The sequence below is a fragment of the Triplophysa rosa genome, linkage group LG4, assembly GCF_024868665.1.
Source record: "Triplophysa rosa linkage group LG4, Trosa_1v2, whole genome shotgun sequence".
In the NCBI taxonomy this organism is placed as follows: Eukaryota; Metazoa; Chordata; class Actinopteri; order Cypriniformes; family Nemacheilidae; genus Triplophysa; species Triplophysa rosa.
In genome coordinates, this window is record NC_079893.1 from 16043033 (window position 1) to 16246279 (window position 203247).

Here is a 203247-nt window from a genome sequence, read left to right on the forward strand (position 1 = left end):
AATAAAGCAACACGGAGTTAGCTTTCACTGTTATGCTGATGATACTCAACTTTATATTTCCTCGAAGCCTCATGAAACACAGCAGTTCCATCGAATAATGAAATGCATAGTCGATATAAAAAACTGGATGAGTAACAACTTTTTATTACTGAACTCGGACAAAACGAAGTGTTACTTATTGGACCGAAAACTGCTATAAGTAACAACCAAGAATACTGTTAACTATTGACGGATGTTCCATAAAACCCTCGTCGTCAGCAAAGAATCTTGGCGTTCTATTCGATAGTAATCTGTCATTTGAGAGCCACGTCGCCAACACCTGTAAAATTGCGTTTTTCCATCTTAAGAATATATCTAAACTACGTCATATGCTGTCAATCTCAGATGCAGAGAAGTTAATTCATGCATTCATGACATCAAGACTAGATTACTGTAATGCACTGTTAGGTGGTTGCCCTGCAGGCTTATTACAAAAACTCCAATTGGTCCAAAACGCGGCAGCTCGAGTTCTTACACGTACAAAAAAGTATGAACATATTAGCCCGGTTCTGTCAACCTTGCACTGGTTACCTATAAAGCATCGCGTTAACTTTAAAATCTTGCTTATTACCTATAAAGCCTTACATGGTTTAGCTCCTCAGTACTTGAATGAACTCCTTTTGTATTACAGTCCTTCACGTGCATTACGCTCTCAGGCGTCCTGTCAGTTGGTAATACCTAGAATTTCAAAATCAAGTGCAGGTGGTAGATCCTTTTCCTATCTAGCGCCTAAACTTTGGAATAGTCTTCCCTGCACTGTCCGGGAGGCAGACACACTCTGTCAGTTTAAATCTAGACTAAAGACGCATCTTTTTAATCTTGCATACACTACCTTCCATAATATAAATCTCTGAGGGTTTAGGCTGCATTATTTAGATCAACCGGAACCAAAAACACAACTGATGTACTTGTTGCATCAAAGAGTACAGAACAGTACTCTACTCTCAGCCAGTCTTGTCTCATTGTTCCAAGGTTACCACAGCGAGCAGGATGCAGTTCATGGCCTGACCTGATGGTAGAGCGGAGAATGGGAAGTGGGGACCTGACAAGAGCTGAGATGATAGAGCTGGATAAAGAAGGACGCGGTCTCTTGACATGTCTTCACCACAAAACTTCAAATGCTATTAGATTATTAATGATAATCTTAAACTATAATTTATTTTATTATTAAGTTTATTTATTTTATTTAGCCTTGTTGTGCAAGTTCTCTGGAGCTTGTGCAGAGGCAGCAGCTTTTGCCAGAGGGGAACTGGAATCCCCTGGTTGGGCCTGGGTTCTCCTGAGGTTTTTTTTCTCGATTAGAGTTTTGGGTTCCTCGCCACCGTTTGCATACTGTTTTTGCACTATCTGCCTGACCGGGGGGGCTGCTTTAGAATCTTAAAGTTTTACTTAATTAATATTGCATATAGGAATTTATTATCTGTTATATTGACCTGTGCTTCTCTCTCCTTTATCCTAAATGTGTGCTCTCACTGAGCGTGTGTGTGTGTGCGTACTTGTCTGTGTACGTACGTGTGTGTGTGTGTCTCTGTGTCTGTGTGTGTTGGTGCTGTGCGTGTTGTGTGTGTGGAGTGTTTTGTGTGTGGGTGTGTCTGTCTTCTGTGTTTTCAACCTTTTCTTGTTTTTGCAGGTACAACTTTGATTGTTTTGCTTGTAGTCAATGTGTCTCATGTACAGCTGCTTTGTAACAATGAAAATTGTAAAAGCGCTATATAAATAAAGTTGAGTTGAGAGTTGAGTTGAGTAATTGCAGTATGACGCATACTCTCAACGCAGAACCATAAATGTTCACGACGGCGTCGTCTACGTACGTAGGCTACGCCGTCCTACGCAGAACCATAAACTGACCTTTAGACACCCCGCAAGGCAGAGGACCAGACTGAGACCCACATAGAATATGTTAGGAGGACCCGAGTTGATGTCGAGGCTACATGAATGATGTTTTATTAAAGTAGCATCTGCTGCTTTGCATGGGAGTAAATGATGATAGTTAATGTAGAAATAAAGTGTTATTTTCTGAATTTTCATCAATTCCAGAACAGCATGAGACTTAAGGATATTTAATATTCTGTTCTCTTGGCATATAAAGAGGTTGGTTATGTTAGTGGTTTTCAGAGGTTATCATTGTCCTAAAGGTTAGAGCGTTTGCTTAGGTTAGGCTCAAAAACATAAATGCTGTTTCTCTATAAAAAGATTTCATTGGAGATGCTAAGATCTGCTCTTGCTTTGAATATGCATTGAGAATTGTTTATCCAGAGAATTTTGTTTAACCAGTGTCTATGATTAATTCAGTATTAAAGAAAAAACTAGTTGGAACAACTTAATAATTTTAGTAATTGACAGGGTTTTGTTAGGTTGATGTTACATAAAAATATATTTTAATTAAGAGAAAAAAGGTGATCTGTCTAACTCAAAAATAGTTTGTTGGATGAACTTCATTATGTTAGAAGCTGTCAAAACTCAGAAATATTGATGCAAACTGTTGCGTAAATTTTTTGTTGGGCCTTTTATGTGCATTGAGGTGAAGGGTAATTGGTCATCTACTTTTATTACACAAATTTGTAATTATTGCAAATTCACCATTGAATCTTTTGGGCAGAGATCTCATGCATAACATTGGCATTGAGATTGTATTTTCAAATGGCTTTCAGATGTCTCAAACGCAGCTGTTGTTTTGATGCCACATGAAGCAAAAGGATTTAAAAACAACATTGTTAAGGTAGGACTAACATTGTGGTCTCAAAACAAAGACAAATCTGGCCTAAACCCTCTACAAGGCAAAGTTGAAAATATGAATTCCAGTGTGCTTGAAGCAATACCCATTGTCACATGAGAAGGTTGAAGGTTTTCAATCTATTCTTGACAATTTTCTGGAACAAGGGGTCATGGGCCAATTCACTCATCACATGATACATCAATCTAATCTGTTAGGAAAACTGATGGAACAAGTTGGCATTTAACAGAAGACTTGAGGGCAATTAACTCATTAATAATTCCTCTGGCCCTGATTGTGCCTGATGTGCCAAATTCTATACCGCATAACCACAAATGTTTTACTGTTGTGGATTTATGTGCTGCATTTGTCATGATTCTGCCTCATCATGTCATGTCTGTCTTGGTCTTGTGGCAGGATCATGGCAGAAGCTTCATGTTTTGTGTGGAGAGGTGTAACAGGTTGTGTGTAGTGAGTTTCGAACCCAGGTCTCTGGTGTACTAAATGTGAGAGATAACACAGTGAGCTATTTACAAAGGTAAGTAACCCCAATTGCAGAAGGTCAGAGATACAGGAGACTTGAATTATCCAGCATGAATCTTTACTTAAAGTTAACACAAAATACAAAACAATATGGAAAGCCGTGCTTCCAAAAACAGTGTAACAAAGAGTAGACACGAGGGTCTAAAAACCATAACATAAACTAGACTTAGCTTGAGAAGACCAACATCTTGGATCACAGGAGTAATGGCTCAAGACTGAACACAGAGTCCAGGAACAAACAGAGTAATAAAGGGTGTGACACAGGTGTGGGCGATCAGCACGTAATCAAGTGAAGAGATGTGACAGCAGCGACCCCTGCAGTCACGGAGCGACCAGAACTGAAATGAGTGTCCCTTTGGTGACGCCTGATGGGAGGCTCCCGAAGGCGCCCCCTGCTGGCCAGGGTGAGACAAAAGTCCTGGGAAGAAACAGGATCATTATAAGATGGACATGTTATTGTTGGTTTTGACATAGCATGCGCTCTCTCCGGTCTCGTCTTTGGCCCCGCCCCTCTCGTTTCCCAATTTAGCCTTCCATTAGTGTTTCATCCCCGACACCTGTCCCTTGTTAATTATCATTTGTTAGTCTCCCTATTTAATGCCTGTGTTTGCTGTCCTATGCTCGTTTGTTTTGCTTCCATGCCTTGTTATCTTGCCTTGCGCGTTACCTGTAAACTACTCCTAGCCTTGTCCGTATTACCCGGTCTTGTTGCTGTGTGTATTTAGTTTAGTCCCAGTCGTGTTAAATTTATTTAGGTCCCTGTTCGGTCCCACTTTATATTAAGTGGCCCTAATACCTGTGAACTTGCATAGTAACTAGATGTGTACTTAGTATGTAACCACAGAGTAAGTACACATTGGTACATAGTATCTACAGCTGTACTATTTGTGTAAATATACATATGTAACAACTCACTGAATAGCTGGTCTAAGTACAAATGTGTAACAGGACATTGGTAACAACACTTCAGTAAGTGCACATGTGTAACAGGAGTTATGTAACTACATTTTGTAACAGCAATATATTCACAGAAGTTTGTCCACTTCCTCAGTCTTCAATGTTGCAGTTACTAGTTTGGAATACAACAACACTTTATGGAAATCATGATGATTGCTACGTGCATGCCATGTATTTAGCACATGACTAAACGGCAACTGTCCACTCAATATAAAGTGTAAAACAGTCACAACTAACTGTGTAATATGCAAAACCTTAACCTCTGTTTAACACTTTATATTGAGTGGACAGTTCCCGAGGAGTTACCATGTCATTACACTGGTGTTAAAGTGTTAAACGGAGGTTAAGGGGTTATTACACAGTAAGTTGTTTTGCACATGTTTTGCATATTACACAGTAAGTTGTGACTGTTTTATACTTTATATTCAGTTCCCGAGGAGATACCATGTAAGTACACTGGTATAACAAGGTGAAACCTTATTATTGATTCAACATTATTCACGCCTTTAGTCCTGTCTTAAATACATGGCATGCACGTAGGAATCATCATGATTTCCATAATGTGTTGTTGTAATCTCAGGCTCTCCTCTCCGCTTGTTCAAATCCTACCTCTCCGGCAGATCCTTCAGGGTGTCATGGAGGGTCTCACTGTCCACTGCTCACCGCATGATCACTGGGGTCCCTCAGGGATCGGCGCTTGGACCGCTGCTTTTTTCCATTTACACGACATCCTTGGGACCCATCATTTGGGCACACGACTTCTCCTATCACTGTTATGCTGACGATACCCAGATTTACATCTCATTTCACCCAGACAATACCACTGTAGCAGCTCGCATTACAGCCTGCCTAGAAGACATCTCAGCTTGGATGAAAGATTATCACCTCCAGCTGAACCCTGCCAAGACATAACTAATCCTATTTCCGGCACACCCCACGGTGCAACACAATCTCTCCATCCAACTTGGCAATACCACAACCACTCCTTCCAAAACAGCCAGGAACATCAGAGTAGAAATTTGATTTTGGCGCATTTGATGAACAGATGTCCTTCACTGATCACATTGCCAAGACAACGAGGTCATGCCGATATGCCTTATTCAACATTGGAAAGGTTAGACCCTATCTCACTGAGCATGCGGCACAACTCCTTGTCCAGGCCCTGGTAATCTCAAGGTTGGACTACTGCAATGCTCTCCTTGCTGGTCTTCCTGCAAAGGCTATCAAACCACTCCAGCTGGTTCAGAATGCAGCAGCATGCCTCGTCTTCCAACAGCTCAAAAGGGCTCATGTGACACCCCTTTTCATCTCTCTCCACTGGCTACCGGTTAAAGCCTGTATCAAATTCAAGTTACTAATGCTTGCCTTCTGGACTATCACTGGATCTGCACACTGCATACTTTCACACCCTCCTACACCCCATCAAGAACCCTGCGTTCAACAAACAAGCGGTGTCTTGTAATGCTTTCTCAAAAGGGCAGTAAATCGCTTTCCCACTGACTCTCATTCACAACTCCTTTCTGGTGGAACATTGTTCCTAACTCAGTCCGGTCAACCACATCTCTCACAACATTCAAAAAACTACTTAAAACCCATCACTTCTGTGAATACTTGACAGACAAATTAGAAAAAAAGAAAGAAAAAAAATAACTCTCTCTTTCTCTCAACAGGTATTGGTCTGCCTTTTGTTGAAACTAGTAACTTTGTATTAGCACATATTGTATTATTGCTCCTGTATGACAGGATCAATAATACAGGATGATCGCTTATTGCTCCCTGAACCCTCTGTAAGTCGCTTTGGTTAAAAGCGTCTGCTAAATGACTAAATGTAAATGTAAATGTATTCCAAACTGGTAACTGCAACATTGAAGACTAAGGAAGTGGACACACTTCTGTGAATATATTGTTGTTACAAAATGTAGTTACATAATTCCTGTTACACATGTGCACTTACTGAAGTGTTGTTNCAACGCGTCAACTCAACGCGGACCCTACGCGGACCGCAAGCGCTGTGATTGGTCGGTTTGGCAGCATCGTACTTCCTTCTACGCATTTCCGGCATCTTGTTCTCTGGTGTCTTCTTCCGGCAAGTTCAGAGTCCACAAAAGAACAACATGGTGAGCATCGACATCGACCAAGTTACTGAGCGTCTGATTGAAGAGGTTCGGAAATACACGCATCTGTATGACTCCTCTTCGGCGGACTATAAAGACTGTCAGATGGCGGCGAATTCTTGGAGAGAGATTTCCTCTAACATCGGTTTAGCTTCCATTGTCGTTTGCAAACACTAGCATACACACACACAAAACATCGGCGAAGAAGAGCAAACCCATGAAAACACAAAGAGCCAACTAGCGTTTCGGCGGTGTAATTGCAGTATGACGCATACTCTCAACGCAGAACCATAAATGTTCACGACGGCGTCGTCTACGTACGTAGGCTACGCCGTCCTACGCAGAACCATAAACTGACCTTTAGACACCCCGCAAGGCAGAGGACCAGACTGAGACCCACATAGAATATGTTAGGAGGACCCGAGTTGATGTCGAGGCTACATGAATGATGTTTTATTAAAGTAGCATCTGCTGCTTTGCATGGGAGTAAATGATGATAGTTAATGTAGAAATAAAGTGTTATTTTCTGAATTTTCATCAATTCCAGAACAGCATGAGACTTAAGGATATTTAATATTCTGTTCTCTTGGCATATAAAGAGGTTGGTTATGTTAGTGGTTTTCAGAGGTTATCATTGTCCTAAAGGTTAGAGCGTTTGCTTAGGTTAGGCTCAAAAACATAAATGCTGTTTCTCTATAAAAAGATTTCATTGGAGATGCTAAGATCTGCTCTTGCTTTGAATATGCATTGAGAATTGTTTATCCAGAGAATTTTGTTTAACCAGTGTCTATGATTAATTCAGTATTAAAGAAAAAACTAGTTGGAACAACTTAATAATTTTAGTAATTGACAGGGTTTTGTTAGGTTGATGTTACATAAAAATATATTTTAATTAAGAGAAAAAAGGTGATCTGTCTAACTCAAAAATAGTTTGTTGGATGAACTTCATTATGTTAGAAGCTGTCAAAACTCAGAAATATTGATGCAAACTGTTGCGTAAATTTTTTGTTGGGCCTTTTATGTGCATTGAGGTGAAGGGTAATTGGTCATCTACTTTTATTACACAAATTTGTAATTATTGCAAATTCACCATTGAATCTTTTGGGCAGAGATCTCATGCATAACATTGGCATTGAGATTGTATTTTCAAATGGCTTTCAGATGTCTCAAACGCAGCTGTTGTTTTGATGCCACATGAAGCAAAAGGATTTAAAAACAACATTGTTAAGGTAGGACTAACATTGTGGTCTCAAAACAAAGACAAATCTGGCCTAAACCCTCTACAAGGCAAAGTTGAAAATATGAATTCCAGTGTGCTTGAAGCAATACCCATTGTCACATGAGAAGGTTGAAGGTTTTCAATCTATTCTTGACAATTTTCTGGAACAAGGGGTCATGGGCCAATTCACTCATCACATGATACATCAATCTAATCTGTTAGGAAAACTGATGGAACAAGTTGGCATTTAACAGAAGACTTGAGGGCAATTAACTCATTAATAATTCCTCTGGCCCTGATTGTGCCTGATGTGCCAAATTCTATACCGCATAACCACAAATGTTTTACTGTTGTGGATTTATGTGCTGCATTTGTCATGATTCTGCCTCATCATGTCATGTCTGTCTTGGTCTTGTGGCAGGATCATGGCAGAAGCTTCATGTTTTGTGTGGAGAGGTGTAACAGGTTGTGTGTAGTGAGTTTCGAACCCAGGTCTCTGGTGTACTAAATGTGAGAGATAACACAGTGAGCTATTTACAAAGGTAAGTAACCCCAATTGCAGAAGGTCAGAGATACAGGAGACTTGAATTATCCAGCATGAATCTTTACTTAAAGTTAACACAAAATACAAAACAATATGGAAAGCCGTGCTTCCAAAAACAGTGTAACAAAGAGTAGACACGAGGGTCTAAAAACCATAACATAAACTAGACTTAGCTTGAGAAGACCAACATCTTGGATCACAGGAGTAATGGCTCAAGACTGAACACAGAGTCCAGGAACAAACAGAGTAATAAAGGGTGTGACACAGGTGTGGGCGATCAGCACGTAATCAAGTGAAGAGATGTGACAGCAGCGACCCCTGCAGTCACGGAGCGACCAGAACTGAAATGAGTGTCCCTTTGGTGACGCCTGATGGGAGGCTCCCGAAGGCGCCCCCTGCTGGCCAGGGTGAGACAAAAGTCCTGGGAAGAAACAGGATCATTATAAGATGGACATGTTATTGTTGGTTTTGACATAGCATGCGCTCTCTCCGGTCTCGTCTTTGGCCCCGCCCCTCTCGTTTCCCAATTTAGCCTTCCATTAGTGTTTCATCCCCGACACCTGTCCCTTGTTAATTATCATTTGTTAGTCTCCCTATTTAATGCCTGTGTTTGCTGTCCTATGCTCGTTTGTTTTGCTTCCATGCCTTGTTATCTTGCCTTGCGCGTTACCTGTAAACTACTCCTAGCCTTGTCCGTATTACCCGGTCTTGTTGCTGTGTGTATTTAGTTTAGTCCCAGTCGTGTTAAATTTATTTAGGTCCCTGTTCGGTCCCACTTTATATTAAGTGGCCCTAATACCTGTGAACTTGCATAGTAACTAGATGTGTACTTAGTATGTAACCACAGAGTAAGTACACATTGGTACATAGTATCTACAGCTGTACTATTTGTGTAAATATACATATGTAACAACTCACTGAATAGCTGGTCTAAGTACAAATGTGTAACAGGACATTGGTAACAACACTTCAGTAAGTGCACATGTGTAACAGGAGTTATGTAACTACATTTTGTAACAGCAATATATTCACAGAAGTTTGTCCACTTCCTCAGTCTTCAATGTTGCAGTTACTAGTTTGGAATACAACAACACTTTATGGAAATCATGATGATTGCTACGTGCATGCCATGTATTTAGCACATGACTAAACGGCAACTGTCCACTCAATATAAAGTGTAAAACAGTCACAACTAACTGTGTAATATGCAAAACCTTAACCTCTGTTTAACACTTTATATTGAGTGGACAGTTCCCGAGGAGTTACCATGTCATTACACTGGTGTTAAAGTGTTAAACGGAGGTTAAGGGGTTATTACACAGTAAGTTGTTTTGCACATGTTTTGCATATTACACAGTAAGTTGTGACTGTTTTATACTTTATATTCAGTTCCCGAGGAGATACCATGTAAGTACACTGGTATAACAAGGTGAAACCTTATTATTGATTCAACATTATTCACGCCTTTAGTCCTGTCTTAAATACATGGCATGCACGTAGGAATCATCATGATTTCCATAATGTGTTGTTGTAATCTCAGGCTCTCCTCTCCGCTTGTTCAAATCCTACCTCTCCGGCAGATCCTTCAGGGTGTCATGGAGGGTCTCACTGTCCACTGCTCACCGCATGATCACTGGGGTCCCTCAGGGATCGGCGCTTGGACCGCTGCTTTTTTCCATTTACACGACATCCTTGGGACCCATCATTTGGGCACACGACTTCTCCTATCACTGTTATGCTGACGATACCCAGATTTACATCTCATTTCACCCAGACAATACCACTGTAGCAGCTCGCATTACAGCCTGCCTAGAAGACATCTCAGCTTGGATGAAAGATTATCACCTCCAGCTGAACCCTGCCAAGACATAACTAATCCTATTTCCGGCACACCCCACGGTGCAACACAATCTCTCCATCCAACTTGGCAATACCACAACCACTCCTTCCAAAACAGCCAGGAACATCAGAGTAGAAATTTGATTTTGGCGCATTTGATGAACAGATGTCCTTCACTGATCACATTGCCAAGACAACGAGGTCATGCCGATATGCCTTATTCAACATTGGAAAGGTTAGACCCTATCTCACTGAGCATGCGGCACAACTCCTTGTCCAGGCCCTGGTAATCTCAAGGTTGGACTACTGCAATGCTCTCCTTGCTGGTCTTCCTGCAAAGGCTATCAAACCACTCCAGCTGGTTCAGAATGCAGCAGCATGCCTCGTCTTCCAACAGCTCAAAAGGGCTCATGTGACACCCCTTTTCATCTCTCTCCACTGGCTACCGGTTAAAGCCTGTATCAAATTCAAGTTACTAATGCTTGCCTTCTGGACTATCACTGGATCTGCACACTGCATACTTTCACACCCTCCTACACCCCATCAAGAACCCTGCGTTCAACAAACAAGCGGTGTCTTGTAATGCTTTCTCAAAAGGGCAGTAAATCGCTTTCCCACTGACTCTCATTCACAACTCCTTTCTGGTGGAACATTGTTCCTAACTCAGTCCGGTCAACCACATCTCTCACAACATTCAAAAAACTACTTAAAACCCATCACTTCTGTGAATACTTGACAGACAAATTAGAAAAAAAGAAAGAAAAAAAATAACTCTCTCTTTCTCTCAACAGGTATTGGTCTGCCTTTTGTTGAAACTAGTAACTTTGTATTAGCACATATTGTATTATTGCTCCTGTATGACAGGATCAATAATACAGGATGATCGCTTATTGCTCCCTGAACCCTCTGTAAGTCGCTTTGGTTAAAAGCGTCTGCTAAATGACTAAATGTAAATGTAAATGTATTCCAAACTGGTAACTGCAACATTGAAGACTAAGGAAGTGGACACACTTCTGTGAATATATTGTTGTTACAAAATGTAGTTACATAATTCCTGTTACACATGTGCACTTACTGAAGTGTTGTTACCAATGTCCTGTGACACATTTGTACTTAGACCAGCTATTCAGTGGGTTGTTACATGTCTGGGTTTTGAGGGAGGAATAACCCAATTGACGGGCCCAAAAGGCCATAGATTTTTACTATTTAAATCTGCACGTACATATAGATCAAGTTCAGTGATCTTAAATATACAAACAAGTTTTGGGAGACTCCATTACTTCATTCAATTGAGGGTGTCACGGCTGGTGTGTAAAGAACCCAATTGCAGGCAGGCAATGAAGGGGTTAACAGAAACAAGACTTTATTTACAAGAAACACAAAACAAAAACCCACGATGGGGGAAAACACAATACAATAAGATAATGACAGGACGACTACTAACTAACACTAAACTGAAAATAAACAACACTAGATAAACCAAACTAAACACTTACTCCAAACGGACCACGAGCACGGGAGAAACAGGAAATCACAGGATACAATAAACAAGGACCGCCACCAAAGACACCATATACAATGCACGAGCACAGGACAAAGAAACAAGAGGGTATTTAAAGGAAAGACAAACAAGGGATAACGAACGAGGACAGGTGTGGAACATAAGACACAAGAGGGAGACAATACAGGAAACGAGAGGGGCGGGGACAATGACGAGACACGAGAAAACACATGAGAAGTAAAAAACAAACATCTCATGGCTTCTCGCATAAAACAAGGGATCCTGCCGTGATTCTGCTAGAAGATCAAAAAAGACATGACAAGATGGGCAGAATCACGACAGAGGGAACAAGTTTACTCATTCAACAGTGTAGTCAACTTATAGTATTTGTGTTTTCAGTGTAGTACAAGTCACTAGTCAGTTATTATCTATACTCAAATCTGTAGGGCAACAATGATTTGTGACACATACTAATAGTGGACACTGTTGCACATGCATGCAAGCTACCTCACACCACCCACAATAATGATTGCGATATTTAAAATAACATAATAGCTTCTGGACTAAGGCAGTGAATATTTCCTCAAAAAAATATATTTTCTAAAACTATGGAAATTACTACTTAGATATACAACCAAAATTATACACTTTTTTCTGGTAACTTTATTGAAAAAGGTTAACTACATAAAGGCAAACAATTGTAGTTCCCAGAATGTTATGGACGTAAGTAGAACCCCTGGGAATCAAAAACTGAAAACATTCTGGAAAGCAAAATTTGGTAACCAAAAACTATTTACGTTCCCCTACCCTTCCAGGAACATTATCCTAACTTATTTTATTCGGATCGTTTCGGTACCAATGTACATCAATAGTTAGTCTAATCAAATTAAAATACCTCAAAGTTAAATTAATATATTCTGTTAAAAATAAAAGTAATCTTCAATTTCAATTTAAATAATTTGCAATACAACTGCACTGTATACCCCAGCATCATCAGACATATATAGTAATTAGGTAAATTGTTTAAATAATCAGAGACTACAACATAATATAAATGTATTAATCATCTGTTTGACAAATGAATACATGTTTAGGGTACTTGACGTGGTGCTGTAGTCCTCGGACTCGAGTCCGGACTCGAGACGTTTTTTTATCGTCTCGGACTTGTCTTGGACTCGTTGGTATTTGAACTCGGACTTGTCTGTTGTTCTAGTCGGACTCGTCCGAGTCCAGCGATATATGTTTTATTTTCTCCTTCAAAACAAAACATTGATAGAGCAATATTCTTGTGATCCGAAAACTAATTATCCGAAAACTGTTGCCGACTCTCGACTCTAGAACGAGAGCTGCACGTGCTCATAAATTCTCTTTTCACACAGCAGTTCAGTTCAGTGTGTGCTGTTGTTGTAATTAAATAACTCCGGTATATTGGTTCAAGTCCACGGGACTGTCATGCACGCCAGAAAGTGAATAACTGAATTAATTTGTGGATGATATTAAGTGTTTACGGGAGACGCTAAACGGGAACGATTCAGCTGAACTGGTTCGACCGGTTCACTAAAAATAAAGAACCGGTTCGAATGAATGAATTGTCCGCGGCGTAGTGATGGGAATTATGATTCATTTGAGTGATTCGTTCTTTTTCAGTTCGTTCACCAAAATGATTTGTTCAGATTTGTTCACTGATTCGTTCAGTGACCATTTCTATAATACGCCAGCAGGTGGCGAAAAAGAGTTGTGTTATGTCAACGTACGTATTAATGGACGTATAAACTGATTACAGGCTTTATTAAAATGTGTGTCTCTGATCTACTCATTAAATAAATAAAATAAGTCTAAATAAGTGGTTCAGATGACCAACGCACAAGGTTTTTCTGCATAATTAAAAAGTTAATTGTTTGGTCATTTACACATTCATAAATCTGGGATTATGTTAAACGTAAAGTTTATGTATTTTAAATAAACAAGCATGCAAAGTATCTGTTGTGTTCTTCTGTGCATGTTGACCAGTAGGTGGCAGTAGAGGTTGCTGTTATGTGTGTGTTATGTGTGTGTATCCTCCTGTTTCCTGCATCGCTGCCGGCAGCTTGTTTGTATCAGTGCGCTTACCACTTCGCTCTAATATTAGTGTATTTTATTATCGTTAATTATTATTGTCGTTGCTAAAGTTCATTTCGTTCATGAACGACAGGTACCAGTTCGTTCAATTCGTTCACGAGCGAGATCTCTCACTCTCGTTCAGACTCAACGGCGACTTGGTCAGTGTGGGCGTATTCATTCAGTGGAAGATCTAACCAATTACATGTCCCTTCACAGCCGGAACTGGAATGCTATTTGCTGACGTGACGCGAATGAGAGCTAACCAATACTTTTTTGTTTTACAGTTTTTAGAGAAGTGCATGACATGAATTAAACGTAATGAAGTCGTTTTTATTTGAAAAAAACAACAACAATAAATGATACAAAATGCACACAAAACACCTGTGCTTGCAGTAAAATAACTGAGTAAACAGGGCTTGGCATTTTCCATGCAATAAAAATGACAATGTTAATTTGTCTTTGTTACATTTAACCATCAGCTTGCATTATTTTATTATTTTCCTAAGGATCTTTACATTGTGTCCGTTTCTGTACTTGTTGAACAAGGGACCTTTCATTTCGTTTACGAGGCAGAAGTAAGGGTCCTTTCGTTCACTTACGAACGAGATGAACGAGATCACTGATCGTTCATTTCGTTCACGAACGAGTATCAGCGGGTCCTTTCGTTCACTTACGAACGAGATGACTGATCGTTCATATCGTTCATGAACGAGAATCAGCGGGTCTCGTTCAGACTCAAACACAGGCTCGTTCGTTCAGTGAACGGCGTATTCGTTCAGTACATTCAACCAATCATATGCTCTGTCAAAGCTCACTCTCGAACGCCATTGGCTCGTGCTTTAGACACACGTTTAAGCCAAGACGCTCTGTGCTCGAGGGAGAGATTTCAGTGAACGAGAAATATGAGTCATTGCATTTCGTGAACGAGAACGATTCGTTCACTTTAAAGAAAGAACGATTCGTTCACTAACGAAACATCACTAGAACACACCTACTGTCTGCAGAAACAGCGGACACGTGTTTCATCAGCCAAACCTTGCTAAACAGCAACTGGCATTACTCACGAATAAAGACCATCTTATAAAGGTATGCTGTAGTAACTGTTACTAATTGTCATATTATATATATATATATATAAATATATTTATTTTATATTTAATATATATATATATAATATTGTGTAGATTACCGTGATGATTTTCCATATGATAAACCACAACAGCTTGTATTTAGTGCCATCACTGAATTACTTGAAAATGTCATTGTACCTTATGCTGAAGTTACATCAGCCAAAGCTGTAAGGTTACTTTCTGTTTTGTGAACTATGCCGTTCCTTCAGTGGAGTTTCATAAGGGTGTACAAGTCTTACCAGTTTGATATATGGCTGGTATTTACAGGCTAGATGCAGATAACTACAATACAGTATGATGTGATCTTTGATGATCCTTGGTAAAATGTAGCCATCTTGGACTGAAGTCACCCTGTGATCAGAATGCATGCTTCTTAGCAAGGTTGCAGTTTTATTTTGTGTAATTATGCGTGATAAAGTTTGTACATGTAAGATTTGTTAAAAGATATAAACATTTACAATTTAAATGGTTTCTGTGATGGAGTGTATTCCTTCAAAATATCTGTAGAAGAAAGTTGTGCATTTTATTGGTGTTCTTTGGAATAGTGTAATTTGGAATAATTTATTACCAATATGTATGCACCATAATGTCATATTATAGTATTATTGGAACATTATATTTGCCATTTGTGTTACAACTGTATATTGGCAACTACTTTGAAAATATGCAAACTGAACAGTAAAATAACATGATGTTATATTTAGACAATATTAATAATCTTGCTCCCTTCTTTTTTCTCATTAACATTTATTTTATTCATCTCCAGCAGCAGTATGTGTGGTATATGGGCATTGTTTGGCAGTGATGAGTGTCTCGCAGTTCAGATCATTAATGCCATGAAGATTGCGCATCGCGGTCCTGACGCTTTCCGCTTTGAGAATGTCAATGATTTTACCAACTGCTGCTTTGGATTTCACCGCCTGGCCATTGTGGACAAGCTGTATGGCATGCAGCCTCTACGTGTCAAGAAGTTTCCCCACCTCTGGTTGTGTTACAACGGTGAGATCTACAACCACATCAGGGTAAGTAGCCAAACTTGTTTCTTGTGTTTCAATAATGATTTTTGTTATTATTTTACCTACTAATATCAATAGCTCATAACTTACACAGTATCCGTTCCTCATGTGCTTTCATTTGTTGGTCAAAGTTTCACCTTCTTCGCCATCTTGGTGCTATTTATATATTTAATGTTGTATTAGAAAAACACTAAGGTTCAAATTGTTCGACTTATTATTAGCAGTTTTAACAGTATCATCCCTTAACGGATCTTCTCTTATAGCTAAAGGATCACTTTGAGTTTGATTATCAGACCAAAGTTGATGGAGAGATTCTTCTGCACCTGTATGATCGCTTTGGGATTGAGAAGATGGCGTCTCTGCTAGATGGTGTATTTGCCTTTATCTTGTTAGACACTACTAAGAGAAAGGTTTTCCTGGGCAGAGATACCTATGGTGTAAGGCCTTTGTTCAAGATGATTACCGATGATGGCTTTCTAGCTGTTTGCTCTGAGGCCAAAGGTAAAATCCAAACTGTTATTCTCCTACATTTCCGGCCGTATTTTGCTTCACAGTTACATAGTCTAAATGTGATTCTGACAGCATTAAGTCATTTAAATGTTATCCACACAGGTTTAACAGAGATCAAACACTCCATGTCCACTCCTGCAAAGATCACCCCCTTTCCACCGGGACACTTTGAAGAATTTAACCTCAAGCGTTCGGGAAAAGTAGAGCATGTTCAGCTGTATCGTTTCCACAACTTCACAGACGAACCCAAACACGCCACCTACGACATCGTGGAGGGACTTGGCACAGGTAGATGTGTAATGTAGACACATGCTAGAAACTTAATGGCGTCAACAGCCGCAATGACTTTGTACTTGGCAAGGTAGCGATGGCATTTCACAAAATTATTCAGTAATGTACTTATTTTTTTAGAAAGTTGTTATACTATTGTTGACTAGTTTGTGTTGCCCTTCCTTGACGTGTGGGTGTTTCCTCAATTAGGGGAACTTACCAAACCGGTTTGTACTGGAACTTTTTAATGATGTATTTTAAAAAAAATGAAATAAAATGCATTATTACTCCAATCAAAATGGGCACCTAAAAATCAAAATCTGTTGTTTAGCAAGTACAAAAAAAATGTAAACGTAAGCTTGATGTCATTTGACTTTAACCCAGATGAGAAACATAAGTATGTAAATCAAATATGGCGAGATGAAAACAAACATTATAGATTCCTGGTTCAAAGGTGGCTCTAATATGTTTGAATATGATTCAGGCTTTGAACTGGAGATTGTCAAGAGCAACATTAGGATCCTGTTTGAAAATGCTGTAAGGAAGCGATTGATGGGTCAAAGAAGAATTGGCTGTCTCCTCTCAGGTACCTGTGCTTATTGTAGTGTATTTCGGGGAAACAATGAGTTTAACCACAGTAACATACGTATAATTAATTGTGATTAACCATTAATTATTTTATACACTTTAACCTGATGCAGCAGAGCTAATAACAGCAACAAACTAAAATGTACTCGTCCAGCGAGTGATCAGCAGGTCGTATATTAACTCTAAGAAATATTACTCCCCTGGCCTGGAAAAACAATATTCTTACTGTAGTACAGTACCACTTCAGAAATCTTAACGAAATCAAGCAGTTTAAGTGACCTTGATATGTGATAAATAAACACAGAAACAATTCGAGCGTGGATACACATGCGGATTATTTATCTACGCTACGGGGGAACTAAAACCAACTACTAACAAAGACCAAACATTAACAAACAAACATAAAAACGTAAAACAGTAGAGAATGAAAGAAATAGATAAAGCAAAGAAAAAGGCAGTATTAAATCAGCTATTCACATCTGCACGAACCATCAAGGACAAATCTCCTTATTTAAAAGGGGCAAAGCTTATTAGCAACTGGTTAGCAATAGTTCAGATACTTGCATTGGCTTCTTTGTTTCTCGGGACACGTGCTGGCGCGCGTATCAAAGGGTCCTGATGCGTTCAGAGCAGGCCGTGAGTCCGTTGATTTAGCTTGAAGCAAAACTGCCTGAAGAATGCTGTCTCTGAGGAGAGGCAGGTCTCGAGAGGTTGACAGAAGACGAGTGAGCGAAAGCGCAGGAGCGCGAACGCACCCAAGCGAACGAACATACACAAAAGAGCAAACTTTCCTGCGTGTTCAGATGTTTTAACACAGAGGGCGTCATACCCCTCCAAGGTGGGCGATCCAATGAGATGAGTTTTGGGTGCGAAAACATGTTTCTTTGTCCGGCACACTAACTCATTTGCATTTATGGTCACCTGGTAGTTTGGAGCAGGAATCGACTTAGAATAGAATAAAATGAGTATGGTATAAAATACATTACTGTGCTATACACCATATTCTAATACATGAAAAGGGAAACACGTAGATATGAAACATGAAGGGCTTACAATTACATTGACCTGTAGTTTGGACAAGAATGTAAATATACACAGAATACCACTAAGCACATATGCCTTTGAGGTTATAGGTGAAGGAGAATAACATAGAGGCAAGCATACAATGTGGAGATTCATGTGTATACACTTTAAACCAGTCTTTTGTGGCTAAGGAAAGAGAAAGAGACATTCTTTTGGAAGAATTTGAGGCTCTCAGTCCCTGGGGCCCACATGGCTTTTCTCACTTTGGTGAACAGTCCTGTCCTCCCCCCAAGAACCTCCTTTGAAGTCTAGGGGAGAGTATCCGAATCTGTCCTGGTTTAGATGAAGGTGTTGAGAATAGGACATTTGGCCAGACTTGTTGGTGCCTGGTCGTAGTCCTGCTGAGAGGTTACTGTGTTTTATGATCACAGATGGTAAACTTTGATCCGACCATACCCTACATTATTTACTTATTTGCTTTTAATATACTATTTTTAACTCTTCCTTAATGCTTACTGTATATGTTCAGGCGGTCTTGATTCCAGTCTGGTTACTGCAACAGTTGTGAAACTGGCAAAAGAAGAGAACCTCGATTATAAGATTCAAACCTTTGCCATCGGCACTGAGGACAGCACAGATATAATAGCTGCTCGCAAGGCAAGCGACATGTCGAAGATGCTTGATATTTTTGAACATACACATGTATGTAGGGTCAGATCAGTTGGGTTTTAACTGGTTTTGTGTCTCAGGTGGCAGCTCACATAGGCAGTGAGCACCATGAGGTGAGCTTCACTCCTGAGGAAGGTATCCGTGCCATACAGGAAGTCATCTTTCACTTGGAAAGTTATGACATCACAACTGTGCGTGCATCTGTTGGTAAATGTGCAAGAACAAAGCAGACTAAGAATTAATAAATGTATTGACGGAAATAGTTTTAAAGAGTTTTACATCAAAAAGTCTGATCCATAAGTTAGTATAATATTGCTGTCACTAAATATAGCTCGATGAACATTATTGTACACCAACTAAAATGATAATTCCAATATAAAAACACACCCTCATGTCAAGTTCATGTCAACTTTCTAAATACTGTACATTTCTACACTCAATATGCAGTGTGATTTCATAACCACTAGATGACAGCAGTGCTCAGCATTTACATTCAGGCACACATCTGTTTTGTATTTGTCTTGAGGTATGTACCTGATCTCAAAGTTTATCCGTGAGAAGACAGACAGGGTTGTGATTTTCTCAGGTGAAGGTTCTGATGAACTGACACAAGGATACATCTACTTTCATAAGGTACATGTCATTGCATGCTCATTTATTCCTTGATTCATTTACATTTAAGCATTTGGCAGAAGCTTTTATCCAAAACGACTTACATTGCATTATACTATACATTTGATTCTGACTATGTGCAATCCCTGGGATCGAATCCATGACCTTGGCGTTGCTAGCACCATGCTCTAACCACTGAGCTACAGGAAAGCATTTAATAATCCATATACTGCCAATATGATATCTATAATGTCTAGGGCTGCAACTAACGATTATTTTGATAATCGATTAGTTTGAAGATTATTTTTTCGATTAATCGATTAATCGGATAAAAATGTAATTACATATTTTGCTTATAATAAGTAAATCAGATATGGGAAAAGTATACACAACTGAACTCATTAGCCTTCTCCCAAAATGTTGTGAATGTCTCCATAATTAACACACCTGGTGAGTTGATTCATGTGTGTCATATTAGAAGCAACTGACAATAGTCTCTCCCAAACGTGGGAGCGAGGGGAGGGTCGGCCAAGGACATTTTTTTTTTGTGCCATGAAAAGTGAGACATTTGTCATTCAAATGTAAGTACAGTATAAAGTAAACAGAAAAAGTAATGCCTAAGTACAAATACTCAAAAAGTGTACTTAAGTACAGTACTCAAGTAAATGCACTTCGTTACCCACCTCTGAACTAAATAAACCACCAAATCAGGGTATTTAGCCTATTATGTACTTTGCAAAGTGCAAACGCCACAAATTGGGTTTTACTAATATAATCTTTAATTTTGTCATTTAAAACACCTCTCCCCTTTAAACTTTAAAACTGCACAGCTTGAAGAGATGCATGCAGAACACGTCGGACTTTAAAACTGCGCACCTCGCGCTGCACGGAGAGACGCACGCACCGAGAGACACGTCTGAATTTAAAACTGCGCAACATGTGCCGCACGGAGAGACACATCTGACTTTAAAACTGCTTACCTCGTGCTGCACGGAGAGACACGTGTGACTTTCAAACTGCGCACCTCGCGCTGCACGGAGAGACGCATGCACCGAGAGACACGTCTGACTTTAAAACTGCGCAACATGTGCCGCACGGAGAGACGCATCCACGGAGAGACACGTCTGACTTTAAAACTGCGTACCTCGTGCAGCATGGAGAGACAAGTGTGACTTTAAAACTGTGCATCTCCTGCAGCACGGAGAGACAAGTGTGACTTTAAAACTGCGCATCTCATGCAGCACGGAGAGACAAGTGTGACTTTAAAACTGCGCATCTCGCGCTGCACGAAGAGACGCATCCACGGAGAACCACATCTGCATTTAAAACTGCGCAGCTCATGCTGCACGGAGAGACATATCTAAAACGGTCATTTTAAAAGGGAAGAAGACGCGCTTGATTTATAACTGCGCAGCTCGCAAGTGACGTCACAGACCAACTAATCAATAATGAAATTCGTTGACAATGAATTTCATTATCGATTATTATCGATTTTATCGATTAGTTGTTGCAGCCCTAATAATGTCTACGGTGCTCAATGTTGTATTTACATCGATTTTGAAAGAGAATTGTGATTTTATTTATTTTTGGCCTAAGCATCAAGATTTAAAGAAAAATTATTCTGAGACTGAGGCCTCGTCTAAAAATATTAGAGACCCATTGAATTTAATAGCTAAATATACATTTATTTTTATTAGAGTGTAGTGTAGTGTATCATAAAATGATGCAGTTAAAGAAATATGTTGTTTCTACATCAATTTGAAGATTAAATGTGAAATTATTCAAATGTAAAAGTATATTTTAAAATATAATTGTTATGTGCGATTAATCGTGATTAATCACAGAAAAATGTGTGATTAATCCGATTAATTTTTTTAATCGATTGACAGCACTAATTCATATTTATCTTCTGGCTATTAGGGCTGTGACGGTGGCCGTGACAACCGCACCACTGCGGTGGTAAAGTGCCATGACGGTGGTGAGCTGCCACCGGCGGTAGTTATATTTGTCACGGTGACAAATATAAGTGTAATAAAAATTATAGTTGCGATCAGGATTGCTATTTGTACCCTTTCAGTTGTAGATGGTTTCATTTAAAATATTTTACAATAACAGAAATTATTGGCATATGTTTCCGTTGGCGTATTCGAGCGCGGGCCTGCCCGACAAAACCCAGGTTGTTCTGCGGGTTCTGCAATGGATCTTGTTGTAAAATTAACAGTTACATAAAATCAAAACCGGCTATGACCCGCTTGCTTAGTGTCGGAGCGCGCGCAGGTTTTGCCGCGGTTGCGGAGAGACATCAATTCGTTTGCGCTCTTCTGAACGTGCATTTATTGCTGCTGTAAACATTTTAATCTGGACAATGTCAACATGTTAGTTTTCCACCAACGAGTAGGAAAAAGTAACGTTTTTATGGCAATCTGAATAGGAAAGCCAAGGTAGGTTTAAACAGTTTGTTTCAAATGGAATTGTCAAGGACTGTAAGGGTTAATACGCGACTGACTGAAGTTGTCACTGCAACAAGAGCTTTTTTATTTGATATTTAACTTTCTTATATCATTTAAGTTTTCATTATTTACTGATGTTTATTTAAATGTTTTATGTGCTGTAGTGTGCCGTTTCAACAGCAAAATCACCAGTGTTAAAAAAGGTCAAATTAACACTCACAGCGTTTATATAATCCACACTTTGAGAGTGTGGATTATATAAACACTGTGCGTGTTAATTTGACCTTTTATAACACTGGCGATTTTACTGTGTGGATTTGCGCATTAAACATGGACGGATGTTTCATCCTCATTTATTTCAGATATCATATTTCAATTTCAAGTATTTAACTATTTAACAATTTCAAGTATTTAAATAAGGTCTATATTTCTCTTCCACTCGTCATGTGGTTGCTACACGCAAATATAATCATATAAATATTATTTATATAAATAATATATATTTCCCAACCACCGCGGTTGATTTGTCCATTACCATCGCGGTGTAAAAACTGCCACCGTCACAGCCCTATTGGCTATATCATATGTATACAGTAGGAAGATAGACAACATATATAACAATAAAGTATGAATATGCACAAACAGTGAGAGTACAGTATATGACTAGTGTTACAAACTGGTGTTCATGGGGTCTGTACTGTAGGTCTTTATCGCTCTTCACTCTGTATTAGATGAGCAATTTTAGTGTGTTGCGACTCTGTCTTTAGGTTTGTTTATTCTCGGGTTTGTTTTTGCACTGCAAGTCTCTGGTGACTCCTCACGCGTCTCCCAAAACTGGAGGTAGAAGCGCGTCACATCAAAGCGCTCACGCGCTCGCGAGCATCATCGCGCATTTCAGCGCAAGTTTCACCTTGGCTCGCCTGAAGTTAAACTTTATAAAACTATTAACAGCTTTTCAAAACAACCTGACTTCTGAAATACGTTTTGAGAATGAGTTTTTTTAAACGCTGGCGCAGATCCCTGCACGAGCGCTGCGGGTGAGAGAAGCGCCGGTGTTGTGCCGAAAACACACTCCCTGCCAGAATCGCACTGCCTTCGCGTGCGCGCGCGTGACGTCACTCGATGCCACCGCTGGTTTACAAAGGCGATTCTGGTCTGTAACTCGCGTTTTCCAGTATTCGTTACGAAAATGTCACATTCTTAGACAATGTAAGCAATACAGCTATTTTTATGTGATTGATTTAAACTTCGTTTGAATAAATGTCTTATATTTACATACGGAGAATAAGCATTTAGTGGATCGAAATAAAGTTGGATTAAACTAAATCGACTTTCTTGTTGTTCCAAATGACTGTAAACAGTACTGCATTACTGACTGAATCAACTCTTTTCATTACACCTAAATGTGTGTTTTACACCTAGGCCTTACACAAGGCAGAAAATTACATGTAGTTGAGGACACACACTGTAAAGAAAGCAGACACATCTGACGATATAAAATAATGTATAAATGATCAAATTGAAAAAAAAAAGGTTTTAAATGGCGAACGCTGACATTTTTAAATAGGTAAAGACGAATGATGATCCTGCAGAAAGATTTATTGATTTAAGTTGAAAAGGTAATGTAACATGGGGGGGGGTTATAATGCTCTCTATAATGCTTTATAATAATGATAAACACTTGTATTTTTCAGGAGACAGACTGCAGATCGAGAGATGTCACCAGCATCCGTTTTCATGTGTCTCTGACATTGCAAACCTGAGATTTGGGGGGGGTATGATTTCGGCAAGCCTTGCCAAAATCACACTCCCCTCTTTATAATGCTTTATAATAATGATGGACACTTGTCTTTTTCAGGAGATATATATTATAGGCATGGTCAAAACATTATCATAACGTGAATAAATCTGATAGGATTGCAGAATTTAGCAAAAAAAAACTGAACTCAGTCCAAGGTCCCTAAAAAACATATAAAAACAAAACACAGTCCACGGGAGAGGCTCGACCCGGCAAAATCTGAGAACTACCCAAATAGGGAGATCGTTTCCCGCCGGGGAAGAGATGCCTGGATGCCGTGGTAACTGGGAGGTCCTGGGTGCCAGCGGTTGCTGCGGGGCACAGAGGAGATAATTAGAGAGAGGCAAAGGCTCTGGAGTTGAAGGAAGATAAAACAAGACTAAGGCTTAGGTAAGCTGTGGCTAAGACTTTACAGTACCAAGACTCGCTAGACTATGGCAGTCAGAACAGGCTAAACATGCAATGGTTCAAAACTGATAATTACTGCGGGAATGTCTGCTTCAATTTTTACAAACTGGGCACATGTAGCTTGTCACTTTCCGCGACGTATTGGCACAGTCACAGTGATACCACCGAGGGCACACGTCACAGCCAATCTTAGCATAGGGACAAAGTGAAAATTAGCATGCTTCACCATTACTCCTGAAATCAATCAATTCTAATACAAATATTTAGAGTACTACAGTAAACCAGTTTTGTCTATCAATATTAAACTGATTAGTAATTACCCAATCAGTCCCACTTTTAGGGCTGTCTTTTTCCCCACATAGAAAACACAAGTCCTTTAGATCATCTATGAAAATGCCAGGGGAAAATAAGGAAGATTACAATGTGACACAAGCACAAATCTCACAATTAAAGACTCGTAAATAATCTTCAATAGACTTCTACTTTACACTTAATAATCTGAATTATTTGTGGTGTGGTATTCTTCATCTACCTGTGGTCTGCAGTAGGCGAGTAGCTATAGCCTTCCTGACAGACTCCAGACCACTTGTGCTTATTGAAAAATGTATTTGCTGATTGTTCAGGATACATTCAGCAAACTACAATAAAATATAATTAAGGGAGAGTAATGAAATCCTAGAACAGGGGTGTCAAACTAAATTCCTGGAGGGCCGCAGCTCTGCACAGTTTAGCTCCAACCACATCCAACCCCCACCTGTTTGGATGTTTCAAGTAACCCTTAAGAGCTTGATTAGTTGAATCGGGTGTGTTAAAGTAGGGTTGGAGTTAAAGGGCATTTTCCAAACGGCATTTATGCGCACTTGAAGGATTCTTTGTGTAGTGGCATTCTAAACTAAAGTGTTCACCTAAAGTGAGTTCCGTTTGTGATAACGTGATCTTAGATTACGAATTCTTGCCGCAGATTTTGCAGAAAATATGCCGCGGAATTTTGACGTTACCTAATTGTAAGTACAATAATTTAGTTTGTTCTTGTTTTACACTTTTTTGTGAGTGATATATAGCCTATGATTTAAGATGGTTAAAATAAACAAGTCCAACAAACAAGCGCTAGATTTAGAGAGCGCGTGCGGCGTTGTCAAGGTAACATTTGGCCAGTCATTCTCATTGTGAATGGAGCTCCAAACGCATACACGAGAGACAGTTCACACTTCAAAGAGTTCACTTCAAGCACTCAGCACTTGAAATGAGTAGGGCCTAAGGATGTGTCTATCATTATTATAAAGCATTATAAAGAGGGGAGTGTGATTTTGGCAAGGCTTGCCGAAATCATACCCCCCCCAAATCTCAGGTTTGCAATGTCAGAGACACATGAAAACGGATGCTGGTGACATCTCTCGAACTGTAGTCTGTCTCCTGAAAAAGACAAGTGTCCATCATTATTATAAAGCATTATAGAGAGGGGAGTGTGATTTTGGCAAGGCTTGCCGTAATCATACCCCCCCAAATCTCAGGTTTGCAATGTCAGAGACACATGAAAACGGATGCTGGTGACATCTCTCGATCTGCAGTCTGTCTCCTGAAAAATACAAGTGTTTATCATTATTATAAAGCATTATAGAGAGCATTATAACCCCCCCCCATGTTACATTACCTTTTCAACTTAAATCAATAAATCTTTCTGCAGGATCATCATTCGTCTTTACCTATTTAAAAATGTCAGCGTTCGCCATTTAAAACCTTTTTTTTTTCAATTTGATCATTTATACATTATTTTATATCGTCAGATGTGTCTGCTTTCTTTACAGTGTGTGTCCTCAACTACATGTAATTTTCTGCCTTGTGTAAGGCCTAGGTGTAAAACACACATTTAGGTGTAATGAAAAGAGTTGATTCAGTCAGTAATGCAGTACTGTTTACAGTCATTTGGAACAACAAGAAAGTCGATTTAGTTTAATCCAACTTTATTTCGATCCACTAAATGCTTATTCTCCGTATGTAAATATAAGACATTTATTCAAACGAAGTTTAAATCAATCACATAAATATACCTGTATTGCTTACATTGTTTAAGAATGTGACATTTTCGTAACGAATACTGAAAAACGCGAGTTACAGACCAGAATCGCCTTTGTAAACCAGCGGTGGCATCGAGTGACGTCACGCGCGCGCACGCGAAGGCAGTGCGATTCTGGCAGGGAGTGTGTTTTCGGCACCGTTCGTGGCAGTCACAAATAGCCTATGTGATGATAAAACTGAAGTGGTCAAGAAAACATCTCGTGTGATTTGACATACATCCTCTGTAGGTTGCAAATAATGCTACACTGTAATAAAGTATCCACGATCATTTTGTGGGAAAATGAACGACTATGCAAGAGTGCGTGAGCAAGAGTAAACTTTCCTTTGTATTTGTCATCTGCTCCGCAGTCTGACAGGCTTCGGACAGACGAGAGATTAATGACCGCGGGCAGTGTTTTCTGTGATGTTGTGCCGGTAAATGTAGATAAACTCTCTGGATTGCGTTTACATTACATTGAGATCCGATCACAATGCGTCCTCGACTACCTCTTGATCAGGACACGCTGATCGGATAACGTTCCGATCAGAAGCGCGTTTACACTTGTCTTTTCAATGTGTATGTGGACAACATCCAGATACAGGTCGCATGTTAATGCCAAATATAAACGCACCCTCTGAACATCACACAACAAAATTCACAAAGTCACAACAAGTTGCACAGTTTATGCCCCAAATGCTGTACATTTTTAATCTCGCCCCAGCATTAATTTTGGCATTAATAAATTGAAGCTCTTTTACTTAATTGTAACGATTGTTCATAATTTGCTGATGTGCTTGATTCCATATGTCTAAATGATATACAGCAGTTAAATTTTTTTGTCGATAATGTTTTTTTATTATTTGCCCTATCTTATTGTCATAATACTGTTGAATTTCACTCGGTAGTATCATAAGATTGGTAGGACAAAATGAACATGATGATTGTCACCAGTAAACATCAGCAGGGGCCCTATTGTACACCCGCAGTTCTTATTTTACCGTCCTGCGCGTTGTTTAAATAGAAAATGCATTTGCGCCATTTGTGCGCCCGTGGGCGTGTTGGTCTAAAAAAGCGGTGTGTTCAGGTGCATTATTGCGGGTTGCTATTTTGAGGAACTGAAAATAGACTGCGCCAGACTAACTCAAACCTTGCCTAAAGTCAATGGCGCAATATGTTTTTGGTTATTTAAAGAGCGCGTTAGTAATATGCGCCTATAGGCGGGTGCACATCGCTCGTATATTCTGCTTATTACACACAGAGGGACGCGCAGCAGCACAAAAACATGCCAAGTATTAAACATAAATGGACTACACTGTAAAAAAAATATTATTTTTGTGCAAATAAAGATAAAAAATCCGACTTGTCCTGTAGATAGTCTGCTCGTGCTATTTAACCTCGTCCACGAGCAGATGCGTTTCCTCCCTGGAGAAGCGCGCGGTCTTTGCTCTGGCAAACTCCGCCGTGTAAATAGCGGATCCGTTATGGCGCGAACAAAAACCGGCTCTTATGGAATGGGAGATGATCCTCTGATTGGTTTACTGCACGTTTTGCCCCAAACACATCCATAATTATTTAAGAAAATAGAGAAAACCCTTAGACCATGCGCCTGTCGCGATAACATTTTACCCGTCCTTAGCAAAAGTGGATTCGGAAACGCCCACTTGCGCTCTTATCCCAGATCTACTGTTACCCTATTTTACCCAGACAAAAGATTAAATCTCTGAACATTACATCACATTCTTCAGCATTTGACTCTTTGTAAGGCTTTTTATGTTTAATGGTGATTTCTTTTATATCTGTCTTTCATAATTCTATCAACTAAAATTGGTCATATATACACATTTGTTCTTTAGATGACAGCAGAGATATTCCAATTAAGAAAACTAAAATATTAAAACCTGTTCCACCCAAATGTAAGTTGTTGTATGAGTCACGTCAATAATCTATTCAATTATCTGTTTTGTCTTTCAAAAGTGTTAAAAATCCAAAGCAACTGGATGTGTTTTAAATGTCTGTTTTATGTCTACTTTCAGATCAGCCATTGCCCAAAACATTCCCACGAGACAAAGGTTAGCAAAATATAGATATTTACGTATATATGTGCATTTACTGTGTGTATCAAAATGCAAGATATCTTTTAAAATAGATTTGGGGTGATATATTTTTCTGTCTCATCCACAGAGCAACAACAAATGACAAGATCACCAGATTTATTCTATAAGAAGACGTCTTTCAATATTTTCAATGTTTATCCATATACCAGCTCTTTCTAAAATAACATATTTCCTAAAGCAGATGAATCATTAGAGTGCTCACTGACAAATGTGTCACCTCTCCACCAAGGTGTGTAACACATTTTCATTGAGTTACAATTATTACTATTATTATTAGAAACATATATGTGCCTGTGAAAACCCATTAAAGTCTTTTTAGATGTTTTTTACATAAAACAATTCTACATAATATAAATAACATTCTGTGAAAACATTAACTTTATATCGTTTATATTGACGGTTTAATGCCATATTAAAGATTGAAATCGGAGTAAAATAAAATGTTGAAATCAAACTTTGATGCCTGTTAATTCACAATTGTAGCTTGAAACTTAGGCCTGCTTTTGACAGATCGTATCACATATAACATTTTGTCTTCATTCCACAACAGTATCAGATCTACTCTTGAATGAGCCACAAAACCCAACTGAGGAGGCCACAAAAAGTAAGCTTAAGTAGTTGTTTGAGGCAAACATCCATACGGCTTCACACAGGATTTTATTAGATTATAGTTAGGGAGTGGACCTCTGACCCTCAGGTGGGTCCATTGGCATGTTGTATCTGAAACTTCTTCATATTGCTTTACTTGGACGAATCTCTTGTTGTTTTTTTCTCAATATTAGTCAGTTTGGATCAAAGCATCTGCCAAATGAATAAATGTAAATGTCCCCAGCCTCCCTTGGTGAAAATGTGTATATTTAATAGTTAAATGAATCAAACATGTACTTTCAGAATTTGAAAGAAAGTCATCTAATCAAATTTAAATTTTCAAATGCAAAATAGCTCAACTTTAAAAGCTACAGTATTTTCTAATATAATTTGTCCACAGACTATCGCACAAAAGTCCTGCGGAAATTACAGGAGCTGGTTGAAAACCATGCAGGACATCCTTGCAATGCAACGCACAATATTGGCTGCTCTGGCTCCTAGTAACATGGCAGATGAGGATATTCTTGATAGACCCTGCAAAACATTAGAGGAGTTCACACAGTTGGACAAAATGCTGTAAAACAGCGACAAAAGGACAAAGATGGTAATAAATACAGCAATTTAAACTAGGCATGCCTATTTGAGCATTAAAGATATTCACTTTACAATTTGAAATTTGACAGACTTCTAAATATGTACAGTATTCTAGTATGTAAGATACTGTGATTTCAGAGCAATGTAAACAATTCTACTATACTGTTCAGTATTTTAAATAGTTATACTGTGCAAATTAATTATCACAGCATACAAGTCTGCCAAATGCACTGTAAAATAAATGTACTGTAAATATATATAGCATTTAAACAGTCGAAATTTGTTTACAATTACTTAATTATCGGATAGTCGTCACATTGGAATGATAAAGTTCTGTCTGGCATTTCTGTCAAAATTGAGTTATTCACATATTATTTGATTTTATATAGCCCAAGTTGTGTACATTTTGCGACTGTTCTCAAATATTATCTTTAGAATATCTTTCTCGTAAGAAGACAATGACAAATGGCATACAAACATGCCAAATATAAAAAATGAAAGGATTGCATTGTAAAAGATTAACCACGCCCTAAATGCACCTGCGCCATGGACTTCAGACTATGCGTGGTGATCGATAAAATAGAGCCCAATGGCGCAGATTTAGCAGTCTGCATATTATTACACACACAGTGATGCACAGCAGCAAACAAACATGCCAAATAATAAAAGGAAAGTATTACACTGTAAAAGATTATTATTGTGTAAATAAAGATGAAAGTGACCACATGTCATAATGGATAGTCAATTGCATCGTTCACCTCGCGTACGGGCAGATGCGTTTTCTCGAGAAGCGTTCAGTCTTTGCTCTTGCAAACTGGTGCAAGCACAACTGGCTTTTAAAGGGAATGGGAGATAAAACTTTGAGACCATGCGCCTGGCGCGTAGACCGTTTTTCCATCGTCTATATCATCAAAAGTGGATTCGGAAATGCGCCTGCGCCATGCAGACCATATAGATCGTTAAAATAGTGCCTAAATTCTGATCTGTTATGTGTACATTCATTTAGATTAATTGTTGGTGAAAAATCTAATGTCTAACATTATATTAGATCCTTGCATACAGTAGATCTTAAAGCTGCCTGTCTCAATGTCAGTCAATTAAAGAAATAAAAAGTTATACATATATTTACAGGTATTGGTTTTGACTTGGTGTGTGCCAAATCTATTGGTATTAGCCTACAATTGATTTTAATTCGACTCAGTTTTGCTAGGACATTTGCTATAAATGATAAAACTGTGCTGTTTTCTTGGAACACTTAAATCACCTAAATAACTTTCTTAAAAGAAATCATTTTAAAAGCACATGGTATTAAAATTATTCAAAATCAAATGTTTTTTTTAAATTATTTATCACTATGACACATGTCTGAAGTACTGTGTCTACACATTACAATGCAGAAATTATTTGGAGATTAACTGTGATTTATTTATTCTATTTCTAGAGGCAACACAAAAGAACTTCAAGACGTTGAAGGCGATTGATGTGGAAGACCTGATCGCATTAGTCCTGAAATTTGCCCCACACAGGAATTTAAAATGGTAATCACACCTTTTTACAATATACTTTGATATTGTTAAGTATTAACTACAGGTTAAAATATAAAAATATTTTGTCCAGTGAAAGGAATGCATTTATGTTTTATTTAAAGTTCTACAAACCCTTGTTCCGAACCACCATAATACCCCATCCCACAGCGACATCTAGTGGTAAATATAAATATTATTAGAATCTGTTTAAAAACTACACTAATTACTAACAACTGTTATTCTTATTCTAAATTATTAAATCAGTTGATGTGTAAAACGAAACGGCATGTTTCGAAGAAAAGTGGAGTTATTAACATTTACACTTGCTTATGCAAACGATACTTTAAATATTCTTTAGATATTTTAAAGTATACTTTAAAAAGGTAATATATAATGTTGTACTTTTTGTGCACTTTAATATACGTATTTGATTTCCCCGCTTATTAAACAATCCAAATCTGTTGCATACATTTTTAAACTCCAATGTCAAATCAGTCCTTATCAACATCACTTAATATCGTGACGCTGCACTTGAACTGTATTCAATATGCTTGTTTTTTTCAGTAATGAAAATACACAGAAATACACAAAACACGTTTAATCTGCAATTAATGTCTGCTTTTTACATAGGCTAAAAGGAAATATTTAGGCTATATTTTTAATCAAACCATTTGATGCGACCGTGCACAAACATTCTTGCTAGTAAATTTTACATTTACATTTAGTCATTTTTCATTCATTTGTTCTTCTAATTGTTTATTCTAATTTGTCCATAGAACTTACCTTGCCTTTTTCTTTGTTACTTTTGCAGATAACGGTGACGGCAGACATTAGATTTCCAGAGTTCACACCGACGAAGAGTTCAAGTTAATCCGAGGATCGTTTTTGTAGTTCTATAGTTAAATAGACTTATTTTTTTGGTGTACAGTATTTTTGCACGTATTGACTAAATTATTTTGTTTATTTAGATTTTAATCATATTATATTGTGTATTATATTATATTATAAATGTGATATACCTCGTTTCTATAACTTGTGAAAAAAATTCTGATTCTGTTTTAAGAAATATTTTTGTCTAACATTAAAGAATGGATTAAAACATGGATTATGTGATTATTTTTACGTAGACCTTATATAGATTTAATTATGATGAATTTTCGTGGTATTAATGCTGCTTATATATGGGGAATAAATAGAAGTTGTACAATGTTTCCAGAACGTTCCGGCAACCTTCCCAGAACGTCATTTTTAGGTTCCCGGAACGTACTGGGAACCTTCCCAGAACATTATTTCTAGGTTCCCGGAACGTTCCGCGAACGTTCTATTGCCGTTAAGAAAACTTTCCTGGAGAACCAAAAACGAACCTTAAAAAGTAACGTTCTGGGAACCAAAAACGAACGTTCCGGTAACCAAAAATTGTTAGCTGGGGTGGTCGACTTCACGCGGCGCTGCGCAGATTGATCAGCGTATGACAACAAAGAATTGTGATCGATGTTCCCTTGTTCCCTACGCCTTTCGCAGTGCACTTCGAACTGAATTTGAGATGGCGGACTACCCTGTGAAGTCCACTCCACAGTCCACTTACGGTGAAATGGCACGCAGCTACGGCTCTTTGACTATGTCAAATGGCCAGCCAGAACCTTTCGGAGCGTTTAGAAATGTAACATCTTTGTAATTTTATGTGCACATTCTTTTTAAAGCCTTTCGGTACTCAGACAGCTTAAAACACTGTTCTGCATTTTACTGAATTGTTGAATATTATGTACTCATAAAGACTGAACCTTTGTTGCAAGTGTTTTAACTCCGGAATAATACTTAGTTGGCCTTGCTAATACGCACGTGCGTTAACTGTGTGCTGCGTCTTGGTGAGGCAACAATCTTCTCATTTCATTACATTAGATATGTACTGTAGAGAATCTGGATCATGTTGAAATCGAAAACGTTTGTTAAGAAGACACGCTCTGGTGGTGTGTTGAAAATAGTGCGTGAACATTACCTACGTGATGACATCTGGTGTGGAAGTGAAGTTTGTAAAGAGTGCAAAGATGAAGCCCCAGTGCTGCAGGAGGACGCATGCATAGAGAGTACCCTATGCGTTTATCCTCACTATTTACTCCCAGACACCAACGTAGTTTTACATCAGGTATGTGATTTTCTGTATTTTTAACGGACACAAGAGCACAAGAAAACAATCCATAATTAGGGGCCCACCCTTACGAAAACAGATCGTTTTTTTGCCTGTGTGTGTGTAGTAACTATGGTTTTTGGTGTATTGATTACTATTGGCAAAACCACGGTTACACTGCATTGTTTAACTATGGTATTTGAAAACCATGGTTATATCGGAATCAGAAAGAGCTTTATTGCCAAGTGTGCTTGGACACACAAGGAATTTGTCTTGGTGACAGAAGCTTCCAGTGCACATACAGGTTAAAAAAGTGACAAGGCACAGGTAACAAAATAAATGTCAGAGACAATACACATTTGACAAAAAGGACAATATTAGACAAAAGGACAATAAGGCAGTATATTGTATGTGTACAGATGTGCTATATACAAATTATACTGTCTTATATACAAGTTATGCAGGGGAATGTGGATAGCTGAATATTATATCAATAACATATGTATAATAATGGCGCAAATACGTGTTTTTCTGTGTCTTTGGTGTGTTATAAGTTGCCCATGCATGTATTAGAGACGTCAAATTGCAAAAATTAAAGTATAGGAACAAAAGATGCATTCTATCTAATGCCGCATTTACACCGCATGTATCAAGTGACCCAATTCCAGTTTCTCCTCCAATGTGGCACAGATCGGATATGACCCATGACCGTGTAAGCAGGAAAAAAAGCACATGGATTCTGATAGTTTCAGATCGGTTTCAGGCCTCAATCATATGTGGAAATAAATCTGATATGAATCGGATACGTGCAGTTGCCAGACGGATCGGATATTCACCCGTCATTGTGAGTTGTACATCATTAATTCCTTTCAAACAGAGCGATGATCCCGGAAATTGTTATACAATTGCCAGGAAACAAGAGCTAAGAGTTTGTCAATTATTCAAAAACTAAAAAAAACTATTGGTAGGCTCTATTTAGCTTAATCATGCATGAATGCATGTACAGTTGTGCTCAAAAGTTTACACACCCCTTGCAGAATCTGGAAAAAGCTGAAACTTTTGGAAAAATAAGAGGATTTTTGAAAATTAAGGTTTATTTTTAATTTAGTCCTGCCCTGAGCAAGTTATTTTACTAAAGAAATGTTAACATATAGCTCACACTAAAGAATAACAACAGAATTTCTAAAAATAGCCCAGGGCAAAAGTTTACACGCCCCGATTCTTAATACTGTATGATGTTACCTAAACCAGTGTTTCCCAACCCTGGTCCTCGGGGCACACCTTCCCGAATGTTTTAGTTCTCTCCCTGTAAGAAACACCTGATTGATGAGTTGAATCAGGTGTTTTATATAGGGAGAGATCTAAAACATTCTGGAAGGTGTGCCCCGAGGACCAGGGTTGGGAAACACTGACCTAAACAATCAATGACAGTTTTTATGTTTAGTCATAGTTGTTTAAGAGTTTCTTGTTTGTCATGAGTCATTAGACTCTCCACTGATCTTCAAAACAATCACCCAGGTCCTCCACAATCTTTGCTTTTTCAGCATTTCTGGATATTTTACTCATGTCCAGCAGTAACTGTATGATGTTGAGATTCCTCTTTTTACATTGAGGACAATCAAGAGACTCATACACAACTATTACAGCTCATTTTTACTTTAAGACTCCACTGCGTTCGTTATAATTTGTATTGAGGCTCTGTAAAATTTCATTTGACAGTTCATATGTAACTTCGTAAACTGGCTGAGCTTAATCCTTCTCTCAGAACCTTTCATTCTTTTCGTTCTTATTGTCATTGTTCTGCATTTACCAATAAATATATAAGTAAAAGGTATGTAAGTAAAATTAAAAAACAATATATGCTACATAATAATAACCCAAACAATATAGCTTATTTAGCCCTATTTGGCTAAATATAAAAGGAAGTGGCAATAAAAGCAAACCGTGCTATTGAGCCACACTGTTAAAAAAAATGTAAAAAAAACGGTAAAAAGTCTGGCAGCAGAGTTTCCAGACATTTCCTGTAAAATTACGGGAAATAAACTGTAAAAATACAGAGCCAATTTTACGGTCAAAATTGGTTAAATTACAGTATAGCAGTGTTGATAATTGCTCATTAAACTGTGTAAAAACAGATAAATTATATCAAAATACATTAAAAAGCAACTTCTTTTCAGGGTAATCTCTGTAAATTTAGGAATTTTTAAGTAATTTTATTAAACTTCTCTGTCAATCTACAAAGGAATTTACTTTAAAAAAACAAACATTTTAAATGTATAATAACTAAGAAACTACTATTAAAAACCAAATGTCTGTACATTTATCAGTTAATTAAAGATATATATTATTAAAATACACCAAAAGTAGCTACATTTAAAACCTACAATACTGTTAATTAAAAGTAATTAGCAGTTAATTGAATCTATAATGAAACTCAGGTCACAGGCCTACAATAATTTCCTGTTAAATTCTTTACATGTAAAATAAATACGCAATATTAAAAAACAGTACTTTATTTTGTACCTTCAATGAAACAGAAATAGACATTCTGGGGAAATGCAAAAATGAAAGTAAAACATACATCTTAGATGGCATCAGGTAAACCTATTTTTTCAAATATCAACGGTCGCAGCAAAATACTTAGACTGACTGCAAATCTCTATGTACATTATACACTATATTCAGTTTACTTTCTTATAGCAAAACCTCCCAAGAGTTACTTTTGCACTTGCACAGTCACAGTGGACCCACAAGGACAACACAAATTATTAATAATGGATATTATAGGAAAATGATACAGTGTAGATCAAATTTAATTTATTGCCACTGTCAAAGCAATCCTATGGAATCAAATTACTTGTCCGTTTTTGGCAATGTAGATTTTAGATTATAAACAGTCCAATCTTTTCCATACCTGGATTGTTATGGTCACCTGTGGTAGATTAGAACAAGCAGTCGATCCACAGAACCTGAAAGTATTTAAATAAATTGTATTAAGTTCACACGTACAAAGTAGATTTTAGATAATAAACAGTCCAGTTTTTTCCATACCTGGATTGTCATGGTCATTTGCGGTAGATTAGCAAAAGCAGTAGTTCACAGAACCTGAAAATAAAATATTTAAAATAAGTTGTATTACATTCACACGTACAAGGTAGATTTTAGATTATAAACAGTCCAATTGTTTCCATACCTGGATTGTCATGGTCATCTGCTGTAGATTATCACAAGCATTAGATCCCCAGAACCTGAAAATAAAATATTAAAAATAAATTTTGTATTAACATTTACACATACAAAGCACAAGTTCCACAGATAGACATACAAAACATCAACAAGAAAATTAAGATTTTCACTTTTCCTTAGGTCAGTAATTGTATATCGATTTAAGAAGTTTTAGATATTTTTAATAAAAACAAGACAAAACTGCTGCTTAGTAAGAATGGCACTTTTTGCAGTGTAGGTAAAAATTATCTAATGTTTTCCCTATACATTTTGTTTTAATTTCATAGCAATACTCTAATGTTATATCAGTGACCTAAGGTATTTAGGCCCGGTTTCACAGACAAGGTTTAAGACTAGTCCCAGACTAAAATGAATTTTGAGCGGTCTTAACTGAAAATGTTTAAATATATCAGTGCCATTGTTTTGTTTTAAGATGCACATCAGTAATGTTTTTTCTATTGCATTTTAATAAAAGCAACTTAAATAGCCTAATTTAACTAAGGCATAATGAAACCGGGCCTTAGTCTTGTTTTGTGTAAAATTATATAAGAATTAAGTACGTTTATGGTAAAAACAGGCAAAAAAATCTGCCAATGGGGTGAGATTTGTTGTCACTTAGCAAGAATGTCATTTTTTGCAGTGTAACTTTACCTACAGGTGTAATAATCATCTATCTGGATCGGAAACACATTTCTATAACCAAAAACGTTCATAAAAACGTCTCTGAAAACAAACTTATCTTGAGAACACTAATTACTCTATTATATGTGCTAACGTTAACGTTACTCCTTAGCTAACCATAGCTAACATTACAGTAACGTTAGGCCTCCAGGTTTATCAGAAGAGTGCTAACAATTAGCTTTAAGACAAAAAGTGCAGCACACGACATGAAATAATAAAATAATCGTTTAAATGTGTTATAAAACGCTTGCCTCATCCGGTGGTCGGTTGCTCTGACTGACATGGTGACGACGAGTATAGTGGAGCAGGCGCTAAAGGCGCGTTGTTTTCCTCACAGTTTCAAAAGCATTGGCGCTTTAAATGTAGCCTACATGTCATATATTTACCTCGGAGCGGAAGAAATTTCTTCACTGTCACTCGCACGCTACTGCTCACGGCTGTTCTCAGGGATGTTTCCCGCGGTGCCTGCCTGGCTACCATAGTAATCCACTGGAGTTTGAAAACTCCCGCTCTGGCTCTGCTGATCGCACTAGTATCGCCACTCACAGCCGTTACGACGCAAGTGCGCCAAATTTAAATTTGCAGCCACTGATTGGATGATGGGAGTCTTACGCAACTAAAATACATATGCCCAAAAGGAGAGTTATAAATTTGAATGCAGATTAATTACAATATTGTTGTTTAAATAAAAAATACTGCTGTACTGTAATATATTACAGAAATTATTACGAATTGTTAAAATACTGTATGTTGAATTCACTATAGTGAATTGATAACCGTTGCACACGTAAATACTTTATTTTAATATTTAATATGTTAGGCAAAGTTTCAAAAAACGTAAAAGGATCTACAAAAGTTGTTTTACTACAGTTTACTATATTTAAGTTGTCAAAATGCAAAGTTGTATGTTGTTTAGGTGAGAACAAAAATAAATGTCAAAATAAATTACATTGGTGTCTGTAGAATTACCAGTTGACCTGGTAATGACCTTCAACTGCATTTAATGACAAAGCAGTTGCAATTTTACATATTTTTTTACAGAGAAAATCCGTAAATTGTTACTTCATTACATTTCGGGAACTGTAAAAATACTATAAATTGCTTTAAAAAAAACATAATATTTCTGTAATTTAAAATGACAAGAAATTAACCGTAATTTAATTAGTATTATTAGTACAGCAAAAATCCGTAAAATAACAGGCATTAACTTTTTAATGGAAAAAAGGAAAAATTCTGTAAAATAATACAGACCATTACCTGTAAAATTACATTTTTTTTAACAGTGCACCTAAAAACACAGCAAGGGAAATTCCGTCACCTCTTGACAGCCATTCACGATTAAAAAATCTGCACAAGACATTACATTACAGTACATTATCAAGTGTCTTTATGTGTGAAGGTGCACTGGGGGACATATCCTGGGACACATTATGCTTTTATTTTCCGAGATCTCTGTATGAAAAGGCTATTAAATAAGCAGTGGTGGCGAATGATGTTTTTACTTTTTCTTGGTCAGTACGTCTACCTCGGGTTGTTTCGCCATGTACAGTGTAAATGCAGATATCGGATATGTGTCACTTTTAAAAGATGTAAGCGGGTTGTCAAAAAAATCGGATATAGTCACAAAAACGGAATTGAGCATCAAGAACTGCAGTGTAAATGCGGCCTAAAAGCGAATGCTCACCCAGGCCTGCCTGACACGCCTTGTGTAACCACACCCCCACAAATGTACGTCATTTCGTGGTATGACTTGACTAAGACCGCCCAAATGTAAACGCAAGTAAGGTGGGTGTACCTGTCAGTGCGATTGCTTTGGAACCTGATGTTCCAAATATGGTAAGAGGCATTACATTTCCGTCACATGCTTGCAGTATTCGACCAATCACTACGCACTGGTTAACTAACCAATCATAGCACACCTTGCTTTTCAGAGCGATCAGAGCCATTGAGAGAGAGAGTCGCGTCTTCTCTGTTGACTCCAATGGAACAGTTTTTTCACAGTTTCAATAGTTCCCGGAAGTTACTAGTAACGCATGGAGCTGGCAGTGTTAATTTCGTTAACGAAAACTATGACGAAAAGTATTCGTTAACGACATGTTTTCACTGACGAAAACGAGACGATAACTAAATAAAAATGAATGCATTATAACGAAAACTGTAATAAAAATACTGACATTTTCGTCAACTAATAAAAACGAGACGAAAATATTCTTGTCCCACCTGGCGGACATCAGTTTGCGCGCACGTGCTGCTGATCTCATATAAGCGGTAGAGAGAAGTCTCTGGGAGAAGGGGAAGCACACACATGTATTCTGTGTCTCCACGCGGGTTACAAAGCGTCTTATTTTCCTTCACGATCGCCGGTAAAACGCCGCAAACTTGAAGCGCGACTGCAGGCGAGTCACCCCGAAACACATTACGAAGGCAAGCTCAAGTGTTTTTATATGCCTATGTTAACTTAACACGAGCTGCTGCATAACGTGAAATGCAACATAGAGTCAGCCAAAAGAAACCAGCGCTGTCCTCTACTGATTATAGAAGTGATGAAGTGAGTCAAACTGTACATTCCAACCAAGTATGTAACATGTTTGCATGACTAAAGAAATGTAATACAATTTATATAATATGTCTTTTTGAAAGCTATTCTCATTCAGAGCTGTCTCAAGCAGAGACAGTGCAGCGCTTACTTCAAAGAAGCATGCCATGAGCCAATAGCCTTTGAGTGTGAGCCCTGTCAGAGCGTTCCATTGGTTGAATGAACACGCCCAACTTAACGAGTCAATTGAGTCAAATGGGACAGAATGAACTGGAACATGTCGTTCATGGTCTAATACTCTGCGTTCCAACAATGCATATCTAGTTACTGAACTTTTCTGAAAAATAAAGGTAATGACCTGGTTTAATTTTATTCTAAGGTGAAGTAAATTATGTCAAAACAGTTGAATCTTTGTATGGAACATTTAATTACACCAAGTAAATGATTTAAACCATTTAGATTTTAGTAGACTAAATATAATGTATATTTATTAGACTAAAATGTTTTTCATATTTCGTCGACTAAAACTAGACTAAAACTAAAATGATGGGGTTGACTAAAATGTGACTAAAACTACATTGCATTTTCGTCAAAAGACTATGACTAAAACTAAATCAAAATTTGCTGTCAAAATTAACACTGGGAGCTGCGACTAAACAGACCAACTGAGGTAAACTTCTAACCCATTTAAAGACGAAAGCCATTTAATGAATAAAAAAATGAAAGAAATAAAGCATTTAAAGAGAAAACATAACTTCCTGGAACTATCTGAAGGCTCCATGAATCACGTGACACGGGCTCTCAAACAAATGATAATATTCGTTTTAGCAGTGTCATATGACTCCTTTAACGATGGTTTTATTAGTCTAACCATGTTTTTTTAATTGTAGTAAAACCATGGTTCATTTTCGTAAGGTAAGGTGAGCAGATACAGTGTTTCCCATAGGATTTTGACAGACTTGTGGCGCTGGTGACGTCACAAACTAATTAGCATATTTGTGATGTCATCGCGTCGTTTTAGTGTTAGCACTTAGCTGTTTTTCTTCTACTCTCTTGTCCGTCACATTATACTGTATTTTACAATGGGATGCCACCAACAGTCACTTTAACTGCTGCTAAAATCCTGATTTATAAACGCAACATCATCGGACAAAATCTCAATACAGTACATCTACATTAAAGAGCGGCTATATGCTGTTTGCCCTTTCTCGACAATGTGTTGCTTTATTACGAACGCTTCTTTGATTTTAAATGCAAGTGACAGTTAAATACGAGAGGCTGAGGGCTCGCGCACACACATGGAGCTCATCGGAAGAGAGTGCATGCGAACACGCAAGAGGAGGACGCGCACGCGGCCACGCTCCACTCACACCAGAGCATGTGAGCTAAGCGGAGCGGTGTGTGTCTGTCTCAATATTTCGCTCAATGACTGTGCGCTTCGCTCAGTCGCTCACGGACCAAACAAACGCTCTGCTCACATTACGCTCACGTTCACCGGTAAACCAAATCCCGCTCAGATACCGCTCTGACATAAAATGTGTCTAGTAAGCCTAATTGTTTTCAGTTTATAATAAACTTCTTGAATAAATGTCAGTTTAAGTGGTAAGCTGAAAAAGAGCAGTTATGTTTTAGTCCGACATTCTGTGACATTACAGACGATATTTTTAGTCATTTTTTATTTAACGAGTGCCTAAAATAACTGTATAATAACTGATAAAGTATATTTAGTGATACTTTGAAAAAGCATAACTATTGTTATTAGTGATGCTTTGAAAAAGCATAACTATTGTTATTCGAACATACATACTTATAATTATTCTTGTTCCGCCAAAAGTTTGGCACGCTACTTGTCCCGCAGCTTTTGACGTAGACCCCTGAATGAATACATCACATCACATCGACGGGCCTATTCGGGAATGTTGTGTTATGACTTTTATAAGCGATCGGGTGGGGGGTGCGATAGGGGGGTGAAAAACCACCCGAAAAATCCCATTGACTTAACATTGCGCCCAACTTTGACGGGTCATAGCTCCGAGCTCCGAGATCGAAGAAAAAAATGGATAATACATGATTTGAAGAAGTTATCAGGCTCTATAAGAATATAAATCACAATGGGGTGTAAGTTGCACCACTGGGGTGTGAGAGCCTCCCAAAATTTCCGTATACCTATAATGGGGCCCATAGACTCCCATTCAAAACCTAGATACCTATATATTCACGCGTTATTTTTTCGCATTCAACCCATGAATGAATACATCAAATCGAGCGGCCCATTGAGGAATGGTGTGTGATGACTTTTGGAAGTGATCGGGGGAGAGGGGGGCGATAGGGGGGCGAATAAAAACCCGAAAAATCCCATTGACTTAACGTTGCGCCCAACTTTGATGGGTCGTAGCTCCTAGTGAGGATATCATAGAAACATGATAATAATACACGATTTGAAGAGGCTATCAGGCTCTGTAAGAACACCACTCACAATGGGGTGTAAGTTGTACCCCTGGGGTGTAAGAGCCTCCCAAAATTTCCCAATCACAGGAAGCATGCCCATATAAGGCGTAAAACGTCCCGCGTTGAATATCTTAGCAGTACAAACAAGGGGGTGGGCTCATTTGACTCAGACAACCAATCAGTGTCACATGATCATTATGAAGATATTAAGCCATGCCCATAGCAACCATTTACAGCAACCTAGCAACTAGGGCTGCACGATTTGAGGAAAATGTCACATTGTGATTATTGAGGTAAAAATTGCGATGTGCGATTGCGATACGATAAACTGGGTGTAATGAGTCAACTTGGTTGTTATCAAGGAAAATGCACACACAGATAACTGAAAATGCTGAAATTTGTATTTCTCAACTGAGATATACAGTACAAACTAGCAACAACAACTAGAAATGCACAGTTTTCAAATTAAAATAAAATGTTATCAAATTAAATAACAGTAACATCTTTGCATTACTAAATTAAATTAACTTAAAAATATATTTTCTCAACAGTACAGGTAAATAAAACAAATAGAACATAAATACAGATATACACATTTTTAGGAAAATAATCCCAACAAACGGACATTTAAGCAGGATGTAACACATACTTGTATAAACTCTTTTGAAAAAGAAACTGGATATAAAAGTGTGGTTCAAAACTTAAACCTCTATAATCTTTGTTGTTACTTTAAATGACCAACTGGTTGTACATTCAAATCCTCTTTCTAAAACATTCTATTTAGTACTTGATAGGTTCTTTGCCAAAAAAACAAGCATATCTACCTTGTCTGGTTTCAGACAGGAGCGATGATTCAATACAACATTACCACTAGTGCTAAAAGCTCTCTCTGATGCAGAGCTTGTTGCTTGTATGCACAGATATTTCTGTGCTAGTTTGCATAGCCTAGGGAAGTTTATTTTGTAACTCTTCCACCATTTCAGTGGATCTTCTTCATGGTCTACAACACATGGCATGTAAATGTAAGCATAAAGTTCAGCAGCTACTGCTTCTCTAAACAGCACCATGGGATCAAATGATGCTGTTGATGTTGTGCTTGTGGTTTTCTTGAAGAAACTGGCCAGGTTTTTTTTCCTGGATTTAGCAGCAGGAGGACTTTCTACATCCAGTTCCAGGCTATCCTCCATCGCTGCAGTACTTTGGGCTACAGGCTGCTGCTGGTGAATGTCCTGAAATAAAAAAAACGCATGTTATAAATCTGTTACATGGAATTCTTACCGGTTAACAATGTGATTTCACTCACTATCAACTCCGAGATTACTCGTTCCTTTAAGGTCTGGGTCTCCTCTGCAGCGATGTATTGTGTTCGAAACCTTGGGTCTAGGAACGAGGACATGTTTAGCAGGTCCTGTGTGTCACTGTCTTCATATTTCTTGTTGAGGTAGGCCAGAATTTTTGATTTCAGTGATTTGGTCAGGTTAGTGTCCTCTTCCTCTTCAGCTAGCACTGAGGTGTTCAGAAGATGCAGAGTAGGTTTCACACAAGATATGCTTAAATATCGTTCACCTGACAGGGCATCCGTGAAGTCCTGGAGTGGGCTGAGTGCCTTGTTCACAGATTCCAGGACCTCCAGGACCTGCCATGTGGGCAGTAGGTGTCGCACTTTGCGGTCTGCAGAGAGAACCTTGGACAAGGCATTTTGCTGCTCCAGGACTCTAGCTATCATCTTCTGAGTGGAACCCCATCGCGTTGAGCAGTCTGTCACCATGGCATGCTCTGGGAGGTTGAGTTCTCTTTGGGCTTCCTTCAAGGCCACTCTTTTCTTCCAGCTATGGGAGAAGTGGCCCACAATCTTTCTACATATCCCAGTAGCCCTGCTAATGCATTGTGCATTATCTTTCAGCTTATTTTCTGTGAATGAGAAGAATTTGTGAAAAAGACAAACTTACTAAAGTGACATTTGCAAAACATTTAATATTCACAGTTTCACACTCTGACAACATGCTCAGTTCCATACTAATGCATAAAACAGTAACACAAAATTATAACAAACACAGTTATTAATATTCATATCAAGTCACCAATCTCAATCTAACGAAAGATGAAAGGAAATAAAATAAAAAGTGCAGTAATTGGCATAGCTGCGGCAGATGTATCCGTTACACAATCATTTTTAAGAGTTATGTGTCTTGCTAATAATCATGAAAAATAAAAATAAATTAAATGGGCCATTTCTAGTTAACTTTGACACTCCTATTTCTATACTGTATATTTAGATTTATTCTTAAATCGACGCTAATCGCTGTCCTCTCGAACATACAGTAGCATCAAATATGAAAATAAGAAATTAATTTAACTTACCGATGGCCAGATGAAGTCTATGCCCAAAGCACTGGAACCTAATCCAGTGATTAAGCGCCATTTCTAGTTGAACCTCGCTACGGCACTTATTGTAAAGCTCAGGTATTGCAACTTGAGAGAAATAGTTTCGCGAGGGCAGCTGGTATCTCGTCCAATGTGCGAATCATCTTCTGAAATCCCTCTTTGCTAACGGTGTATATGGGCATCATGTCTTTTGCCAAGCAGTGCGTGATGGAGTCAGTGATTTCTTTATATCTTTGCGATGTCTTGTCATATGGCGTGACACTCGCAAACACATCTGTAATTATGTGTTGTTTTGTTCTGCTAGCAGGTTGTGCTTTGTTTTGTTCGGTCTCTTTACTACTCTTGGCTTTTACCGTAATGCATTCATCATACTTTTCTCTGTGTTGTTTCAACTCAACTCAACTTTATTTATATAGCGCTTTTTACAATTTTCATTGTTACAAAGCAGCTGTACAGAAGACATATTGACTATAAGCAAAACAATTAAAGTTGTACCTGCAAAAACAAGAAAAAGTTGAAAACACAGAAGACAGACATACCCACATACAAGACACTCCACACACACAATATGCACACGTACTAACACACATGGACATAGACACACACACACGGACGCACACGCACACGTACACAGACAAGTACGCACACACACACAGACACGCACGCACGCACGCACACACACACGCTCAGTGAGAGCACACATTTAAGATAAAGGAGAGAGAAGCACAGGTCAAATATAACAGACTATAAATTCCTATATGCAATATTAATTAAGTAAAACTTTAAAATTCTAAAGCAGCCCCCCCGGTCAGGCAATAGTGCAAAAACAGTATGCAAACGGTGGCGAGGAACCCAAAACTCTAATCGAGAAAAAAAACCTCAGGAGAACCCAGGCCCAACCAGGGGATTCCAGTTCCCCTCTGGCAAAAGCTGCTGCCTCTGCACAAGCTCCAGAGAGCTTGCACAACAAGGCTAAATAAAATAAATAAACTTACTAATAAGGTAAATTATAGTTTAAGATTATCATTAGTAATCTAATAGCATTTGAAATTTTGTGGTGAAGACGTGTCAGGTGACCGCGTCCTTCTTTATCCAGCTCTATCATCTCAGCTCTTGTCAGGTCGCCGCTTCCCATTCTCCGCTCTACCATCAGGTCAGGCTAGGGCTGAACGATTAATCGAAATCGAATCGCAATCGCGATGTGAGATGTTGTGATTTGCTAATCGCAAGAGGCTGCGATGTGGAAGCGATGTGAAAAATAGAAACGCGTCTGTTCCAAGCCCGCTTTGAGTGGCATTCTTGCTAACCAACTGAGTGAGCGCACCTCCGTTATGCCTATCAGCACTGCCCTAGCCAACTGCGTAAACGTCCTTCATTAAAAAAACAAACAAAGAAGGCAGGAGAGAGACAGTGTGTGTTATTATGGCATCTGCAGAGTCAGATCGATCATATTAGGCAAATAAATACTAAAGAACCGTCCAATTCAGAAGACCGCACACAGCCTGTGTCATACTCGCGGGACTCTTCCCCGCGTTGTGCGTCTCGCGGACGAGCCGTTTAAACTTGACCGCACACACAGCCTGTTTCGTAATGACGTTAATAGTACTTGAGTCCGGCTCCACACGGGCATCTGGCAATATGGACGAGGCTTGACGCACGCGCGCACCCTTTGTAAACTCACGCCTAGCTCCGCGTTTCAAACAAATGTAAATTCTATCTAACTGTTTTGCTAATTTCACTTGGATGAAATTAAAATTCAGCACATTTTCTAATGGTTTTAAAAGATCCCACATACTTAAACAATAATAAATCAGCCTATGTAACCTATGAACTATTTTAATAATTCACTAACACAATAGAAAATGTTATGGATTTAAGGGTTACAATGGGAGTTGTATTTGTTTTAATGGAAACTATAATAGTGTACACTGGTATTTGGATTCTATTGGTGTGATGTAATCTGGAAGTTGGGAACCAATTGAACAACAGTAAGCCCTATTTGAATAATGCCCAAAGCACACTACAAAAAATAATTTTGTAATGGTTTTAATGGAAACAATTAAATGTTTTTATTTTTGTTGGTTTCTTTCAGGGTAACTATACCCATACTGTGCTCCACACAACAATATTGAATTGAAGCTTGAATTAGAAAAGTTAAAATCGCAAATCAAATCGCAATCGCAATGTCTGTCAAAAATATCGCAATTAGATATTTTCCCCAAATCGCACAGCCCTAGGTCAGGCCATGAAGACGTGTCAGGTGACCGCGTCCTTCTTTATCCAGCTCTATCATCTCAGCTCTTGTCAGGTCGCCGCTTCCCATTCTCCGCTCTACCATCAGGTCAGGCCATGAACTGCATCCTGCTCGCTGTGGTAACCTTGGAACAATGAGACAAGACTGGCTGAGAGTAGAGTACTGTTCTGCACTCTTTGATGCAACAAGTACATCATACATGGGGCTGCCATTTTTGATATCTCTTTAAACGTAGAGGAGCAACTGTGTCTAGCGTTACCGAGAAGGTGGAATTAAAATTTTCAGTGGTAATGTCAAGATCTTCAACGTTATTTCTCATGGTAGCGATTTGAGACAATTCGGGCAGATTATCGAGAAACGCATCTTTGGTAGTTGAAGTTATTGTTCTACCATATTTGTAACAATGAGTTTTATTTGCAGCCGTAGGCCAGTGAAGCAAACATAATACCAGATAATGATCCGAAATGTCTTCACTCTGCTGAAGGATTTTAACGTCGTCCACATTTATACCGTAAGACAGTATTAAATCTAAAGTATGATTACGAAGGTGAGTGGGTCCTGACACATGTTGACTAATGCCCATGGAGTTAAGAGTGTCTTTGAAAGCCAGTTCCTAAGGCATCTGTAACGTTATCTACGTGGATGTTAAAGTCACCAACGACAAGGAGTCTATCTGCGGCCAGTACTAGTTCTGATAAGAACCCACCAAATTCTTTAATAAAATCTGTGTGGTGCCCTGGAGGCCTATATACAATAGCTAGAATACATTTTAAAAGTGTTTTATCCTTAGTATTAGGTGTTGAAACATGAAGAACCATGACTTCAAAAGAATTATATTTACAGTTGACTTCTGGGAAATGCTAAAAGAGTTATTGTAAAGTGCTGCGACACCTCCCCCTCTGCCTTTTAGACGAGGCTCATGTTTATAATAATAATCTTGGGGGACAGATTCATTTAAAGTAATATAATCATCTGGTTTTAGCCATGTTTCTGTCAAACAGAGCATGTCTATTTTATGATCTGTTATCATATCTTAACAAAAAGTGCTTTATTAGAGAGAGATCTAATATTTAACAATCCAAGTCGTAACAGTTGATGATCTGTATTTTGTTCATGTTTAGTTTGTTTAACGTTTATTAAATTACTTTCAAGAGGTTTACGCATTATTTTATGTTTGCTAATCCGGGGGACAGACACAGGCTCTATTTTGTGATGTTTGGGAGAATCGGATTACTACATGTTGTACATTTTGTGTATTCTGCGACGTGAGACAGGCAAGCAGACAGTTGGTTAAGCCATCTGTCTGCTCCCTGACCTGGGCCCCAGCGAGTCAAGTTTAGCATTAGCATTATTAAGACTTTTTGCCATATTTCTAGACAGGATGGAAGCCCCAGCCCAGGAGGGATGGAGACCATCTCTTTCAACAGGTCAGGTCTGCCCTCAAAACTCTTCCAGTTATTTATAAAAACTATATAATTCTGCAGGCACCACTCAGACAACCAGCCATTTAGTGATGATAATCTGCTATAAATCTCATCACCACGATAAGCAGTGAGGGTGCTGATATAAATTTGTCGTGTTGCCACGAGATGTAGCAACTTTAGTTTTGCAAATTCTGCACAGTACCTCTCTCTGCTCAGTGTCTGATATCCTGAAGCCAAAATATTGCCAAATAACAGAGGTAGCATTTTTTCTGGGCACTAGTTCAGTGTCGGCCTGCTCCGTATCCATTTTCTCCCGTCTCCACACGGCGCCCCGCAAGTCACGTGACCAAGCACACGCGCCACCGCCACACAAGACAACTCGTTTTTTTTCTCGCATAGAAAATGGGCATACATCACTTCGAATGGATGTATTGTCACGTCCACGAATGCACTTGTTTCTTTAATATAATCGCAATTTTTGCCGTCATGTAATCGCATAGGCTGACATCGCGATTGCGATTAGACATGTGCGATATTCGGTAATGCGATTAACCGCGGTGATGGATTCGCGCGATGTTGTTATCGCGGGCACTTTCAAATACCGCGAAAATATATAGATCAGCATTTTGATTTTTAGAACGCGTATTTGTTTATTTTTCATCAACCGGATAAAAGTACAATGCGTGCATGCTGCGTAGGAATGCGCACTCTGATCTAAACAATCCCATTCCCCATGTGGAGATGCCTACGCATGTGTGTGTGTGTGCGCTGCTGAGAAAAAGATGTGCACTCTGATGTAAACAGTACCACACGGAGAGGAAGCATGGCGGAAGGAGGAACGCTGCCGACGATTTATCCCCATTCTAAAAGGGTGAAGTCTGAGGTTTGGAAATATTTTGGGTTAAAAGTAAGCCGAGTAATGAAATTTGACAGTGTGGCAGAATAATTATTTTAATTATACGTTGATGGAACGCAATAAAGTCATACACTGTCACAAAGTGCGAGTGAATTTGCTGTTTATAAATATTTAGCTTGCTATAATAGTTAACACTCTGGCTTGGCTTGTTATTCAAACAATAATAATAATAATAATATGAATTGTAGTACTAGCGTTGTACAGACATAAGTATATTTAAAAGCAGTTAACAAAAGTTGTTCTTTTGCAGTTTGCACTTTATTCTGTTTGAATAAACTCACTTTATACATCATTACTGTGTGTTGTTTTTGTCAGGGTCCTGTCCTTCCTATTCGGAGTTATCGTGTCTTGTGGACAGGGTCGTGACAGTACCATGTCTTGTGTGTGTGTTTCGTCTTGTGTGGAGACACGTGGTGGTTTGTTTTGACATTTCGCCGCGTGTCCTCCTGTCTTTCGTTTAGCTCCGCCCCCTTGTTTCTCCGTTAGTGTTTCATCCCTCTCACCTGTCCCATCATCTTCCCGCCAGTTTCCATTAGTGTTAAGTCTTGTCACCTGTCCTTCACCGTCCCTGTGTAGTTTTCCCTCGTCAGTGTTTCCCCTTTATAAGTCCTGTCTTTATTCCCAGTCCTTGTCGGTTCATTGTGTTATTGTATGCGTGTTCCTTGTACCTCACCTCACCTCACCTTACCTTGCCTTCGTGTTCCGGATTCCTTGTTCCTGTGGACTTATTATTTATTATTCAAAGGACCTTGTTTTGTTTTGTCCCCTTGTGGGAAAGTTTTTAGTTTTGATTCTTGTTTTAGTTTCTGTGAGTTTTCCCCATCGTGGGTGTTTTGTTTCTGTTTATTAAAGTCTTCTTTGTTTAAACCCTTCACCTGCCTGCATTTGGGTTCTGTCCTCTCGTTCCGTGACAGTTTTATTTATATTTATTTGTATTTAAATGTTTGAGGTTCTCTTTATTATTTAAAATAAAGTTGATATCAAGAGGAAAACACTGAAGTTGGTTTATATTTTCAACCTGCATTTCTCATAGAATTGAATACTGCGATAATACCGCTTACCGCGACGAAACCTTAATCAATTAATCGCAGCATGGAAATTTGATACCGGCACATGCGATATGATTAATCGTGCAGCACTAGCAACCGATCCCATAGACTACCATTATCAAAAGTTCATATGGATATCTTTGCAGTACAGTGTCGTAGAGACGAGGGGGTGGGCACGTATTACTCAGGCAACCAATCAGTGGCCCAGGAAGTTCATTAAGCCACGAAGCCACGCCCATAGCAACAAAACATCTTAACTTAGCAACTGTTTAACAACACCTACATCTCTTCATCAGAACATCATAGAGAGATGGGGGTTGGTTTGTTTCACTTGTGGGTTGAAGCATCATCAGTTGGCATATGCTAAGCGACGCCCATAGCAACCAAACACATTAGCCTAGCAACCATTTAGCAAGACCTGTATCTCTGTATCAGAACATCTTAGGGTAATGGGGGTTGGTTAGATTCATTAGTACTTAGTGTCATCACCCTAGTGCCGAGTTCCTCGGTTTGCCACGAAAGCATCACTCACAGTTTCTTTAGAAAATGTACTATCTTTGGTTTTTGTTACTTTATTTCCGTGAACGTATAGCTGCCATAGTACAACATTCAAAATAAAGCACAAAAGATTAAATGCACTATGAACACCTTTATTATTACCGGAGTTAATAAAAGAAACAGGTTGAAAGAAAAATAGACCAAAACAAAGGGAAATGCGGTCTTAAAACGTCAAACCTCAATCGTAACAGCATTTTAGAATGTAATTTTAGAAACTTGGACAAAGTAGCTGCATCTTCGAAAGCTGCAAGCGTCCTCCAGAGATCACATTTGTCGGCCGAGGCCGGAGGTTTATTCATGTTTTATTTCAGAAAAGCAACTATTACATTGGGTAAGTGACACAATATCTTATTAAGAGAAATAAATATAAATGTTATAATGTTTTTTAACTGAAATGAGCCTGTATCAAACCTCTTGTCGCTCGTGCACCTCTGCAAATGAATGAGGCTTTTGTAGTTGTTGTGCATGCTGTTGCCGTTGTGCTATTATTCAGGCTCATGCGGTGTTCATAGGACAATAATCCAGCAGCAAAAAAAGTAAATTACCAAGAGGGCTGAGCGAGCGACTGAGCGTATATATTGAGGGAGCGGAATTTTCAGAAAGGCGCTCTCCATGAGAAATATTAATGCTTTGCTCACATGCTCTGACTCACACCAAACAAATCAGGAAGGAGAAAAGACGCATAAGCGTTGTTTATCCACTAGTTATTCGATCACAGATACAGTCATTAGCACCGATGGAAATAATTTTTTTTTGATGCCAAATATACTTGGGCGGTCATAAATATACCTGGGCGGACTGCCCAAATAAATGCATTGTATGGGAAATGCTGAGATGAAAAAAGAAAAGATAATCGGGGACATTTCCTAGCAGTGTTGCCAACTATTTCCAATGGAATGTAGTTAAAGCTGAAGTGGCAGGTTGATCTTTGTAGTTCAAAATATCTCTCAAACAAAACTGGTCCAGGTGTCAAAGAGTTAAAGGAGAGGTTGTTCGAGTGGTTTTACTAGATGAGAAATAAGTCTCTGGTGTCCCCAGAGTGTGTATGTGAAGTTTTAGCTCAAAATACCCAGCGGATCATTTATTATAGCATGTTGAAGTTGCCCGTTTTTGAGTGTGTGTAAAAACGCACCGATTTTGCTTATATCTCTTTAAATGTTAATGAGCTTTTCGTCCCAGCCCCCTCTCCAGAGGAGGGCGGAGTTTCAGGAACTCGTGCTGATGCGTACCGGCCAAAACAAAACATCAAAATGTCAGGAATTGTTAGTGGTGTTCAGCCCTATATGTACGAACCGGAGTCTGACACTGATGGAGAGACACAAGAAGTGACAACCTTAAGAATGGAACAGGACGTTTCCGAATGGTTAGTTGTAATTTTGCAGTTATTGTGAAATGAACGTTCTTCAAGTGATCGATAAGCATTAGCATGGTCCGTCATGATAATGTATAAATCGCTGTGCAGGTGCTCGTGTGGGAATTGCAGTAAAATGACTACAGAGCCAGAGAATAAATGCTGCATGGAGGTCGAGCAGGTATCGTTTGTGTTACTACAGTTATACTACGCTTTCAACGTTGTTCTATCACGTACTGTCACACTTACTTTACGTATTGTTTACGATAAGCCCGACAGCATGTGAGGGCAGCGTCAATAAATACAGTTAGATGCTGTACTTCTATTGTTAGCAACATTACCAATATAGCGCGATAACAAGCACACTAAGAGTGGCAATTTTGAAAGACTAATCAGCAACTATATGAGGTGTGATACTTAACGTTACTGCTTCTGCTGGATATGAGGACTGGGCACGAAGTTTTGGTATTGCTCCCGGTTTCATTACCAACCTCGTTGAAAGTCCAGCGTTGTACTGGCCCTCATTGAAGCAGTCCGGCGTGAAATGATTGGCGGAAACGTGAAATACTTTACCGATTCTCAGCGGGACATTGTCTTCATAAATGAAATTTAACCATGCTGTTCTCTGTAACTCAGCTTGCGGGAGTCTATGGAGACAGTTATGCTGGTCGGTACATCCTAATACAGAACAACTGTAGTGCCCTCCGTGGTGCAGACATTGTTTAGCTCCAGTGACGATCTACAGTTAGGGCCATAAATATTTGGACGGAGGCACATTTTTTGTTATTTTAGCTGTGTATCAATATGTTTTCGAGTTACAGTTTTATAATAGATATTGTCTTAAAGTGCACACTCTCAGCTTTATTTAGAGTGTATTCACATCCAGATTAGCTGAAGGATTTAGGAATTACAGCTCTTTAATATGAAGCGCCCCCCTTTTTCAAGGGACCAAAAGTAATTGGACAGTTGAATAAAAAGCTGTTTTATTCACATGTATGGGCTTTTCCTTAAATAATTTTGTCATTAATGAAGCATGTTAAAGGTCTAGAGTTGATTCTACATGTGGTGTTTGCATTTGGAAGCTGTTGCTGTGAACCCACATCATGGGGTTCAGGGAGATCGCCATGCAAGTGAAACAGACCATAGTTAGATTTTAAAAACACTACACATCCGTCAGAAAGATGCCAGGAACATTAAGAGCGGCCAAATCAACAATTTGGGACATTCTGGGGGAAAAAAACACACAGCTGAGCTCAGTAACAAAACAATCCTAGGTGTCCATATGAGATAAAAGTGGTGGATGATGACATTATCCTCTCCATGATAAAGAAAAACATTTAAGTTTTAACTTTAAGACAATATCTATTATAAAACTGTAACTCGAAAACATATTGATACACAGCTAAAATAACAAAAAATGTGCCTCTGTCCAAATATTTATGGCCCTAATTGTAACGATGGCGACTGTTGTACTTCCCACATGGGACTGTGTCTAAGCAAATAGGGCAGATCGTCGTCACCACTGCTGGGCGGGCTTTGCCGTTGAGTGACGACATTAACGGCAGAATTCAAATCTTTGCTTTTACCAGCAAGGTTTTTGAAATACGCAAATTATTAAAAAAGGAGTGAGCACATTTTTAACTGTTTAGACTGCTTGTTTACAGACACTGTGGACACGTATTAATGTTTTAACACATTATAAAAGTGAATTTTGCTAAATATGTGCCCTTTAACTTTATTTGCTCGAGCCAAACAAAGTGAGATGTTCCAAGTCATCTGAAGATACAGCATTTTGCATCAACAGTTATACACAAACCAATCAGGTAAAGTTCTGTTTAGGGCTGCAGCTATCGATTATTTTAGTAATCGAGTATTCTACTGATTTTCCATCAATCAATCGGGTATTCGGATAATAAATCATTTTTCTTTATTAAAGAGCAATACTAAATATACAAGAGAAAATAAGACAGGTCTCTTAAAATGAACAACTAATTTGTTTCCTTTTTAGAACAAAAATATTATTTTTTTGCTGAAATTGCATACATTAATATCTGTGAAAAGTTAACCCATTTAATACATTACATTGCCATATTACATTCAAAATGCAATATAATACAAATGTATAAATAAGAAACATTAATAAAATATAGAAAGAATAATTTCAAAGGTAAACAATTAACTTCAGCTTATGCATGATGCATTTAGTTTATCTAAATTAGTTTTAGTTTCTTTCTTTTTTTACTATTAGATAGTAATATATTTGTCTACATAAAATACAGAGTTAACCGGATTTTATTTTGGCAGGTTGTCGGAAGACGCTTATTTTTTAGCATTTCTGTTTCTTCACTCAAACAATAAAATGTTTGTGAAATAAACTCTCAGAGCAACTCTGGAGATGACTTTTGTGTGTTCATGTCCTCATAAAGCGCAGACAAATTCATGAGCATCACGCGTGTAGCATGTTAAACTGTGCAGTTCATTCACTCAGACACGCAGAACAGACAGATGGCATGTGTAAATAATAGGGATGGGCATTTTTCAATAATTTCATATTAGAATATTTGAGCTCATAAAAAATTAATATTCAAATATTGGTTTATTTATTTAAATAAGGTTAATAATGACGTAATTTGTTACGTTTTTATTTAGTCACAATTTCACATCAAGCTTATAATTATCATTAAATATTCATAATGCATTAATATTATATCCTGTATATCGTTTTTTATGTTGAAAAAATAGAAAAATACATAAAAACTGCATTTAAACCTGCGCGGAACGGTATAATACAAAAAGAAAACAAACAAAACAAAACGAACAAAACGCAACGTATATTGACAGTCTGTGATATATGGTTATCTTGTTTATTTTGTTTTACATGTTCTTGATAAGAAAAACAAGCATATAGGTCTATTTTACTCTGCTGTCGGGTTGTTGAACAGACTTTCACCATAGAAAACGCGCTGGCATAACTTGAAGGCGATGACCCTATTTGAACTTCTAGAAGGAAAATTCTTGCTTTTAGGTATGGAAAAATGTGCCAGTCTTATCTTAAGGCCAAATTCATTAACATTTGTTGCAGTGAAATGTACATTTTCATGTTTCAAGTTGTTGAAATTAGCATTACTTAATATATTTTTAACGAACGAATATGAATTTACTAAGAACAACCGCTGCAAACAAGTAATGTTAATAAATGAATTATTGTTGTTAATCATTTAATATTACGTTGATATTTTTATACCTAATGTAAGTAATGTTAACGAATTCTGTGGCTCACCAGTTTTGAAACATTTTAATTAGGGCTGTCAACGTTAACGCGTTAACGCGTGCGATTAATTTTTTCAAATTAACGCGTGAAAAATATTTAACGCAATTAACGCAGCATCCGTTTGTTTTGACATTCTTTGTCTAGCGTTACATTATGTAATCACCCTCTTATTCGTGTACAGGCTTTTAAACCACTTAAGCGTGATTTTAAACAGTTGCTTTGAACAAAGATTTAGGAACACATACAAATGATTTTTTATATTTTCTGTATATTATAAATTCATTACAGATGAAGTGAAGAAGCGTTAAATAAGACGTGACAAATCTAGGGTCTTCTGTAGAGGTAACTTAACCCTGTGGTGACGCATTTTTTATTCTTATGAAAAATATGAATATTCGAATAGCATTTTTAATTTTCGAATAGTTATTGCGGATCCAATGTTTGAACATTCGTGCACATCCCTAGTTAAGAGCCTCGCTAAAACCAGACAAAGTGAACATGTTGGTTTTCCTTGCATGAAACACTAAGACCTTGCCGATTCACTAAAGCGACCCAGTAGTTGTACAACAGCCGAACACTTGTACTACAGGCTAGCCCGATATTCCCTTTTTATGTTGCCCTTTGAAAAAGGTTGTTTTTATAAATGTAGCCTAATTAATAATGATATAATATTAATGATAATTTTCTGTTAAAAATGATAAATTATTCAAAGTTTCAAGTGCGTTTATATTGTTACCCTGTTGTTCTTTCTGCAGCTTCTGCAGAGAAAAAGCCTCTTTTATGTTGCACTCTGAAAAAAAAATATTGAGGTGGGCGGAATGGCCAAAAATCTGTTTCACGGAATGAGTAATTTTATTTCACGGTAACGATATATTTCATGAAACAATCTCCCATTATAATTCTATATTTTATACCTCATTTTTCTTAGATTGATTTAACCAATTTATTTATTACAGTTCATTTAAATGCTCACCATAGTTAAAATGTAGGCAAGATATGAAAATGTACTAAAGATATCAAATTAAGTTCTGATAATCAGATGTATTATTTATTCATATTTATCTTCTGGCTATATCATATGTGACCCTGGACAACAAAACCAGTCTTATGGGTCAATTTTTCGAAATTGCGATTTTTACATAATCTGAAAGCTGAATAAATAAACGTTCTATAGATATATGAGTTGTTAGAATAGGACAATATCTGGCTGAGATACAACCGTTTAAAACTCTGGAATCTGAGAGCGCAAAAAAATCGAAATATTGAGAAAATTGCCTTTGAAGTTGTTAATCAGGGGCACTGTGGCAGACCATCCACTCACAAAAATAAAGTTTTTATATATTTAAGGTAGGAAATTTACAAAATATCTTCATGGAACATGATCTTTACTTAATATCCTAATGATTTTTGGCATAAAAGAAAAATCGATAAATTTGACCCACACAATGTATTTTTGTCTTTTACTAAAAATGTTCCCGTGCTACTTAAGACTGGTTTTGTGATCCAGGGTCACATATGTATACAGTAGGAAGATAGACAACATATATAACAATAAAGTATGAATATGCACAAACAGTGAGAGTACAGTATATGACTAGTGTTACAAACTGGTGTTCATGGGGTCTGTACTGTAGGTCTTTATCGCTCTTCACTCTGTATTAGATGAGCAATTTTAGTGTGTTGCGACTCTGTCTTTAGGTTTGTTTATTCTCGGGTTTGTTTTTGCACTGCAAGTCTCTGGTGACTCCTCACGCGTCTCCCAAAACTGGAGGTAGAAGCGCGTCACATCAAAGCGCTCACGCGCTCGCGAGCATCATCGCGCATTTCACGCAAGTTTCACCTTGGCTCGCCTGAAGTTAAACTTTATAAAACTATTAACAGCTTTTCAAAACAACCTGACTTCTGAAATACGTTTTGAGAATGAGTTTTTTAAAGCTGGCGCAGATCCCTGCACGAGCCTGCGGGTGAGAGAGAACGCCGGACTGGAGCGGATCACTAAACTACAGACTGAAAAAGGTCAAAAGAATGTTTGATACGTTCATTTGTTACGGGTGGATTAATTCATTAGTTTTTTTTCAGAATAGCGCCTAATTTGCAGAGCGCCGAGTTAACCAGCCTACTTATTTACATTCCGCGGAATACATGGAATAGAAAAATCTCTTACGGTTGACATTTTATTCCGCGGTAACGAATATTCCGTCATTCCGCCCACCCTAATAAATTTTAGATTCTTCTATCACTTTGACAAAGCGTCAGCTTGCGACTTCGGTTTACAAGCTCATCTGTGCAGTTAAACCTTATTACATTTTGTGCTTTATGATTTTCACCAGTTGAACTGTAACACCACCATAGCACCCTCTGACTCGCACAGACTTTGAATGTGCTGCAAAGAGGCTAACAACTGAGGAAGAACTTTGTCATTTATCTCCCGTCAATCTGTAATAAAACATCAATAAACGCAACTAATCTAAATGACACACAGTCATTTGATGCATGGTTATCGACTTCATTGGCTAAATGCTGTAACTCTCTAGCTAATTGTGCGCCCGCCATAGTTACTTAACGTTATACACGAAGCAAACGATCAGTGAGTGACGTGACGTTAGTCCAAAACAAGTCAAGAGTAATCGATCAAACGCTTCAATCTACGCTGAACCAATAGTAGGCAAGACCAACCCATCTAATTATCATACAAGACACAGAAAAGTAAGAATAAATACAAGAATAAATAAATAAAAGTGGAAATAAATACATGCGATAATAAATAAATATAAAAATAAATAAACGTATAAATAAATAAATGTAAAAATAAAAGGAAATGATAAATAAAATAATCTAAAAATAAATAATAATAATAATTAAAAATAATTAAAAAATGGACACAAAAAATAATAAATCAATTTAAAAAATGAAAAGAAAAGTTAAAGCTAAGATCAATAATAGCTAAAACGAATTATTTTGTTTTATCAAACCATTCATTCCTTTATTTATTTTCATATTATTACATTTATTCATTTATATATTTATTTATTTATACATTTATTTATTTATAATTTTTGCAGGTTTAGTCCTCCATAAGCACCAGATGTGTTACTGAGACATCTTTTCTAACAGTAACACTTTTTAACTGCCGCAAACGAGTCAAGTCTGTGAGGGGAGGCGGGGCTCTGTTGTCACTGCGTTCACTTGCAGTGTGTGTCAACTCACTTTCAGAAAAAAGAGAGAGAGCGGGAACGCGCAGCTGGTACCGATACGTGGAACATGCGTATTGGAACAGTTTCAGATTTTTCAGTATCGATACGTATCGAAATATCGATATTTTTGACAAAACTAGTGGCGTAACTTTGTTTTCAAAAGTGGTGGGGACAAAGTCCGCCCCCACCCGCTGGGGTCGGTCAAATCAATGGAAAACAATACTTTTAATAACAAAAATATGTATATAATAACTAAATATAACTAAAATAATTAAAAATTTCACTTCTTTATTGGTTTACACATTTTTTGTGCTTGGACAATGGATGCGCAAGCATAGCGTGTTTGTTCCACAAGCTTAGTTTTATTCAAATAAGTGCTCGGGACTAGTGTTGTCACGGTACCAAAATTTCAGTAGTCGGTACCAATACCAGTAAAATTCCACGGTTCTCGGTACCAATTTCGGTACCAAAGCAAAACACCAGTACATGCTAATTGAAACACAATTTTATTAATAAAGCTCATTGTTAATATAAATGTATAGAAAGCAATGCCATTTTGTATACATGAAGTATACAAGTTAATTGTTGCTGAAATGGTGCTCACTGGGGTCTTTCGTGTTGATGAACATCCTCCTCAGTCTGCTGCTGTATAAGACAAATAGAATAAACTTCAGTAAGTCAACTGACTGAACAAACGTGCATATGCAATATTAAAACAAACCTCAGTTTTTATACTGCATTTACATAAGATTACTTACATTAAGGTAACTGTATATTAAAATAATAAATGCAACAGATATATTTTGCTTTAGTTTAAATGTGTTTTTTAAACCTAATAGAGTTATCTATCCAAGACATGCACATTGCTAGTCATACAGTTAGTATGATAGTTTTCTAGCACGTAGATTTCGGATAGGCCTATTTAAAATAGGTACTGTAAACCCCAGCATGTCCTCCCATTTATTTTGCCCCATTACAGTTATACAAGCATTAAATGGTTAATAAGTACACTTGACTGCATTAGCATTGGCGCTAACAAATTAACACGCAAACAGGGATGTTTATTTTAATGTAAACTTTAACTTAACATATGATACAACATTCATAATGCAAACGCTAGCAGAATTTGAAACTTACCGCTTGAACTTGTTCGAATAAATCTGGATGCTTTTACCACAAAACGTTTTCTTCTTCAAAACGTTCGTTTTCTTTGTGATATGACTTTAATCTGAAGTATTTCTGCGCGCATCTCTTGTGGAGATTAAGTTTATCACGTTTTATTGCATCTATAAAAACTTTCCGACTGACAACCTGTCAGACAGAGCATCAGTACCCGGTTGACCCGGTATGTCGGTGCTATCGGGTCTTATGAAGATTAGCTACCGCCAACTTTTTTATTTTTAGGTACCGACTAGCACCCGAAGTACCAGGACTTTTTTTTTAAATACTTTATTTAAAGTTTTCCAAATTTACAAAACAACCCCCCCACCCCATGCCAGCAAATAAACATCAAATAAATTGAGTATCAAAGATATGCAATCTACAACAATAATACACACCCATATACACGTGTGCGAGTAGTCATACGTACATAAAGAAACAATATGGATACATACATATGTGCATAGACAGATATAGGGCTGAATGATTAATTGAAATTGAATCGTGATGTGAGACGTTGCGATTTGCTAATATCAAGAGGAAGCGATGTGAAAAATAGGAAACGCGTCTGTTCCAAGCCCTCTTCGAGTGGCATTCTTGCTAACCAACTGAGTGAGCGCACCTGCGTTATGCCTAATCAACACTGCCCTAGCCAACTGCGTAAACGTCCGTCATTAAAAAACAAAACAAACAGAAGGAAGGAGAGAGAGAGTGTGTGTTATTATGGCATCTGCAGAGTCAGATCGATCATATTAGGGAAATATATACTAAAGAACCGTCCAATTCAGAAGACCGCACACACAGCCTGTGTCATACTCGCGCGACTCTTCCCCGCATTGTGCGTCTCGCGGGCGAGCCATTTAAACTTGATGCGCACACAGCCTGTTTCATACTCGCGCATCTCTGCCCCGCGTTGCGCGTCTTGTGGACGAGCCGTTTAAACTTGATGCGCACACACAGCCTGTTTCGTAATGACGTTTATAGTACTTGAGTCCGGCTCCACACGGGCATCTGGCAATATGGACGAGGCTTGACGCACGCGCGCACCCTGTGTCAACTCACGCCTATCTCCGCGTTTCAAACAAATGTAAATTCTATCTAACTGTTTTGCTAATTTCACTTGGATGAAATTAAACATTCAGCACATTTTCTACTTGTTTTAAAAAATCCCACTTAGGGCCTACATAAAAAAATATAAATCAGCCTATGTAACCTATGAACTATTTTAATAATTCACTAACACAATAGAAAATGTTATGGATTTAAGGGTTACAATGGGAGTTGTATTTGTTTTAATTGAAACTATAATAGTGTACACTGGTATTTGCATTCTATTGGTGTGATGTAATCTGGAAGTTGGGAACCAATTGAACAACAGCAAGCCCTATTTGAATAATGCCCAAAAACACTACAAAAATGAATTTTGTAATGGTTTTAATGGAAACAATTAGAATTTCTGTAATGTTTTTTTTGTTGTTTTCTTTCAGCAGGGTAACTATACCCATACTGTGCTCCACACAACAATATTGAGCTGAAGCTTGAATTAGAAAAGTTAAAATCGCAAATCAAATCGTAATCGCAATGTCTGTTAAAAATATCGCAATTAGATATTTTCCCCAAATCGCACAGCCCTAGACAGATATACATAACTTCAAAATAAACACCTATGTCAAAAATCATCCAAACATAAAGAGAGGAAAGACTAAATAATTGTACATTGCCCGATATATAATCCACAGTACCACCAGTCTTAAAGCATTTGACCAGACCGTTAAGTTCAATGATCAGTGATCACCCTCCAAATATTCAAAGAAGGAATTCCAAATCTGTAAGAATTTTCTCGGTTTACCAGCAATTTCATATCTGATCTTTTCCATGTGTAACACACTACTAAATTCTGTGAGCCACATCTCAAACTTGGGTACCATCTCTTTATTCCACATCAACAGAATTGCCGCCTTTGCAATTGTCATCCCATATTGTATCGTCTGAATTTGATTAAGGCTATAGGCTTCCAAGGTGGGGGCCCAACCTAGTATAGCGACCAGAGGGTCATAAGGAAGATCAGTCTTGAGTATCTTAGAGTAAAAACAGAAGATATCAGACCAGAATTTACATATTTTTGGACATGTCCAGAACAGATGTGCCAGTGTGCCCTCCTTGGACTTACATTTAATACATAGAGGTGATACCAAGGGATATATAGAATGTAATTTGGTATAGGAATAATGTAACCTATGTACACTTTGTATTGGATCAGTTGAAAGTTAGAACTAATAGAACAAGTCCTAATATCTTGGAGGGCCTCAGCCCAGGAATCATCTGGAATATCTATACCCAAGTCTTTCTCCCAGGACATCTTTAAGTGTTGTGTTGGAGGTTCTATGGAACAATTCAAACATTCGACACATCTGGAAACAATACCTTTTGTGTCGAGTTCGAGAGTCATGATGTTATATAGATGTTCAGGGGGTTTGTAGGTTTCAAAATTAGACATACTGGTTTTTACATAGTTCCGTATTTGTAGATATCTGAAAAAATGCGAGGGGGTATTCCAAATTTTTGTCTAAGCTGATTAAAAGTAGCAAATATGTTGTCAATGTTTAAATCCCCTATGGTTATAATCCCTTTTTCCTTCAAAGATAGAAAGGTCTTATGTGTTTGCAAGGGAGGGAATGCATGGTTACAAGCTATAGGGGTAAGAGAGCATATTTGAGGTAGTTTAAAGATCCTTCTTATCTGGTACCAAATCTTGAGAGAGTTTACAACAATGGGATTGCATTTCTTAAAATTTCTAATAGGTTTATTTTCTGCAAAGAGTAGAGCTGGTAATGAAAAACCCTGAATATCTCTTTCAATAGCGAGCCATGCAGGAATGTTAGTGGTCGACTCCCCAGGCCCTGCATTGTGCCAATACATTAAGGCCCGCACGTTGGCTGCCCAATAGTAATGCCGAAAGTAAGGGAGGCCTAGGCCTCCTACCTCTTTTGACTTACAAATATGAGTTTTAGATATGCGATGGGCTTTATATCCCCAAATAAATGGCATAATCACAGAGTCAAGTGTCTTAAAGAATAGCTGAGTTAAAAAAAAGGAATATTTTGAAACAAATAAAGAAATCTCGGTAGGGTGACCATTTTGATTGCATTAACACGGCCAATCATTGTTAACGGGAGTACCCGCCAGGTTTCCACATCACGCCTCAATCTGTCTACCATAACTTTGTAATTTGTTTCATGCAATTTCTTGTATTTTCTAGGCACAGTGACACCACTATATTTTAATTCACTCAAAGTTTTAAAAAGAAGATTATTGATAAAACCTGTGTCCATAGTGTCATATAATGGCATAAATTCACTTTTCTGCCAGTTAACGCTGTATCCTGAAAGGGCACCAAACTCCATGATAAGATCAAATAAAAAAGTCAGAGATCTCTCCGGTTCCGATAGGAAGAGAAGGACATCATCCGCATATAAGGAAATCTGATGTCCCATATCTCCCATCTTGACAGGGGATATCTGCGGATGACTCCTTATACTCACTGCTAAAGGTTCCATCGCCATGGTGAAAAGTAAAGGGCTCAATGGACAACCCTGGCGTGTACCCCGATGAAGAAGAAACGAGGGTGATTTATTGTTGTTTGTGAGAACTGAGGCAGAGGGGCAAAGGTACAGCATCTCAACCCATGAGGAGAAGTTTTGTCCCAGTCCAAATTCTTCTATGGTCCTCAATATGTAGAGCCACTCAACCACTATCAAATGCTTTGTAAGCATCCAGGGCTAAAACAGCTATTTTATCTTGCTTTCCATGCCCACTGTATACAATGTTCATGAGTCTGCGTACATTATGGAAAGAAAACCTTCCAGGTATAAAACCTGTTTGATCCTCATGTATAATTGAACTAAGACATTTGCTTAATCTATTAGCTAAAATTTTAGTAAATATTTTCAGATCGTTACCGAGGAGGGAAATGGGTCTGTAAGAGGAAGGGTCTGTACTATCTTTGTCAGTCTTTAGGATCAATGCAATATTAGCAGTGTAAAGTGTTTCAGGCAATTTTCCGAAAATGCTTTATAAAATTCTATACCAAAGCCATCTGGGCCAGCAGCGTTACCTTTGGGAAAGATGGCTGTAAGAACTTCTTCAAGTGTAATGTCGGAGTTCAAATTTTTCCTTGCATCCTCACTAATTTTAGGAAGTCCAAGAGAACGGAGAAATTTTGTAATATCTAATGGGTCTACCTTACTTTGAGATGAGTACAACTCCTGATAAAATTCCTGAAACACCTGTTCATGAATCACCTATTTATTTCTGCTGGATTAGTGGTCAAGGCACCGGTTTTTAATCTAATGGTATTTATAGCTCTATTGGCTTGTATAAATCTAAGTTGACGGGCTAACAGGTCGGTTGGGTTTGTCACCTAGCTCAAATTGTTTCTGTTTTATCTTTAATAACAGAGTGCTGATTTGTGCAGATAGAAGAGTATTATATTCATATTTGAGCTTCATAATATTAGCCAGTGTCACCCTAGATGATGTGCGTTTAAACTGATTTTCTAATACTGTTAACTCTGTCTCTATTTCTGATAGCCTTTTGCCCCTCTGTTTCTTCAGTTTTACCTGGTGAGCTATAACTTGACCTCTAGTGACTTTAAGAGCTTCCCATAAGGTTGAGTCTGATACATCTCCCTGATCATTTAACGAAAGAAATTCAGCAATATTGGTGGAACACATTTCTTTGAAATTGTCCTCATTCAGCAAAATAGGGTTAAAGCGCCACGCATAAGTGGGTCTTTCCATCCCAAAATCCACTGAAATCGACACCGGGGAGTGATCTGATATTAAAATATTGTGGTATTTGGAGGATAGGATCTTAGAGGTTAATTTGAAGTCCGTTAGAAAGAAGTCAATCCTTGTATACGAATTATGAACATTTGAGAAAAACGAGTAGTCCTTATAAGTAGGGTGGTGCAGTCTCCAAATATCAAGAATATTCAATGACTGCATGAGATTATTTAAAACCATAGTTGAGTTAGAGGTTTTGGGATGACTAGGAGAATGCCTATCCATAAAAGGGTCCAATATACAATTGAAATCCCCTCCAACAATCAAGTGAGTGGAGTCGATATCGGGAATAACATTAAAAACAGATTGAAAAAACTGAGGGTCATCAAAATTAGGGGCGCATAAATTCACAAATGTAACATGCTTCTCTAAAATGGTGCCCGTCACAATAAGATAGCAGCCATTATTATCTTCAGGGTTTTTCCTGTACAGTGTGGCAAAGCAGACACGAGACGAACACAGTTGCAGTGAAAAATGACCCGGAGGGTGATTTATTGACAGTGTTAACCAGGTAAGTTTCTGAGTGATCTTGGGTGACGTTGACTCGTGGGGTGTTCTTCCAAGTGCACGGAGAGGGCTGGTGGTGAGGGTTCGTGGCTGCTGGGGATTCCTCCACACCGGTCGTCAGGCACTGGCGTCTTTGGGGAGAGACGAGAGAACAAACAAAGACAAGAGTCAGTATGCACATCTCTATTGGAGTCGTAGCTCACCCATCTCTCTCTACCGTGTGCTTTTATCCCGGTTGGGAATGAGGTGCAGGTGCTGACGACCGGCAGGTGTGTGCGCTGATTGAGCCCGTTTCCATGGCGACGCTGATTGGGAGCTCGGCGCTTCGCCACAATAGAGAAATTGGAGGCGGCCGCCTCCATCTAATGTCGTGCCGCCTCAGGCTCTCGCCAAAATTGTTGCGAGTCTTCACAAGAAATGCTGCGTGCATTTAAGAGACTGTCATTTGTAACTGCAGTTGCGAAATTACGCCACAGTGGAGGCTCTGTTTCGTTATCAGCACACTGAGGCACTAAAAAGAGTTCCAGAACAAGAGCCAGCCTGAAAATGCAGTAACCATTAATATTAACTTCTCCATCGTTGTGTATGATAGTTGGTTAATGTAGTCAGAGAACATAACTTTGGACCACTCAGCAGCAGTCCAGTCCTTTTTGTCTTTAGCCCAGGCGAGACGCTTCTGATGCTTCCTGCTGCTGACCAACTTTATGGAGATGCAGATTTAATTTTCCAACAGGACTTGGCACCTGCACACAGTGCCAAAGCTACCAGTACCTGGTTTAAGGACCATGGTATCCCTGTTCTTAACTGGCCAGCAAAAACTCGCCTGACCTTAACCACATAGAAAATCTATGGGGTATTGTGAAGAGGAAGATGCGATATGCCAGACCCAACAATGCAGAAGAGCTGAAGGCCACTATCAGAGCAACCTGGGCTCACATAACACCTGAGCAGTGCCACAGACTGATCGACTCCATGCCATGCCGCATTGCTGCAGTAATTCAGGCAAAAGGAGCCCCAACTAAGTATTGAGTGCTGTACATGCTCATACTTTTCATGTTCATACTTTTCAGTTGGCCAAGATTTCTAAAAATCCTTTCTTTGTATTGGTCTTAAGTAATATTCTAATTTTCTGAGATACTGAATTTGGGATTAGTTGTCAGTTATAATCATCAAATTAAAAGAAATTAACATTTGAAATATATCAGTCTGTGTGTAATGAATGAATATAATATACAAGTTTCACTTTTTGAATGGAATTAGTGAAATAAATCAATTTTTTGATATTCTAATTATATGACCAGCACCTGTATGTCTAGTCAGTAACAATGACATGTGAAAACACGCACGTCCCTTTGCGAGCATGTCATGCTCTAATGAAGGGAAATGGGGAGTTACAAATTGCCTTCATTGTAATCTGTCAAAATGACGGACGGACGGCCTTCAGATTTTTCCGTCACTGGTAAAAATAAATCCATCAATGAGAGAGAATTTTCGTTTAACGCGACCTCTGGTACACACATACAGGAAAATCTGGACCACGGCCAATCAGAGGGTGGGTCCGCCCTTCACTATCTCTGATTGGTTTAGACCACGATATGGGCCTAATGTGTGTCTGTTGTTGAATCACAGGAAGACTTTCAGAGTCGCAGAGACTTTTTTTCTCCCTCGAACGGCTGGTCGCACCGGTGCGACCTCAGATTTTTTTTAGTCGCACCACTGAGAAATAAAGTCGCACTTGCGACTAAATTGGTCGCACTTCTAGAGCCCTGACCGGGGACCCGATTATAGCACTTAAACGCAGAAAAAGTGGGGTTTTCATCTGATGGGCTCTGTTACTGCGTACATTCGAATGCTATTGGCTAGTGTTGCACGATACACCGGTACTAGAAAAGTACCGCGATACCCTTCTGTTAAAACGATACCAATTTCTCATTTATTTGGTACCGGTACTTTAATGACGTGCGCGTTTAAGAGAACACGCATCCTGAAATGCGTCCATTTGCGGCAGCCGTATGCGTGCGCTCATGTGCTCTCAGTGCTCTCTTCACCATCTTAACTACCTATGATTATTAAACTTGCCATCCCGCGTTGCTACTTTCCCACTGTTTTTCTATGTAAACACGATCTAGACGGACAGGTTTCAACGTTCGCGCACATCTCTCTGCAGTGCCTAGTACTAGTGTTTATGGGAGTGCACAGCGCGTGGCTGAACAGCAGCTGAGCTAATGTACCACAAGTATAGCAATTGTAAGCTCTCATTACATTATTTTAAATACATTCACAAGCAAACCTCTTCAAAAACAGATCATCTGTCTCTTACATATGTGCAATGTAGGCATTGTCATATGCTTGTCCTTCGGAGTACAAATATTACTTGTCCGAAGATAAAAAATGATATTTAATTTGAAGTGTCAATATAATTGTTTTGTATCCTGATTAGTCAAGTTTACTTCTAAGTGTTTTACCTAGTGTCCGCGTGTGGCCAATACGCTCCATGATTGCTATAGAACAAAGGCAAGCAGTAATTATTATTAGTGTCAGGGCTAGGGTTGGGCGATGTCTACCAAATTGGCATCGGACGATGCCTACAGTGAAACATCGCGATGGACGATGACATCGGGGGGCGGGGCGAGGCGGGTGTTGGGGTATATCAGTTTGCTAGATTAAAAACATTAAAAACAATTATATCTCAGTGCTCCAGAATATGACCAAAACACTTTTTTTTCACAAGTACTCACACATGTACGACATGCAACTTTGGAATTTCTTCCAGTTGTTATTTCATGTGGAAAGATTTGCCATGGTGTCCTCCTAAAAGACTAATTGAATGTATTTCAGTTTCTGTGTCTTTCATGGTTCAATTCAGTTCAATGTCCTTACTTTAAAAAAACGATAAAAAAATACAAAATATGCAAAGCTCTTCTCGGAACTGACATTAAAATACGTTCAGAAGTGTAAAAACTATATTGTTGTTCCGCTTCAGTTCAATTTCTGTCACTTTTCCATTGCTTGTGACACTTCTGTGGCTTATTTTTTTATTATTTATATATTTATTTTAAGTTTGAAACATTGGTTATTACATGAGAGATGATAACATCGGTAGGCAGACAGACTTATTTTTGTTTATTTTTGTTTATTTTGCATAACTTGAAAGTTTTGCATAAATAAAGTTTATTTGTACACCGTTTTAGTCGATAAACATGCAAATTGAATGTTAATCAAAGAACAGGTTCTATGCCAAAAGACGAACAGCGTTTCCGATGTGCACAGTCTCGTACTGTTTAGATCAGTATACCACAGCATTGACAGTGTGCAACGCGTCGGGCTCCGCGAAAGAGAGAAAGCCGGTGCAGCACGAAATGTGAATATAAATTCTGGAATACAAACTGTTTCATGTAATGATTTCATTTTATGTGTGTGTCTCGTAATTTTATTTCCCTATTTTATCCAAGATTTCAAATACACAATTTCTTGCATTATCAAAGCTAGACCTGCGGGAATGGTTAAAATTATGCGCAATCCTGCATTAAAATTCTAGCCCTGAAATCACTAAACATTAGGCAGTACTTTCTTTTCGCTTCTGAGCCTTGTTGCACGTACACAATACAGCTCTTGCAATAAATGTACAGGAAGATGTACATTACTGCAATTGATACCGCTTTAGATAACAATTATTTATTAAATACAAGGAACTAACATGGTACTCCTTTATCACAGATCGACATCCTCGAGGACCCTCTGATTAAGAATGTGATCATCCTTCAGACAGTTTTACAAGAGGTTAAACACAGAAGTGCCCCAGTCTACAAAAGAATTAAGGATGTTGTTCATGACAAGGAAAAGCATTTCTACACCTTTACCAATGAACATCACAGGTAACATATGCTGCATACATTTTACCTTCAGCCGTCTTAACTAAGTTTTACCATTTGCCATTGTTTTAAAATTAATGTCAGGATGATGTATATGGTTCATATTTCTCTTTTAAGGTATACATTCATTGAGCGAGAACAAGGAGAGAGCGCTAACGATTGCAATGATCGAGCCATCCGTGTCGCTGCTAAATGGTACACGGATCACCTTGCCAAAGCTACCTGGGGCCGCCCACTAAAAGTGGTTCTGCTGACCAATGATCGGGCCAACAAAGAAAAGGCAGAGCAGCATGGTCTACTGGTGTACAAATGTACGAGACCAGCTGTGTTTTTTTATTAGTTCATTTAATTGAGTTAAAAGCAATTATTCTTAGTGAAAGAATATTGCTGAAGTCGTGATATGGATAGTAATTAACATGTGGTTTATGATCTTTGTTATATAGGTGATGAATACATCAAGAGCTTGATTGGCAACCCTGAGCTTGTGGACAGACTTGCATTAACATCTGATGATCAGGTACACAGCCTGTGATTATATATCATAAAGCAAGATTTGTATATTTGTGTTTGTATATAAGTTTTTATGGCAATCTGAATAGGAAAGCCAATGTAGGTTTAAACAGTTTGTTTCAAATGGAATTGTTAAGGACTGTAAGGGTTAATACGCCACTGACTGAAGTTACTGCAACAAGAGCTTTTTTATTTAGTAGGCTATTTAGCTTTCTTATATCATTTAAGTTTTCATTATTTACTGATGTTTATTTAAATGTTTTATATGCTGTAGTGTGCCGTTTCACTGATGGATTTGCGCGTTAAACATTGACGGATGTTTCATCCTGATTTATTTCAGATATCATATTGCAATTTCAAGTATTTAAATAAGGTCTATATTTCTCTTCCACTCGTCACGTGGTTGCTACACACAAATATAATAATATAAATATTATTTATATAAATAATATATATTTCCCAACCACCGCTGTCGATTTGTCTATTACCACCGCGTGGTAAAAAAACTGCCACCGTCACAGCCCTAGTTGCATGTGTGATATACAGTGGCAAGAAAAAGTATGTGAACCTTTTGGAATTTCATTGTTTTCTGAATAAATTTGTCATAAAATGTGATCTGATCTTCATCTAAGTCAAGGGTATTGACAAACATAATGTGTCTAAAAATTCTGATCTTTCATGTCTTTTTGAACACACTCATTCAACATTTAAAATGACAGTGGAAAAAGTAAGTGAACCCTTAGAATTAATAACTGGTTGACCCCCCCTTGGCAGCAATAACCTCAACCAGGCGCTTCCTGTAGCTGTGGATCAGACCTGCACATCGTTGAGGAGGAATTTTAGCCCATTCTTCCTGGCAGAACTGCTTTAGCTCTGTCATATTCTTTGGACGTCTCATGTGTATGGCCCTCTTCAAGTCAATCCATAGCATCTATATTGGGTTGAGGTCTGGGCTCTGACTTGGCCACTCCAAAAGGCGGATTTTGTTTTTCTGAAGCCATTCTGTTGTGGACTTGCTCCGGTGTTTTGGGTCGTTGTCCTGGTGCATCACCCACCTTCTACACCGTTTCAGCTGACGTACAGACATTCTCACATTATCCTGAAGAATTTTCTGATATACTTGGGAATTCATCTTCCCTTCAAGGATTCCAAGCTGGCAAGCCACTGGTGGTGTGCCACCCAAAAAAAGCTGGCAGACCGACAGCATTTTTACATTGGTCGGCTTGCCGACAGTGTCCCGACGGTGGTCCATCTGTGTCAAGCCGCTGAATCTGTGCCGCCCAAAAACCGCCTGTGGACCGCCAGGTCATTGTTTGCTGGGAAGTCATATCGCGAAAATGAACAGAGTTTTGTGGTGAAAGGATGAAACATCCGGATTTATTTGAACAAGTTCAAGCGGTAAGTTTCAAATTCTGTTAGCATTTCCATTATGAATGTTGTATTATATGTTAATTTGTTAGCGCCAATGCTAATCCAGTCAAGTGTCCTTATTAACCATTCAATGCTTTTATAACTGTAATGGGGTAGGCTAAAATACATGGGAGGACATGATGTGGTTTACAGTACATATTTTATATAGGCCTATCCGAAATCTATGTGCTAGAAAACAATAGATGTATGACTAGCAATGTGTACTGTATGTCTTGGATGGATAACTCTATTAGGTTTAAAAATCTAAATTTAAACTAAAGAAAAGTCTATCCGTTGCATTTATTATTTTAGTATACAGTAACCTTAATGTAATGAATCTTGTGTAAATGCAGTATAAAAACTGAGGTTTGTTTTAATATTTCATATCATGTTTGTTCAGTCTTACTGAAATTTATTCTATTTGTCTTATACAGCAGCAGACTGAGGAGGATGTTCATCAGTTTCAACAGTTTCAGCAACGTTTACCTTGTATACTTCATTTATACAAAATGGCATTACTTTTTATACATTTATATTAACAATTGTGTTTCAATTAGCATGTAGACCTACTGGTGTTTTGCTTTGGTACCGAAATTGGTACCGAGAACCGTGGAATTTTACTGGTATTGGTACAGACTACTGAAATTTTTGTATGTTTAAGTGGTGATATAGTATGAGAGCTGTAGGTTTTCTATTAGATATTTACTGTCAGATGTGTGTCTGCTATATGTGCTGGCTGCGTATGTGCAACAGTTAGTTACAGTATTTGTATTAACATAAAATGTTGAAAGTCTGATTCAGCTGTGCAAATTAAACATTGTGATCACTACCAAAACATTACCATCGCTACTGAAAATTTGTGTATCATGACTGAAACATGGGATGTGTTGTCAAAAATAAAGTATATTAAATTATCAACTAAAATGTTATGATAGTGTTTGGTTCAATGTGTATATATAAACTAATGAATCCTTAACTTTGAAATCTCATAAAATACACTTGAAATCTGAAAACATTTTTTAAAAATAGCTAAAATATATTTAAAAAGTAGATTTAAACAAAATCTTAATATGTAAATATAATACTACTTATTTAGTTTTATATTATTGTGTTTCGGTAGTGACAAAATTTGGGGAGAGGAAAAATATTTAAAAACTTTCTGAAATTACAATATGGAAATTAACTGCACAATTACTAGAAATGTGTACCTTTAATATCATACAATTTTCATCCATGAAAAAAAATCAATTCAAAAGATTTTTTTCAAGACGTTGCCAACTCTGATTTTGCACCAATTCTGTAGCATGGCCCATATATACAGTGTATATACAGTATCTCACAGAAGTGAGTACACCCCTCACATTTTTGTAAATATTTTATTATATCTTTTCATGTGACAACACTGAAGAAATGACACTTTGCTACAACATAAAGTAGTGAGTGTACAGCTTGTACAACAGTGTAAATTTGCTGTCCCCTCAAAATAACTCAACACACAGCCATTAATGTCTAATCCGCTGGCAACAAAAGTGAGTACACCCCTAAGTGAAAATGTCCAAATTGGGCCCAAAGTGTCAATATTTTGTGTGGCCACCATTATTTTCCAGCACTGCCTTAACCCTCGTGGGCATGGAGTTCACTAGAGCTTAACAGGTTGCCACTGGAGTCCCTTCCACTCCTCCATGATGACCTCACGGTGCTGGTGGATGTTAGAGACCTTGCACTCCTCCACCTACCGTTTGAGGATGCCCCACAGATGCTCAATAGGGTTTAAGTCACCTTTACCCTCAGCTTCTTTAGTAAGGCAGTGGTCGTCTTGGAGGTGTGTTTGGGGTCGTTATCATGTTGGAATACTGCCCTGCGGCCCAGTCTCCGAAGGGAGGGGATCATGCTCTGCTTCAGTGTGTCACAGTACATGTTGGCATTCATGGTTCCCTCAACGAAATGTAGCTCCCAAGTGCCTGCAGTACTCATGCAGCCCCAGACCATGACACTCCTACCACCATGATTGACTGTAGGCAAGACACACTTGTCTTTGTACTCCTCACCTGGTTGCCGCCACACACGCTTGACACCATCTGAACTAGGGCTGCAACAACTAATCGATAAAATCGATAATAATCGATAATGAAATTCGTTGTCAACGAATTTCATTATCGATTAGTTGGTCTGTGACGTCACTTGCGAGCTGCGCAGTTATAAATCAAGCGCATCTTCTTCCCTTTTAAAATTACCGTTTTAGATGTGTCTCTCCTTGCAGCATGAGCTGCGCAGTTTTAAAGTCAGACGTGTCTCTCCGTGGATGCGTCTCTTCGTGCAGCGCGAGGTGCGCAGTTTTAAAGTCAGACGTGTCTCTCCGTGGATGCGTCTCTTTGTGCAGCGCGAGGTGCGCAGTTTTAAAGTCAGATGTGGTTCTCCGTGGATGCGTCTCTTCGTGCAGCGCGAGATGCGCAGTTTAAAAGTCACACGTGTCTCTCCGTGCAGCGCGAGGTGCGCAGTTTTAAAGTCAGATGTGGTTCTCCGTGGATGCGTCTCTCCGTGCAGCGCGAGATGCGCAGTTTAAAAGTCACACGTGTTTCTCCGTGCTGCGCGAGGTGCGCAGTTTTAAAGTCACACGTGTCTCTCCGTGCTGCTCGAGGTGCGCAGTTTTGAAGTCACACGTGTCTCTCCGTGCTGCGCGAGGTGCGCAGTTTTAAAGTCACACGTGTCTCTCCGTGGATGCGTCTCTCCGTGCGGCACAGGTTGTGCTGTTTTAAAGTCAGACGTGTCTCTTGGTGCATGCGTCTCTCCGTGCAGCGCGAGGTGCGCAGTTTTAAAGTCAGATGTGTTTTGCATGCATCTCTTCAAGCTGCGCAGTTTTAAAGTTTAAAGGGGAGAGGTGTTTTAAATGACAAAATTAAAGATTATATTAGTAAAACCCAATTTGTGGCGTTTGCACTTTGCAAAGTACATAATAGGCTAAATAACCAGATTTGGTGGTTTATTTAGTTCAGAGGTGGGTAACGAAGTACATTTACTTGAGAACTGTACTTAAGTACACTTTTTGAGTATTTGTATTAAGTATTACTTTTTCTGTTTACTTTTTACTGTACTTCACTACATTTGAATGACAAATATCTCACTTTTCATGGCACAAAAAATGATTTCTTTGGCCGACCCTCCCCTCGCTCCCACGTTTGGGAGAGACTATTGTCAGTTGCTTCCAATATGACACACCTGAATCAACTCACCAGGTGTATTAATTATGGAGACATTCACAACATTTTGGGAGAAGGCTAATGAGTTCAGTTGTGTATACTTTTCCCATATCTGATTTACTTATTATAAGCAAAAGATGTAATCACATTTTATCCGATTAATCGATTAATCGAAGAAAAAATAATCGCCCAACTAATCGATTATCAAAATAATCGTTAGTTGCAGCCCTAATCTGAACCAAATAAGTTTATGTTGGTCTCATCAGACCACAGGACATGGTTCCAGTAATCCATGTCCTTAGTGTGCATGTCTTCAGCAAACTGTTTGTGGGCTTTCTTGTGCATCATCTTTAGTAGAGGCTTCCTTCTGGGACGACAGTCATGCAGACCAGTTTGATGCAGTGTGCGGCGTATGGTCTGAGCACTGACAGGCTGACCCCCCACCCCTTCAACCTCTGCAGCAATGCTCTCAGCACTCATACGTCTATTTCCAAAAGACAACCTCTGGATATGACGCTGAGCACGTGACCTCAACTTCTTTGGTCGACCATGGCGAGGCCTGTTCTAAGTGGAACCTGTCCTGTTAAACCGCTGTATGGTCTTGGCCACCGTGCTGCAGCTCAGTTTCAGGGTGTTGGCAATATTCTTATAACCTAGGCCATCTTTATGTAGAGCAATAATTAGTTTTTCAGATCCTCAGAGAGTTCTTTGCCATGAGGTGCCATGTAGTGTTGTTTTTGGCGGCCTGTTTTAATTTTAGTTTTAGTCTAGTCTTTGTGTCAAGCTGTCATTTTAGTTTTTATTAGTTTTAGTCATGTTCATACACTTTTTAGTCTAGTCAAGTTTCAGTCGACTAAAAGTCTGAGCATTTTAATCTTATTTTAGTCAGAATTATCCATGACTATTTTCGTCTAGTTTTAGTCGACGAAAACTGATGACATTTTAGTCTAGTTTTAGTCAATGAAAATTGTATTTTAGTCTCTTTTTAGTAATGCAATTCTATGTAACCCAGTCAGTATAAGTACCTAGTAGTATAGACGAAACCAAAATTTTATTTTAGCCAAACCCATTTCAAACAAGGTTATCTTATTCCAGACACGGAAGACGTCTGATTTGAATTTACAGCCATCGGTAGGGGTGGGAATCTCTAGGCACGTCACGATGCGATTCGATTACGATTCAGAGGGCGAATGTGATGATAAAACAATTCTCGATGCATCTTTTTCCTATACAAATTTTCTTTTTCTCGCTGTGTGTAGCATTTGTCATAACCCAGACCGATTTTACTTCCAATATCCTTTATTAATAAAACAAATGGAAGTGATTTGGCAAGTCAACTGGAAGGTTACATTTGCCAGCATTGCAAAGAACCAACAGGAGAAGAGTAAGTGCCCTCAGTGCCCTGTAGTAGCATACAGAATGCAGTAAATTAATGCAGACTTTTTTGCACATAGCACTGGAGCTAGAGAGGTTTAAAGTTATTATAGTTCACTAAAGTATTTTTTGTCGGAGTGTTCAATTTAACGGGACTTTTATTTTGACGGGTCTTTGGTTAGACGCTTGAGTTTTTGTGTTTGCCGATAGCTTCACTCAAACAGTAAACGCTCGTAAAATAAACTCAGAGCAACTCTGGAGATGAAGTTCTTGTGTTCATATCCTCATACAGTGCAGACGCAGATAAATCCTCGACCATCACTCATGTTGTATGTTAAACTGTGCACATAATTCATTCAGACACGCAGAACAGCCAGACGACATTTAACAGGATTCCGCATCAGACGAAATAACGTTATAACATTTCGTCTCGTCTCGTTTTGGTCAGCGACAATGAAGAGACATTTTAGCATAGTTTTTATTTTGTAAACCACATTTAGTCTCGTTTTTATTCGTCAACAATATTGCATTGTACATTTAATTATAGTCATCGTCACATGACCAGCATTTACGTTGCGTCTCGTCTCGTTTTCGTCACGTGACAAAGGTTCGTTGACGACCATATTTCGTCATAATTTTCGTTGCCGAAAGCAACACTGGTGCCATGTTGAACTTCCAGTGACCAGTATGATATCGATACGATAACACCAAATTTAACACACCTGCTCCCCATTCACACCTGAGACCTTGTAACACTAACGAATCACATGACACCGGGTAGGGAAATGGCTATTTGGGCCCAATTTGGACATTTTCACTTAGGGGTGTACTCACTTTTGTTGCCAGCAGTTTAGACATTAATGGCTGTGTGTTGAGTTATTTTGAGGGGACAGCAAATGTACACTGTTATACAAGCTGTACACTCAGGCCTTTACATTGTAGCAAAGTGTAATTTCTTCAGTGTTGTCACATGAAAAGATATAATAAAATATTTTCAAAAATGTGAGGGGTGTACTCACTTCTGTGAGATACTGTATATATATTATGTTGTTGCATTAAAATATTACTTCATTTCTTCTCTTTAGAATGACATCACTGGCAGTAAGTTACTGTTTTCAGAGCACCTGCCATTATCCAGGATCCAAGCTGGCATTAAGAACGGTGTACTCCTTCAGGGCACATTCCATGCCAATAGAGATAATTATCTGGAGGGAACAGTCTTTATACAGCAAGATGAGAAATATGTAACTGAGGTAAAAGGTCATCACAAATACAGTAAAATAAACTTTGATAATGCAGTGAAGTTTTACATATAATATATATTTTAATGGATTGGCATCATTATCTTTGAGATAAGATATCGCTGCTATCCTTCTGAAACCTTGTATCTCCATAATTGGTGATTTAATTTTTTTTATTTTGCCATAAATCATTGTTATTATTCAACCTTTATGTAATAATTATCAGTATTTAATCATTTAAAAAGTACAGTGTTTTGAAAAACAGCGTTACTTCCACGTTTAACAGGAAGAACCCTCGCTAGTTTCCGGTTGGGGAGACTTAAAACGGAGAGATAATAATATGGTAGTAAACCCATCATTTGTTTATTCATGTCACAGACACCCGATGGTAGTCCAAACCATTGTAGTCTATCTGTCCTTCTGGTTTTCTTCCCACCTCAGCCTCGTTTTTGATTTCAACATGGCAGCTGAGTGAAATCAGTCTATACCACTGCTGTGTGCTGCAGTATCTGCTAACAGCATCTGCTACATTGAACTATTTTCTCCATTTCCCATTTCTCTCTAGTTCACCCAAAAATATTCTGTCATCATTTACTCACCCTCAGATTGTTCCAAACCTGTATAAATTTATTTGTTCTGCTAAACACAAAGAAAGATATTTGGAAGAATGTCAGTAACCAAACAGATCTCACCCCGCATATTTATTTTTCCAACTATGGCAGTCAATGGGGGTTGAGATCTCAGTGTTGCCTATACATTTATTTATTCGTGGCGGACCACCACAATATCAACGCTGACCGCCACGAATAGATATTACATTATTTCCCTTTAAATTTGTATTTAAAAAAGCTTAATTCATTGTCGAGTTGCACGCAGCGTGTTGACGCTCAGCGCCTCTCTCTCTCATGTTGCGTTCAGTTCCTGAAATTAAAAGGTAGCGGTGTTTTCAATATGCGTTAACTCCGTGAACATCAACAGTCACAGACTTACTGACAGAGAAGATTGCTGACCAAATTTATCAGGACTTAACGGAAGGTTAGCAGTGTTTCCCACAAATTTACTTTACTTTGGCAGGTATATTAATGACCACCCAACCAAGTATATTTGGCATCTCATTTTGTATTTTTCCATCAGTGATAATGACTGTATCTGCGAATCGATTAAGCTTCTAAACAGCGCTTCTAAACAGCTTTTTTCTTGACTTGTTTGATGTGAGTGGTGTGTGCGCGTCCTCTCTCCCTCATTCACATGCTCTCTCTTTCTGGATGAGCTTGGTGTGTGTGTGTGTGCGAGCCCTCGCCCCAGAGTCCTGCACATGGCCGGGCACTGTCAGGTGAACCGCTAATATTAGATGTAACAGGAGGAATAATTATTCATCTGTGGGTCGGGAAATAATTTGCGTGGACAGAACGCTGATCCAGTAGCCAAGACTACTTTCGACTCACCTCAGCTGATAAAATGCTTTTACACAGTCCTGTGCTCATGTGTTCAAGCTCTGTTTGAAGAGCTGGTTTCTAATTGCAGCGCACTTTTCAGTATTGAGCATTGTAGCCAATCGCGTGCAACTGATGGACAGCTATAGTGAGGACTCGATGCTCTTATCACAATTAAAAAAAAAACATTTGCGCATCAACCCTGGTCCCTTCTCAGCAATAAAGTGGCTGTCACTCAAGACAGTTTCTGCATATCTTATGTTTATCATGTGTACTTAAAGAATAGTATCATACCCTTCAAATATCCGTAGAGTCTTTAGTTTGATCACATTTATAAAACACAGATACAGCTGTACGGTTATTTCCGAAAACATACGACGCGTGGGGGGGGGGTTGGGGGAACTAAAGCATGTGTGCACCCATTGCCAACAAAACAGACATATGACTCAGTTTCACTTACCGCGTGCGGTTCATGTCCGGCATCTTTTAGCGCTGGGACTGCTCCACCTATCAGTTTCAAACAATCTCCAAATCCAGCATTATATCCACCGTTTATATAACATTCATCACCCAATTGCAGTGAACAAATGAACACAGTTGAACTTCGCTAACGTAGTGCTCCCTATCTCCTGCACACAAGTGAAAGTGATGTGTGGGCGTGCTTTTCTGGGAGAATTGTCTGATAAGGGACTTAAGAAAAGTTGTAACAAAACAGATTTTCATGTTCGATAAAAAAAATTCAAAAACCTAAAAGAACGCTGAGGGGGTGTATCGAGCACAGAAATACTACGTCACACGTCCAACTCGTTTTTTGACAATTTGACCATGTCAAGCATGAGAAGACAGCACGTTTAACATTGTTAAGAAGTGAGAATGCATGAAACACTGTTGCATATCCCCTTTAAGCTTTATTTAGCCTTGACGGCAGCTTAGCCTTTTGTGGCTTTGGTATAATTTTACAGAATAAAGTGAAGGGAAACTATTATTAAAGGTCCCATTCCCCGCGACCCCATTTTCATCCTTTTGTTAGTGTGTAATGTTGCTGTTAGAGCATAAACAATACCTGCAAAATGATAAAGCTCAAAGTTCAGTGCCAAGCGAGATATTGTCTTTAACAGAATTTGCTTTTCAAGGACTACAGAGAACGGCTGGAATCTGACTACAGCCCTCTACTTCCCGGGTACATGATGTCATCATTCCGAGTGCTTTTATTAACCTCCGCCCAAAGGAATACGCCAAAAAATGGACAAGGCCTTCCTTAGAGAAGAGGAAGAGCCGCTGGAGTAGTGTTTGGTTATCAGAGATCGTAAACATTTGACTGAGCTACGTGCTAAACTACTTTCCCTTTCATCACAGTCCTACAGCTGGTAATAAGAATTCAGCTACACACATTCTAAGATAACCAACGGTCAAATAACAGCTTCCATGACTTTAACATCAGCTGTGAAAGCTGTTCTGTGTAATACACTGATATTGTGTGTGTGTGCGCATACCTCTATGAAACGTCCTGTGAAGTCCTGCTTGCAAATATCTCCTGGTCAATCTGCTTGTTTTATTATCCAACTCGGGTCCAATATAAAAAGGCAAAACTAACGCTTCTGTTATTAGTGTAAATTAATATAACCAGTCTGACGCCATTCGGTCCGGTGTCATTTCCCTCGTCATAGTAGGGAAAAAAATTGCGATCTCTTACAAAGATTGACGTTTGCACTAGCGGACCTCCGTTACACTTCGATCGATCCTCATGTTTTTAACTGATAAAGTGAAGTTGACGCCATTATTACTGTTTATTGCTAAAAGCCAAAGTTTATGAATACACGTGCACTGAGAGGGGCACCGACCAATCACAACAGCCTGAGAAGCGGAAGCTCGCTGATATGGTATGGGTGGGACATCTTCACACACACACTCTAAGCGGGGAACCAATCACGACACACCTGGTTAGCTTTACCAATCAGAGCGTTTCGGAAGGAGGGACTTTTTATAGACCGGAAGAAATCCAGTCGTTTTGATAGAAGAGGGACAGCGGCGAACAATAGACTTGAAATATGTGACATATAAAGCGTTTTTTAAATTAGAAACATGAACATCCATTGTTAAACACCCAAAAAACATAATCAAAGCCTCAAAAACAGCAAAAGACGGGCTTCTTTAATATCACATGAAAAATATAGGCTATTTTTAACAAATTTTGCATAAATCAAAACACATTTCATAAATCACTAATCAAATATAGTATAGCTACTATTAGCTTACAATATTTTAGTGGATTCACTATTGGTTGTCTCACCCGAAACGGCCATATTTAGTACTACATGTTTAAAAATGTGTTAACCAGGAATTCCTAATATTTCGTTGCTTGTTGCGTGAGAAAAGAAATGGTTTTGTCTACATCATGTAGATGTAATGCGGGTGCGGTTCGGGTCGCGGCATTTTTGTCAAAGGGTAGGGTCGGGTACGGAATTAAATGAGTGCTGCTGTCGGATGTCAGGTGTTCTTTTAATTACTGCGGGTGCGGGTTTATCAAACAGGACCCGTGCAGGACTCTGCCTCGCCATCTACCAATGAGTTTGGTGTGCGTGCGTGCGCACGTAGTTTGCGCCGTGCTAACAGTGTATTTTCACATATTTATGGATTTGTGCCGAATTGTCTGCACTATGCATAATAAAACTATAACTTTCATTTAAAATCAAAGAAGTGCTCATAATGCAGCAGCACAGTAACGGCCGTGCGCTCCATGAGACAAATAAGTGATAGCCAAAATCACTGCATATCTGCTCTTTAATGTAGATGTATGGTGATTTTGCCAAACGGTATCGAGTTTATAAATCAGGATTTTAGCAGCAGGTAAAGTGACTGCTGACTGTATTAAACATTATTGGGTCACGTTCAGTAACTTATTTTATAATCGTTTCATGTCTGACAACAGAACAGAAAATATGTGAGAATGGCATTGTTGTTTTAAAATGTAGCATAATGTGACAGATCAGAGAGTAAAATAGAAACCGATGTCAAGTCCAAATGCAAACACGGCGTGATGGCGTCATAAATATGCTAATTTGTTTGTGACGTCGTCAGCGCCACAAGTCTCTCAAAATCCTGTGGGAAACACTGGATCTGTTTGGTTACTGACATTCTTCCCAATATCTTTCTCTGTGTTCATCAGAGCAAAGAAAATTATACAGGTTTGGAACAACTAGAGAGTGAGTAATTCATGACACAATTTTCATTTTTGGATGAACTATAACTTTAAGTCCCCCCAACCGGAAACTGCTGAGGGTTCTTGCATTAAACACGGAAGTAATGCTTGCATAGAGCCCATTTGGACATCCGAGGTTTCGGAAGGACAGTGACTATATGCTAATCTGCTGCTCTTTCCATATTTATGACAGGTTCTACTTCAAGGCCTTCAGAACATAAACCGAGCTGTGCATCAGGATGTAGTGGCTGTTGAACTCTTTCCAAAAGAATGCTGGGTTGCTCCCTTATCTGTTGTGCTACAGGATGATGGTCCAAATGATGAAGATGCTGAGGAAGATGAGACTCCGAATAAGGTATAGTCCCTTTAGAATGTTGTGTCCAGAGGAACATGACTCATACTAGGGCCACAAGAAATCCACGTCCGCAGATCTCTGCAGAAACTTCTTTTGCAGAATTCTGTGGATTTTGGCGCTTATCATTGAGAAGTATACACACACCACTAAAACATTACTAGGATGCACTGTTTGCTGTGAAGGATTTTAATGAGACTGAGCATGAACAATTTGATATTTGAGAAATTTAAAATGAAATTAACGTTTAATTAGGGATGTAACGATACCGGCTTCAAGATTAACCACAATAAAACATTCAACTAGGCTTGTGCCGGTAATACATTTTTATGTGGCAGTAATTGATTAAGCTTTTATTACGGTAGTATCACGGTGATGAAGTGCATTACAAAAACATATGCAAATATCAATATCTGGTTATTGATAATTTGTCAGGTGTTTAATTAAATATGATAAAACATATTTTACTCCATACTAGATTTTAGCAAGTGAACACATGTAATGGTGATGATTAAGCTAAAGATACCCACTTCACTTGCTGTACAATAGTGTATTTAACATGCATAGTCAAATACATATTTAACATAACATTCATTGCTTAATATTTAGATGGTCATTTTACTGACACATCAGTTCATTATAAATAATTGCCTGTCAGTGTCAGTACAACAATAGTGCTAATTCATGTTTTTTTTCCTGATAGCAAGCAGTAGGATAGCTTACATAGCTTAATAGGCATTTAAAAGCAGCACTCTGTGGCAAGATACGATTGTTGCATTTCATCTTCAACTTCAAATCAAAATAATTGTTCTGCCACACTGACATGTGTAGCACAACTCAAGAGTCGTGGGTAAGGAAGAGGACGAGGTTGGCGAGACTGACACAGGTTTTTATTAAAGTTCCACACGAAAGTTAGATTCACTCAAACATAAAATACAGGTGGCGTCTTCACCAGTACACCATACCATTCTTTATCCCAGGTACAGAGTCCTTGATAGATTCCACTTCCCGATCAGGTTCTCCCGTCAACAGCCCGTGTCAGTCTGTGAGTCTCTCGTCTTCTGTGTGCTGCTTTCCTCCTTTTATCCGCTCTCTCCGCGCCCTTACTGGAATTAGATACAGGTGTTGATTGTTTGCACGTGTCCCCCTTACTCACCGCTCGTCTCCCGGCTCTCTCTCCTGTTGCGTCCCTCGCTAAACCACGCCCCCTCGCCACAACATTATTAACTATATAACTACGATTAGGAGATTACTGTATTTTATTTATTCAATTACGAGATGCAAGCTAGCGGACCAAGCTAACTCTTCAACTGTCAGGAATGCAAATAGCAATATAATCCATGCAATTTTGGCACTTTAGTTCGCTTATTTGTTTCTATGTGGTATTCAGAAACACGTAAATAAGAGTGGCGTGACATAACTCATATTTCACCTTAGGTCGGCAGAGCTCTGCCTTCCCCCATTCTTCTCAACGTGAGGCTTGTCCAGGCTGTTTACATCAGAGCACACAAATGCGTGTGCGTGTGACGCTTAAGCCACGGGTATACTTGACTTCCGCGTCCGTGTCCATATCACGCACAATCTCGCATACTCAATCGCGGATAAACGAGTTCGACACATGCGCAGTACGTCACCGAGTGGACTCAGCTGATTCAACATGTTGTCACGCATGCGCTGTTGTACGCATCCTGTCCGCGCACCCTCAAAAAATGGGCTGCACATGGACGGGCTGTGCGGACGACCGCTGACCCTCCTGATTACGAAAATAATGGCCGGTTGGACTATACTTTTGCCTTTACGCAGCATAAACGGAGTGTTATTTTATGCAGTCAAAGAAAAAGATAAGGCACATTTTTCTTCACAGCGGTTGGACGTGCCCGCAATAAATCTATAGTGCATTTTCACTACCGTGGTGTACCACATGGCCGTCACTAGCACAGTTTATTTGGGGCTCTAGCCCCGATTGTTTTTAAGCTAGCCCCGAATGTTTTGGCCTGGAAAATAATAATAGGAAATCATTAACTGGACGTTTAAAATTCGCTGCTGACGCTGTGCACACGATGTTGACTGCAGCCTCTCTCCCACACACCTATTCTTCAACCTATCCTATGCAGTTGAGCTGCTCGATAAAATAAGATCTAACAGTGTGAGGGTAGAGAAGACTACAGAACGGCAATAGCATGTGCCAAGAAACAAACAAATCTTCTTTCATTTTTGGAGAAGATGAAGAAATGTAACTTAAGTGTGTGAGTACACGGAGACGAAAATGTACAGCTATAACTAATGATATAAAAATCTGGATTATCACAACAAGCCTGCACAGTTTTTCGTGATACTGCTATTGCAGCATAATCTTAATCAAAATCAATGCAAAGATGGCAAAAATGAATTTTATCAATTTGTAATGGATTATTTTTGCGAGGATAATGCACAGATGTTGCCTGTCGCTCATGTGAGGCAAGTGAGTGGTCTGTGTGAACCTGGCTGCTGCCTCACATAAGTGCCAAGGACAGGGCGAAGCAATAATATCCTAATATATGACAGCATAGTGGAGCAATACTGTTTTTTATTCCTTGTAAAAAAACATAAGCCTTGAGCAAATGCTGAAAAATATGTCAAAATGTCCGTTGAGTTTTTTTAAACACAATCGGGTATGAAGTAAACAAACAGTTTTTGGGAGAAACTTTTTGGGACGTGTACGCGCTTTACCGCAAGTCTTAAAGTGCCAGCAGCTTAGTCACACCAGCAGCTTTTAGGCCACTGGCTGTTTGTGTTTACTAAAACATTTACTTCAAAACCTTTCATTTTTTATTTATATTAGGTTAAGCATTATTGTAATAAAGCTCAATAAAATGGAAGGAAGGAGGTGGGAACTGGCGAACATTCAAAACATTTAATCAAAAATAAATACACAAAAATACAAAAGTAACAAGCCGGCAGCCCCTCGCGGACGACTGCTGGCAACACAAACATAAACAAAACTTAGCATTTCCGGGCCCGGTCCTCTCTCGTCGGCAGTCCTGCCGCTCGTCCTCTTATGCTCCCAAGCTTCCCTATGTAGCCTTCCTCACTACATACCCCCATCGCCCTTCACAGGCCGGGGGATACTAGCGTGCCTGTGCCTACTCCCCCCCGGGGGGCCCCCCTTAAGAGCCCCAGCGCCCCCCCCTTGAGAGCCCCAGCGCCTGTGGGTATGCACCAACGAGACGAGAGAACGGAGCCGGGAGCACCCCGAGCGTCCAGTACCACCGCATGGCAGCACGAAGAAGAGCCTCTTGGCTGGTTTAGGACCGAGCGACAGCGTGTCGGGGAACCGGACTATTATTTTTTTCCTCTCTCCCCTCTCTCGTCCCTGTCACTCGGTCCTCAACCAGCCGAGAGGCTCTTCCTCGCGGTGCCATGCGGTGGTACTGGACGCTCCTCCTCCGCCCCCTGGCGGCCGGCGATGGCTCCTCCGGATAAGGGCGGCTGGCGATGGCTCCTCCGGACGAGGGCAGCCGGCAGCAGGCCCCCTGCTTCCTGCTCCTCCCCGATCCGGCGGACGGTAGCAGGCTCCGGCCCATGGCAAGCGGGGCTGACCTCTCCGTTCCCTCGCGGACGGCTGCCACTCCACCTCAGACCCAGGACACGGCGCGAGGTCTTTTCCCCGTCCGGGCACACGCGCCAACACCACCGCCTCGCGGACTTCTCTCATCCGTGCTGCCCGAACTCTTCGGCACCGCGATCCCCCTAAGCTGCGAGGACTCTTTAACAGCGTGTCCTTCCTCCCGGGTTTCGGCACCGCTGTAATAAAGCTCAATAAAACGGAAGGAAGGAAGCGGGAACCGGCGAACATTCGATCAAAAATAAATACACAGAAATACAAAAATACAAAAATATCAAGCCGGCAGCCCCTCGTGGACGACTGCCAGCAACACAAACATAAACAAAACTTAGCATTTCCGGGCCCGGTCCTCTCTCGTCGGCAGTCCTGCCGCTCGTCCTCTTATGCTCCCGAGCTCCCCCGTGAGGCATGCGGGACCCGCCCCGCCTTCCTGCCCCACGGCTCTCATCCCGCCTTCCTGCCCCACGGCTCTCATCCCGCCTTCCTGCCCCACGGCTCTCATCCCGCCTTCCTCGCTACAATTATCAATTATAGTTTTTAAGTATTTCTATTCATATAAATACTTTTAGTATTTAAGTAATTAAAGTTGTAAAAAAACATTACAAATATTTACACAATTTACAAATAAGGAAAAATCCTTGAATGAAATCCTTAAGGGACTGTCTGTTAATTTCATGCATTATTATGGCCCAGCTCATAAACGTGAAGGCACTAACGCATTACAAACATTACCATATGCTTTTTTTGCTCAAGTCAAGTCTCGAAGATACTCTGTGACGATTCCACCATCAAAAAACGAACAGGAAAAATACATGGATAAAAGAACCTTAAAAAACTTTGAAAAGTCCACAAGAGAATGAAGTACAGTAGACATAAGTAGCTAGACATAGATGACAATGGGTCAGATGTATAAAGTTACATATGATTGTTTTGTGATATTATATTGCATAAATGTGTTCATGCACAGCATATTTTCCTTGAGAAGAATACATTTAAATTTATGTGATTATTTTGTGTCTGCTAATAAACTATATTGCATAAAAAAGTTCATGCAAAGCATATTTTCCTTGAAAAAAATACCCCTTACAACCTAATACAAATTCCCTACATTAGGCCCTAATGTTTTAGGCTCAGCCCCTGATGGTTTTATATCCTAGATACGCCCCTGGTGTACCATATTACCGAACACCGGCACATGTCTACATCCAACAGTTAGTATTATCATGTCATATATTAATTATCATTAAACCGTACCAACATTTTAAGACTAATGGTAAATACTGTCCAGCGTCAGCCAAAGTTAGCAACAGTATAACAGAGGTGCATAATGAAATGCGGGTTTTGTTCATGTTATGTCAGGAGTGCAAAATAAACAAGCAAAATAATGTTACTGATATGAGACATGCATATCGTCACTGTCGGGCGGAATCCTCGCATCTCCAAAACCATTATTTTTCAGGAAATTAAAAAACTGCATATTTTTTGAGTTATTAAACATTGTATCGTTAAAGTTGGTATTATACCTTATATTTCTATCATATACTGTTGTGTACCAACATTAACCCAACATTTCCCCAAAACCATGTTTAATCGGAGATACAAGGTTTATGACTTGGGAGATACGAGATTATGCTGTCATTGATAAGAATGGTACGGATACAGACGTCGCTGCTGCCAGCAGTGTTCATCAAAGTCTGCGGTCGCGTTGAGCCTTTTGACAAGAGACGAGGCTTTAAGAGCCAATGAAAGCTAATGATTGTGGTTACATACATCTTCCTAAACTCTATTTTAAACGTTAGAGCTATGAGTGATGCAATACCAAAATAAATGTTAAACAGGCTGTCTAATAAGGCGGAAATTAATCTGCACGCAAATAAAGTTGGCGGTCGCGTTGAGCCTCTTGACAAGAGAAAAGGCTTCAATCGTTAACCAAAGCTAACGACTGTGGTTACATACATCTTCCTAAACTCCATTTTAAAGGTTTAAGAACTATAAGTGATGTAATACAAAAAACGATGAGCTGACTAGGCTCTCTAATAGGCGGAAATTAGCCGAATCTGCTCGCAAATTTACCTTCGTGGCTCACGGGCTTCCTTCTGCACCGAAGCATTACAGCTATCGATTTTTAACAAAACAGGCCAAATGTATCTAACCTAACTATTTTCACTCGTTATTGTCTAAAAAACTTTCAATCAGGAGACGTAATGCCGAGAAGCTCCCGCGGAGTGAAGAAGAGGTGGAGTTACGAAACTTATCAGACAGTTGAAGTGTTCAATGGAGTTAAGAGATTTGCTCTCAAGCTATTTTCAACACTTTAGATTGGTTAATCATTTGTAAAAATAACAGACCCACATGGGGACTGACCAATAGCATCGATTTGTGAAAAAATATGAAATTGACCAAATTTGGACATAGGAGGTTTCCGCCCGACAGCGACGATATTCATCCTCGTCTGCTCCCGTTTATTTATGATCACAGGGCTTTTAGTCCAAAAATGTGCATATTGGGGGAAATATAGATATACTGAAACACGTTTACTTCATATTTCTTTAGACAGACTGATGATTTGAAAGTTTCTTTGGAGATCACTCTTATGACTTCAGGTGTCTCCTGGGACCTAAACTACACCTCATTACTCGCGACACATGCAGACAGATGATTTACTGATTTGTGTTGCATTTAAATTAATGTCTTGTTTACTTAAGGTTGTGTTCAACCTGAACAAGATACTCCTTTACCTAATGGCCCCATTGTGTCATGATTAATGTTAATGTTGTGTATTTGATGTTTATGAAAACAAAAAGTGCTTTCACATCAGTATAAAACTTGGTATCAGTACTTTTTAACAAAATTATGATAATACTGATAATCGTGATAATTTTGTTCACTATAACAGTGATGTGAAATTTTCATAATGTTACATCTCTACATACATGTAATAAAACACTATAAACAATAAAATATTACATTTTTCATGCAAAATATACATTAAATAGTCTCGAAATGCACATAATCTGTTGGTTCATATTAATTTGTGACCCTGGACGACAAAACCAGTCTTAAGGGTCAATTTTTCGAAATTAAGATTTTTACATCATCTGAAAGCTGAAGAAATAAGCTTTCTATTGATATATGGTTTGTTAGGATAGGACACTATCTGGCAGAACAACAACTATTTACAAAGCTGGAATCTGCGGGTGCAAAAAAATCAAAATATTGAGAAAATCGCCTTTGAAGTTGTTAATCTGAGGCACTGTAGCAGGCCATCCACTCACAAAAATAAAGTTTTTATACATGTACAGTAGGAAATTTATAAAATATCTTCATGGAACATGATCTTTACTTAATATCCTAATGATTTTGGGCAAAAAGAAAAATCGTAAATTTTTACCCATACCATGTATTTTTGCCGATTACCAACAATGTTCCCGTGCTACTTAAGACTGGTTTTGTTGTCCAGGGTCACATTTAGAGTATGAATTCGGTTTGGTGTATTGAGAGTTTAGACAGTCTCTCTACTTAGCACCAATCAATAACAAAGCTTCTCTGCCTGTTAAAATTTGCTGTCATTTTCAGTTTAATTCGTTTTACAGAGACAGGTAGCTAGGCTTGTTGCGATAGTCGGTGTCACCTGTGAAACACTCTGTCCACCCGCCAACCGATTACATCACTTGTCCACCGTGGCACCAACCCCCACCGTCAATTAGAATTTTTATAGTAATAAATCGCAGCTGCTGCATTCAGTGCAAGCGGAACAAGTGTCGCAGCAAAGATCAGCAGCAAAAGTTAGATTTTATTCATCATGTGAGAAGAGTGAAGTGCTGGCTGACAAGATGATGGCGGAGGCTTTTCTGTCAAAGAACATTTAGAAAATATGTAGCCTATTGTCATCAAGAGCCGGTTTCATTTTAATTTTCTTTTTGTTCTAATTTTAAAAAGCCGGTGCTTTGCCATTTATTTAATAAACGTTTTTTGTTTCGTATTCCCTTTCTTATTTGTTTCTTTTTTATTTGTTTTTTGCACAGTGTGTGCCATGATTACTTGTTTTGTTAAAATAGGCAACTTATTTAACGTAAAGGTTTTTATATTCGATCCTTATATTTTTGCATAGTGTGTGCAGTGGTTATTCGTTTTGTAAGGTCTGTGTTTAATATAAGCAAATGTCATTGCAGTTTTTTGTAGTTTTTTGTGTTTTCATTAAGAAAGATATTAATTCAAGCAATTGCCGTTCCCGAATTGCCGCTATCAAAACTGAGAGTAAAATGTGTCATGCGCACTGCTGCATCTTCGACCACCCCACAGCAAACCCCACCCCCGGTGTCACCGGTACTACCGGTGTTTTTACACGTCTATTAACCGGTGGGAAAATTTAATCACCGCCACATCCCTACAGTTAGCATTTCAAGGGATTTATGGGGGCTTTATTTAGTAAATTATTTATTTAGTGAAGTATAATAGAATAGGACAAAAAGCTCAGGTAAAAAAAAAATAAGGAATGCAATTTTTGCGGCACTTGGTACTTATCAAACCAAAAAAATCTAAAAGTTGAAAAAAAAAAATATTTTAGATTGTCTAAATGTACATCTAAATCCATAAATCACCAGATACGGCTAGCAACCCTGTCATCACTAGGAATCTTAGGCACTATTCTCCGCTGGTTCAAATCCTACTTCTCTACCTATCGTGGAGGGGCTCGCTGTCCTCTGTTTACCACATGATCACTGGGGTCCCTCAGGGATCGGTGCTTGGACCATTCCTTTTCTCCATCTCCTCGACATCCTTGGGACCCATCATACGGGCACACAGCTTCTCCTATCACTGTTATGCTGATGACACCCAGATTTACATCTCATTTCACCCAGATGATACCACTGTAGCAGCTTGCATTTCAACCTGCCTTGAAAACATCACAGCTTGGATGAAAGCGCATCACCCCCAGCTGAACCCTGCCAAGACAGAACTAGTTGTATTTCCCACGGTGCAACACGATCTCACCATCCAACTTGGCAATACCTCAGTCACTCCTTCCAAAACAGCCATATTTGATGACCAGTAGGTGTGTAACGATACACTCAGCTCACGATTCGATACATATCTCGATGCTGGGTTCACGATACGATACACATCTCGATATTTTGAACAAAATTAAAAAATTCAAATAACATTTATTTTCAAAATATTAATAATTTCAGTAACTTATTTTGTTGCATATACAACTTAAAGAATTTTAACATTTTAAGGCTTAACTGAAATTAGAATTAAGATCAGTGTCAATTTTGACAGCAAATTTTGATTTAGTTTTAGTCATAGTCTTTTGACTAAAATGCAATTTAGTTTTAGTCATCCCTATTTATCATAGTTTTAGTCTATTTTTAGTCTACGAAATCTACATTATATTAGTCTACTAAAATCTATCTGGATTAACTCATTTAATTGGTGTAATTAAATGTTCCATACAAAGATTTAACTGTTTCGACATAATTTACTTTACCTTAGTTGGAATTAAATTAAACCTGGTCATTACCTTTATTTTTCAGAAAAGTTGAGTAACTACTGGATATGCATTGTTGTAACACAGAGAATATTAGACCATGAACGACATGTAGCAGTTCATTCAGTCTCATTTTGACTCAATTGACTCGTTTGTTCAGTGAAGGGCGTGTTCATTCAGTACATTCAACCAATGAAACGCTCTGACAGAACTCACTCTCAAGCGCTATTGACTCGTGTCTCTTTGAAGCTGCGCTGTCTTTGCTTGAGACAGTAATGAATGAGAAAAATCTCTCAAAAAGACATATTACATAAACTGCATTACATTTCTTCAATCATATGCAAACTATTACCACATTATATTTGGACATATTTCTGGTATAACATATTTATTTACTAAAGGAACCATTTGCCAACAGATTTAACAATGTTAAATACAAATTTGACCAAAAAAAATCTAATTTCAGTCATTTCTTTGCCCGTGATAATAGTTCTGCAGTCTATTTAAAAAATGAGTGATGTGGCAAATGACGTTTCTTCTTTTTACCGGTCAGTACTTCTAACTTGGGTTGTTTTGCTGAGTATAGTGTAAATGCAGATTTGAAAATAAGGTGTAAACGGGTCGTCAAAAAAATCTGATATAGTCACAAAAACAGAATTGGGCATCAAGAACTGCAGTGTAAACGGGGGGCCTAAGATTACGTTCACACTGCCATCAAAATCTGATTTTTTTGCTCATATGCGACCCAGATCTGTTTACTGCATGACGGTGTGAACAGGACAAACCACATGGAATACGATCTTTTTTAATCTGATCTGAGCCACTTTCATATGTGGTCCTAAATCAGATACAGGTCTGATGTTTCGCATTGCGACCTCAGTCTGAACGGTCATATCGGAATTCATGCGACTTTTGCGTTATTGTAGATCGACTTGCGTCATAATTCTGCGCTAATTTAAAGCTTCACACGCTATTCTTTTGACGGAAGTGCACTTTACAGCTCGGTTGCCAAACATTAAGCATCAGATTATAAACATAAACCCTTGCACTGTCTACCGCACGTGAGCCGCACGATGCGATGCAACAAATGACTATAGAATCCGTTATAATAAGAAATTTTGCCACTGGATACGGCTCGATGCAATATGACATAACAAACTCATTAATGGTGTCTATTGTCTTTTATCGTTTTGCATCCACCACTCGCGTGCGTGTTGACACGGTGGTAAAACATAAGCTATAGGTGTGTTCTACTCCATGCTAGGACGTGCAAACGGGCATGTGCACAGCCCGAGAGCGGACTGCTCCGGGAATGCTCTAAAATCACACCGCGAGAACAATCCGCTCAGCACCGCATAAAGTCAAATACACCCGCTGACTTGACCCTTGCTTAATTCTGTATGAAAGCGTGCTGCCTGATACGTGTTATTGTTGTTTTGTGCATGCGATTCAGTTTATAACCATCACCAGTTCACACTGGAATCTGATATTGGCCACATTTGAAAAATAGTGTGAACAGCCGAACAAAAAATCTGATCTGAGCAAAGAATCGGAATTGAGCATTTAGGCTTGCAGTGTGAACGTAGTCTAATGCTTGCCTACAGGACTATCGCTGGATCTGCACCGGCATACTTTCACACCCTCCTACACCCCATCGAGAACCCTGCGTTCAGCAAACGAGCGGCATCTTGTATTGCCTTCTCAAAAGGGCAGTAAATCGCTTTCCCGCTCATTCTCCTTCACATCTCCTTGGAACATTCTTCCTAACTCAGTGCAGTCAAACAATCTCTCACAACATTAAAAAAAAACTACTTAAAGGCGCAGTTCTTAATTAACAGCGGCCACTAGCGTTGTATTATAGATTTGCCACGAATCACTCAGTCCAAACACGCCGGTGGCCACCACAGTACAAAAAGATGTTCTCATGTTCAAGTCATGTTGAAGATGTAGTTCTCATGCAGAAGTCATGTTGAAGATGTCGTTCTCATGCAGGGAAGAGATTTTGCGGGCATTAGAAAGACTGTAGAAAGAGCGATGTCTTATGTATTACATAAAATAAACGGTTTGTGGATTTTAAGTTTAAAAAGAAGGATAAAAGTCAGACAGGAGCTAGGACCTGTGTTAATATTATAAAAACTTTCCAGCAGAGACGCGTTAAGACCCGCGGTACTAAGGCTTTTAGCAGAATATCTATGGAGATACTTTCCAGCAGAGAGAGACGTTGGAGAGAAAGATAGTCTAAAAATCAAAAATCAACCTCGAGGAGGTTGCTGTGACTCAGTATGTGAGTAACATACTAACATACCAAGATATGTTGTTGTAATATTAGCTGTGTGACGGAGCAGTTTTGAGCGTCATTGTTTATCTGGAACCGCTTTAATATTGTACTCGTCCAGATACTGGAGAGAGAGAGAGAGAGAGCGTGTTGGAGCTGAAACTGGAGAGCAAGCGAGAGCGCGTTTTACTTTTTTACTCGATGATGAATAAACTTTCAGTTAATCCACGGGTCACATGCGTTCCGAACCGGAGAGCACGATCCGTACGGATCACGCATCCTGCGATCTGTTTCACCACGATACCGCGGCAGAGAGGAAGAGGAAACGCGCGTTGTTGAGTTGTTTGTCCGTTTAGGGCTGCTGTACAAAACATGGCGGCGAATTCAATGTATATAGGGCCGCTCTGTATGTAGATATAAACAAACATAATGTTTCATTACATAAGGTCTTTATACACATTTGAATAAATAGTTTTGTATATTATATTGCATTTCCGTCAATAGATCCTCCTAAAAACGCTGTATTGTTCCTTTAAAATCTATCTCTTCTGTGAATACTTGACAGGCAAATGAAAAAGAAAACAAAATAACCCTCTGTCTCTTTCTCTCAACAGGTATTGTTATGGAAACTAGTAACTTAGTATTAGCACCTATTGTATTATTAAACCTTTATGACATATCGCTTTATTTCTCCCTGAACTCTCTGTAAGTCGCTTTGGATAAGAGTGTATGCTAAATGACTAAATGTACAGTGCATCCGGAAAGTATTCACAGCGCTTCACTTTTTCCACATTTTGTTATGTTACAGCCTTATTCCAAAATGGATTTAATTCATTATTTTCCTCAAAATTCTACAAACAATACCCCATAATGACAACATGAAAAAAGTTTGTTTGAAATCTTTGCAAATTTATTAAAAATAAAAAATGAAAAAAGCACATGTACATAAGTATTCACAGCCTTTGCCATGACACTCAAAATTGAGCTCAGGTGCATCCTGTTTCCACTGATCTTCCTTGAGATGTTTCTACAATTTGACTGGAGTCCACCTGTGGTAAATTCAGTTGATTGGACATGATTTGGAAAGGCAAACACCTGTCTATATAAGGTCCCACAGTTAACAGTGCATGTCAGAGCACAAACCAAGCCATGAAGTCCAAGGAATTGTCTGTAGACCTCCGAGACAGGATTGTATCGAGGTACAGATCTGGGGAAGGGTACAGAAAAAGAGCACAGTGGCCTCCATCATCCGTAAGTGGAAGAAGTTTGGAACCACCAGGACTCTTCCTAGAGCGATCAGGGGAGAAGGGCCTTAGTCAGGGAGGTGACCACGAACCCGATGGTCACTCTGACAGAGCTCCAGCATGTCTCTGTGGAGAGAGGAGAACCTTCCAGAAGAACAACCATCTCTGCAGCACTCCACCAATCAGGCCTGTATGGCAGAGTGGCCAGACGGAAGCCACTCCTCAGTAAAAGGCACATGACAGCCCGCCTGGAGTTTGCCAAAAGGCACCTGAAGGACTCTCAGAATCTGATGAAACAAAGATTGAACTCTTTGGCCTGAATGGCAAGCGTCTGGACGAAACCAGGCACCGCTCATCACCATCCCTACAGTGAAGCATGGTGGTGGCAGCATCATGCTGTGGGGATGTTTTTCAGCAGTAGGAACTTTGAGACTAGTCAGGATCGAGGGAAAGATGAATGCAGCAATGTACAGAGACATCCTCGATGAAAACCTGCTACAGAGCGCTCTGGACCTCAGACTGGGGTGAAGGTTCATCTTCCAACAGGACAATGACCCTAAGCACACAGCCAAGATAACAAAGGAGTGGCTACAGGACAACTCTGTGAATGTCCTTGAGTGGCCCAGCCAGAGCCCAGACTTGAACCCGATTGAACATCTCTGGAGAGATCTGAAAATGGCTGTGCACCGACGCTCCCCATCCAACCTGATGGAGCTTGAGAGGTCCTACAAAGAAGAATGGGAGAAACTGCCCAAAAATAGGTGTGACAAGCTTGTAGCGTCATACTCAAAAAGACTTGAGGCTGTAATTGGTGCCAAAGGTGCTTCAACAAAGTATTGAGCAAAGGCTTTGAATACTTATGTACATGTGCTTTATTCGTTTTTTATTGTTTTAAAAAAAAATGTTTTTTAAGATTTCAAACAAACTTCTTTCACATCGTCATTATGGGGTATTGTTTGTAGAATTTTTAGGAAAATAATGAATTTAATCCATTTTGGAATAAGGCTGTAACATAACAAAATGTGGAAAAAGTGAAGCTCTGTGAATACTTTCCGGATGCACTGTAAATGTAAGTCATATCTGAACAACTAGGGAATTCACAAACTACACTATAGAGGGCTATACTGGAACCTAGTGGTTACTTCATTACACATGCCACTACACGTTTTTGCTTTTTTTTTTTACAACCAGAAGACTAATAAAAAAAGGGATTTTAATAGCCTGGTAAATTTTCTTCTAAAATTAGAGGCTTTTGCATCTGAAGTTCGTATGTTCAAAACACAAGCCACAAATAGTTAAATTAATGCACATTTTCCGTAAAAATCGTGTAACCGTGCTGTGCTACTTACTAAACCATATCTCTGTTCAAAACTTTTAAAACTACGTTTTTTTTTTTTTAACGAATGGAAATACAGCACATTCAATATCAATAAACTACCAATGAAGTTGTTTTATTTAACTTCATGTAAAGAAGGAATGCAATAAAGCCTCTTACAACTTAAACGGTCAAAAAGCCCCTTTCACCTGGCATTTTTCTGCGCAAAGTCTTTCTTTGTCCTACTGGCTTTCAATGCATAGAATGACAGGTGCCAAAAGTCTGTGCTGTGCTTGCTATATGCAGTGATTTTGGTTATATTACTTAGTTTTTTTTTTGTGTCATGCTGCACAAAGCTCAGTTTAAGTAACAAACTATGTGCATTGACAGACAATGTTTTAATTCAATTTATATGCCCAAACTTTCAGTAATTGACAAATGGTTGGAAACAGTGTTTTGTACCCATTCATTTGCGAGTCATCTGTGGGTACGGTCAACAGAACATGCTGGTTCTCTTTACCGGGTTCACTGCACAGAAGACACGGAGAGATGCGATCCTGCACTGGGTAAGCCAGTCCTCAAGCTCATGCACCAGGTTGCTGTACCCAAACCTAAAACTGTCCAATTTCTTTAAATTACATCATAAATAATTTTCGGGGCCCCCCTGCAGTGCATGCCCTGCATGCCCGTCTGCTACGCTACCGCCCATATGACCAAAACATGGTTTTTTCCTGGCTCAAAATGAGGCGGTGGTGGTGCCATCCTGATCTTGTACACACACACACACACGTACTACCATACCTTTAAAGGTCCTGTCAGTGAAATCTAGCGGCATGGTTGAGAATTGCAAACAACCGCTCACTCCATCCCTCCCGTTCAAAACACTACGAAGGCTGACAGAACATGGCGAATTACATGCAAGGGGACCCGCGGTGTATGTAGATAGAAATAGCTCATTCTAAGGTAATAAAAACATAACGCTTCATTGTGTAAGCTCTTTATACACCTCTGAAGACATAGTTATGCATATTATATTGCATTTCTGTCAATAGATCCTCCAAAAAATTACACACTGGACCTTTAAGTGGCTTAACCAAAGTGACTTTGACATATTAAAAGTTCTAATAAAATTAGATGAAAATGACAATTATTAAGTTCTATAAAACCATTTAAAATATTACGTTTTATTCAACCAAACAGAAATGTTTTTTTATCAAAAGCTTTTCTATCATTTTCAACTACCTTTTCAGCCCACAATAGTCAACTGAATTAACCAGTCTTACTAAATAAGCAAAGCTCATTCACATCTTTCATTCTCTGTGGTTCACTTTAAATGATTCAGTGATCTCTTATATTCGCTAGTGACTGAAAAGTTCAAAAGTTTACATTAATCGGTTCAAATGAGTCATTCATGTGCGAGTCGTCCTGAACGCAATGTGCATTCATACTGGCAAACTAAGCCTAAGACTAAATTGTAAGCTTAAAGACATTACAATGATGGACATCATTTTAATTCAAGAAATTTCAAGAAATTATACATACTTGGATGCATAACAAACAGCCGTGAAACACAGCTAGCTCTTGATCTGCAACTCTTTTTAGCGCCTCAGTTTGCTGATAACGAAACAGCGCCTCCACTGTGGCGTAATGCCGCAACTTTACAAATGACAGTCTGTTAAATGCATGCAGCATTTCTTGTGAAGACACCAGACATAATTTTGGCGAGAGTCTGAGGCGGCATGACATTTGACAGAGGCGGCCACCTCAAATTTCTATATGCAGGAAAAACCCTGCAAAATGGCATAATCCCTATTTCATAACACCCCTGAGAAGATTAAATGCGATTATGCAAAGGTATCGATTATTTCCGCGAAGCACGGCTCTGTGATCAGTAGGAAATGCTGCTCGATCTAAAACCAGTGCGAGTTTGAGTCGCTTATAACGTTTGTTTGAAAAAGCAACACCGGTCAAACATCATCATTATAAATATACTTTATTATCATGACAATACCTGAAGAAGCTTGAGGAACAGTGATAAAACGATATCCATAGGCATTTCTTAGAACTACATGTGTTATTTTCTTCTTCTGAGGGTCATATCTGGAGTTTCTACATGAGAGCGCCCTCTGGCTTTCGGATGCAGCAGCATTTTCCCGTACTTCACTCACAAACTGTGCATAAATCATGTGTGATATATTTTCAGTTAATCGTTCCAGCCTTACTATTAGGGGTCACCCCTACTCTAAACAATGTAGTGTTTTGTTTTTGACAAAAGTATTGTAGTAGCATTATACTCTAATGTAGGTTGCACTTTATTTTACAGTACATGTACCTATATTGTGCTTGCAGTGTATTTACCTGAGAAAGTACTGGGTAGTATAGGGTAACTATTCAATTTATTTATTTATATAGCGCTTTTCACAATGTGCATTGTTTCAAAGCAGCTTTACAGGAGAAAATAAGAAAAACGGAAAAACACAGAAAGGTAAAACACAGCACAATGCATGGTGTTTATAGACCAAGCAAGATCATTCTAATATATAATATCTAATAAATAAATAAATGCAGTCTCCCAGTGAGCAAGCCAACACTGCCCTGCTGTGGCGAGGAACCCAAACTCCAATGATAAATAAATGGAGAAGAAAAAAACTCGGGTGAAACCAGGCTCAGCCGGAGGGCCAGATCTCCTCTGACGTGTCATAGCTGCACTCAGTGACCCCGACCAAAAGCCACCGAGCAAATGTCCACGAAGAACAGGGAGAAGCCTACCAGCCGCGACCCAGGAAGCCCCTCCCGCCGAAACCGTGCAGGCCAACCAGGTCCCATTCCGCGATCAACACCAGACAACAGAGGAACAACCAGGGAAAAATAGTAATGGCATAATGTAACTTTATTCCTCCGTTGTCTGACATCGACCACAAAACAAGACCCACACAGCCCCAACAAATGAAACCCCCCAAACCACAACCAACAAGCCCCCCCCTACTCCCCACAAACACCCACCTAGCAACCTCCAATCAAAGTCACTGAGTGCAGCTATAACTTCAAACTGCTGATGTGATGTAAGTTTAGCATTAAATACCAAGTATTGTAAATTTAGCAGTAGTAGTAGTCCGTCTTTGCTCTTGGTTGGGGATGGAATTGTCTGAGCTGGAATGGTCAGATGGTCGCTTTTCTCTTGGGTGGTGATGGAATTGCCTGAGATGGAGCTGGGATGGTCAGTCAGTCCACAGGAGGATGGCACAGGATTTTCAGATGTAGCTGACGTAATCTCTAGTTGGGGATGGGCATATGACCTTCATCTGGGCCTGGCGGAATCTCTCCCTACCCGGGGGCAGAAAGAGAATAATTAGCGTAGCTGCTGTTCATTAACTATGCATTAATTGAAATCTTGGCTAAAAATATGTGTCTTTAATCTAGATTTAAATTGGGAGAGTGTGTCTGACCCTCAAATAGTATCGGGAAGGCTATTCCAGAGTTTAGGTGTTACGTATGAGAAAGCTCTACCCCCTTTGGTGGATTTAGTCATTCTAGGTGTTATCAAAAGTCCGGAGTTTTGAGATCTTAGAGACCGTGATGGGTTGTAGTGTGGTAGAAGCTCTGTTATGTAGGTAGGGGCTAAACCGTTTAAGGCTTTATAAGTAATTAAAGAACTTTAAAGTCAATACGATACTTAATGGGTAACCAGTGAAGGGATGATAAAATTGGCGTTATGTGATCGTATTTTCTTGACCTGGTTAGAACTCTGGCAGCTGCGTTCTGAACTAACTGTAGTTTGTTTATAGATGATGCAGGACAACCACTAAGTAGTGCATTACAGTAGTCAAGTCTTGAGGTTACAAATGCATGAATAAGCTTCTCTGCGTCAGCAACACATAGAATATTTCGTAATTTGGCAACATTTCTAAGGTGGAAGAAGGCTGTTTTTGTGACATTTGAGATGTGATTTACATGAACTACATGGTATAAGTTTAGGTTTAGGGGTAGGTTCAGAGTTAGTACCCAGTTATTATATTTACTGTAATAAATACACAGAATATGTACATGGGAAACAGGAACTGTAAAATAAAGTGCTACCCTAATGAAGTATTATGTGGGAATACTTATGTGAGCTGCATGAAGCCCCTCTAACACGTATAGTGACTCATTGTTGTTTTGTTTTAGTATTTACAGATTTTGACATCAAAGTCTATTGTTCGAAAGCCCACTGGACGAGTGGTGGGTATTATTAAAAGGAATTGGAGGCCTTTCTGTGGGATGCTGTCTCAGTCACAGATCAAAGAGGTAACGTAATGTAATGTAGGCCAATGTACAGCCACAGGAAAAATTGAGACCACTCCAGTTTTGCCTTTAATTAGCACTTCTACATGTATTGTGACAATGGGGTATATGCATACGGGTCGATGAAGTACTTCTGCTAAAATCTCAGCCAGGCTGTTAAATCCGGCGCCATAGAGCAAAAATGGCGTTTCACTTCAGGATGCACATAGGATTGCGGTCAACAAAGTGAGTCTAATTATTCAAACACTTCGCCATACGTCGACAACCAAAAAGGAGAAGAACTTCAGGCTATCTTTTTCAAGGTACATCAACAAATATGGAAAAAAGCAAAATGAACTTTTGCACTTAATAGAGGCATGCTCACCCGTAGTTCTGTCAGTTTGCCGAAATTTGACATTTTCTTACTTAACACATCGTTATCACTTGAAGAGTCCCCTTATTGCTATGAGAGCGGAAGTGGCCTAGCTGTCTGAGATTTTAGCGGAAGTAAGTCTTCGTCCCGTGTGCATATAACCCATTCCAGTCCAGTGTTTGTTGAATGTCAACATACACAAACCTCAGGACAGACAAATTAACCCAATAGCAATATGAGAGACTAAAAGAGTGCAAAGACGCATATAAGTTTTGAAAAAAATCTGGCTTATTCCACTTTAGTATTTTGTTGTTTTCACATTATTCCACAGTAGTGTGTTGTCTAAACTATATATGCGGGCAATATTTTAAATTGGAATTTGGGAGAAATGTTGTCACTAGTTTACAGAATTAAACAAATATGATTATATTTATAGTTATAGTAAATTCAGAAAAACTAAATATTTATTTAAAACAAACTATTCTCTTAATATTTTTCTTATTTTGCTGTGATATGTCTAAGGCTAGTGCATTGTATGAATTGACTAATTAGATGTTTAAATCTAGGCAACAAGACACCTTTTCACCCCAGCAGACCGGCGAATCCCACGGATCCGTATTGAGACCAGACAAGCTGCTACTCTTGTGGGACAAAAAATTATGGTTGCTATAGATGGCTGGCCCAAGAGCTCTAGATACCCAAATGTAAGGTCAATTTTCTTGATTTTAACCAGTCGACCCGAAATGTCAGGATATACTCATTTTTGTTTCTCAGGGTCACTTTGTAAAAAGCTTGGGTACTGCTGGGGATAAAGACACAGAGACAGAGGTGCTGCTTTTAGAACATGATGTTCCTCACCAGCCTTTCTCCCAAGCTGTGCTCAGCTTTCTACCCAAAATGCCATGGAGCATAACTGAGGAGGTACAGAAAAGGTTTTGTGTTGTGTCTCTCATGTTAGTGTTACTGAAGGCAGTGTTAGCCTTAATAGTTGTTATCTGTTAGATTCATTGAGTGTTTATAATATTGCATGTTTCTATAGGACATGAAAGTCAGAGTAGATCTCAGACACCTCTGTGTGTGTAGCGTGGACCCTCCTGGCTGTACAGATATTGATGATGCTCTTCATAGCCGGGAACTGGAGAATGGAAACATAGAGGTTTGTGTGAACTATGACAACGGATACAAAGTCAGTTGTGGATATGTACTTGTCTCTTTGTGGTTTCATATTTAATAGTACATTTTGTTTCAGGTCGGTGTTCACATAGCAGATGTCAGCCATTTTATCCGACCAGGAAATGCATTAGACCAAGAGGCAGCCAAAAGAGGCACCACAGTTTACCTTTGTGGGAAGGTACATACATTAGGGATGCACTGTGATATTCCCCCGAAAATAGCAAAAACACTTTAGGTGTTCGGCTGAGTTATTGAATAAATTTGACAAAATTATTATTTTTTGATGATGTGATCAAGTACAAACCAATGTAGAGTGAGATGTGTGGACGCCTTATACTGTATATGCAGCATAAATAGGTAAGGTAAGGTAAACTTTATTGTCCCACATATGAAAACATGGGAAATTTGTCTTGGGACATCACCCATGCTGCAGTCAGCTCACAATTAACACACAATAATCAACAAACACCAACAATGAAAAATCTATGCAACAAAAATAACATGACAATAAATAACCGTAACACAATTACAGCTCCATACTGCCACTATATAACAACTTTATAGACACTGGAATGAATGAGTTTTTAAATCTATTCAGTCTACAACGAGGAACTCTAAACCTCCTCCCAGAGGAAAAATATATATAAAAAAAAACCCCTCTCTACGGCAAAGATTATCTACATGGATATTCCATGTCAGTGAATTATCAAAAAAGACACCAAGATATTTATATGATGGGACCTGGATAATGGTTTGATTGTTGATAATCACAGGCCTGTGATCACCAACTCCTCTAGGGTCAAACACCATTTCCTTTGTCTTATTGACATTCAGAGCTAGGTGGTTGTCCTCGCACCAATTCACAAACCTTCCAATCTCTGAAAAATATAAGTCCCCGTTCTTTTCCAATAAACCTAAAATTGCAGTATCATCTGAGAATTTGTTGATGTAATTATTAGAATAACACCTTCTGCACTCATCAATATACAAGGAAAACAAAACTGGTGAACTAACACAGCCCTGAGGGGCTCCTGTGCTCAAAATTCTGAATTCAGATAATGTTCCATTAACACTGACCTGCTGCCTACGATTGGTTAAAAATAGAATAGTACCATTTTAAAATAAAAGGGTGAACTTTAAAATCATTCAGCCTCTCAGTTAAAAGATGCGGCTGCAGCATATTAAAAACTGAGCTAAAATCTACAAATAAAAGACGTGCATACGAGCTAGAATCCTCTAAATGCCTATTTATGAAATGTGTCATAGCTATAACAGCATCATCTGTACTCCTATTGCTCCGATATGCAAATTGAAATGGGTCTGAAAGACAGCTAACCTCTGTTTTAACAAAGTTAATCATACATTTCTCAAAACACTTCATTACTACTGAAGTAAGTGCCACTGGACGATAGTCATTTTTCTCCTTACAGCTAGCCTTTTTCGGGACAGGGATACTGATAGAACTATTCCAACTATTCCAAAACTGTATGTGTGTCTATAGACTTCTGGTAAATGGGTCACCAGGCTTCTGCCAGCTCTTCACTGCAAGATTTCAATAGTCGCCCAGAGATGCCATCTGGCCCAGAAGCCTTGCTGGAGCAGACACGTGAAAACAATCTCTCCACCATATGCTGGTCTATGGTTATTCTAAAAGAATCAGATACAGATAAAGCATCCAGTTCAGTTTCGTGCTCCTGTGAGAAATCTCTTACTTCAAACCTGCAATAAAAGTCGTTCAACTCATTTGCCTTTGCCCCCTCATCTAACACATTGATAGATCTTTTAGCTGGAGCCATATTTGTCATATATTTCATAGTCCCATAGTTTTTTAGTGTCCATAGTTGAACAATTAATTTCAAATTTCTCCCTCTCCTTCCTCCTAGCTACAGGGTTCCTACACATTTTCCATTTCGAAATTCCATACTTTTCCAGACTCAAACATACAGACTTCCCTGAAGATTTTTCAGACCATATTTAACATCTGAAAAAAGTAGTGGTTTACTGTTCACACGTATATTATTATAATATTTTGCCAAATAATCAGTGGACTGTTGAAGCTATACCTTAACACCAAACCAAGACATGTTCAATGCACATTTTATTGGAATTTAGTGCAATGTTAATAATTTGTTAAATTAAATAACTGTAAACCTTCAACCCACACCAACAGAAGGATTGGTGAAATATAATTCATAAATGAACATGAAAAGAGAACTAAAGTCCATTAACTTGGCATCTTTCAAAATTTGACGACGTTCAATCTGGCACGTACGCAGGATTTTAGAAATGCCGAGGTCCAAAAACGGAGTTTGTCCCAACAATTGGAACAATTAGAACAATAGGAGTGCAAATTAGACAACAATAGCTAAAACCATGTCCGTCTTTTTATGTTTATCAGTGATGAGTAAACGTATGGCCAATTTATATTTTTGTACAAATTACCAGATTGAAATACAATCAATCATTCAAGAGCATTTGGGTTTGGAATGACAAATGTAATCGCTATTCCTTTGACTTTTTATTTTGTAGCTACAGACATAGACATCAAATTACAAAAGTTGCAGACACTTGTTTTTTTATTACAAATAGTTAAAATAATAGAACGAGAATTAAAGAACAAGAATTCATTGATGCGTTTGAAATATTTGTAAATAATATTGTTGTTTTAATAGGCTAACCACAACCTATAAATGCACCTGAGTCAAATCCATGCGGTTTAAGATGAACTAGTAATGATCTGGTCATGTTTTTGTCTCGTTTCAGCATTTTTTTGTTTGCATTATTGGATATTACAATCGGCCATTTAGTCCAGTTCATTTTTTAAATGCTGACATGCGTCAAGCATGCTCAAAATGGGAGCGCAAACTCCAAGAGCGACACAGCCATCGTTTTGCACATGTTTTTAGACGCGATGTGCACGGCCCCCTAACATTTCTATGATAAAACATTAAACATTTAGCTTGTTGAGCTTGAGCTTGGCTTCTGTCAATAGCAACTCCCGCCTTCTTTCATTTGATTGGACAGTAATCCCAGGCTTCCTTCATTTGATTGGCCAACGCATTTAGAGAGCGCTGTTAGACAGCTGAGGTAGACCAGATCCGAGATCAGTTATCTAGGGGTTTTGTAAAATATTGCAGCACTAAGTACAGTTTTGTCCTATTGGGCAATTTTTTTCACAACTTTTATTGCATACCATGGAAAAACTACCCGGACGTCAGGGACCTAAATGGTGGGTACAACCGTGTGTTCAACATGTTAAGTCGAACAGTAGGGGAAGCCTGACTTTCAAGGTTACTGCTGCCTAACTGCGTAACATCCAATCACAGCAAACAGTCATCCAGCAGATTTGATCTAGCGCCGATCTTTTGGCAGCACTTGAAACATGCTCCAAACTTCATAAAAATAACTTTATTGTAGTGTATTTCAGGGAAACTGAGTTTAACCACAGTAACATACAAATAATTAATGGTGATATTAACCATTACCTATTTTATACACTTTACCTGATGCAGCAGAATTAATAATAGCGACAGACTAAATGTACTCGTCCAGCGAGTGACCAGCAGATTGTATATCAACTCTAAGAAATATTACTTTCCTGGCCTTGGAAAAACAATATTCTTACTGTAGTACAGTACCACTTCAGAAATCTTAACGAAATCAAGCAGTTTAAGTGACGTTGATTTGTGATAAATAAACACAGAAATGATTCGAGCGTGGTTACAAATGCGGTTTTATTTAATACACTAAAGGAGAAATAAAACCAACAAAGACCAAACACTAACAAACACACATAAAACGTAAAAGCAGTAAAGAATGAAAGAAATAGACAAAGCAAAGAGTGGCAGTATTAAATCAGCTATTCGCATCTGCATAAACCATCAAGGACAATCTCCTTATTTAAAAGGGGCAAAGCTTAAGCGCAACTATTTAGAAATAGATCAGATACTTGCATTGGCTTCCTGGTTGTGCTGGGGCAAGGTTGCGTGCAAAAAGATTTCAGAGTCCTGATGAGTTCAAAGCGAGCGGGTGAGTCCGTCGGATTCTTTCTTAGAACCGGATTGGCTGACGAAGGTAGAACGGATTTAGCCGAAGCAAACTGCCGGAAGAAGCTGTCTCTGAGGAGAGAGACAGGTCTCGAGAGGGTGAACGAAACACGAGCGAGCGCGAACACACACAAGCAGCGAACACTAATACACACAAGCGAGCGCGGTTTCCTGCATGCCCAGATGTTTTAATCCCGGGGGCGTCACGCCCCTTCAAGGTGGGCGATCCAATGTGATGAGAATGTTTTGGGCGCAAAAACATGTTTCTTTGTCCGGCACACTAGCTCATTTGCATTTATGGTCGCCTGGGAGTTTGGAGCAGGAATAGTCATAGAATAAAATAAAATGAGTATGGTATAAAATACATTACTGTGCTATACCCCATATTCTAAGAAATGAAGAGGGGAACATTTAGATATGACCCATGAAAGGGTTATAATCACATTGACCTGTAGTTTGTACAAGAATGTAAATATACACAGAATACCACTAAGCACACATGCCTTTGAGGTTATAGGTGAAGGAGAATAACATGGGGACAAGCATACAATGTGGAGATACATGTATATTCACTTTAAACCAGTCTTTTGTGGCTAAGGAAAGAGAAAGAGAAATTCTTTTGGAAGAATTTGAGGCTCTCAGTCCCTGGGGGCCACATGGCTTTTCTCACTTTGGTGAACAGTCCTGTCCTCCCCCAAGAACCTCCTTTGAAGTCCAGGGGAGAGTATTGGAATCTGTCCTGGTCAGTGATGAATGTGTTGAGATAGGGCAGTTGGATCAGACTCGTTGGTGCCTGGTAGAAGCCCTGGTGAGAGGTTACTGTGTTTTATGATCTTATGATTCCATCTGGTAAACTTTAATCCGACCAGACCCAACATTATTATCAGAAATTCTTAATTTTATATTTTAGAAAACAGAATAGGGCAATAGTCTGGAAACTCGTAATTTTCTCCATACTCAATTTTCTTTTTTTCCATACTAATCCAGACCTGGAAAATAATCAAATAAAAATCCATATGTTTCCATAGTTTTCCAAAATGCGTAGGAGCCCTGTAAGCTACCCTTAATTTATAGTTCAATTCCTTCTGAGCATCCTTCATAGCTACAAGGTCCCCTCTCCCAAATTAGGGCTGTCAAAAATAATAGACTGTAAGGTGCATCGCGATGCAGATGTGAACGATTATGCATCAATGCATACAAACATATAATCGATTATTAAAACATGCAATTAAACATCATATGTGCCCGTTGTTACTGTTCTATTGTAAATAGAAAGTGTTGTTGTTATGTCTTATCTTGTATGAAAACATTGCTTTTGACAAAAAGCATATAAATACATCTTTCAGACTGCGCGACCAGTGTGAATGCACGCGTCTCTCTCTCTCTCTCTCTCTCTCTCTCTCTCTCTCTCTCTCTCTCTCTCTCTCTCTCTCTCTCTCTCTCTCTCCCATCTCTCCTCCCTCTCTCCGTGCTTCCTCATCTCTGCTTCGTCTCTCATTCTCTTCCTCCTAAAATCTTCTTTCCCTTTTCTGCTTCTCTCTCTCTCTCCTCCATCTCATCTCTCCTCTCTTACTCTCTCTCTCGCTCTCTCTCTCTCTCTCTCTCTCTCTCTCTCTCTCTCTCTCTCTCTCTCTCTCTGTTCAGATGAGTCTGTGCGCAGATGAAGCTGCGAGTAATGTAAATAAAGCGCATTTTCATATATTTTTGAACTTGGACTGCTGTTTAAAGTTGTTTAAGATGTAAAGCACTCAATTGACATGTTAAAGAGTGGTGCGACGTGACAAAAGAACCTATTAAATACAGAAATTCTGTCCCCACTGGATGCGGCGCGATAAACGCCTTGTTCTTAATGGTTACTTTTGTCGTGTCGCACAGCGCCGCTCGCGTGCAATGCAGACAGAGTGGTGCGCTTAGCTGAGTTCATCTCTGGGTCTGCTCTCTGCAACAGGCGATACATAGCCAGAGTTGTCAAAATCATTAACGACCCTGCAAATTCTTTTTTCTGTCTACTGCAGTCTGGTTTCCGCATTCGGTTGGCCAAAACAGAGAGGCTCAAGAAGAGCTTTTTCTCCCAGGCCATTAGACTCTTTAATACTGTCACATCCTGCACTTTAAGGACTCTGACAGTGTAATGTCATTCATCAGCTCATTGCACTTGCACTTTACCATTAACTTATAGAACACAGTAACATAATTTGCACATCGCGATGCATCAGGATATCGAATCGAATCGTTGACAATAATCTAATCGAATCGTGAGACCAGTGACGATGCACACCCCTATCCCAAATGCTTCTTTTTCCGTACTATTTACTATTCCGCACTCTTTAATATCCTTACAGATATGCAATTTATTATTTGGATATATAGTTATTAATTTTTTGTTTAACACATTATCTTTACAGAAGTGAATGTAGTCCGTAATAGTCATATGTGAACAGCCATACAACAAGAATCAGCATCAGTCCTCTTAATAAAAACAGCATTGCGAAGCACGGATCAAGCACTGTAATAAAAAAGAAATACAATTTTAAAGAATTAAAACACTAAAAACAAACAAGCAAACACAGAGCAGCAGCACAAGGTAGCCCGGGTCGCAACAGAGCAGCGTCACAGGAAGTTGAACTTGAGGAGTTGCTGATTGTCCGCCATTCTCCCTACATTGACACAGCGGACATGAGCGCGCTGATGACGTATGATGTCTGCGTGAACGGGGTGCGCAGTTGTATGCAAAATACGTTGCCTGAAAATGTACACATGACCAGTCACAGCTTTTGGCCAGACCGTTTTGATTGGGCGAACGTTTTTTGATCCTACTTCTTTCAGAGATGATATATACTTATAAAATATTATTTGACCACTATACTTCTGGATTGCTATCAGGATGTAAAGAGATTTCCAACCAACATGACAAAAAAATCTGGACAGGATCACCCACCCTGCCTTTAAATATACATATTTTACAGTTTCTGATTAGCAGTAGTCATAACAATATCAACTTATGTATTAGTCCAGCAAATGCATCAATGATATTATACACTTTAACGTTATCTCATGGCCATAAGTAACGCGACTTTACCAAACAGAATTTAGAGCATATGTAGCATAGATCGAATACACAATTTAAGGGACCGAGTATGTGAGCGTTGAGCACAGAAGACCCATCATAAGTGAGTATATGGTTGTATATTAAAGCTACTCTACATGGTGAACATAATGGCGATTGCATAAACACAAACAATACATACACGAAACACAAACATGCTAGGGAAACGCGGAGAGAGAGAGAGAGAGAGAGAGAGAGAGACAGAGAGAGAGCATGGCAGCAAGGCAGGTAAAACATTTCTAATTATCTTTAACAAAGAGGCACAAACTTTAAACGCAGCTATTCTATGCATATAGAATCGGATACTTCCAAGCTCTGTGCTGAACAATGTCCCGTATGCGCTTGGAGAGAAATCTTCAATGGTTTTAGAATGCAGTCCTGCTGAAGCGCTAAGTTTAGGGTCTTGCCCAGGTGTCCGAAGTTTGCAGGGCCTAAGCGGCCTCCCCAGCGGGGAGCCATAAGCCCGGGTGTCTGTTGGATTCTCTACTGCCCAGAATGTATCTGTGATGGGGTTTTTAGGTGCATACCTGCCCTGCCCCCAGGTGGCCTGTGGGCCAATGCCACGAGGGCGATAAGTGCGCCAGAGAAAGTTCCTTTGTTTCCTAAATCAAAACTTGCATCATTACTGGTTACAGGTAACTTAAGATGGCAAGAGTGCCAACACACAAGAATATTTACATATCGTCGCTGTCGGGCGGAATCCTCGTATCTCCAAAACCATTATTTTTCAGGAAGTTAAAAAAACTTAATATTTTTTGAGTTATTAAACATTGTATCGTTAAAGTTGGTATTATACCTTATATTGCTATCATATACTGTTGTGTACCAACATTAACACAACATTTCCCCAAAACCATGTTTAATCGGAGATACAAGGTTTATAACTTGGGAGTAGGGAGATACGAGATTACGCTGTCATTGATAAGAATGGTACGGACACAGACGTCGCTGCTGCCAGCAGTGTTCATCAAAGTCTGCGGTCGTGTTGAGCCTTTTTGACAAGAGACGAGGCTAATGTTTGTGGTTACATACATCTTCCTAAACTCTATTTTAAACGTTAGAGCTATGAGTGATGCAATACCAAAATAAAACGTTAAACAGGCTGTCTAATAGGCGGAAATTAGCCGAATCTGCTCGCAAACTTACCTTCGTGGCTCATGGACTTACTTCTGCACCGAAGCATTACAGCTATCGATTTTTTACAAAACAGACCTACTCAAATGTATCTAACCTAACTATTTTCACTCGTTATTGTCTAAAAAACCTTCAATCAGGAGACGTAATGCCGAGAAGCTCCCGCGGAGTGAAGAAGAGGTGGAGTTACGAGACTTCTCAGACAGCTGAAGTGTCCAATGGAGTTAAGAGATTTGCTCTCAAGCTATTTTCAACACTTTAGAATGGTTAATAATTTGTAAAAATAACAGACCCACATGGGGACTGACCAATAGCATCGATTTGTAAAAAAATATGAAATTGACCAAATTTGGACATAGGAGGTTTCCGCCCGACAGCGACGATATATTTATAGAAAAGGACAGTTTAGTGGATTTTTGTCACAGAAGTTCCTCTGGCTAGCATCATGGGGGGAGAGGTGATATGGTCTTTTAACGGCTTACTGCTAAGAAAAGGGCCTCTGGAACCCCTGGAGAGATGATGATCATAAAACTTTGAAGAAGCACCAGGTATCAGGCTATTAGGCTCTGTGATCTAGGCGACCCCCGAGCGAGGTCTGCAAAACTGGTGAGGGGGAAGTTTTATGACATGACATGGTCCAACATTTGGTAATGCCAGACTCTACAAGAGAGTGATTGACCTGTGATGCGATTGTTTTTATCTTACATATACGCAATAGAAACATGTAACATGATGACTATGTACTTTTACATTGTCATTTAGCATAGTAGTTTATTTGTTGTTTAGAAGGATATGATGACAGAGGGGTTCAGAGAGTAGACTGACAGCGTAATGCGAACATTTTCCCCTCAGTAATATGCAATATAAGCATAACATTTAAAGGGATAGTTCATCCAAAAATGAAAAATTTGTCATCATTTACTCACCCTCTGGTTTTTCAAACGTGTATACATGTCTTTGTTGTAATAAACAGAGAGAAAGATATTTGGAAGAATGTTAGCAATTTTAGGTTCTGAGACATCATCCACTACCATAGTATGAAAAAAAATATTGTATTTTTTTGTTCTGTTGAACACATAGTGAGATATTTTGAAGAATTTAGGAAAACAAAGAGTTCTCGGGCGCATTTGACTACCATTTAATTCTTCCTACTATGGTAGTCAATGATGTCCTGGAACTGAAAATGACTAACATTCTTCCAAATATCTTTGTGTTCATCGGAAAAAAGTAATTTATACAGGTATGAAATTACATGAGAGTGAGTAAATGACAGAATTTTCATTTTTGGATGAACTATAGCTTTAAGATATACTTGACTACAACTACAACTTCTGTTGTAGTTATGGCCAAAAAACTCCTGACAAAAGCGTTTTTGGAAGACATATGGCGACAGTTAAAAACACATTAGACACCACTTACATGCTTTAAAGGTAAAAGTGTTACTTTTCCTGTCAATCCATCTGCATTTTGACCATAAATAGTGGACTGTCGCTGTAATTGAGCATGAGCAGCGCAGCAAAAATAGGCCGAAATGATCATGGCACTGCTGCTTCTGCTGCGTGACCACACACTGATTATGCGTGCAGTTTGAATGCCCTCAACTGTTAACGTAGGCGCCGAAAAAAATACATGCTTCTTACGCACTGTTTACGTGTGCATTGTGAAACGGTCGGAAGTCATTACATCACACCCAGTGATTAAAATACTGGCACTGCCACCAATAATAAATAAATAATATTAGGGATGCACCGAATATCTGGCAACCGAAAATAGCAAAAAAATCACATGGCATGGGATATGATCAAGAAGCAACCACCACAGAGAGAGAGAGTCGCGCTTTATTAATGCAGCAAACTTGTCGACAGTGTGTGGAGCATATAATAAGTGTCAGAGAAAGACACAGCACGGAACATGCTGTGCCTGAGTAAATTTCTGAATGAAAGCATCTTTACCGGTTGGTAACTTGTGTACTTCAGACTGGAGCGGGCGGTCTGACAGTAGCCCCGCCGCTCGCGACATCGTTTGACATCATACAGTGGTCGCATGCACACAGTTCCCTCTACCAAACAACTTGTCAAAGTATGTTCTGTGCATCCCGGCCACAAGTGCACCTTCTGAGAGAACAGTCAGCTTTTGTGGGCAGAGTTTGGAGGAGAGACGTGAACTGAAATGATTGTCAGTCAGAATTGCTTGCATGGATGTTTTTTTCTTTAAATCATTTTGCAGTGTAGCCTATAATAATCCAACAGTTTTCGGTTATTCATATTTTTAGCCTATAATGTTGAATGACACTTTTTAATGAAGTGTTTTGTTTTAGGGGTACAGAGTACAGTACATTCTTTCAGCAGTCAGTTATAGGCCTAATATAAGCTATTCAAGGAGGGAGAGGGCTCAATTTTTGTTTTAATTTAGCCTACTTGTTTTGCTCAATTTTATTTTACGTTATATTGTATTATATTGAAAAGCAAGACAAAATCTGAAAAGCACATTTTGACCATTCAGTTTATGCAATAGTGAAAAAATTGGCTAAATAAATAAATACGAAAAGCCATGTTCGGTATTCGGCCAAGTGTTTCATTTTTATTTGGCTTCGGCCAAGAATTTTCAATTCAATGCGTCCCTAAATAATATTGTCTAGCTATTCATATTTCAAATACTGTCAAAGACAACTAATCAGTCAGTAATAAATAAGAACAAATAATCAAATTACGAGGAATAGCACAAATTAATTTAATAAAGCAGACATACTGACGAAATAAACAGTGTTTTTCAGGTGTATCAGGTTGGCCTAACAGTAGTTATCAAGTACAGAAATCAGATAATCATATGTAAAATAACACTTTATACTCTTTACTGTACAAATAAATAGAGCCATGGCGATTTATCGTTTGGCCGATTTCATTGGTCAATATGAGCCTGTTGCAGATATATCTGCATTAGCATATAAGCAGCAGATATCCCACCGATATGAACATTACAGAACATAAAACGCAGATAAAATGCTGTAATTACTTGGTTTGTCCAGCAGAGCATGCTTCATTGTTTGCTAACCCTTTCACTTCAGTAAAGAGGCCTCCTATTCATGCAGCAGCAGTCAAGCAGTGTCTTCATGATTCAGAGCCTGTTTACACCATTTTGGTCGATCAGATCACACGTGGACAGTGTTGTGCAAGTTGCTTCCAAACTGTAATACATTACAGATTACTTGTTACTGTTATTAAAAAAGTAATCCCTTACCTTGCAATATTACTGTCTCAGAATTGTAATACGTTACATGACTCCTGTATTACTTTTGAGTTACTTTCACCAAAATAACTACAGAAGTAGAACTTAACATTCTAAAATGACAAAATGTCTTTGTATTTTCAAAATACAAAATACTTTTTGCCAATCAACCTCTTTATTAGACTGCTGATTTCTTGAATAAACTGGGCTTTACAAAAATAAATACAAAAAATACTAAGATTAAATGCATTTAAATACAAATACTATTACAAAACAATAGTATTTTGTATTTCAAATGGATGTATTTGAAACACTGCCCATCCATGCAGTCTAATAAGGAGGTTGATTGTTTGAAAATACAAAAATACTAAGATTAGGGTTAGGGTTATATTTATTGCTATATATACTTATCTGAATGGTTTCCTAGGTATTGTATATATTTTTTGTTCTGTTGAACTCATTTGAACAGATTTTGGGAGATTTTGGAAAGCAAACAATTCTGGGTCACCTTTGACTACCATTATAATTTTTTTCTGCTATGGTAGTCAATGATGCCAAAGAATTTTCAGTTGCTAACATTCTAGCAAATATCTTTGTGTTCAACCGAACAAAGACATTTATACAGGTTTGGAACAACTAGAGGGTGAGAAATCCATAACAGAATTTAAATTTTTGGGTGGAGTGTCCCTTTAAAAAAGATCCCATGTGTGCTCGAGGCCACGCACGGAAATGGACGAGAAATGAGTTTTCTCTTCCTAAGACATGCAAAAACTTGCTTATGCAATACATTTAACCATGGTTATTTCTTATGTATAATGTGTACAAGTACGTCAATGTTTTAGTTATTCTAGACTGCGTATAGCGCTGCTCAAACGTGATATAACTACACTCGTGATTTCTTTCATTGTGCAACGTGACATGCACCTTAGTACGAAACATTGGTAAAAACATAATTCAGATGCATTGTCTAATACCACCGCTATATTTTCCTCTTTGGTTGAGCTGTGCTCCCACGTCACTCCCTGTACTGTAGCCTGCCTTTCAGACGCTCGTTCCCCACACATCGGCGTATGAATACACATTAAGAATCTCATCAATTAACATTTATCCTTAGAATATAAATAAAAATTTTGGCGGCCGCAGTACATTAGGAAAGTAGCCCAAAAACCCGCAACCCGCGGCTCCATAATTTTTCCCGCAACTGCATTTTCAAAATAGCCCAATTGTGTGGGAAAAGCGACCCTGGCAACGCTAGGGCTTACAGCGAACCGGGCGGGGCCAATAGCCTCGGACCTCGAGCTCAGAGGCTGAAATCATGCCGTGTTACAATACAAAATACAAAGTTCCACCAGCCAGAGGGAGATGAATGACACCACACGCGTCTATTCACGAACATGAAATAGAACTTACTTGCGGGATTTTTGATTTGTTAAATGTCTCGCAGGCGAAAAGTTTGTTGTAACGCAAGCATTACTGAACATGTACAGAGTAAAATTGAAAATTAAAAAGTAATGCCTTACTCCCAACACTGCAAGTGGATGACGCTAAATACAGATGTAAACACGGTTTGAAACATTTTGAGCTTGTCCACTTTCTACCACTTCCAGAGATAGTCAAAAACACATTTGACTGCATGCAGTTTTCCTTCTTTTTTGTCCTTGGCTGATCACATGCCTGTTGACCGTTGCATGTAGTGAATTTCTAAATATTCCTCGTAGAGGGTTCTTGTGATTGCCACCAAACTTGGACAACATGATGCCAAGACATTGAAGATGCTAAATTGCGAACGGATCTTTGTATGTCGAATGGTGTTGCCACGGCAATCCATCAGACCTAAATGCAATATTTTTGTGTTTTGCCATTGCATTTAAGTGCTTAAAAATGTCTTAAAATGCTTGAAATTTCATGGAATTTAGACACATGATACTGCTGGTGCCTTTAGCCAGGTGCAATAAAAAAAAGCTTAGAAATGGGCGTCGCAGGGGGGCTCTGTAGCACCACCTTTCGACTAAAATGGCGGTGTTAGTTTTCCCTAGAGTTACCAAACTAGGTACATATATTGATATCACCAAACCGAACAACGTTCAAGATTACACGCATTAGCTCCGCCCATGGTTATTTTGGATTTAAGGTGGACATGTTTTTGACAATTGCATGTGGTGAACCAAACTATTCACTTTTAAATACTCCTTCTAGAAGATTCATCTTATTGTCACCAAATTTAGTAAACATGATGTCAAGACATTGAAGATACTAAATTGCGAACAAATTTTTGATATCTCAAACAGTGTTGCCATGGCAAGGCAATACATTTATGGCAAAGTCATGCAAAGAGGAAGTGCTTATATCTACTGCATACAATTTTTTTATTGACATTATTGATCAAATTTGGGTTGTATGTTAAGTAATGGGGTCTGATCATATTGATGTAGCTATGGTAATTTCTGGGTATAGTGCCACCAACTGGCAACAAAAATACTTTATTTCATATGTCATTCACAAAATACTTCAAAATCGTCCTTTCATATTTACCCAAGTCAGAATAATGTAGAGACATAGCTGATATAAAATTGTAAAATATTCTGTGATATGTTAAAAAGCGTCTTGTTATTCTTAGAATGTCATGAAATTTGTCACACGCAGTAGCTCTTTAGGTATAGACAACATCTTACACAGGAGGGGAAGATGCTAAATTGCAAAAAGATTTTTCAAATTCACCATCACTGCTTGCAGCTATATTATTATTTTGTCATTTTAAATATTTTACTGTTTCTGTGCTTGTTAAGCACTTGGAGTTACATTTCATGTCTGAAAAGTGCTATATAAATAAATGTTCATTAATATTATTTTTATTATTTTGTGTGAACTATTCCTTTAATGGTTTCCTTTGGCAGAGAATTGACATGGTCCCTGAACTGCTTAGTTCAAATCTGTGCTCCCTGCGGTCCAATGTCGAGAGGTAAAAGTATTTTTTTTAGTGTGCTTTCTGTGAAACTGTCAGCTGTAGAAATGTTCTACTCTATATTTACTTGAAAGTAAATACAGATCATCAACTGCTGTCTGATGATCACTTAAACCCCCAGGTTAGCATTTTCATGCATTTGGGAGATGAACCACAATGCTGAAGTCCTCAATATTCGCTTTACAAAGAGTGTCATCAACTCCAAGGTGTGCATCTAACTTCCAATTAGGTTTAAAAGAAAGCTGTATATAGGTTTGGAATTTAAAAGTGTTATTGTCAGTTTAGGCCTCCCTTACCTATGCAGAAGCTCAGATGAGAATTGATGACACCAACATAAATGATGACATCACAAAAAGTCTGCGATGCCTTAACAAATTGGCCAAGATTTTAAAAGGCCGGAGGACTGAAAAAGGGTATTTAATATCTGTTTTACTAACTACATCTGTAATTAAAAACACATTTATAAAAAGTTATAAATAACTAATGTAACATACTTATGCAGTTTGACCGTTCATTTAACCATTTTTTCAGAGCACTGACCCTCTCGTCTCCTGAAGTACGTTTTCACATGGACAGTGAAACCCATGATCCCATAGATCTGCAGACCAAAGAACTAATGTAAGTCCTGTATTTCTTTCTGTGCACATTTGTTTCACATTGTTTACATCATATATTAATAAAGCTTAATGCTTTTGTTTATCACAGAGTAGTTCTGTAGTGTCAATTGTTCTTTTCTGCATAGATTAATCTGATGGTTTGAAAAATCTTCACTGAGATCACCATATTAGAGCATTTATCACTCCCTGCCAACACAGTTTGCGAAACATCTGGTTTTATTGCTGCAGAGCTGATATAGCCACCGCCTTGCCAAATCCAACCTGATTCATGAGTTAATGTAGGCTTACTCTAGTGCTGTGGTTGGGAACCTATGGACTTGCATGCACGTGGCTCTTTTCAAAAATCATGTGGCTCGCCAGGTGTCTTACCCAGGGCCGGATTTAGGAGGATGGGGGCCCCTGGGCTTGAGTTGTTTTCGGGGCCCCCGTACTATTTAAAATCATATGTTTGTTAGCATTAGTAAATGTTTTGACCAACAATGACACTTGTTCATTGGTTTACACGTTTATAATGCTTGTTTTGACAGTGGGAGCCACAAGTGGTGCATTTATAGTGTGTAGGAAGTTTCAAACATACTTAAATGCAAAATCCAACATTAATAATCAACATTACAATATCAAGGGGACTACAGTTTTTGACATAATCATAAAGCCCTACCATTATGTATATTAAAATTAAATTTATTGATCCATAATAAGAAAACTACTAAAAAGGAACAAATGTGTGTGTTCTCCCTGTATTTCTGGAGGATCTTGAGAGATTATACGTCTCGGATCTAAAATTTGCGAACCCCTGCATTAACATGAAACCAACAATGAACAATACAGTCAGCATTTATTAATCTTGTTTATTGTTAGTTAATGCCTAATACAATTGTTCATGTTAGTTCATGGTGCATGTTCAATGTTTTTAAAAATATTAGTAAATACTGAAAATAAAGATTAACAAATGCAGACATGTAATCTAATGCTTAACTAATGTTAACAAATGCAACGGTGTAAGGTGTTAAAAGTATATTAGTATTCTATTGCAATTCCATCAGTAAAGCATATGACAGATGTATGAGTTTGAAATATACATTAAAATTGTATTCATATAATGAGATGAAACGTCTTATTATGGCTTAAATAGTTTCATAATAATGAGATGGGTCCATAGTTTTGTAAAGTCTAGTTAACTGAGGTTGTGCAGGGCAAATATGGCACCCCTCTGTTATAAATCGTTTTAAATCTTTTAATTACTTTATGACTAACATAACATCGTTTTAATGTCAAATTCTTAAATGTAAATCTAAAACACTGTTTAATGCAGCTCACAGGCCATGAATCCATGAATGGTATATCTGCAAGGTATCATCTTAATTTAGCATTTACATTTTGTCAGATATCTCAACGTCAGAAATGAAATAACTATCTAAACGCAGTTTGAAAAAGCACGAGCAGTTTGTCCCTTCACGCGTCCCGTAGTTCGGTTGTTTTAACTTTGTTTATTAGTTAGCAGAATGTTTTTATTTTTTATTTACATGGATGGATTTAACAGTGTTTGCATATTATTTACAAGAACCGTTTATGGTCACAGAACGGGAAATATTAGAAATAAACTCTATATTACCAGTTTTTATTCAGAGATGTCTGCAGAACACAACACTTTTCATAACACGTTTTTTGTAAAAGCAAAGAAAGTGTAACAACAACAACAGCTAGTAGACTCTACTGCATCTACCTGTGGATGAACCGATCTGTCGTGTTCAGTGAGCGGACACAGACTGTGAGGAGCGAGCGTCAAACGGATAATGCGGAGTGGAATCATATAGCGGTGTATTCAGAGACAGTTTTTCGCGCGAATGTGAATCCTCTCCACTCTACTTTGTCTACCAAAGGGCGCCAGCCTGTGAGGGCAAATGGGCAGCGGCTCAAGCCACAGAGCCACCCAGTGAACACGTTCCGGCTCCCGTCGGTCCGCGAGTTTCAAAGGAGAAATAACTGAAATAAAACCGGAGGGCTGGCGGGAGATGGGTGTTAAAAACGGGAGTGTTGACAGGTATGCTCTGGATTCTCTGCCTAAAGATCAAGGTGTGGTGCCATGGGTGTAAAGAATCATTATTTTCTAAATGCTGTTCTTTCGCGTTCTTGTCTCTCAGTTTTTGGTTTTCTTTAAGCGCGGCACTGTGATTGCGCTTGTCAGCCATTAGAACAAGCGTCTTAACGAGCACGGGCAGACAGGTTTCAACTGAGGAAAACATGATGGATAGAATCCACAAATAACCAATCAGGAAACGCCAACATGACTGACGGAACGTTTAGCCAATTAAACGACATCATTCCTTACATAAGGCAGTGCTATTGAACCTTCGTAGGCCAATGCACAAAGTTTAAATGAAAAATAAAATGATTGGCATATAACTGAACAAATCAAATGAACGAGAGCAGGCGGGGCCCCTGGGCTGGTGCCCAGTCAAGGCCAATTGTAAGTCCGGCCTTTGTCTTACCCTTCACCAACCTTTGATTGTTAAAAAACATAATATTTATCGGAAATATACTTCAGGTTGTTCAATCAATGGCAAACTACGTTTCTATGGTAACCTCTCGAGCTCAGATTCAAGCTACCCAGATCGCGAGGAGTTCAGAGGAGCGTTATGCTTTTATTGAAAGTTATGATGCTCTGCGGCATGATATAGAACTCATTGCCTCGCTAAATAATCAAATGTTAAAAGTTTTAAAAACCCACCAATCGTTCATGATGATTAGATTGGACCTAATTTTCCGTCATTTGCAATCAGTCCCATCGCCCCTTAAAGGCGCGAATACGTGTTTTTCTGTGTCTTTAGTCTGTTATAAGTTGTCCATGCATGAATTAGACACGTAAAATTGCAAAAATTAAAGTGTCGGAACAAAAGATGCTAAAGGCGAATGCTACTACTTAGGGCTGGGCGATATTGACCAAAATTCATATCTCTGTATTTTTTTGATGAAAGGCGATATCCGATATGTATATCAATATTTTCAACAAAGTGGAATAAATGTTTACTAGCAAGTCAAAGCCTCATGTGAGATGTCACAATCACCTTTATTAAAATGGCTTGTGAAAAGAAATTCAATGACAGGGTTTTTTTTCCCTATTTGAAAACATACACAGGGTTTTTCCTGGCTCAAAATGAGGCGGAGGTGGTGCCATCCTGATCTTGTACACACACACGTACGCCTACCTTACCTTTAAGTGGCTTAACCAAAGTGACTTTGAGTTTGACATATTAAAAGTTTTAACAAAATTAGATAAAAATGACAATTATTAAGTTATATAAAACATTACTTTTATTCAACCAAACAGAAATGTTTTTTTAATCAAATAAAGCATTTTTATCATTTTCAACTAACTTTTCAGCCCACAATAGCCAACTGAATTAACCAGTCTTTCAAAATGAGCAAAGCTCATTCACATCTTTCATTCTCTGTGGTTCACTTTAAATGATTCAATGATCTCTTATATTCGCTAGTGACTGAAAAGTTCAATAGTTTAAATTAATCGGTTCAAATGAGTCATTCGTGTGCGAGTCGTTCTGAACGCAATGTGCGTTCATACTGGCGAACTCGCTGTGTACAGTATATGCTGATTCAACGATCCAATTGCTCAGCTAAAGACATTACAATGATGTACGTCATGTTAATTTAAGAAATTTCAAGAAATTAAATGTACTTGGATGCAAAACAAACAGCCGTGAAACACAGGCTGGCTCTTGTTCTGCATCTCTTTTTAGCGCCTCAGTGCTAAAGTGCGTAATGTCGCAACTGCAGTTACAAATGACAGTCTGTTAAATGCACGCAGCATTTCTTGTGAAGACTCACAACATAATTTTGGCGAGAGCCTGAGGCGGCACGACATTTGACACGACAATTTCTCTATGCAGGAAAAACCCTGCATACAGCTGCACACCACAAGTTTAAAACATGTAAATTGCGGTGTCCGTCCAGTTCACGCGCAGAGCGCATGGGTACTGCGCACGTCAGACACCACAGAGCCGCTTCAAGTTGAACACACCCCATATCGATATTAACGATATTGTCTTATCCCGCATCACGTTGAAAAAATATATCGATATATCTTAAAAATCGATATATCGCCCAGCCCTACTACTACTACATTTTATTCATAGGCGCCTTACTGACACTCAAGGACACCGTACAGGAACAACAATCAATATTAACAATCATTGTTAAGAACAGTTAATACAGGCTACAACAGATATAAAATCACAGAAAAGCCTGCCTAAAAAAATATGTTTTAAGACGAGATTTAAAAAAAACAAAGACTTTTGCTACTCTTAATGTCCTGCGGTAACGAGTTCCAGAGGTGAGGAGCTACATAACTAAAAGCTTGAGAACCCATGGTAGTACGAGTTCGAGCAAGAACAAGGTTAAGTGCAGAGGATGATCTGAGAGTGCGAGTTGGAGTGTGGTTGTGTAGGAGTTCTGCTAGATACGGAGGAGCCAAGTTGTTTAATGCTTTATAGACAAGAAGTAGGATTTTGAAATTAATTCGATGTTTAACCGGAAGCCAATGTAGATGTTGTAATGAGGGAGTAATATGCTCAGTTATAGGGGTCCGACAGATGATTCGTGCGGCAGAGTTCTGGACCAACTAATTTGTGGAGGAGCTTTGACGGCAGACCGTACAGGAGAGTTACAGTAGTCGATACTCGAAGTGACTAATGCATGAACCAATGTCGCTGTACTCTCTGCTGTAAGAGCCGAGCGAAGGCGGTTATATTTCGTAGGTGGAAGTATGCAGAGCGAACTACCTTATTTATGTGTGGTCAAATGATAGGGTGCTATCAAAGATGACACCTAGGGTCTTGACCTGGTTGGAAACAGACACTGGTAAATCGTCAAAGATCATTGAAGGAGATTTCGGCTTAATCATAGTGGTTTTCGAACCAATAAGCTAAATTTACGTTTTGCTGCTATTCAGTTTAAGAAAATTGGATGTAAACCACCTTTTAATCTCAGCTACACATTCTGAGAGAATAGGTGGAGGGAAGTTTGAAGCGGGTTTAGCAGACCGATAAAGCTGAGTGTCATCAGCATAGCAGTGGAATTGAATTCCATGTTTTCTAAAAATACTACCTAGGGAAATTAAATAAGAGCGGAATGCTCACACAGACCTGCCTGAAATGCCTCGTGTAACTACACCCCCACAAATCCACGTCAGTTCGTTGTATGAGTTGACTAAGACCGGCCAAATGTATACGTAAGTAAGGTGGCCGTACCTGTCTGCACAATTGCTTTGGAACCTGATGTTCCAAATATGGTAAGAAGCGTTACATTTCCGTCACACGTTTGCAACATTCGACCAATCACTAAGCACTGGTTAACTGGCCAATCATAGCACACCTCGCTTTTCAGAGCGATGAGCTTTGTTAAAAATCTGCGCGTTTCGGAGAGGCGGGGCAAAGAGGAGATACAAACATGCATGGTATGTGGAAAATACAGCGTTTTTTAACCTTAAATCGTGTATACACATTGCATTACATCTAAAACAATCGATAATATTCGTTTTAGCCGTGTCATATGACTCCTTTAATGTGAAAGCAAAGTTCGTTGGTCATTTGCATCGCTTAATCGCATCGCGTGCTGTCTGAAAAGCCCTTAATTCATGACAGTTTTCATTTTTGGGTGAACTATCCCTTTAATAAATAATTAAAGTGAAAACGGATAAATATAAAGAATCCACTTTACACTTGAGGCTGAATCCGTACTGTAAATAGTCAAAAACAGTCCTGTTAAATGCCATGGAAAAAAAAAATTGTTTGTTTACATATGCTGATATTTCATTGATGACCACTAGCCATATAGAACCGAGATAGCTTTAAAGACGTCTTTTTTTTTTACATATGCTGATATTTCACTGATTAACAGGATCCATTAACAGGATAACAACACTAGGTGAATTTCAATCGAAGGTGATAATCCCTACGCCCTACTCACTTTGATATTCAGAGCTCTTGATGCGTGAACTGTTGGGGAAATAGCGTCTCAATAGTGTCTCAAAATGTGACATCGTATCATGTTCCCTTGTCTAGTGTTCCCTCTGTAGTGGGCAGAAATGCCATTTAAAATCCACCCACGAAAGCGCCATCATTCTTGTGTAACAGCTGTGTCAGAGGTTGTTTCGCTTGTGAATGGTCCAGTGAGCAATAAAAATTTAAAACCACACACATAAATAAACATCATGTACACCGTTGTAAGCGTCTTCTCACTGGCTACACGTTTTCTTTGTCAATATTTTGTCAAACATCATATTTGCCAAAATATGCACTTTATAGGCCGTTTCATCAGTATTCAATTAAAGTGTGACGAAATAGTGTATTGACCTGCGTTTAAATGACAAGCATTGTTTTTAATTTCATGTCAGTAGACTACAGGCTTTTAGGGCCTACTCACATTGTCCCAATCGAACCGCGCCTGGGCGTGTTTGACCCCTAAAGCCTGGTTCGATTGACTAGTGTGAGTGCTCGCAACCACGCTCAGGCGCGGTTCACTTACTGCTGGCCTGGTTGGAAGAGGTGGGCTGGAGCGTGGTTTGGTTTGCAAAAGGGGGCAGTATGAGCGCGGAACTGAAAGCATGATGTAAATTATGCGAGTGTCAGTTCCTCCCCGAGATTCAGCCGTAAAAAACATCTGATACACAGCACACTACACGTGCAGGCGTGTGTCGCCGCGGCAAAAACTACTCCAGATATTAGGTTTGTCAAACATAATGCAACGCTGTGTGTAATGATCGGCTTTATGATAATAAGTACGCGAGGGTGATTTAAAAGCATAATGAGCCGTTTACTCTCGTATCGCTCTCGTACGACAATGACATCATTTAAGAAAATCGGTCCGTGCAGCGTGTGCATGAAGTTAAACACCTCTAATAAGCCCCAAGCTGAACATTGCTATGGATTCCGTTGTGCTGAGAGGGATCGCTTTGTTTGTTTACTCGAAGCAGTCGCATCGATGAACGCGTGCCCTGGTGTGGATGGTAAAGAGCAATGTGAGCACAGGGGAGTGGGGAGGGGGGAATCGCGCTCGTGCACAGTTGAGAGCAACCGGGATATATGTGAGTACACCCTTAAAAACAGATTCCACTTCTCAGTTCACGGGGATGGGGAGAGGTGTAAATGTTTGGCCTTTAGAAAGAGCAGAGCTTACAATTAATGTCTTACCTGCAGGGTGACAATTAAACGTAAGATGCTGTAACACTGATAAACTAAACTCCAAACATAAACAAAACGGAACATCTTTGCCAAAATATGCATTTTATAATCATAATGCTCCTAATTTGCATAACATATTCAATTATTTTGCATATTAAAACACTAATGACCTCTCGTTTAAATGATAAACAACTAAATGTTTTCATATCTTCATTATCAATACATCACTTTATAAAGCAATTAAGGTTAAAATCCCTAGTTTACATTTCAATCTATTTTTAAATATGCAACTTCTCAATATAGACGCTTCTGTTCGGTGGGTTATTTCTTCCTGCAGCAGGAGGTGGGGGTTGTGTGAGCAGTAACAAAGAGCTGAATATCTCTTTTAAAGTGCAGGCTTCAGATAACTGGAAAGTATAAGCTGGCAACATTCATTTTTAAAATCGATGGCAAAATCACAATTAAACAGCATTTCTGATCATTAATTAAACCTGACATCCACTATAGCATACATTTAGTTTCCTAAGCTTAAACTGCGCTAGAAATCACCTTTTAAATGCTGCTTCTGCTCATGCCAATTGCAAGAGTCTCACATTGAGCCTTCCAATTCATTAGAGAGCTGAATTATTTTGTTTTAAAATGTATTCCAAATAAGATGTTTAACTTGTCAGAAGTTGAGCTACAAAACAAATAAACTGTTTCTGATATTTTGGCTGATGCGAAAAATATTCACACAGAGAGAAGAACCCGGCTAAAGTTGCAAGTTTCTTGCCTCGCACCGCACTGACCTCATTTTTGCTTGGTTGATTTAATATTATGATCTGTTTACTTTCTAATGGTAGAAAGGCTGTTTCTGAAACAAATGATATAAGAATCATGAGGCGTAAAACAAAGAAAGAAAGAAACAATGTTTCGTCAATGTTTATATAACCCGCTGTTTTGGTGGCTATCCACCGATCTCATCACGTCCTGTTTAATTCCATGGCATATATTTCACAACATGCTTTCATTTGGTAAACTGGATCAATAGTTTAATTTCTAATGTTTTTGTGTTTTGACAGACCACGCTTTCACGACAATACAATTCATGAACGGGGCTCTGAACGCGCACTTGCTGCGGCTGCCACATTTAAAAGAACTTTAAAAAGCCTACTGCAGAAACATTTCTTGATTTATGACAACATATCCCCAATGTATGTGAATGTAGCCTACCAATATGTATACGTGAATGTTTATAACTTAATAACATCGGAGAAACGCAGCTGTGTTTGCAGTGGTATTTATTCTATATGGGGGATATATGCTGATAATCCAACGATATTATAGAGCACATTCGGTTTTAAAGGAAATAAAGCTAAATCATGTTAGAGTTGGTTTTGCCTTTATGAATGACGGGCACGAGCAGAGTTTTGCACAGGCACCCTGATCTCACTCGCTGTACTGTATTTCTCAATTTGCACAAAACACAGAGCGAATAAAACATTAATGCGCTATATGCAACTCAGCAATAAATGAAAAAATCAACAACTGTCCCTACATTTCTTATAATATTGAAAATGATTCTAAAATAATATAATTCCAAAGCATAAAATAAACAGGCAAGAAAACAACTTAAAAGGCGAAGTTTATTTCTGTCAGAAAGTTTTTTCATCAAATAAAAATAGCAGGTCTACCTCAATCCAAAGCGTGGAGTTTTTATTTAATAAAATAACATGTTTACGTGTTGTGGGGACAATCTGGAGCCTGTTGACAATTAGACCCGTGGCAAAAAACACCCTTTCAGATGGCACGGATGTCCCGGGAATGCAGGAAGCGCGTTTCATTTGCTTTCCACCAGCCAGGATTAATATCCAAAGAGGGCATAAATGTGTTTAGCTAAACATATATATAAATTCGATCTGCTATACCCACCCAAAATACAAACATTATTTGTTACTTATTCATAGTTCACATTTGTAATTTTACGTCACGTCTAAAAGAAGGCAGGGAAACGACGGGTCGCCGTTTTCTTCTCCTTTTCCAAAGTGCACTGCCGATGCTTGCTTAGCATCCATGAGATCCATGAGTTTATGTAAAGGATAAATTGATGGCTAGCACCGAAATTTCCTTGCAGTAGCTCCGCTATTAGCTTTGCTGAGCTTCATTTCGCGTATAGACACGCCGGGAAGACAGAGAATGCCACAGCTCATTGTGAGCGCGATTGTCGCGTGTCTACATTTAAAACAACGAACCTGACCAAGGCTGACAGTGACGCACTCCGTTTGGAGGAGTAAAGCCCTGATAAATGTGGCCTCAACAATCAGATGAATTACACTTGTCCAGTTCCGTCAAGCGATTTGCGTGATTGGATTTTAATCTGTCTCGAAAACGTTTCGGAGGGCATTTACACCTGGTTTCACGCATCTGCAAGCTCCGTGAGTTAACACATGTTTAGCATATTTTTCTTTCACCATACAGAAAACTAAAAACATGTATGATTTAATAGTTATTTAAAAACATATTATTATTATTATAAAAAATATTATTTAACTTAAGTAATTTTTTTACTATCGGTTAATGGTTAAACGGTCAATATGAGCATCCCTACTTTCAAACGATGTGTAGTTTGTGGATTAATATTTTTAGACCGCAATCTATATGTAAGGAATAATTGACGACGGGCCGTTCAATTATCGAAAGTTAATGCACACCCCGAGGTGGTAATGCGGCCACGACGCGAAGCGGAGTGGCCGTTACACCTCGGGTGTGCATTAACTTTCGATAATTGAACGGCCGTTCCGTAATTTATCCGCTTATCCAGGTCATCACACCACAAGACGTTGTACCGAGTACCACAAGACGTTGTTCCATACCTGACAAGACGTTGTTAGATGTTTTTATGTCAAGATCATTTGTATGATGTATTTGATGGATTCCAGAATTGACTTAATTAAAAATAAATAAATACAAAAATAAATCCATGAAGAAATGTAAAAAAGCAAAAATAAATGAGTATTTATACTTTTATTTCCTTATTTATGGGTAATTATATATTTTTTCAGCTTATTTATTTTTTAATTTATTTATTTACACATTTATTTATTTCCACTTTATTTATTTCCACATTTATTCATGTATATATGTATTTATTCCTACATTTATTTATTTTTACATTTATTTATTTTACATTTATTTATTTATGTATTTCTTTGTCTGTATGCTAATGAGTGGGGGCGTGTTTCACCTCAGACATTAGCAATCGATCTCAGAGCAGCGGTGCTGAAGCTTTGAGGCCACAGTGGACACCTTGTGGTGTGACCAAACGAAACGAGGTTGACGAAGTTGCATAGAGAAGGCAATCTAGTCATTTAATATCACCCTAACTGTATGTAGATAGGGTTACCACACATAGCCTACATACTCTTTATTAGGGACATTGCCGTAAAACATTATCCGGTCGAGATTTCTAAAATGTCTTTGCACACATGAACAGAAACTGCACAACAACAGGTCTGCTATGAGACACTTGGAAGAATACACTTGGACATGGAAGCGCGTGAAATTATCCACTAGTGATCACATTTATTGTAAATGCGCTGGATGGAGCTGATAAGAGCTTGAGTTGTTTGTCGAGACTCGCACAAACCAGCTCAGAACGCCGAGAGAAACCAGCGCATTTCACTGAAGCTACGCAAGCATTATGATCAATGCGTTTGAAACGCGTCTGCAAATACAGTTTACATTCGCGTTTCCTAACTTTGCAATGCATAACACGTGGCATTTCGAATGCTTAAATTATAACGCATATTTCCATAGGTGTAATTTGCGGGTGGACGGGTGGGTCATGTCCCCACCACTTTTTGCCAAAGTCAATTTTGTCCCCACCACTTATTGGAAGAAATAAAAAATACGGAGTGTCTATTTACCGTTGCTTTGTAAGCAGAGGCAATTTCTAACAACTCCGCCCATCAGTTTCAGATTGGAATAGACAAAGTGTAAGAAAGGCACACAAACATCAACTTCTCCAGTGGCGTAGAGCGTAAAGCGTGTGTTACCTACTTCATGTCGTCGTGGGTTGGGACTGCTGTCCGCTGAGACTTTTTCCCTATCACATATCAGATTGTAAGGGTATTTATTTGTAATAAACTATGAAAATATTTGAAAATGGCTGTTCAAGTCACACATGTACCAAACATTTTGCGCTTAATTGCACTTTGATGCATATATATTGTCCTTATTGTTCTCGACATGCGCGTTGCTATCGATCATTGCAAGATTAATTACATTTTGATACTTGTTTAGAAAACTCCAATAAATGGAAAAAGTCACAACTTTGTAGTTTCATGAGTTCAAAACAAAATTTAGAAAGTTTGTTGTATATTTGTAGCCTATCTGCAATGCCCGTATAATAAGTGAAAATAAGATTTTTTAAAGATATTATTTTTCCATCTGTTTCCCCTGTATAACTACTTGAATGTTTGTCCTTATTAGCAGGGGGTTCCCAAACGATCTCAATCCTTGACCCAAACAACAGGTAATCTGTGTCAAACACAAATTTTTAACATGGGGAAAACACATTCGTTTCAGTAGTTTTTATTTTATCACAAATTAATACGTTTAATTTACGTACGGCAACAGCCATCCTTACATATAATAAAGCACAACATGCTTTAAATGATCTATTAATGAAAACATGATATAGTTTAAAAACAAATGGAAGCAGATCTGATATGTGGAAATTTAGAATAGTGAGTTTAGCGGATTCGTACGGTGGCGTATTGCTGCCACGTATTTTTCCACTCAATTATGTCGTTAAAACGAGATATGTGTTTAAACGAAATAAGATATTTTCTCGTTTTAACGACATATTATTTCGTTTAACAACATATTTGAGTGGAAAAAATAAAATGTAAGTGGCAGCAATACGCCACCGTAGTAAAGGGATAATATGACTCTCATAATAATTACACATTAACCTATTACGTGAAAGCGACATGTTTTCTAGTGGACATAGTAAAATGTCATGTTTTCGAACCACGGCCCGCTGTACAGTACACTCTAAAAAATCCGTAAAAATAGGGCACAATATACTGTATTAATATGAAGGAATTTTCTGTATTCATTTTTACAGTTGTTTTACCTGTATTTTACATTTTGCACTGCATTAAATTGCATTTTAGCATTAACGGAAATGTCCATAAAATAAAGGAAAATGTACTGGTAATTTTCTGCAACTACTTTATCCGTTTTTTACGGGATTTCTTTTTTACAGTGCCAAAATCAAGAGAGCGATTTCCCTTCTGAGTTGTGCTTACGGATACAGAATATTTAATAAATGTTTGACTGACAACAAATCCAGCCTGAATACATTTGAGATGTAGTAGTTTATATCCACGAAGCTTCCCATAACGGTCTAGTTCATCAACGAGGAATAATGCCACTTCAAATGGGTCCGCTCAGCTACCACAGTGACGACCGGACCATATTCGTTGCCACGACGTACCAAATAACGTTTATGGGACGTGACGAGTACATCCCAACAACCAAACAGTTAAAATCGTTTTTATAATTGTATTTAAACACATCGTCCCTCGCATGGAGGATTAAATTAATTTGTGATTTAATCTGTGCATTAAAGATTCAATTTTATGCATAATTTAAATAATTTTCTAGTTAAATATGTATTATACAAAATATGACGATTAATAAAACTTAACACAGCACTGTACATCAGCATCAGACACTTTATTCAGATAAGCTACTGATGTAAATGACATAAATAACCAAAGACTTCAACTCAATGTAGAGGATTCAAAGCAGATATTTATTGACAAAGATTAATAAATATTATCTTTAAGCTTAATATTACATTCTTGTTTTACCACAAGTTTAGCAGGATGTACGTTTTTTAGATACAACTATCAAAAGCTTCTTCAGTCACACTCGCAAACATCAGGGTCCGTTCATTTAAACACGCCAAATCGATCGAAAATGTGTTTACTCTCACATCTGTGAGGTATAAAGAAAAAAAGTTAAATAACCGTTAATGTTTTAATGATGCCAGAGTGTGGCTCTTTGCAGAACAGAGAACGCGTGTGCTGGACAAGCGCGCACATTAAATAAATAGGAACAGTTTTAATTGTTTTATCTTATTAAACTCCAGTTAATAGCACCAGTTCAGTTAATGAACCATCTCGTCAAAAAACTGAATTAATTTACCGAATTCATGCAATTCCGTTTGAATTGTCTATTAATGAAACCAGTGAGAAAAATATGTTGTTTAAAATGATATAATATCTCGTTAAAACGGGAAAAATATGAGGTTTACAGAAGAAAATTATTTCGTTTAAATGACATATTATCTCGTTTTAACAACATAGAGTGGAAAAATACGTGGCAGCAATACGCCACCGTACGAATCCGCTAAACTATTCTAAATTTCCACATATCAGATCTGCTTCCGTTTGTTTTTAAACTATATCATGTTTTCATTAATAGATCATTTAAAGCATGTTGTGCTTTATTATATGTAAGGATGGCTGTTGCCGTACGTAATTAAACGTATTAATTTGTGATAAAATAAAAACTACTGAAACGAATGTGTTTTCCCCATGTTAAAAATGTGTGTTTGACACAGATAACCTGTTGCTGGGTCAAGGATTGAGACATTTGGGAACCCCCTGCTAATAAGGACAAACATTCAAGTTATACAGGGGAAACAGATGGAAAAATAATATCTTTAAAAAAATCTTATTTTCACTTATTATACGGGCATTGCCAGATAGGCTTCAAATATACAGCAAACTTTCTAAATTTTGTTTTGAACTCATGAAACTCAAACTCAAGTTGTGACTTTTTCCATTTATTTGAGTTTTCTATCAAGTATCAAAATGTAATTAATCTTGCAATAGACGATAGCAACGGCATGTCGAGAACAATAAGGAAGAATATATAGCATCAAAGTGCAATTAAGCGCAAAATGTTTGGTACATGTATGACTTGAACAGCCATTTTCAAATATTTTCATCATTTATTACAAATAAATACCTTTACAATCTGATATGTGATAGGGAAAAAGTTCAGAGGACAGCAGTCCAGAACCCACAACGACATGAAGTAGGTAACACACGCTTTACGCTCTACGCCACTAGAGAGGTTGATGTTCGTGTGCCTTTCTTACACTTTGTCTGTTCCAATCTGAAACTGATGGGCGGAGTTGTTAGAAATTGCCTCTGCTTACAAAGCAACAAAACTGACTTTGGCAAAAAGTGGTGGGGACATGACCCACCCGTCCACCCGCAAATTACGCCTATGGAAATATGCGTTATAATTTAAGCATTCGAAATGCCACGTGTTATGCATTGCAAAGTTAGGAAACGCGAATGTAAACTGTATTTGCAGACGCGTTTCAAACGCATTGATCATAATGCTTGCGTAGACTTCAGTGAAATGCGCTGGTTTCTCTCGGCGTTCTGAGCTGGTTTGTGCGAGTCTCATCGACAAACAACTCAAGTTCTTATCAGCTCCATCCAGCGCATTTACAATAAATGTGATCACTAGTGGATAATTTCACGCGCTTCCATGTCCAAGTGTATTCTTCCAAGTGTCTCATAGCAGACCTGTTGTTGTGCAGTTTCTGTTCATGTGTGCAAAGACATTTTAGAAATCTCGACCGAATAATGTTTTACGGCAATGTCCCTAATAAAGAGTATGTAGGCTATGTGTGGTAACCCTATCTACATACAGTTAGGGTGATATTAAATGACTGATTGCCTTCTCTATGCAACTTCGTCAACCTCGTTTCGTTGTCACACCACAAGGTGTCCCTGTGGCCTCAAAGCTTCAGCACCGCCGCTCTGAGATCGATTGCTAATGTCTGAGGTGAAACACGCCCCCACTCATTAGCATACAGACAAAGAAATACATAAATAAATAAATGTAGAAATAATAAATGTAAAAATAAATAAATGTAGGAATAAATACATATATACATGAATAAATGTGGAAATAAATAAAAGTGGAAATAAATAAATGTATAAATAAATAAATGAAAAAATAAATAAGCGTGAAAAAATATATAATTACCCATAAATAAGGAAATAAAAGTATAAATACTCATTTATTTTTGCTTTTTTACATTTCTTCATGGTATTTATTTTTGTATTTATTTATTTTTTAATGTCACTTTTGGAATTCCATATATTTGTCCCGGAATGCACTTGCTGGTAGGACTAATTTCTTACGCATCTCATCTGAAAGCGTTGCTTGAGCCTGCATATGCAGTTTTCCGAGATTGAGAGGAAGACAGACAGTGCACATGCACAGCGTTTGCTTCACTGAGAGTGAAAAGACAAGTATTTACGTATATTTGATTTGTTTTGTCGTATTTAACACCCCTGTCGTATAAGAAAAGTATTAAGAGAAAAAAGTGACATGGAGGTTTCTGCGCCAGCTGCGGTTCTCGCAGTGGCATAGAAAGCTTCCTGCGTGTTTTAAGTCCCGTTTACCCATTCCACAGACGAATTTAAGATGTTGTTGTTATTTTTGTGCTTCGTGTTTTATCTTTAACCCGCTGATTGTGTCATGTAGTTTGCCGTTACCTTTGATACATGCTTTAGTTTTTCGTCTGAACAGTCCTGTACAGTGCTCTCGCCATTGTTGTTCAAATGTTCATGCTGTCCATAAATATTAATAGTTATTTCTTCTCAGACAATGGAATTTGCCTGTCACTTTGTCTGTTGTTAAATACATATTCACTGGTGGACAGTAGGCTAAACTTGGCGAAGTGATATGGAACTGTAATGCGGTCAGCAGACCTGGAACACCTTCATAGGTGTGCGTTTAACTGAAAAATAATGCACACCCGTCGAACGTTCGTCAGCCAATCAGAATGAAGCATTCAACAGCCCCGTGGTATAAAGTCATTGTAAACAACGTAAAGACGTCAATACCACCCACGAACTGGTGCGTCTCAAAAGGTTAAAAGCTTTTTGTATATGATCAAACATTTCTCATATAACAGGGTTTCCGCGGGGTCTTAGAAAGTCTTAAATTCCAAAATCTAAATTTTAGGCCTAATGTCTTAAATCATTTTAAACAGGTCTTAGTTTTCCTACGGCCATGTCTAATGCAGAGGTCGCGATAACCGAAAATTCTCTGTCATTGACAGATTTTTTTTACCAGTGACAGAAAAATCTGAAGACCGTCAGTCATTTTGACGGATTACAATAAGGGCAATTTGTCACTCCCTGTTTTGTCATTTCCCTTCATTAGAGCGTGATTGTAGGCTACTACCCCTGCCCTTAACATGATCGCGAAGGGGCGTGTGTTTCCCATTCATTGGCTTTCTTACAATGCCTGGTTCGTTTTGGAAAATGCGCGCACGGTCAGACGAGACTCGCGGTGCAGATGCATCTGTCACAGACCACACCACGTCTCGTGCACACATACACACAAAGGCGTGTAGTGGTGCTGTGTTTACAGAGTTTTTTCCTTCAGAAAAGCAAATAGCGTCTTTTTGGATAAACCTTAACTTTCAGTGAGTGGAAAAATGTCTCTCTTGGCGTCTTCTCTGTTCAGTGAGCGGCAGAAGCAGCACATTCATGACCAAACCGCAGCTTACTTGAGTGAGTACAAAACATAATTTACAAGCATGTCATAGTTACTGACTAGACCAGGGGTGGGCAACCCGTGGCTCTGGAGCCGCATGTGGCTCTTCTGCCACTCTGATGTGGCTCCCTGCTGTCTTTATAAGGCCCTGTTTATGCCTGGTAATAAGATGCGTTTTGGTCAATGGATCACAAGTGGACGAAAGAGACAGATACCCGTTTACACCTGCTGCTGTACCGTCTATTTTGTCCACTTTTGACCACTACTGTCCTGATTTCTTCAAGAAATATCTGAAAAAGCATTTCATTCGAATATTCGAAATAAGTCAATGCAATTAGGGATGGGGAGTCGACTCCAAAAGAGTCGATTCCTCGACTCTTAATGTCCCTAAAGTCGGAATCGACTCCAAGACAGGAATCGACTCTCGTTGACTCTGTCATTTTTAATGTTGTCATTGACTCAAATCGGTTAAATTGTCTTTGTGATTGGTGCAAAGCAACAAATAACATTTAAAAACAATCATGTTTAAAGTGAAAGTCATACCTCCACTCTCTCTTGACTGTACACGTTTACATGTGATCCAAAACACTGCGATAATCAGAGCATGAGAGACGCCTGGTATTCTCACAAAAGGGCATGCAATATTTCCCGTTCATTCTTCACCTTCAATCCGATCACATTCAATTCTCACATTCTTATTAAAAACTTTTAAAGAGCTAAAGAGCTTTTATTTCTCTAAACAGGTGTTAAGACTGTGAGTTGCTTTGAATGAAAGAGTCACGCTATGCTTAAATGTGAGTCTGTGCGCAGAACTGGACACAAATCAAAATCAAGTTTGTGGAAACAAATTAGCCTATAAAGCGTTTCATCCAGTTTAAAAACTTAAAAAATCAGCAACAGCCAGGAAGTCACAAATCATAAATTCAGTTCTTGTTGCTGGGTTATTATTATAACATGTTTGTTGGTGGCATGTCGATCTTTTAAAGCACTTTTTATTGTTAAATGCCCAACACAGAAAGACAATGAGTTACATTAAGAAAAGAACTAGGCCCCACGTCTTTTCTCATTTAAAAAAAACGTTGAACTTAGCCTAGGGTGAATATATAAATTCTTAAACGAAAATAAATAAATAAATGTGTTAGGCTTGTTTAGTGCGCATCTACGGAGCCTCAATTCAAAACAATGAAACGCGGTGTGCTACAAAACATATTCATTTGTGTAACTGTAACTCTCCAAAATCGATGCACTTTAAAAATAATAAAGGAAACTAAATGATTTTTTACCATAAGTCTATAGCTACGGTTTCGACCTGGGCTGTCATGTCCACGCACTGCGTGCGCATGGAAAACCACATCGGTTTAAGATCAGAAAGGATGAACTGGTCTGTCAGCACCATAAAACTCTCTGTGATGGTGTTCGTTGCACAAATGCATGTGTTTTTGCTAGAGATTGGTTGCCAGCCCAAAGTTCCCAAACTTGTGAAGTTACTTATTTTATTTTATATTCATATTCAGTGTCTTTCAAAGGCTTATAGTGTGTTTCAGTTAGCTATAAAAAACTACGAAATTTGCCATTCTGTCCTCGAAATTGACATTGAGAACTGTTTAAACTTGTTCGTGTTTATTTTCCGAAAGCAAGCATTAGTAAGTTGCAGATCGGTTTTGTAAATGAATATACGGACAAAAATTATCAATATTAAACTTAGCCCGTGTTTACACTTGACTTCTTTTTCGAAGCTGCTAGCGTCTGTTTTACATTGTAATCTTATGGAGTAAACTGTGTTTTCAAAAACGTCCTGAGCGCTTTTATAAACGCCAGCTCCGGCGTCTTTTTCTGCAGCTCAGAGCGTCTTTAGAGGTTGAAAAAAGTTCTGGATGAGTACATACTGTAGAATGATATTGAACAAACCTCTGAAGGCGGATAAGAGAAATGTATGAAATATATGAAAAAAAAGTGGTGGGGGCACGACGACCAGGATTGAGAACTGCTGGGTTAACCTAATAATTTTTTGCAGTGCAGCTACAACACATTCTTTTTGTTAGTCTTGGAAAATGATGCATCATTTATGATTAAATAATATTTGTATTTGGTTGGAAGTTTAACTGTGCACTCTTACCGTGTTTCCACAGGGAGACTAATTCTATGGTGGAGGAGTTCATGTTGTTAGCAAATATATCTGTAGCACAGAAGATCTATGATGAGTTCTCAGAGTGTGCTGTACTCAGGAAACATCCTTCACCACCACCATCCAGCTATGACATCCTAATCAAGGCTGCTAAATCAAGGGTGGGTACTTGGTGAGATTTTAATTTCAGTCAGTCAGCTGTGTACAGATGATGATACACAAATGTGGACATTTATACAATCTTAATCATCTCAGCTTTTAAAAGCAGAATAAATAACTGAAAACCATTTACAATGCTCAATAATAAAATTTGGCATCAGTAACTACATTTTCGCACCCTCTTTTGTGCACAAAACAACAAGGATGTTCTCATCTTTAGAGTCTGATATGAACAATTCATTGACTTTACTGTTTACCACTGATAGTCTCTATAACAGAGCTCCTCAGGACTTTTCTGTAGATTTTCATTAGCTGTCTTAACCAGCCTTAGTGATAGTTCACCCCAAAATAAAAATTCTATCATCAATTACTCACCCTCTTGCCATTTGAAACATGTATGACTTTCTTTCTTCCGCAGAAAATGAAATATATTTTGAAGAATGTTGTTAACAGCCCCCCATTCACTTGCATTGGTTTTGTGTCCATACAATAGAAGTGAAGGGGGGGACAGTGCTGTTAGGTTACCAACTGACAATCTGATGACAGAATTTTCATTTTTGGGTGAACTATCACTTTAAAGGATGGTTAAGGGGGGTTGATTTGGACATTATTTCAAGGTCTTTTTAACTTCATGAGTGCCTTTTTTTAACCCCTGTCACAGCCCTTTCTGAGCCTACACATGAAAAAGCACTGTTGGAACTAAAACGGCCGTAACTCATGAATTCTTTGGAATACAGACCTACGGTTGGTCTCGTTTGAAAGAAGACAATTAGCAAATTATTGCTAAAAAAGGAAATCACAAAATAAATTTTATTGTAAAAAAACTATAAAAGGTTTGTTTTTCTATTATAAAAAAATGTAGAAATTCCCAAGGGTCAACAAGTGTTGTATCAAGTTTGGTCTTGATACAGTCTTTTAGCTGCTCTATTACAAAAATCAATTTCCATTGGTTTTAACACTTGATTTGAAATTTGACAACAACAGACATTGAGATGATTTGAAATTTCACCACAACACACATTGAGATGCTTTTTTCATTTGTTTTACTTTTCCAATCAACAGACACAATGAAAAAATACAAAAGCACAGGAACATGTGAAGAAAACAATATCAAAACAAAGATTTGAATGAAACTATACTTTTGATTTATGAATCAAATATCATTTATGTATAAATTTCTCTTCCTACATAAATTATTCTTCTGAACACTGATCAAATGTGTATTCTAGAGTCTTACACCTTTCCAACAATATAATGTTTGTCATGATAAGATCAATACTTTTACTTTTCATGTAAATTCTTAAGTAAATGTAAGTGTTCCACAGGAGGTATTTATTTTTGATACTCTTGTCATTTATGAATCAATTACACTTCCTACATACTTTATTTTGTAAAACACTGATGAAATATGTATTCTAGAGTCTCAGACCTTTCCAACGATATAAAGTTTGTCATGATTTTTCACAAAATTATTGAAGTAAACATTTTAAAACTTTTTTTAATCATCCTCAAACACGTTATGCCCAAAACACACCCATGACTCTTTAAGAGAATTTCTTCCGTCGTTAAACTAGCAAAATGGATTCGGACACAACTTTAAGTACACTTGCACCGTGCACTTTAGACCATGTGCTTAGATCGTTGAAATAGGGCCCAATGAGATGATCCATTGCGCTTTGTCGTCTTGAGTCTATCACAACGCACACATCACAAAGAGCAAAACAGCTTTTAATGTATGAATCTTATTATTTTTTTAATTATATAATTTGGAACTCAAGATTTATTTTTCTTTACAAACAGTTCATTATAGCTTCAAAACGTTATTGCGCACAGGACGAAAAGCGCCGCGTCTACAATTCACAGTTATCACGCATCAGACACGTACATTTTACATGCACGAGCTCAAGTTCAAAGTCCACTTCTGATGCAGGATGGGTCAGTAATTAAGTTTATTTTTATTCTGTTTTAGTTGAAAAACGTGGCTTTTGAATGTTAATCAATGAATAGGCTGTATATCACTTTGGTAAATCCGTTATAGTTTTCTTGTACCTGATATTTGTGGTAAAATAGAGTAAAAATACTTTTTCTCCCTTACAAAAATGAACCATGGTAAAATGACAAAACGTCAAATCAATGGAAAATAATACTTTAATAACGAAAATATTTATATAATAACTCTGTGGGAATAGGCTATTTAGCATAGTGGGCCAGCACATACCCTTCAGGTCCGTTTTTTACAGATGCGCGACCATTTACAGCAGTCACAAATAACATGAGTTATTTCAGCGTTTTTTTTTATGATTTTCAATTCAATGTAAATTTAATCTATAATAATAAGTGCAATTACAATATCATAGGAAATAATATGAACAATAATTATTGCCATAATCGTGCAGCCCTACCATAAGGTAATTTAATATTGCAATAAAACGTATTAATTTATGATAAGAACGAAAACACTGAAAGTGTTAAAAATTGATGAGACAGATTACTTTTTATTACTTCGGTCATCTATTGCCGAAATAGTGTACTTTTTGTCCAAAAAAAGAACGAATATATAATAATATATTGCCTAATATTATTTGAGACAAGTTTAACATCATTTCGTTAGGCCTAATCCTGCAATACACTTGAGTGTTTGTTACATGTGACTTATATTTTAAAGAATAAGGATTTGTATATGCCGTTCGGGAACAGGGCTCAATGAAAAAAGACAAGGCGTTGATAGTGGAATTAAATTGTAAAATGAAGACACACTGTTTCGCGTGGTCATTTCATTTGATTCGTGTCTGTAGATTTACTTCATTTGACCCAAGATGAAGCAAATACACTTGTGCTAGAATTTCTTGCCTTATTAAAGCTACAATTGCTGGACTGATTTAAATTATGCGCCATCCCCGCAATCCTGCTGCGAACATTTCACGTGGCTCAAAAACGCTCACTCCCCATGGAGAAAATTTTCATTTTGCAGACTTTGGAGACGGTTATTCGAGGATTTGGTCTTGATCTTTGATCTTGGTTTTTTAGCCATAAATTGCATTTCATTTTCATTCATGTTGTCAGTTCCATAGGCAATGAAGAGTTCAGATGCAAAACCCTCCAAGTCCTTCAGATGACTTTTCGTTTAAACAAGCTTTTTTTATCAGGCTCCTCCATTTACTTCCAGCAAAACCAGATATTTCAGACCGGCAGAGTGGTATTTAGTGGGTTTTGAAGCTAAATTATTTGAGTAACGCATGTGTGGAGAATTCACTTAACATCATAATGCAATTTTTGACGGAGGTTGCTTTTAGAGGGTTTTACATCTGAACTCTTCATATGTGGCCGCCCGCCACGTGCACAGAATCACGGCAATCGAGGCTCGAGCAGAATGTTTTTAATGTGAACGGCAACCGCAATAGTTCACTTTTTTTTAGATAAAATAACTAAAAAGTTCCTATTGTCACGTACTAATTTCAAGCAGTCTCAAGCCCTTTATCCCAAATCCAAGCATTTTTTAAACCTTAAAAACATCGCATTAAAAATCAATCATTTTTCAGGATATCCAGCACCCGTACGAACCCTAAATATAGTGGCATTTTATGGTCCGTTTCATTTGCATTTTTGCCTTGGCTTCTTTCTGACCGTGACTTCTCCTTTCTTCAGAACCTTGTCATCCTCACAGATTCTGCGAAAGCTCTTGCCGATTCCCTGAACAATGCAACTATTGAGAGTTTTCCATACTTTAACACCCTTCTCAGGATTCTGGCCACCCGGTGTATGATGCAGGCTGTGTATTTCTGCTCTGGCATGGACAGTGATTTCCACCATTATGGCCTGGCCTCACCCATTTACACACACTTCACATCACCTATCAGAAGGTGAGGAACAATAGTTTATCTATACTCTATGTATTATCAGATTAATGTATAAAATACAAATATTGCAAAGTGCTGTAAACATTTTACTCAATGGAATGGCATGCATAGACATTCCTATTACCTGACAGAACCGCTCTGTCACAGCCCATATGGGTGAAATGTGTGAAAAAGGGCGCTGTGGTGAGATCAATTTTGAAGCTCAATGCTTTTTTTAATCTATTTTGTAGGTATGCGGATATCATAGTTCACCGTCTGTTAGCGGTGGCTATTAATGCAGACACCACATACCCTGATTTAATGGACAAACACAAGCAAGCTGCCCTGTGCAACAACCTCAACTACAGGCACAAAATGGCTCAGTATGCACAGAGAGCCTCAGTGGCTTTCCACACTCAGGTAGACCTCCAACACTGACTGCAACCCCAAGATGGTCTGAATTTATTTTTTATAATAGTTATGTTTCTTAACATCTTATCTATTTTGACCCCTTAGCTGTTTTTCAGGAATAAGGGAATCATAAATGAGGAAGGCTTCATTCTGTTTGTAAGAAAAAATGCTATCATAATCCTCATTCCCAAATTTGGATTGGAGGGCACGGTGTTCTTTGAGAACAAGGATAAACCCAGTCCTGATCACAGCTTTGACTCAGAGGTACTCATGACAATGACATTCATGCTGCAAAAATTGTCTAAATATAGACTAGAAATAAGTGAAATTAAGATAAATACACTTAAGATTTCTTAAAATAAGCAAACATATCAAAGCTTTAGAAAAGGTATAAATCTCTTGAAATAAGAGGTATAACACTGAAGTGCTGTGGTGAGTTTAAATAACTATCTTGTCATTTATTTTTTATGTTTGAATTTCTTTATTTGATTGAAAAGATATTTAACCAAGAGCTATTAAAAAGTTTCTTCATCAACACTATTTCCACTTAGCATGCAGACAGTGACATGAAATTGCAACCATTAGGTATGGTATAATTGTGGATAGTTTTGGAAAGTTATGTTGTTGTTTGTAAAACAATCATGGAACACATGATTGGAACTGTCCTAATATACCTTCAACTGTTAGGAATGAAAACAATAAATGAACAGTGTCACCACACAATGGGTCTCATTCATGAAACACGAGGAGAACAAATTTTTTTTGCACATTTTTAATACACCTAGGTATTAAACGGGCCCAGGGGGAAAATTATGAAAGACCAGAGCATCGATAAGCTCCGCCCTTATCGGTTCTGCTTTTGGTCATCAGGAAAAAAATGTGTATGTTATTGCTACATTAACGTTATCTTGCACATTTTATCTCAACAATAGTTTCTAATTTTCAATACGACCGAGAATTTAGTCTTTGGCGCATACATATTCGTTGTTCCCAGCAGAGCACGCGAGGTGGCACGTTATGTGTCTCTCGCACAGTTTTGTGTCTACACAGCACGCACACACACGAACAGCCACACACAAGAAAGACGCTATTAATTCGCGACGATGGCGGTCGAGAACTAAACGATCAAAAGTGCGGTTACACTTCACCAAAGTTGATGCTGACAGTGACAATGCTCGTTGCCACAAGTGCAACAAAACCTTTGCTTGTAAGGGTGGAAACACAAGTAACATTTAATCTGTCAAAGCTTAATATGTCAAAAATGTATCATGTACAGACAGAGAGATACACTGTTTTTGACTTTTTAGCAAGTATTGAGAGAAAATAAACAAACATATTTCACTGACATCAACCCTCATCATACAACCCTCAACAATGATGACAATCGTCAAAATAATTCAGATAAACAGATCACCCAGCATGCATTGCAGCATGAAGCTTTCTTTTGTTGATTGTCACCATTGTTGAGTTTCATATGCAGATTCTTGATGTCGTTGTGTGTTAAAGTGGTTTAACAGATTGTGAATATGTTAATTCCTAAAAAAACAGTATATCAAACTACAGATCCACAGAGCTGACACATTAATAAACCAAACCCAATTATTAACAGTGATCTAAACAATTTCAAAATGCATGCATTACCATTCAGAAGTAGTCATCTCTTTGCCACAACTAATTTATTTTAACACACAGTTATGGCTGAAGGAAACCTAATTTAACATTAAAATAGAAGAGCCAAGAGCTCAACTAAAGCTAAAAAAGATCACAATAATGGTGATTTTTGCAGGTACAAAAGTGATACTGATTCAATGCAATGAACATTGACAAATCATCAATTTTTAACCTTGATTCAATGGTTGCTTGCTATCTTACTGCACTCAAATCATTCAGCTCAGTTTATTTCAAAGAGTCTCACTTAATTTATTTCCATGTGTAAACTCAAAATTTCAACCAGTTTTTACTTTGTACAGACTGGACATCAATATTACACAATCAGGAGACGCCATGAAAAGCTATAGAAACAACTTTCATTTTTGGCCCATAAAGGGACGTCTTTTCAATGTATTTAATATTTTTGCTGGGCAGTGTTAATTTTGACAGCAAATTTTGATTTAGTTTTAGTCTAGTTTTAGTCGACGAAATATGAAAAACATTTTAGTCGAATAAATATACATTATATTTAGTCTACTAAAATCTAAATGGTTTAAATCATTTACTTGGTGTAATTAAATGTTCCATACAAAGATTCAACTGTTTTGACATAATTTACTTCACCTTAGAATGAAATTAAACCAGGTCATTACCTTTATTTTTCAGAAAAGTTCAGTAACTAGATTTGCATTGTTGGAACACAGAATATTAGACCATGAACGACATGTTCCAGTTCATTCAATCCCATTTGACTCAAATGACTCGTTAAGTAGGGCGTGCTCATTCAGTTCATTCAACCAATGAAACGCTCTGACAGGGCTCACACTCAAAGGCTATTGGCTCATGGCATGCCTCTTTGAAGAAAGAGCTGCCTGTCTTTGCTTGAGACAGCAATGAATGAGAAATAGCTTTCAAAAAGACATATTATATAAATTGCATTACATTTCTTTAGTCATGCAAACATGTTACATATTTGGTTGGAATGTACAGTTTGACTCACTTCATCACTTCTATAATCAGTAGAGGACAGCGCTGGTTTTCTTTTGGCTGACTTTATGTTGCATTTCACGTTATGCAGCAGCTCGTGTTAAGTTAACATAGGCATATAAAAACCTTTGAGCTTGCCTTTGTAATGTGTTTCGGGGTAACTCGCCTGCAGTCGCGCTTCAAGTTTGCGGCATTTTACTGGCGATCGTGAAGGAAAATAAGACGCTTTGTAAACCGCGTGGAGACACAGAATACAGTATATGTGTGTGCTTCCCCTTCTCCCAGAGACTTCTCTCTACCGCTTATATGAGATGAGCACATGCGCGCAAACTGATGTCCGCCAGGTAGGACAAGAATATTTTACTCTCGTTTTTATTAGTTGACGAAAATGTCAGTATATTTTTATTACAGTTTTCGTTATAATGCATTCATTTTTATTTAGTTATCGTCTCGTTTTCGTCAGTGAAAACATGTCGTTAACGAATACTTTTCGTCATAGTTTTCGTTAACGAAATTAACACTGTTGCTGGGACTCGAGTGGACTCGGGCATAAGTCCAATTCCGAACATGTTCGAGTACGAGTCGAGACCGAGTCAAAATGCACACAAGTCCATGACAAGACCAAGACCATTAAAATAGGGTCTCGAGACCGAGTTCAAGACCGAGTCTCGAGACTTCAACACTGGTTGTATACCTTATGCCTCTGAAGCAACCTACTGAATACACGGAGTAGCTCACAGTATCAGTTGTATTAAAGGAGTAGTTCACTTCAAATTTTGCCCCAGTTGACTTCCCGTAGTAATTTTTATTCCTACTATGGAAATTCAATGGGGGCTAATTTTGCAGTGAGCAACTCCTTTAAGAGCTTTGTATGTTTAGCACATATATGTTTAGTTTAGATATAATCCTGTATGATCATTTATCCTAATTATCCTCATTAGCTCCATAGGCCTATATGTATTTATGAGCAGTGTTTTTTTTTATTTTGTATATTCCCTTTACCAGTTTTTGCAGCAATTTACCAGTAAGTAGTAAGGTTCTTGTAAATAGTGAAGTGTAGAAGCCATGTGTTTGTTTGTTGGATTTATTACCATTTGTGTTATCATAATTTAACTACAAACATAAACTATAGCTAGTATAAGGAATTATGGTATTTTTAGTTGCTGTGGTTTTACTAAAGATTATTAAGTGGAGTATGGTTCCTATATATAGAAAATAGTAAATTTGTGGATACTGTGGTTTTACGGCAAATACCATCCGTGCTGAAAAAAACAATGAATTTTTTAATTAGAATGATATTTTTAAATTAAATTCCTCTTTGTAGTGTGTTTTGGGTTTAATTCCAATAGGATTTACCATCCCACCAATAGAATCCATCACATACAAGTAGACAACAAGTATCCATAGTACAATTCCCATTGTAACCATTAAATCCATTACATTTTATGTTGTATTTTGGGCAGGGTTCTATTGTTTTTATTTCAACAGGAATACTTCAACTGTAGTTACTTAAGTAAAAACATCATTAATTTTCCAAATCACTTGAAATGATATAGCAGTAGATCAGAAGTTAATATGCACACGTAGCTCAAGGTGTATGTGATGCTTATTTACTGTTTAGCCGTTATGCCGAACATTTTCATGACGATGTTTCTACAATCTTTGACTGATCGTAACCCACAGATGATTACACCACACTTTAACGTGCCTTTTTCGTCTTTTATTGCTTTATTTGCCTTTTTAGAGCGCTATCAACGGTGTAACAGCGCCTACGTTTACATTAGTTTAACGTAAACTAAGTTGCCAGATTTGCATAAAAAAATCTGCCAAATGGCCATTCAAAGCTTGCCGTAAAACCGCGAGCTTAGAAAAACTGAAATACTTTGCAACAGTAAAAGGTCCTGGCAGATCGCAAGCCAGATAAATTGTGCACACAGGAAAACCCGCTGCATAGAAACCATTTTCTACTTTTGGACATTATTATAAATGTAGTGGAGTAAAAAGTATGATATTTGTCTTTCAAATGTAGTGAAGTTAAAGTACTCAGAAAAAATAATACTCAAGTAAAGTACAGATACTCAAAAAGTGTACTTAAGTACAGTACTCGGGTAAATTTACTTCGTTACTGTCCACCTCTGGGAATAATGCACAGTGCCTCCAAAGCATTCCCAAGCACCACCAGCTGGTCGTTTTCAAAAGAGCACCAGGTGTTATTATTTTAACTGGCTAAAACGCTTTGGTGGACACAGTTTAGAGAGTCGGACTCGTGACCAGAAGGTTGCCGGTTCGATTCCCAGGGCCGGCGGGTAACAACTGAGGTGCCCTTGAGCAAGGCACCTAACCCCTACTTGCTCCCCGGGCCACTCCCACTGCTCCGGGGGTACGTGTGTTCACCACTTGCTGTGCGTGTGTTCACTACTCTCTGGATGGGTTAAATGCAGAGGTCACATTTCGTTGCCTTGTACTTGTACATGTGCAATGACAATAAAGTTGAATCTAATCTAATCTTAATTTATTGGTAAGCATATAGCCTATTAGTCCCTTATGCATTTATGCAATATAATGTAGCCAAACCAGAGAATGAAGTCCAGAGGATTCCAGCATTCCTAGATATGTAATTTACCTTGCTGTAATTCATAGGCGGGGATTATGCTAATTATGAATGCCCTGTTTACGAATGATTGGAATTCATTAACATACACACATTTTACTATGGATTCACAAATACTTCGTAAACGTCATATCTCAGAGGAAAGTTTTCAGGAATGTCTTCTTTATGTGCAAATTTCTCATATTACTCAAATTACATTTACGAATGTTTCATATACGAGTCAGCGATCTATCAAGTGTTTACGTTTCTTAATATTTCTGAAATGAGAATGTAGAGGGATCTTTCTTTTATGGTTGCCAGTCCATTTAATTCCAATTTTCTTGAATTCAGATTCATAGTGATGATCTTCAGTGAAAGATTTTTTTTACTAGAATTAAGATTTTTTTTACTTTTAGCCTTTAGGTTTTGCAGTGAATTTGCACAACCCAAAACCAGGCTACACCAGGTCATATTCACTAGACATCACATTTCTGTATAAATGTTCCACAATTAATTCTTGCCCTTCTTTTTCTCTCAGGGTCCGATGCTAACAGTGGAAAAACACACCTTCCACATGTTTGATAAAGTCAAAGTGACTATCAGCCTTGATGCTTCCAATATCCAGCACCAGAGGATCAGAATGGCACTCATTGAACCTGTGGTATGTTGTTTTAACTAAGGCCCAATCCCATTTCTACCCCTTACCCCTACCCTCTGTTTAGCGCGTTCACGTGAAGGGGTAGAAGTGTCTTGACTCTCTTTTGGTTGGAGGGGTAGGCGTAAGGGCCATATAGCCCTTCAAACAAAGATTTTTCGGGACCTTATTTCTAACGAAGGGGTATGGAATTTTCCAACATGGCTGCTCATGCGAGTATAATGTAAGCCTTTTTGGGGGGGATTTTATAAGGATTTAAATAACAAAAAAATCATATGTTAAATTTAATGTTGTGTTCAGTTTCTTGTCTTGAATACTTGAAACGTTTATAAAAAGTTGCAAAATTTTGCTAACGTAACGCATTACTGATTGCACGATAGAACTGCAACATATACAACTGCAAAAAAGTAATTGTAACCAGGGTGATCTCCAGAATGCAATCATGAACCGGGGGAAGTAGAACACGCTCAAGAGCCTATGACCAATGCGGTGAACAGATCGGGTTGTCTGTTCGCGATTGCCCTCCGATTCCCTGCCCAAACAGAGGGAGAGGTCCACGGGAATGCGATCACAAACACTGGGTTAATCAAAATGGGCTCCGCCTTCCCCGGCCCGTTTGCGACCGCACTCCAGAGACTTCGAACGGAGGGGTATACACAAGTATTGGGGATGCCCAAAATTAATAGGTTTGACTACTTTGGTCATTTCCACGGGTACAGATCTTAATGCTACAACGTATGATGATATTTTAGGAAATTGTGGGCTTGGGCAGGGTCGTTTCCTATTCCAACATGACAATGCCTCTGTGTATAAGGCAAGATTTAATAAGCAATAATTGATTCAGTCAATGTGTCTAGTCTTGTCGAGTCTGTATGAAGCCAAGTCTTGAACCCAGCTGAGAGCCCTTCCCAAACCAATAAACTACAAAATTGCACTCATGAAAATGACTAAAGTAGTCACTTTCAGTAAATGAAAAACCTGTTCATTAGAAGGGCCGTCTCAAATAAAAATGAATATGCCAAACTGTAAAGAAATAGTTAATCCAAAAATGAAAATTCTGTCATAATTTACTCACGATTATGTAATTTCATACCTTCATAAATTACCTTGTTCCGATCAACACAAAGAAAGATATTTTGGAAGAATGTTAGTCATTTTCAGTTCCGGAACATCATTGACTACCATAGTTGGAAGAATTAAATGGTAGTCAAAGGTGCCTGAGAACTCTGTTTTCCTACATTCTTCAAAATATCTCATTATGTGTTCAACATATGTTTTTCACAGAACTGAAAATTGTTAACATTCTTCCAAATATCTTTCTCTTTGTTCATTGGAACATAGAAATTTATACAGGTTTGAAACAACCTAAGGGTGAGTAAATAAGGACAGATTTTTCATTTTTGGAGAACTATCCCTTTAGCTAGTTAATGTTTTAATTAAAGCACCGTTTTGCTAGTTTAGAGGGGCTGCCACAGTTTGAATAGATGTGACATTGGTCATACTAAAATATTTGAATAAATAATTATGATAAAATGATAAAAAAACTCTATTCATTTCAAGTACCCGGTTAAAATTATTGATTACATTTGTTCATGTCGAGTACTCGCGTAAATGGCAGAAGTGCAGTTTTCTGCAACAAACGACAAAGAATGTCAGAACAAGCACATGTGCATTGGCTCTACTGTCATCTCACAGTCTCATAGCGCATATAAGGCCGCATTTACACTGCAGTTCTTGATGCTTAATTTGGATTTGTACCCCAGTGTGCCTTCACACATAAAGACACGTGATAATGTACTGCAATGTAATGTGCATATATTTTAATCGTGAATGTAGGGCTGTCAAGGTGATCAAGGCTGTCAATTTCCCTAGTTGGGTTTTTAGGTGGCTCAATAGCGTGGTTTGCTTTTGTTGCCGCTTTCCTTTTATATTTAGCCAAATAGGGCTAAATAAGCTATATTGTTTGGGTTGTTATTATGTAGCATATATTGTTGTTTTTTATTTTACTTAAATTCCTTTTACTTATATATTTATTGGTAAATGCAGAACGACAATAAGAATGAAAAGAATGAATAGTTCTGAGAGAAGGATTAAGCTCAGCCAGTTTACGAGATAAATATGAACGGTCAAATGAAAATAAAAGCAAATTGTTCAGGTGTGGCGTCTTTTTTACAGAGCGCAGTAGAGTCGTAAAGTAAAAATGAGCTGGTATTTTTGCAACTGCAATATAAAAGGCACAGGATATTACAGCAGCGCATTTTTCATTTATATGACGTACAAATAAATGTGAGCTCAAAAATTATTTAATCGTTAATGTTTTAATGTTAAGTCTGAGAAAGTTTTTTATCATTTAGATTTTTTGAACAAGCTTACGCAGGCCGCTTAAGCAGACTGCATATAATATTACAAAGACAATACAGTCGTGGCCAAAAGTTTTGAGAATGACACAAATATTAATTTTCACAAAGTCTGCTGCCTCAGTTTTTATGATGGAGAATTGCATATACTCCAGAATGTTATGAAGAGAATGTCAGATTAATTGAATTTTATTGTAAAGTATCTATTTGCCATGAAAATGAACTTTGTTAAAAAAAAACATGTACATTCCATTTCAACCCTGCCACAAAGACCAGCTGACATCATGTCAGTGATTCTCTGGTTAACACAGGTGAGAGTGTTGACGAGGACAAGGCTGGAGATCACTCTGTAATGCTGATTGAATTAGAATAACAGACTGGAAGCTTTAAAAGGAGGGTGGTGCTGGAAATCATTGTTCTTTCTTTGTTAACCATGGTTACCTGCAAGGAAACACATGCAGTCATCATTGCTATTGCTGCTAGCAAGATTGCACCTACATCAACCATTTATCGGATCATCAGAAACTTCAAGGAGAGCGGTTCAATTGTTGTGAAGAAGGCTTCAGGGTGCCCAAGAAAGTCCAGCAAGCGCCAGGATCGTCTTCTACAGTTGATTCAGCTGCGAGATCGGGGCACCACCAGTGCAGAGCTTGCTCAGGAATGGCAGCAGGCAGGTGTGAGTGCATCTGCACGCACAGTGAGGCGAAGACTTGGAGGATGGCCTGGTGTCAAGAAGGGCAGCAAAGAAGCCACTTCTCTCTAGGAAAAACATCAGGGACAGACTGATATTCTGCAAAAGGTACAGGGATTGGACTGGGGTAAAGTCATTTTCTCTGATCAATCCCCTCTGATGAAAAAAGATTGTCCGGAGGAGAAAAGGTGAGCGCTACAATCAGTCCTGTGTCATGCCAACAGTAAAGCATCCTGAGACCATTTAAGTGTGGGGTTGCTTCTCAGCCAAGGGAGTGGGTTCACTCACAATTTTGCCTAAGAACACAGCCATGAACAAAGAATGGCACAAAAAGATCCTCAGAGAGCAACTTCTCCCAACCATCCAAGAACAGTTTGGTGATGAACAATGCCTTTTCCAGCATGACGGAGCACCTTGCCATAAGGCAAAAGTAATAACTAAGTGGCTCGGGGACCAAAACATCAACATTTTGGGTCCATGGCCAGGAAACTCCCCAGACCTTAAGCCCATTGAGAATTTGTTGTCAATCCTCAAGATGCAGGTGGACAAACAAAAACCTACTAATTCTGGCAAACTCCAAGCATTGATTATGCAAGAATGGGCTGCCATCAGTGAGGATGTGGCCCAGAAGTTGATTGACAGCATGCTGAGCGAATTGCAGAGGTCTTGAAAAAGAAAGGTCAACACTGCAAATATTGAGTCTTTTCGTAAACTTAAGTGTGAAAGGCTTTTATTGACAATTACATTATGAAATGCTTGTAATTATACTTAAGTATACCATAGTAATATCTGACAAAAACATATACAGTGCATCCGGAAAGTATTCACAGCGCTTCACTTTTTCCACATTTTGTTATGTTCCAGCTAGTGTTGTCACGGTACCAAAATTTCAGTATTCGGTACCAATACCAGTAAAATTACATGGTTCTCGGTACCAAAGCAAAACACCAGTACATGCTAATTGAAACACAATTTATTAATAAAGCTCATTGTTATTATAAATGTATAAAAAGCAATGCCTAGTTAATCGTTGCTGAAACTGTTGTGTGCTCACTGCTGATGCTGATGAACATCCTCCTCAGTCTGCTGCTGTATAAGACAAATAGAATAAACTTCAGTAAGTCAACTGACTGAACAAACATGCATATGCAATATTAAAACAAACCTCCGTTTTTTACTGCATTTATACAAGATTTACTTACATTAAGGTAATAATAATTGCAACAGATAGATTTTTCTTTAGTTTAAATTAGTCTTTTTAAACCTTATAGAGTTATCTATCCAAGACATACACATTTCTTTTCAAACATATATTGTTTTCTAGCACATAGATTTTGGATAGGCCTATTTAAAATGGGTACTATAAACCCCATTATGTCCTCCCATTTATTTGACCCCATTACAGTTATAAAAGCATTAAATAGTTAATAAGGACATTTGACTGGATTAGCATTGGCACTAACAAATTAACACGCAAACAGGGACGTTTATTTTAACATATGATACAACATTCATAATGCAAACACTAACAGAATTTGAAACTTACCGCTTGAACTTGTTCAAATAAATCCGGATGTTTCCTCATTTCACCACAAAACTCTGTTAATTTTCTTTGTGATATGACTTTAATCTGAAGTATTTCTGCGCATCTCTTGTGGACGGAGCCTCGCTTATCCGCTCATCACCGCTCATGCATCTATAAAAAGTTTCCGACTGACAACATGTAAGACAAGAGCATCAGTACCCAGTTGACCCGGTACGTCGGTGCTACCGGTCTTATGAAAATTAGGTACCGCCAACTTTTTTATTTTTAGGTACCAACTTGGACCCGAAGTACCGGGACTTTTGACAACACTAGTTACAGCCTTATTCCAAAATGGATTAAATTAATTATTTTCCTCAAAATTCTACAAACAATACCCTATAATGACAACGTGAAAAACGTTTGTTTGAAATCTTTGCAAATTTATTACAAATAAAAACGAAAAAAGCACATGTACATAAGTTATCACAGCCTTTGCTCAATACTTTGTTGAAGCACCTTTGGCACCAATTACAGCCTCAAGTATTTTTGAGTATGATGCTACAAGCTTGCCACACCTATTTTTGGGCAGTTTCTCCTATTCTTCTTTGCAGGACCTCTCAAGCTCCATCAGGTTGGATGCGGAGCGTCGGTACACAGCCATTTTCAGATCTCTCCAGAGATGTTCAATCGGGTTCAAGTCTGGGCTCTGGCTGGGCCACTCAAGGACATTCACAGAGTTGTCCTGTAGCCACTCCTTTGTTATCTTGGCTGTGTGCTTAGGGTCATTGTCCTGTTGGAAGATGAACCTTCGCCCCAGTCTGAGGTCCAGAGCGCTCTGTAGCAGGTTTTCATCGAGGATGTCTCTGTACATTGCTGCATTCATCTTTTCCTCAATCCTGACTAGTCTCCCAGTTCCTGCCGCTGAAAAACATCCCCACAGCATGATGCTGCCACCACCATGCTTCACTGCAGGGATGGTATTGGCTAGGTGATGAGCGGTGCATGGTTTCCTCCAGACATGACGCTTGCCATTCAGGCCAAAAAGTTCAATATTTGTTTCATCAGACCAGAGAATTTTGTTTCTCATGGTCTGAGAGTCCTTCAAGTGCCTTTTGGCAAACTCCAGGCGGGCTGTCATGTACCTTTTACTGAGGAGTGGCTTCCGTCTGGCCACTCTGCCATACTGGCCTGATTGGTGGAGTGCTGCAGAGATGGTTGTTCTTCTGGAAGGTTCTCCTCTCTCCACAGAGACATGCTGGAGCTCTGTCAGAGTGACCATCGGGTTCTTGGTCACCTCCCTGACTAAGGCCCTTCTCCCCTGATCTTACATTTACAGATGATGGAGGCCACTGTGCTCATTGGGACCTTCAATGCTGCAGAAATTTTTCTGTACCCTTCCCCAGATCTGTGCCTCAATACAATCCTGTCTTGGAGGTCTACAGACAATTCCTTGGACTTCATGGCTTGGTTTGTGCTCTGACATGCACTGTTAACTGTGGGACCTTATATAGACAGGTGTGTGCCTTACCAAATCATGTCCAATCAACTGAATTTACCACAGGTGGACTCAATCAAGTTGTAGAAACATCTCAAGGAAGATCAGTGGAAACAGGATGCACCTGAGCTCAATTTTGAGTGTCATGGCAAAGGCTGTGAATACTTATGTACATGTGCTTTTTTCGTTTTTTATTTTTAATAAATTTGCAAAGATTTCAAACAAACTTCTTTAAAAATCACTGAAGCAGTAGACTTAGTGAAAATTAATATTTGTGTCATTCTCAAAACTTTTGGCCACGACTGTACATAGACACCTTGGTCGGTGTATGATCATAATGTTCATATTGTTTATAATGTTTTTGTTGAGGAAAAAATTAGTCGATGCTCGGTCAAGTGAAACCTGTTAAAAGTAAAGCGGGTACCTGCAGAGAAACTCGAGCTTCTCCGTTGCATGGAACAGATACTTGTTTTAAAGGTTGCTGAGCGATCAAGTTTATTAAAGCGATTTGTATTTTTGTGTTGATAATTTAGTTTCATTTCAAACTTTAAAACTGCATTCAAGCAGACAACGCTATTCTGTCATCTTGAGATTCAGTTTGATGATTAGGACGTACATGCATTCATGCATGATTTGGCTAAATAGAGCCTACCAATAGTTTTTTTTAGTTTTCGAATAATTGACAAACTCGCTTAACTCCTGTTTCCTGGCAATTGTATAACAATTTTCCGGGATCATCGCTCTGTTTGAAAGGAATTAATGATGTACAACTCACAATGATGCGTGAATATCCGATCTGTCTGCTTACATGGCAGACGCAACTGCACGTATCCGATTCATATCAGATTTATTTCCACATATGATTGAGGCCTGAAACCGATCTGAAAATATCGGAATCCATGTTACTTTTTCCTGCTTACACGTTCATGGGTCATATCCGATCTGTGCCACATTGGAGGGGGAAAAAATCGGAATTGGGTCACTTGATACATGCGGCCTAAATCTCACAAATGCAACATTGGCACAAATCTCTGAAACGTGGATGAGAATTTATTCACAGAGTAATTGCTTATCAGGGAACACGTTTTTAATAAAGTTTGAAAAAGTTGTCGGAGGATTGGTGGTGACGTTGATATCGAGCTATTATGGTCTGTTTATAGCCTCGTGTTAAAGTGGCAGTCCGTAGGATTGGCCTCTTTGTCGCCATATCATTTCATAATTACTACTGCAGGTGATGTGCGGAGGTATTTCTTTACGTGAGTTGTGATTCGGCACTGCTCAACTGCGCGGATGAGTCTGATGTTTTGAGTCGTGGCCTGTGACAGTGCACCAGTGAGAATCTTCATTGTACATCAGTAGCGCATAATAAACACAGATAACATGGCAGATGATATAACACGAAACAAATACGAACATAAACCGACACCAATAGCGCAAATGGAGGCTGTGTTGAAGTGTTTTGATATTATTTTGGGTGCGGGTCATTTCCATACCTGCCAACACTGCCGTTTTTACCGGGAGTCTCCAGTTTTGTTATTTCTCATGGAAACTCCCATAACGCGAACCGGACAGAAGATCCCCGAACGTGGGTCTTAAATTCTGACAGGCACGGTCATAAATCATTATACACCATACAACTATATATACACTATATGCAAAGCCTTGCCATCATATCCGGAATATAAGTAAAATCACAGGCTTCACTTGTCCGTGCTAATTCTTGCCACATGAAATACAGATGTGGGGAGGTCATTTCTAAATCACACTAGGTCCCCAGATAATACTAATCCCGTGCGAATAGGTCTTAAGTTACATTTATCATAATGAACATAACAGAGAGAAAGAACAACCGATGAAACTGTACCCATCTATATTAACACAACATGTGCTACGGTTTTTGTGTTATCTATTGAAATATTGAAATGTCTTACCTGTTCAGAAGAAATAAAGCGATGTCTGCATCCGTTTACAATCCTTTCAGTTCACGCCACCTTTGAAATGCCTTGCCAATATTAATTCTTGTTTTCGCACGAGTCCGATCATGTTCCCTGTTTCTTTTTAAACTGTCATCAGTTCGTTCTTTCTTGTTTTTCACAAATGATGAATCCCCAGATGTCAACACTGCTTGGCGTTTAAAAGTAAAAGTACTAAACGCCACCATAAATAATACTAAACGTTGTATGAAATCCTACCCAGCAGTTGTGAGTACACGCTATAAACCGCCTGTCACTCGCTTCCACACGCGGGCTAGCAGCCGGATCCTCTTCGTTCTGTGTACAAATGTGACGAAATGACGCATAGATGAAAGACACCATATAAGGATCTCCGGGAAAGTCGACCCGACAGGGCAAATTACAAACCATTATTACAAGCTTTCTGTCGTAAATCCAGCAAGGGTAATGACACAGTTCTTTCATGTACTTGCTCAATAATTGGTTTTAGCTCATTTTTACTCAAAAGAACTTGCAGACTTTATTTTTGAAGCCTAAATATAATAGTCAGAAATTAAAAGTTAATGTGTTATTTGTAGATTATCTTGATAGACAAAACATGTATATATAATAAACCTTTGTTAATCACAGAGATTACATTTTTCCCATTGACTTTTGGAAAATCCCCAAAAATATAGGCTTTTGGTTGAGGGAACTAGTTCGGCACTAACTTCCGGGTTTGCCAATAAAAATGTGTCATCTCTGCTGCTCCCTATTAATTCACAATGTTTTTAACTGTTTTGTTCATTGTAAAACTGGTTTGAAAGAAAATATTTTGCAAAGGTATGCTATACAAAAAAATAACATTTTAAATGAAGTAGCACCTTCGTCAAAATACACTGGCTTTGGACACGTTATTTAAAATATGCAGAAATTTATTTTAAAAATAATTTTGTTTAATACAAAATTGTGAAATTGGATCAGTAAAAAAAATCCTAGCTTTGTATTTTCCAAGTCTGTTTTTATTCTGAATAAAAAAAGCAATTAAGCCTTCGCCTGGAGTTTGAATGTTAGGCCACCTGACCAATTATAACGCCAATATTATGCGCCCCATTGCTATTTGCCATTTTGTCCAACAATCGAACCATAAGAGTTGCACAGTATGCGGTTTTAAAAACTCCATCGGGATTGTTGCTGGCCATCACATTGTACGTACATAATCCCAGTTAAAAGTCATGTCGCTGTGGAATCTTAGTTGTCTTAATGTACAAATATAAAGACTTCTTAAAATAGACTTATACAAGAAGACTTGTATAAGACTTAGAGTTTTACCTCATAGGCTGTAATTGGATCCATGCTGAAGAACTGCTAACCACAAGTTGATTGTTACAGCAAGCACACTAGCTAGGTTGACTTAGTGAATGTGACACTATAAATACATAAGATTTTTCTTTTTAATGATGTGAATAGTGAATAAAGAGCTACCTAGCTTTACAAGAACTGTGTTGCTCCTCAATGTAGTGATTCTCGATCGCCACGTGAAGCAGTGCTTTCAGTTTTATGATCTGTTGACTATATCTTTGCTCTTTATTTAGTTTACTTTATTCTGAGTCACTTTCACATCCTGAATTTATACTTCAAATGCATATTGCAGACCTTAGTATGTCATTTTTTTTCCAGAAATGATTATTTCACGATTATTATTCTTTCGTGCAGTAGGAGCGCTTTGGCTTTGCAAAGGGTCAATTACTCGATCAACGAAACATTTGAATACTCGTCTACCAAAATACTTGAGTGACAGCCCTAATGAAGTTGTTCATATATGTTAATTTGTGTTTTGTCTCTTTCAGATCCCTGGGGTTAGTGTAGCTGTGGCAGAGTCAGAACCAGAGGCCAAAAAACCTAAGCTAGACCGCTAACATCTGAGCACCAAGAACATGCTCTTTGTTTATCTTTATGCTAATTTTAGAGGAATCTAAAAAACAAGTACATTTTGTATTTTTTGTCAATGTGCATCCACTATGTTTTTCTTCACTCTTTTTAAGACACGGTAATGCACCACTGTCTGCATACTACGGAATTATAGTAAGTTCTAGTTTCTGTTTTAGCCTAAATTAACATTTATTCACCACTGCATGACAAAGCCCATGATCTGTGATTCATTGTCAACTGAGAGATCATCAAAAATATATTGTTTTTAAAAGAAATAATTTGTATTTAGCAATTATTTGAAATAACTAAAGCTGCAATGGCAAAATAATGTGTCTGTGTACTATTGTTGGGCCAAACAACACATCTTACGCATCTTAAATGGAATGGGCTGCAAGTTAAATCATTAATTGTAATGTCTTTATTTAGTTTATAGTTTAAAGGAATAAAACTTATGAACTACAAGAAATAATCAGCAATCTTCATTTAGCCAACCATTTAAGACATTTTTTAATTTGGATATACACACACAGTCATAATATATTGTGGAGCTACAAAGATTGTGGTATCTTCATGTGCTTAATAATGGTTCTGAATCATTCGTAATTATAGTCTGTAAAACACACTATAAAACAAGCTGGAGGAAATGCTCCCATACCTTCATTCCTTTGTAACATATCCTAATTAATACCAGTTACACAATCCATAAAATCATAAAAAACAATAGCAGGCTGTAATTCAAGTTTTATCAGTCTCACATTAATGTAACATTTTAAACACAAATAATATTTCTTGAGGTTAGTTAAATTGTATAAAAGAAAAAGCTCAAACACAGTTACAGTATACAAACCATAGTAACAAGTTTTCCTCTGATATGATGGCAAGTATTACACTGCTTGATTTGAATAGGTAATGTGTCCTCCAGAGTTCTCAGATAAATAATGTGTAGAGAGCCTGATTTGTCCCCCATGCTCAGTGCAGTGGGCAAATAACTTAAGAACAAAAAAAAGTGGTTATGGAGAGTGCAAACACTTATAATTACCAAATGAATGCAATGAACTTGAGACGTTTTGTTGATTTAAGGGTCAGTGACAAAATGGGTTGGCAAGATCAAAAATCTTTTAAAAACTTTTTTAAAGCATGTATCAGATATTTTAAACGTACTTATTTGTAATTAAACAAAATCAACAAATACACTAACTTTTTTTATAAAAGACTGGAGGTACCTGAAAATGTCAAATGGTGTAACTGCCAAACAATTAGAAATATTTTATCCACCTAGATGGAATGTAAACACTAATTTTTGTGTAATATTTAAAATATATATATATTTATGTCTCATTAAAGATATCTCAAAATATACATTTTAAAGCAACACTATAGAACTTTTGCTCATGGTTCCCCCATGTGGTTGATACGCGCAATTGTCTTACCAGTGTCGTAAATAATATCACTGTATAAGCTTCCCCGTGGGCAGCGCAATACACATGAATTTGTTTACTAAGCTGAAACATAGTTTGGAAACCACGTCACCGAACTGAACACTGAACCACAGTGTGGTTGTAGCTGCTATGAGGCTCCTCATTGTTTGTAAATACATTAAAGGGGTTGTGCAACGGTGTTGCATGCATTCAGATAGGGCTGGACAATATGGCCAAAATTGATATTGAAATACATTCATGCATTTCGGTCAATACGATATAATTCCGATAACGATATAAACAATATTATAATTACGAATTATCTGTCAGACTCCTATAACCGAGCACATTACTCCCACATTACAACCAGGGGCGTAGTTACATGGTGGCCATGGGTGGCCACGGCTACCCCTGAATGATGGATGGCCACCTATCTGGCCACCTCTGTTGTGCAAAGCAGTTTTAAGATGCGTGTCGGAGTTTACGGAGTGCTGCGCAGATCATTTAGCGTATGCACTGAAAGTAACGCGAGAACATTACTCTCGTATTAATATGATGTCATACGGTGACGCACTGACGCAAACAGTCGGAGCGCTATAGCTGAACAGCTGCTAACCGCTTTGTGACATTGTACTGTCTGTGTACCATTGAAGTTCATCGCGAGCAGACGGATCAGGTCAGTAAAATCAGTCTTGTTTAACTGGATTTCATTCATTTCATTAAATTTTCGCGAAAGTTTAAACTGCAATGTTTATTTTCTATAAAAAAATGCTAACTTACTGCAAATGATAGCTAGCAAATTATTTTAAAATAATGTTAGCACATGAAAGCATTGCAAATAAATTGTTTACTTTACGTTCTGTGTGTATGTTTTTGACCAGCAAACTATGTGTAATGAAAAATTGGTGTAAATTACAGTAGAAGTTGTAGAATTTCTGTCTGTAAGGATTTTTTGGTCACCCTAATAAAATCACTGGGTCTTACCTGGCCACCTCTAAAAAAAAAAAAAAAGTTCTGCTACGCCCCTGATTACAACACCTGCATTGGCCTGCACTGTTTGCTGTAGGGTGTCCTTGAATGTCAGTAAGGCGCCTATAAATAAAATGTAGTAGTAGTAGTAGTATTACAAAAAGTAAAATGTAATATATAAGTTGAGAGAGCCCTCTGATATGAATGATAAAATGCTGATCAAAATCATTCTAGATGCCAGCAGTGTGCAAAGCTACATATGATTATTAGAATAAGATATTTCTGTAGACTGTGCCCTTACCTTGTGTAAGTTTCAAATATTAGAATAATGTTTACCAATAAAATTGAGAATAACTTTTCTAAATGTGCTTCAAAGCATAATGCCATAACTTCAAATGTGCTTTGAAGCATTGGCATATTTTCAAAGCTCTACAGGGGCACAGGCCTCCCATTACTTGACACTTTTTTCTTTTGACATTCTTCTAAATTAATAATTTTCGATTATTAACATCCACTGAATTTTATGTATGATTGCATTTCCAGTTTTTTTGGCAAAACTTTATACAAGATCTGCCATGCGCTCCTGTAAGCTGACATTAAGAACCGTTTTCATTAATTTCAGTGTCTTTCAAAGGCCCTACGGTGTGCTTCAGTTAGCTATAAAAAACTACGAAATTTGCCATTCTGTCCTCGAAATTGACATTGAGAACGGTTTAAACTTGTTCATGTTTATTTTCCGAAAGCAAGCATTAGTAAGTTGCAGATCCGTTTTGTAAATCAATATACGGACAAAAATGATCAATATTAAATGTTTACACTTGAATTATTTTTCGAAGCTGCTAGCGTCTGTTTTACAATATAATCCTATGGAGTAAACAGTGTTTTCAAAAACGTCCTGAGCGCTTTTTTAAACGCCAGCTCCGGCGTCTTTTTCTGCAGCTCAGAGCGTCTTTTGAGGTTGAAAAAAGTTCAACTTTTCTGGAAAAAAAACGCCCACGTCAATCTTCTTTTCCCCAGCTAACCAATGACAGAGACCTGTCGTTTCCATAACATGCGAGGAACGTGATTGGTCGAGAAGGCTCCAGCTCGAAAAAATAAAATGCCGGCCGAAACACCCATTGGTGCATAGTTTTGTATAAATGTAAGTTTAATTTTCACTTTCAACAACTGATTGCATTTCTAGCGAGAAATTAATATTGTAGTTTTTAAATATGTGATTAGTTATTGCAAATACGCTCTCTGTTTGTAATTCAAATAGACTTCCGTTACGCTGCCTATCGGTTTCTCTTTGCTGCCTTCGTGCACAGACGCTGACGACGAAGTCATGGCATTCGGCTGCTGTTTGTAACCAAACACTGCAAGCGTTTTTTTTTTTACTAAAAAGTGCCTTGGTACCCTGTACAATGTCTCTTATATGTTATTATCCCCCATTTTCTGTAAAATAGTCTTTATTTTATATATGCACAATTTAGAATCTTTTAAGACTGTAAATCGTATTATATTGTATTGTCATTGTGTTGAATGTCTGTACTAGAAGCTTCCAACACCAAAGACAATTCCTTGTGTGTGCAAGCACACTTGGCAATAAAGCTCTTCTGATTCTGATTCTTGGTCAACCTTTTCTTCTCAAAAAAGAAGTTAAGTGTGAACACGGGCTTAAACTAGAGATTTATACTAGGGCAAGATGGAGTGGTGCTCCATAACACCAGCCGCGGAGCAGAGCGAGGGCTCAGACCCAGACGTGTAATGTATATTGAAATATCGAAAATGTGTTTTAAAACCATATCATAGTTATCAAAAATGAATTCTATCGCGATAGTTATTGTTATTGAATTATTGTCCAGCCCTACATTCAGACTTCTTTACAATGTTAAATGTGCTGGCTTCTCATGCTTGACATGGTCAACTTGTCAAAAAAACGAGTTGGACGTATCCCATAGTATTTCTATGCTCGATACACTCACCCAAGGTTTGTATAGGTTTCGGAAAGTTTTTTTTCGAACATGAAATTCCCTTATGTAACAACTTTTCTTAGTCCCTTACTAGACAATTCTCCCAGAAAAGCATGCCTGCGAGAGCTCGCCCATCAATGTGCTCATTCGTTGGCTGTGTTTGTTTGTTCACTGCATTTCGGTGAGAAATGTTATAGAAACGCTGGATTTGGTGATTGTTTGAAACTGATAAATGGCTCAGTCCCAGTGCTAAAAGATGCCGGACATGAACACGTGGAAAGTGAACCGGAGTCGAATCTCTGTTTTGTTGGCAATCAAAACAGACGTGCATTATGTAAACAACACAAACTTATAGTGAATCAACAGGTATGCAGGAATAATGCAATGATGTATTGTGTGCTCGTGCTTTAGTTTCACCCAGCTGTATCTGTCTTTTATATTTGTATCTTCGAAGAGTCTTTAGTTTGATTACAAAGTATGCAGTACTACTCTATAGGTCTTGGGTCACCAACTAGCAGACTCCGGTCTGAATGCGGACCGTGAGATGCGTCTGTCCGGACCTCAAAGCCTTTTGACGTAATAAATAAATGAACGCCTAACATTATTTTCTAATGCAATCAAATTTATACCAGGCACATCAAGGTCTGCTCAGTAGCAGTTTGGGTCCTAAGGCGCCATGGACAGTTAACATTTGCGCACTGTTGCTACGTTCAGACGTAGTGAAGAGTGAAGAGAGCCGAGATAGACTCACTGCACAGCGCGCAGACAGATGTAACTGTCAGTGACTGAAAAACAATGTCCTTTTCAAAAGTTAGAAAAGAAAACCATGTTTTCCAAGATGAATGGGTCGAGAGATTTGCATTTATTGTTCCTGCATCGACATGCACGAGGCCGGTTTGTCTTATTTGCTCGGAGTCTGTTCCCAGCTAACAGGGACCGTTCTCACAACTTTCGCTAACGTTCTTTAAAAGTTGTCTAAAAGTTAGAACAAAACGTTCTTCAAATAACGTTTATGGAACGTTTTCATAACGTTATATTTAGTTAATATACGTTCTCAAAACGATGAGAGAAAACGTTCTTAGAACAATGTTCTCGGAACGTCCTTATGACGTTATTTATACTTGATGAATGTTCTCAAAACGATGAGAGAAAACGTTCTTAGAACAATGTTCTCGGAACGTCCTTATGACGTTATTTATACTTGATGAATGTTCTCAAAACGATGAGAGCAAACGTTCTTAGAACAATGTTAAACCTTAAATGGCATTATGAAACTAGACCTAGACACTATGAAGAAACTTGCCCGCAGCAGTCCGAGGTAAGGACACGGAAAATATATTAGCTCAAAGCCCAGTAGTAGCGATCTACACGGGTCCTTCCTCCCTCATTTACCGCCCAACAACCAGCATATGAATGTTCACTAGGAATACAGTGGATCTTCAGAAAACATAAGCCCTTTACTGATGGGAAAACAGTAAAAAAGTGCATGGAGGATGCGTGTGAAACATTTTTAGAAGGAAAATAAAGACATGAACTCGTGGATTAAAGTTCTCCGTCGCTACGACGGATTTCCGTTAATTGCAGCGAGTCTATGGCAGATTTCCATCAATTGCAGGGTTCCAGCCTGTCCTCAATGTCTTAAATTCACTTTTCATAATGTTGTTAACCCTTTGCCGCATACGATCACACCGGTGTGATTAACGTTAGAACATTCAGCACTTTGGCTGACACTGAGCCAGAGACAGACTCAATCCTGTCACATATCACAACTGTGCAGTGCTTTCAACCACATAATGTTTAATTTAGCCTTCAGACATATACACGTGCCTACAAGCACAAAATACATTTAGAGATTGTATAATACACACTGATGTCTAAGGAAGCGGCAATAACAATCTCCTCAAATGTAATTTGATGGATGTGTTTTATTCAGATCAGACACAGTATCTGCAATTTAAGCAATTGTTAAGATCACTCCATTCTTCTACCAGTTCACCAGGCACTCACGTTTGTGTTTTTAAGAGAAGTGGATGAATTCACGTGATGTAAATCCGACAGATCTCAGACACGGCAGAAACAAACAAGGCGGCGCCCGCTTATAGCTCAACTAACGCGGTCATTATAAAAGTGTTTAAACAACAAAACACATTCACATGCACATATTTGACAATCGGAATGTCAGATATTTCATGACATAGTTAACAGTTTGTTAAAAATTATGTAAAAGCAATGCATCAGTCATACAGCTGCTGTGGCTCTGCGGTGTGTCACATGATAAGCAGTGCCGCGTCGCTATGAAAATGTTAAAGTGATAGGCTACCTTCTTAACGGTCGCCTTGGAAAAGCTAGTCAAACACTGAAACTAGTCATGTAGCTTGTCAAACACTGAAATGGGTGTCAGGTGTAGCCAAGCTTCAGGAATATGGTTTCACAGTCAAAAGGCAGAAAAAGTGAAAAGCACTCTGGAGACTAGGGATGGGCGATATGGCCCTAAAACTCTTATCACGATAATTCCTGGTATTTGTTGCGATAACGATAAAAATGACGATATATCCATAACGCCACCCACCGCTGTTTTTTGCGTCAAGTGATAGCTGCATGTAGTCTAGACCCTCAGAAAAACAAATATTATCAAAAAGTAAAACTTACCCCAAATCAAACAGCTCCTAAAATATACCTACAGTATTTTTGTGAATATAAAATATAATAGTGAGATTCGACTTCAAAAGGTTGTAGTAAAGAAAAGTTAAATGAACTAAAGCTAAATAAATACATCATGTCATACCTAAAACTGTATATTCTATTGTTGGGTGGAAACGATCGATCGCATCACGCTGTCAATCACTCTCTCTTGAACTGTGTGAACCTTCTCTTCTCACAGCAACATACACTGAATCTGTCTATGATTCGCGCTACAGAAAGAGAACAGAAAAATGCGGATAAAAGAAATCTAATTAAATAATCCATGCTTTTATACGCTCATAAACGTATTTAAAATAACGTAATACAAACTCGCATTTGTACTGTATGTAAACAGGCAGCAGTGCTGTACACGCAGTGTCGCTATGAAAGCACATGTGGGCGCGAGCTGCGCACGGGACGCTCCGTTCATCCTGTATATAACAGGCAAGAAATCATATTAATCAATTTGTGCACGCGCATAACATCTAACAAATGTTTAAATATACTTTTAGCCAAACTAAATGTTGTGGTGTAACATATTATGACTATCAACGAATACTTAACAAACTAATTAAATAAAACGAAAGTGAAACTAAACATTAACTCGGATGCATCTACAGTGCCAACCTAAACGAGATTTAGAGCTCTTTCTCAGCTTCACGTCCGCCCTCCGCTACACCCGTTTTCGCTTCACATATGAGCTGTGACTGGGTCTCACAAAGAAATACGTCATCAACTAGAATTTATCGTTTATATCGCGGGAAGACTAATTCCTATCGTGTGGGGAATTTCTACCGGTATATCGCAAACGATATAATATCGCCCATCCCTACTGGAGACAAATACAAACAACATTTTTGGTCTTTCGTGGTTCTTTTATTTTGTTTGTTTTTCTATTAATTATTAAGTGTTTCAGAAAACATTGTTTGGTCTTATAAGATAAATTAAAAAATGCACTGAAAAGTTATAGATGGTTGATTATTTGTCTAGGTTAAGTATAATTTTTTCATAGATTAAAAATAGCTTTTAAAATAACGTTACGCAAACTGGAAATACTATGTAAAGTGGTTCAAAACGCTATTGGTTAAAGGAATATCACTTGGCCTGAAAAAAAATCAGTCAGAAGAATTTTTTTCACTTTAATCCATGCATGAACTAAAAGAAAGTATTAAACAAACCCTCGTTTCAGCTGCACCAGCCACAAGAAGAGCTGAAATGTTATCAGAGGATGATCAGTCACAACTTGATGCTGCTATTTGTTAATCTCAGTTCAGCAGAAAACAACACTTTAGTTTTCTTTTAAAGTTGTTAATGTTGAAATGAATGTATGTTCAGTGCAGGTTTAGAGATTAGGGCATTTTGCACATTTTCCTTCATTATATTGTTGCAGACATTGTAATGCCGTCTTATAGATATGAAAAGACTCTTTGGTCTGCCAAAAAACATCAATTCATGTTTTTTGGTATTTAATCATCCAGACCTCGGCTGGTAAGGAGGGTTCGTTTACGGCACCTCAAGCGATTTTAGTTGAAGACTCCTGCTATAGGTACTCAAGATTAATATGAGATCAGCAGAAACTGTGTTACATACTCTTTAACACTGAAAATCAAGCATCACAGTAAACAAGCTCAGGTGAAATGTTTTTTTCTCAATGCTGAAAAAACAGGCTAAAAAGAAATCATGTCTCACGGTGTAATTACAGTTAAAGGGTTAATTAAGGGTTAGAAAGAAAATGGTCATAAATTACTAATTCAAGTCGTTTCACAAACATAACACCTTTGTTCATCTTCAGAACACAAATAAAGATGTGTTTGATGAGATCAGAGAGATTTGACTCCCCACATAGACAGCAATGCAACATACACTCAAAAGCACAGTAAGTTAAGTGTAAAGACATCATAAAATGAAGGTTGAACCACTGTAGTCACATGGATTATTTTAATGAAGACTATTTTTTTGTGCGCAATAAAACAAAAACACCAGCTTTATTCTGGTGTCTAACAACTTATTTCAACAATTTCCTGCATTCTGCACCAGTCTCCCACACCTGTACACGACCCGACACATACACAGTCTTATATCGCATTACAAAATATCAGAAATTTAAAGGGATAGTTCACCCAAAAATCTAAATGTCTTATTTTTTTACTCACGAACTGACGTTCTACACGTATTAGGACCTCACAGCGTATTTAGAACACAAAGATAACATCCGAGAGGTTTCCAGGCCTCCTCATAGATATAATGTTAATAGTTTCTGTCAAGGTCCAGAAAAGTACTAAAGACCATAAAATTGGTCCATCTGATCATAGTGGTTCAATTGAATTTTTATGAAGCAACGAGAGTACTTTGTGCACAAACGAAACCAAAATAACGAGTTTAATCAACATATTCTTCTCCTCACCTGTCAGTCTACGCACGTTCATGCGAGCACCACGACACATGCACATCCATGTTGCACGCTCGAACGCTGCATGATACATGCGTTGGGGCACATTCTGGATGCGTAGGAGTCGTGGTGGTCTTGTGAACGTGTGTCAGAGCCTCACAGGGGAGAGAAGAATGTTGAATAAATTAGTTATTTTGGTTTCTTTTGCACAAAGTACTCTCGTCGCTTCATAAAAATTTGATTGAACCACTATGATCAGATGGACCAATTCAATGATATCTTTAGTACTTTTCTGGACCTTGATAGAAACTATCACCATTATGTCTATGAGGAGGCCTGGAAACCTATCGGATGTTATCAAAAATATCTTAATGTGTTCCAAATACGCTGGGCGGTCTTAAAACGTGTAGAACGTCATGTGGGTGAGTAAAAATGAAAACATTTATATTTTTGGATGAACTATCCCTTTAATCATTTCTTTTAGCACTGCATTTTTGTTCAAATGTAGACACCCACTTCATTCTGCTACATTATTAAATCATGCATGTATATTAGGGGTTGCACGAACTAGTCGACAATAATGCTCTGGAGCAACATTTAAAGGAGACATCAGATGAAAACCCCACTTTTTCTGTGTTTAAGTGCTATAATCGGGTCCCCGGTGCATCTAGCAACCCAGAAAACGTAAGTTTTCAAACCCAGCAAGTTTGTTTTGGTGCACCTTTCCCTGCAAGCATGTGAGAAATCGAGCCGTTCAGATTTCGCTCCGATTGTGACGTCCAAAGCGGATTTTATTATAATGTTACCGCCCCTTAATCTACAGAGTTCCACCCACCGCGCTCCGCCATTGTTGTTTTCACAAGCGACAGCGGTGTACGTGACGACATGGCTAAAGTTCGTGGACAACATGCAATGTAGTCGCTGCACAGAGTCCAAACCTAGGAAGAGACAGGAGTGGATTTATTTTATTTTTAGTGGAAATCCATCAGAAACCATAAAAACCTGCTTGTTTGCACAAATCATTTCAAACCGGAGTGCTTTTTCAACCTGGGACAGTACAAGCAGGATTAGCTTCAAAGGCCCTGTCCCAAATGGCGCACTTCATGTGGACTTGCGGTCTCGTGGACTTAAATTGTGCGTTCTCACTAGAGGTCTGCAACCCGACCCGAGCCCGACGGGGCCCGAAAAACTCGCGGGCTTCGGGTCGGGTTCGGGTTAATGTTTAATCAATAGCCTCGGGCTCGGGTCTGTAACTAAAAAAATATATAGGCTATATATAAACAAGTTTGTGTGCCGTGGCGTGTGCTTGCGTGTTTGCTGCATTGTGACCACACAAAAAAAAACACGAGAGAAAACACACTTTTCGCATAAACTGTTCCGCACGTGCTCCCGCTCTTGTCCTCGTTGTCACAACACAGCAGGTGATGGTAAGATGAGTGCGATAAAACAAAATATTAGCATTGGAAAACGTATTAAAGTTCCAAATGATGCAGGGAAAGCTGCACTCTGGAAGAATTATGATCTTGTCATTACTGTCAAGACTGGCCCGTAGTATCCTCGGCATCCCTGCAAGTGACGTTAGCAGCAGCAGCGAGAGGAACTTCAGTGCAGCTGGGCTAACTTTTAATCAGAGGACGGCGCTTAAACCAACAGTACCAGAGGGTTCAAAAAAAATTTTTAACTTTTACACCAGTTCAACCACAGCAAAGTTTCGTTATTGGTAAATCTGTGCTATTTCTTATTTTTTCTTGAGTGTTCACTGCTGAGAGGGCCGCAGTGCCTTGATGAAACTGTGTTTGCCTACATGTAGCCTAGCTATTTGTTTAATTAGCCTATCATCGCAAGCAATCATAAAATGCAGCACATTTCAACAAAGCTTGCTGTTAAACGGACTTCGGGTTCGGGCTTAAAATGTAACTGTAATGGTTGGGCCGGGTCGGGTCGGGTTAAACAATTTCGGGTACGGGCCGGGTTCGGGCTTTCGTTTAAAGCCCGTGCAGACCTCTAGTTCTCGCCAAGTCTACGAGTCCGTAGGGTGTCCCATTTGTCTTTCTAGCGCTCATAAGTCTGCTCGCGAGCGCCTCCTTTGTGCCCTCGACACGGTCTTCGGCGAAGCCCGCATTGATGCAGACTCCACTGAAGTCCCCTACCCAGGAATCCTTGCAAACGCCCAATCACAGAACGGATGGGAGGAGTGTCGTGGATGTCAGACATATACGTAAACATATCTCTTTGTTGATTTTTAAGACATTTTATAAGTTTATTAATATAACTGACAAAATGTGACCCTGGACAACAAAACCAGTCTTATGGGTCAATTTTTCGAAATTGAGATTTTTACACAATCTGAAAGCTGAATAAATAAACTTTCTATAGATATACGAGTTGTTAAAATAGGACAATATCTGGCTGAGATACAACCGTTTAAAACTCAGGAATCTGAGAGCGCAAAAAAATCTAAATATTGAGAAAATTGCCTTAGAAGTTGTTAATCAGGGGCAATGTGGCAGACCATCCACTCACAAAAATAAAGTTTTTATATATTTAAGGTAGGAAATTTACAAAATATCTTAATGGAACATGATCTTTACTTAATATCCTAATGATTTTTGGCATAAAAGAAAAATCGATCATTTTGACATACACAATGTATTTTTGTCTTTTACTAAAAATGTTCCCGTGCTACTTAAGACTGGTTTTGTGATCCAGGGTCACAAATGGTCTTGTTTTGGATTGTGATACTGGTTCTTTGGAAATAGATAATATTCTTAAAATTCTTATTCTACTTGGAAAATACCATATACATAAAGCAGAATTTTTGTCAATTGTACCAAATGTAAATTGTTTTCCACAGATATAAAGAATTTGTTGATTCTTTAATATTATTACGCAACAATAGCAAAGCTGTTAAGACATCTCGGCTACTGGATAAAATTCTTAATGTTTTAGATGTATAACTGATGTGTTTTTTTGTTTTGGTTATTTGCATTGTTCAATTTTGTACTATTACATATTGTAATTTACCCTATTGATAAATAAATAAATAAAAATATATACGTCAACATGACAGATACATTTTTAAATGTATGTTTTGATAAAATTCAATTTTTTTAATTAGTTACTTATTCGTATTATTGCTCATTTATTTTCTGTTAAGCCAGCTATTCAAGAATAAAAACTTTAATGCAGTGCATTTTCTCACTTATGGTAATAAGCCATGTTTTGTTGTAGATTTATATCTAGTTGTCTCTGGACTCTGTAAAGCTGAACAACACAGATTCTGTATTATAGAGAAATATTAAATAACAACATATATGCATATTAAGAACCCATTATGCACATTAAGTATAGTGTATACAAATAAATAAATATACATAAGCAGTTGCATTTACGTCACGACAAATGAATGCATTACAAACATAAGTATCTATTGTATAATGCTCGGGTGGCATATCAACATATGAAATACAGAACAACAAAAACCGGCAGCTCCTGTCCCAGTTCTCCCAAATAACAACAATGGGACAACAAGTGGCCGACTTCACGCGGCGCTGCGCAGACTGATCAGCGAATGACAACAAAGTACTGTGAGAGAGATTAGAAAGCACTGCTTGCTCTTTCCGGCGTGATGTCCTCAAGTCTGTCCCAAAATGCACTCCCATGTACCCTTGTGGACTCATGCCTAGTGCCCTATAGGTCTGCACTTCCTGACGTCACCAAGTGTGGACTCCGAGGAGGTCCACAAGACCGGAGTGTGTCATTTGGGACAGGGCCAAAGTTGTTCCTCAAGAGGGATCGAGACCGACTGAACGAGACAAAACTGCCGATGCAAGTCATATTTATCAACAGTCTGAATTGACGTAAATGTACCATATATATAGGAGGATAACGTTAGCATGTGATAGCGAAGGGAGCTAAATCAGTCACGGGCTAAATAGAACATTCAAAGCCAGTGTTAAACTTACTGTATATAAGTGCAGATGGACACTTGGAGTTTAGCTGTATGAATGTTAATACATTATGTGCGTGTTTGTTTTGCTAATGAACAGGGGTGAACACTGTGGTTAGTTTCGTTTTAAACGTCTCAAATCATTCGTGCTTAGGCTGAAAAATCTGTCACAGCAAACTAGCTCTCACGTTGTGTGTGTAACGTTATAACTTGTCAATGACAGCTAAAATCCATGTAATTCCGCTGAGATCTGCAGTGGATTCCATGGATTTTAGGTAAGCATACACGCACAATATAAGCGCATTAGGACGCGCTGTTTGCTGTGACTGATGTTTTTGTCTCCGGACGAATGATTTGAGACGTTTAAGAAGAAACTAAACGCTGAGGAATTCAGGAAATATCATTTAGCTAAACCATTGCTATGGCAGTACTACACGTGTGTTGTGTTGACACGCCGGACAGAAAGGGGGGTTCGCTGTAACTCATCAGTTAAAGAGACATGCACCAAAACACGTTGCTGTGAGCATAGCTGTTTTTGACGAGGCAAGAAGGGTTTTGTTTACACAGCCATTGAGTGTTTTTAAGCAAAATATGTTCCAGACATTTCATGAAGACCCTAATAAATCATACCAACTTGTTGAAAGTGCTCGTCTGAGGAGACCTTTAAAGCTTGATGTCGACTTGTCAAAGGTCATGTGATTTTTTGGCACTGTACCTTTAAGACGATGGCTGACTGTTCCAAGGACCGTGCGCAGGACAGATGTCATTCCCACCCGGTTCAGTGAGATTCTGTCACACTCCCGGCCATAATATATGTTATCTTGTCCTGCTTCCACACGGTTTCACAATTTAAGAGCACTTTCCACCATCGCGCCGAATCATTCTCGTTGCTTAATCGTTCCACTCCATGCCGATTCATGCCAGCCGGTACGTAAATGGTTTCATTTTCCACCGCAGGGCTGATAACGGAATTTTTTAGAACGCAAACACAAACGCGTCATGCGCTGCCTTGGTAAACACAAGAGACTGAGCTATAACGGCTCTGCGCGCATTCATTAGCACGATTCAAAATTCAGAGCTGAGAACAGTTTGTAATCATGTCGTGTCGAACCAGGCTCACGTGGAAACATAACTGTAACCGTTTCAGACTGTGCTTAGAATGATTCAGCGTGATGGTGGAAAAGCGCAATGTGTCCTGTTTTCGGCCGTAACATTCACGATTTGTTCTGAAGCCAATCTTTTAATATTATAGACTATTTTTGTACTTGTTCCCCGTTTAATAAAACATGAAAGAAACAGAATAAATATAAATGTTTCTCATATTGGCTGCTGCTGTCACTGAGGTGCTGCGTTTGTAAGTCCGCTATGATAAAGCGTCTGCTGCATTAGGCTAATTAATATACTGACGTTGTTTAAAGTCATAGGCCGTCACAAACAAACTCTACACATTTTTCTGTCGTTTCATCTATTAGTGCACAACATGACACTTTCAGTTGACTTATAAATGCACGGGAAGTTTCATCTGTACACACGCTTCAGATCTGAAGTAACGTTAGGCTGCTGTAGAGATCCACCTGCTGCTCTTTTACTGCACAGCCCCGCTACCACAGACCTCACGCTTCTCTTGTGCAATAGATGAACAAGTTTATTTGTATTTAGAGACCATTTTGCAGGAGTCCTGCCATTCTCCCACAGACCGCACACACAAGTGTCTTTCTGCCCACACCCATCAAATCTTGTTGCAAAACATTTACTAGCTCTTATTTTATTTATTATTGGTGTCATCGACTAGTTGACGTTGACGCGACTTTCATCACATAACAGTCGACCTCAAAAAATCTAATTAAGTCGTTCAACCCCTATTGTATATTATATTGTATTCATTGTAAATTAATGTAATAGAAATATGCATTAAAGCTAAATTTCTCAACTAATGTTGAGGAACATAATTATTTATCATAGTGTATCTTGGACTTTCAGAGCTTTAATTCCAAAGTTGTGGATAATGCACCACTTTCTAAAAAAATAACATTGAACACTTGAAAATAATTCCAAATTTATATTACATATTTAAATAGCATCATAAACTAGTGACGTTTTACTAGCCCCTAACAGAAATGTTGTGTGATAGAAGTCCAAGGTGTAACCGGTTACACTATTTGACATTTCAATTCAAAATCAAATTTGACAGGCATGAATGGACACCTGTGTAAACACATATAGCCTTAAAGGAAATGTTAAAGTTAATACTCATTTTTATAATGATGATGAATTATCAATGTATTCCTGGGGTCATATCATTTGACATACAGGTGCTGGTCATATAATTAGAATATCATCAAAAAGTTGATTTATTTCACTAATTCCATTAAAAAAGTGAAACTTGTATATTATATTCATTCATTACACACAGACTGATATATTTCAAATGTTTATTTCTTTTAATTTGATGATTATAACTGACAACTAATGAAAATCCCAAATTCAGTATCTCAGAAAATTAGAATATTACTTGAGACCAATACAAAGAAAGGATTTTTAGAAATCTTGGCCAACTGAAAAGTATGAACATGAAAAGTATGAGCATGTACAGCACTCAATACTTAGTTGGGGCTCCTTTTGCCTGAATTACTGCAGCAATGCGGCGTGGCATGGAGTGGATCAGTCTGTGGCACTGCTCAGGTGTTATGAGAGGCCAGGTTGCTCTGATAGTGGCCTTCAGCTCTTCTGCATTGTTGGGTCTGGCATATCGCATCTTCCTCTTCACAATACCCCATAGATTTTCTATGGGGTTAAGGTCAGGCGAGTTTGCTGGCCAATTAAGAACAGGGATACCATGGTCCTTAAACCAGGTACTGGTAGCTTTGGCACTGTGTGCAGGTGCCAAGTCCTGTTGGAAAATTAAATCTGCATCTCCATAAAGTTGGTCAGCAGCAGGAAGCATGAAGTGCTCTAAAACTTCCTGGTATACGGCTGCGTTGACCTTGGACCTCAGAAAACACAGTGGACCAACACCAGCAGATGACATGGCACCCCAAACCATCACTGACTGTGGAAACTTTACACTGGACCTCAAGCAACGTGGATTCTGTGCCTCTCTTCCTCCAGACTCTGGGACCCTGATTTCCAAAGGAAATGCAAAATTTACTTTCATCAGAGAACATAACTTTGGACCACTCAGCAGCAGTCCAGTCCTTTTTGTCTTTAGCCCAGGCGAGACGCTTCTGATGCTTCCTGCTGCTGACCAACTTTATGGAGATGCAGATTTCATTTTCCAACAGGACTTGGCACCTGCACACAGTGCCAAAGCTACCAGTACCTGGTTTAAGGACCATGGTATCCCTGTTCTTAATTGGCCAGCAAACTCGCCTGACCTTAACCCCATAGAAAATCTATGGGGTATTGTGAAGAGGAAGATGCGATATGCCAGACCCAACAATGCAGAAGAGCTGAAGGCCACTATCAGAGCAACCTGGGCTCTCATAACACCTGAGCAGTGCCACAGACTGATCGACTCCATGCCACGCCGCATTGCTGCAGTAATTCAGGCAAAAGGAGCCCCAACTAAGTATTGAGTGCTGTACATGCTCATACTTTTTATGTTCATACTTTTCAGCTGGCCAAGATTTCTAAAAATCCTTTCTTTGTATTGGTCTTAAGTAATATTCTAATTTTCTGAGATACTGAATTTCAGATTTTCATTAGTTGTCAGTTATAATCATCAAATTAAAAGAAATAAACATTTGAAATATATCAGTCTGTGTGTAATGAATGAATATAATATACAAGTTTCACTTTTTGAATGGAATTAGTGAAATAAATCAACTTTTTCATGATATTCTAATTATATGACCAGCACCTGTATATACCCAAGAATACCTGACCACACCCTAAAAATGTCAATTATATCACTTTTTAATGAGTTTCTAACCTTTGCATGCCGAAGTAAGTGCAGGGTTCTCCAACCCTGCTCCTGATGATTTAGAACAATGGTTTTCCTATTACTTTTATTTACTCTTAAACAGGATTTATGTAAGATTATGCCAAGGTAGCTGATATGGTGTTTTATTGAGAATTTCACCTTTTTTAAACTTTTTTTTTACAGTTACACTACATTGACATTTCTGCATAATTCCACAAATATTCTCTTAAATTAAATAAGCAGAATTTCAGTCTTGGTCCTCAGAAAAAATTATGTATGCAAGTTACTTGGAAATTAATTTTACAATATCAACCCTTTTAAATGTAAAAAAAAACTCCCACAGGGACACAAAAAGCACATCAAGTCATTGACCCTTAAACTGGACACAAAAAGCAACCAATAGCTAGTATTTAAAATATAACCAGTAGCTAGTATTTAAAATATAATTGTGAGTTACCTTTGGTTTAGTGTGTCTAGCGTAAAGTAGACCTTCTTCAGCTGTATGTGTGTCCAGCATTTCCTTACTCTGGTTGTCTGAACTGAGGGTGTCCATTAAGCTGGTGGTGCACACTGAGTGAGTGTTATAACCACTATCCACCTGCACAGAGAACATGAGGGACAGATTAGGTCTTACCTGACATGAGATAAATCCTTCGAATGAGCCAAAAAAAATTGTCATTCTTGATGCTTTTTGAGAAGGACTGAAACCATACGATATCCATATACTCAATATTAAAAAATGCTTGCTTAAATAAGTAAATGCACACAGAGGTTCAGTAAAGCAGCAGCTGTAACCACTCACTTGGCTTGTGGCACTTTTGTCAACAACACAAATACAATGCATGTATGTTTGAACAAGCTACTTCAATATCATTAAATAGAAGCTGGTATACTAGTCAACAGACAGTGCACATACTAACCTGCATGCTAACTTCATATGGTGTGATGCTCCCTTCTGCTAGCAAGGATACAAACATGTGTGTGCTCTCAGCATTAGGCACGCTGCCTGCCCTAGAACTGATCAGTCCAACTGGTGATGCAGTGTTCTCTTCAGGAACCCAACCACAGGATTCCTCTCTGCTGATAATATCCTCCTCATCTTCACTGCCAGTCTCAATTTTTGCGCCTAGGTCCTTTACCACCAGCACATCTTGAGCCATTTGCTCTGCAACAGCCATGGAGGCTTCACACTCACTCCCCACAGTTTGGAGTCCTTCTCTTTGACCACATTGCCCTGTTGAACTGGCATCTAGGTCCTTAGTGGGTGAAGGTTCATTGGGATGGACATTCCCTTTGTCCAGAAGGTTTGGGTGAAAGATAGGAGAAATAAGGGTAGGAGAGGCCCACATGCAGCCTCTGTTTATTGGTCGGGTCTGTAGGGGGGAGAAGCTGCGAATAGGAGAACAGCCTTCCACGTATGGGCTTTCTCCACACTGATTCATATTCACATCAGAGCTGCCCATAGGACCACTACCAGGGGACAGAAACGATAGCCTTTTTCTTTCACCTATAAAGGCAGAAAACAGTGTAGCTCTTCAGTATTTTTTTGCAGTTTAAATTACATTGTGATAGGTTGCACAACCAATGTTACAATTATTATTTTTTAAATAAGCCTTCATCAATCATTTAAAATTTTGCCTAAACATTTTGATATAGTACTATAAACTCATACCAAAAGACGCATTTCTCATGTGTCCGCTATTAATGAAACTGAACACAGTGCTCCTACCTGATATAGGTGTCGCAGAATGCTGAAGCATGATAGGCGATAGAACAGGCGACTTGAAAGCAGTCGATGATATCTCTTGAAACAAGGGACTAGCAACACTGCCCAGACTGTACGCTCGACCTTTGCTTTGAATAGGACTGGATGAAAACTGCCCCTAAGGATTATGGGTAGAAGCATAACAGCATTGAAGAAAAAAGGTGTGTACCGTTTCCCTTGATTTAATTTATCATCTACAAGCGATGCAATTTAAGTCTAGGATTTAGTACATACAGACAACGGAGTCGCCGCAGTTGAAATTCCAGTCTGAAGTGGGGAGACAATGACTGATGACATCATCTCTCGATTTTTGGAAAGTTCATTATGGGAATTTTTGTCTGGGCTGGAAGGGGTAGAGGACTCAGAGCCACTGTCATGGCCATCAAGAAACAACTTTCGCCGCAAAGAGGAGCTGCTAAGGCTTTCCTGCACCTGCTCAGTTAACTCCTCTGTCCTATAGTAATCACCTGAGAAAAGGAAAGAGAAAAATAAAATACATTTTTATTTCAATTCCAAGTGGAGGAAAGCCTGCCATCATATTCCACATTTAGATAATCTTGGGTAAGACTCCAAAGTTCTAGAATTATTATAATGCATTTACTTGGAGAATTTACTTTCATGTTAACAACCTATGTTTTTTGCCTCATCAAATAAAAATAAAAAAACATGCATACTGCTCTATCTGGATTTTTGTAGAACCATCTGGTCATGGATATGGTAGTTGATACAAAATATGTCAATATGCTTTTTTAACCAACAACCATTAAACACTTTAATGTATAAGGGAGGGGTGTATTTTAGGTGATGGTAACTGGTCATTATCTAATGTTTCTTATCATCTTTTTGCATTAGTTAATTTGCAATGGCTCTGTACTTCATTATATTTTAAGGCACAAATATCCAGTGGTGTCTCAGTTAGAGATCATAAACATTCAGCACAAAAAGTATCTTTAAGAGAGCAAAAAGTTCAAATGAACTTTTTGATGGAATTTTGCATATCAGACCATACATGATGTAAAAATCAAATAATTACCTAGAACTTTTTCAAGATTGAAGTCCACCGGTAGAGACAAGCCTGTTTGACAAATGACTACATACACAACAAGGAAAGAGTGCATTATAAATCTACATGAATGAAATTCCAAATTTATTCAAACTTTTTATTATGCAAAATTAGTGAACAAACCATTCATTTTCTTAGGAGAGTTCTCTTCTGTAACTGGTGGGGACAAAGAACCTGAAACCAGGTGAAATTAATATCTAAAAAAGCTTTGGTTGCAATTAGCTAGCATCAGTATTGTACATAAATATTTTAACTGACTTTTCTGATATGGCACCTTCACCGATTGTTTAGCAGCTAGGGGTCCCCATGGGGAAGGAACAATGGCACCTTTAGTAAAAAACTACAAAACATAAATTAAGCTGATCAAGTCGTTCTATTGCACAGATGATAATACAGGGAAAGCAAGTTCTACCTGGTCAATAGCATTCTGTCGTTTTTCCTCAATTTCAGCATCTGCTCTGTGGTGTTAAAGCAGAGTTGAGTTATATAAATGTGCAAGAATATAAATGTGCAAATTAGGCATGGCCGAATACCGGTTCAAGGTTTATCGCGGTTTGGATCCGTCACGGTTTTGAAAGCACTAAAAGTTTCTGTTATACCGTTCCAAAGGAATGAGCTGCTTTGTGCAGGAATCCATCAGGTTCTGTGCCATATTTTGTTTTTGGTTAAGTTGTTTGCTAATCTGCATTTAATTTATTCATGTATACGTGTATGGATGAATGCATGTAAAAGAAGACTAGAAAGGGATGCCATGCTTTCAAAATGTTTGGGAAGCACTGATTTAACCTGACATACTGTGACATCTATTGTGTTCAATGTTTTTTTACTCAGACATTAAAAAGAACAAAATTTAAAGCTTTTATAAGTTACCGTATCGTCAAAATATCATACCGGCCTATGCCTAGTGCAAATACATACCAATTGTCTGTAAAAAAAAAAAACCTACAGACAAACATACTAACAGCAAAACATACCTGGCTTGGCTCAGAAAAACAGCCTGGCGGTGAATATCCTCTGGGTCTATTTCCACTGGAAGTAAATTCGCCATTTCGTCAATGGACCATTTAAACTTAGCTGGTGTCTGGGACGAAAAATTGTGATGTAAAAGGAAATAAAGGTTCTCACATTTCTTATAAATATGAATCACATACAAGCTCATACGCACTGTTAATACGCTCCTGGAGCTCTTGAACACAGATGGGCTGGGCACCAGAGGTTCATGCAAGCGGTGATAATCGTTTGGGCTCTCAAAGGGGTTAAAAATAGCAGGTCTTCCCGGAGTATCTGGTGTTATGTGAAACTCTGCTACATCCCCCATCTTTAAAACGGTGTCAAGCCAGCCAGACTACAGTTCAATAAGAAAATTAGGCAAGAATCTTCAAAATATCAAAACCAGTGGTAAAAATGTTTGATCATATATCACCGTTTCTTAGTTAAGATTAAAAGGCTGTCCATCAGATTCTCTATCGCTGTTAGACTAAATTCCTAAAATGTCTTTAGATAAAACATATTAATGATCATAAATACTTACACCGGAACGACATTAAACAACCCCTAGAGTAAGTAGATTGGACCCAACGTCTGATTTAATTTTCGCTTAAAGGGTGCTGGCCAATCACAATTCCGTAGACAGTACAAAACAACCAATAGCCTACGTCGTGACGTCGTCGTCTTGTAAAGTTTATTGGCGGTGGACAAGCCCACTTTTGATGCATTACCGCCACCAACTGAACTGGAGTGACATTTTCGCCCGAATTCGAGACATGGGTATCTGCAGTTCGGAGAATTGGGCGTCCCGAAAGGTAGGGGAGTGCCGAAAAGTATTTTTAATTGGTCGCAAGAGCTGCCTGTTCCACGTCATCTTAAACGCTATTGGCCTACATCCAAAGCCACCTTTTCATGGTGGTGTTTTTGTGTCGAAGATGTTAATTATGAAACCAAGAATCAGTTGTTTTATAAATTTACTAGTGCTTATTTTAAAATTGGCCACGACGTATTCTGAGTTCCCACCGGGCTGTTAGCGTCGCCGAGAACAGCTTGATGTCAGCATATACAGCTAAAATTGGCCGCTCCCTCTTTCACTTTAGTGGTAAACATAGGATGTATTAATTTTGCTTACATTTCATAATGGACAATCGTTGGTCTGATGAATCTATACGTTACAAGACTAATCATTTTGACTGAGGTCAGAGTTTCATAACTACACACAGCCTATATGTATGCATTTAATACTTAAACGTCATGGAGCACTGCCTGTGTACTTTTGACTGAATTGTTTTTCCCTAATGCACAAACTTCTTATACTTTACAATAAAATATTGTGTTTTGTATCATATTTCATTTTATTAAAAATTAACATAATCACATCAGATTACCTAAACCAAATGAAAACGAAAAGAAGCAAGATATTGTTAATGTTGCGTTTTATTGTAAATGTAAAATGAAGGTAACTTACAGGGGGATTTCATATTGGAGTTGAACTATTTAGAAATAACAGAAATTTAAGGAACAGCTGATAAGTGTCACAATCAAAAGCGAATTACAATTATTAATTATTTAAAAGGTGGTACAAATGTCTCTAAAAAAAATAAAACAACTGCACTAGCGTTTTATAAATTCAAAATAATTTGCTTTCCTTACTGTCATGGTAGAATAGCAACAACATAGCTGTCATACAGTAAAAGTCATGTCTACCGTTTTAGTACAACTATGATTCAGCACATGTAAACAAAAAAATGCAGAAAGACTGAAATATTCATAAAACATAACGACAGCTGTTTCTAGATTGGTAAGAGCTGTTTAATTACCTTCTATAATTTATTAATTTAGCAAAAACGACGTATCTGATCATTTTTATTTAGTTTTTAAGGGCTTTATATTCACAAGTTTGCAAACTTTGCATTACACCTTACCGCGACCTTCTTCCTGCTTAAAATAAATGACGTATGTGTGTGGTTAACGCCGATTGATACAATTGCCAAGGAAGAGCACCTTTGACCAATGAGAAACATTTCGGCACGCCCATTACTGCGACCTGCAGATACCCTTGCCGAATTCGGACAATATGCCCGTCAGGTCTGTTTAGTTACGTTAACAGTCGTTCACCCCAACAACCTTACCCTACAACTTAATTATTAAACATTCGTTAGCCACTTTTCAATCTTTTATTTTATTTTACTGAGAATAAATTGCTTTATGATCTGATATGTGATGGGGGAAAAACGTCGACGGAAGGCAGATTCAAACATGCGACGATGTGAGTTAACATAAGCTTTAACTCCCACTTGCGACACTAGATGGACAACGTCATTTTTTACAACTTCTTTATTCCAATCAGAAACAAGTGAGCAGAGTTGGCGTAGCCTCTGCTTACAAGACGGGCTATTTGCAATCCGTCTAAATAGCCACTCCGTAAAAGATATTAGGAAAACCTTGCTTTGCCGGGGAACTGAATCAGAGAAGTCCCTTTCAAAATGATACATTAATGTTATTGTATTTTCTCCAAAGGTTTATTCCTGACTGCTTTAAATGGTTCCTTCTGTGATCACCAAACGGAATGTTTTTCTCATCTTTTTTTGGTATTGTGAGTATCTCTAGCATATTTGGGTATTTTCTGGCATAATTCCTGATTTCTTTGAAATATGAAATGTTATTCTAGGATATTCAGATGAGAGTGAAAAATGAGATGTTTTTTTATTCAACCTTATTTTGTTTCTTGCCCAAACAAATTAATTTTTTAAGCTGAAGCGTTTTCTTGAAGATTTAAAACTCTACATGTGTATGATTTCTGACCCTTCCAATAAGAGAGCTGTAAGAACTATGAATCTGTTCAAAAGGTACATTTACATTTCATTTGGCAGACGCTTTTATCCAAGCGATTTACAAGGAGAGCATAAACATTTTGTCAACACGCTAGGAGGATTAAAGCTGGAGTAAGCAAAGGAGAGAATGAACAAGGTGCATTTTTTTACAGACAGACAGAGTTATTGGTTAGTCAAATAAATGCGGAACAGGTATGTTGAGCTGTTTTTTGAAAGTTGTGAAGGATGCTGCAGTTCGGATGGAGGCTATAGTTCATTCCACCAAAGGGGAACCGAATAGGTAATATTGTATTTCTCCCTGGCATATATGTTGTCTTTTTGTAATACTTGTATAATAAAAAAAATCACCACATGAGATACTAGATGCCGAACAAATACTCGATCAAATAGGAAATGATAAGGATTTCATTGTATTTCTGAGGGAAACTGAGTTAATAAATAGAATTTAACGTTTTTTTAGGTTCCGGTAGATGCTACGGTACACACTCCAGTATAGTAGGTGGCGGTAATGCACATTAACGTTGGATGCAACCCGCCAAGAAGAACAAAAAGAAAACGAAGAAGAAACGAAGTTCAACAACAACGACTAGCGCTAAACGTCAGTGCAACCTCTATAAATTAAAGTGTGTACATATCTCGTCAAATTATGAGGAACATTGGAATTTAAAATAACGGATGTGTCGACGTCGCCTGGTTGGAAAATATAATTTTGAATTTGGCTTTTAGCAATTAATTTAGTCCAGCTTTAGCACAGTAGCATCATGGCTAGTCCTGCGAGTACAAATATGAATGCTGTCCGCGAGACTATGGATGGTAAGATTAATACGGTTCGATATGTATCGGTATCAGTAGATAATCTAGTGTTTTACTCTGTTTATTGACATTTAATGCATTTAAATAATTTAGCCTACTGACGTTTTGATTATTGCATACACTTGCTTCATTGTATCATTTTAAACACACTGTAGCTTAAACTGCATTTTAAATTATACGTTAATAAGAATCAGTGTCACTGTGCCTTACATTTTTAGTGCTCCTGGAAATGTCAAGGCTTCTGAATACAGGATTAGACATGGAGTCTTTAGCCATATGTGTGCGCCTCTGCGAACAGGGGATCAATCCGGAGGCCCTGTCATCAGTTATTAAGGAACTTAAAAGAGCTTCTGAATCTTTAAAGGTAAGCAATACACTAGAATTACCAGAGGATGGTATAATTTAGTGATGCACCGGAATGAAAATTCTGGGCTGAAACCAATACTGAAACTTCAGGATGCACTTGGACGAAATCGAAATTTATTAAAAAACGTTTTAAATAAGATTTTGTATAATTGTATTAATTAAACACACTAAAACCACAAAATTAAAGATAATATTTTTATAACAATACTTAATACATTATTTCTCCTTGGTCATTGTAACAATCAAATATAACTCTTTTACTAATCATCTAAACATTCTAGTTCTAGAATTATATGCATAACTGTAGTCAAGTTATTGTCAAACTCAGAAGCTCTTGCTAATACAAGAAGTATATATTATATTGTGCACAATAATTTTTGCATTGTGTACTTAATATCTTAGAAGAGCTTTTAGTTTGATCCCATTTATAAAGACAGATACAGCTATACGATTATTTCCAAAAACAGTCGAGCTCCTGGAGCATGCATTGGGTGGAACTAAAGCACGAGCACACATTACATCATCACATTATCCCAACAAAACGCAGACACGTGACTCAGTTTCACTTACCGCGTGCGGTTCATGTCCGGACCGGCACTGGGACGGCTTCATCTATCAGTTTCAAACAATCGTTATTCAAAAAATCGGTTTATATAACATTCAGCACAGAAAAAATGCTGTGAACAAACAAACACAGCTGAACTTCCGTAACCCGAATGAAGCACATTGATGGGCATGCTCTTTCTCTCGCTCTCGTTGGTTGACGTGTGGGCGTACTTGTCCTGGAGAATTGTCCAATAAGGGACAAAGAACTAGTGATGGCGAGATGAAGCCTCATGAAGCATTGAAGCTTTTCAGCCAAGTGGTTCACAAAAGGGTTCATTTCTCGAGGCTTCATTTGCTCACAATACCATCTGGTGGCCAAAGAGTGTAAAACAGGCAGATATATTACAGATGTGCCTGATGTGGTCTGTGATACACTGTATTTTGCGCCAGGTAAGGCTTAGAAATAACGATTGATTAAAAAAAATCAATTTCCACATAGACTCATCTATTTATATGAATATAATGTGTATTTTCTGGTGGTATATAATATAATTATTGTATTTACATTTATGCATTTGGCAGACGCTTTTATCCAAAGCGACTTACATTGCATTATCCTATACATTTATACATAGGTATGTGCAATCCCCTGGGATCGAACCCACAACCTTGCGTTGTTAACGCAATGCTCTTACCACTGAGCTACAGGAAAGTTGTATAACATAAATGTGGCTTGAAATAAATGTGTGTAAATCAATTATTTGGTCATAATAGGCAGAAGGGGCAATATTATTATTGTAAAACTGGAAAGTATCTGGGTTTAGCTGGGCAGAGGGCAGTGAATGTGCTTGTGGTACTTGGCTGTCAAAATGTCGCAGCAAGATTCAAACTGCTTACTGAACCTCTCGGGCGGAAGCGACGCTTCAGACGTCATCTATGACGTCATTGGTCTAAAGCGATACAAGCCTCTATACGCGCTTCACTGAAAGCTTCCAGGATTTCTCGACACATGCTCCGAAGCCTCGGCTCAGAACATAACATCACTACAAAGAACCATTGTTACAAAACTTGAATTCATGTTTGAAAAAAACGTTCCCAAACCTGTACGAACCTTGGCGGAGTGTTTCGAGCACAGAAATACTACGTCATACGTCCAACTCATTTTTTGACAAGTTGACCATGTTAAGCATGAGAAGCCAGCACTTTTAACAGTGTAAAGAAGCCAGAATGCATACCCCCTTTAATGAAAACAGCAGGCAAAACACAGAGGGTCAGTGAGTCTATTCATGTTAACAGGCTTAAAATGAGCTTCACTGATATCAGCATCAGCTGGGCCCGGATGACAGTCCACATATGCTACATCATCAGTTACTGACAGATCTTTCGGCGCAGTCTGCTGGTTTTGAGCTTTTCTTGTTATATTTATTCGTTTTAATAACATCCTTTGATAACAACTGATATCAGCATCAGCTGGGCCCGGATGACAGTCCACATATGCTACATCATCAGTTACTGACAGATCTTTCGGCGCAGTCTGCTGGTTTTGAGCTTTTCTTGTTATATTTATTCGTTTTAATAACATCCTTTGATAACATCTAGAGTGAGCACGAGCACTGAAGGGGGGAAGTGCACCAAAAATTTCAGCCTATTTTTTCAGCAGCTGAAATTTCGGTAGTATATCACTAGTATAATTTCAGATTTTCTTTTTGATTGAATGTTTTTACCAACACTAATTTAAAGGGATTTAAAACTAATTTTACTCCACCCAAAAATGAAAATTATTTCATTTATTCACCCCCAAGTTGTCTAAATTTTTTTTGTTCTGTTTTGTGATGTGAGGAATTAATTTATCCTCATTTTTGAACTGTCACCTTTGGCATAAAATGCTTCAAATATAGTTAAAGTTAACATATTTTAGTAACAGATATACCAATCTCTGTGTAAAAATAAACTTATGATGCTGGCATATTCCTCATGTCATTTTTTACCTCCTCTAATATGGCTCCAGTGTGAATGGACATTTTAATTATACATAATGATCATTAGGGCTGGGCATCAATTCGGATGTTCTGGATTCTATTCGATTCTTGATTCAGTTCAATGCATGCATACAGATAAAATCAAGTACAAAAAAAGAACAGTAAACATCAGATTACAATGGTGAATAAAAATAAATGAAAAGCCACAAACGTGCAGTGTTTCTGCTAGGATTTTGTGTAACTGTGGCATTTGGTGATGTCACACGCTAATTACGTAATCGTCAGTCATAGTTTTTGAGTTGCAACTTCAGACCTGTTTTGCTTATACTCTCAGAACATTCTGTATTTTAATACAGTTTGTTGCCCAAAAAAGCCGTTCTCATTTACATATTTTCTGTTTCTGTTGTCAGTTATGATTCTGTTTCAGTCATAAGCTCTATTCGAATGGTAATACGCCTATTTCACAAAATGGCGACAGAGACCGGAAGTAGGGGAAAACTTTTTCCGGCCGCACTGCTGCCATAGCCATTCATTCAGCTTGTTTTCTCACAGGCATTCATTTTATTTACCAAAAACAAAAGTAGCATATGTTGTCCGATTTATTCATGGTTTACTGGGAGATGTAAAAATAGGGAAAACAAACTTTACAAAAACATTGTTTTTTGAGTGATTTATTTATTATCAAGGTCTGATATATGTTAGACAAATCAGCATAAAGGGAGCGCTACATGCCTAACTTCTTCTGGTCTCCGCAACTGTTCTGTGTAGTGAACGGAGCTAGAGCATTGACCGGAAAGGGTTTACCCTACTTCCGGTTTGTACACGTCACGCTGTGAAATAGGTCTATCGTTTCTCATAAGGATGTCTGTAAAAATAAATCTGCATGGCATATATAAAATAGTAGTTTTGCAATGGCTCTTTTACAAAAATGAATGAACTAAAACTGGAAAAATGGCTATTTGGTTAAAAAAGTTTCCCAACCCCTGGCGTAGATGCATCACGCGAGCACACACAAACATATACACACACCCAAGTTCACTTAAGTTCTAGCTAACTCGACCGATAGATCAGGATCGCTGCTTCACTACACAGAGAGCGAGATGATAAGAAAAGAAAGAAGACAAGAAAAACATGAAAACATCAGATATTGGCATTTTAAAATATTGATTTGATTCCATTCTAATAATTACAGACGTGCTCAAATTTGTTGGTAACCCTCCACAAAAAACGAAGACTGCACAATTTTCTCTGAAATAACTTGAAACTGACTAAAGTAATTTGCATCCACCATCATTTATTCCATATTTAATAGAAATCAGACTTTGCTTTTGATTTTTTTATTCAACATAATATTTTAAATAATAAAACAAATGAAAATGTCATGGACAAAAATGATGGGACCCCTAACCTAATATTTTGTTGCACAGCCTTTAGAGGCAATCACTGCAAGCAAACGTTTTCTGTAGCTCTCAATGAGACTTCTGCATTTGTTAACAGGTAGTTTGGCCCACTCTTCCTGAGCAAACTGCTCCAGCTGTCTCAGGTTTGATGGGTGCCTTCTCCAGACTGCAAGTTTACGCTCTTTCCATAGATGTTCGATAGGATTCAGATCAGCACTTGTAGAAGGCAACTTCAGAATAGTCCAATGTTTTGTTCTTATCCATTCTTGGGTGATTTTAGCTGTGTGTTTTGGGTCATTATCCTGTTGGAGGACCCCATGACCTGCGACTGAGACAGAGCTTTCTGACACTGGGCAGTATGTTTTGCTCCAGAATGCCTTGATAGTCTTGTGATTTCATTGTGCCCTGCACAGATTCAAGGCACCCTGTGCCAGATGCAGCAAAGCAGCCCCAAAACATAACCGAGCCTCCTCCATGTTTCACTGTAGGTATGGTGTTCACTTCTTTGACAGCTTGATTTTTTTCGTCTGTGAATATAGAGCTGATGTGACTTGCCAAAAAGCTCCAGTTTTGACTCATCTGTCCAAAGGACATTCTCCCAGAAGGATTGCGGCTTGTCAATATGAATTTTAGCAAATTTCAGTCTGGCTTTTTTATGTTTTTCTTTCAAAAGTGGAGTCCTCCTGGGTCTTCTTCCATGCTCAAAAAGCGACGGATGGTGCGATCAGAAACTGATGTGCATTCACCTTGGAGTTCAGCTTGTATCTCTTTGGCAGTTATCCTTGGTTCTTTTTCTACCATTCGCATTATCCTTCTGTTCAATCTGGGGTCAATTTTCCTCTTGCGACCACGCCCAGGGAGGTTGGCTACAATTCCATGGACCATAAACTTCTTAATAATATTTGTAACTGTTGTCACAGGAACATTGAGGTGCTTAAAGATGGTCTTGTAGCCTTTACCTTTACCATGCTTGTCTATTATTTAGGGATGTAACGATTCACTCAGCTCACGATGCGATGCGATTCACGATTCTGATCTCACGATGCGATTTATTCACGATTTACTCACAATTTATTTTTACAAAATGAGTTGAAAAATTAAAAATGAACAACTTCCCTTGCATTATTTCTTAAATGCTTCACGTTTCTTTGTATAGTAAAATTGTTTTATTTCAAATAACAAAAAGTAAACTGCAATTTTAAAACAAATTAATAATAGAAAAGGTCTCTTTAATATAAACAAACTAATACTGTCTCACTTCAACCGATTTGAAGCGTCACACATTATAATCGATTTTCAACCGGCTCACGGTGAATCGTTACATCCCTACTATTATTTTCTTTCTGAGCTCCTCAGACAACTCTATCCTTTGCTTTCTCTGGTCCATGTTCAGTGTGGTGCGCACAATGATACCAAACAGCACAGTGACTACTTATCTCCATTTAAATAGGCTGAATTACGGTGGCCTACTAGTGCACATGACAACGAAATTTAAAAAGCAAATATAAGTTCACAACACAACGCAATCGAGCCACAACACAACGCAATCGAGCCACAACACAACGCAATCGAGCCACAACACAACGCAATCGAGCCACAACACAACGCAATCGAGCCACAACACAACGCAATCGAGCCACAACGCAATCGAGCCACAACGCAATCGAGTCACAACACAACGCAATCGAGTCACAACACAACGGAATCGAGTCACAACACAACGGAATCGAGTCACAACACAACGGAATCGAGTCACAACACAACGGAATCGAGTCACAACACAACGGAATAGAGCCACAACACAACGGAATAGAGCCACAACACAACGGAATAGAGCCACAACACAACGGAATAGAGCCACAACACAACGGAATAGAGCCACAACACAACGGAAATGCTCCCGACCACTAGGGGGCACTTTCGGCATGATAAATTAGGTCATGCCGGGTAGGAGGTGCGCGTTTTGCTGGGGGTTGTTTTAGTGGTTTTGGTAGCCTGTTTTGCTTGTGTAAAGCATTTAAAAGGAAAGTGTGCTCTACTGTGGAAAAACTGAATGTCAATGGCAAACAATCTCATATGAACAAATTTGCACAGCGCTTTTGAATGCTTGATTTTGATTGGCTAGTCATGACATTCTAATGTATGTTATGGCCCTTTCACCAGACTTGGCAGTTGGACAGAGTTGCTGCGTTGCTGCTGTCTCTCATAGTGAAAATGTCTCTGGGCGGACGTTCAAGGTCACTAACCAGCCTGAAGTTGATGTATATTAATTTTTGCGGTAATGACTAATACTAATGACGCTCATTTTAGGCACAGTTTACTATGACATTTTGCGCGTATAGTGTATTTTAACTTGCAAATCAACCCACTCTGTATTCTTTATTTAAATCTCTGTATTTGTCTTCTTTTTGTTAGGTCATATAACTTCGGGAATTCCATTATTAAAACTATGTTCTCCGTGTTTTGAGCTCACTAAAATGTTGATAGGTTAAAGCCAGCGTGGATGCCGTTCACAAAAAGAGCGCTTGCGAAGAGTCGTGCCAGTGGAAGGATTTTGGGCACCGCTTGCGCACCACCTCCGTGCCGCCAACGAAACCCTCGCGTTTTGCAGCTTACCGCATGTCTCCCACTGGAAATGAGCTATAGACATTCACGACTGCCGCTCAAAACTAATAACAGAGGATAATCCCGGTGCTTCGAATCACATTTACACAAACATCATATATACTGTAAATACACCATAAGATTATATTTGCATTGCATTGTCGCCTATTTGCATTGACATTCTGCCTTAACAACCAGCATATGAGTTAACCTCCGCTGCTTCAATATAGCTAGCCTACATAATTTGGATTGAAAGAATGAATTCCAAAACCTCCACCGACATATCGTAGACTCGTAGAGTTTTTTTTTAACTGTGCATATGTGTTTAAATGATTTTAAATGCTAGAAACTGTATTGTGAGCTATACATTGGTCGTATTTACAATAGGCTAAGCGTGTAAATGAAATGATTTCTTTAACGTTGAAATTAAAGAATTAAATGAAAATATGTTTTTCATGCTTTGCTTCTATTGTGTGTATATGAATTGAAATAATCAAGACTTTAAATGACTACGGCCAAAAACGATTTAATCAAAAATTAAACGATGAGCATTGAAAGGAAAATATTTAGTTTTTTTATTTTATTGTATTACTTATTTTCTTTGGTAAATGCAGAACAACAAACAGCAATGATGTGCATTAAAAACAAATTCCTTGATTACACCATCTTTAGCTAAATATTGTCAAACGGAATACGGAAATAAATGGCTGTGTCCACATTTATTTATGATTGTATGCATTATTTAACCTTTGGTTAAATAATTTATATTTACCATGCCATTTATATTTGCCTTAATTTATATTTACCATGGCCACCTGCCACTGACATTATGAATGCACTTGAAACGATGAGGAACAAGACAGGAAAAATTTGAGAAAATCTGACAAAATACAACTGAATAAGCTATTATTGGGATATTATTATATAGATGTTTTTAAATGACAAACACGGCTGTTTTCAAGGAAAATACACGTTTTATTATTTACAAATGCAAATTATTTACAAAAAACACACAGCAGCAGGTGCAATTACAACGAAACGTTTTCCTTCATGAAAAAGGATAGCCATCTTAAGCTAAATATTGTCAATCGAAAATAAAAGCTATAGTTTACGCTGTGTGTGTGTGCGTGTGTGTGTGTGTGTGTGTGTGTGTGTAAGGGTACAGAAGAACATACAGTCTTGTTTTAAACATGGCTAAGCAATCAAATTTCGATCCAGCGATCAAAACACGTTGTATTTTTTATTATTATTTTGATTAAAGTACTTTTCAACTTTAAAGGTCTTTGCACATACAGTCCGAAATTGTCGTATGCGTTTTTTCGTATTTGGCTCTTGTTTGTACTGTGTCTCTGAATGGTTAAAAAAGGCCACTCAAAATGCTTGACGGATGCGAAAAACGCAGAAAATCGAACCTGGTCCGAATTTTTTTATGACGGACGAAAATATCGGAGGCAGTGTGTAAATGTGATTGACACAACGTGAGGTCGTATTTATTTTTTAACGCGCGGAAATTTCGGACGCAAATTTCGGACTCAATGTGCAATGGGCTTAAGTCTGCATTTAGATCCAGACAATGCCACAGTCTCCTATCTCAGTTTCAGTGAGCAAGCTCTGGACTTAAGTCTGCGTTCATTTTTTTACTGTTACGAATAATTGATTACTCTATTAAATATTGTTTTCATTACCAATTTATTTAACCTTTATTATGCATGCATAACCTCTAAAACAATTAACGCATAACCAAGTGTAAATCAACGTGAGCATTGCGGTTTTATGACTAACGAAACAGGAATATAATGCAAGCTTGCTCATCTATATCAGTAAATAGATCAATAGATTTGTTGGTTTAGCAGAAAGTCCAGTCATCAGTAGTTTAATGTGTTAATGTGTATAGTGGTCTTAAGCAGTCGTGTGCTGTTTTCTGACTAGAATCCACTCCAGTTGAAAGAAAAAGTCTTAGAATGTTTGTCCTCGGCTTTAATAATCAACGTGAAAATCCTTAATGCTCTCCCGGATCTCTCTCCCGCTGCTGTCTGCACTGAACCAAGCACGGAAGTGCCGAATGTGCCCATAAAAATATAGAACAATAATAAGAACTTTGGTGCCCCCTAGTGGTCGGGAGCATTTCCGTTGTGTTGTGGCTTTATTCCGTTGTGTTGTGGCTTTATTCCGTTGTGTTGTGACTCGATTCCGTTGTGTTGTGGCTTTATTCCGTTGTGTTGTAGCTTGATTGCGTTGTGTTGTAAACTTATATTTGCTTTTTAAATTTCGTTGTCATGTGCACTAGTAGGCCACCGTACTGAATGACTGATTACAAGATTGGATACATGTGTGATACTAATTAAAGAAACAAATTAGTTTGAAATATCACTATAATCCAATTATGTATTATCTTTTCTAAGGGGTACCAACAAATGTGTCCAGGCCATTTTAGAATATCTTTGTAGAATAAGCAATAATTAATCTCTTTCCACAGCTTCTTTGCTTATTCTATGACATACAAAAGGCATGCAAGTATACATGATACAATAGCTTTTAATTTCATCACTCTTCAGGAGGAATGAAGCATTATTTCAATGAGCTGTATCATTTAGTATCAATTCTATCTGTATCATCTATCATTTGGGTTTTTTCCGATACCGGTGCCACATCGATACTTTTAAAACTGTGCCGGTGCCTAAATCGATACTTTTAAAAAAGAGCCACAAAACACCAGTGGATGGCATTAAAGAACAAAATGTTCAATTAAAAATATTTATTAAGTAATTAAAATACACAAATTCAAAATTAAAGTTAATGTGAAATGTACACTAACATTGCTAGGCACTAACATTGCTAGAAAGATGTTATAGTGTTTACTGTACCCTCCAGCTACAACTAAATGCTCGCCATAGTTGTATTAAATATGCGCAGAAAATGCGTTGAATATATCAACAGATTAAGTCCATTTACAGAGACATTATATGTGCATTATTTTAAAAATAGACAGTATGTATAATTAATAAGTATAATTATATGCCTATACATGCAGTCAGAGTAAAAAGTTTGACAGACTGCATGTCTAGAAATCAGACTGACAGATGCTAAAAGGGTTTAGCACTTTCACTGCTGTGTCTCGATTGTCTTTCTTGTCAAAAGCGTTACAGTGTTGAGAACGAGCTCCATGGCACGCGCTTCATTGATTTTAAACGCGCGCAACAGTTTTATTGTGATCGCTTGAATTACAGACAATATGCGTTTCAAATGAATGTTAGTTTCACTTTAAAACTTGCCTTATGCGGCGGTTGAAGTTAAAGATTGAACTCGCCGAGATGGAGGGAGAGAGGGAGACGAGAGCGCGCATTAAAACTGTCTTTCACTATGGTGAATCCACGGGTCATGCACGTTCCGATCCGTCGTGGGGCGTGCAATCCGTGCGGATCACAGATCATTCGTGAACCGTTTAACAGTTGTATAAGATGTGTTGGATTTGTATTATCTGAGGTTTCCAACTTTCATTCACGTTAATGAGGGCAAATGTCTCAATCGACTGCTAAGGGTACAATCACACAGAACGCGCTTTTCATGTTCGAAAACGTGAGGCGCGCCGCGCTGCTCTTTTGGTGACTCTTTGAAAAGAGCGCACAGCGTTTTTTTTTGTATGTTGCTAGGTAACCCGAAACAGCCACAAGTTTCTCCTCCATGTCTTCAGGCGTTCCGAGCATTGCGACAAGGGAAGCCCCGCCTCTCCACTCATCCGATTGGACAATGGAAAAAAGCGCACATGACGTCAAGCGCTTTTCTGCTCAGAGTTGAGTTTTTTTCAACTTCTGGTGCTCAGAGCGCTCCGCCTAAAACGCGAGGCGCGGCAGAAACGCGAGGTGCCCGGCGCGCATAAGCAGCGCGTCTCACAGCAAAAGACGTGTTCTGTCTGATCAGACCCTAACCCTGGATTTCCACTGCACGCGTGTGCGGCACGTTACGGCTCCGATGCGGTTACCGGAACTCTCCGTGCCGCTTCGCTAAATATAGGCACCTAGTCTATTTTTGACGGACGCCGCCTCCAAACCGCACGGCATACAAAAGAAAAGTCACAAAATCATGTCAATTTCAATATAAACACCCTGTGCAAAAAGGAGAAGGCCTGGAGTTTGATTGCTGGAGTGGAAAGTGAGTAGGCCTACTATAACATCCCGTTACCAGTGAGTTTTTGTGCATCTTGAAAACCCATTAAAATGCTCAGTGACCTTGCATTTACACAGGACCTGTGGTGTATTATCTGCTATAGTAAGATATAACTACATAAGGTGTACATTAGGTGTAGTTTTTGTAATGTAAATAAAGGATTTCATAGAAATTCATAAAAGATAACATAACTTCACTTGATTATTACCCAGTTGCCCAGTGTAAATGCTGTTCAAATACAGTGTATTGTTGGGAAGGTGGTTGGACTTGCAGTCTCTAGATTTTATTATGCATATGTGAATGGCTGGCAGTGACATGACCTCTTTTCCAAGGAATTGATAGCTAAGAATCACACCAAAGTTCCCAAACAAAAGCATTTTTTATTTATCATTTTTCCCCAAAACACCTTTTCACCAACACAAGTACTTGTCTTTCAGACCATAATCACTTATCAGCGATATAAAATAAATAAAAAACTTGCTTACAAATGCTGATGTACAATTGCTTTCACTCTGCAATAAGCTTTGTAGTTATGCTTTTGGATCACACCATCTTATCCTGCCAAGGCACACTGCCTTCAGGAGAGTTAAAGAAGGTGCAGAAGACCTCCCTTACATTACAGGCCTCTGTTGATGCCTTGTTTACTCCCATGTGTCTCACTGGTGCCATGTGTCTCCCCAGCTGCTCTGCCTCGTCTAGCAACCTCTGGTTTTCGCTAGGGGCAAGCAGGGAATTGTGAAAGTTTATTTTTTACTTATTTAAAGTGCCTTTTATTTGTGCCAATTGGTACTTTTGATGATTGTTTTTTGTTTTAAGTTGAATGGTTGTTTCATATATTTGTTCGAAAACCAAATATGAACCTTTGCTGTTTTTGAAAGCCGAAAGGTGATTTTGTGTTTATTATTAAAAATAAAGACAAAAATGAAGATGTTTGTCCAACCATTTTGTATTTCTTCAGTTTATGGTCAGTGTTTTTTATCAATGACATTATGCTTTTACCTCAATCCAACTGCCAGTCTCTGATTGGGTTCTATAGCAGCTCTGTAATTTGTCGACTGTGTGGTCAGTTCAGGGCCAATGAGGGACAGAAGTTCATCCATTTGCTCTGCGTTCATTCTGAAATACTGATGATGGCGTTGGCTGTCCTTAGTTCAGCTACAAGATGTCACGGTCCTGCATTCTTGTTTCTGAATTTCTAGTCATGTGGCGGGATCGGGACGGAGCCCTTAGGTTTTATGTGAGAAAGCCATGAGTTGTTTATGTTTTTACATCTCATGTGCTTTCTCGTGTAAATTATCCTTCATTTGTCTTCCCTGTATAATGCCCTCATGTTTCATTGTCCTGTGCTCGTTGATTGTATGTATGTGCGTGTGTGTGATTGTTTGATGCCTCGCCATAGTCTCGTTTCATACCTTGTCTTGCTTTGTCTTGCCCGTGTTAGTTAGTTTGAGTTTTTGATTATTTTTAGTTCTCGTTTCTGCCCCATTGTGGGAAGTTTTTGTTTATCTTTTTATAGTCTTCTGTTATAGTGTTGTTTCCCCCCATCGAGGGTTTTTTGGTTTGTTAATTTGTTAATAAAGTATTTTGTTAACCCCGTCGCTGCCACTGCCTGCGTTTGGGTTCTTCAGCCACGCTAGTCGTGACAGAATCAACGAGCCATAAGAAGACCCAGCAGGCAGCATGGACGCTGTTCGTTCCCGCCAGGCTCGTCTCCTCTACGGCATTCGCCAGGGAACCGGAGACGTAGATGACTATGCGGGCCGGTTCCTCGAAGTTGCAGAGGAGACGGTGTTCGGAGAGGAGGAGTTGGTGACGCTCTTGAACGCTGGTCTCAGGGAGCCACTCTCGCATGCGGAGATGAGGTCGCTGAGACCGCTGGACTTTGATGCGATATGGCTGTATGCCGTTGATCGATTGGAGTCCAGGGTCTCAGTTCAACCCACCCACTCATCTCTGCTGGTCGCGATCCCTGAGGGCCGTCTCCTGAAGATCGGGGTTGTGGGCGTCGCCACACCGTCCTCTCCACCACCAGCGAGCCTCGTGGCAAACGGGGGAGGCGTGACTCTTGGGGGGTCCTCGTCAGAGGCCTCCAACCCCATGCCAGCCGTGCCTTTCACCTCCTTCCTTCACCTCCTTCCTCCACCACCAGACGGGTGGCTCGGCTGAAGAAGCGGCAACGGAGGGGGGCGCGAGATCCAGCCCAGCCGGTGCAGCAGCCGGCATCCCAGCCGGTGCAGCAGCCGCCGGCGTCCAGTCCGGTGCAGCAACCGGCGTCAAGTCCGGTGTCCAGTCTGGGATCCTGCCCGATGTCCAGTTATGTGCCCAGCCCCGTGCAGCTGGGGTCAAGTCCAGGCTCCAGTCCGGGGTCACCCCAACCCCATGGTCTTGTTTTCTTGTATGCCCCTTGTCATGTTCACCATGTTTGTCTGGTTCCTGTCTTTGTCCCAGTCTGTCATGTCTTGTTTGTCAACCCCTTGGTGAACACCTGGGGGTGTTCATTAAGGGGGGGCTCTGTCACGGTCCTGCATTCTTGTTTCTGAATTTCTAGTCATGTGGCAGGATCGGGACGGAGCCCTTAGGTTTTATGTGAGAAAGCCATGAGTTATTTATGTTTTTACATCTCATGTGCTTTCTCGTGTCTTGTCATTGGCCCCGCCCCTCTCGTTTCCACTATTGCTTCCCTGCCGTGTCTAATGTTTCCCACCTGCCCTCGTCAACTATCCTTCATTTGTCTTCCCTGTATAATGCCCTCATGTTTCATTGTCCTGTGCTCGTTGATTGTATGTATGTGCGTGTGTGTGATTGTTTGATGCCTCGCCGTAGTCTCGTTTCATACCTTGTCTTGCTTTGTCTTGCCCGTGTTAGTTAGTTTGAGTTTTTGATTATTTTTAGTTCTCGTTTCTGCCCCATTGTGGGAAGTTTTTGTTTATCTTTTTATAGTCTTCTGTTATAGTGTTGTTTCCCCCCATCGAGGGTTTTTTGGTTTGTTAATTTGTTAATAAAGTATTTTGTTAACCCCGTCGCTGCCACTGCCTGCGTTTGGGTTCTTCAGCCACGCTAGCCGTGACACAAGATGATAAAAATGTCCTTGTTCTTTCCTTCGCTGGTTGAGAGTAGGGCTGAAACGATTCCTCGAGTAACTCGAGTTATTCGAATACAAAAAATCATCGAGGCAATTTTTGCTGCCTTGAAGCCTCGTTTAATCCATTTAACTACAGTACACACGGAGCACTGCGTTTCCCCACGGACCGTTATTACTGACGCACAGCCCGCTAAACTCTATTCATGTTACAGTCTCATGCATTCACTGTGAGACACACGCATTTTAGTATGTTCACACGCTCACACGTGTTTCTCATGCTGATAAATAACTGATAGCTTATAGGGCTGTGACGGTTGCCGTAACAACCGCACCACCGCGGTGGTAAAGTGCCATGACGGTGAACTGCCACCGGCAGTAGTGCACGTCACTCTGACAAATATAGGTGTAATAAATATGAGAGTTGCGATAACGATTGCTAGTTGTAGCCTTTCAGTTGTGGGTGGTTTTATTTAAAAGATTTTAAATTAACAGAAATTATTGGCATACGTGTCCGTTGGTGCGTTCAATCTGGTTCTGCCATGACACAATTCCATTGGGTGATTGAAAGAAGGCCATTAGATCATTGCGCACACCAATTGCAGCTCTACTGGAGCGTGCCCTTGAAAGGTTACGTGGATCTAGAGGTTCAAATACATTAGTGTCCCCTGCCACCACCCTGCGCCACTCTCCTAGCTGAGGTGACCCTGTAGTGTCCGAGTCTGTGAAATTTGCAGGGATGTATCTATTCACAGCTGTGTTGACCTCATCAGTGCATGCCAGGAAGTTGTGTAAAACACAACATGCTTTGACGATGTCGACAGCTTTGTCTGGCCGACACTCTAGGGGTCTTCCTAGGATCCGCCACCTAGCCACCAAAATGCCAAAAGCATTCTCAATCACCCGTCTGGCTCTGGAGTGACGGTAATTGTAGATCTGCTTTTCCCTGGGCAAGTTCGTCCCTATGTAGCAAAACAAAAAGCATTGATAAATAGGTAATTACTTTGTGTAAAAAAAAAATGTGAACACGTATAGGCATTACTATTATTATAATAGTTTATTTGATATATACACATTTAGACAAAGAACCATTACACTTCATTTATAGGGCCTATAACATACCTGGAAAGGGACGCATTAGGTTGTTGTGTAGGGGGAATGCAGCATCACCAACTATCACATGTGGAATTATTACACCTGTCCCAGGAAGATTGGCTGGTGGGGGCAGGTTCATTTCGTGTTCCAGCAGCATAGAACCAAATCGACTCTCCTTGAAGATCCCACCATCACTTTCTCGTCCGTATCCCCCTACATCCACCATGGTGAAGCGATATCTGGCATCGCATGTGGCCATCAGAACAATGGAGTGAGCGCCTTTGTAGTTAAAAAAGTCGCTCCCGGAGTGTGGTGGCGCTTTTATGTTGACATGCTTTCCGTCTACGCTGCCAACACAGTTCGGAAAGTTCCACAGTCGCCAAAAATCAGCAGCAATATTTTCCCATTGCGCGACTGAAGGGCATACAAGAAATTCTTGCTGCAGTGCTTTCCACAAAGCTTTACAGATCTCAGACACTATGACAGACACTGTGCTAGAGGCTAGTTTGTAGCTAGCCGCTACAGCCTGTTGGCTTCCACCTGAAGCTAAAACTCGAAGGGTGATTGCCAGTCTCTGCGTAATATCTATCGGCATACTGTGCGTACACTGGTGTGTAATAAATGGCTTTACACGACGAACCAAATCGTCAAATCTACCTGCAGACATGCGAAAATATCTGAAATGCATTTCTTCGTCGATGTCTCTCAGGGGCCGGACAAGCACAGAAAATTCGCCTTCCGTCTGTCTCGTCTGGTTCACAGGTCGTACATACCATCTCCTTCGACGCCTTCTCTGNCGAGCACGGGCCTGCACGGCAAAACCCAGGTTATTCTGCGGCTTCTGCAATGGATCTTGTTGTGAAATGAACAGATACGTAAAATCAAAACTGGCTATGACCCGCTTGCTTAGTGTCGGAGCGCGCGCAGGTTTTGCCGCGGTTGCGGAGAGACATCTCTTCATTTGCGCTCCTGTGCACATCTTCTGAACGCGCATTTAGTGCAGCTGTACACATTTTAATCTGGACAATGTCAACAAGTAAGTTTCACATCAACGAGTCGGAAAAAGTAAAGTTTTTATGGCAATCTGAATAGGAAAGCCAATGTAGGTTTAAACAGTTTGTTTCAAATGGAATTGTTAAGGACTGTAAGGGTTAATACCCACTGACTGAAGTTACTGCAACAAGAGCTTTTTTATTTAGTATTTAACTTCTTATATCATTTAAGTTTTCATTATTTACTGATGTTTATTTAAATGTTTTATATGCTGTAGTGTGCCGTTTCACTGATGGATTTGCGCGTTAAACATTGACGGATGTTTCATCCTCATTTATTTCAATATCATATTTCAAGTATTTAACAATTTCAAGTATTTAAATAAGGTCTATATTTCTCTTCCACTCGTCATGTGGTTGCTACACGCAAATATAATAATATAAATATTATTTATATAAATAATATATATTTCTCAACCACCGCACCACGCGGTCGATTTGTCTATACCACCGGTGGTAAAAAACTGCCACCGTCACAGCCCTAATAGCTTATTGAAATGGTGAACTGATATTTTACTTAGTTTTAGTCTATTTTACGAGTGAAACTTGTTTTCCGGCTGCATTGAGTCCATCAAACTAGATGCGGACTAGTGGACACCGAATCCTGTTATTACACATTTCATCTGTCTGGTCTGCGTGTCTGAGTGAATGAACTGCACAGTTTAACGTGCTACACGCGTGATGCTCATGAATTTGTCTGCGTCTGCGCTGAATGAGGACATGAACTTCACCTCCAGAGTTGCGCTGAGAGTTTATTTCACAAACATGTTATTGTTTGAGTGAAGAAACAGACATACTAAAAAATAAGGGTCTCTGACAACCTGCCAAAATAAAAGTCATAGGCTATTGTTTGAAATTATTATTTCCATTTTTATTCATGTTTCTTATTTATATATTTGTATTATATTGCATTTTGAATTTAATATGGCAATGGAATGTACTAAATGGGTTTAGTTTTTTACAGATATTAATGTATGCTATTTCAGCAATAAAAACTAATTGTTCTAAAAAGGAAACAAATTAGTTGTTTTACTCATTTTAAGAGACCGTCTTATTTTCTCTTGTATATTTAGTATTGCTTTTTAATAAAGAAAAAGTACTTATTATCCGAATACCCGATTAATCGATGGAAAATCAGTAGAATACTCGATTAGTAAAAGAATCGATAGCTGCAGCCCTAGTTGAGAGGATGCACCCAATACCTTCTCCTTCTGCCCCTTTGTAGTCTTTCCTGTAGAGAACAAACCCAATGCTCTCCTCCTGCTCATAGGCACTGTATGTGATAGTAGATAAAGATAATTGAGGATGTATTTTAAATGACTAAAACAACTACAAAAATATTATTCTTAAAGTGTGTTTAAGTAGGACATAGTAATAAACACAACATAAACACAATTAAACTGGAAAAAATAGTAACCATTTAGCTAACTTACCCATGGTGGAACGGCAAAAATCAGGACAAAAAAAGAACATCAACCAAACCAAATTTGCAACCAAAGAAAATCTGACAGGCAAATCACGTGGTCTCGCGAATCCTACGCTGCGCTTCTTATCCGCTTCTGGTGTGAGTTGGCACCGCGTGGAGGACGTAACAAAACCTTGCCGGAGCCGTAAGTGCCGCACAGCGTGCAGTGGAAATCCGGGTAAAGTCAGCATTTAAGTGGCACCGAAATCTAAGTTTTGATTCGGTCCATTACAACCGGATACATAGGACGGTTCTGTACCCAACCCTGTAGCTTTAAGGAACCAACAAATTTGAGCACGTTTCTAAATATACACTGCGTTCCAAATTATTATGCAAATGATATCTTTCTCTGGTTTTCCTAATTTGTCGATGCAAATGACAGTCAGTATAATTTTCAAGTAATCAACAGTTAGGGTACATTTGGAATTTTATTGAACAAACCTCCCACTGACAACAGTATTTATTTAAAAAATGAAAAACTCAAAATGCACTGTTCCAAATTATTATGCACAACAGAGTTTGAAAACATTTCATAGGTTGTAAAAAACTGAAAATGGTCATTTGTTGAATTTGCAGCATTAGGAGGTCATATTTACTGAAATCAAAAGCTATTTCAATCAAAAACATCCTAACAGGGCAAGTTACATGTTAACATAGGACCCCTTCTTTGATATCACCTTCACAATTCTTGCATCCATTGAACTTGTGAGTTTTTGGATAGTTTCTGATTGAATTTCTTTGCAGGATGTCAGAATAGCCTCCCAGAGCTGCTGTTTTGATGCTAACTGCCTCCCACCATCATAGATCTTTCGCTTGAGGATGCTCCAAAGGTTCTCAATAGGGTTGAGGTCAGGGGAGGATGGTGGCCACACCATGAGTTTCTCTCCTTTTATGCCCATAGCAGCCAATGACACAGAGGTATTCTTTGCAGCATGTTTCTAGCTTTTTGTTTAAGTAATTTAATTAAAAGTAACTGTTTTTCTACTTCGATCAGCTCCAACTCCATTAAGATGCGATCAGCTTCCATTGTCGTTTGCAAACACTAGCATACACACACACAAAACATCGGCGAAGAAGAGCAAACCCATGAAAACACAAAGAGCCAACTAGCGTTTCGGCGGTGTAATTGCAGTATGACGCATACTCTCAACGCAGAACCATAAATGTTCACGACGGTGTCGTCTACGTACGTAGGCTACACCGTATGTTACGGCGTAGGTCCTACGCAGAACCATAAACTGACCTTTAGATGCTCTTTTAGTGCTGTAGCGATGGAATCAGCTGTAGTTGAATGCAGATGAATAAAAGCAAAAAACCTCTCCTGTACGTTGCTTTTGCCATTAATGTAGCACAGCACAAGCACAAGTTGGCACTGTGTGGCAAAATCAGTGGTCTCGTCGGCCTGGATTGATAGAAAATCACTGTTTTGTGCTTCTTGGATTATGTGTTCCCTCATAACAGATAACATACAGTCCACCAGCTCGTTCTGCACGTTTTTTGAAGTTCTCTTAAACACAGAGGCATTCTCGAGGTGCTCTTTCAAAACTCCATCAAGAGAAGCAACAAAGTCGACCAAGCCACGGAATATCCCGGGGATATCTGAGCTCTCACTCTCATTGTGGCCACGCAAAGCCAGCTCAAATGCGCCACAACATTTTACACAGTCTATTATTCTAGACAGGATGTGTCGATTTTTTGTGACCTCTTCATTGTGCCTTCTAATCCATGTTTGGGTGGAGTGTCCCTTTAAAAAAGATCCCATGTGTGCTCGAGGCCACGCACGGAAATGGACGAGAAACGTGTTTTCTCTTCGTAAGACATGCAACAACTTGCTTAAGAAATAAGCATGGTTAAATTTATTGCATATGTGTACAAGCACATCAATGTATTAGTTGTTCTAGAAAGGGGCGGACTGGCCATCTGGCGTACCGGGCGTTTTCCCGGGAGACTGCATTTATTTATTTATTTATTCATTTATTTATTAGATATTATTTATTATAATGATCTTGCTTGGTCTATAAACACCATGCACTGTGCTGTGTTTTACCTTTCTGTGTTTTTCTAATTTGCTCCTGTAAAGCTGCTTTGGAACAATGCACATTGTGAAAAGCGCTATATAAATAAAATTGAATTGAATTGGGGCAGTAACGGACGCATTTGCCGCTACCGTACGGGGTGATTCGGTGATTCAGATTCGGTGGAGGGCCGATGCGGGCCTAAAAATGCCAGGGCTGATTTTTCTTCCTAGACCAGCCCTGGTTCTAGACTGCGTATAGCGCTGCTCAAACGTGATATTTGTCAGCCTGAAGAATTAACTGTTGTACACTTACGCGTGATATCTTTCATTGTGCAACGTGACATGCACCTTAGTACGAAACATTGGTAAAAACATAATTCGGATGCATTTTCTAATACCACCGCTATATTTTCCTATTTGATTGAGCTGAACTCCCGCGTCCCTCCCTGTACTGTCTGTCTTACGCTCGTTCCCCACACTTTTAAAAACGGGTCCGGTCCTGGAGTTGCCAGGTATTCATCCGAGTATGAATACACATTAAGAATCTCATCAATTAACATTTATCCATAGAATATAAATAAACATTTTGGCGGCCGCAGTACATTAGGAAAGTAGCCCAAAAACCCGCTACCCGCGGCTCCATGATTTTTCCCACAACTGCATTTTCAAAATATCCCAATTGTGCAGGAAAAACTGCGACTCTGGCAACGTTTGGCAAACGACTGGACTCTGACTGGAGTACGGATGGTAGTGAGTGACATAGATTCCGGAAGCGACCCGGAAATGGAAGGTGAAATAATGGATGAGGATATTGGAGGGAATTCAAATCATGTTTGGAAAACGGTTGAGACTAAGAAAAGAAAGAAAAGTCGTGAGTTAATTTCCGACATGGATAGTGACAAGAGTCATCTGGGAAGAAAGAGGAATGATGAAGTTAATTTCTGAATCTGTAAGCAACATCAACCCTTTGAAACTCACTAAAGCCCTTAAAGAAAGTATAGGGATCTTGGAAGATGTCAAGAAATTGAAGGATAACCGATTGTTGCTATTCTGTAAAGATAGTAAGCAACAAGAAACAATACTGGGAATCAAATCTATGATTGGAATTAAAGTAGGATGTTCGATTATAGAAGAGAAAAAAGGGATTAGAGGTGTGATTACAGGAATTCCTATTGATGTTTCAATAGAAGAAATTAAAAGAAACATAACTGGAGTGGGTTGTTAAGGCATGCTTCTGAAATGTTTCAGAAATGGTGAGAAATCAGACAGTCTCTCAGTAATGTTACTATTTGATGAAATTAAATTACCTGAAAGGGTTTATCTAGGATTTCTAAATTATGTGGTCAGAACATACATTCGCCCTCCATTAACATGTTACAAATGCCAAAAAATATGGTCATGTGGCGGCTGTATGCCATGGTAAACAAAGATGTGCGAGATGCGGTGGCGAACATAAGTATGGTGAATGTGGACAAGGCACAAACCCTAAGTGCTGTAACTGGAGGCGAGAAAGGTAGCAGTTAAAAGTTCAGAATGTAAGAATGGAGGAAGGAGTGTCATATGCTGAGGCACTTAAAAAAGTAAAACAAATGCCCAATGTAGATAGAATCAAGGCAGCCCCTGTAATTACACAAGCGCAACATAGTAAGGTGTCAGCACCAAGCAGAGAAAATGAGGTGATTGCAGATAAAGTGTCATTTATAACATTCATGGCAGAAGTTGTAAATTGTTCTGCTCAAACTGAGAGTAGAACGGAAAGGATTAAGATTATTATTAAAGCTGCGGAAAAGTATTTGGAGATAAGGGACATTTCAATTGACATGATAAATGAAAAACAGTGAGGCAATTGTAGAAAGAAATAAAGCACTTAAAAGAGTAAAGCCCATTGCACATTGAGTCCGAAATTTGCGTCCGAAATTTCCGCACGTTAAAAAATAAATATGACCTCACGTTGTGTCAATCACATTTACTCACTGCCTCCGATATTTTCGTCCGTCATAAAAAATTCGGACCGGGTTCGATTTTCTGCGTTTTCGCATCTGTAGCAAGCGCATTACGAGTGGCCTTTTATAACAATTCAGAGACACCGTACAAACGAGAACCAAATACGAAAAACGCATACGAAAATTTCGGACTGCATGTGCAAAGACCTTAAGAAGATCTTTTAGGTATGATGAATTTATTTATTATAAAAGAATGCAGGCAATCGTAAGAAGGACTATTTGGACGGCGAAAAGGTACTATTGGAGGGATTTCTGTGCTAATATTGGAGCAGATATAGAAATGAATGAGGTATGGAATATGATTTAAAAAAATGGGAGGAAAACAAAGAAATAATAGAATACTGATTTTAGTGCATAAGGAGGAACTGGCTATTATAGGGATGGGCAGGGGCGGACTTACCATTTGGCAAAAGTAGGCAATCGCCTGCGGCCCCGAGCTACCAAGGGCCCCCAAAAGGAAGGGGTGGACTTAACAAATAAGCCATGTCAGCAGCCACGTAGAGCCCCAAGTAATCATAAAAATAGTCGGGATATCTCTGTTAACGTTTTACGTTATTACATCTGTACAAAGGCACTCCCCCCATTATAGATTAGAGTGGACCATTCCATTAGCACCGTATATGCGTGAGACGAGTTCGACACCAGCTAGAGAAAGTTAACGCAGCGGCGGAATTAGTAGAACTGCCCACAGCGAGAGTGTTATTGTGTGGTACATTAGCTGCAAAACGAAGTAAAAGTCGTCGCAGGGAAATGAAACAAAAAGAACGCAGCTACTCCAGCAGAGAGGAAAAAAGACGATTTACAAAAGATTGTTGCCAAAGTCTCTGCTTTTCCCCCTCACAAACTCCACCGCTGCTCCACAGCAGTAGCGCCTCTCTCTACCGCCAGACCAACACATTCTCACTCCCGACTCGTCACATATTTACGCTCGGTCAGCGTCCTTCGGAGTAGTGATGGGAAGTTAGGATCATTTTACTGACTGGGATCTTTGAGTCTCGTTCAGCAAAATGAACGAATCTTTTTTCGAGTCATATCGTTCATTTCGTTCATTTTAGCAAAATATAATTAAAATGTTACATGTTACTTTCCTAACACATCTACTACTTATGAAAACGTTGATCACATTACAAACAATACAAAACTATAATGCTATAAGAAACAGAAAAGATTAATTCATTGTTTACCTGAGTCTTTAGTCTATGATTAGCTCACCACACCTCTTATCTGACAAGTCCTCAGGTTTGACTCCTTCGTTCATCACGTGACAGCGTCGTAAGCTAAACCAATGCAGTCAGAGCCGGAAAGAGAATTGATTAGTTCACCTCTCGAGTCTTCGGGTTTGA

At 38.6% G+C, this 203247-nt stretch overlaps 5 protein-coding genes across 13 annotated transcripts; 3 read left to right on the plus strand and 2 right to left on the minus strand.

The window, feature by feature from the left end:
* The first annotated feature begins 14138 nt into the window (after positions 1 to 14138).
* Positions 14139 to 19456, plus strand: LOC130553724 (asparagine synthetase [glutamine-hydrolyzing]-like). Of its 5 annotated transcripts, none has more exons than XM_057332879.1 (8): positions 14139 to 14655; positions 15469 to 15721; positions 15979 to 16216; positions 16328 to 16513; positions 16980 to 17081; positions 18636 to 18763; positions 18856 to 18982; positions 19302 to 19456. In XM_057332879.1, exons 2-8 carry the CDS (start codon positions 15473 to 15475, stop codon positions 19439 to 19441), a joined length of 1170 nt encoding a protein of 389 aa, XP_057188862.1. In that variant the 5' UTR covers positions 14139 to 14655; positions 15469 to 15472; the 3' UTR covers positions 19442 to 19456. The 5 variants fall into 5 exon arrangements, with proteins under 5 accessions (XP_057188862.1, XP_057188861.1, XP_057188865.1 ...); XM_057332878.1 differs by having other exon boundaries at positions 14156 to 14655; positions 15466 to 15721; XM_057332882.1 differs by having other exon boundaries at positions 14190 to 14655; positions 15466 to 15721; positions 18856 to 18966; positions 19302 to 19409.
* A 13294-nt stretch (positions 19457 to 32750) lies between these two features.
* On the plus strand, positions 32751 to 155802 carry dis3 (DIS3 exosome endoribonuclease and 3'-5' exoribonuclease). Of its 2 annotated transcripts, XM_057332867.1 has the most exons (21): positions 32751 to 33064; positions 68568 to 68725; positions 68840 to 69033; positions 69166 to 69239; positions 76299 to 76466; positions 81280 to 81441; positions 99532 to 99651; positions 100567 to 100704; positions 100775 to 100921; positions 101040 to 101156; positions 101250 to 101351; positions 115579 to 115643; positions 115768 to 115852; positions 115932 to 116059; positions 116178 to 116264; positions 135177 to 135333; positions 138977 to 139191; positions 139419 to 139587; positions 139684 to 139842; positions 145344 to 145466; positions 155310 to 155802. In XM_057332867.1, exons 1-21 carry the CDS (start codon positions 32846 to 32848, stop codon positions 155376 to 155378), a joined length of 2856 nt encoding a protein of 951 aa, XP_057188850.1. In that variant the 5' UTR covers positions 32751 to 32845; the 3' UTR covers positions 155379 to 155802. The 2 variants fall into 2 exon arrangements, with proteins under 2 accessions (XP_057188850.1, XP_057188851.1); XM_057332868.1 differs by lacking the exon at positions 76299 to 76466.
* Positions 82193 to 177126, minus strand: bora (bora aurora kinase A activator). 4 transcript variants are annotated; one of them, XM_057332872.1, is made up of 12 exons: positions 177032 to 177126; positions 176666 to 176845; positions 176475 to 176581; positions 175913 to 175958; positions 175759 to 175840; positions 175624 to 175674; positions 175471 to 175527; positions 174672 to 174904; positions 174402 to 174555; positions 173593 to 174179; positions 173130 to 173270; positions 82193 to 82544 (listed from the first exon to the last, which is right to left on the minus strand). In XM_057332872.1, the coding sequence occupies exons 2-12, from the start codon at positions 176816 to 176818 to the stop codon at positions 82542 to 82544; spliced, it is 1614 nt and encodes a 537-aa protein (XP_057188855.1). In that variant the 5' UTR covers positions 176819 to 176845; positions 177032 to 177126; the 3' UTR covers positions 82193 to 82541. The 4 variants fall into 4 exon arrangements, with proteins under 4 accessions (XP_057188855.1, XP_057188854.1, XP_057188853.1 ...); XM_057332871.1 differs by lacking the exon at positions 82193 to 82544 and adding an exon at positions 96692 to 98691; XM_057332870.1 differs by lacking the exon at positions 82193 to 82544 and adding an exon at positions 155956 to 156380.
* A 2714-nt stretch (positions 177127 to 179840) lies between these two features.
* On the plus strand, positions 179841 to 180555 carry mzt1 (mitotic spindle organizing protein 1). Its single transcript, XM_057332565.1, has 2 exons — positions 179841 to 180134; positions 180353 to 180555. Exons 1-2 carry the CDS (start codon positions 180083 to 180085, stop codon positions 180538 to 180540), a joined length of 240 nt encoding a protein of 79 aa, XP_057188548.1. The 5' UTR covers positions 179841 to 180082; the 3' UTR covers positions 180541 to 180555.
* A 13686-nt stretch (positions 180556 to 194241) lies between these two features.
* On the minus strand, positions 194242 to 196147 carry LOC130552581 (putative nuclease HARBI1). The gene is made up of 3 exons (XM_057330932.1): positions 195395 to 196147; positions 194783 to 195234; positions 194242 to 194250 (listed from the first exon to the last, which is right to left on the minus strand). Exons 1-3 carry the CDS (start codon positions 196053 to 196055, stop codon positions 194242 to 194244), a joined length of 1122 nt encoding a protein of 373 aa, XP_057186915.1. The 5' UTR covers positions 196056 to 196147.
* Between the last annotated feature and the right edge of the window lie 7100 nt (positions 196148 to 203247).

Bases quoted from the DNA above. Each gene is read 5' to 3' on its own strand.
- LOC130553724 (XM_057332879.1), top strand. From the start codon at position 15,473: ATGTGTGGTATATGGGCATTGTTTGGCAGTGATGAGTGTCTCGCAGTT. The intron at 15,722-15,978 runs GTAAGTAGCCAA...CTTCTCTTATAG, and splicing joins AGATCTACAACCACATCAGG to CTAAAGGATCACTTTGAGTT. The intron at 17,082-18,635 runs GTACCTGTGCTT...GTATATGTTCAG, and splicing joins AATTGGCTGTCTCCTCTCAG to GCGGTCTTGATTCCAGTCTG.
- dis3 (XM_057332867.1), top strand. From the start codon at position 32,846: ATGTTGAAATCGAAAACGTTTGTTAAGAAGACACGCTCTGGTGGTGTG. The intron at 99,652-100,566 runs GTAACGTAATGT...GTTTAAATCTAG, and splicing joins CTCAGTCACAGATCAAAGAG to GCAACAAGACACCTTTTCAC. The intron at 115,853-115,931 runs GTGTGCATCTAA...TTGTCAGTTTAG, and splicing joins AGAGTGTCATCAACTCCAAG to GCCTCCCTTACCTATGCAGA.
- bora (XM_057332869.1), bottom strand. From the start codon at position 176,818: ATGGGGGATGTAGCAGAGTTTCACATAACACCAGATACTCCGGGAAGA. The intron at 175,841-175,912 runs GTAGAACTTGCT...TATGTTTTGTAG, and splicing joins GACAGAATGCTATTGACCAG to TTTTTTACTAAAGGTGCCAT. The intron at 175,528-175,623 runs GTTTGTTCACTA...TTGTGTATGTAG, and splicing joins CTCTCCTAAGAAAATGAATG to TCATTTGTCAAACAGGCTTG.
- mzt1 (XM_057332565.1), top strand. From the start codon at position 180,083: ATGGCTAGTCCTGCGAGTACAAATATGAATGCTGTCCGCGAGACTATG. The intron at 180,135-180,352 runs GTAAGATTAATA...TTACATTTTTAG, and splicing joins TGTCCGCGAGACTATGGATG to TGCTCCTGGAAATGTCAAGG.
- LOC130552581 (XM_057330932.1), bottom strand. From the start codon at position 196,055: ATGCATTTCAGATATTTTCGCATGTCTGCAGGTAGATTTGACGATTTG. The intron at 195,235-195,394 runs GTATGTTATAGG...TTTGCTACATAG, and splicing joins CCTAATGCGTCCCTTTCCAG to GGACGAACTTGCCCAGGGAA.